General features: G+C 39.4%; 6 protein-coding genes across 15 annotated transcripts; 1 reads left to right on the top strand and 5 right to left on the bottom strand.

The window, feature by feature from the left end:
- Positions 1-8,867: 8,867 nt before the first annotated feature.
- On the top strand, positions 8,868-31,539 carry Icmt (isoprenylcysteine carboxylmethyltransferase ste14). Of its 2 annotated transcripts, none has more exons than XM_071664700.1 (2): positions 8,868-9,180; positions 29,078-31,539. In XM_071664700.1, the coding sequence occupies exons 1-2, from the start codon at positions 8,974-8,976 to the stop codon at positions 29,750-29,752; spliced, it is 882 nt and encodes a 293-aa protein (XP_071520801.1). In that variant the 5' UTR covers positions 8,868-8,973; the 3' UTR covers positions 29,753-31,539. The 2 variants fall into 2 exon arrangements, with proteins under 2 accessions (XP_071520801.1, XP_071520802.1); XM_071664701.1 differs by having other exon boundaries at positions 9,045-9,180; positions 29,082-31,539.
- Positions 29,699-152,544, bottom strand: LOC139750216 (probable cytochrome P450 CYP44). 4 transcript variants are annotated; one of them, XM_071664695.1, is made up of 12 exons: positions 152,435-152,544; positions 140,496-140,603; positions 134,189-134,327; positions 124,204-124,432; positions 118,952-119,142; positions 116,344-116,447; positions 114,850-114,944; positions 110,569-110,743; positions 106,640-106,806; positions 40,996-41,074; positions 34,032-34,194; positions 29,699-33,876 (listed from the first exon to the last, which is right to left on the bottom strand). In XM_071664695.1, the coding sequence occupies exons 2-12, from the start codon at positions 140,583-140,585 to the stop codon at positions 33,719-33,721; spliced, it is 1,590 nt and encodes a 529-aa protein (XP_071520796.1). In that variant the 5' UTR covers positions 140,586-140,603; positions 152,435-152,544; the 3' UTR covers positions 29,699-33,718. The 4 variants fall into 4 exon arrangements, with proteins under 4 accessions (XP_071520796.1, XP_071520795.1, XP_071520799.1 ...); XM_071664694.1 differs by lacking the exon at positions 152,435-152,544 and adding an exon at positions 147,996-148,112; XM_071664698.1 differs by lacking the exons at positions 134,189-134,327; positions 140,496-140,603; positions 152,435-152,544 and adding an exon at positions 128,089-128,251.
- LOC139750217 (uncharacterized) lies at positions 68,207-99,315 on the bottom strand. Its single transcript, XM_071664699.1, has 3 exons — positions 98,865-99,315; positions 87,304-87,912; positions 68,207-72,775 (listed from the first exon to the last, which is right to left on the bottom strand). Exons 1-3 carry the CDS (start codon positions 99,021-99,023, stop codon positions 72,314-72,316), a joined length of 1,230 nt encoding a protein of 409 aa, XP_071520800.1. The 5' UTR covers positions 99,024-99,315; the 3' UTR covers positions 68,207-72,313.
- Positions 152,545-158,292: 5,748 nt separating the features above from the next.
- LOC139750219 (dolichyl-diphosphooligosaccharide--protein glycosyltransferase subunit 1) lies at positions 158,293-187,432 on the bottom strand. 2 transcript variants are annotated; one of them, XM_071664703.1, is made up of 11 exons: positions 187,069-187,432; positions 184,793-184,903; positions 181,716-181,964; positions 179,270-179,466; positions 176,908-177,110; positions 174,159-174,273; positions 173,764-173,968; positions 166,778-166,960; positions 164,931-165,058; positions 158,680-158,880; positions 158,293-158,324 (listed from the first exon to the last, which is right to left on the bottom strand). In XM_071664703.1, exons 1-10 carry the CDS (start codon positions 187,309-187,311, stop codon positions 158,724-158,726), a joined length of 1,791 nt encoding a protein of 596 aa, XP_071520804.1. In that variant the 5' UTR covers positions 187,312-187,432; the 3' UTR covers positions 158,293-158,324; positions 158,680-158,723. The 2 variants fall into 2 exon arrangements, with proteins under 2 accessions (XP_071520804.1, XP_071520803.1); XM_071664702.1 differs by lacking the exon at positions 158,293-158,324 and having other exon boundaries at positions 158,499-158,880.
- Positions 187,433-191,237: 3,805 nt separating this feature from the next.
- Positions 191,238-217,832, bottom strand: LOC139750220 (uncharacterized). Of its 2 annotated transcripts, none has more exons than XM_071664704.1 (4): positions 217,743-217,832; positions 198,468-199,270; positions 197,240-197,405; positions 191,238-196,907 (listed from the first exon to the last, which is right to left on the bottom strand). In XM_071664704.1, the coding sequence occupies exons 2-4, from the start codon at positions 199,262-199,264 to the stop codon at positions 194,835-194,837; spliced, it is 3,036 nt and encodes a 1,011-aa protein (XP_071520805.1). In that variant the 5' UTR covers positions 199,265-199,270; positions 217,743-217,832; the 3' UTR covers positions 191,238-194,834. The 2 variants fall into 2 exon arrangements, with proteins under 2 accessions (XP_071520805.1, XP_071520806.1); XM_071664705.1 differs by lacking the exon at positions 217,743-217,832 and adding an exon at positions 212,311-213,132.
- Positions 217,833-230,973: 13,141 nt separating this feature from the next.
- Positions 230,974-264,567, bottom strand: PGAP5 (Per1-like protein PGAP5). 4 transcript variants are annotated; one of them, XM_071664708.1, is made up of 10 exons: positions 264,503-264,567; positions 260,468-260,617; positions 260,209-260,345; positions 259,045-259,115; positions 255,779-255,920; positions 254,020-254,186; positions 252,679-252,770; positions 246,775-246,897; positions 245,700-245,852; positions 230,974-242,774 (listed from the first exon to the last, which is right to left on the bottom strand). In XM_071664708.1, the coding sequence occupies exons 2-10, from the start codon at positions 260,579-260,581 to the stop codon at positions 242,604-242,606; spliced, it is 1,170 nt and encodes a 389-aa protein (XP_071520809.1). In that variant the 5' UTR covers positions 260,582-260,617; positions 264,503-264,567; the 3' UTR covers positions 230,974-242,603. The 4 variants fall into 4 exon arrangements, with proteins under 4 accessions (XP_071520809.1, XP_071520808.1, XP_071520807.1 ...); XM_071664707.1 differs by having other exon boundaries at positions 264,462-264,508; XM_071664706.1 differs by lacking the exon at positions 264,503-264,567 and adding an exon at positions 264,256-264,455.
- Positions 264,568-288,358: the final 23,791 nt, after the last annotated feature.

Here is a 288,358-nt window from a genome sequence, read left to right on the forward strand (position 1 = left end):
TCATGCAAATGCATTGTTTCTTTATGGTACACAAACCTAAGTTTATTAGACCAAAGCAGATATGAAAAGCCCTCAGTACTGTATGTGCTAAGAGATCTAGGAAACACCTCAGCTCTGGTAAAAAGCTGACTGATTGAACATCATGAGTGTGGGGAAAATAAATTGACCTCAAGCAAGCTCCATTTCTGACCAGGAGGTGATTCAGGTGACACTGGAGTTATTTCTTTCTGATTCAGAGGTCTTTGCTAGTCCCAGAGCACCTTCAGCCTTGAAGGAATAAGGTAAGTTTCCCTCACACTAGTTCATATTTCATTTATAGATCAGGTCGAAAAACCCCTGTGGAGCCCTAATAAATTTCAACTTTTTTCCCTTCCTTTACATCTTTCACCAAAGCTGGCATTTCACTGGAACACATATTACTCTCAAAAAGTAAAAAAAGATAAGGGGGAGGGTGGGTCGCATGCCAGATAGACTTCAAAAGCTTCTCCCCCACCATGAACAAGAGGTTTTCCTAAAAGGTGACAGTATAAATAGAAAACTCCTGTAGCAAATGGAAAAATGGTTGGACTTGTCAACGATTCCTTTTAATTACTAGCCTTTTAACTTGGATATGGAGTTTGATTTAGATGACTTCACCCCTAATAGTCCTCACCCCTAATAGACCCATACAATGCCTGTACATTTCATTATGAGTTGCCTTTCTCACTCACATTTCAACTTTATCAGTATGTAGGCTGTATATCATGGCACAAGTAACCATATTTTGCATGGGAAAAAATCCTAGTTTTATTTACCTTGTAGCAAAATGTCATACCCAGTGGGAACTCAAGCCGTACTTGCATCGGTTGCCTTTTCATGTCATTTATATTGAAAGGCATGTTTTATCAGTATTAAGTGATGCTTTATATTCAAAGCAACTGCAACCAGTACTGGAAAAGAATGCTAGTGTCTTAGTTACCTGTATAACAATATAGGGGAAACTATGATTCTGGTATGTGTCCCGTATTATTTACAGGCTAATTAGCAATAGTCTTTGGGGCACTAATTATGGTGGGAAAATTTCTTTTCATATCACTAATTCATTTATGATGACAGAAAAGATACAAAGTTTTATGAGTTAGAAAAAGACTTTAAATATATGATAAGATGAGCTTGAGTAAAGTAGTCTACTAAATAGTCCATATTAATTGAGACAAAGGTGGCAACACATAATGACTTGTATAATCTCCTGGAATCTCAAACTTGGAGAAAGGTTAGGGAAATGCAGGTAACACAGCAATGCTATAGGAATATGTACAAGGAAGTGCACTCTATGGGTGGGTTTCTGCAACTGGTGCTGGTGGAGTAAAAGAGGTGAGGCAAGAGTCCTGTGGTGCTTGTGTGAGAGCAAGAGGAAAGATGAGACATGAATCTTGGGTTACTGCTGCAGGAGGGAAGAGAAGTTGCCAAGGTCCTATTGCTGTGCTGCAGGAGGATGTTTCTAAGGTTTTGCTAAGTACTCATGGTCATTTGAGGTGGTAGATGAACAAATGAATCATTGTGAAGGTAGCAGTGCACTTATTACAAGGCTGCAGGAGCTTGCACCTTGGCCATTCCTACAAGTATTTGAATCATATCCTTGCAAGAAGGACTTTGTGGAGTAACTCGTCAAATATGCCATCTATGGTTTGAATTATGATAGTAACTGGAATAGATTAGCAGCAAATCTAAGGCTGTGTTAGGTATTGAAGTCATTCATGTATATGAAATGTGATTTATGCCAGATGGCTTCAAAGGGCACCCAAGTCCTCTCAGATTTTCTGTCATGGCAAGAGTGCCACATGGGTTGTGACTATAAAAAAGACTTGAGCAACGTTAGGAGGTGTCACTTCAAGTGAACTAATGGATAGTCCTTGATGTTTTTTCCTTTGATATGGGTGTAATCATGTGATTTTGTATGATGATAGTTTTATTCATATTAATAATAAACCCAATATATTAGTGATACAATATACATTGAAGAAAATGTATCTTAAGCTGAAGAAAAGCATTGGTAAAACTTACAAGGACTATTAAACACTTTTGATGCTTCTTGCCAAGATTATGGCAGTGCTTTCCACCACTGTACTAAGTCTCTGCAGGACAGTTGCTGCTTCTCATACTACTAGCCACTCCCTCACCCCACCCACACATGCAAATAATGGTGAAAGTACTGTACAACACAATAGAATACTTAAGAGCTGTACTACTCTGATTTTTCAGCAGCGTAATGTAAATATTAGTGATGGATAAAATCAATGAAAACAGGGCAGGAGTGCAAATGATTGAGGGATGTATAAGAGGAAGCAACAGGAGGTCAAGATTAAGGTGCAAGGGTTGAAAAAGAGGGCGAATGAGAGTTAAGATGAACAAGGATCGGTAAACTCTAGGGAGAATAAGATGTTTTGGAGGGAAAACAAAAGAACAGATGGGAACATCAGTAAAGGGGACAAAAGGGAAGTGGCAACAGGTAGTGATGAAGCGAGAATATGGAGTAAGTATTTTGAAAAATTGTTGAATATGTTTAATGACAAAGTGGTGTATGTAGGGCATGTGGGTTGGGTGATGTGCAAAGTGAGTCATTGAGAATGATTTTGTGAAGAGAGAAAATGACGTGTAACATAGTGGGTGGATTGGATGTATTGCAGTTGAATTTATTAAGAAGGGGTGACTGTGATATTGATTGGTTGGTTGGTAAGGAATTTCATCATATGTATGGATCACAATGAAGTGCCTGAGGACTGACAAAATGCATGTATAATGCCACTGTATAAAGGCAAGGGGGTCAAAGGTGAATGTTCATACTATACAGGCATAAGTTTCTTGAGTATACTTGGTAAGTTGTTTGAAAATGTACTGATTGAGATGGTGAAGGCATGTACAGAGCTTCAGACTGGGGAAGAGCAGTGTAGTTTTGCAAGCAATAAAGGATTGTGGATCAGATATTTGCTTTAAAGAATGTGTCTGAGAAATACTTAGAAAAACAGATGGATCTGGAGAAAGCATACGATAGGGCTAATGAAGATGCCTTGTGGAAGGTCTTAGAAATATAAAGTGTGGGAGGAAAGATGCATGAAGCAGTGAGGAGTCTTTATCAAGGGTGTAAGGTTTGTGTACAAGTAGGGAGAGAGGAGAGAGAATGGTTCCAAGTAAAGGTTGGTCTGGGGCAGGGGTGTGTGATGTCACCATGGTTATTCAGTTTGTTTTTGGATGGCATGATGAGGTAGGTGAATGTAAGAGTTCTAGAGAGAGGGGCGAGTATGCAGTCTGTGGAACATTAGAGGTCCTGGGAAGGAAGTCAATTGTTGTTTGCTGATGATTCAGCTGTGGTGACAGATCTGATTGACATACTGCAGAAGTTGATGACTGAGTTTGGAAGAGTGTGTGAAAAGACAAATTTGAGAGCAAAGGTTTTGCAGGGTTAAGAGGCAGGTTAATTGGAGTTTGAAGAGGAAAACTGAAGGGAATGAAGTGTTTTAGATGCCTAGGAGTGGACATGGCAGCAAATGGGAATGTGGAAGCATAAGTGAGGAACAGGATGGGTGAGGGGGTGAAGGTTCTGAGAGTGCTGAAAAATGTGTGGAGAGGTTATCTGGGAGGGGCTACATGGGTATGTTTGAAGGAATAGTAATCCCAACAATACTATATAGATACGAGGCATGGGCTATAGATAACACTGTACACAGGCGGGATGTGTTAGAAATGAAATGTTTGAGGACATGTGAGGTGGTTTGATCAAGTAAGTAATTAAAGTGAATGAGAGAGTTATGATAACAGAATGTGGTTAAGAGAGCTGAAGAGGGTGTCCTGAACTGATTTGGACATATGGAGAGAATGAGTGAGGAAAGGTTCACAAAGAGAGTGGAGGAAACAAAGAGAATAGGGATATCAAATTGGAGATGGAAGAATGGTGTGAAAAGTATTTTGTGTGACTGGAGTCTGAACATGCAGGAGGGTAAAAAGTTTGCATGGGATAGAGTGAATTGGAATGATGTGGTATAAGGGGTCATCATGCTGTCAATAGACTAAACCAGGGCATGTAAAGAGCCCAGGGTAAACCATGGAAAGGTCTTTGAGGCCTGGTTGTGAAGATGAAACAGTGACATAATGTGGGGCCTAAATGTGGAAAAGGAGCTGTGGTTTCGGTTCATTACACATGACAGCTGGAGACGGAGTGCGAACGAAAGTGGCCTTTGTTCTCTTTTCCTAGCGCTACCTCGCGGGCACGCTGGGGTGGGGGGGAACCATTTCATGTGCCGGGGTGGCGACGAGAATGGATGAAGGCAGCTAGTGTGGATATGTACATGTGTATGTATGTAGATGTCTGTTTATATACGTATACGCTGAAATGTATAGGTATGTATATGTGCGTGTGTGGGCGTTTATGTATATACATGTGTATGTGGGTGGGTTGTGCCATTCTTTCGTCTGTTTCCTTGCCCTACCTCGCTAACGCGGGAGACAGCGACTAAGTATAATATATATATATATATATATATATATATATATATATATATATATATATATATATATATATATATATATATATATCCCTGAGGATAGGGGAGAAAGAATGCTTCCCACGTTTTCCCTGCGTGTCATAGAAGGCTACTAAAAGGGGAGGGAGCCGGGGGCTGGAAATCCTTCCCTTTTTTTTTTTTTTCTCCAAAAGAGGAACAGAGAAGGGGTCCTAGTGAGGATATTCCCTCAAAGGTTCAGTCCTCTGTCCTTAACGCTACCTCGCTAACGCGGAAAATGGCAAATAGTATGAAAAAAAAAAGAAAAAAATATATATGGTGAGTGCACTGGGTAGGACTGGTACTCCTTTAAACAGAGTAATGTACTCGATCATACAAACTACAGTTCATTTTGCTGTTACTACCAGTTTGAGTATGGAATTGAGGCATAAGTAAAAATTGGTTTGTATTACTTTTTTTTCTTAATACATACAAGCACATCACTTTAAGTTACATTTACTTAAGGCCCACAATTATATAGAAATAATACCAAATACTCGTGGGCTGTGGATGTGGCTCACTGGCCATAGTTTGTTCATCCCTTTTCATACATTCTGCAATCACTGGCTATCACCCACCCAGCTCTGGTTCATGTATTGCTGGAGAATGTATCTTGGACGTTGCTCACCATCCGGCCTAACATGTACACACACACGGTGTTGTTTAGTTAGGATTTGTTCTCTGGTTTCTGTTGATGGTGATAGATTTTGTCTGTCTTATTATTATTATTATTATTATTATTATTATTATTAAGCGTGTAGATTGAGAAGAATTTTGGGTTGTATATCTTGGCATGCACTTATTATTATTATTATTATTATTATTATTATTATTATTATTATTATTATTAAGCGTGTAGATTGAGAAGAATTTTGGGTTGTATATCTTGGCATGCACTTGTGGTATGTACTTCTTGCTGGATTTGTTAAATTTGATAAAGTGTAAGATGGCATTTTAGTTATTAAATAGCGAATACAAAGCAGGTGATTTGCAGTCATCAACAATGGATGTGATGAACAGTGTTCAGGAGGGAATCAACAAGAAAGAAAAGAAGGCGAAGCAGAGTGAGGGAAGTAAAAGTCATGAGGCGAAGAATGATCAAAGTAAAGGAAAGCCTTTCGAGGGAGCTTGGGGGGAGGGGAGGGGACTAAACAGGACATGGCTGAACAATCTCTCGAGACGGTATCAAATAGACGAGAAACCCTGGTGATAAGAACAGCCCGGGTAATCTCGAGACGGTATCAAATAGACGAGAAACCCTGGTGATAAGAATAGTCCGGGTAATCTCGAGACGGTATCAAATAGACGAGAAACCCTGGTGATAAGAATAGTCCGGGTAATCTCGAGACGGTATCAAATAGACGAGAAACCCTGGTGATAAGAATAGTCCGGGTAATCTCGAGACGGTATCAAATAGACGAGAAACCCTGGTGATAAGAATAGTCCTGGTAGGACGAAGAGGCGGTTTTACTTCCCTAGTGGTGTTCGCACGTCAGTGCTCAGCCGTTGTGGGCTGCTACACTAGGAAGACAACATAAAGAGTTTGAGCCACTGCTTAAGGAGGAGGTTTGTATTAGGTCCTGTCTGACATGATGGGAGATGAAACAAAGTTTTTAACGACGAACGGGTTTAAGAATGTGATAATGACGATGCCTGAGGACAGAAAAACACGCTAATATGGTCGCATTCATCTATCAATTATGCTGGATCCTGATTTCCTTTTCGATGAACGATTTGTAAGGAATTGGTTACAGGAGAATTGCAAAGTTTACTGAACAACAAGTGTCGTGTTGTAAGTGCTGCAGGGGCGGGTCATATGGTCTAGAAATGGAGTGAATTTTGGCGCCGTTTCTGTAGAGAAAAAAAATAGCTGTTTTGTGGAAATCAAATGAAATCACAGATATAAAAGAACAAGTTTACTAGATGATCGATAATGACATGATTTATAATTGTTGCACGTCACACAAATTTTGCACCAAGGAGGGATGACCAAAATGAAGGTGATTGATATGCAGTATTTTATATTCAGACAATCCTTGTACTGTACATATCTTGCATCAATGTATGATATTCACATGATTTTTTTTTTCTAACCCCACAGAGCAGTGTTTTTCAATCAGGCTGCCGCGACACTTTTGAGAAGCCATTAGCATTGCCCGCGGGTGCCGACCTCAGAAGCCACTAGCATTGCCCAGGGGTGCCGCCCTGAGAAGCCACTAGCATTGCTCAGGGGTGCCGCCCTGAGAAGCCACTAGCATTGCTCAGGGGTGCCGCCCTGAGAAGCCACTAGCATTGCCCAGGGGTGCCGCCCTGAGAAGCCACTAGCATTGCTCAGGGGTGCTGCCCTGAGAAGCCACTAGCATTGCCCAGGGGTGCCGCCCTGAGAAGCCACTAGCATTGCCCAGGGGTGCCGCCCTGAGAAGCCACTAGCATTGCCCAGGGGTGCCGCAAAAGCGTCAGTTCTTTTGCCCCTCCCTGACTGTCACCGTCGTAATTAAGAGTCGTTGAGAAACATATCTCATATCTCAGCTTAGAATTACGATAAAAGTTGAAATAACGGACACGCAAAACAATTCTCAGCTTCGTATTACGGAAGAAGAGGAGGTACTGAACATACGCAAAGATTGCATTCTGAAATTAAAACATGAAAGTGGCCCTAGATGAATGTAGCCTCATTAGCGGAAGACTCTGGCAACCCTCATGCAGTTGTCAACACTTCACCTGCTTGAAGTGGGACATATTTTCATACACACAGACATAAAAAGGAGGGAAAAATCACAAACGGTTGAAGGAGAAATGAGATTATGTTTGAACAATTCACCTGCCTAATATTGAAAGGATCGTCAGTCTCATGAAATCCAAATACCTCGCTATAGAAGTTTTATGGATTCAGGTTGGTTTTCATCTGTTTTAGTTGTCTAAAAAATATTTATACATATAGTATATACAGATATTGCCATCGTGTGAAATGATTCAGAAATTTTTTAGATAGACTTTTTTGATGTTAACTGAGACGGCACAGGCAGCTGAGGCCCTAATCATGGCCACGTACTCTTTGCGTGTCGTAAAAGTTGACTAAAATGGGGGGCTGGAAATCCTCCCCTCGAGTGTTTATTTTTCCAAAAGAGAAGGGTGCCAAGTGGGGATATTCCCTCTAAGGCGCAGTCCTTTGTTCTTAACGCTACCTCGCTTGCGCGGGAAATGGCGATATATATATATATATATATATATATATATATATATATATATATATATATATATATATATATATGTGTGTGTGTGTATGCGGGTGGGTTGGGCCATTCTTTCGTCTGTTTCCTTGCGCTACCTCGCTAACGCGGGAGACATCGACAAAGTATTTTGTATATATATATATATATATATATATATATATATATATATATATATATATATATATATATATCTGAGCCATATACCTATTTTATCGACCAACCCCTAGGGATGGATGAACAGCTGGGTTGACTGTGTACCGACTGCCGTAACAAAGCTTCGAACCTGTATTTTCTTGATTAAAGATATAATTGCGCCGAAGAATCTTGTGAAAATATTCACACTACTCAGGCTTGCTGCTTACGTGTTAATTTTTTTACCCAATAATTCAACACTAGGAGCCTTCGGTAGGTATTTTAGGGGCAATTGTACAAATGAAAAATTGAATAGGATGCCACAAAATAAGATATATGACTTTAGAGTATCATCAAGGGTAAAAACCATCGTCGTAAAGTGTTTCAAAGATGTTGGCTGGGGGGTTGATACTTCCTTGGTGCCACTGATGTAAAAGATGTCTACAAGATGTTTCAATTTCAACTTCATTTTTTGTTCAACTTAGCGTCCACAACTTTTCACGAGGAAAAATTGTATGTGATGTTGTGTGTGTGACGAAATGATTGTTTGCTAGTTAGGTTGTAACGTAGAAATCCTGGCTCAGAATTTGACTTGAATTCTAACGATTCCTATTGATAAATCGTTCCATCTAAAGTGACATTTTTGCCTCTATTCATAACACTTTACATTATCATTTGTAATATCGAAAGAGAGTAATGTAAGAATCATCGAAAACCAGAAGTGTGTTCAGGTAATGATAAACACAAATGCGATCCAGCGATTAGCTCGTGTTCACTTTTTTTTTTAAATAGGCTTAAATTTTATTAACATCATCTTGTGGGTGCCAAAATTCACACAATCCTCTTTAATGTAGCTGGAAAGTAAATTAATTCGCTAAAAAATATTTTCGATCCATAGTTGCGTAAAGTATTTATCTCACGAACCCCAAAAGTTACTGATCGCAAATCCGGATTCGCCCATCGAATAAACCATAGAAAAACGTATATGATGTAAACACAAGGCAGTGCTTATAGAATTTGGCTGTTATACAGTGCATATCTTGGTTCACCTGGGAGCCACGTTTGGCTTCGGCATGATTCGCCAAGGTCAAATAAGTCTCCAAGCCTTCCTATTAGGCTTGGGTATCCTGAGTTACTTCATACTGGCGTGCGGGAGCTGGTCGCCCGGCGTGGGTGTTGCCGCCCAGTGGCTTCGGGAGAGGCCATGGGCATTCTGTGGAGGGTTCTTCTTCTCCGTCAATGTCATTTTAATTCTTGTCTTCCACGGCCCAGAATGGCAGGTAAAGTGATCTTTGATCACGTTTTTTTTGTTTGAATTTGTGATAGATATGTAGATTATGTCATGTAGATTGTCAGTAGATTACTAGTATTTTGAAGTTTCAGATTAATACATCGTAGGTAAATGTCCACTTTATCATTGACTTTTGGATATATTGTGGTTATCTTCATAATACTAGTTTAGCTATTGTAGAATGTAATAACAGGTATAGGGGTATTAATGAGTATTATATTTTACTAAGCGATATTAAGTAAGGCTATAATAGTGAGGAGTATATATGTCAGGGGAAAAATATCCTGTTTATTATGAAGGTAAAAGTAGATGAGATAATCATTAGAATATAAGCAGGACCTACAAGAACCTCACCTAATCTCATGTAGTAATCAGAATGATGTTAGGAGTAAAGTAACTTTGCACAGGTCTGCAACTGGGATTGCATGTTGAGTTGTTAGTTTATAATGTGGACCCTTTTGTAAGGTACTTAACCATGGATCTAATGAGCCTATTTCGATTAGAACATTTACCGTTTGATATAGATTTTTACTGCTAGGATGTTAGGTTTTCAGTGGTTATGTTGATTTTTTTTTTACTAGCCTAGTACATATTATTACCCTACATCATTTTAAATGTCCTTGATATTGTTCAAAAGTAAAGTAAATCCACCCTTTGCAGGTTTGTATGTAATCACAGTTAATCATATAAGGCACATAAAAACATAAGTTGCCGTTTCTCAAAGTTGTTCAATGCAGAGCCAAAATAGACTTTTACCACATTTTTCTTGCTGCACCTTGTATGTGGGTGAACCATCCTTTGAAAATAGATATTGATCATTCATCACTCTTGTGTGATTTTATCAGCTATATAATGGAAATTTTTTTTGATAAATTAGAAAAGATAAAATGGTGTTGTAGTAGTTATTTTACCTACAAGTCAGCACTAGTAGGGCAATCACAAACTTTTTAATTATTTTTTTGACTGTTTTTCATTGTGCCACTTTTGGATTACATTGAGACAGGTTAGGAATATGTTAAGGTAGGCTAGGGTTGGAGGTTAGGTACGGTTTTGAGGTTTGTGTTTAACCAGTGCTTTGCGTAGATTTCAAAATAGCACTGTGAATAAGAGCAAGGTTATTAGGTACAGTAGGGTTGAGGGTCAAGTCAATTGGGAGGTAAGTTTGAATGGAGAAAAACTGGAGGAAGTAAAGTGTTTTAGATATCTGGGAGTGGATCTGGCAGCGGATGGAACCATGGAAGCGGAAGTGAATCATAGGGTGGGGGAGGGGGCGAAAATTCTGGGAGCCTTGACGAATGTTTGGAAGTCGAGAACATTATCTCGGAAAGCAAAAATGGGTATGTTTGAAGGAATAGTGGTTCCAACAATGATGTATGGTTGCGAGATGTGGGCTATGGATAGAGTTGTGCGCAGGAGGGTGGATGTGCTGGAAATGAGATGTTTGAGGACAATATGTGGTGTGAGGTGGTTTGATCGAGTAAGTAATGTAAGGGTAAGAGAGATGTGTGGAAATAAAAATATTGTGGTTGAGAGAGCAGAAGAGGGTGTTTTGAAATGGTTTGGTCACATGGAGAGAATGAGTGAGGAAAGATTGACCAAGAGGATATATGTGTCAGAGGTGGAGGGAACGAGAAGTGGGAGACCAAATTGGAGGTGGATAGATGGAGTGAAAAAGATTTTGTGTGATCGGGGCCTGAACATATGCAGGAGGGTGAAAGGCTTGCAAGGTTTGGATGGTATTGCAGTGGAATTTATTAAAAAAGGGGGGTGACTGTATTGTTGACTGGTTGGTAAGGTTATTTAATGTATGTATGACTCATGGTGAGGTGCCTGAGGATTGGCGGAATGCGTGCATAGTGCCATTGTACAAAGGCAAAGGGGATAAGAGTGAGTGCTCAAATTACAGAGGTATAAGTTTGTTGAGTATTCCTGGTAAACTATATGGGAGGGTATTGATTGAGAGGGTGAAGGCATGTACAGAGCATCAGATTGGGGAAGAGCAGTGCGGTTTCAGAAGTGGTAGAGGATGTGTGGATCAGGTGTTTGCTTTGAAGAATGTATGTGAGAAATACTTAGAAAAGCAAATGGATTTGTATGTAGCATTTATGGATCTGGAGAAGGCATATGATAGAGTTGATAGAGATGCTCTGTGGAAGGTATTAAGAATATATGGTGTGGGAGGAAAGTTGTTAGAAGCAGTGAAAAGTTTTTATCGAGGATGTAAGGCATGTGTACGTGTAGGAAGAGAGGAAAGTGATTGGTTCTCAGTGAATGTAGGTTTGCGGCAGGGGTGTGTGATGTCTCCATGGTTGTTTAATTTGTTTATGGATGGGGTTGTTAGGGAGGTAAATGCAAGAGTCCTGGAAAGAGGGGCAAGTATGAAGTCTGTTGGGGATGAGAGAGCTTGGGAAGTGAGTCAGTTGTTGTTCGCTGATGATACAGCGCTGGTGGCTGATTCATGTGAGAAACTGCAGAAGCTGGTGACTGAGTTTGGTAAAGTGTGTGGAAGAAGAAAGTTAAGAGTAAATGTGAATAAGAGCAAGGTTATTAGGTACAGTAGGGTTGAGGGTCAAGTCAATTGGGAGGTGAGTTTGAATGGAGAAAAACTGGAGGAAGTGAAGTGTTTTAGATATCTGGGAGTGGATCTGTCAGCGGATGGAACCATGGAAGCGGAAGTGGATCATAGGGTGGGGGAGGGGGCGAAAATTTTGGGAGCCTTGAAAAATGTGTGGAAGTCGAGAACATTATCTCGGAAAGCAAAAATGGGTATGTTTGAAGGAATAGTGGTTCCAACAATGTTGTATGGTTGCGAGGCGTGGGCTATGGATAGAGTTGTGCGCAGGAGGATGGATGTGCTGGAAATGAGATGTTTGAGGACAATGTGTGGTGTGAGGTGGTTTGATCGAGTAAGTAACGTAAGGGTAAGAGAGATGTGTGGAAATAAAAAGAGCGTGGTTGAGAGAGCAGAAGAGGGTGTTTTGAAATGGTTTGGGCACATGGAGAGAATGAGTGAGGAAAGATTGACCAAGAGGATATATGTGTCGGAGGTGGAGGGAACGAGGAGAAGAGGGAGACCAAATTGGAGGTGGAAAGATGGAGTGAAAAAGATTTTGTGTGATCGGGGCCTGAACATGCAGGAGGGTGAAAGGAGGGCAAGGAATAGAGTGAATTGGAGCGATGTGGTATACAGGGGTTGACGTGCTGTCAGTGGATTGAATCAAGGCATGTGAAGCGTCTGGGGTAAACCATGGAAAGCTGTGTAGGTATGTATATTTGCGTGTGTGGACGTGTGTATGTACGTGTGTATGGGGGTTGGGCCATTTCTTTCGTCTGTTTCCTCGCGCTACCTCGCAAACGCGGGAGACAGCGACAAAGTATAAAAAAAAAAAAAAAAAAAAAATATATATACATACCAAATGAGAGCAAATGAGAGTTGGGGTGAGAGAGTATCATTAAATTTTAGGGAGAATAAAAAGATGTTCTGGAAGGAGGTAAATAAAGTGCGTAAGACAAGGGAGCAAATGGGAACTTCAGTGAAGGGCGCAAATGGGGAGGTGATAACAAGTAGTGGTGATGTGAGAAGGAGATGGAGTGAGTATTTTGAAGGTTTGTTGAGTGTGTTTGATGATAGAGTGGCAGATATAGGGTGTTTTGGTCGAGGTGGTGTGCAAAGTGAGAGGGTTAGGGAAAATGAAAGGGTAAACAGAGAAGAGGTAGTAAAAGCTTTGCAGAAGATGAAAGCCGGCAAGGCAGCAGGTTTGGATGGTATTGCAGTGGAATTTATTAAAAAAGGGGGTGACTGTATTGTTCACTGGTTGGTAAGGTTATTTAATGTATGTATGACTCACGGTGAGGTGCCTGAGGATTGGCGGAATGCGTGCATAGTGCCATTGTACAAAGGCAAAGGGGATAAGAGTGAGCGCTCAAATTACAGAGGTATAAGTTTGTTGAGTATTCCTGGTAAATTATATGGGAGGGTATTGATTGAGAGGGTGAAAGCATGTACAGAGCATCAGATTGGGAAGAGCAGTGTGGTTTCAGAAGTGGTAGAGGATGTGTGGATCAGGTGTTTGCTTTGAAGAATGTATGTGAGAAATACTTAGAAAAGCAAATGGATTTGTATGTAGCATTTATGGATCTGGAGAAGGCATATGATAGAGTTGATAGAGATGCTCTGTGGAAGGTATTAAGAATATATGGTGTGGGAGGAAAGTTGTTAGAAGCAGTGAAAAGTTTTTATCGAGGATGTAAGGCATGTGTACGTGTAGGAAGAGAGGAAAGTGATTGGTTCTCAGTGAATGCAGGTTTGCGGCAGGGGTGTGTGATGTCTCCATGGTTGTTTAATTTGTTTATGGATGGGGTTGTTAGGGAGGTGAATACAAGAGTTTTGGAAAGAGGGGCAAGTATGAAGTCTGTTGGGGATGAGAGAGCTTGGGAAGTGAGTCAGTTGTTGTTCGCTGATGATACAGCGCTGGTGGCTGATTCATGTGAGAAACTGCAGAAGCTGGTGACTGAGTTTGGTAAAGTGTGTGAAAGAAGAAAGTTGAGAGTAAATGTGAATAAGAGCAAGGTTATTAGGTACAGTAGGGTTGAGGGTCAAGTCAATTGGGAGGTAAGTTTGAATGGAGAAAAACTGGAGGAAGTAAAGTGTTTTAGATATCTAAGAGTGGATTTGGAAGCGGATGGAACCATGGAAGCGGAAGTGAATCATAGGGTGGGGGAGGGGGCGAAAATTCTGGGATCCTTGAAGAATGTTTGGAAGTAGAGAACATTATCTCAGAAAACAAAAATGGGTATGTTTGAAGGAATAGTGGTTCCAACAATGTTGTATGGTTGCGAGGCGTGGGCTATGGATAGAGTTGTGCGCAGGAGGGTGGATGTACTGGAAATGAGATGTTTGAGGACAATATGTGGTGTGAGGTGGTTTGATCAAGTAAGTAATGTAAGGGTAAGAGATTTGTGGAAACAAAAACAGTGTGGTTGAGAGAGCAGAAGAGGATGTTTCGAAATGGTTTAGTCACATGGAGAGAATGAGTGAGGAAAGATTGACCAAGAGGATATATGTGTCAGAGGTGGAGGGAGCAAGGAGAAGTGGGAGACCAAATTGGAGATGGAAAGATGGAGTGAAAAAGATTTTGAGTGATCTGGGCCTGAACATGCAGGATGGTTAAAGGCGGGCAAGGAATAGAGTGAATTGGATCGATGTGGTATACCGGGGTTGACGTGCTGTCAGTGGATTGAATCAGGGCATGTGAAGCGTCTGGGGTAAACCATGGAAAGTTGTGTGGGGCCCTGGATGTGGAAAGGGAGCTGTGGTTTTGGGCATTATTGTATGACAGCTAGAGACTGAGTGTGAACGAATGGGGCCTTTGTTGTCTTTTCCTAGTGCTAGCTCGCACACATGAGGGGGGAGGGGATGGTATTCCATGTGCGGCGAGGTGGTGATGGGAACAAATAAAGGCAGACAGTGTGAATTGTGTGCATGGGTATATATGTATGTGTCTGTGTGTATATATATATATGTTTACATTGAGATGTATAGGTATGTATATTTGCGTGTGTGGACGTGTATGTATATACATGTGTATGGGGGTGGATTGGGCCATTTCTTTTGTCTGTTTCCTTGCGCTGCCTTGCAAACGCGGGAGACAGCGACAAAGCAAAATAATAATAATAATAATAATATATATATATATATGGTTTGCGGCAGGGGTGTGTGATGTCTCCATGGTTGTTTAATTTGTTTATGGATGGGGTTGTTAGGGAGGTAAATGCAAGAGTCTTGGAAAGAGGGGCAAGTATGAAGTCTGTTGGGGATGAGAGAGCTTGGGAAGTGAGTCAGTTGTTGTTCGCTGATGATACAGCGCTGGTGGCGGATTCATGTGAGAAACTGCAGAAGCTGGTGACGGAGTTTGGTAAAGTGTGTGGAAGAAGAAAGTTAAGAGTAAATGTGAATAAGAGCAAGGTTATTAGGTACAGTAGGGCTGAGGGTCAAGTCAATTGGGAGGTGAGTTTGAATGGTGAAAAACTGGAGGAAGTGAAGTGTTTTAGATATCTGGGAGTGGATCTGTCAGCGGATGGAACCATGGAAGCGGAAGTGGATCATAGGGTGGGGGAGGGGGCGAAAATTTTGGGAGCCTTGAAAAATGTGTGGAAGTCGAGAACATTATCCCGGAAAGCAAAAATGGGTATGTTTGAAGGAATAGTAGTTCCAACAATGTTGTATGGTTGCGAGGCGTGGGCTATGGATAGAGTTGTGCGCAGGAGGATGGATGTGCTGGAAATGAGATGTTTGAGGACAATGTGTGGTGTGAGGTGGTTTGATCGAGTAAGTAACGTAAGGGTAAGAGAGAGGTGTGGAAATAAAAAGAGCGTGGTTGAGAGAGCAGAAGAGAGTGTTTTAAAATGGTTTGGGCACATGGAGAGAATGAGTGAGGAAAGATTGACCAAGAGGATATATGTGTCGGAGGTGGAGGGAACGAGGAGAAGAGGGAGACCAAATTGGAGGTGGAAAGATGGAGTGAAAAAGATTTTGTGTGATCGGGGCCTGAACATGCAGGAGGGTGAAAGGAGGGCAAGGAATAGAGTGAATTGGAGCGATGTGGTATACAGGGGTTGACGTGCTGTCAGTGGATTGAATCAAGGCATGTGAAGCGTCCGGGGTAAACCATGGAAAGCTGTGTAGGTATGTATATTTGTGTGTGTGGACGTGTGTATGTACATGTGTATGGGGGGGGTTGGGCCATTTCTTTCGTCTGTTTCCTTGCGCTACCTCGCAATACGCGGGAGACAGCGACAAAGTATAGAAAAAAAAAAAAAAAAAAAAAAATATATATATATATATATATATATATATATATATATATATATATATATATATATGGTCGAGGTGGTGTGCAAAGTGAGAGGGTTAGGGAAAATGATTTGGTAAACAGAGAAGAGGTAGTGAAAGCTTTGCGGAAGATGAAAGCCGGCAAGGCAGCAGGTTTGGATGGTATTGCAGTGGAATTTATTAAAAAAGGGGGTGACTGTATTGTTGACTGGTTGGTAAGGTTATTAAATATATGTATGACTCATGGTGAGGTGCCTGAGGATTGGCGGAATGCGTGCATAGTGCCATTGTACAAAGGCAAAGGGGATAAGAGTGAGTGCTCAAATTACAGAGGTATAAGTTTGTTGAGTATTCCTGGTAAATTATATGGGAGGGTATTGATTGAGAGGGTGAAGGCATGTACAGAGCATCAGATTGGGGAAGAGCAGTGTGGTTTCAGAAGTGGTAGAGGATGTGTGGATCAGGTGTTTGCTTTGAAGAATGTATGTGAGAAATACTTAGAAAAGCAAATGGATTTGTATGTAGCATTTATGGATCTGGAGAAGGCATATGATAGAGTTGATAGAGATGCTCTGTGGAAGGTATTAAGAATATATGGTGTGGGAGGAAAGTTGTTAGAAGCAGTGAAAAGTTTTTATCGAGGATGTAAGGCATGTGTACGTGTAGGAAGAGAGGAAAGTGATTGGTTCTCAGTGAATGTAGGTTTGCGGCAGGGGTGTGTGATGTCTCCATGGTTGTTTAATTTGTTTATGGATGGGGTTGTTAGGGAGGTAAATGCAAGAGTTTTGGAAAGAGGGGCAAGTATGAAGTCTGTTGGGGATGAGAGAGCTTGGAAAGTGAGTCAGTTGTTGTTCGCTGATGATACAGCGCTGGTGGCTGATTCATGTGAGAAACTGCAGAAGCTGGTGACTGAGTTTGGTAAAGTGTGTGGAAGAAGAAAGTTAAGAGTAAATGTGAATAAGAGCAAGGTTATTAGGTACAGTAGGGTTGAGGGTCAAGTCAATTGGGAGGTGAGTTTGAATGGAGAAAAACTGGAGGAAGTGAAGTGTTTTAGATATCTGGGAGTGGATCTGGCAGCGGATGGAACCATGGAAGCGGAAGTGGATCATAGGGTGGGGGAGGGGGCGAAAATTCTGGGAGCCTTGAAGAATGTGTGGAAGTCGAGAACATTATCTCGGAAAGCAAAAATGGGTATGTTTGAAGGAATAGTGGTTCCAACAATGTTGTATGGTTGCGAGGCGTGGGCTATGGATAGAGTTGTGCGCAGGAGGATGGATGTGCTGGAAATGAGATGTTTGAGGACAATGTGTGGTGTGAGGTGGTTTGATCGAGTGAGTAACGTAAGGGTAAGAGAGATGTGTGGAAATAAAAAGAGCGTGGTTGAGAGAGCAGAAGAGGGTGTTTTGAAGTGGTTTGGGCACATGGAGAGGATGAGTGAGGAAAGATTGACCAAGAGGATATATGTGTCGGAGGTGGAGGGAGCAAGGAGAAGAGGGAGACCAAATTGGAGGTGGAAAGATGGAGTGAAAAAGATTTTGTGTGATCGGGGCCTGAACATGCAGGAGGGTGAAAGGAGGGCAAGGAATAGAGTGAATTGGAGCGATGTGGTATACTGGGGTTAACGTGCTGTCAGTGGATTGAATCAAGGCATGTGAAGAGTCTGGGGTAAACCATGGAAAGCTGTGTAGGTATGTATATTTGCGTGTGTGGACGTATGTATATACATGTGTATGGGGGGGGTTTGGGCCATTTCTTTCGTCTGTTTCCTTGCGCTACCCCGCAGACGCGGGAGACAGCGACAAAGTATAAAAAAAAAAAAAAAATATATATATATATATATATATATATATATATATATATATTAAAAAAGGGGGTGACTGTATTGTTGACTGGTTTGTAAGGTTATTTAATGTATGTATGACCCACGGTGAGGTGCCTGAGGATTGGCGGAATGTGTGCATAGTGCCATCGTACAAAGGCAAAGGGGATAAGAGTGAGTGCTCAAATTACAGAGGTATAAGTTTGTTGAGTATTCCTGGTAAATTATATGGGAGGGTATTGATTGAGAGGGTGAAGGCATGTACAGAGCATCAGATTGGGGAAGAGCAGTGTGATTTCAGAAGTGGTAGAGGATGTGTGGATCAGGTGTTTGCTTTGAAGAATGTATGTGAGAAATACTTAGAAAAGCAAATGGATTTGTATGTAGCATTTATGGATCTGGAGAAGGCATATGATAGAGTTGATAGAGATGCTCTGTGGAAGGTATTAAGAATATATGGTGTGGGAGGCAAGTTGTTAGAAGCAGTGAAAAGTTTTTATCGAGGATGTAATTCATGTGTACGTGTAGGAGGAGAGGAAAGTGATTGCTTCTCAGTGAATGTAGGTTTGCGGCAGGGGTGTGTGATGTCTCCATGGTTGTTTAATTTGTTTATGGATGGGGTTGTTAGGGAGGTGAATGCAAGAGTTTTGGAAAGAGGGGCAAGTATGAAGTCTGTTGGGGATGAGAGAGCTTGGGAAGTGAGTCAGTTGTTGTTCGCTGATGATACAGCGCTGGTGGCTGATTCATGTGAGAAACTGCAGAAGCTGGTGACTGAGTTTGGTAAAGTGTGTGAAAGAAGAAAGTTAAGAGTAAATGTGAATAAGAGCAAGGTTATTAGGTACAGTAGGGTTGAGGGTCAAGTCAATTGGGAGGTGAGTTTGAATGGAGAAAAACTGGAGGAAGTGAAGTGTTTTAGATATCTGGGAGTGGATCTGGCAGCGGATGGAACCATGGAAGCGGAAGTGGATCATAGGGTGGGGGAGGGGGCGAAAATTCTGGGAGCCTTGAAGAATGTGTGGAAGTCGAGAACATTATCTCGGAAAGCAAAAATGGGTATGTTTGAAGGAATAGTGGTTCCAACACTGTTGTATGGTTGCAAGGCGTGGGCTATGGATAGAGTTGTGCGCAGGAGGATGGATGTGCTGGAAATGAGATGTTTGAGGACAATGTGTGGTGTGAGGTGGTTTGATCGAGTAAGTAACGTAAGGGTAAGAGAGATGTGTGGAAATAAAAAGAGTGTGGTTGAGAGAGCAGAAGAGGGTGTTTTGAAATGGTTTGGGCACATGGAGAGAATGAGTGAGGAAAGATTGACCAAGAGGATATATGTGTCGGAGGTGGAGGGAACGAGGAGAAGAGGGAGACCAAATTGGAGGTGGAAAGATGGAGTGAAAAAGATTTTGTGTGATCGGGGCCTGAACATGCAGGAGGGTGAAAGGAGGGCAAGGAATAGAGTGAATTGGAGCGATGTGGTATACCGGGGTTGACGTGCTGTCAGTGGATTGAATCAAGGCATGTGAAGCGTCTGGGGTAAACCATGGAAAGCTGTGTAGGTATGTATATTTGCGTGTGTGGACGTATGTATATACATGTGTATGGGGGGGGGTTGGGCCATTTCTTTCGTCTGTTTCCTTGCGCTACCTCGCAAACGCGGGAGACAGCGACAAAGTATAATAAATAAATATAAATAAATATATATATATATATATATATATATATATATATATATATATATATATATATATATATATATATATATATATGTGTGTACATATATATATATATATATATATATATATATATATATATATATATATATATATGTGTGTACATATATATATATATATATATATATATATATATATATATATATATATATATATATATATATATATATATATTTCTTTCTTTTCTTTCGTACTATTCGCCATTTCCCGCATTAGCGAGGTAGCGTTAAGAACAGAGGACTGGGCCTTTGAGGAAATGTCCTCACCTGGCCCCCTTCTCTGTTTCTTCTTTTGGAAAATTAAAAAAAAATGAGAGGGGAGGATTTCCAGCCCCCTCTCCCTTCCCTTTTAGTCGCCTTCTGCGACACGCAGGGAATACGTGGGAAGTATTCTTTCTCCCCTATCCCCAGGGAAATATATATATATATATATATATATATATATATATATATATATATATATATATATATATATATATATATATATTTTTTTTTTTTTTTTTTTTTTTTTTTTTTTTTTTAATTTGTCGCTGTCTCCCGCGTTTGCGAGGTAGCGCAAGGAAACAGACGAAAGAAATGGCCCAACCCCCCCCATACACATGTATATACATACGTCCACACACGCAAATATACATACCTACACAGCTTTCCATGGTTTACCCCAGACGCTTCACATGCCTTGATTCAATCCACTGACAGCACGTCAACCCCGGTATACCACATCGCTCCAATTCACTCTATTCCTTGCCCTCCTTTCACCCTCCTGCATGTTCAGGCCCCGATCACACAAAATCTTTTTCACTCTATCTTTCCACCTCCAATTTGGTCTCCCTCTTCTCCTCGTTCCCTCCACCTCCGACACATATATCCTCTTGGTCAATCTTTCCTCACTCATTCTCTCCATGTGCCCAAACCACTTCAAAACACCCTCTTCTGCTCTCTCAACCACGCTCTTTTTATTTCCACACATCTCTCTTACCCTTACGTTACTCACTCGATCAAACCACCTCACACCACACATTGTCCTCAAACATCTCATTTCCAGCACATCCATCCTCCTGCGCACAACTCTATCCATAGCCCACGCCTCGCAACCATACAACATTGTTGGAACCACTATTCCTTCAAACATACCCATTTTTGCTTTCCGAGATAATGTTCTCGACTTCCACACATTCTTCAGGGCCCCCAGAATTTTCGCCCCCTCCCCCACCCTATGATCCACTTCTGCTTCCATGGTTCCATCCGCTGCCAGATCCACTCCCAGATATCTAAAACACTTCACTTCCTCCAGTTTTTCTCCATTCAAACTCACCTCCCAATTGACTTGACCCTCAACCCTACTGTACCTAATAACCTTGCTCTTATTCACATTTACTCTTAACTTTCTTCTTCCACACACTTTACCAAACTCAGTCACCAGCTTCTGCAGTTTCTCACATGAATCAGCCACCAGCGCTGTATCATCAGCGAACAACAACTGACTCACTTCCCAAGCTCTCTCATCCCCAACAGACTTCATACTTGCCCCTCTTTCCAAAACTCTTGCATTTACCTCCCTAACAACCCCATCCATAAACAAATTAAACAACCATGGAGACATCACACACCCCTGCCGCAAACCTACATTCACTGAGAACCAATCACTTTCCTCTCTTCCTACACGTACACATGCCTTACATCCTCGATAAAAACTTTTCACTGCTTCTAACAACTTTCCTCCCACACCATATATTCTTAATACCTTCCACAGAGCATCTCTATCAACTCTATCATATGCCTTCTCCAGATCCATAAATGCTACATACAAATCCATTTGCTTTTCTAAGTATTTCTCACATACATTCTTCAAAGCAAACACCTGATCCACACATCCTCTACCACTTCTGAAACCACACTGCTCTTCCCCAATCTGATGCTCTGTACATGCCTTCAGCCCTCTCAATCAATACCCTTCCATATAATTTACCAGGAATACTCAACAAACTTATACCTCTGTAATTTGAGCACTCACTCTTATCCCCTTTGCCTTTGTACAATGGCACTATGCACGCATTCCGCCAATCCTCAGGCACCTCACCATGAGTCATACATACATTAAATAACCTTACCAACCAGTCAACAATACAGTCACCCCCTTTTTTAATAAATTCCACTGCAATACCATCCAAACCTGCTGCCTTGCCGGCTTTCATCTTCCGCAAAGCTTTCACTACCTCTTCTCTGTTTACCAAATCATTTTCCCTAACCCTCTCACTTTGCACACCACCTCGACCAAAACACCCTATATCTGCCACTCTATCATCAAACACATTCAACAAACCTTCAAAATACTCACTCCATCTCCTTCTCACATCACCACTACTTGTTATCACCTCCCCATTTGCGCCCTTCACTGAAGTTCCCATTTGCTCCCTTGTCTTACGCACTTTATTTACCTCCTTCCAGAACATCTTTTTATTCTCCCTAAAATTTAATGATACTCTCTCACCCCAACTCTCATTTGCCCTTTTTTTCACCTCTTGCACCTTTCTCTTGACCTCCTGTCTCTTTCTTTTATACATCTCCCACTCAATTGCATTTTTTCCCTGCAAAAATCGTCCAAATGCCTCTCTCTTCTCTTTCACTAATACTCTTACTTCTTCATCCCACCACTCACTACCCTTTCTAATCGACCCACCTCCCACTCTTCTCATGCCACAAGCATCTTTTGCGCAATCCATCACTGATTCCCTAAATACATCCCATTCCTCCCCACTCCCCTTGCTTCCATTGTTCTCACCTTTTTCCATTCTGTACTCAGTCTCTCCTGGTACTTCCTCACACAGGTCTCCTTCTCAAGCTCACTTACTCTCACCACCCTCTTCACCCCAACATTCACTCTTCTTTTCTGAAAACCCATACAGATCTTCACCTTAGCCTCCACAAGATAATGATCAGACATCCCTCCAGTTGCACCTCTCAGCACATTAACATCCAAAAGTCTCTCTTTCGCACGCCTGTCAATTAACACGTAATCCAATAACACTCTCTGGCCATCTCTCCTACTTACATAAGTATACTTATGTATATCTCGCTTTTTAAACCAGGTATTCCCAATCATCAGTCCTTTTTCAGCACATAAATCTACAAGCTCTTCACCATTTCCATTTACAACACTGAACACCCCATGTATACCAATTATTCCCTCAACTGCCACATTACTCACCTTTGCATTCAAATCACCCATCACTATAACCCGGTCTCGTGCATCAAAACCACTAACACACTCATTCAGCTGCTCCCAAAACACTTGCCTCTCTTGATCTTTCTTCTCATGCCCAGGTGCATATGCACCAATAATCACCCACCTCTCTCCATCAACTTTCAGTTTTACCCATATTAATTGAGAATTTACTTTCTTACACTCTATCACATACTCCCACAACTCCTGTTTCAGGAGTATTGCTACTCCTTCCCTTGCTCTTGTCCTCTCACTAACCCCTGACTTTACTCCCCAGACATTCCCAAACCACTCTTCCCCTTTACCCTTGAGCTTCGTTTCACTGCAGAGCCAAAACATCCAGGTTCCTTTCCTCAAACATACTACCTATCTCTCCTTTTTTCACATCTTGGTTACATCCACACACATTTAGGCACCCCACTCTGAGCCTTCGAGGAGGATGAGCAGCTCCCCGCGTGACTCCTTCTTCTGTTTCCCATTTTAGAAAGTTAATACAAGGAGGGGAGGATTTCTGGCCCCCCGCTCCCGTCCCCTCTAGTCGCTTTCTACGACACGCGAGGAATACGTGGGAAGTATTCTTTCACCCCTATCCCCAGGGATAATATACATACATATATACATATACACATACATACACATACATATATATATATATATATATATATATATATATATATATATATATATATATATATATATATATATATATATATATATTTTTTTTTGCTTTGTCGCTGTCTCCCGCGTCTGCGAGGTAGCGCAAGGAAACAGACGAAAGAAATGGCCCAACCCATCCCCATACACATGCCTTGAATCAATCCACTGACAGCACGTCAACCCCGGTATACCACATCGCTCCAATTCACTCTATTCTTTGCCCTCCTTTCACCCTCCTGCATGTTCAGGCCCCGATCACACAAAATCTTTTTCACTCCATCTTTCCACCTCCAATTTGGTCTCCCTCTTCTCCTCGTTCCCTCCACCTCCGACACATATATCCTCTTGGTCAATCTTTCCTCACTCATTCTCTCCATGTGACCAAACCATTTCAAAACACCCTCTTCTGCTCTCTCAACCACGCCCTTTTTATTTCCACACATCTCTCTTACCCTTACATTACTTACTCAATCAAACCACCTCACACCACACATTGTCCTCAAACATCTCAGTATTGATTGAGAGGGTGAAGGCATGTACAAAGCATCAGATTGGGGAAGAGCAGTGTGGTTTCAGAAGTGGTAGAGGATGTGTGGATCAGGTGTTTGCTTTGAAGAATGTATGTGAGAAATACTTAGAAAAGCAAATGGATTTGTATGTAGCATTTATGGATCTGGAGAAGGCATATGATAGAGTTGATAGAGATGCTCTGTGGAAGGTATTAAGAATATATGGTGTGGGAGGCAAGTTGTTAGAAGCAGTGAAAAGTTTTTATCGAGGATGTAAGGCATGTGTACGTGTAGGAAGAGAGGAAAGTGATTGGTTCTCAGTGAATGTAGGTTTGCGGCAGGGGTGTGTGATGTCTCCATGGTTGTTTAATTTGTTTATGGATGGGGTTGTTAGGGAGGTGAATGCAAGAGTTTTGGAAAGAGGGGCAAGTATGAAGTCTGTTGGGGATGAGAGAGCTTGGGAAGTGAGTCAGTTGTTGTTCGCTGATGATACAGCGCTGGTGGCTGATTCATGTGAGAAACTGCAGAAGCTGGTGACTGAGTTTGGTAAAGTGTGTGAAAGAAGAAAGTTAAGAGTAAATGTGAATAAGAGCAAGGTTATTAGGTACAGTAGGGTTGAGGGTCAAGTCAATTGGGAGGTGAGTTTGAATGGAGAAAAACTGGAGGAAGTGAAGTGTTTTAGATATCTGGGAGTGGATCTTGTCAGCGGATGGAACCATGGAAGCGGAAGTGGATCATAGGGTGGGGGAGGGGGCGAAAATTCTGGGAGCCTTGAAGAATGTGTGGAAGTCGAGAACATTATCTCGGAAAGCAAAAATGGGTATGTTTGAAGGAATAGTGGTTCCAACACTGTTGTATGGTTGCGAGGCGTGGACTATGGATAGGAGGAGGATGGATGTGCTGGAAATGAGATATATATATATATATATATATATATATATATATATATATATATATATATATATATATATATATATATATATATATATTTAACACCTACTGGATACATGGAATAGATTATAATAATTTACTTGCAAGTGCTGAGTATTTGAACCTCAGTCCTACCATGTGGCAGGCTAGTATGTCAACTACTGAACTACAAGGGAAATACTTGTGTATCATTTTCTGGATTGTTAGTTTATTATTTCATTGCTAGGATAACTTTAAATGTTATTTGTTACACTAGTTCCATCATATTCCTAAAATTTGGCGTATATTTTGTGATTTTTCGAGCCCATGGTCCTCAACACTTAGTGTACTTGGAAATGGATGTCATGATATATTGCAATTCACTGATGTGCAAACTTTTTTGGTACATTACTGATGCTATATCTTGACCTTACTGTAGTGCCAGTTGTGAGAGTTATAGTGCTGCTGATGACCTCCTTGTGAAATATTACTGTGACTGGTGTTCTTCATACTCTTTTATTTCCTGAAGGGTGCTTGTGTGGCAGAGGTGATTTTTGGCACTCAGACCTGATGGCATGCCTTTTCAAAATTGCCTACTCAGTTATCCAAACTAAGAAAGGACAAATCTTGTGAGAGTCCTTTGTCGAGCATGGGCAGTAAGGCATAGTTATCTTTTTTGGACTGGCAAACAATGGATGCAAGACTTCTGATTGAGATCATCTTATCCTGCTGCAATCTGGGTAGGGGCTTAACTTCTTCCTCCTAAAAGTTTAGGGGCATTCCTTCACAAAAAATTATTTCCTTTAGAGGATGAGTAAAGGATAAGAAAAGATGGAAGAGTAGGACAAAAGGGGTTCAATTGACTTTGTGGCATTGGATGAAAGGCTGAAAAAAGTTGTGCTGGGTTCTAGAGTTGGAAGAGGATTCTTTGGAGATTGTGATGATTTTGCAGTTCCAGTGGAGGTGAGGCTCAGGGAGAAGCATAAGGAAGAATGGAGATGTTAAAGTGTTGACAAGCAAGAAGATGAATCAGAAAGACTGCTAGGAGCATAAAGGAAGGATGACAGTTTAGATGAAAATGCAAAAAATGCAGTCGTGTGAAAGAGATGGTAAAAATTATTAAAGAAAGACTGTTAAAGGTTTTAGAATTATTAGGCGGATATATGGATGTGAGATATAAGAATAAAAGTTGAAGTGCATTATGACTGATGGTTGAGATTAGATATGCTGTGGAAGAGAAGAAAAAGGTATATGGTAGATTGCTTGAAAGGAGTGTACCAGTAGTTCAGCAAAGGAAGAGGGAAGAATATAAGATGTGTAAGCAAAATTGTAAGAAGCTGATTGAGGAAAGCAAAGAAAGAATTTGGAAAGAAAATTGAGTGAAAAACTAAAGGAAAAAAGAAATTGTACTGGAAGGAGTTGAAAAAGATAAGAGGTGGATATAAGAGTAGAAATGTAAATGTGAGAAGTAAGGAAGGGGAGTTACTGAATCAAGAGGAAGTGAAAGGAAGATGGAAAGAATATTTTGAAAAAGTGAGGAATGTGGGAAAAGGTGAGGCAGCAGTTGTTGCGTGCATGGGTATGGTTTGGAAGATGGAAGGAAAAGGATACAAGTGTATGGGCCTATAACAAGAAGGGAGCTATAAAGGGAGACAATGAGGTTAAAGATTGGGAAAGCACTTGGAGTGGTTGGGATATTACAGCTGAAATGAGGTATGGAGGAGAAAGTATGACAGAGTGGATGTATTTGATTTGTAATTTATCATGGAAGCAGAGGGTTGTGCTTGAGGATTAGGGGAAACTATTATTGCTCCCTTATTCAAAGAAAAAGTTGCTAGGGGAATAATTCTGTTAAATATACCAGGAAAAGTGTTTGCAAGGGTGTTGACTGATAGAGTGATGGAAGTGACTGAATGTAAAATAAGGTAGGAGCAGTTGGGGGGGGGGGGATGATTAGGAAAAGTAGGGTACGTGTGTATCAAATTTTTGCAGAGGGAATGATGGTGGAAAAGTATCTAGCAAAAGGTAAATGTTTGTATGCAGCCTATATGGATCTAGAGAAGGCATATCACTGAATTAAATGAAATGTTTTATATGATACATTAAAGATATGTGGGGTGTGGGGACAACTGTTGGATGTTGTGAAAGCCCTTTATAGAGAAGCAAATGCATGTGTAAGAGTGGATTGAGAGTTGAAAGTTTTGGTGTACATGTGGGTGTGAGGCAGGGCTGTGTGATGTTGCTGTGGCTTTTTTACACATATATATGGTTAGAGTGATAAGAGAGATGAAAGCAAAACTAGGGAAAGGGTGCAGAGATGGAGTGTAGTGGTGTGGTATGGTGGTTAGCGACAAGTCTGTTTGTAATGATACTGGATTGTTTGCTAAGAGTGAAGAGGAGTTGCAGAAGGTTGTGTGTATTATGATGTGTATAAGTGTAGGTGATTGAAAGTATATATATAGGAGTAAAAGTAAAGTAATGATGTTTGAAAAGAAATAGTGAAAGTATAGATTTTGCAAAGTTCTGTAAAGTGAGAGAAGAAAGTATACTAAACTGTGTTATAGATACGGGGGGAGAAAGTATTTAGGAGCAATCTTAGGTAAGTTTGGTGAAATGGGAGAGAGCAGTTCAGGTTAGAAGAATCATTGGTTTCTCAGTAGAATAATTAAGGATAGAGATGTAACTTTGAAAGTGAAGATAGGATCAAGGACAGCATAATTCTCCCAACCTTGACCTGTGGAGCCAATGCATGTACATGGGATGAGTCACAGAGGTCAAGAATCAAGGCTATGGAAATGAGGTATATTAGAGGCTCATGTAGTATGACTAGATGGAATGAAGAAAGAAATGATGGGGTGTATGAGCAATTTGGTATAGCAGGGAATGCAAAGGGAATGAATTGTGGAGGGATAGAGTGGGTGAAAGGTGATACTTTGAGGTGGTTTAGGCATGTGGAAAGAAGGAAAGATGGGGAGTTTACAAGGAGAGTGTGATGGTATGACTAAAGGGGTTGGTGTGGGAGGAAGATGACCTGTAACATGGGGATATAGAGTGGAAGAGTACCGGAGAGAGAGAATTGGTAGAAGAATACATGGAATGGTGTATGTGAGCAAGGCATGTAAGGACAGGGATAAGCAGAGTCCCTTTGCTGTGGCTACCCCTTGATGGGAGTTCCCGGAGAGAATGGGCATCAGAGATATAGATAGATAGGATGGTTGATGGTATTTGTTTACAGTGTAATTAAACTGAAGGAAGCTTCCATACATTCATTTAGAATTAGGTATTTAGGTATTTTGGCAATGTTTAGTGGTGATTATAAGGGGCCAAACCCTCTCCGTCCATGTGATTCTATCAGTACTGCTGATATGTTTTAGAGGCTTCATATCCTAAAATGGGTCAGTTTAATCCTTCATGGTTTAGTTCTTGGGGAAGATTGGTCATTTCTCAAAAAAACTGTGGTCACTCCTGGCACTCATTTTACTCATAGACCACTTGCTGTCTGAGAGTTCCATTCAAACACTATGTTGTGGTAATGAGTAGATTATGATTTTCCCAAAAATAAACCCCTTGATTTCAGTAGCAGTTTTTAGTGATTTGTGTTGAAACATCTACAAAACTTAAAGTTATAAATAATTTGAGGGTGATTGTACTGGGCAAAATATACTTGTGAAGTGATTAATGTCATTGCTGTATGAATATCTTTGATTTTTTTTCTCATGCAACTTGAAAAACAGATTCACAGCTTTGGAAAAGTAACCTATCTGAGGAGAGGAGCAGCATTGACATTTTCTTTTACCTTCTGGCTTAGTAAATATGTGCATGTTATCCATGACTATCTTTTGTAAGTGTGGGAATATTATTTTAATGCTAATTCAGTTCATGGAACTTTCACATATGTTTGTCCTTGTTATATTATTGCAGCAGTTTTAACTTGAGTAACAACAGATATCATGAAGTGTTTTACTCTTTTAGTATTGGGCTGGGTTTGAGAAATTTAATCTTGCATGTTGCAAGAGTTAAATCTCTCCATTATGGCAGTCATTGCAAAAACTTGTTCTCAAAAGTGAGATTATTTAATGTGTGCTTTCCTTTAAAAGGAATAGTAACAAAGCATCATTCTTTTAGGAAAACTGTCATTACTTCAAGCATGTTTATGAAAGTTCATTACAGGGCACTGTACAGTTTAACATTGACAGCTATATAATCTCTTTCAGATAGCAGTGCGAGGCTGTTTCTTGGGCTCAGTATGTGGCATCGGTGTTATGATCACCGTTCTGTGCTCTGCTTCATATCATGTCTTTGGGTGGTACCTTGTAGTTTTAACATTTTTCCACTACTCAGAGTACCTAACCACTGCCATAGGTAATCCCAGCACCCTGAGTCTAGATTCATATCTCTTGAACCACAGTTGGGCTTATGGTATTGCAGCAGCTTCCAGTTGGACAGAATTTTTTTTGGAGAGATGGTTACTTTCAGATTTGAAGCAAGTATGGTATGTTAGTATTATTGGAATTATCATCTGTCTTTGGGGTGAGATTATGAGGAAAGCAGCAATGCTTACCGCTAAAACAAATTTCAATCACATTGTTCAAACAAAAAGACAGGAAAATCATGAACTTGTAACATGGGGTGCTTACAAGTTTTTCCGCCATCCAAGTTATGTTGGATGGTTTTGGTGGAGCATTGGCACTCAATTCATTCTTGTCAACCCATTTTGTGCCATAGCTTATACATTGGCTTCTTGGAGTTTTTTTAATGAAAGAATCCATTTTGAAGAAATGACTCTTATAAGTTTCTTTGGTGAAAAGTACTTGGATTATCAAAAGAGAGTTGGAACTGGTTTACCATTTATTAAAGGTTATCATTATATCCATAATCCCCTACAATAAAAACATTGATATGTCATTTATGATTTTGCTTGCACAACTATTGAAGATTTTATAGATAACATATATATGCATCAGTACTTCAGTATGAAAAATTAGAATCTTTTAACTTGAATATGTCTATTTTTGCATTTTATATTCTTAAAAATAATTGTTCATTAGTTATCATGCAAACCATAATATCTATTAGTTTATATTTTCCCTTTAGGATATTTGTAGGATTCTTTGGAATATGTGTGAGTACAATTTTGTTAATGTTTGTAGAGAATATATGTATTGTTTGAGATTATGGTCTTTAGGGTAATTGATTGTTAATGAAATAGTCACCGATTGGGCTCATGCTGATCAAAGGAGCCATTTTTTATTCGTCGACTACTATTGATGAAAATTTGTGAATATGTGATCATGAATGTGTGTAATGTTTGATGTTGCAGTGGTTGTGAAGAAATTAGTATTCAGAATGGTATTCATTAGTCATATGACTTTTAATGTTTGTATGGTGTGAACTTAATTTTTGTATAATTTAAGCTTAAATTTATGAATGTAATATATTGAAAATTTATGAAAGAATTTTAGAGTTGTTGATGACTTGGCCTCTTGCCCTTGAAAATGCTATCAGTGGAGGATGTTGTACACTTAGTGATGGTTGCTTTCTTTTGTGCTTATTCATACTTGAGCTTTTTTTTTCACTTTTTTTTTTCCATACATACCAAGAGAAATTGCTGTAATTCGTTCAAAAAACTTAACCACATTCTCCTTCTTTTTGCACTTTATCTTTTGTATGTAAGTTGGGCTAGCTTTCTTCCAACACTCCTACCAGCTAGGGCTGTCTGGACCATTAAAAGACAGACAGGGATTACACTAACGACATTCAAGACAATTTTGCCTACTTCCCTTCTCATTACAGCACCTTAGATCCTCTTAGATGGCAAAGCGAGACCAAGTTTCTCTATCTTTTTACCACACCAATGGTCTTCAGGGAATCTTTACAATAGTTTACAGTAGCACATTTCATGACACTTATACTACTTACTTTAATTCTTTGGCCAAGTACTTAGCTTTCAAGGGGCACCTTGAAGTTATCAGTAAAAACTGTTACAATTTTTACTTTCTCAAACTGATACTTTATAAGGATTGCATATATGCTTGAGAACAATTTAAAACAATCTAGTAAAAATAAAGGAAGAATTTATCAAAACAGTCTTCAAAAATACAGTTTAGAAATAGAATAAAACGGAGTCTTGAAAGCTAATGTATGCCTAAAGCTTAAAATAATAAAAGGGAAAATCCTTTACTGGCCTTTTTCAGGTTTCTAATTGCTCTGCTGTTCAGAAGATTCACGTTATTTAGCACAATGCTCTTAATTAGGGTTTTGACTTATTTATGCTCTAAAAATGAATTACCTATTAGGAAAAATAACGATAAAGAGTGGTGTATTTGGCAAGAGGTGAGGTATTGATCATTCGGTTCAAAACTTTCACTTTTACGCAGTGAATAATAAGATTACATGTATTATTAACATAACTTTTGTAATGGTTGTCTTCAGTAGGCTCTTAATGCATGATCTAACAATTATGTACATAATTCATATACATACTGGGACCTCTTCATTTATGCCATTTTTAGAAAATGCGCAAGGTCTATATATGTTACCAGCAACGTGCTAGAAGTGTGCATATGCATGGCCTGGATACAATCTACAGCCATGGAGTGTTACATTACATTGTATGTTGCATGTGTTTTGCCCTTTGAATCATGCTACCAAAGCATCCTTTCAGTTATCCTGGTACCTGTGATGCTAAGAAGCATAAGGTTATCCAGTGAGTTAAGATGGATATACTCAAACATTATGAGTGAGGTAAACAAACAGCTGATGTTAAACATGCCCTTGGATTCAGTGAATCTGACTATTTGTGATAATTCATAGAAGATCAAGGAGAGTGACAAGAAATAACATTAAATAGTGCATCTAAGGCCTCATAATTTCAGAGTTTTGTTGTAGGGAGAATGGAATGAATATACGTACAGCACATTGATCTGTCTATTACCTCTCAGAATATCTTACTTCTGGCTGAGACACAGTTGTCTAATGATGTTCTCACTAGTCCCTTTTTCATATCTAACTGTATCTCCACTCATGATTCTGGTTCAAAGGTGGTGTTAGTACTTATTCCAACATCAACACACCTGTTGCATGTCTCAAGGACCTTGAGTCTCCGTACTTTGATGTTATTTGACTCAAGATCTGTCTCCCTAATACCACTTTTTCCCCTCTGTTTTGCCTATTGCTTTCCTAATTCTACAAATTTTATATCCTTTGACTATCTAAATTCCTGCCATGAGACTGACATCCTCTCTTCTGCAAGGCGAGATCCTCTACCTCAGGGATTTCAACTTTTACCACAGGGAATGGTTGAATTCCTCCCATGCAGATAATGGAGGGATTGAAGCTCTCACTTTCTCTGCTCTCATTGATTTTTTTTCAACAATTTCTTCTCCACAAATAATCAAATGCACTCATACACTAACGATTCAACACTGCATTCATCCACATTCTTACGATCTGATCTTTCCTTTCTCTCTCAAGCTGCCTCTCATCTTGACACAGCTTCCTCGATAAACTCGCTCTTAAACAGGATTTCTCAGTGGAGTACACAAAATCTAGTTAAGTTTGATGCCTCCAAGATCCAATTTCTACCCATCTCTAACGAAAACTCCTGACAACTCTCATCTCTTCTTTGACAGTTCTGTAATTCCACCTCTTGACTCAATGAAGGTACTTGGTTTTACTGCAACATCCACTCTTTCTTGGAAACCCCATGTTACTGGGTGTCTTGTTTAGATGTCAAAATTTCTTTTGTTTTAAAGAGTTACTGTTCTCACATCTGGGGTGGTTTTAACTCTGCATCCTTACTCGACAGAGTCGAGTCGAAAGCTGTCCAGCTTATAAACTGTCCCAGGCTAACTTCCAAACTTTACACTGTAGCTCTATGCCACAATCTTGGTTCATGTTCCCTCTTCTTTGGGTATTACTTTGGATTTTGCTCCAAGAGCTGGCTGCTTGTGTGCCACCACCACTAGGTAGACCACACAATACTCAGCTGCTGCATCCCATGGTTACTTTGTGGCTATAGGCAACTCAAGGGTAGGCTGTTTTGATAACTGCTTCTTTCCCAACATATCAGAGCTTTGGAACTCTACCTTTTCATGTCTTTCCCAATAACTATGAATTGGTACATCCTAAAAGACTTTCACTTCCTCCAAAATTTTCAAGTAATATACCTTGCCTTTCATTTCTTCCTTTCATTATTCTCTTTGTATTTCAATAAAGGCCTAGCCTTAATGTGGACTTTTGTCCGTGACAAGGCCCCCCCCCCCCCAATCTAACATATTCATCGGATTCCAGACTTTCTCAGCCAAAGCCAGACAACACCGCTGGGATTACTATACCTTGCAAAACATATTTTCATACCAGATTTATAGAATAAATAATCATTATTGAAAAAAGTTATTTTAAAGGAATGTCACCAGTGTTCTTGGAATAATATATGATTACTTTTTTCATATCATATACAGGTATCATAAATTTCTCAAAATTCAAATGAATGAGCTTACACATCTCTTTGACATTTATCATATCAGTTCCTGCACCATACTTTATAAATACTGTATGTGTTAATTCTAAGATTTCTAATTTTGGGTCTACTTAACATCATAAAAACAAATGACAGCGCTGTGTTCAAGAACAGTCCAACAAGTAAACCTTACTTACATTACTATATATTTACCAATCACCTTTAATTGTATTGTTGAAAACTTTTAAGAGAAACATTTTTGGGAGTAATAAATCTGTGAAGTAATCTATTATCTCATACACTTTTTTAAAAAGCTTTAAATACCATTGAATTAAAAACTTTTAACAACTCTCTGAATTTGAAAGGTGCACAGGAAAAAAATTCATTATTGCCTTTAATTCCTATGAATAAACTTAATAGGTAATGATGCCTTTGGTTTTAGCAAGATGCTCCATTCCTGTTGTGGTGGTGTGCTTTTTGTTGCTACTAGATGGAATTTCAGCAACAATCGACACAAACCAACATACAAATCCTGCTCAGCAAACCTTCGACCTATAAAGATGTAAAGAATGACATGAAGCTTTTCAAAAATACAAAACAAAAATACAAAATGTTAAAATACATTGTTTCTGTATCTAACAACAACAACAAAGTAATGATCTCAGTCATATACTTATGTAAAGTAGTGAAAAAAAGAAAAATCAAACCTGCACACATCCGAGTGCCAATGCTGAATGGGTTGAGGATATATCGGTAGGTGATGGTCCTTTTAGATGAATGTCGCAGCCAACGCTCAGGAAGGAATGAGTCTGGGTCTTTGAAGTAGGAGTCGCTGCGCAACCAGATATATGCATTTAAGTCAAGATAAGTCTGAAATGCAAATAGGTATGATACAGGCCAGTGCTTTTGTTTTTTATCCAAGATTACATTGTAAGTAAATCTTATAACCTTTTAGATGTTCATTATGATTTCATGGGTATACCCTATTAATTCTATTTTGCCACTAAAAATTAAAGTACTGTTATGAAAATTTTTATTACTTTTCTAAACACATAAAAAGAAAATGAGGTTTTTATATGTCACACTTAACTTTCCTCTTTAGAAAGCATGTTAGACAAAAAATATATACCTTTTTAATCATCAAATTCACATATTTTTTCTCTTATAGGTATGAATAAAACACCACAATTTTGTGAAAAACACTTCAATATAACAGGCTAGAGACTGAATGTGAACGAATGGGGCCTTTGTTGTCTTTTCCTAGTGCTACCTCGCACACTTGAGGGGGGAGGGGGATGTTATTCCATGTGTGGCGAGGTGGCAATGGGAATAAATAAAGGCAGACAGTATGAATTATGTACATGTGTATATATGTATATGTGTGTGTGTATAATATATGTGTACATTGAGATGGATAGGTATGTATATTTGCGTGTGTGGACGTGTATGTATATACATGTGTATGGGGGTGGGTTGGGCCATTTCTTTCGTCTGTTTCCTTGCGCTACCTCGCAAATGCGGGAGACAGCGACAAAGCAAAATAAATAAATACATAAATATATATATATATATATATATATATATATATATATATATATATATATATATCCCTAGGGATAGGGGAGAAAGAATACTTCCCACGTATTCCCTGCGTGTCGTAGAAGGCGACTAAAAGGGGAGGGAGCGGGGGGCTGGAAATCCTCCCCACTCGTTTTTTTTTTTTTTTAATTTTCCAAAAGAAGGAACAGAGAACGAGGCCAGGTGAGGATATTCCCTCAGAGGCCCAGTCCTCTGTTCTTAACGCTACCTTGCTAACGTGGGAAATGGTGAAGTTTGAAAACATATATATATATTTATTTATTTATTTTATTTTGCTTTGTCGCTGTCTCCCGCGTTTGCGAGGTAGCGTAGGGAAACAGACGAAAGAAATGGCCCAACCCACCCCCATACACATGTATATACATACATGTCCACACACACAAATATACATACCCATACATCTCAATGTACACATATATATACACACACAGACACATACATATATACACATGCACACCATTCACACTGTCTGCCTTTATTCATTCCCATCGCCACCTCGCCACACATTGAATAACATCCCCCTCCCCCCTCATGTGTGCGAGATAGTGCTAGGAAAAGACAACAAAGGCCACATTTGTTCACACTCAGTCTCTGGCTGTTATGCAATAATGCCCGAAACCACAGCTCCCTTTCCACATCCAGGCCCCACAGAACTTTCCATGGTTTACCCCAGACGCTTTACATGCCCTGATTCAATCCACTGACATCACGTCGACCCCGGTATACCACATCAATCCAATTCACTCTATTCCTTGTCCGCCTTTCACCCCCCTGAATGTTCAGGCCCCGATCACTCAAAATCTTTTTCATTCCTTCTTTCCACCTCCAATTTGGTCTCCCACTTCTCCTCATTCCCCCTACCTCCGACACATATATCCTCTTGGTCAATCTTTCCTCACTCATTCTCTCCATGTGCCCAAACCATTTCAAAACACCCTCTTCTGCTTTCTCAACCACGCTCTTTTTACTTCCACACATCTCTCTTACCCTGACATTAATTACTTGATCAAACCACTTCACACCACATACTGTCCTCAAACATCTCATTTCCAGCACATCCACCCTCCTGCGCACAACTCTATCCATAGCCCATGCCTTGCAACCATACAACATTGTTGGAACCACTATTCCTTCAAACATACCCATTTTTGCTTTCCGAGATAATGTTCTCGACTTCCACACATTCTTCAAGGCTCCCAGGATTTTCGCCCCCACCCTATGATTCACTTCCGCTTCCATGGTTCCATCCGCTGACAGACCCATTCCCAGATATCTAAAACACTTTACTTCCTCCAGTTTTTCTCCACTCAAACTTACCTCCCAATTGACTTGACCCTCAACCCTACTGTACCTAATAACCTTGCTCTTATTCACATTTGCTCTTAACTTTCTTCTTTCACACACTTTACCAAACTCAGTCACCAGCTTCTGCAGTTTCTCACATGAATCAGCCACCAGTGCTGTATCATCAGCGAACAACAACTGACTCACTTCCCAAGCTCTCTCATCCCCAACAGACTTCATACTTGCCCCTCTTTCCAAAACTCTTGCATTCACCTCCCTAACAACCCCATCCATAAACAAATTAAACAACCATGGAGACATCACACACCCCTGCCACAAACCTACATTCACTGAGAACCAATCACTTTCCTCTCTTCCTACACGTACACATGCCTTACATCCTCGATAAAAACTTTTCACTACTTCTAACAACTTGCCTCCCACACCATATATTCTTAGTACCTTCCACAGAGCATCTCTATCAACTCTATCTAAGTCTTCTCCAGATCCATAAATGCTACATACAAATCCATTTGCTTTTCTAAGTATTTCTCACATACATTCGTCAAAGCAAACACCTGATCCACACATCCTCTACCACTTCTGAAACCACACTGCTCTTCCCCAATCTGATGCTCTGTACATGCCTTCACCCTCTCAATCAATACCCTCCCATATAATTTACCAGGAATACTCAACAAACTTATACCTCTGTAATTTGAGCACTCACTGTTATCCCCTTTGCCTTTGTACAATGGCACTATGCACGCATTCCGCCAATCCTCAGGCACCTCACCATGAATCATACATACATTAAATAACCTTACCAACCAGTCAACAATACAGTCACCCCCCTTTTTTAATAAATTCCACTGCAATACCATCCAAACCTGCTGCCTTGCCGGCTTTCATCTTCCGCAAAGCTTTTACTACCTCTTCTCTGTTTACCAAATCATTTTCCCTAACCCTCTCACTTTGCACACCACCTCGACCAAAACACCCTATATCTGCCACTCTATCATCAAACACATTCAACAAACCTTCAAAATACTCACTCCATCTCCTTCTCACATCACCACTACTTGTTATCACCTCCCCATTAGCCCCTTTCACTGAAGTTCCCATTTCCTCCCTTGTCTTACGCACTTTATTTACCTCCTTCCAGAACATCTTTTTATTCTCCCTAAAATTTAATGATACTCTCACACCCCAACTCTCATTTGCCCTCTTTTTCACCTCTTGCACCTTTCTCTTGACCTCCTGCCTCTTTCTTTTATACATCTCCCACTCATTTGCATTTTTTCCCTGCAAAAATCGTCCAAATGCCTCTCTCTTCCCTTTCACTAATAGTCTCACTTCTTCATCCCACCACTCACTACCCTTTCTAATCAACCCATCTCCCACGCTTCTCATGCCACAAGCATCTTTTGCGCAAGCCATCACTGCTTCCCTAAATACATCCCATTCCTCCCCACTCCCCTTACCTCCTTTGTTCTCACCTTTTTCCATTCTGTACTCAGTCTCTCCTGGTACTTCCTCACACAAGTCTCCTTCCCAAGCTCACTTACTCTCACCACCCTCTTCACCCCAACATTCTCTCTTCTATTCTGAAAACCCATACAAAACTTCACCTTCGCCTCCACAAGATAATGATCAGACATCCTTCCAGTTGCACCTCTCAGCACATTAACATCCAAAAGTCTCTCTTTCGCGCGCCTGTCAATTAACACGTAATCCAATAACGCTCTCTAGCCATCTCTCCTACTTACATACGTATTCTTATGTATATCTCGCTTTTTAAACCAGGTATTCCCAATCACCAGTCCTTTTTCAGCACATAAATCTACAAGCTCTTCACCATTTCCATATATATATATATATATATATATATATATATATATATATATATATATATATATATATATATATATATATATATATATGTACCAGGAGAGACTGAGTGCAGAATGGAAAGAGGTGAGAACAATGGAAGTAAGGGGAGTGGGGGAGGAATGGGATGTATTTAGGGAATCAGTGATGGATTGCGCAAAAGATGCTTGTGGCATGAGAAGAGTGGGAGGTGGGTCGATTAGAAAGGGTAGTGAGTGGTGGGATGAAGAAGTAAGAGTATTAGTGAAAGAGAAGAGAGAGGCATTTGGACGATTTTTGCAGGGAAAAAATGCAATTGAGTGGGAGATGTATAAAAGAGAGACAGGAGGTCAAGAGAAAGGTGCAAGAGGTGAAAAAAAAGGGCAAATGAGAGTTGGGGTGAGAGAGTATCATTAAATTTTAGGGAGAATAAAAAGATGTTCTGGAAGGAGGTAAATAAAGTGCGTAAGACAAGGGAGCAAATGGGAACTTCAGTGAAGGGCGCAAATGGGGAGGTGATAACAAGTAGTGGTGATGTGAGAAGGAGGTGGAGTGAGTATTTTGAAGGTTTGTTGAATGTGTTTGATGATAGAGTGGCAGATATAGGGTGTTTTGGTCGAGGTGGTGTGCAAAGTGAGAGGGTTAGGGAAAATGATTTGGTAAACAGAGAAGAGGTAGTGAAAGCTTTGTGGAAGATGAAAGCCGGCAAGGCAGCAGGTTTGGATGGTATTGCAGTGGAATTTATTAAAAAAGGGGGGTGACTGTATTGTTGACTGGTTGGTAAGGTTATTTAATGTATGTATGATTCATGGTGAGGTGCCTGAGGATTGGCGGAATGCATGCATAGTGCCATTGTACAAAGGCAAAGGGGATAAGAGTGAGTGCTCAAATTACAGAGGTATAAGTTTGTTGAGTATTCCTGGTAAATTATATGGGAGGGTATTGATTGAGAGGGTGAAGGCATGTACAGAGCATCAGATTGGGGAAGAGCAGTGTGGTTTCAGAAGTGGTAGAGGATGTGTGGATCAGGTGTTTGCTTTGAAGAATGTATGTGAGAAATACTTAGAAAAGCAAATGGATTTGTATGTAGCATTTATGGATCTGGAGAAGGCTTATGATAGAGTTGATAGAGATGCTCTGTGGAAGGTATTAAGAATATATGGTGTGGGAGGAAAGTTGTTAGAAGCAGTGAAAAGTTTTTATCGAGGATGTAAGGCATGTGTACGTGTAGGAAGAGAGGAAAGTGATTGGTTCTCAGTGAATGTAGGTTTGCGGCAGGGGTGTGTGATGTCTCCATGGTTGTTTAATTTGTTTATGGATGGGGTTGTTAGGGAGGTAAATGCAAGAGTTTTGGAAAGAGGGGCACGTATGAAGTCTGTTGGGGATGAGAGAGCTTGGGAAGTGAGTCAGTTGTTGTTCGCTGATGATACAGCGCTGGTGGCTGATTCATGTGAGAAACTGCAGAAGCTGGTGACTGAGTTTGGTAAAGTGTGTGGAAGAAGAAAGTTAAGAGTAAATGTGAATAAGAGCAAGGTTATTAGGTATAGTAGGGTTGAGGGTCAAGTTAATTGGGAGGTGAGTTTGAATGGAGAAAAACTGGAGGAAGTGAAGTGTTTTAGATATCTGGGAGTGGATCTGGCAGCGGATGGAACCATGGAAGCGGAAGTGGATCATAGGGTGGGGGAGGGGGCGAAAATTCTTGGGGCCTTGAAGAATGTGTGGAGGTCGAGAACATTATCTCGGAAAGCAAAAATGGGTATGTTTGAAGGAATAGTGGTTCCAACAATGTTGTATGGTTGCGAGGCGTGGGCTATGGATAGAGTTGTGCGCAGGAGGATGGATGTGCTGGAAATGAGATGTTTGAGGACAATGTGTGGTGTGAGGTGGTTTGATCGAGTGAGTAACGTAAGGGTAAGAGAGATGTGTGGAAATAAAAAGAGTGTGGTTGAGAGAGCAGAAGAGGGTGTTTTGAAGTGGTTTGGGCACATGGAGAGGATGAGTGAGGAAAGATTGACCAAGAGGATATATGTGTCGGAGGTGGAGGGAGCAAGGAGAAGAGGGAGACCAAATTGGAGGTGGAAAGGAGTGAAAAAGATTTTGTGTGATCGGGGCCTGAACATGCAGGAGGGTGAAAGGAGGGCAAGGAATAGAGTGAATTGGAGCGATGTGGTATATTGGGGTTGACGTGCTGTCAGTGGATTGAATCAAGGCATGTGAAGCGTCTGGGGTAAACCATGGAAAGCTGTGTAGGTATGTATATTTGCGTGTGTGGACGTATGTATATACATGTGTATGGGGGGGGTTGGGCCATTTCTTTCGTCCACTCCCAGATATCTAAAACACTTCACTTCCTCCAGTTTTTCTCCATTCAAACTCACCTCCCAATATATATATATATATATATATATATGTTCAGTGCTTCACATTAGCCTCTTAATCATTCACATATGTTCTGTAAGGAAAAATGTTTTACTTTTTTTTCCACATAGGGGAGAGTCTACTAAAATCAACTGCATAGTTTTAAAGACTAACCACTATCTATCTATATTTCTGATGCCCATTCTCTCTGGGAACTTCCCTCAAGGGGGTGGCTTTGGCAAAAGAGTCTCCACTTAACCCTGTCCTTACATGCGTCCATTGCAAGATTAACCCCTTCACTTTGCATTAATTTTCAATGATACGTAAGGGGTCAAAAGCATCATATGATACATGGAGCACTTATGGCCTATCTCTGTAAGTGTCATACACAGCACGGAGCAAAATATAGAGATTAATATTCATAAATACTCACTATCTGCTATAATAAAGATCACTCACTCAGGGAAGAAGGAATTCAGTTTTGAGATTTTTTTTTTTTTATACTATCTTATAATACTAAATATTTCAATACAGCACTGATTTTAATTATTTTGTACTTACACCAGCAGGAACATGATAGCCACTAAGAACCATATCCTTCTGAGGGAGTCGTTGGACAGATTCACCAACAGGATAAAACCTGAAAATTTGATGAATGTGTTGATAAATAAAACTTTAAGCATTCCATATATATTTGGATCATGAAGTATAAAGGAGTAACATTTTTAGTTTGTGTTTCTAATAGATATTTTATCTGTTTCAATGTCACTTACTGGTATGAAATGTGGGATGCCTTAGTCAGGTTACATAACTAGAAACAGCTAATTATGAAAAATTACTGTATTACTGGTGCATACAGAGAAAGCTATATTCAACAAATCCTTCATCAGAAGCTGCTACAGTTTATCACAACATGAGTCAGCAAGCGAACAAGGAAAGTAAGAAAGCCCTATTTTCTGTAAACACAAACAAGCTTCTCTTAATAAGGTATTATTCTAATGTATTTATAACCAGGACGAATTTCTATAAACTTTGAAGGAATCCTGATGTCATCTAGGATTTCTTTCCAGAGGTTCCTACAGTTAAAGGCTGCAGGGAACTGTAAACTCCTTTGGAGATAATAGTTCAGTGTGTTTTCTGGCTGAAAATCTTTTTCTTTTAAAACTGAAGTATATTGAAATGCAGGTAATGGTGAAATTTTTTTTGCCAGAAACACATTTTTTTTTTTAAACTGAAATGGAACATTTTGAAAGGCTTCTATACATAAAATGATCATGAGAAATATCTCGCAATCCTGCCCCAGAACGACAGCTACCCAAGAAATACAATACTAGAAATCAAAGTCATCTTTCAAACTTGAAATAATATAAATTCTTAACTACAAGACTTAATGGCCATCAAATAACATTTTAACACAAGCTTCTATTTCAGTATTAAAGAGAGTTCTGATGCTGATGTTTTCAAGGAAAGCTATTAGCCTAAGAATATAAATGTAGGAAATAAATAGTCTAGTGTATTTTTTCAGCTGAAAACCATCTTTTTTAAAACAAATATAATATATTGAAAGGCTTCTATACTTGAAATAAAAATAGGAACTATCTCACAATGCTCTCTCACACCAACAGATATCATATAAATAGGATAATAGTAATGAAAAAAATCTCAAATGATTTAAATTCTTAGTTACAAGAATTAATGGCCCTCAAACAACATTTTTACCCCAAAATCTTACTGAGCATGAAAAATAATTCTTATACTGAGGTTTTCAAGAAAATCTATTTACCTAAGAAAAATATAAAAAATTGCAGGTAATGAATAATTCAGGGTATTTTTTGCCAGACAAAGTTTTTCTTTTAAAAATGAAATATAACAATCAAATGCTTCTTTACTTGAGTTGATCATAAGAAATATAATGTTTCCCCAGATGGAGAGAAATCCAAAGAATATGGTACTGGTTATTAAAAAATCTCAAACATTAATTTGAATGATTAATCATGAGACTTGATGGCCACGCAACATTTAAATCGAGATTCAAATAAGCATAAAAGATAGTTTTCTCAGGGGCTTCAAAAAAATTATTAACCCAGAAAAATACCATGAATTGCAGCACATTTTTTTGGCCAAAAATCCTTTTTAAACTGAAATATAACATATTGAAAACCTTCTACATATGAAATAATCATGGGAAATATCTCATAAAGCTTTGCCACACCAACAGATATCATGTAAATAGGACGCTAGTAATAAAAAAAAATTAATAACATGAAAGAATTGAAATTCTTACCTACGAGACTTAATGGCCCTCAAACATTACTTTTACTCAAGATTCTTACTGAGCATGAAAAATGATTCTTATACTGAGGTTTTCAAGGAAATCTACTAACCTAAGAAAAATACCAAAAAATTAGGTAATGATTATTCGGGAAAATTTTTTTGCCAGAAAAACCTTTTTCTTTTAAAATTGTAATATAAATTTTTTAAAAACTTTTTTTTTTTTTTCTTTAAAATATTAATGCCCCGTGAAGGGTCCAAAAAAGAAAAAGGGGTAAAAACCCAATATACTAATACATAAATCCCAACATGCAATATACATACCTATACATTTTAACATATACATACACAGACTATCATACATACACAGGTACAAATTTTTAAACTCACTGCCTTCATCAATTCCCATCGCCACCCTGCCACACATGAAATAGCATCCCCCTTCTATACTTGAATTAATCAAGGGGAAAAAATTCTAACAGGGGTTTTTTTCCAAACCCTTGATAATACATGGAAAACCGTAATAAAAAAAATTTTCTGCAATTTAAATTCTTAACAATGAAAATTAATGGTCCTCAAACATTCTTATTCCAGATTTTTATTTAGCTCAAAAAATAGTTCTTATACTGAGGTTTTCAAGGAAGTATATTTACTTGAGAAAAATACCAGAAAATTTTTTCTTTTAAAACCAAAATATAACAATGAAAGGCTTCTTTACTTCCAGTAATCATTAGAAATATCTCAAAAAATTTCCCGAGGGGGGAAAAATTTAGGTATTTAAATTTCTTTTAGTTTTTATTTAAAAATTTTTTATGGGGGGGTTATTTCTTTGTCCCTTTTTTCTTCGTACCCTGAAACCAGAACAAGATATAAAAAAAAAAAAAAAAAAAAAAAAAAAAAAAAAATAATCTAAATCCTTAATCAGAAGACTTAATGGACATCAAAGAAAATTTCAACACCACATTCCCCTAGCATGAAGTAATTTTTTATACTATGGCTTACAAGGAAAGCTATTAACCAAAGAAAAATACCAAAAATGCAGCATATTTTTTTGATCAAAAAATTTCTTTTAAAACTGATATATAACATACTGAAAGGCTTCTAAACTTGAAATGATTATGGGAAATATCTCATAATGCTTTCTTACACCAACACCAATAGGATGCTGCTAATAGAATATATCCTTCAAACTTGAAAGTAATCAAAAATCTTAATTACAAGACTCAGTGGCCATGAAACAACATCTTAGCACCAGATTCTTTGTGAGCATGAAGGATAGTTCTTATGCTGAGGTTTTCAAGATGTATATTATCCAAAGAAAATCTTTTTCTTTTAAAATTGCAATAAAATATACTGAAAGGCTTCTGTGCTTGAATTAATCATGAGAAATATCTAACAATGCTTTCTCAGACCAAAAGATATCATATACATAGGATAACACTAATACAAAATATCTTTCAAACATACAGTTTACATTCTTAATTATGAGAATTAATGGACCTCACACATTTTTACCTGATTCTTATTGCGCATAAAATAATGAAATAATCAAAATGATTATGAGATTCAATTGCCATCAAACAACACTTCAACATTGGATTCTTACTGAGCATAAAAGATAGTTCTTCTACTGTGGTTTACAAGGAAATCTATTAACCCAAGTAAAATACCAAACATTGCAAGTAATAGTTCAGCATATTTTTTTGACTGAAAATCTTCTTTTCCAAAACACACTGAAAGGCCTCTATATTTGAAATAATCACAGGAAATATCTCATAATGCTTTGGCAAACAGACAGATGTCAAATAAAAAACTTTCAAATATGAAATATTTAAAATTCTTCAATGAGGTTTTCAAGGAATCTCAACCAAGGAAAAATACCAAAAATTGCAGGTAATGATAGTTCAGGGTATTTTTTTGCTAGAAAAACGTTTTCTTTTAAAACTGAAATATAACAATGAAAGGCTACGATAAATATAATGATCATAATGCTTCCCCACAACGAGAGATACCCAATAAATACGATATTACTATCAAAAGACTTTCAAATATGAGGTAATATAAATTCTTAATTACGAGGCTTAATGACCCCAAACAATGGTTTTACCACAGATTCTTATTGAACATAAGAGACGATTTCAAGAAAATCTATTAACAGAAGAAAATGGGAAAAAATGTTTTTTCTTTTTCTTTTTTTCTCGCTGTCTCCCACGTTTGCAAGGTAGCGCAAGGAAACAGACGAAAGATATGGCCCAACCCACCCCCATACACATGTATATACATACACGTCCACAAATGCAAATATACATACCTACACAGCTTTCCATGGTTTACCCCAGACGCTTCACATGCCCTGATTCAATCCACTGACAGCACATCAACCCCAGTATACCACATCGATCCAATTCACTTTATTCCTTGCCCTCCTTTCATCCTCCTGCATGTTCAGGCCCCGATCACACAAAATCTTTTTCACTCCATCTTTCCACCTCCAATTTGGTCTCCCACTTCTCCTCGTTCCCTCCACCTCCGACACATATATCCTCTTGGTCAATCTTTCCTCACTCATTCTCTCCATGTGCGCGAACCATTTTAAAACACCCTCTTCTGCTCTCTCAACCACACTCTTTTTATTTCCACACATCTCTCTTACCCTTATGTTACTTACTCGATCAAACCACCTCACACCACACATTGTCCTCAAACATCTCATTTCCAGCACATCCACCCTCCTGCGCACAACTCTATCCATAGCCCACGCCTCGCAACCATACAACACTGTTGGAACCACTATTCCTTCAAACATACCCATTTTTGCTTTCCGAGATAATGTTCTCGACTTCCACACATTCTTCAAGGCTCCCAGGATTTTCGCCCCCTCCCCCACCCTATGATCCACTTCCGCTTCCATGGTTCCATCCGCTGCCAGATCCACTCCCAGATATCTAAAACACTTTACTTCCTCCAGTTTTTCTCCATTCAAACTTACCTCCCAGTTGACTTGACCCTCAACCCTACTGTACCTAATAACTTTGCTCTTATTCACATTTACTCTTAACTTTCTTCTTTCACACACTTTACCAAACTCAGTCACCAGCTTCTGCAGTTTCTCACATGAATCAGCCACCAGCGCTGTATCATCAGCAAACAACAACTGACTCACTTCCCAAGCTCTCTCATCCACAACAGACTTCATACTTGCCCCTCTTTCCAAAACTCTTGCATTCACCTCCCTAACAACCCCATCCATAAACAAATTAAACAACCATGGAGACATCACACACCCCTGCCGCAAACCTACATTCACTGAGAACCAATCACTTTCCTCTCTTCCTACACGTACACATGCCTTACATCCTCGATAAAAAAAAATGTACCTAATAGTTTAGTTTTTTTGGTCGAAAACCATTTTCATAAAACAGTAATGTAAAATACTGAAAGGCTTCTATACTTCAATCAATAATGGGAAATATCTAACAATGCTTTCTCAGACCAACAGTTATGATATGAATAGGATAATAGTAAAAAAAAATATTTCAAGCATATAATCTAAATTCTTGATTACAAGAATTAATGGCCCTCAAACAACATTTTACCCAAGATTCTTATTGAGAAAAAAGAAAACTTATATTGAGGATTTTAAGGAAATCTATTAACCATAGAAAACTACCAAAAATTGCAGGTCATTTTTTTTTTTTTTTTTAATACTTTGTCGCTGTCTCCCGCGTTTGCGAGGTAGCGCAAGGAAACAGACGAAAGAAATGGCCCAACCCCCCCCATACACATGTATATACATACGTCCACACACGCAAATATACATACCTACACAGCTTTCCATGGTTTACCCCAGACGCTTCACATGCCTTGATTCAATCCACTGACAGCACGTCAACCCCGGTTTACCACATCGCTCCAATTCACTCTATTCCTTGCCCTCCTTTCACCCTCCTGCATGTTCAGGCCCCGATCACACAAAATCTTTTTCACTCCATCTTTCCACCTCCAATTTGGTCTCCCTCTTCTCCTTGCTCCCTCCACCTCCGACACATATATCCTCTTGGTCAATCTTTCCTCACTCATCCTCTCCATGTGCCCAAACCACTTCAAAACACCCTCTTCTGCTCTCTCAACCACGCTCTTTTTATTTCCACACATCTCTCTTACCCTTATGTTACTCACTCAATCAAACCACCTCACACCACACATTGTCCTCAAACATCTCATTTCCAGCACATCCACCCTCCTGCGCACAACTCTATCCATAGCCCACGCCTCGCAACCATACAACATTGTTGGAACCACTATTTCTTCAAACATACCCATTTTTGCTTTCGGAGATAATGTTCTCGACTTCCACACATTCTTCAAGGCTCCCAGGATTTTTGCCCCCTCCCCCACCCTATGATTCACTTCCGCTTCCATGGTTCCATCCGCTGCCAGATCCACTCCCAGATATCTAAAACACTTTATTTCCTACAGTTTTTCTCCATTCAAACTTACCTCCCAATTGACTGGACCCTCAACCCTACTGTACCTAATAACCTTGCTCTTAATCACATTTACTCTTAACTTTCTTCTTTCACATACTTTACCAAACTCAGTCACCAGCTTCTGCAGTTTCTCACATGAATCAGCCACCAGCGCTGTATCATCAGCGAACAACAACTGACTCACTTCCCAAGCCCTCTCATCCACAACAGACTTCATACTTGCCCCTCTTTCCAAAACTCTTGCATTCAACTCCCTAACAACCCCATCCATAAACAAATTAAACAACCATGGAGACATCACACACCCCTGCCGCAAACCTTCATTCACTGAGAACCAATCACTTTCTTCCTACAGTTACCGATATATACCATGTAAACATGATGCAAATGATCAGATGATACCTAAAATTGTCTTCATTTATCAGTTTAATTAAAGGTCATAAAGATGACCAAATAATGTTTTAACTCCAGATTTGTATTGAGCATAAAAAATAGTACTTATCATAAGGTTTTTAAAGAAATCTATTTTTCTAAGAAAAATACCAAATAATTGCAGGTAATAATTCAGGGAATTTTCTGTTAAAAAAAAACTTTTTGATTAAAAAATGATACATACTCATACACTTCTGTACTTGAAACAATCACTGAAAATATATCATAGTACTCTAAGTTATTAATACGTACCTAGTAAATGTGACTTAAATGATTAGATAATGCTTTAAAACTGACTTCATTTAAAGGCTTAATTTAAGATCAAAAAGATTTTCAAACAACATTCTATCACCATGAAAAATATTCCTTATAATGAGGGTTGAGAAGAAATCTATTTTCTGAGAAAAATAACAAAAATTACAGGCAATAGTTCAGGCTATCTTTCAGCTCAAAAACCTTTGTTTCAAAATCTAAGCATAAAATACTCAAAGACTTGAAATAATCATGGAAAATATATCATAATGCTCTCAGTTACCAGACATATACAGGAAATACGATCAAAATTACTGATACATACCCAGTGAATACAATGAAATACGATTAGATACTACTTTAAAATTGATTTTATTCATTAGCTTAATTAAAGTTCATAAAGATGACCAAAAGATGTCTTAACCCCAGATTTGTGTTTGGCATGTGAGATATTCCGTATAATGAGCCTCTGAATTAAATATATTTTTCTGGCAAACATACCAAAATTGGAGGTTTTTCAGATCCAAAACCTTTTTGTTTCAAAATTGAAACAACATATTCAAACACTTCTAAACTTCAAATAATCATGGAGAATATATCATAATGTTCTCAGTTACCAATAAAGTAAATACAATCAAAATCATGTATTAAAATTGCCTGTATTTAATGGTTTCTCTAAAGGTCATAAAGATTACCAAACGATATTTCAACCCCGGATTGGTATTCAGCATGAAAAATATTCCTTATAATGAGGTTTAAATAGAAATCTATTTACTGAGAAAAATATCAAAAATTGCAGGTAGATTTCTGATTCTTCAGCGAGGAACTTTTTCTTTCAAAACTGAAACACAGTATATTCAAACACCTGTATACTTGAAATAATCATAGAATATATGTCATAATACTCTAAGTTACCGATATATAAACCGTGGAAAGTTTTGTTGGGGCCTGGATGTGGAAATGGAGCTGTGGTCTCGATGCACTACACATGACAGTTAAGAGACTGAATGTAAACGAATATGGCCTCTGTCGTGTTTTCCTAGTGCTACCCGCGCGCGCAGGTTGGGTGGGGTGGGGGGGTGAATGGATGAAGGCAGCAAGTATAAGTACATGTGTATATATGTATATGTGTGTGTGTGTGTGTACACTTCTATACTTGAAATGATCATGGAAAATATATCCTAATGCTCTCAGTCATAGATACATATGCAGTGAATACGATGAAAACGATCAGAAAATACTTCAAAATTGGTTAAATTAACAGCTTAATTAAAGGTCAAAAAGATGGAGAAACGATATTTTAATCAGAGATTTGTGTTCAGCATGAAAAATATTACGTAAAATGAGCTTTTGAAGGAAATCTATTTTTCTCAGAAAAATACCAAAAAATTGAAGGTAATAGTTCAGGCCATTATTCAGCTCAAAAAACTTTTTGTTTCAAAACTGAAACATAACATATTCAAACACTTCTATACTTGAAATGATCATGAAAAATATCTCCTATTGCTCCAAGTTATAAACATATGCAGTGAATACGATGAAAACGATTAGAAAGTACTTCAAAAATTGGTTAAATTAACAGCTTAATTAAAGGTCAAAAAGATGGAGAAACGATATTTTAACCAGAGATTTGTGTTCAGCATGATAAATATTACGTAAAATGAGATTTTGAAGGAAATCTATTTTTCTCAGAAAAATACCAAAAAATTGAAGGTAATAGTTCAGGCTATTTTTCAGCTCAAAAAACTTTTTGTTTCAAAATTGAAACATAACATATTGAAACACTTCTATACGTGAACTGATATTGGAAAACGTATCCTAATGCTCCAAGTTTTGAATACATATTGAGTGAATACGATGAAAACGATCAGAAAATACTTCAAAACTGGTTCAATTAATAGGTTAATTAAAGGTCAAAAAGATAGAGAAACGATATTTTAACCAGATATTTGTGTTCAGCATCAAAAATATTACGTAAAATGAGATTTTGAAGGAAATCTGTTTTTCTCAGAAAAATACCAAAAAATTGAAGGTAATAGTAGTACAGAGCATCAGATTGGGGAAGAGCAGTGTGGTTTCAGAAGTGGTAGAGGATGTGTGGATCAGGTGTTTGCTTTGAAGAATGCATGTGAGAAATACTTAGAAAAGCAAATGGATTTGTATGTAGCATTTATTGATCTGGAGAAGGCATATGATAGAGTTGATAGAGATGCTCTGTGGAAAGTATTAAGAATATATAGTGTGGGAGGCAAGTTGTTAGAAGCAGTGAAAAGTTTTTATCGAGGATGTAAGGCATGTATACGTGTAGGAAGAGAGGAAAGTGATTGGTTCTCAGTGAATGTAGGTTTGTGGCAGGGGTGTGTGATGTCTCCATGGTTGTTTAAATTGTTTATGGATGGGGTTGTTAGGGAGGTGAATGCAAGAGTTTTGGAAAGAGGGGCAAGTATGAAGTCTGTTGGGGATGAGAGAGCTTGGGAAGTGAGTTAGTTGTGGTTCGCTGATGATACAGCGCTGGTGGCTGATTCATGTGAGAAACTGCAGAAGCTGGTGACTGAGTTTGGTAAAGTGTGTGAAAGAAGAAAGTTAAGAGTAAATGTGAATAAGAGCAAGGTTATTAGGTACAGTAGGGTTGAGGGTCAAGTCAATTGGGAGGTGAGTTTGAATGGAGAAAAACTGGAGGAAGTGAAGTGTTTTAGATATCTGGGAGTGGATCTGGCAGCGGATGGAACCATGGAAGCGGAAGTGGATCATAGGGTGGGGGAGGGGGCGAAAATTCTGGGAGCCTTGAAGAATGTGTGGAAGTCGAGAACATTATCTTGGAAAGCAAAAATGGGTATGTTTGAAGGAACAGTGGTTCCAACAATGTTGTATGGTTGCGAGACGTGGGCTATGGATAGAGTTGTGCGCAGGAGGATGGATGTGCTGGAAATGAGATGTTTGAGGACAATATGTGGTGTGAGGTGGTTTGATCGAGTAAGTAACGTAAGGGTAAGAGAGATGTGTGGAAATAAAAAGAGCGTGGTTGAGAGAGCAGAAGAGGGTGTTTTGAAATGGTTCGCGCACATGGAGAGAATGAGTGAGGAAAGATTGACCAAGAGAATATATGTGTCGGAGGTGGAGGGAACGAGGAGAAGAGGGAGACCAAATTGGAGGTGGAAAGATGGAGTGAAAAAGATTTTGTGTGATCGGGGCCTGAACATGCAGGAGGGTGAAAGGAGGGCAAGGAATAGAGTGAATTGGAGCGATGTGGTATACCGGGGTTGACGTGCTGTCAGTGGATTGAATCAAGGCATGTGAAGCGTCTGGGGTAAACCAAGGAAAGCTGTGTAGGTATGTATATTTGCGTGTGTGGACGTATGTATATACATGTGTATAGGGGGGGGTTGGGCCATTTCTTTCGTCTGTTTCCTTGCGCTACCTCGCAAACGCGGGAGACAGCGACAAAGCAAAAAAAAAAAAAAAAAAAATAGTAGTTCAGGCTATTTTTCAGCTCAAAAAACTTTTTGTTTCAAAATTGAAACAACATATTCAAACACTTCTATACGTGAAATGATAATGGAAAACGTACCCTAATACTCCAAGTTATAAATACATATGCAGTGAATACGATGAAAACGATCAGAAAATAATTCAAAATTGGTTGAATTAACAGGTTATTTAAAGGTCAAAAAGATAGAAAAACGGTATTTTAACCAGAGATTTGTGTTCAGCATGAAAAATATTACGTAAAATGAGCTTTTGAGGAAATCTATTTTTCTCAGAAAAATACCAAAAAATAGAAGGTAATAGTTCATGCTATTTTTCAGCTCAAAAAACTTTTTGTTTCAAAATTGAAACATAACATATCAAAACACTTCTATACTTGAAATCATCATGAAAAATACCTCCTAACGCTCCAAGTTATAAATACATATGCAGGGAATACGACGAAAACGATTAGAAAAGACTTCAAAATTGGTTAAATTAACAGCTCAATTAAAGGTCAAAAAGAAGGAGAAACGATATTTCAAGCAGAGATTTGTGTTCAGCATGATAAATATTACGTAATATGAGCTTTTGAGGGAAATTTATTTTTCTCAGAAAAATACCATAAAATTCAGGCTTTTTTCAGCTCAAAAAAGTTTTTGTTTCAAAATTGAAACATAACATATTCAAACACTTCTATACTTGAAATGATCATGGAAAATATATCTTAATGCTCTCAGTCATAAATACATATGCAGTGAATACGATGAAAACGATCAAAAAATACTTCAAAATTGGTTAAATTAACAGCTTACTTACAGGTCAAAAAGATGGAGAAACGATATTTCAACCAGAGATTTGTGTTCAGCATGATAAATATTACGTAAAATGAGCTTTTGAAGGAAATCTATTTTTCTCAGAAAAATACCAAAAAATTCAAGGTAATAGTTCAGGCTATTTTTCAGCTCAAAAAACTTTTTGTTTCAAAATTGAAACATAATATATTCAAACACTTCTATACTTGAAATGATCATGGAAAATATATCTTAATGCTCCAGTCATAAATACATATGCAGTGAATACGATGAAAACGATCAGAAAAAACTTCAAAATTTGTTAAATTAACAGCTTAATTACAGGTTAGAAAATTGGAAAAACGATATTTCAACCAGAGATTTGTGTTCAGCATGAAAAATATTACGTAAAATGAGCTTTTGAAGGAAATCTATCTTTCTCAGAAAAATACCAAAAAATTGAAGGTAATAGTTCAGGCTATTTTTCAGCTCAAAAAACTTTTTGTTTGAAAATTGAAACATATTTAAACACTTCTATATGTGAAATGATCATGGAAAACTTATCCTAATGCTCCAAGTTATAAATGCATATGCAGTGAATTCCATGAAAACGATCAGAAAAAACTTCAAAATTGGTTGAATTAACAGGTTAATTAAAGGTCAAAAAGATAGAGAAACGATATTTTAACCAGAGATTTGTGTTCAGCATCAAAAATATTACGTAAAATAAGCTTTTGAAGGAAATTTATTTTTCTAAGAAAAATACCAAAAAATTGAAGGTAATAATAGTTCAGGCTATTTTTCAGCTCAAAAATCTTTTTGTTTCAAAATTGAAACATAACATATTCAAACATTTCTATACTTGAAATCATCATGAAAAATATCCCTAATGCTAAAAGTTATAAATACATATGCAGTGAACATGATGAAAACGATTAGAAAATACTTCAAAATTGGTTAAATTAACAGATTAATTAAAGGTCATAAAGATGGAGAAACGATATTTAAACCAGATATTTGTGTTCAGCATGAAAAATATTACGTAAAATGAGCTTTTGAGGGAAATCCATTTTTCTCAGAAAAATACCAAAAAATTGCAGGTTATAGTTCAGGCTATTTTTCAGCTCAAAAAACTTTTTGTTTCAAAATTGAAACATAACATATTCAAACACTTCTATACTTGAAATCATCATGAAAAATATCTCCTAATGCTCTAAGTTATAAATACATATGCAGTGAATACGACGAAAACGATTAGAAAATATTTCAAAATTCGTTAAATTAACAGCTTAATTAAAGGTCAAAAAGATGGAAAAACGATATTTCAACCAGAGATTTCTGTTCAGCATGATGAATATTAAGTAAAATGAGCTTTTCAGGGAAATCTATTTTTCCCAGAAAAATACCAAAAAATTGAAGGTAAAAGTTCTGGCTTTTTTTCAGCTCAAAAAACTTTCTGTTTCAAAATTGAAACATAATATATTCAAACACTTCTATACTTGAAATGATCATCGAAAATATATCCTAATGCGCTCAGTCATAAACACATATGCAGTGAATACGATGAAAACGATCAAAAAATACTTCAAAATTGGTTAAATTAACACCTTAATTAAAGGTCAGAAAGATGGAGAAACGATATTTTAACTAGAGAATTGTGTTCAGCATCAAAAAACTTTTTGTTTCAAAATTGAAACATAATATATTCATACACCTTTATACTTGAAATGATCATCGAAAATATATCCTAATGCTCTCAGTCATAAATACATTTGCAGTGAATACGATGAAAACGATTAGAAAATACTTCAAAAATTGGTTAAATTAACAGCTTAATTAAAAGTCAAAAAGATGGAGAAACGATATTTTAACCAGAAATTTGTGTTCAGCATGAAAAATATTACGTAAAATGAGCTTTTGAAGGAAATCTATTTTTCTCAGAAAAATACCAGAAAATTGAAGGTAATAGATCAGGCTATTTTTCAGCTCAAAAAACTTTTTGTTTCAAAATTGAAACATAACATATTGAAACACTTCTATACGTGAAATGATCATGGAAAACGTATCGTAATGCTCCAAGTTATGAATACATATTGAGTGAATACGATGAAAACGATCAGAAAATACTTCAAAATTGGTTGAATTAATAGGTTAATTAAAGGTCAAAAAGATAGAGAAACGATATTTTAGCCAGATATTTGTGTTCAGCATAAAAAATATTACGTAAAATGAGCTTTTGAATGAAATCTATTTTTCTAATAAAATACCAAAAAATTGAAGGTAATAGTTCAGGCTATTTTTCAGCTCAAAAAACTTTTTGTTTCAAAATTGAAACATAACATATTCAAACACTTCTATACTTGAAATGATAATGGAAAACGTATCCTAATGCTCCAAGTTATAAATACATATGCAGTGAATACGATGAAAACGATCAGAAAATACTTCAAAATTGGTTAAATTAACAGCTTAATTAAAGGTCAGAAAGATGGAGAAACGATATTTAACCAGAGATTTGTGTTCAGCATGAAAAATATTACGTAAAATGAGCTTTTGAAGGAAATCTATTTTTCTCAGAAAAATACCAAAAAATTGAAGGTAATAGTTCAGGCTATTTTTCAGCTCAAAAAACTTTTTGTTTCAAAATTGAAACATAACATATTCAAACACTTCTATACTTGAAATGATCATGGAAAAATATCCTAATGCTCCAAGTTATAAATACATATGCAGTGAATACGATGAAAACGATTAGAAAATACTTCAAAATTGGTTAAATCAACAGTTTAATTAAACGTCATAAAGATGGAGAAACGATATTTTAACCAGAGATTTGTGTTCAGCATGAAAAATATTACGTAAAATGAGCTTTTGAAGGAAATCTATTTTTCTCAGAAAAATACCAAAAAATTGAAGGTAATAGTTCAGGCTATTTTTCAGCTCAAAAACTTTTTGTTTCAAAATTGAAACATAACATATTCAAACACTTCTATACTTGAAATCATCATGAAAAATATCTCCTAATGCTCCAAGTTATAAATACATATGCAGTGAATACGACGAAAACGATTAGAAAATACTTCAAAATTGGTTAAATTAACAGCTTAATTAAAGGCCAAAAAGATAGAGAAACGATATTTCAACCAGAGATTCCTGTTCAGCATGATAAATATTACATAAAATGAGCTTTTGAGGGAAATCTATTTTTCTCAGAAAAATACCAAAAAATTGAAGGTAATAGTTCAGGCTTTTTTCAGCTCAAAAATGTTTTTGTTTCAAAATGGAAACATAATATATTCAAACACTTCTATACTTGAAATGATCATGGAAAATATATCCTAATGATCTCAGTCATAAATACATATGCAGTGAATACGATGAAAACGATTAGAAAATACTTCAAAATTGGTTAAATCAACAGCTTAATTAAAGGTCAGAAAGATGGAGAAACGATATTCTAACCAGAGATTTGTGTTCAGCATGAAAAGTATTACGTAAAATGAGCTTTTGAAGGAAATCTATTTTTCTCAGAAAAATACCAAAAAATTGAAGGTAATAGTTCAGGCTATTTTTCAGCTCAAAAAACTTTTTGTTTCAAAATTGAAACATAACATATTCAAACACTTCTATAATTGAAATGATCATGGAAAACGTATCCTAATGCTCCAAGTTAAAAATACATATGCAGTGAATACGATGAAAACGATCCGAAAATACTTCAAAATTGGTTGAATTAACAGGTTAATTAAAGGTCAAATAGACAGAGAAACGATATTTTAACACCTCTATACTTGAAATCATCATGCAAAATATCTCCTAATGCTCCAAGTTACAAATACATATGCAGTGAATACGATGAAAACGATTAGAAAATACTTCAAAATTGGTTAAATTAACAGCTTAATTAAAGGTCAGAAAGATGGAGAAACGATATTTTAACCAGATATTTGTGTTCAGCATGAAAAATATTACGTAAAATGAGCTTTTGAAGGAAATCTATTTTTCTCAGAAAAATACCAAAATATTGCAGGTAATAGTTCAGGCTATTTTCCAGCTCAAAAACTTTTTGTTTCAAAATTCAAACATAACATATTCAAACACTTCTATACTTGAAATGATCATGGAAAATATATCCTAATGCTCCAAGTTATAAATACATATGCAGTGAATACGATGAAAACGATTAGAAAATACTTCAAAATTGGTTAAATCAACAGCTTAATTAAAGGTCAGAAAGATGGAGAAACGATATTCTAACCAGAGATTTGTGTTCAGCATGAAAAGTATTACGTAAAATGAGCTTTTGAAGGAAATCTATTTTTCTCAGAAAAATACCAAAGAATTCAGGCTATTTTTCAGCTCAAAAAAATTTTGTTTCAAAATTGAAACATAACATATTCAAACACTTCTATACTTGAAATGATCATGGAAAATATATCCTTGTGCTCTCAGTCATATATACATATGCAGTGAATACGATGAAAACGATCAGGAAATACTTAAAAATTGGTTAAATCAACAGCTTAATTAAAGGTCAAAAGATGGAGAAACGATATTTCAACCAGAGATTTGTGTTCAGCATGATAAATATTACGTAAAATGAGCTTTTGAAGGAAATCTATTTTTCTCAGAAAAATACCAAAAAATTGAAGGTAATAGTTCAGGCTATTTTTCAGCTCAAAAAACTTTTTGTTTCAAAATTGAAACATAACATATTCAAACACTTCTATACTTGAAATGATCATGGAAAATATATCCTAATGCTCTCAGTCATAAATACATATGCAGTGAATACGATGAAAACGATTAGAAAATACTTCAAAATTGGTTAAATCAACAGCTTAATTAAAGGTCAGAAAGATGGAGAAACGATATTTTAACCAGAGATTTGTGTTCAGCATGAAAAATATTACGTAAAATGAGCTTTTGAAGGAAATCTATTTTTCTCAGAAAAATACCAAAAAATTGAAGGTAATAGTTCAGGCTATTTTTAACCTCAAAAAACTTTTTGTTTCAAAATTGAAACATAACACATTCAAACACCTCTATACTTGAAATCATAATGAAAAATATCTCCTAATGCTCCAAGTTATAAATACATATGCAGTGAATACGATGAAAATGATTAGAAAATACTTCAAAATTGGTTAAATTAACAGCTCAATTAAAGGTCATAAAGATGGAGAAATGATATTTTAACCAGAGATTTGTGTTCAGCCTCAAAAATATTACGTAAAATAAGCTTTTGAAGGAAATCTATTTTTCTACGGAAATACCAAAAAATTGCAGGTAATAGGTCAGGCTATTTTTCAGCTCAAAAAACTTTTTGTTTCAAAACTGAAACATAATATATTCAAACACTTTTATACTTGAAATGATCTTGGAAAATATATCCTAATGCTCTCAGTCATAAATACATATGTAGTAAATACGATGACGATAATTAGATAATACTTCACAATTGCTTAAATTAACAGCATAATTAAATGTCAGAAAGATGGAAAAACGACATTTTTACCTGAGGTTTGTGTTCAGCATGAAAAATATTACATAAAATGTGCTTTTGAGGGAAATCTATTTTTCTCAGAAAAATACCAAAAAATTGAAGGTAATAGTTCAGGCTATTTTTCAACTCAAAAAACTTTTTGTTTCAAAATTGAAACATAACATATTCAAACACCTCTATACTTGAAATGATCATGAAAAATATCTCCTAATGCTCCAAGTTATAAATACATATGCAGTGAATACGATGAAAACGATTAGGAAATACTTTAAAATTTGTTAAATTAAAAACTTAATCAAAGGTCATAAAGATGGAGAAACGATATTTCAACCAGAGATTTGTGTTCAGCATGATAAATATTAAGTAAAATGAAGCTTTGAAGGAAATCTATTATTCTCAGGAAAATACCAAAAAACTTTTTGTTTCAAAATTGAAACATAATATATTCAAACACTTCTATACTTTAAATGATCATCGAAAATATATACTAATGCTCTCAGTCATAAGTACATATGCAGTGAATACGATGAAAACGATCAAAAAATACTTCAAAATTGGTGAAATTAACGGCTTAATTAAAGGTCAGAAAGATGGAGAAACGATATTTTAGCCTGAGATTTGTGTTCAGCATGAAAAGTATTACGTAAAATGAGCTTTGGAAGGAAATCTATTTTTCTCAGAAAAATACCAAAAAATTGAAGGTAATAGTTCAGGCTATTTTTCAGCTCAAAAACCTTTTTGTTTCAAAATTGAAACATAATATATTCAGACACTTCTATACTTGAAATGATCATGGAAAATATATCCTAATGCTCTCTGTCATAAATACATATGCAGTGAATACGATGAAAACGATCTGAGAATACTTCAAAATTGGTTAAATTAACAGCTTAATTAAAGGTCAGAAAGATGGAGAAACGATATTTTGACAAGAGATTTGTGTTCAGCATGAAAAATATTACGTAAAAAGAGCTTTTGAAGGAAATCTATTTTTCTCAGAAAAATACCAAAAAATTGAAGGTAATAGTTCAGGCTATTTTTCAGCTCAAAAAATTTTTTGTTTCAAAATTGAAACATAACATATTGGAACACTTCTATACTTGAAATGATCATGGAAAACGTATCCTAATGCTCCAATTTATAAATACATATGCAGTGAATACGATGAAAACGATCAGAAAATACTTCAAAATTGGTTAAATTAACAACTTAATTAAATGTCAGAAAAATGGAAAAACTTCTATAATTGAAATGATCATGGAAAACGTATAGTAATGCTCCAAGTTAAAAATACATATGCAATGAATACGTTGAAAACGATCCGAAATTACTTCAAAATTGGTTGAATTAACAAGTTAATTAAAGATCAAAAAGATAGAGAAACGATATTTTAACACCTCTATACTTGAAATCATCATGAAAAATATCTCCTAATGCTCCAAGTTATAAATACATATGCAGTGAATACGATGAAAACGATTAGAAAATATTTCAAAATTGGTTAAATTAACAGCTTAATTAAAGGTCATAAAGATGGAGAAATGATATTTTAACCAGAGATTTGTGTTCAGCCTCAAAAATTTTACGTAAAATGAGCTTTTGAAGGAAATCTATTTTCTCAGAAAAATACCAAAAAATTGCAGGTAATAGTTCAGGCTATTTTTAGCTCAAAAAACTTTTTGTTTCAAAATTGAAACATAACATATTCAAACACTTCTATACTTGAAATCATCATGAAAAATATCTCCTAATGCTCAAAGTTATAAATACATATGCAGTGAATACGACGAAAATGATTAGAAAATACTTCAAAATTGGTTAAATTAACAGCTTAATTAAAGGTAAAAAAAGATAGAGAAACGATATTTCAACCAGAGATTTGTGTTCAGCATGATAAATATTACGTAAAATGAGCTTTTGAGGGAAATTCATTTTTCTCAGAAAAATACCAAAAAATTGAAGGTAATAGTTCAGGCTATTTTTCAGCTTAAAAAACTCTGTTTCAAAATTGAAACATAACATACACAAACACTTCTACACTTGAAATCATCAAGAAAAATATCTCCTAATGCTCCAAGTTATAAATACATATGCAGTGAATAAGATGAAACGATTAGAAAATACTTCAAAATTGGTTAAATTAACAGCTTAATCAAAGGTCAAAAAGATGGAGAAACAATATTTCAACCAGAGATTTGTGTTCAGCATGATAAATATTACGGAAAATGAGCTTTTGAGGGAAATTTCTTTTTCTCAGAAAAATACCAAAAAATTTGAAGTCAATAGTTCAGGCTTTTTTCAGCTCAAAAAACTTTTTGTTTCAAAATTGAAACATAATATATTCAGACACTTCTATACTTGAAATGATCATGGAAAATATATCCTAATGCTCTCAGTCATAAATACATATGCAGTGAAAACGATGAAAACGATATGAGAATACTTCAAAATTGGTTAAATTAACAGCTTAATTAAAGGTCAGAAAGATGGAGAAACGATATTTTAACTAGAGATTTGTGTTCAGCATGAAAATATTACATAAAATGAGCTTTTGAAGGAAATCTATTTTTCTCAGAAAAATACCAAAAAATTGAAGGTAATAGTTCAGCCTATTTTTCAGCTCAAAAAATTTTTTGTTTCATAATTGAAATATAATATACTGAAACACTTCTATACTTAAAATGATCATGGAAAACGTATCCTAATGATCCAATTTATAAATACATATGCAGTGAATACGATGAAAACGATCTGAAAATACTTCAAAATTGTTTAAATCAACAACTTAATTAAATGTCAGAAAAATGGAAAAACGAAATTTTAACCTGAGATTTGTGTTCAGCATGAAAAATATTACGTAAAATGAGCTTTTGAAGGAAATCTATTTTTCTCAGAAAAATACCAAAAAATTGAAGGTAATAGTTCAGGCTATTTTTCAGCTCAAAAAACTTTTTGTTTCAAAATTGAAACATAACATATTCAAACACTTCTATACTTGAAATCATCATGAAAAATATCTCCTAATGCTCCAAGTTATAAATACATATGCAGTGAATACGATGAAAACGATTAGAAAATACTTCAAAATTGGTTAAATTAACAGCTTAATTAAAGGTCAAAAGATGGAGAAACGATATTTCAACCAGAGATTTGTGTTCAGCATGAAAAATATTACGTAAAATGAGCTTTTGAGGGAAATTCTATTTTTCTCAGAAAAATACCAAAAAATTGAAGGTAACAGTTCAGGCTATTTTTCAGCTTAAAAAAATCTTTGTTTCAAAATTGAAACATAACATATTCAAACACTTCTATACTTGAAATCATCATGAAAAATATCTCCTAATGCTCCAAGTTATAAATACATATGCAGTGAATACGACGAAAACGATTAGAAAATACTTCAAAATTGGTTAAATTAACAGCTTAATTAAAGGTCAAAAAGATGGAGAAACGATATTTCAACCAGAGATTTGTGTTCAGCATGATAAATATTACGTAAAATGAGCTTTTGAGGGAAATTCATTTTTCTCAGAAAAATACCAAAAAATTGAAGGTAATAGTTCAGGCTTTTTTCAGCTCAAAAAACTTTTTGTTTCAAAATTGAAACATAATATATTCAAACACTTCTATACTTGAAATGATCATGGAAAATATATCCTAATGCTCTCAGTCATAAATACATATGCAGTGAATACGATGAAAACGATCAGAAAATACTTCAAAATTGGTTAAATTAACAGCTTAATTAAAGGTCAGAAAGATGGAGAAACGATATTTTAACCAGAGATTTGTGTTCAGCATGAAAAATATTACGTAAAATGAGCTTTTGAAGGAAATCTATTTTTCTCAGAAAAATACCAAAAAATTGAAGGTAATAGTTCAGGCTATTTTTCAGCTCAAAAAACTTTTTGTTTCAAAATTGAAACATAACATATTCAAACACTTCTATACTTGAAATCATCATGAAAAATATCTCTAATGCTCCAAGTTATAAATACATATGCAGTGAATACGATGAAAACGATTAGAAAATACTTCAAAATTGGTTAAATTAACATCTTAATTAAGGGTCAAAAAGATGGAAAAACGATATTTTAACTAGAGATTTCTGTTCAGCATGATAAATATTACGTAAAATGAGCTTTTGAGGGAAATCCATTTTTCTCAGAAAAATACCAAAAAATTGCAGGTAATAGTTCAGGCTATTTTTCAGCTCAAAAAACTTTTTGTTTCAAAATTGAAACATAATATATTCAAACACTTCTATACTTGAAATGATCATGGAAAATATATCCTAATGCTCTCAGTCATAAATACATATGCAGTGAATACGATGAAAACGATTAGAAAATACTTCAAAATTGGTTACATCAACAGCTTAATTAAAGGTCAGAAAGATGGAGAAACGATATTCTAACCAGAGATTTGTGTTCAGCATGAAAAGTATTACGTAAAATGAGCTTTTGAAGGAAATCTATTTTTCTCAGAAAATACCAAAAAATTGAAGGTAATAGTTCAGGCTATTTTTCAGCTCAAAAAACTTTTTGTTTCAAAATTGAAACCTAACATATTCAAACCCTTCTTTAATTGAAATGATTATGAAAACGTATCCTAATGCTCCAAGTTAAAAATACATATGCAGTGAATACGTTGAAAACGATCCGAAAATACTTCAAAATTGGTTGAATTAACAGGTTAATTAAAGGTCAAAAAGATAGAGAAACGATATTTTAACACCTCTATACTTGAAATTATCATGTAAAATATCTCCTATTGCTCCAAGTTACAAATACATATGCAGTGAATACGATGAAAACGATTATAAAATACTTCAAAATTGGTTAAATTAACAGGTTAATTAAAGGTCATAAAGATGGAGAAATGATATTTTAACCACAGATTTTCGTTCAGCCTCAGAAATATTGCGTAAAATGAGCTTTTGAAGGAAATCTATTTTTCTCAGAAATACGATGAAAACGATTAGAAAATACTTTAGAATTGGTTAAATGAACAGCTTAATTAAAGGTCAGAAAGATGGAGAAACGATATTTTAACCAGAGATTTGTGTTCAGCATCAAAAATATTAAGTAAAATGAGATTTTGAAGGAAATCTATTTTTCTGAGAAATATACCAAAAAACTATTTTTCAGCTCAAAAAACTTTTTGTTTCAAATTTGAAACATAACATATTCAAACACTTCTATACTTGAAATGATCATGGAAAATATATCCTAATGCTCTCAGTCATAAATACATATGCAGTGAATACGATGAAAACGATTGGATAATACTTCAAAATTGGTTAAATTAACAGCTTAATCAAAGGTCAGAAAGATGGAAAAACGATCTTTTAACCTGAGATTTATGTTCAGCATGAAAAATATTACGTAAAATGAGCTTTTGAAGGAAATCTTTTTTTCTCAGAAAAATACCATAAAATTCAAGGTAATAGTTCAGGCTATTTTTCAGCTCAAAAAATTTTTTGTTTTAAAATTGAAAATACCTTATTCATACACTTCTATACTTGAAATGATCATGGAAAGTATATCCTAATGCTCCAAGTTATAAATACATATGTAGTGAATATGATGAAAACGATTAGATAATACTTCAAAATTGGTTAAATTAACAGCTTAATTGAAGGTCAGAAAGATGGAGAAACGATATTTTAACCAGAGATTTGTGTTCAGCATCAAAAATATTACATAAAATGAGCTTTTGAAGGAAATCTATGTTTCTCAGAAAAATACCAAAAAATTCAAGGTAATAGTTCAGGCTATGTTTTTGTTTCAAAATTGAAACATAACATATTCAAACACTTACATACTTATAATGATCATGGAGAACATATCCTAATGCTCTCAGTTATAAATACATATGTAGTGAATACAATAAAAACGATTACATAATACTTCAAAATTGCTTGCATTTAACATCTTAATTATAGGTCATAAAGGTAACCAAACGATATGAGTTTCTGAAGGAAATCTATTTTTCTGAGAAAAATACCAAAAAATTGAAGATAATATATTTCATGCTATTTTTCAGCTGTCATGTGTAAGGCACTGAAACCACAGCTCCCTTTTCACATCCAGGCCCCAGAAAACCCTCCATGGTTTACCCTAGACGCTTTACATGCCCTGGTTCAATCCAATGACAGCACGTCGACCCCGGTATACCACATCATTCCAATTCACTATATTCCTTGTGCTCCTTTCACCCTCCTGTATGTTCAGGCCCCGATCACTCAAAACCTTTTTCTTCCATCCTTCCACCTCCAATTTGGTCTCCCACTTCTCCTCTACCTATAACACATATATCCTCTTTGTCAATCTTTCCTCAGTCATTCTCTCCATGTGACCAAACCATTTCAATACTCCCTATTCTGCTCTCCCAACCAGACTGTTTTTATCACCACCCATCTCTCTCACCCTTTCATTACTAACTCGATCAAACCACCTCACACCACATATTGTCCTTAAACATCTCATTTCCTACACATCCACCTTCCTCTACACAACCCCATCCATAGTCCATGCCTCACAATCATATAACATTGTTGGAACCACTATTCCTTCAAACATACCCATTTTTGCTCTCTGAGATAACATTCTCGCCTTCCACACACTCCCAGAACCTTCACCCCCTCCCCCACCCTGCGACTCACTTCCACTTCCATGCTTCCATTCCCTGCCAAATCCACTCCCAGATATCTAAAACACTTCACTTCCTCCAGTTTTTCTCCATTCAAACTTACCTTCCAATTGACTTTTCCCTCAACCCTACTGCATCTAATAACCTTGCTCTTATTCATATTTACTCTCAGCTTTCTTTTTTCACACACTTTACCAACTCAGTCACCAGCTTCTGCAGTTTCTCACCCGAATCAGCCACCAGCACTATCATCAGCGAACAGCAAATGACTCACTTCCCAAGCCCTCTCATCTACAACAGACTGCATACTTGCCCCTCTCTCCAAAACTCTTGCATTCACCTCAATAACAACCCCATCCATAAACAAATTAAACAACCATGGAGACATCATACACCCCTGCCGCAAACCAACACTCACTGAGAACCGATCACTTTCCTCTCTTCCTACTCGTACACATGCCTTACATCCTCGATAAAAACTTCTCACTGCTTCTAGCAACTTACCTCCCACACCATATTCTCTTAATGCTTTCCATAGAGCATCTCTATCAACTCTATCATATGCCTTCTCCAGATCCATAAATGCTACATATAAATCCATCTGTTTTTCTAAGTATTTCTCACATACATTCTTCAAAGCAAACACCTGATCCACACATCCTCTATCATTTCTGAAACCACACTGCTCTTCCCCAATCTGATGCTCTGTACATGCCCTCACCCTCTCAATCAATACTCTCCCATATAATTTCCCAGGAATGCTCAACAAACTCATACCTCTATAATTTGAACTCACCTGTTACTGATGTATACCCACTGAATGAGATGAAAATGATTAGCTAACACTTTAAAACTGACTTCATTTAATATTTTAACCCTAGATTTGTATTCATTGTGAAAAATATTACTTATAATGGAGTTTTAGAAGAAATCTATTTTCTAAGAAAAATACCATGAATTGCAGGCAATAGTTCTGGGTATTTTGCATCTCAAAAACTTTTTGTTTCAAAACTGAAACATAACATATTCAAGCAATTCTATACATAAAATAATCATGGAAAATATATCATAATGCTCTCAGTTTCCGATATATATCCAGTAAATATGATGCAAATGATCAGATGATATCAAAAAATTGTCTTCATTTAATAACTTAAAGGTTATAAAGATGACCAAACGATATTCTAACCCCAGATTTACATTCAGCATGAAAGATACATTTTTCTGAGAAAAATACCAAAAAGGGTATTTTTCATCTTCAAAAACTTATTGTTTCAAAATTGAAACATAACATATTCAAAAAACTTCTATACTTGACACAATGATGGAAAATATATCATAATGCTCTCAGTCACCGATAAGTGCCCAGTAAATGTGATCAAATTCAATAGATAATGCTTTGAAATTGACTTCATTTAATGGCATAATTAAAGGTCATAAAGATGACTAAATGATATTTTAACCCCACATTTGTATTCAGCATGAAAAATATTCCTTATAATGAAGTTTGAAAAGAAATCTGTTTTCTGAGAAAATTTTTTTTTTTTTTTATTATACTTTGTCGCTGTCTCCCGTGTTTGCGAGGTAGCGCAAGGAAACAGACGAAAGAAATGGCCCAATCCCCCCCATACACATGTATATACATACGTCCACACACGCAAATATACATACCTACACAGCTTTCCATGGTTTACCCCAGACGCTTCACATGCCTTGATTCAATCCACTGACAGCACGTTAACCCCGGTATACCACATCGCTCCAATTCACTCTATTCCTTGCCCTCCTTTCACCCTCCTGCATGTTCAGGCCCCGATCACACAAAATCTTTTTCACTCCATCTTTCCACCTCCAATTTGGTCTCCCTCTTCTCCTCGTTCCCTCCACCTCCGACACATATATCCTCTTGGTCAATCTTTCCTCACTCATTCTCTCCATGTGCCCAAACCACTTCAAAACACCCTCTTCCGCTCTCTCAACCACGCTCTTTTTATTTCCACACATCTCTCTTACCCTTACGTTACTCACTTGATCAAACCACCTCACACCACACACTGTCCTCAAACATCTCATTTCCAGCACATCCATCCTCCTGCGCACAACTCTATCCATAGCCCACGCCTCGCAACCATACAACATTGTTGGAACCACTATTCCTTCAAACATACCCATTTTTGCTTTCGGAGATAATGTTCTCGACTTCCACACATTCTTCAAAGCCCCCAGAATTTTCGCCCCCTCCCCCACCCTATGATCCACTTCCGCTTCCATGGTTCCATCCGCTGCCAGATCCACTCCCAGATATCTAAAACACTTCACTTCCTCCAGTTTTTCTCCATTCAAACTCACCTCCCAATTGACTTGACCCTCAACCTTACTGTACCTAATAACCTTGCTCTTATTCACATTTACTCTTAACTTTCTTCTTCCACACACTTTACCAAACTCAGTCACCAGCTTCTGCAGTTTCTCACATGAATCAGCCACCAGCGTTGTATCATCAGCGAACAACAACTGACTCACACTGAGAACCAATCACTTTCCTCTCTTCCTACACGTACACATGCCTTACATCCTCGATAAAAACTCTTCACTGCTTCTAACAACTTTCCTCCCACACCATATATTCTTAATACCTTCCACAGAGCATCTCTATCAACTCTATCATATGCCTTCTCCAGATCCATAAATGCTACATACAAATCCATTTGCTTTTCTAAGTATTTCTCACATACATTCTTCAAAGCAAACACCTGATCCACACATCCTCTACCACTTCTGAAACCACACTGCTCTTCCCCAATCTGATGCTCTGTACATGCCTTCACCCTCTCAATCAATACCCTCCCATATAATTTACCTGAGAAAAATATGATAAATTGCAAGTTCATGGTATTCATAAGCTCAAAAACTTTTTTGTGTCAAAACTGAAACATAACATATTCAAACTCTTCCATACTTGAAATAATCATGGCAAATATCATAATACTCAAAGTTACTGATATATACCCAGTAAATACGATTGAAATGATTAGTATATACTTTAAAATTGATTTCATTTAATATTTAATTAAAGGTCATAAAGATGACCAAACAATATTGTAACCCTAAATTTGCATTCACCATGAAAAAGATTCTTTATAAACAAGGTTTTGAAAGAAAATTATTTTTCTGAGAAAATACCAAAAATTGCAGGTAACAGTTCAGTGAAAAATAGTATTTACCATAAGGGTTTTTAAAGAAATCTACCTTTCTGAGAAAAATGCCAAAATTCGCAGGATGTTTTTCATCTCAAAAAACTTTTTGTTTCAAAATCAAACATAACACACTCAAGCAATTCTACACATGAAATAATTATGGAAAATATACCATAATGCTCTCATTACAGATATTTATAGCCACTAAACATGATGTAATTGATCAGAAGATATCTAAAAATTGTCTTCATCAAATAACTTATTTATGGGTCATGAAGATGACCAAACGATATTTCTACCCTAGATTTGCATTCAGCATGAAAAATATTCCTAATAATGAGGTTTTGAAAGATATCTATTTTTGAGAAACAACATATTCAATCACTTCTATACTTGAAATAATCTTGGAAAATATATCATAATGCTCTCAGTTACCTATAGGTACTCAATAAATATGATCAAAATATTAGATAATGCTTTAAAATTGACTTCATTTAATGGCTTAATAAAGGTCATAAAGATGACCAAACGATATCTTAACCCCACATTTGTATTCAACATGCAGGATAGTGAACTATCTTTCCATACATTCCTCAATGCCTCCAGAACCTTCAGCCTCTTACCAACAACTTTCTCTTATTCTCATCCAGTACAATTACTAGGCAACATAAACGAATGATAAAGACTGGTCGATAAATATTCAGCATTTTGTATTCTATGTTTATTACAAAAAATTTAAAAGAAACACGTTTATGCTTAAGACATCTCGATATCCACAATGTAACATTATCAAAAAGATAAAATCAATTCAGTTACACAATAACATCTGCCAATCATCTATATTGTAACAAAAGCTTTAAAAAAAAGGTGTAAAAGATGTTATTTTTTTTACATTGTCCAATTACGCAAAAAAAATAGTCCAGAAACTGTCATTTAGCTAAAAAAAAAAAAAATCAACAAAACATCAATAATGAAAGAATGAGCATAACAACCAATCCCATTGCTATAAAACCACTATGGTAAATTCTGAGTTGAAGGTGGAGTTCAGTCAAGGTTGTAGTACCTTCAGTTTAGTGTTCCATGTTTAACCTTTCTATTTCTTCAGTGTGTGTGTGTGTGTGTGTGTGTGTGTGTGTGTGTTCCTCTTGTTGTTGTTGTCTGATGAATTTAAACATACTTTTGCAATGACATCTTCTTGATTCACATGTGAATGTGTGTGTGTGTGTGTACTGTCACAGCTGACAACTGAACAGTAGTCAAGTGAACGAAAGTGAGTCAGTCACCACCAGTCATGTGATCAATTCTCATAACAAACAACAGTCAAACGATCAACTGTTGTGGTGACCAAGAGTCTCCACCTCCAATGATTCATCACTGTTCCTCATTTCAATCCTAAATATATGTTTTGTTAGCTGAAACACATGTTCATGTCCACTTATTATTTTCCATGTTATTCATTCACTTCAATAATTCACTAAGCATAATCAACTTTCTTTTTTTTATACATGATTACCATTTTCTGCAACAGACAGGTAGTGCCAGGAAGACACCAAAAAAAGGCCTCATTCATACACCTCTATTCTCTAGCAGTCACTATGATGCACCAAAATGACAGTCTCTATCCACAACCAGGCCCCACATGCCAGTCTGTGGTTTCCCCTGACTGCTTCATGTGCCCTGATACAGTCTCTGTATACAATACTGCTACAACTCAATCAATCCCATGTGTGCCTTACAACCTCCTGCACATTCAGACTTCAATGACTCAAAATCTTTTCCATTTCATCCTTACATCTCCATTTTGGTGTCCCCTTTCTCCTTGTCCCATCCACTTCTGACACATACATCCTCTTTGTCAACCTCTGCTCACTCATTCTCTCCAATGTCCAAAACATTTCTGTACACCCTCTTCTACTCTTTTAACTATACTCTTCTTATTGCCACATCTCTCCCTTACCCTATTGTTGTTTATTCAGTCAACACTCATCTCCACGTACTGTTCTCAATCATTTAATTTCTAACATCCTGACCCTCTTTCATACACTCTCATCTAGAGCCCATGATCAACATCCATACAACACCTTTGGGACTACTATACCTTCAAACATACGTAACAATTCCCTCCCAGACAGTGATCTCTCCTTCTACATATTACTCAATGGTCTTAGGACCTTTGCCCTCTCACCCACACTATGACTTGCTTAAGCTCTTTTGGTTCCATTCACTGTCATGTCCATTCCCATGTATCTAAACTCATAACTTCCTCCAAGTTTTCTCCATTCAAACTTACAACCCAATTCATCTGTCTCTCCCTAATGTTAACTCTAATAACCTTATCTTATTCACACTGACTTTCATACACTCCCCCAAACTTAGATATCATTTTCTGCTGTCCATATGTCATCAGCAAAAACTAACTGGCTCACCTCCTAAGCACTCCAATCCTTGCCAGATTACCAAAAACCCTTGCATTCACTTTCCTCACCACCCCATACCTAAATGGACTGAACATCACACACTCCTGTTACAGACCTACCTCCACCTGGAATCAATCATATTTTTCTCTACTTATACATACACCATATTTCACTGCTTCTATATCCTCCCAATCCATATATTTCTAACACCATTCACAAATTATCTCTGTCAACCCGATCATGTGCTTTCTCCAGATCCATTGATAAGGCATACAAATCCCTCTTTCTCCAAGTATAATTCCTCTTTCTCTAAGTATTATTCACACAAAGTCTCCAAAGCAAACACCTGATCCGTAATTCTTCTACCACTCCTGAAACCACATTGTTCTTCCCCATTCAGATGCTCAGTGCAAGCTACAACCCTCTCAATCAATCACCACTCTCCCATACAACTTACACTAACAAAAATTTCATACCTCTGTAATTTGAACATTCATCTATGGCCCCTTGCCTTTATATAATGGCACTATACATGCATTCTGCTAATCCTCAGGCAAATTGCCATGATCCATACATACACTGAAAATCAAAATTAACCAATGAACAGCACAGTCCCCTTCTTTTCATTAGAAATTTAACTGCAATACCATCCACTCCAGCCACCTTACCACATTTCATTATATGTAAAGTATTCACCATCTCTTCTGCTTTACCAAACCACATGCCATAACTCTTTCACTTCACATGACTTCCCAACCCAAACACCCCACATTTGCCTCCATTTTATCAAAGACAATCAACAATACTTCAAAATATTCACTCCAACTTCTCTCCACCTCTTCATTGCCTGTTAACACTTCCCTATCTGCTTCCTTCATTGATGCTCCCATTTGCAATCATGTTCTCCAACACTATACACAAACATTTTCTTATTCACTCTGGAGTTGGAAATACTCTCTCACCCCAACTCTCATTGCCCTTTTTTAAGCACTGCACCTTCCTCTTGACCACTTGCCACTTCCTCTTGTACATCTCCCAATTACTTACACACCTTTACAGGTAATACAGGTATTATTAAGGGCAGCATAGCAGACTGGTTTGCATACACTAGCTACTACACAAATGGTTCAAGATTTGAATCCTTGCTGTTCTAAGAAAGTGTACATTCATATGCACCATATTTTGTGTTCATGTCTCCATATTATGACAATAAAATCACTGAAATTACTGACTACTGTGTAATGTGAGCCTGATGGGATAAGAAGTGAGACAAAGGTATTCAATTACTAGCAATAAAATAGTCATTTCCCTATTATGGGCAGCACAGACAAGTGGTTAATTCAACCAACTACCACGCAACTTGTATAAGGTTCGAGTCCTTTATAATTCAACCAGCTACCACGCAACTTGTATAAGGTTCGAGTCCTTTACCTCTCCATAATTCTTTATACCATATCTCCATCATTTCTCCCTGATCCCACCTCCACAAGAACTGCAAAATGATCAGAACCTCCAAAAGAATTCTCCAACTCTAGCATCCAGCACAACCTTTCTCAACTTTTCATACACTGTCACAGAGTCAATCAAAACCTTTTGTTCCTCTCTTCCATCATTTCTCATCCATATATATCTGTGGATCATCTCATACTGAAAAAAGGTGCTGCAAGGAATAAACCACACTCACACTGACATCAAAGGAAAACTTCCATTCTCATTTACTCCAGGCATTTCCAATTTACCATCTCGCCAATTTCATCATATCCCACCTTCACATTTACATTATCCATAACAAACACCCTTCTCAAATCCCTTTATACAATCACTCAAGTTTCTCCAGGAAGAATTAATTTCATCCATACCTCGCACAGTTTTCATATTCACAGGTGCATATACACATACCTGTGCCTACTTCACGGTTACAATCCTCCCTTTCACCCACACCATTCTTGATCCATTCCATCCATGCTCTGTGACACCCTCCCATACTCTTGGTGATAGCACACTTTCATATTCTTCTTTCCCTCTTCCTGGATAATTTTCATCCCTTCCTGTCCATACCATTCCTCCTTCCACACACTCCCACAACTTGCTTTTGTCATTTCCATTTTCACTCCATACAAGCTTCCCAAGGATATGAGGTTTTCCAGTACATCCCCAGTACATCCAAACCATAACTTTTAATCTCACCAGTCATCCCACTGACATTCAAGAGCTATCACCCTCAATTGCTATTCTCTTTAATCTCCAGCATGTGGACAGCACTTTTTACCCTTTAGTGCCTCACCCATGACAGACCAATGGCAGAAGGCAACTCCAGTGCAGTGTTTCTATATGCAGAGGGGCTCTCAGATCATCCAAAAGACTATAATTTCAGTACACCTTAAGTGTTAGTGTTTCAAAACTATTGCCCAGATTTAGTCTGAACTGAAAAATAATGATGTAAAGCCTTCTCAGCTTCATATCCCGGAATCATGGGAAAATGTTCTCTGATGAAAAAGAGCATTTCTTTTTCATTTAACTTTATCTTGTTTCTCCTATGTTTTTTTTCTGAAGACTCATTACACAACTTCATTTCACTTTTCTTAGCTTTCCAATTCCTTGAAGTATTAATAATACTACCTTCAAGGAAGTTGCAATCTGGCTTTTTGTTTTTATGAAAATACAGAGATTCAATACACGTTTCATTTTTTAAAGCTATCATCTCATGAAAATTGAGGTATCGAACTAAATGTAATTCTGTGAAGTATGGAGACTGTTCAAGATTGACAAAGATGGATCTCATAGTCTGCTGGAAATATGACAGAGGTCGAGGGGTAAGGGTGAATGAGAAAACTGGTCTCCAACCATCCTTGTTCACACATTCCTGAGAAGGAGTGAAAATTATTATCATCATGCCATAAAAGAGCCATAATCATTCGAGAAATTAATGAAGTTACTATCATATTCCCTTTAACCTAAACATTATCTTATTAGAAAACACAAGCCACCACTTAAACAACATAAGTATGATTAATCTAGTTGTGTTAAATATGGTTATTAACTGCTATAAAGTTATCTTCTTGGAGAACACAAACACCACTTAAACAACATGTGTATGAGTAGTTTCGTTGTGTTAAATATGGTTGTTAATCACTATAACAACATTAGATAACCATCCAAATGGTTGAGGGTCAAGTCAATTGGGAGGTGAGTTTGAATGGAGAAAAACTGGAGGAAGTGAAGTGTTTTAGATATCTGGGAGTGGATCTGGCAGCGGATGGAACCATGGAAGCGGAAATGGATCATAGGGTGGGGGAGGGGGCGAAAATTCTGGGGGCCTTGAAGAATGTGTGGAAGTCGAGAACATTATCTCGGAAAGCAAAAATGGGTATGTTTGAAGGAATAGTGGTTCCAACAATGTTGTATGGTTGCGAGGCGTGGGCTATGGATAGAGTTGTGCGCAGGAGGATGGATGTGCTGGAAATGAGATGTTTGAGGACAATGTGTGGTGTGAGGTGGTTTGATCGAGTGAGTAACGTAAGGGTAAGAGAGATGTGTGGAAATAAAAAGAGCGTGGTTGAGAGAGCAGAAGAGGGTGTTTTGAAGTGGTTTGGGCACATGGAGAGGATGAGTGAGGAAAGATTGACCAAGAGGATATATGTGTCGGAGGTGGAGGGAGCAAGGAGAAGAGGGAGACCAAATTGGAGGTGGAAAGATGGAGTGAAAAAGATTTTGTGTGATCGGGGCCTGAACATGCAGGAGGGTGAAATGAGGGCAAGGAATAGAGTGAATTGGAACGATGTGGTATACCGGGGTTGACGTGCTGTCAGTGGATTGAATCAGGGCATGTGAAGCGTCTGGGGTAAACCATGGAAAGCTGTGTAGGTATGTATATTTGCGTGTGTGGACGTATGTATATACATGTGTATGGGGGTGGGTTGGGCCATTTCTTTCGTCTGTTTCCTTGCGCTACCTCGCAAACGCGGGAGACAGCGACAAAGTATAAAAAAAAAAAAAAAAAAAAAATTCATCTATATAAAACTTTTAGTGAAGATATAATTTTTTTGTGGCTGATTTGGGTGAGAAACTGCAGAAGTTGGTGACTCAGTTTGGTAAAGTGTGTGAAAGAAGAAAGCTGAGAGTAAATGTGAATAAGATCAAGGTTATTAGGTACAGTAGGGTTGAGGGACAAGTCAATTGGGAGGTACGTTTGAATGGAGAAAAACTGGAGGAAGTAAAGTGTTTTGGATATCTGGGAGTGGATTTAGCAGCAGATAGAACCAAGGAAGCGGAAGTGAGTCACGGTGGGGGAGGGGGCGAAGGTTGTGGGAGCGTTGAAGAATGTGTGGAGGGTGAGAACATTATCTAAGAGAGGAAAAATGGACATGTTTGAAGGAATAGTGGTTCCAACAATGTTATATGGTTGCGAGGCATGGGCTATAGGTAGGGTTGTGCGGAGGAGGGTGGATGTGTTGGAAATGAAACATTTGAGGACAATATGTGGTGTGAGGTGGTTTGATCGAGTAAGTAATGAAAGGGTAAGAGAGACGCATGGAAATAAAAGGAGTGTGGTTGAGAGAGCACAAGAGGGTGTTGAAATGGTTTGGTCACATGAAGAGAATGAGTGAGGAAAGATTGACAAGGAGGATATATGTGTCAGAGGTGGAGGGAACGGGGAGAAGTGGAAGACCAAACTGGAGGTGGAAAGATGGAGTGAAAAAGATTTTGAGTGATCGGGGCTTGAACATGCAGGAGGGTAAAAGGCGTGCAAGGAATAGAGTGAATTGGAACGATGTGGTATACCGGGGTCGACATGCTGTCAATGAATTGAACCAGGGAATGTGAAGTGTCTGGGGTAAACCATGGAAAGTTCTGTGGGGCTTGAATGTGGAAAGGAAGCTGTGGTTTTAGTGCGTTATACATGGCAGCTAGAGAATGAGTGTGAACGAATGTGGCCCTTGTTGTCTTTTCCTAGTGCTACCTCGCACACATGCGGGGGGAGGAGGTTGTCATTTCATGTGTGGTGGGGTGGCGAGGGGAATGAATAAGGGCAGACAGTATGAATTATGTACATGTGTATATATTTATATGTCTGTGTGTGTATATATATGTATACTTTGAGATGTATAGGTATGTATATGTGCATGTGTGGACATGTATGTATATACATGTGTATATGGGTGGGCTGGACCATTCTTTCGTCTGTTTCCTTGCGCTACCTCGCCAACGCAGGAGACAGCGACAAATATAATAAATAAATGTAAATATATAAATATATATATACATGCCTTCAACCACTCAATCAATACCCTCCCATATAATTTTCCTGGAATACTCTGTAATTTGAACACTCACCTTTATTCCCTATGCCTTTGTACAATGGCACAATGCATGCATTCTGCCAATCCTCAGGCACTTCACCATGAGCCATACATACATTGAATATCCTTACCAACCAGTCAACAACACAGTCACCCCCTTTTTTAATAAACTCCACTACAATACCATCAAAACCTACCGCCTTGCCGGCATTCATCTTCTGCAAAGCTTTCACTACCTCTTCTCTGTTTATCAAACCATTCTCCCTGACCCTCTCACTTCACACACCACCTCAACCAAAACACCCTATGTCTGCCACTCTATCATCAAACACATTCAACAAACCTTCAAAATACTCACTCCATCTCCTTCTCACATCACCACAACTTGTTATCACCTCCCCATTAGCCCTCTTCAATGATGTTCCCATTGGTTCCCTTGTCTTGTGCACTTTATTTACTTCCTTCCAAAACATCTTTTTATTCTCCCTGAAATTTAATGATACTCTCTCACCCCAACTCTCATTTGCCCTCTCTTTCATCTCTTGCACCTTTCTCTTGACCTCCTGCCTCTTTCTTTTATACATCTCCCAGTCATTCGCACTATTTCCCTGCAAAAATCTCCCAAATGCCTCTTCTCTTTCACTAAAAATCTTACTTCTTCATCCCATCACTCACTACCCTTTCTAATCAACCCACCTCCCACGCTTCTCATGCCACAAGCATCTTTTGCGCAATCCATCACTGATTCCCTAAATACATCCCATTCCTCCCACCACTCCCCTTATTTCCATTGTTCTCACCTTTTTCCATTCTGTAATCAGTCTCTCCTGGTACTTCCTCACACAAGTCTCCTTCCCAAGCTCACTTACTCTCACCACCCTCTTCACCCCAACATTCACTCTTCTTTTCTGAAAACCCATACAAATCTTCACCTTAGCCTCCACAAGATAATGATCAGACATCCCTCCAGTTGCACCTCTCAGCACATTTACATCCAAAAGTCTCTCTTTCGCGCGCCTGTCAATTAACACGTAATCCAATAACGCTCTCTGGCCATCTCTCCTACTTACATACGTATACTTATGTATATCTCGCTTTTTAAACCAGGTATTCCCAATCACCAGCCCTTTTTCAGCACATTAATCTACAAGCTCTTCACCATTTCCATTTACAACACTGAACACCCCATGTATACCAATTATTCCCTCAACTGCCACATTACTCACCTTTGCATTCAAATCACCCATCACTATAACCCGATCACATGCATCAAAACCACTAACACACTCATTCAGCTGCTCCCAAAACACTTGCCTCTCATGATCTTTCTTCACATGCCCAGGTGCATATGCACCAATAATCACCCATCTCTCTCCATCAACTTTCATTTTTACCCATATTAATCAAGAATTTACTTTCTTACATTTTATCACATACTCCCACAACTCCTGTTTCAGGAGTACTACTACTCCTTCCCTTGCTCTTGTCCTATCACTAACCCCTGACGTAAATTTACTCCCAAGACATATATATATATATATATATATATATATATATATATATATATATATATATATATATACAAAGCAAAAATAAAAAAAATATATATATATATATATATATTTATTTATCTATTTATTTTGCTATGTCGCTGTCTCCCGCGTTTGTGAGGTAGTGCAAGGAAACATACGAAAGAAATGGCCCAACCCACCCCAATACACATGTATATATATATATATATATATATATATATATATATATATATATATATATATATTTTTTTTTTTTGCCGCTGTCTCCCGCGTTTGCGAGGTAGCGCACGGAAACAGACGAAAGAAATGGCCCAACCCACCCCCATGCACATGTATATACATACACGTCCACACACGCAAATATACATACCTACACAGCTTTCCATGGTTTACCCCAGACGCTTCACATGCCCTGATTCAATCCACTGACAGCACGTCAACCCCGGTAGACCACATCCATCCAATTCACTCTATTCCTTGCCCTCCTTTCACCCTCCTGCATGTTCAGGCCCCGATCACACAAAATCTTTTTCACTTCATCTTTCCACCTCCAATTTGGTCTCCCACTTCTCCTTGTTCCCTCCACCTCCGACACATATATCCTCTTGGTCAATCTCTCCTCACTCATTCTCTCCATGTGCCCAAACCATTTCAAAACACCCTCTTCTGCTCTCTCAACCACGCTCTTTTTATTTCCACACATCTCTCTTACCCTTACGTTACTTACTCGATCAAACCACCTCACACCACACATTGTCCTCAAACATCTCATTTCCAGCACATCCACCCTCCTGCGCACAACTCTATCCATAGCCCACGCCTCACAACCATACAACACTGTTGGAACCACTATTCCTTCAAACATACTGATTTTTGCTTTTCGAGATAATGTTCTCGACTTCCACACATTCTTTAAGGCTCCCAGGATTTTCGCCCCCTCCCCCACCCTATGATCCACTTCCGCTTCCATGGTTCCATCCGCTGCCAGATCCACTCCCAGATATCTAAAACACTTTACTTCCTCCAGTTTTTCTCCATTCAAACTTACCTCCCAATTGACTTGACCCTCAACCCTACTGTACCTAATAACCTTGCTCTTATTCACATTTACTCTTAACTTTCTTCTTTCACACACTTTACCAAACTCTGTCACCAGCTTCTGCAGTTTCTCACATGAATCAGCCACCAGTGCTGTATCATCAGCGAACAACAACTGACTCACTTCCCAAGCTCTCTCATCCACAACATACTTCATACTTGCCCCTCTTTCCAAAACTCTTGCATTCACCTCCCTAACAACCCCATCCATAAACAAATTAAACAACCATGGAGACATCACACACCCCTGCTGCAAACCTACATTCACTGAGAACCAATCACTTTCCTCTATTCCTATACGTACACATGCCTTACATCCTTGATAAAAACTTTTCACTGCTTCTAACAACTTGCCTCCCACACCATATATTCTTAATACCTTCCATAGAGCATCTCTATCAACTCTATCATATGCCTTCTCCAGATCCATAGATGCTACATACAAATCCATTTGCTTTTCTAAGTATTTCTCACATACATTCTTCAAAGCAAACACCTGATCCACACATCCTCTACCACTTCTGAAACCACACTGCTCTTCCCCAATCTGATGCTCTGTACATGCCTTCACTCTCTCAATCAATACCCTCCCATATAATTTACCAGGAATACTCAACAAACTTATACCTCTGAAATTTGAGCACTCACTCTTATCCCCTTTGCCTTTGTACAATGGCACTATGCACACATTCCGCCAATCCTCAGGCACCTCACCATGAGTCATACATACATTAAATAACCTTACCAACCAGTCAATAATACAGTCACCCCCTTTTTTTTATAAATTCCACTGCAATACCATCCAAACCTGCTGCCTTGCCGGCTTTCATCTTCCGCAAAGCTTTTACTACCTCTTCTCTGTTTACCAAATCATTTTCCCTAACCCTCTCACTTTGCACACCACCTCGACCAAAACACCCTATATCTGCCACTCTATCATCAAACACATTCAACAAACCTTCAAAATACTCACTCCATCTCCTTCTCACATCACCACTACTTGTTATCACCTCCCCATTTGCGCCCTTCACTGAAGTTCCCATTTGCTCCCTTGTCTTACGCACTTTATTTACCTCCTTCCAGAACATCTTTTTATTCTCCCTAAAATCTAATGATACTCTCTCACCCCAACTCTCATTTGCCCTCTTTTTCACTTCTTGCACCTTTTTCTTGACCTCCTGTCTCTTTCTTTTATACATCTCCCACTCAATTGCATTTTTTCCCTGCAAAAATCGTCCAAATGCCTCTCTCTTCTCTTTCACTAATAATCTTACTTCTTCATCCCACCACTCACTACCCTTTCTAACCAACCCACCTCCCACTCTTCTCATGCCACAAGCATCTTTTGTGCAATCCATCACTGATTCCCTAAATACATCCCATTCCTCCCCCACTCCCCTTACTTCCATTGTTCTCACCTTTTTCCATATATATATATATATATATATATATATATATATATATATATATATATATATATATATTTTTTTTTTTTTTTGCTTTGTCGCTGTCTCCCGTGTTTGCGAGGTAGCGCAAGGAAACAGACGAAAGAAATCGCCCAACCCACCCCCATACACATGTATATACATACACATCCACACACGCAAATATACATACCTATAGATCTCAATGTACACATATATATACACACACAGACACATACATATATACCCATGCACACAATTCACACTGTCTGCCTTTATTCATTCCCATCGCCACCTCGCCACACATGGAATACCATCCCCCCCCCCCATGTGTGCGAAGTAGCGCTAGGAAAAGACAACAAAGGCCCCATATATATATATATATATATATATATATATATATATATATATATATATATATATATATATATATATATATCCCTGGGGTTAGGGGAGAAAGAATACTTCCCACGTATTCCCTGCGTGTCGTAGAAGGCGACTAAAAGGGGAGGGAGCAGGTGGCTGGAAATCCTCCCCTCTCTTTTTTTTTTTTTTTTTCCAAAAGAAGGAACAGAGAAGGGGGCCAGGTTAGGATGTTCCCTCAAAGGCCCAGTCCTCTGTTCTTAACGCTACCTCGCTAACACGGGAAACGGCGAATAGTTTAAAAAAGAAAAAAAAAATATATATATATATATATATATATATATATATATATATATATATATATATTTTTTTCTTTCATTCAAACTATTCGCCATTTCCCGCGTTAGCGAGGTAGCTTCAAGAACAGAGGACTGGGCCTCTGAGGGAATATCCTCACCTGGCCCCCTTCTCTGTTCCTTCTTTTGTAAAATCAAAAAAGAAGAAAAAAAAAAAATGATGAGAGGGGAGGATTTCCAACCCCCGCTCCCTCCCCTTTTAGTCGCCTTCTACGACACGCAGGGAACACGTGGGAAGCATTCTTTCTCCCCTATCCCCAGGGATAAAATTATATATATATATATATATATATATATATATATATATATATATATCCCTGGGGATAGGGGAGAAAGAATAATTACCACGTATTCCCTGTGTGTCGTAGAAGGCGACTAAAAGGGGAGGGAGCGGGTGGCTGGAAATCCTCCCCTCTCGTTTTTTTCAATTTTCCAAAAGAAGGAACAGAGAAGGGGGCCAGGTGAGGATATTCCCTCGAAGGCCCAGTCCTCTGTTCTTAACGCTACCTCGCTATCGCGGGAAATGGCGAATAGTACGAAAGAAAGAAAAGATATATATATATATATATATATATATATATATATATATATATATATATATATATATATATATATATATATTATATATTATATATGGAGTGAGTATTTTGAAGGTTTGTTGAATGTGTTTGATGATAGAGTGGCAGATATAGGGTGTTTTGGTCGAGGTGGTGTGCAAAGTGAGAGGGTTAGGGAAAATGATTTGGTAAACAGAGAAGAGGTAGTGAAAGCTTTGCGGAAGATGAAAGCCGGCAAGGCAGCAGGTTTGGATGGTATTGCAGTGGAATTTATTAAAAAAGGGGGTGACTGTATTGTTGACTGGTTGGTAAGGTTATTTAATGTATGTATGACTCATGGTGAGGTGCCTGAGGATTGGCGGAATGCGTGCATAGTGCCATTGTACAAAGGCAAAGGGGATAAGAGTGAGTGCTCAAATTACAGAGGTATAAGTTTGTTGAGTATTCCTGGTAAATTATATGGGAGGGTATTGATTGAGAGGGTGAAGGCATGTACAGAGCATCAGATTGGGGAAGAGCATTGTGGTTTCAGAAGTGGTAGAGGATGTGTGGATCAGGTGTTTGCTTTGAAGAATGTATGTGAGAAATACTTAGAAAAGCAAATGGATTTGTATGTAGCATTTATGGATCTGGAGAAGGCATATGATAGAGTTGATAGAGATGCTCTGTGGAAGGTATTAAGATATATATATATATATATATTTTTTTTTTTTTTTTTTTTTTCATACTATTCGCTATTTCCCGCGATAGCGAGGTAGCGTTAAGAACAGAGGACTGGGCCTTTGAGGGAATATCCTCACCTGGCCCTCTTCTCTGTTCCTTCTTTTGGAAAATTAAAAAAAAAAAAAAAAAACGAGAGGGGAGGATTTCCAGCCCCCCGCTCCCTTCCCTTTTAGTCGCCTTCTACGACACGCAGGGAATACGTGGGAAGTATTCTTTCTCCCCTATCCCCAGGGATAATATATATATATATATATATATATATATATATATATATATATATATATATATATATATATATATATATATATATATAATCATATTTTATTTATACTTTGTCACTGTCTCCCGCGTTAGTGAGGTAGCGCAAGGAAACAGACGAAAGAATGGCCTAACCCACCCACATACACATACACATGTATATACATGCACGTCCACACACACACATATACATACCTATACACCTCAAGTTACACATATATATACACACAGGCATATACATATATACACTTGTACATAATTCATACTGCCTGCCCTTATTCATTCCCTTCGCCATCCCGCAGCCCCCTTCCCCCGCATGTGCGCGAGGTAGCGCAGGGAAAAGACAACAAAGGCCACATTCGTTCACACTAAGTCTCTAGCTGTCATGTATAATGCACCAAAACCACAGCTCCCTTTCCACATCCAGGCCCCACAAAACTTTCCATGATATATATATATATATATATATATATATATATATATATATATATATATATATATATATATATATATATATCATATTTTATTTATACTTTGTCACTGTCTCCCGCGTTAGTGAGGTAGCGCAAGGAAACAGACGAAAGAATGGCCTAACCCACCCACATACACATACACATGTATATACATGCACGTCCACACACACACATATACATACCTATACACCTCAAGTTACACATATATATACACACAGGCATATACATATATACACTTGTACATAATTCATACTGCCTGCCCTTATTCATTCCCTTCGCCATCCCGCAGCCCCCTTCCCCCGCATGTGCGCGAGGTAGTGCAGGGAAAAGACAACAAAGGCCACATTCGTTCACACTAAGTCTCTAGCTGTCATGTATAATGCACCAAAACCACAGCTCCCTTTCCACATCCAGGCCCCACAAAACTTTCCATGATTTACCCCAGACGCTCCACATGCCCTGATTCAATCCATTGACAGCACGTCAACCCCAGTATACCACATTGTTCCAATTCACTCTATTCCTTGCATGCCTTTCATCCTCCTGCATGTTATGGCCCTGATCACTCAAAATCTTTTTCTCTCCATCTTTCCACCTCCAATTTGGTCTCCTACTTTTCCTCATGAATTGGAACGATGTGGTATACTGGGGTCGACTGGAGTGAACCAGGGCATGTGAAGATCTGGGGTAAACCATGGAAAGTTTGGGCCCTGGATGTGGTAAGGGAGCTGTGGTTTCGGTGCATTATTCATGACAGTTAGAGACTGAGTGTGAACGAATGTGGCTTTTGTTGTCTTTTCCTAGTGCTACCTTGCACGCATGCGGCGGGAGGGAGTTGTCATTTCATGCGTGGCGGGGCGGCGACGGGAATGAATGAAGGCAGCAAGTATGAATTATGTACATGTGTATATATGTATATGTCTGTGTATGTATATATATATATATAAGGTGAAATGTATAGGTATGTATATGGGCGTGTGTGGACATGTATGCATATGCATGTGTATGTGGGTGGGTTGGGCCATTCTTTCGTCTGTTTCCTTGCGCTACCTTGCTAATGCAGGAGAGCAGTGACAAAGTATATTAAATAAATATTTTATAACTCTGTTATACATCCACCTTCCTCCACACAACCCTATCTATATCCCATACCTCGCAACCATATAACATTGTTGGAGCCACTATTCCTTCAAACATACCCATTTTTGATCTCCGAGATAACATTCTTGCCTTCCACACATTCTTCAACGCTCCCACAACCTATGCCCCCTCCACCACCCTGTGACTAACTTCTGCTTCCATGGTTCCATCTCCTGCTGAGTCTACTCCCAGATATCTAAAACACTTCACTTCCTCCAGTTTTTCTACATTCAAACTTACCTCCCACTTCACTTGTCCCTCAACCCTACAGAAACTGATAACCTTGATCTTATTTACATTTACTCCCGGCTCTCTTCTTTCACACACTTTACCAAAATCAGTCACCAACTTCTGCAGTTTCTTATCCGGGATAGGGGAGAAAGAATACTTCCCATGTATTCCCTGCATGTCATAGAAGGCAACTAAAAGGGGAGGGAGTAGGAGGCTGGAAATCCTTCCCTCCCATTTCTAATTTTCCAAATGAAGGAACAGAGAAGGGGACCAAGTGAGGATATTCCCTGGAAGGCTGAGTCCTCTGTTCTTAACGCTACCCCGCCAATGCAGGAAAAGGCAAATATGTATGAAATATATCATTGGATTTTAGGGAGAATAGAAAGATGTTTTGGAAGGAGGTAAATTAAGTGCGTAAGACAAGAGAACAAATGGGAACATCGGTGAAGGGGGCAAGTGGGGAGGTGATAACAAGTAGTGGTGAAGTGAGAAGGAGGTGGAGTGAGTATTTTGAAGGTCTGTTGAATGCATTTAATGATAGAATGGCAGATATAGGGTGTTTTGGTCGAGGTGGTGTGCGAAGTGAGAGGCTCAGGGAGAATGATTTGGTAAACAGAGAAGAGGTAGTGAAAGCTTTGCGGATGATGAGAGCCGGCTAGACGGCGGGTTTGGATGGTATTGCAGTGGAATTTATTATAAAAGGGGGTGACTGTGTTGTTGACTGGTTGGTGAGGATATTCAATGTATGTATGGTTCATGGTGAGGTGCCTGAGGATTGGTGGAATGCATGCATAGTGCCATTGTTCAAAGGCAAAGGGGATAAAGGTGAGTGCTCAAATTACAGTTATAAGTTTCTTGAGTATTCCTGGGAAATTAAATGGGAGGGTATTGACTGAGAGGGTGAAGGCATGTACAGAGCATCAGATTGGGGAAGAGCAGTGTGGTTTCAAAAGTGGTAAAGGATGTGTGGATCAGGTGTTTGCTTTGAAGAATGTATGTGAGAAATACTTAGAAAAACAAATGGATTTGTATGTAGCATTTATGGATCTGGAGAAGGCATATGATAGAGTTGATAGAGCTGCTCTGGGGAAGGTATTAAGAGTATATGGTGTGGGAGGTAAGTTGCTAGAAGCAGTGAAAAGTTTTTGTCGAGGATGTAAGGCATGTGTACGAGTAGGAAGAGAGGAAAGTGACTGGTTTCTAGTGAATGTTGGTTTGCGGCAAGGATGCATGATGTCTCCATGGTTGTTTAATTTGTTTATGAGTGGGGTTGTTAAGGAGGTGAATGCAAGAGTTTTGTAGAGGGGCAAGTATGCAGTCTGTTGTAGATGAGGGGGCTTGGGAAGTGAGTCAGTTGCTGTTCACTAATGATACGGCGCTGGTGGCTGATTCGGGTGAGAAACTGAGAAGCTGGTGACTGAGTTTGGTAAAGTGTGAGAAAGAAGAAAGCTGAGAGTAATGTAAGTAAGAGCAAGGTTATTAGGTTCAGTAGGGTTGAGGGACATGTAAATTAGGACGTGAGTTTGAATGGAGAAAAACTGGAGGAAGTGAAGTGTTTTAGATATCTGGGAGTGGATTTGGCAGCGGATGGAACCATGGAAGTGAGAGTTAGTCACAGGGTGGGGGAGGAAGCGAAGGTTCTGGGAGCGTTGAAGAATGTGTGGAAGGTGGGAACATTATCTTAAGAGAGCAAAAATGGGTATGTTTGAAGGAATAGTGGTTCCAACAATGTTATATGGTTGTGAGGCATGGGCTATAGATAGTGTTGTGCGGAGGAGGATGGATGTGTTGGAAATGAGATGTTTGGACAAAATGTTGTGTGAGGTGGTTTGATCGAGTAAGTAATGAAAGGGTGAGAGAGATGTGTGGTAATAAAAAGAGTGTGGTCAAAAGAGCAGAAGAGGGTATATTGAAATGGTTTGGTCACATGGAGAGAATAAGTGAGGAAAGACTGACAAAGAGGATACATGTGTCAGAAGTAGAGGGAAGAAAGAGAAACGGGAGACCAAATTGGAGGTGGAAGGATGGAGTGAAAAAGATTTTAAGCGATCAGGGCCTGAACATACAGAATGTTAAAGGCATGCAAGGAATAGAGTGAATTGGAACAAGGTGGTATACCAGGGTCGATGTGCTGTCAATGGACTGAACCAGGGCATGTGAAGCACCTGGGGTAAAGCATGGAAAGGTCTGTGGGTCCTAGATGTGGAAAGGGAGCTGTGGTTTTGGTGCTACACATGACAGCTTGAGACTGAGTGTGAACAAATGTTTAAAGAAAAGAACCTGAATGTTCTCGCTATGAGTAACAAAGCTCAAGGGTAAAGGGGAAGAGTGGTTTGAAAATGTCTAAGGAGTAAAGTCAGGTGTTGGTGTAAGGGGCAAAAGCTAAGGAAGGGGTATCACTAGTGCTGGGGCAGGAGCAACAGTTTTGATGCAAGAGACTGAGTATTAGAGATGGGTGATTTAATTGCAAAGGTGAGTTATGTGGCAGCTGAGGGTATAATTGGGAGAATGAGGTACTCAGTAATATGAAGAGAAATGGTGAACACCTTGTGGAGTTGTGTCGAAAAAGGACTAATGACTGGGAATATCTGGTTTAAAAAGAGGAACAGAAAATCTGAAGAACTTGTTCTTTTGTTCAAATTGTAGCCAATGTTTCACAAATCACCTTTCATATCTCCAAGTGATGTACTAAAACGAACTTATGCATGAAATATTTTTGCAGCACTCCTGCCAAGCTGTACAATCAAGCAATCTTCAAGAGCTTTGAATCTTGGTGAAGTCTTTTCCTTTCTTGGAGTAAACATCTTTGGTGGTATTTTCTTCCAATACAGCTCTGTCTTCTCCACATTAAACATTTGCTCATGGGAGTAGCTACCTTCCTGTCTTATTTCCTGCAACTGTGCAGGGAATACTTGAAATGCTTAGTCATCTGCATTGGTTGCTTCACTTGTCATTCTAATATCATATGCATTAGAAGGCCTGTTCAACCATCTAAACCTCCAATGGCCAGTACAAAAAAATGTTCCTCTTCTCCATATTTGTTCTTTAAATCTTTGTAAAAATGTTCAGCCTCCTACTAAATCAACAGCATCTTATACACAGGTATGTCATGTTGTTTTTCATCTTCAATCCTTAAGTCATGAGTTTTTCCACCTAGTTCAAGAGGCTGCTTCTAGTAAGATTCAAGATTTGTTTTGGTTGCACTTAATGGTGCCATACACAGTGTAATTGTTCTAACCTAGTCTGCAATACCACATATTTTTCCTTCATTCATTATAAGCAAGTGAGGAACTCTCTCAATGACCAATGCTTATTCACCAGTATCTAATTAGTTCAATTCAAAGTGTCTAATTTCACTTTGAGAATAATTCTTTTTCTAGACTGTTTATTACAAGCCTCACCCTTTTCACTTATGATTGGGGCTTTACAGCAATAAATCATGATGTGTATGCAATTGAGAATATACTCCACACAGACATAATGGCAATGAAAGGGTCTTGAAAAGAAGGTGGCATGGTATGAAGCAAAAACAATGTTATATTCACACTATGGAGTAACGTGCTGTAGTTCACTTGGCACCTGATTCAAAGTCAGACACTGCAGCTTAATGACTTTAATGACTAAAAGTGGAACTTCACTGCTTATACTAAATGTATGATCCCTAATTGATAGGAGTGTAACAGCAAAATATTTTTAGTCGAGGTGATGTTAATTGGGGGCCTATCTGTGATGATAATAATTAACAGTCAAGTTGGCACACATACACATTCTCAAACATTCTCCACACACACACTTTAACATTCACCAACACTTTCACTGTTTTTTCCTCCACTCTGTGCTCCCACCTGTCTGTTCTTTTACTCACTCCCATTTATGTAACTTGAATATATTCTTTCAGACTTTCCACATTAAATGATTTCTGAAGATAATAAGTACCTTCTCTCCTTCTGGTATTTCATCACCTGCTCTATGCATTCTCAGGTAGCGATGAGCTTTCTTGATAATGCAGTATTCAAGACCACAGTCTACATATACTTTCTCAAGGTCATCTTTGAGGTTGATAGCCTGCAAAGTAGGGAAACCACAACCAACACCTGCAAGGTATACCATGTCTGTGTCAAAAGTCCATATTTTTCTACACTTTGATGTCTGACACACTTTAAGGGTTCTTGAGATATTTTTTTCCCTGTTTCCAAAATGTCTGTAAGAGTTTTTAATTCTAGGAAAATCTCTGCTCTTACGAACTTGGCACTCTGATGTACAACCTAGTCTTCCACTAGTTCCAGCGTATTCTAAACAATTGGGGCACATTCTGTGAGGCGTACAAAGATGAATAATGGTAACAGCATGAACAGCTCTTCCACATGATGCAACATAGTCTGCAGCAGCTGAGTAAGCACATACTCCAAGGGATCTTAACACAGCTGCAAAGGCAAAGTTGAGAGAGAGGCACAAGCCACCTTTACCCTCCTGAAGAATGTCTCTGTAGATGTCCTCCCAAGTTGGTACATGGCGAGTGGCATACTGACTCATCAATGTTATGTTCTGAAATAATTCAACATGATAATTAAATGTGTAAACTAACCTTGCATGATATGTATGGGGAAATTTCTTTTTCTGTCTATATCTGTAAACGTCAAAATCAATAAAAGCACCATTCATTTCAGCAGTTCAAACTCCACTCCATCAGACTAACACCAATCTGAAACCCCATTACCTTTATATGTATGAGTTACAATTTCTCATCTATGTTCTGGAAGCCACTTATCTCTCCAACATTACAAGCATCAGGACATCATACCGCACAACACCTTACATCCAAGATGCAGCTCCTAATCTAAAGACAATGAAAACCTACTTAATTGTCTTGCATTCATCACACACAGATCAAACATGTAACATCATGCTACTTGATCTGTGGTCTCATTTGAAGGAAGTCACCACTTTCTGGTTCTCACGAATCCTATTAAGAGGAAGTCCAAGGACTGGAAGGTAAGGTAGATTAGGGTATTATGTTATATATCATTCTATCCCTGGGGATAGGGGATAAAGAATACTTCCCAGGCATTCCTCACGTGTCATAGAAGGCGACTAAAGGGGAAGGGAGCGAGGGGCTAGAAACCCCCCTCCTTGTATTTCAACTTTCTAAAAGGGGAAACAGAAGGAGTCACATGGAGAGTGCTCATCCTCCTTGAAGGCTCAGATTGGGGTGTCTAAATGAGTGTGGATGTAACCAAGATGAGAAAAAAGGACAGATAGGTAGTATGTTTCAGGAAAGGAACCTGGATGTTTTGGCTCTGTGTGAAACGAAGCTCAAGGGTAAAGGGGAAGAGTGGTTTGGGAATGTCTTGGGAGTAAAGTCAGGAGTTAGGGAGAGGACAAGAGCAAGGGAAGGAGTAGCACTACTCCTGAAACAGGAGTGGTGGGAGTATGTGATAGAGTGTAAGAAAGTAAACTCTACATTGATATGGGTAAAACTGAAACTGGATGAAGAGAGAGATGGGTGATTATTGGTGCATGTGCACCTGGGCATGAGAAGAAAGATCATGAGAGGCAAGTATTTTGGGAGCAGCTGAGTGAGTGTGTTAGTAGTTTTGATGCATGAGACGGGGTTATAGTGAAGGGTGATTTGAATGAAAGGCGAGTAATGTGGCAGTTGAGGGAATAATTGGTGTACATGGGGGTGGGAGGTGTTGAGTGTTGTAAATGGAAATGGTGAAGAGTTTGTATATTTATGCGCTGAAAAAGGACTGGTGATTGGGAATACCTGGTTTAAAAAGAGAGATATACATAAGTATACATATGTTAGTAGGAGATGGCCAGAGAGTGTTACTGGATTAGGTGTTAATTGATAGGCATGCGAAAGAGAGACTTTTGGATGTTAATGTGCTGAGAGGTGCAACTGGAGGGATGTCTGATCATTATCTTGTGGAGGCAAAGGTGAAGATTTGTAGAGGATTTCAGAAAAGAAGAGAGAATGTTGGAGTGAAGAGAGTGGTGAGAGTAAGTGAGCTTGGGAAGGAGACTTGTGTGAGGAAGTGCCAGGAGAGACTGAGTAAAGAATGGAAAAAGGTGAGAACAAAGAATGTAAGGGGAGTGGGGGAGGAATGGGATGTATTTAGGGAAGCAGTGATGGCTTGCGCAAAAGATGCTTGTGGCATGAGAAGTGTGGGAGATGGGCAGATTAGAAAGGGTAGTGAGTGAAGGGATGAAGAAGTAAGATTATTAGAGAAAGAGAAGAGAGAGGCATTTGGATGACTTTTGCAGGGAAATAATGCAAATGACTGGGAGATGTATAAAAGAAAGAGGCAGGAGGTCAAGAGAAAGGTGCAAGAGGTGAAAAAGGGACAAATGAGAGTTGGGGTGAGAGAGTATCATTAAATTTTAGGAAGAATAAAAAGATGTTTTGGAAGGAGGTAAATAAAGTGCGTAAGACAAGGGAACAAATGGGAACTTCAGTGAAAAGGGCTAATGGGGAGGTGATAACAAGTAGTGGTGATGTGAGAAGGAGATGGAGTGAGTATTTTGAAGGTTTGTTGAAAGTGTTTGATGACAGAGTGGCAGATATAGGGTGTTTTGGATGAGGTGGTATGCAAAGTGAGAGGGTTAGGAAGAATGATTTGGTAAACAGAGAAGAGGTAGTGAAAGCTTTGCGGAAGACGAAAGCCAGCAAGGCAGCGGGTTTGGATGGTATTGCAGTGGAATTTATCAAAAAAGGGGGTGACTGTATTGTTGACTGGTTGGTTAGGTTATTTAATGTATGTAAGACTCATGGTGAGGAGCCTGAGGATTGGCGGAATGCCTGCATAGTGCAATTGTGCAAAGGCAAAGGGGATAAAAGTGAGTGCTCAAATTACAGAGGTATAAGTTTGTTGAGTATTCTTGGGAAATTATATGGGAGGGTATTGATTGAGAGGGTGAAGGCATGTACAGAGCATCAAATTGGGGAAAAGCAGTGTGGTTTCAGAAGTGGTAGAAGATGTGTGGATCAGGTGTTTGCTTTGAAGAATGCATGTGAGAAATACTTAGAAAAGCAAATGGATTTGTATGTAGCATTTATGGATCTGGAGAAGGCATATGATAGAGTTGACAGAGATGCTCAGTGGAAGGTATTAAGAATATATGGTGTGGGAGGAAAGTTGTTAGAAGCAAAGTTTTTATTGAGGATGTAAGGCATGTGCACGTGTAGGAAGTGAGGAAAGTGACTGGTTCTCAGTGAATGTTGGTTTGCAGCAGGGGTGCGTGATGTCTCCATGGTTGTTTAATTTGTTTATGGATGGGGTTGTTAGGGAGGTGAATGCAAGAGTTTTGGAAAGAGGGGCAAGTATGCAGTCTGTTATGGATGAGAGAGCTTGGGAAGTGAGTCAGTTGTTGTTCGCTGACGATACAGTGCTGGTGGCTGACTCAGGTGAGAAACTGAAGAAGCTGGTGACTGAGTTTGGTAAAGTGTGTGAAAGAAGAAAGCTGAAAGTAAATGTGAATAAGAGTGAGGTTATTAGGTACAGTAGGGTTGAGAGACAAGTCAATTGGGAGGTAAGTTTGAATAGAGAAAAACTGGAGGAAGTGAGGTGTTTTAGATGTCTGGGAGTGGATTTGGCAGCGGATGGAACCATGGAAGCAGAAGTGTGTCATATGGTGGAGGAGGGGGCGAAAGTTCTGAGGCGTTGAAAAAAGTTGAGAATGTTATCTTGGAAAGCAAAAATGGATATGTTTGAAGGAATAGTGGTTCCAACAATGTTATATGGTTGCGAGGCATGGGCTATAGAGTTGTGCGGAGGAGGGTGGATGTGCTGGATATGAGATGTTTGAGGACAGTATGTGGTGTGAGGTGGTTTGCTCGAGTAAGTAATGAAAGGGTAAGAGAGATGTGTGGTAATAAAAAGTGTGGTTGAGAGAGCAGAAGAGGGTGTTTTGAAATGGTTTGGTCACATGGAGAGAATGAGTGAGGAAAGACTGACAAAGAGGGTATATGTTTTTGAGGTGGAGGGAACGAGGAGAAGTGGGAGACCAAATTGGACGTGGAAATCGGAGCCTGAACATGCAGGAGGGTGAAAGGCTTGCAAGGAATAGAGTGAATTGGAACAATGTGGTATCCTGGGGTTGACTTGCTCTCAATGGATTGAGCCAGGGCATGTGAAGCGTCTGGGGTAAACCATGGAAAGTTTTGTGGGGCCTGGGCGTGGAAAGGGAGCTGTGGTTTCGGTGCATTATTCATGACAGCTAGAGACTTAGTGTGAACGAATGTTCCTCTGTTGTCTTTTCCTAGCACTACCTCATGCACATGCGGGGAGAGAAAGTTGTCATTTCCTGTGTGGCGGGGTGGCGACAGGAATGAATAAGGTGCAGACAGTATGAATTATGTACATATGTATATATGTATGTGTCTGTGTGTGTGTATATATATATGTATATGTTGAGATGTATAGGTATGTATATGTGTGTGTATGGACGTGTATGTGTATACATGTGTATGTGGGTGGGTTGGGCCATTCTTTCGTCTGTTTCCTTGCGCTACCTCACCAACACGGGAGACAGCGACAAAGTATAATATTTAATATATACCTAGTTATTGTCTATACTCCATTCCTATCCCATGCAACATCACTCACATACATATGCATCCCATGCTCAAAGTTTTACAGTAAAACATGGACTTCCTTACTTAACAAAGTGCATCTTGTTGCTTCAATTTAAACGGTAAGTAGATTGGTCAAGTGAGATTAAAGTGCCTATTCATACCAACTCTGCACAAAAATTGCTCCATTGCATCTAGTCCCAATCGATCCCTAAGCATTTCCATCTGATAAATCCCTCCCTATCCCTGACCATTTTTCTCACATCTATCCATCTCTTCTGTGGTCTTCCAGTGCCTTTCCTTTTTGTACCCCTCTGTTTACTGCTATACATCTCCCTAACCAACCTATTATCTGCCTTACACTCCACATAACCATACTTTTCAAAAGACTTTCATCCATGAGCCTTTCCAATCACTTTTTCACACCAATGTACTCATTTTTCATTCAATCTAATCTCTTACATCCAACTGTATCATGTATATCATCCATCTCTACTGCCCCTATCTCAGACCCACCTGACCTATATACACCCGAGTTTCAAAGCCACACATCAATGGGGGCATAAGTTCTCCTTCTCCAAAGCTTCTTGCACAAACCATGCTTAACTTCATCCCCTACTTTCCTCCCTTACATGACTTTACTTTCAATATCAACTCTCCAACTACTATCCACACTAAACTTAACTTTAAAATAAATTACTTATACTTATCTAAAAATTCTAGTTCTTCAACATGCAAGTTATTGAATTTGAGAGAGAGAGAGAGAGAGAGAGAGAGAGAGAGAGAGAGAGAGAGAGAGAGAGAGAGAGAGAGAGAGAGAGAGAGAGAGAGAGAGAGAGAGAGAGAGAGAGAGAGAGGGGGGGGGGGGGGGGGGGGGGGGATGTACCCCAACTTTTTCAGGATAAGAGTTCTTAAAACAAACACTTAAGGTGTACTGAAAATTTTGGTTTTTGGGCAATATGAGAGCCTCGCTGCCTCTGGGAACTAGCAAACTGAAGTTCCCCCCTGCCAATAGTCTGTCAGGGGTGAGATACTAAAGGCTAAGAAGTGGCACTGGAGTCCATCAGGAATGCCAGGAAGCAAAAGAACAAGCGATTGAGGGAGATGGCTCTGAGTGGTAACGGGATGACTAGTGAGAGTCAAAGGAGGGAGCTTGAGTAGAAATTTAAAAGTTATAGTTTGGATGTGCTGTGATTAGGAAAACTCATATCCCTGGGCAGTGTATGGAGTGAAAATGGAAATGATGAAACTAAGTTATGGGAGGGTGTGAAAGGAGTGGTATGGATGGGAATGAGAGACAGTAACCAGACAAGAGAAAAAGAAAGATGTGTAATTCTGTTATCACTAAGGTAATGGGAGGTTTTTACAAAGCAGGAATGGAATGGATCAGGAATAGTATGGGTGAAATGAAAGACTGGAATAGTGAAGTATGCATGTGTATGTGTGTATGCATCACAGCTATCACTGAGATTATGGTAGGGTTTTACAGAGCATAAATGGAATGGATCAGGAATAGTGTGGGTGAAGTGAAAGATTGGATTTATAAAGTATGTATGTGTATGTGTGTATGCATCTGTGTTTATGAAGACTGCACAAGGTAAGGATGAAATGAAGCATTTCTGGAGAAATTTGAATGACTTGCACACATGGGTTCAAGAAGGAGAGTAAAGTGGTTGTAATGTGTGATATGAATGCAAAGGAGGGATGTGATGAAATTGGCAGGATATTTGGTAATTGGGAAGTACCTAAAGTTGAATAGAAGCTATCTTGTGGATATCTGTGCCTTTTTCTTTTTCAACACCTTTTTTCAGTACAAGATGATCCATAGTTATATGTGGACGAGAAATAATTAAAGAGAACAAAAACATTTGATTAACTATGTGGTAGTGAATGAAAGGTCGAGAAAGGTTTTGCTGGATACAATGTTGTGACAGGATTCTTTACAGATTCTGACCATTTTGCAATTCTTGTGGAGGTAAGAATCAGAGAGAAGTGGAGGTATGGCATAAGGAAGAATGGAGAGGTAAAAGTGTTGATAAGCAAGAAGACAAGGGCATGGATGGAAGAGTGGTATGGATGGGAATGAATGAAAATCATCAGGAAAGAGGGACAAATGGATGTGTGACTGTGCTATCACCTTGAATATGGGAGGGTGTTCCAGAGCACAAATGGAACTGATCAAGAATAGTATGGGTGAAAGGAAAGACTGGAACTGTGAAGTATGCATGGGTAGGTGTAAATGTGCCTATGAATATGAAGAATGTGCGAGGATAGGATGAAAGTAAGAATTTCTGGAGAAAGATGATATGAATGCAAAGGTGGAATGTGATGAAACTGGTAAGATAGTTGGTAAATAGGGAGTGCCTAGAATAAATGAGAATGGAAGTTATCTTGTGTGTGTTTGTGCTGAGAGGGGTTTATTCCTTGCAAACACCTTTTTTCAGTAAAAGATGATCCATAGATATGCATGGATGAGAAACTATGGAAGAGAACAAAAGGAATTGTTCAACTATCTTCCAAAAGGATTTGTTCAAATATATGTCAGTAGATGAAAGGTTGAAAGATGTAGATGAAAGGTTGAGAAAGACTGTGCAGATGTTGGAACTGAGAGGATTCTTTAGAAATTCAGATCATTTTGCAATTCTTGAGGAGGTGAAGATCAGGGAGAAGTGGAGGTATGGTATAGGGAAGACTTGAATAGTAAAAGTGTTGGTGAACACAATGATGAATCAGAAAGAATGCAAGGAGGAGTATGAAAGAAGAATGGTAGAAAGTTCCGATGAAAGTGAAATAAATGTAAGGATGAGTCATATGGGAATGAGATGTTTAAAAATGCTCAGTGAAACACTGGTTGTAGAATTAGAAGCTGGATACAAGGTTGTGAAATATAAGAATAAAAGAGGAAAAGCATGGTAGAAGTATGAGATTAGAAATGCTGTGGAAGAAAAGAAAAAGGCATACGGTAGATTACTTGAAAGGAATGTACCAATAGAAGTTCAGCAAAGGAGAAGGGAAGAATATAAGATGTGTAAGAGAAATGTTCAGAGGCTGACAGGAGAAAGTGAAGAAAGAATAGATGAAGATTTTGGAAAAAAGCTAAGTGAAAAGTTTAGGGAAAATAATAAATTGTACTGGAAGGAGGTGAAAAAGGAAAGTGGTGGACGCAACTGGAAATGTAAATATGAAAAGTAAGGAATGGGAATTGCTGAATCAATTGGAAAAAGTGAAAGGAAGATGGAAAGAGCATTTTGAAGAATTGATGAATGTGGAAGGTGGTGAAGTAGCAGCTGTTACATGTATGGGTATTGAGGATGGAAGGAAAAGGATAAAATTGCAAGGGCTAGTAGCAAGAGGGAAAGTAAAAAGGGTGATAATGAGGTTGAGGGTAGGAAAGGCACCTGGAGTGGATGGACTATGGTTGAAATGTTGAAGTAGAAAGTGTGATAGAATGGATGCACTTGATATATAATTTAGTATGAAAGCAGAAGGTTGTGCCTGAAGATTGAGTGAAAGTTACTACAGTTCCTTCACTCAATGGAAAAGGTGCTATGGTTGTATGTAGTAATTATAAGGGCAGTGATCGGGTGTGGGGAGAAGAGACTGTTTATATTATCTTTTTTGTCTTTTCCTTCATGTGTTTGCACTGTGTCCTGTGGGGTGAGGTGGTGTTGCAAAAGGCAGAAGGCAAGCAAGTATGAATGTGTACAGGTGTAAAAATGCATATGTATGTATATAAGTGCATATGTACGTGCATCTGTGTATATGTTCATATATGTGTATGTGAGTGAATGCATTTTTCTTCTTGTTTCCTAACACTACCTTGCTAACATGGGAAAGAGAGATCGAGTATGAAGAAAAAATATCATGTTAAGTATACCAGAAAAAGTTTATACGAGAGCATTCATTGAAAGAGTGATGAAAGTGACTGAATGCAGAATAGGTGAGGAACAAGGGGGCTTAGGAAAGGTATGGGATGTGTCAATCAAATTTTGTGGTGAGAATGACTGAAAAAGTATCTAGTGAAAGGTATGATGATGTATGTAGCTTTTATGGATTTAGAGAAAGCGTATAACAGAGTCAAGTGAAATGCTTTATGGGATGTGTTAAGGATAAATATAATTAATGAGATGGCTTTGATTAGGGCCTCAATACCTGTACCAATTCAGCCAATATAAAAAGGTAATATGGTGAGAAGAAATATCAGGAGAAATTCAGTGAAGAGTGGCAAAGGATAAAAGTAAATGAAGCTATTGGAGTTGGTGAGGAATGGGAGGTATTTAGGGAAGTATTGCTGGCACATGCAACAGAAGTGTGTGGGATGCAGATGGGAGGCGGGCAGGTAGAATGACAAAGTAAAGTTACTAGGAAAGAAAAGAAAGGGGTATGGGCAGTAATTACAGAGAAATGCAAACAATCAGAAGATGCACAAGAGAAAGTGGCTATAGTTCAAAAGGAAGGTAAAAGAGCTGCAAAAATGAAACAAGGAGAGTGGGTGAGGAATGAGAGGTATTTAGGAAAGCATGTGCAACAGAGGTGTAAGGCATGAAGAAGGTGGGAAATAAGTAGGTGAGAAAAGGTAGTGAGTGGTTGATAGAATGATGAATCAAAGCTGCTAGTGACAGAAAAAAGAGGTGTATGGGAGGTAATTACTGAGGAATGCAAACTGAAAGATATACAAGAGAAAGTGGCAGGAGGTCAAAAAGGTACATGAACTGAAAAAAAGGGCAAATAAGAGCAGGGGATAGTATCAGCATATTTCATGGAGAAAAAGATGTCTTGAAGGAGGTTAATAAGTGAGAAAAACAAGAAAATGGGAACATCAGTGAAGGGAGCGTTTGGGGAAGCGGTGACAGGCAATGATGTGGTGAAGAGGATATGATGCGAGTATTTTGCAGGAGTGTTAAATGACTTTGATGATAGGGTGGCAGATGTAAGGTGTTTTGGATAGGTAAGATATGCAAAGTGAGTCATGACAAGTGGTTTGGTGATGAGTGAAGAGGTGGTGAATTCCTTGCAAAAGATAAAATGCGGCAAGGTAGCTGGAGTAGATGGTAATATTAGTAAGTGAATTCTTAAGAAAGAGGGTGACTGTGTTGTTAATTGGTTAATAGAATTTTCAGTGTATGTATGGATCAAGGTGAGGTGCCTGAGGACTGGCAGACAGCTTGCATAGTGCCACAGTGTAAAAGTAAGGGGGACAAAGGTGTGTGGTCGAACTTCAGATGTATAAGTTTGAGTGCAGCCAGTAAGTTGTATAGGAGAGTGGTAACTAAGAGGATAAAGGTGTGCACAAAGCATCAGACTGTGGAGGGACGAAGCAGTTTCAGGAATGGTACAGGGATCAGGTGCTTTCTTTGAAGAAACAAAGGGATCTGTACATGATAATTTCGGATCCGGAGAAAGTATATGATGGGGTTGATGAGATGTTTTGTGGAAGGTGTTACAAATATACAGTGAGGGGGTTGTTATCAGAAGCAGTAAGGAGTTTTTGAGAAGAGTGTAAAATATCTGTGATTAGAAGAAGAGAAGGGTGAGTGGTTTACAGTGAAGGTGGGTCTGCAACAGGAGTGTGTTATGTCACCATGGCTGTTCAATTCTTTATGGATGGGGTGGTCAGGGATGTAAATCCAAGAGTCCTGAGAGAGAGGTGGGCATGCAGTCTGCATGGAGTGAGGGGAGCCTGAAAAGGGAGTGAGTTGTTGTTTGCTGATGACACAGTACTGGTGGTAGATTTAAGTGAAGCCCTGCAAAAGATGGTGTCTGAGTCTGGGAGAATGTGTGAAAGAAGTTGAAATTAAACATGAAAAAAAGCATGTTTATTAGATTCAGTCATGCAGAAAGGACAGGAGAGCTGGGGGTGTGGGGTTTGAATAGAGAAAATCTTGAGTGATTGGAATGTTTCAGATAGCTGGGAGCAGACATGGCAGCTGACAGAACTATTGAAGTGAAAGTGAGTGTAGGATGGTTATGACGGTGAAAGTTTTGGGAAAATTGAGATAAGTGTGAAAACTATGGGGGGGGGGGGGTGAAAAATGTAAGTTTGAAGGTATCATACTCCATCAATGTTATATGGATGTGAGGCATAGGCTAAATGAGAATGAGCAGAGGGGGGGAAGATGTGCTGAAAATGCCTGAGGACAATATATGTTGAGAGAAGGATTGATTAAGTAATATAAAAGTATGACAGAAGACTGGGATTACGAAGAGCATGGCTGAGAGAGCTGAAGAGGGTGTGCTGAACACATTCATCTGATCGTGTGTTTATCTATGAAGTGGCTCCACAGATAAACATGATGTGGTTATATATTATTCAGATTGCCCTCACATCACAAAGTTTGGGATAATAAGTGGTATTATTCTGCAATGCAAGTGCAGATTTGGAAAATTGTATTCTCTTGAATGAAGTTAAATAAGGTGGCATAAATAAACATTATGGAAATCAGGGAAAATGTGGGATTAAGTAAAGCACAAAGCAAGTACTGTAATACACTGGTAAAGATATCTACAGAACCAATGAAAGCCTCACATTACATCCCACTAGTTAAGATTTATTCTAATTCTCAATATTCTAGTTACAATATACCAGTCATACCCAAAACTGAGCATTGCGCAATTGCAAATAAATGTCAACAAACAGCAACTTACTGCCTAACCGCCCTACAAGAGGCTTTTCCTACTTTTACATTACCTTGCTCCACATTCTTCCTGAAATACATAACCTTCACTACTCTCACCTTTATTTCATACTAATCGACAAAATACAAGGCTCCAATTCAAGTTCAGCAACTGTTAGCATATTCTCTTGAGTCTAGACACTCCACAGGTACTGAAGAACAAAATCAAGCAATATCCGAAGTTACTTTCAATGCAAGGGTAAAGTGAACTTTTTCCCAAGATACATGAAAAACATAACATATGATACCTGAAATGGCTGCTTCCTTTGAAAAGCCTGGATAAGACAATTAATCCATTCAATATTGGGAGGATATGTTTCAGGAAGACTTTCCTCCAGGATCCTTACTACAAACTCTTCAGCTTCTTGCTTGGGAAGCTCTAAAATATCATTTTGCTCTTCAGACATTGTGAAGATATTCCCTGTCGTGGATTTGGTACATATAATAGCACAGTGTTCAAGTAATGTGCAAATTGGATTCCCATTCAAGATCCTTTAATGTTTATAACATAAATGAGATTCTTAGCACAATTCATGATGTTACATAAATAAGGAATTTGCACAGTATGGGACCATCTATTTTCCTTTTTCATAAATACTTTAAGTTCTACTTAATACTTTTGTAGCTTAAATAAGATTTCAAATGATAACTTTATGTTAGCATTCTCTGGTCTGCTATACCTTGTTTTGATTCAACCCATTTTCTGTTTCCCTGAGGGACTGTGATAAACTGAGCAATGCCTTCACCCAAAAGATTAGGGAGACTTTAATAAACCGAACAATGTCTTCTTCTCACAGAAGGAAGTTAATCCTTTGGTAAATTTCACAGGTACATACAGTAACATATAGTACACAGAAAGGATTTTTATTCCAGTAAATCTCCCTCTCAAACAGTTGATGATGAGGATACATATCATGATAAAACAGGTTCTACAACAAAATAGTCAAGAAATATTTCCAGAGCAAGCAACAAAACCTTCATATGAAAACTGGATACCAGTCTGAATAAAAAGGCAGATCAACCTAAAACTGACAGATATGGGCAACAATTAGTAAAAGACAATAGCATTGCAACTCAAACAAAATATCATTGTAGGTGATAGTATTCTGAGATAAATATGTATGCTTCATGATTCTAATGATTTTCCCTCTAAAATGCTAAGTGAATAAATAAACATTTGTTTCACACTTTTTTTTGCATGTATACTTTCTCTAGTCAGCATTTTTAATCATCATACATTCTGTTCTTGATGGATAAGGAATCATCATCTCTTAAGTTTTCTTATATTTTCAGACAACTACTACTTTCTCTTTCAAATATCATGCTTTCTATTTTCTTCAAATTTTTCAGATAATAAGTTTTACCTTTGATCCCAGGTGCCCTATACATGCATGATGGTTAGTAATACTAAGAACTACACCATGCACGCATGCGTGTGTGTGTGTGTGTGTGTGTGTGTGTGTGTGCAATTACCTATCTGAAGTTACCTATTTGCACTGTACAGGGAGGGAGTTTTACACTCATGGGGCCCCATCTTTTGAACACTCTACTATCACACATCCTCTTGAATTTATGTATGCTGTCAGCATAAACCACATCCTAAGTCAATCTGTTCCAATAATACACTACTCTTATACTATAAAAGCATTTCTTTATATCCCTATTTTCAAGTTTCTTACTTAATTTCATGTTATGTCATCTGGTCCCTCTACCCCCACACCTCTCAAAATACTGTCCACTGTCCACTTTGTGTGCTTGCTTATTGTAATTGCTTATTTGTATTGCACAAAGAAAGAGTTTTACACTTGGGGGCCCCATCTCTTAAATGAAATTCACTAATATGCAACTTCTTAAACGTATATATGTGGTATGCATTAACCATGTCCTCAGTCATCTTATTCCATTCATCCACCACTATTAGACTATAAAAATATATCTTTACATCTTTTTTAACAAGTTTCTTGCTAAATTCAATTTCATGTCCTCTAGTTGCTCTAAACCTACAACTCTTGAAGAACTGTTCACAGTCCATATCACTGATTTATTCTATAAACTTAAACGTTATGATAAGATCAACCTAACTCTATTCTCCTCCAAGATGGGTAAATTCAAAGCCACTAGCCTTTCCATGTAGCTCATCTCTCTTAATTATAGTGCAACCTTTCTTGTCCTCTGGATCCTCTCTACTAGCTCTTTGTGTTTCTTATGGTGCAGTGACCAAATGTGAAAAGCATACTCTAATTTTGGCCTTATGCAGGATATGAACAGCTTGCTAAATATTTCCTTATACTTGTCAGAAGACAGTCTGTCACTTTATTTTTCCCAATGTGGGACTCCAATATGTACAGGTAAGCAAAGACATCATCTGCCAAGTCCTTCTCAAACAGAAACCTGAAGCTTATGTCCTATCACTCTCCCATCCTCATTACCATGCATCTGCATGGATTGAATCTCATCAGCCATGCACCAGACCATCTTTGGAGTCTATCTAGGTTCCTCTGTAAGTATATGCAATTCTATTCATTTTTCACCTCCACCAAGACCTTTCCATCATCTGCAAACATATTCAGGTTGGAGTCCATACCTTCAGACTTGTCATTCACAATAATCAAGTGTGTGTGTGTGTGTGTGTGTGTGTGTGTGTGTGTGTGTGTGTGTGTGTGTGTGTGTGTGTGTGTGTGATTTACAAAATGTAAGAATCTGCTTACTTCCTTCAACTCCCAGGTAGACCATTAGCTTGTCAGTGGAACAAGCATTTTTCTCCAATACATCCTATTGTCCAACTTTCTTATTCCTCTTTCTTAAAGGAAGCTGGGTAGATTGTTTCCTTAAATATTTCCTTAACTGTGCTCACTGAGTAAACATCTAGTCTGAAAATTCATTTTTTTCACTCTTTCAGCATCACTAATCAAACTTTAGACCAAAGATTCCCAAACCTGAGGCCACAATGCAGTGTAGGGTTACCAAGCATTTTTCTCACAGATGTAAAATTGTCAAAACATGTTTGTTCTAAAGCCTGTACATACACTGGAATAATCATGATGTACTGCATGCAATGTGTGTCCTGCGTCATGCTGTACATATTCACTTCCAGTGACTGCCAATAATGGCTAAATTGGCAACTGGCAAGTTGCTGAATTAGCATTAAAACAAGCATGTTTTAACAGTATACTTTTGAATACACAATATAAATCCATATATTGATAATACATACACATGTATGTATATACATGTGTATATGGGTGAGTTGGGCCACTCTTTCGTCTGTTTCCTTGTGCCACGTCACTAACGCGAGAGACAGTGATAAAGTAAATAAATAAAATTGATAATGGCATAAAAATCCCACTCTATGGGTGATTTGAAACAGTTATTGAATACTGGCAAAAAACTGGTGATTTTCACAAATACTCACCATACACAGCATTTAATTAAACTGGCAACCACAATATGAGCACATCTCAGATGGCCATCCATCCTGCTCTCTTCACTGCAGTATCAGTATTCTCATAAAATCAAAAGTATGAAGGAGATTCTACGGTGAAGTTGATCTCTATTGCACAGTATCCAAAACATTCTCACCTTATGAAGAGTTATCAGTGGAAAAACAGGTCCACCTATCTCCTTAAAAGTGACTATATAAAAAAAAATTCTTTTATACAGGCAGGGAATAGGTAAGTGTCTATTCCAATAATCACAAGTTGAATAGCTCTTACAAGTTACAAGAATCTGCTTTCTACATCCAGACACCCCATTTTCTTTTGTTACCCTAGCTTTTTTTTAAATGCTTTCTTGATTATGAAAATGGCCCCTTATTTTAGGGTGAGGTCACAATAATTAAAGAAAAAAGGAAATGGATCATTACATAAAAAAAAGGTTGGGAACCAATACTTTAGACATTCAGAGCCAAATCAACTTTGTATATCAAGGTTAAGTGAAATACAGGAGTAACCACCATATAACAATAAACATCACACCACCTCTGATAATGATGGAAAGAGGTAAATTTTCCTACAAGAAGTCATAAAAACGAATTCCTCTAGTATTCAGAAGGAAATGCAACATAAGTGGGTATGGTAATCCATGGGAAATGCAACATAAGTGGGTAGTCAGTTAATCATGTTTGTTTCATTATGTTTATTATCACAGAACACTCACAAAACTCAGACAACTGATCACAAGAGACACAGCACTGTCCAGATCCAACTCAATTCAAATTATTCCATTCAAATGGATGAGCAACCAGTGCAGACAATCTCATTCACAATAACACAAAAGTCTTAAAGGCAACTGCTGAACAAGATGAAATGCCCATATCACATAATACAGAAACTACCATAAAAAAAGTGGGGAGAGAGGTGCAGAGTCTGGGACTGATCAACATTCAGAGCATTTTGACTGATGCAGTGGGACAGGAACTTGTGGACACTGAAACTGAGGTACCAAAGCAATGAGTGAAGCTGCAAACTGAATAATAAGTACTTTTAGAGACAGAATAATGAGCAAAATTTAAGATCCAGATGATGGAAAGTTTAGAAATGAAGAGAATACAGGATCAGTGATTGTTAGCAAAAAGAGAGACTATACAGAAAGCCAGAGGCACAGAGACTGATGAATCAAAATGGATGAACTTAACAATATGGTGAGTGGCACCTAAATAAAAAACCTTAACTAATCAGGAGCTTCATTTGTACTGGATGAAGATCATGTGCCAAATAAAGAAGAAAGAGAATAGAAATAAGAATGCACACCAAACGGTTACTGGAGGCAACAGAAATACCAGATACAATTCCTATAATACAGGAAAAATATGGTTGTTATAATCAATACATTAAAGGAATGTCCAATTATGGTTATGTTTGATTTGGAGTCATCTAGCTGAGATACTTAAGCAAATAAGAAACTTAAAAACACTGCAATTCAGTGGAGTAATGAGCAAGGATGACAGACCATACAAAAAGAGAGAACAAAGAATACAAGAAGACAAAAAATGGAAACCATCAAGTGAGGCAAGAGGACAGACCATCCACACCATCAATACAAATAAGGAAAGTATAATGGGTGACGGTAATGTTAGACAGAAAGAATTATCCACAAATGCTGATAGTTTAGTAGTAAACAGTAAATAGGTAGAATATAAGGATTGTATATGGAAAAATTCCCCAGATATTGTTGGAGATATGAAAACAAAGTTTACTGAAAAAGTTTACAAAAGAGATCTTACTTTTTTGTCAAGTGGGGTAAAGGATAGTGAGGAGGGAAAGAGATAGCAAATGAGGAAGAGGAATGACTCTCCTAAGATGAGAAAACATTAAGTTTTAGGAAACAGTAGTCGACGGCCCATTCAGACGATACATAACAAGAAGGGTAACAGCAGTAAAGCACCTAGTGGTGTTTTTATCAAGTAATCCTCAAAAAAATTCTAACAATCCTGAACAAACATACAAAGACAACAAGGATGGAACAATAATACACTTCTCAGAGATTGTATAGTAATAATGACACTCTGTTGTCTGGCAACTCTCATGGTCTGACACATTTTGAATCTGCCGCCATTAGTTTGTAGATCAGCCACCAGGGCAGTGCTGTTAGTACTAGGGTGCCAAAATCTGTTTACACTGCAGCCAAGCTAAGTCCTGCTAATTTCTTATATTCAGTTCTTTGCTGAAAATGAAAGCCAGAAAAGTTTAAAATTTTGGAAAACTTTGAAAGGTACCAGGAGTACAGAAGTAGACAGCACATTTGTACAATGGTTTAAGCTCCAATGTAATGAACATGTAAGCATTTCTGGGAAGATGCTTACAGACCAGGCTATTACAGAATATTTGCATAGATGGTTACACAAGTTCAAGTGGAGACATGGAATTTCAGCACATAATAAGTACGGAGAAAAGCATTGTGCTGACAAGGAAGCTTGTAGTGTAAGGTCATATTAAAAGCATTGATAAAAACTTCAATTCTCTATCAAACAACCAACAGCAAAACATACAGGATGAGAGAGTGTACCAATTGGCTGCCTGACCAGGACTGACTCGGCAGGGGCTGACTGCCTTCACGATAACAGTAAAACAACAACAGTAACAAGAGTCAACCAAAGTCAACTACTAACCTATGGTCATTTGTTACATCAACTACTCGTCACAAAGCAGCAACAAAGTTTGTGGATGAATTTACACAGTTAATGGCAGCAGAAAACTTAGCTCCAGAACAAGTGTATAATGCTTACAAGTCTGCCTTGTATTGATGTCATATGCCATGAAAAACCCTTGCCCAAGATACTGAGGAGTATCCATCTGGGGATACTTCTCATGTAAACTGATGTAACAATAAAACCTTGTTTAAAAGACTTGATGATTGTATCATTTCCAAGTTTAAGCTTTGTTCTACATTTGATAACACAGCAATATGTATGTGGAATGGGTTGGCAAGATCAGGGGTTGGAAATATATTTACATAGGGGTCAATTTCTGTTTTCTGATAATAGCCAGGTCCCAAGATTGCCAAATGAAAGAGGTTTAACCTGTAATGTGTAACAAACATTTTAAATTTCTATGATAAAAGTGAGTTCTGTCTTAGAAAGAGTGGGAGGCCAGGCAGACTTCCTGTATCTGGACTGCCAAATACAGCATAAGAAGCTGATCAAGAAGCTCGATCACCAAACAAGTATAAGCGGAAACTCCTCTAATGGACATATCATCTCAGCAAATGGGAACAAAAGATGCATGTCTGAGTAGGCTTCTCAAAATAGCTGGTGGTTACCAGTGGAGTAGCACAGGGTTCTGTTCTGGAATCATTACTCTTCTTGATGTATGTGAATGACTTGCCTGAAGGTATGAATCCCACATGAATATGTTTGCAAGTATGGAAACATCACTAGGGAGGTGAAAAGCAAGCATGGTTGCATTAACTTTCAAGAAGAAAACCTAGACAGGCTCCAAAGTTGCTCTGATGTGGTTGATGAGATTCAACCCCAGCAAATCTTAAGTGATCAGGATGGTGCAGAGAAAGATGGCCTCAATGCAATTATCATCAAGCAGCAAATAAGCTTCAGGATTCTGCATGTGATAAGGACTTCTTAGGAGTTGACAGCATCCCCGTCACCAGAGTCCCACATTAGGAGAATTGAACAGGAGGAAAAGTGTCTGCTTGCAAACTAGAATAGCACTCAAGTATATGCATAAGGAAATATTTAGCAAATAGTTCATGTGCTATATGAAGCCCTAACTAAAATATGCTTCTCAAGTCTGGTCACCACACCTCAAGAAGCCTAAAGAGATAATACAAAAAGTCCAGCAAAGGCAACAAACTTGGTCCCATATATAAAAAGATTGAGCAACAGGGAAAGGCTAGAAGCCTTCATTTGCCCACCTTGGAAGAGAGAAGAATGAGCAGTGACCTGAACACAACCTAAAATTTTGGCTTAAACCAGTGATGAAGTAGACAAAGAACCATTCTTTGAATAGGAGAGCCAGAAATCAAAACATGAAACTGAGCTAGAAGCCTGTTATAAAGGATGTAAAGAAGTACTTTTATATCATAAGGGTAATGGATGAATGGAACAAACTGAAAGATGTGGCAAACATGGATGGCATACACAATTCCAAAAAGTTGTATGATAGAGAATATACAAGAGATGTGGGGCTCCATGAGTGTAAAACTCCCTTGCTGTACAGTACAAGTATATGATTACATCAAACCTTTAACCGAAGCATGAACGCAGTAATTACGAATAATTTGCCAACCCTACAAAATATCAGGAGCAGCCCAAAAACACAGAAGACTATTCTTGCATCTGCCACTCAGGTTAATCACCAAAAGCTGAGTATCTTCAATGCAGGACAGGTGACGAATGATCAGGGGAAGGGAAAGGCTTGTTTCCTAAGTACTAGATGAACAGAGTATGAAGATCTTTTTTAAGTTTGGTGGAAAGTGCAGTTTACATATATCCTAATTTATGACCACAAAAAAATCAATTTTGTGCATACTGAAGATGTCATGCTTAAGGAAACAATTATCATCAACTTACCTGAATACCTCCTTGACACATGCCTTGAGATAATGTAATTTGTCGATGATATGAACTGTGATTGGAGCATCTGGATCAACATGAGTTTTAATCTCTTGATAGAGTTGCTCTTGGATTCCTGGATTCAGTGCCAAACAATGGAGATTGCCTAAAAATGTTGGGGCAGTCTGAAATGGAGAAAAGATGGAGCATTAAGAATATCATAAAAATTCAGTGTATTGCATGATAACTTTAAAAAGAAAAACCCTTAACAAACCTTAATCAATTCAAAGGAATAGTAAATGACTTTGTATCATAACATTCATCTAATTATCCCACAAGTGCACATAATGGAAATAGCATAATAACAATCATTTCTATGGAAATTAAAGAAATTGAAAGAGTACATAAATAGAAGATAGGGGATAGGGGAAAAAGAATACTCCCCACATATTCCTTGCATGTCAAAGAAGGCAACTAAAGGGGGTAGGAGCAGGGGACTGGAACCCCCCTCCTTGTATCTAAATTCTAAAAAGGGAAACAGAAGGAGTCATGCAGGAGTGCTCATCCTCCTCGAAGGCTCAGACTGGGGTGTCTAAATGTGTGTGGATGTAACCAAGACGAGAATCTAAATGCTACCTCACTGATGCAGGAGACAGCAATTAAGTATAATAAATACTTGTTTGTGGATGGGGTTGTTGGGGAGGTGGATGCAAGAGTTTTGGAAAGAGGGGCAAGTATGAAGTCTGTTGGGGAGGGGAGAGCTTGGGAAGTGAGTCAGTTGTTGTTCGCTGATGATACAGCGCTGGTGGCTGATTCATGTGAGAAACTGCAGAAGCTGGTGACTGAGTTTGGTAAAGTGTGTGGAAGAGGAAAATTAAGAGTAAATGTGAATAAGAGCAAGGTTATTAGGTACAGTAGGGTTGAGGGTCAAGTCAATTGGGAGGTGAGTTTGAATGGAGTAAAACTGGAGGAAGTGAAGTGTTTTAGATATCTGGGAGTGGATCTGGCAGCGGATGGAACCATGGAAGCGGAAGTGGATCATAGGGTGGGGGAGGGGGCGAAAATTCTGGGGGCCTTGAAGAATGTGTGGAAGTCGAGAACATTATCTCGGAAAGCAAAAATGGGTATGTTTGAAGGAATAGTGGTTCCAACAATGTTGTATGGTTGCAAGGCATGGGCTATGGATAGAGTTGTGCGCAGGAGGATGGATGTGCTGGAAATGAGATGTTTGAGGACAATGTGTGGTGTGAGGTGGTCTGATCGAGTGAGTAACGTAAGGGTAAGAGAGATGTGTAGAAATAAAAAGAGCGTGGTTGAGAGAGCAGAAGAGGGTGTTTTGAAGTGGTTTGGGCACATGGAGAGAATGAGTGAGGAAAGATTGACCAAGAGGATATATGTGTCGGAGGTGGAGGGAACGAGGAGAAGAGGGAGACCAAATTGGAGGTGGAAAGATGGAGTGAAAAAGATTTTGTGTGATCGGGGCCTGAACATGCAGGAGGGTGAAAGGAGGGCAAGGAATAGAGTGAATTGGAGCGATGTGGTATACCGGGGTTGACGTGCTGTCAGTGGATTGAATCAAGGCATGTGAAGCGTCTGGGGTAAACCATGGAAAGCTGTGTAGGTATGTATATTTGCGTGTGTGGATGTATGTATATACATGTGTATGTGGGGGGGGTTGGGCCATTTCTTTCGTCTGTTTCCTTGCGTTACCTCGCAAACGCGGGAGACAGCGACAAAGTATAATAAAAAAAAAATAAATACAAAATAAATAAATAAATAAATAGAAGAATGCCATTACACTATTCCAGACTTTGCAAAGGCTGCGGAAGAATGTACAGTTTCAATCATGCTCCTTTTGTCTTTCTAAACCAGTTTAAGAAAACATGGGACAGACGTAATGAGTGGTGTGCCACGGGGTTGGTGCTAGGCCACATTCTTTTCATGATATACATTAATGACCTAGAACTCAGTCTCATATCTAAGATCTCCATATCTACTGACAATACTAAGCTAATAGGTAGCGCTGTAAACAAGCAGGACTGCAAAATGATTCAAAGAGATCTTAGCTTACCAGCAGTGGTCAGACAGATGGCAAATTTAATACTGACAAGTGTAAAGTTATCCACTTTGGAGACAAGAATATAAGTTACGACTACAAACTATTCGGAAACTCTCTAAGAAAAGTAAATGAAGAAAAGAACCTTGGAGTTGTCATTAGCAACAATCTGAAGAACACTAAACAGTGTCAAGCAATGAGTAAGAAAGGCAACCAAATGTTAGGTTTCATAGCCAGGAACATTGATTACAAGACATAAGAAACAATTCTCACACTTTTTAATTCTCTAGTATGACCACACCTTGAATATGCAGTCCAGTCTTAATACCTAAACTATAAAAAAGACAAGGAAAAATCAGATCAAGTACAAAGATGTGCGACAAAATTGATCCCACACCTTAGGAACCTGGCATATGAAGAGAGACAAAACTATTGCATCTCTTCTCCCTTCATGGCAACATAATCCAAGTGTTCAAAATTCTGAATAAGTTCAATAAAGTAAATCTTTTCAAATTACAAGAAAACACGGTTACCAGGACAAATGGAATAGAATTCAAAGCTAAAAGATGTAGTACAGACATGGGAAAAGCTTCTTTTCCTGTAGGTGTGTTGAGCACTGGAATAAGTTACCATCAGATGTAGTGAATGCTAAGAATATAAATACCTTCAAAAGCAGTTTAGACAAATATTTCATAAATTCAGGTATATTCTGAGAACAATGCCAAAAAAAAACTTCTAAATGACAGCAGTAACGGGGACACTAGAAGGATAATGTGCAACAGCAGGGAGTCTGTAATAGCTTAAAAACTGCTGAGCAGAGTTACATTTTCTTGTCAAGTTAAAATTTTTTTTTTTTTTACAGACACCCCAGTTGTGGGCTAATCAGGCCTCTAGTTGTCTGCCTTTCTCATTTAAACTCATGTAAATGCAACAAACAAATTCATCTGTATTTTTTCAGTAAATAGATGCTCTAACCTCTTCATAATTTTGTGCATTCCACTTCCATTTTACCTACATATCAATCATTTCCCATATCCATCTACTGAGAGCCATGTCACAATCTACAAGGATCTAATCAGTATTCTGTAGTGTTTGTAGGCACCAGTCTTGTCTGGTGTTTCCTGATTTCTCTAGAATTCTTTTATTCACAAACCTCTTTATGTTGCTTGTCCTTATCCACAAATAACTTTTCATTTAATTTTCTGAATATCTAGTTATTATTTCAAGAGTTGGCAGTGTCTTACAAAGTATATTCATCAATTCTCTCTCTGGATCAGAATATAACCTGCCCCCTACCTTTCCGATTAACCAGTGCGTGCATATACTGCTGGAGTGGCCAAATGCCACACAGAAAACTACTATATTAACAGAATATTTTACTATTCAGTTAGGCTCTCATGCTAAATAAGGTATGCTCCTCCCCAACATCCTACTAGGAGATGGGAGGAAGTCTGACATATTATGTTCCTCCCCAACATCCCATCTGGAGAAGAAAGGAGGTCTGGTGACTTCTGTGACAGATCACTGATTCATGGACTAGCCAACAAGGAGGGTACACAACATCGCAAAAAGTTTAGGATCATAAGCTTGTTACTATGCACTTTGTGATTTGTCTGGGCCGTTTTGTTTTGATCCTAGTATGGCAGACTGCTGCATAATGAAAGGAGTAAACAGTAACTCAAAAAAAGAAAAACATTCTCATCTACATTACGAATTTTTCACCTCACATCTTCTCCCTCTTCCCCTACACCTCTGTTGTCCCCCTGTATCTTCTCTCTCATTCCTACTCAATATTAAAACCTTGCCTCAACCATATTTCCTTTATTCTTACTCTTCCCCTATTTTCAATTTAATTTCTCTTGCTTTCTTTCATTCACCATGTTAAGCTTACCGTAGAGAGCCCATCAGTTAAAAGAGACAGGGTGATGGCCATAACATCTTCCTCAGAGAGCTCTTTGCGGGACATCAGGTAAGTCAGGAAATTGAAATGTCCATCCTCAAGTTTGTTTTCTGCCACAAGTGCCTTGATTTCATTCATGGTATCACTGATGAACTTCAGAGACACACTTAAATGCAGCAACATGAAACAGAAATAATAATACTGTATATACATGTATATGTGTACACATACAAATATTCATTCTTTCATACATGTTTGCCATTTCCCACATCAGTGAGGTAACACCAGTAAGCCAAAGAAATGGCTTCATTTGCTATAATCCACTTTCTAGCTATCATGTATGATACACCTAAACCAGAGCCCTATGGACCTTTCCATGGGTTCCCCCAGCTGCTTCACATCTGGTTCAGCCCACAGACAGCACATAATCCTCTTCATACAACATAGCTCTAATTTGCTCTGTCCCTTGCATCCCTCACACTCTATTGCATATTCAAGACTCAAACACTCACAGCATTTTTCACTACATTCTTCCATCTCCTTCTTTTCTCCCTTTTCCTTATCCCCACTACTTCTGACATGTATATCCTCTTTGCCAGCCTCTCCTCACTCATCCTATGCATAAATCCAAACCATTTCTGCACACCCTCTTCAGCTCTCTCATATATACTCTTCTTACTACCACAACTCTCTCTTACCCAGTGTTGGGCACCAATAACTATAAAGTTAATTTTGATAACGATAATCCGATAACTGCAATTATTAAGTCCAATATCAACAATCCGATAATTTCACTACCTAGTTATCAGAAATTAATGATATTCTAATGATAACTTTTTAATCAAAACAAAGAAACAAGGAACAAAACCTCAAAATCCATTCAAAATGCTTATTTCTGCTAAATCCAAGAATAAGTAAGCATTTTCTACAAGTTTTGCAGCTTCTTTGCTTAAATTTTTAAATTTTTATTAAAAAATGTAGTTTTGCAACCCTTGAAACCAAACCGATACCATGAACTTAATCTTAATTTACTAGATGATTCTCACAGTGGAAACTGAAAGGTAAGTCTGAAATTTAAGCACATTTATTAAACTATTAAGTACAATATTGTATACAAACTCAGAATTAGCAATTCATCAACTTAAAATGTAAAAAAAGAAATAATTATTAATTACTGACAACTCAAGATGATAAAATAATTACATTATGACAATGAGTCCTTTTAGAGTCTACGAGTCACACTCACACTATGTGCTGGTTGACCTTCAGGAAGACCAACTTCTCAAAGTTAGGCCCAGCTGACATTCTTGATCTCTTGGGCCTCAGGATGTCCTTGCCAAGAGAGAAAAGCTGTTGCACTGTGACAGAGGATGGAAGGGGTGTGTTGTACTTCAGGAAGATGTTGGTGAAGATCTCTTCCCCCATGATGTCAGAGTCGGCCATGCCCTCCTTCCCATCAGTGTCCAGCCAGATGTCAACAAGTTTCTTGGCCTTCTGCTTGACACTAGCACTTCAACCCGCAGCTATCCACTCAGCGAAATGGTTGTCAGGCATGCATGGCAGTGACCGCATGTTGCTGCTGCTGAAGCAGGTGGTCCTGTCACCATTCTGGTCCCTCAGTGCTCTACCGACCTCATCCTCCACAGCAGCCTTGACAGAATCATTGGGTTGCTGTTGAACCTGTGCAGCAAATAGAGCCGGAACTTTAGGTGGAAGGTAGCTGCCAGCTTGCAGTCTTGGTCATTCAGCAGCTGAAACCGGGTGGTGATGGATGCTAACAGGGCGTCAACCAGTGGCTTGCAGATGGCCAAGCTGTTCCTCATATTCCTGAGCTTCATTAGGGTGATGACCAACGTGGGAAGGAGAGTTCCAAGGTTGGCATTCCTCTTCCCCTAGATGTTGTCGAGGAAGATGACTTTGGCTCATTCCTTCAGGAAGGCTCTCTCCTGGTCACTGAAGGCAGTTAAGGAACCTGCTGAGCTCAGTCTTCTTGATGGCCAGGATGTTGTTGAGGATGATGATTGAGTCGTACAAGGCATTCCAACCTGTTTTGCCAGGAACCACCAGCCTCCTGCTCAGTACCTTCTCAATGGCACTGCTGATCTGAGGGCTCTTCCCCTGGGCACTGAAGAAAGCCTGAGCCTTGCCATGGTCCTTCTTGTAAAGGGTGGTGAAGGCAACCATGGCAGAGCCGTGTCATCCTCACTGGGCATATGAGACAAGTAAACAATATATCTGAGCTATGTATTTTATCTATACAACAGGTGGCATATTATCCTACATACATGTAACTGACAAGAAATAGAATGAACAACAAAGTAAATCAATTATATAACCAATTATAGTTTAAACTTTCCTATTACAAGTAATAGATTTAACAACAAAGAATAACAATTATACTGAAGAACCTAAAACGTAAACGTAAAGCAATAAAAATCTAATCGGACAAAATATCAATGGACACTAGTAGACTAAATAAATAAAATTATTGTCTGATAACAATTAAAGAAGTTACTCCTGATAACAGTCCAATAACAAAAATCAATTTTGATAATCATCTGTTATCGGATTATTGCTTTAGTGCTCAACTTTGCTCTTACCCTATCATTCCTTGTTCAATCCACCCTTCTCACACCACATATCTTCAAACATTTCATTTCTAATGTACCCATCCTCTATGTTTTTGTCAAAGGCCCACATTCTGCATCCATACAGCACAAACAGCACTACTATACCATCAAACAAACCCATCTTTGCTCAAAATGATTGTGACCTCTCCAAACATTCCTCAATGCACCCAAGACCTTTGCCCTCTCACCCATTCAATGGTGCACTTCAGCTTCCATTCACAACCAACATTTTTACCTCTTCTTTCTTCTCTCTATGAAACCTCCATTTCTTCCTGATCCTCATCTCCACAAAACCTGTAAAACAGTCAGAATCTCCTAAGAATCCTCTCACAACTCTAGCATCCAGCACAACCTTTTACAACCTTTCATCCATTGCTACACAGTCAATCAAGCCCTAATATTCTTCACTTCCATCATTTCTCATCCACATATATCTGTGGATTATCTTGTAATGAAAAAAAAGTGTTTGAAAGGTAAACCCCCTCAGCACATGATAACTTCCATTCTTATTTACTACAGGCACTCCCCATTTACCAACTATCTCGCCAATATCATCACATCCTATTTTCGCATTCATATCACCCAATACAACCATATATCTCTCCTTCTCAAACCCATTTATATGGTCATTCAAATTTCTCCAAAAGGCTTCATTTCATCCTTACCTTGCACAGGTATCATATTCACAGATGCATACAACCATGCCTACTTCACAAATCGAGTCTTGCATTTCACCCACACTATTTCTAATCCATCCCATCCATGCTCTTAAAACACCCTACCATACTCTTAGCGATAGCACAATTGCATATCCTTCTTCCTCTCTTCCCCAATCATTTTCATTCATTCCTGTCCATATCAATCCTCCTTCCATGTCCTCCCACAACTTGCATTCATCATTTCCATTTTCTCTCATATGCCCTGTCCAAACTCATGCACAAGTTCTAGTTCTTCAACACGCACACTTATCTTAATAAATGACCACTAGCATCATTCTTTAAATCACTTTCACTTTTGGCATCTTCTTCACACATACATCATCAAACCTGCCCAAGTTTCAATCCAACTTTTTCTCTGACTTAGGGAACAACACAGCATCCCCTACATATAACTATTGCAACAACTTCTACTCTGTTTCTCCTAGGATAACTATCACACCACAATCATCCCACCTCATACTTACCGTACACAATGCCACATCCACAAAAACATTAAACATCCACGGTGATATTGCAAAATCTTGACAAAGACCTATATTCATTTCATACCACTCACTCATACCAGCACTTACACTCACACATGCACTACTTCCATTATCTAAACTCCTAACAGCATTCAGATGTCTTGAATGCAAACCACAGAGTCTAAACTTTAAAAAACGATACCCTGTTCAATGTATACATCTTTTCCAAGTTCATAAATGCTGCAAACACCTTATTTTTCTTTAGAACTCTTTCTACTACTTGTATAAATGCTTTACAGAAATAACAGGAGAAACTTTATAATACAAAACTGACTCATACAAAAAGCTAGATTTCACCAAACTTTTTCATACCCGAAATCAAAGTCATGTAATTAAAACTGATTATACTAGAATTAATTATGCCAAATTACTTTAACAGTAAAGTTCTTATTACCTTACCCATAAAAATAATCTTCTAAGGCCTGAAGTTTCTTGTACTTGGGGGTCCTGAAGTAACAATACAACCGCAGTGAAAATTTAAGTTCAGCTGACAGCTGAAAGGAGGCGTCATTAGTAACTCATCGTACAATGAATTAAGAAGAAATGTTAATAATCTATATGCAAGTGTTTAAAAATGTAGTTTCTGAAATTTGCAAACCTTCTCCTCTCCAAGGTGGTGTCCCACAAGTAATGAAAATGTATCAGATATTCAACAAGTTATTAGTTTCTAGTTTCTAACAACTCGTCACCCCATGGGACAGTGCTAGTTTCTAACAACTTGTCACCCCATGGGACAATGCTAGTTTTTCCAACCCATTACCATCCATTCATATATGGCAGTAACAGCTTGCTTGTTTTGGGCCCATCTACAATCAATCATAACCACTGTAATGACAATGACATTATTGACACAATCATACCAAGGAAATAACTATCTAGGCATCTCAGAATTCAAAGATCATAAACATTAACCCAAAGGTAGTAACCATAGGTACAAAAAGGTTTTTCAAATGAGTGAAGTGAGGGAAAGGTAGGGTGAGAAAAGTGGAAATTACTTAGGGGGACACAGCTTAAAGAAAATCTTTCAGATAAAAAGACTCTTAAGAAAATCTTTAAGATAAAAAGACAACACTCAAATGGGAAAAAACTTCTAAAGGTGGGGAAAAAATAGATGAAAAAAAGGTAAAAGTAGAAGATTGTCACAAGATGTCCAGTCTATGCATGATTCAAGAAAATTCTAAGATGCCAAGCTGGTCACATCCCTAGAGCAAATGGGTCATTGAAATCATCACTACAACAGCATCTATTGGTTAAAGGTGGGTCCGATGTAAGTCAGCTATCACTTACAGGTGAGAGAGGAGCAATCGACAGGGAAAGCTATAACTATTGCACCAGTTTGTCAAGGTGTTAGAAGGTACTAACACCCTAATTATCCAAATGATAACTCATTGCTCATGGGAAAAACCAACAGAAGAATAAAAAAAAATTATCTACATGCATTACATGTTGACAAATAATGGACAGCTCCACTGAAAAAGAAAATTATGTAAATAAAGCAGGTATGACTTAATCATTCAGTATTCTAAAATATCCTTCGTGTGATGAGAAAGAAAATATAAAAGCTATTTGACCATGGCATTTTTCCTTTGATGAATTTTCTGTAAATTAAAAGATGTGAGCAAATAATGGGAATCATCTAAATATAAAGCACTGTAATGATAATCAATTAGAGGTGGCTAGAAGATGGGGAGAAAATATATACAAAAGAGGAATATGAATCTGAGAAGAGATACAAGCAGAGCAAAATTTCTCTTAAATAAATATCAAAGACCATCACATATGGGAATAGATCAAAGTGATCAAAGTAAGTCAACCAATTCAAAGATCTTGCAAAGATCATATCAATGTTAAACAGAAAGTTAAAGAGCCAAGAAAATGTTATGAAAAACATACCTTAAATATGTCAAAATTTGCTTCTATAATCTCCTGTGCCAGATCCTCCTCAGCACCTCCATTTAAGCAGCCAAGAGGTTTTTCAAAGCAGCACATTCCTCCAGCTGATTCATGAAAAAGATCAATACGCATTCATGTCAAGGAAAGCATATTCAAACTTTATATCATGTACAGGGCTGGAAATCCTCCCCTCTTGTCTCTCCTTTTCCAAAAGAAGGAAAAGAGATGGGGGCCTAGTCAGAATTTTCCCTCTAAGGCCCAGTCTTCCTCTCTTAATGCTACCTAGTTAACATGGGAAATGGCAAATAGGTATGAAAAGAAAAAATGAAGGACAGAAAGTCTAACGTAACACATTCAAACATTTCCCATATCAAGGGGTGGGGTGGGATATGGAGGACATGGGTAGACTCCTAAAAAAAAGCAGGAACCATATAAAAGGCTGCTGTTAGCATTTTCATTGTCTATAAACATAAAAAAATGTGTGGCACATCAAGCAATACAAGAAAACAATGGGGATGGGGATCTGGGTAGAACCCTTTAAAATAAGGTAGAAAACATACATGAAAGACTTTTGTTAGGATTTCTATCATTCACATGCTTGAAAGAATATATAAAACTTGAAGCAATAGAAGAGGTGAACTTTAACTGAACCTGAAAACATTAAAATAAGCATTATAATGGACAAATATATCAAAAAACACAAATTACACATACTGAAATGGATAAAACGATTTTGGAAGGCTTGATAGACCATTCACTCCAACCCTATCCAACTCTACCACCACCTACCTCAGTCCCTCATCACCAGCATTCTCAGTAAAAATCATTAAATATCTTCTAATTCTCCAGTGAAATGGCACCAGTTCTTGAATTCTAATTCTCCAGTGAAATGGCACCAGTTCTTGAATCAGAGGGGCTAATTCACATCATCACAGAGTGTAGGACATTGATGGTACGCTGTTTTAGGTATAGTCCATACATGAGAATTAGACTAAAGAAATCTTTGGTTAGAAGTGCAACCCTGTTTATAACACTTGTTTTAATTGTTCATACAAAAACATTCCATTAAAACAACAGATCACAAGGAATGTAACCCTATTGTTCTGTCTCACCACCCTCTTCTCTCAGACACTGTTCCCTCTTTTTTGAAATCCTCTACAAATCTTCACCCTCACCTCCACAAGATAGTGATCAGACATCCAACCAGTTGCCCTTCTTAGCACATTTACATTCAAGTCTCTCTTTTACTAACCTATAAATCAACAGGTAATCTAATAATGCCAACTGACCATTTCTCCTAGTCATATATGTATACTTGTGTATATTCCTCTTCTGGAACCAGGTATTCCCAATCACCAGTGTTTTTTCAGCATATGACCACAAGTTCATCATTTCCACTCATAACAATGAATACCCCATGCCCCCCAATTACACCCTTAACTGCCAAGTTACTTACCTTCACATTACTTTAAATTACTTACCTTCACATTTAAATTGTCCATCACTAATACCCGGTCTCTTACGTCAATCCAATAACGCTCTTTGGCCATCTCTCCTACTTACATATGTATACTTATGTATATCTCTCTTTTTAAACCAGGTATTCCCAATCACCAGTCCTTTTTCAGCACATAAATCTACAAGCTCTTCAACATTTCCATTTACAACACTGAACACCCCATGTACACCAATTATTCCCTCAACTGCCACATTACTCACCTTTGCATTCAAATCACCCATCACTATAACCTGGTCTTGTGCATCAAAACTGCTAACACACTCACTCAGCTGCTCCCAAAACACTTGCCTCTCATGATCTTTCTTCTCATGCCCAGGTGCATATGCACCAATAATCACCCATATCTCTCCATCCACTTTCAGTTTTACCCATATCAATCTAGAGTTTACTTTCTTACGCTCTATCACATGCTCCCACCACTCCTGTTTCAGGAGTAGTCCTACTCCTTCCCTTGCTCTTGTCCTCTCACTAACCCATGACTTTACTCCCAAGACATTCCCAAACCACTCTTCCCCTTTACCCTTGAGCTTCGTTTCACTCAGAGCCTAAACATCCAGGTTCCTTTCCTCAAACATACTACCTATCTCCTTTTTTCTCATCTTGGTTATGTTCACACACATTTAGACACCCCAGTCTGAGCCTTCGAGGAGGATGAGCACTCCCCATGTGACTCCTTCTGTTTCCCCTTTTAGAAAGTTAAAATACAAGAAGGGGAGGGTTTCCAGCCCCCCTGCTCCCATACCCTTTAGTTGCCTTCTATGACACATGAGGAATGTGTGGGAAGTATTCTTTCTCCCCTCATGCTTATAAGACAGACTGTAGAGGATATATACCTTATATTTTCTGTGCATTTTTTCATAGGTTGAAACCCCCTAAAAACATGCTGTTTTCTGTACACTAAGGAGGTAAAAACATCAAATGTACACTGAAATAGTTAACTGAGTATGCATTAAAATCATATTAAACTCTTCTGTGACTGAATCCTTACTTTTCATGTTGGAAAGGATTTATTGCAAAGGCATCTTTGACATTTGTTGCTGTGGGTAAATTTTTCAAGTATCAGTTATCTACTCATATCTAAGTACTTACATTCAAGGATCCACTTGCCAATGAGGAACTGCAAATGTGGAATGTACCCTTGATCATCTAATTCAAGTTCAAGTTTTTCTACAGTCTTCTTGGCTACACCATCCTGGAGAGGATAGTAATAGCTAACCTCTCGAGGACGAAGCATTATTTGTTGTGCAGCATGACGTAGTTTGTACCATTCTTCACCATTTCTAGAAGAAACAACTTGCCAGTTGTAATAATATACCACTGCTGTGATCAGGTATGAAATGACACAATGAGTGCTTTATAATGTATCAACATTCCTAAACGATCATATCCATGGCTGTCTTTTACCTACATCTCATAAACTGATTTTCATGAATAAAATACAGTGGATAATGTAACAAAGGTAGAATATCAAAAATTTATGTTTCTAAAATCCAAGGACTTCCTAATTCTGAGTGCATTATATATTATCAACACCAACTTGGAGCATGAGTTTCTAGTTTATAATTTCAGTAAATTCAGATTAAATGTTTCATATTCTTTGTTTTTCAGTGACCAACACAACATGGATAAAACATGCCCTAATCATGGCCATCTCAGGAGAGAGAAAAATGATATTAAAATTGATGTTAGAGAGATACTGAGGAAATTAATTAGAAGTCCTCAGGTGTTCACAAACCTGACTTACGTAAAGAAAGGTAACAAGAAGAAGGAAAGATTAAAGGAAGAAAATTCCACAGCTTTGCTGTGCAAAGGAAGGAGGAAGTATCATAACAGTTAATCCTCATGTGGCTAGTCTCTATGCAGACACTATGGGAAGCATCATCTTAAAAACATATTTTAGAACTTGCATTATGTATGCAAGTTCATATCAAAAACTGTGGCCCACATTTCTATAATACATAAAATCCAAAATTCACAAACTGGTTAGTCTTAAAATTAAAATTTTGATCTGCCTGTACTTTCTCCAAATGCAGGTGCTATCTATTTCATTTATCATAATTTCAGCACATTCATTCACCTATGAAATTTCTGAGCCACCATAAATATCTTATTCAGAGCCTCTATCTTACCTTGACTCTTTACTATACTCCCAATGTTGTATCTAAAATACATTTTATTCACTGTTTTAGTTAAGTTTAAGAATACGAGGTACACTTCAAAACAAAGATCCAACATATTTGTCTTTCCTACTTGTTTGCTGTTTCCTGTGTTTGTGAGGTAGCACTAGGAACAGATGAAGAAACGATGCATTTACCCACATCCACTCTCACCTTGCCAAGTCAAATGCAGCAGAACCACAGTTCCCTTTTCAAAACCACAGACCTTTCCAAGGCTTTTAACAGCTGCTTCACATGCTCCGATTTGGTCCTCTGACAGCACATTGCCCCCTTGTATACTGCATCGTTCTAATTCACCCTTTCCCATGCACACCTTTCACCCTCCTGCATATTCAGGCACCAACTACTCAAAATCACTTTCACTTTATTCTTCCATCTCCAATTTGGTCTACCCCTTCTCCTTGTCCCCTCCACTTCTGACACACGCATCCTCTCCTCACTCATTCTTTCCATATGTCCAAATCAATTAAGCACACCTTTAGCTCTATCAACCACACTTCTTATTATGCCACATCCTGTAATATGCTTTGGAGATGTTGAGGACTACAACAAACAATTCACCAAACTCCCCGAGAGAGGAGGACCAGAGGTGAGTCAGTCAAAGTGGAGAGAAAATCACCAGTAGACCTACCACAACAAAATCCATACCGGTGATCTGAAATACAGGAATGGGATACCAAGTGTTTGAGAAAGTGAGAGTTAGGAGAATTTCAAAGACTGTAGAGATGGTAGAAGTGAAAGCAATGGGACAGTAGTGGTCTCCTTTCTTAGGAATGGGCTGCACCAAGGCGTGCTTCCAATCAGAAGGGAAAGCGTGGGTCTTTTTAGACAGAGGCAAAACAAGCAAGCAAGGACCGGTGCTTGCTCAGAGGCACATTCCCTTTAAACATGAAGCAGTATGCCATACGAGCCATACGCCTTGTACAACTGGATCTGGAAGAGCATCTGGAAGACCTTACATAAGGAGAACATACGAGATGGCATGGTTTCAGAGGAATGAGATGGGAGGAAGAGGATCAGACTCGGAATCATCTAAAGCTGAGTTAAAGAACAGTACCAAACAGAGTGGCTTTTTCAGTTGAAGAGATAGCAACATATCAAACAGGTCGAAAAAATATAAGGTTGAATTAAAGAAGCTGCTAGAAATGCTTTTGGTTAAGGACTAAGAGAATTTATACTAGAAGAAGTCAGGTCAGCATAGTTTCTTTTTAAGAAAGTGCAATTGGGTCTTTGAAGAACAGCTTTGCAATGATTCTAAACAGAAACAAAACCAGAGTGGGTTTCTAAGTAAAGGAGTTTCATGGTATGTTAAACACCATCTCTGATGTGACAGACATCACAGCAGGAATATCAAACCACAATCAAGGAGAAACAAATTCAGAAGATAGGATGTAGGCCTCTATCCCAGCCAAGATAACATCTGCTATGTGTTCAGCGCAGTACAAGGCATTCCGACCAGAGAAGCAGTATCAATCCCTGGGAAAATCAAAATAAAAGCAACACAGAGAGAGCCAATGAGCTCTCCCGAAATGCCAAAATTGGCGTTTCAAAAGGAGATAGACAACGGGTCTGCCCAATTTGAATTAATGAAAATAACTGTGGTCACAGGAACCCTAAGGGAGCAGAAATGGTCTAAGTATAGTGGAAGAGTTGAGGTAAAAAATAGATCAAGTGTGTTAGAAGAGGGGTTGTGACAGCCAGGAACTCAAGTAGAGTGTTTAATTAATTATTCCAGATTGTTAAGGTGAGAAAAGGAAAAAGCCTCAACCCACAAGGATCATTCCTGTTAGAGCCTAACCAATCCTTATGGTGTATACTGAAATCCCCAGTCATACAGTTGCAGGTGTGCACATAGTTGGAGGAATTTTTTCTGGAGAGGGGGTAATGAATGAAATGCAAAAGCAAGGTAATATACGGCAGAAAGATTTTGAACCAGATAGCATCAACATTAGGAGGCTCAAGATCCACGAGGCAAACAAGAGGAATATTTGTATTTCAGCAGGCACAAGCTCCACCCTTGAAATGGAAATGATGATAAAGATCATAGGTGACTCCACCCTTGGAATGGAAATGATGATAAAGATTATAGTTGAAGATCTCTGAAGATCTCAATCTGATAGTACAGAAGAGAAGCAGCCTTGGACACTTGAATTTCTGAGAGAAGTAAAAGATCAGGGGAGGAAGCAATCTGATGGTGCTCAACATATTTAAAGTGAGATTTAAGACCATGAATGTTGCAGAAATAAAAAAGAGCCAGTTCTAGGAGATGGAGCTATGGAAGTAGGGTGGATTCCAGTCCCAAACTGATGGTCAAGTGGGCCCTGAGATCCATCCAACCTCTCTCAACTGTTGGTGGCACTCTGAATGAGCACTGGAGAGTTCTGTTTTAGTTGTACCATCATGAATTTCAAACTGGAAAGCAAAAAAAAACAGAAAAAGATATAAATATGCGTGAGTAATGTACTGTCAAGTACTGCGTTTAAGCAAAAGAGTAAGCAGGATTGGGGTTGGATGCCAGCAACCCACATATGACTGAGGCAAGGAAAAAAGAGACAGTGATCTGAACCAGAATGGGGTTACATAGCAAAAGCTGCAGTGCTGCCTTACTGCACTAGTGCCATTAAACCTTCTGAAACACTGGCAGTAGTATCTCTCTGTTCTCCCTGAAGTTTACTAATATTCACTTACCACAACTCTTATTTGTCCTCTTCTGAACCCTTGCACCTTCCTCTTGACCTCCTGCCACTTTCTCTTGTGCATCTCCCTGTCATTTGCACTCCGTTCCTGTAAATGCTACCCATATGCATTTCTTTCCTGTTTCACAAGCAACTTTTTTTTGTGATCTCACCACTCACTACCTTTTCTCATCTGCCCATGTCCCATCTTCCACATTCCATACACATCTCTCGCACACGCCAACACTGCTTCCCTAAATACCTCCCATTCCTCACTCAATCCCTAACTTCATTTACTCTCACCTTTTGCCATTCTACACTCAATCTCTCCAGGTATTTCTTCACACAAGTCACTTCTCCAAGCTCACTTACACCATCCTCTTCTTACGCATGTCATTTTTGCTTTTCGGAAAACCTCTACAAATCTTCAACCTCTCTCAGTACATGCACATCCAAGTGTTTCTCTTCTGCATGCCTATCAATTAGTATGTAATCCAATAATGCTCACTCACTATCTTTCTTGCTCACATATGGATATTTGTGCATGTCCCTCTTTATAAACCAGGTGTTCTCAATCACCATACCTTTATCAGCACATAACTCCACATATGTTCACCATTTCCATTCATCTTACAGAAGTGATATAACCTCAACTGCCAATACCTTTATATTTAATCAACCATCACTATCAACACTCTTGCTGATTCACTCACTCAGCTGCTCCCATAACACTTGCCTCTCATAATTTTTTTCAATGCCAGTTGTATAAGCGCTAATAGTCATCCATCTCTTTAAATCCATCTTTTACCCACATCAGTCCGGAATTCACTTCCTTACACTCTTTCACATATCATCAGGACTCCTGCCTAAGTAGTAGTACTGACTTTGTTCCTGTCTTCCTTTATTTTTCCCACTTATATCAACTCCTGACGTTACACCTAAGATATTACCAAACCATTTCAACCCCTTTATCTTAAGCTATATTTCACAAAGCCAGAACATCCAGGTTTCTTTTCTCAGACATATTCTAATCTCTTCTTTCTTCTCATTTTGGTTATACTTACAATCATTCATAAGCCCCAGCCTGAGCCTTCAAGGAGGATGAGTACTCTTTGCCTGGCTCCTTCTCTTCCATATTTCACAAACTGAAATACAAGAGGGGATTCAACACACACACACACACACACACACACACACACACACACACACACACACACACACACACACACCCTGTGCACATGCTCTGGCCCCTCTTGGTCACTTTCTACAACATACAGGGAATAACGTGGCTGCAATCCTTCTCCCCTCCCCTCCCCTCCCCTAAAATGTGAGTATGGCAAGGATTCAAAGCCAGGAAAGAGACCTCTTTTCACTAAAAATGAATGACCTGAGCCACCGAATATGCCACATGAGATTACATGATATACAAATCCCATCTCTAAGTATGAAAGAATAAGGTTTCAGATAAGAAGACATATTCCATACTTACAAGTTTCCTAATCCTAAAGAGATGTTCTTTTGCTGACGATATAACTTTGATGTTTCTTGCAGTGGTGGAACATGAGGCATTTTTCCATCACTCTCATACACAGTGCGAATATCAGCAGGATCAAACAAATGAATTACAGGTAGTGAGCCAAAATCTTCCCTCACAATTGGTCCATATTTGTGATAAAGGTTGCATACATCTTGATGGTAAGTTGGTAACTTCTTGAGTCCTATAAACAAAGACCAAAAGTTAAGGTCTGAAAAAATTAAAACCATCTCCCTAACCAAAGCAGAGCCCTATGAACATCTATGAGAAAATTTGCTCAGTGGGGGTTAAAACAATGTTTTATCCTGTAAAATGATATGTATATATACTGATACACCTCTGACTCTCATAATACATGAAGCAGCATACTCTCTTTCACAGGGCTCTATGACAAGCCACCCAGGCCTATAAAGTCAAAGCATGGCTGCAAGGTGAAGTAAAACTATAATCCATCCAAGTTCACTAACTGACTATCATGTGAACAGAGTTTGAAAAACCTTTCAGTGTCTTTGGAGGTCATGTTTTTCGGCCTCCTACCATTCCCTTCTCATGCAGACTTCTTATTTTGTTTGTTTTTCTCTTTCCTATGGAGGCTTTTAGAGTATGGACCCCTTATAAAGGGAATACACAGAGGTTGAGATTAGAACAGCATTATCTCTGAGTAACAAAACTGATTCCCTCCCTGGGATTGTGCTGCCTGGGATAGAATGTTGTCATTCAAGCCTTCACTATAATAGTTCCATCCCCAGGTGACCCTGACTGGTGTTTCAGGAGACAAGTGTAGTGTGTAAGGTTCTGGGAAAGAGTATTAGAAAGCATGTGGATGACTTTCTATAAAGAAGAAGGTACCTAAGAGAGAAACAGCATGGTGTTAGGGAAGCAAAGTAAAGTGTAGCAAACCTCATATAGTTATATGAGAAAGTGAACTCAGACTCAGAAAAAAGAGAAATCTTGGTGGACTCTTTGTATCTGGACTGCCAGAAAGCATATGACAAGAGTAGGAACATAGAGCACTGGTTAGAGGAGACTCTTCCTCATGGGTTAAGGTAACAAGCACAGTGCCACAGGGTTTGCCTCTAGGACCATTACTCTTCTTTGCTAATGTAAATGACTTGTCTCTGGGACCATTACTCTTCTTTGCTTACGTAAATGACTCGTGCATGTCAGTGTCTTGCTTAAAGGTATGTACTTGGTACGCAGCCACCAACCAGAGAGGTATCATCAGTACTATATGCCTGGGTATCAGGAAGGTTAGTGACAGTTGCATAGTGAACCACCACTTCAGTGGTTGTTAAGCTGCACTTCTCAGACCCATTTAGCTGTCTTTTCTTTCTGCCTCACCCACACATGGACAGCTATCATTCTGTCCACAAAAATACAGTCTTTCCTTGTAAAACATAACACCTGACAATATTTGACAACACTTAACTCAAGCAACTCATTCTTTATAACTAGATTTTTCTTGCAGTAATTGCTATGTGGTAGCCATGGCTTTTGGCAAAGTGGTAGGAGGGAAAGATAGAGGTAGTAGGTAGGAACATTAGACAGGAGCATTACGTAGAAGTAGTATATAGGAACATTAGGTGGGAGCATTAAGCAGACACATTTTGGATGGAGTCTATGAAAACACTGTGCTAGAGTTGCCCTCTGCCAGTGGCCTGCTAAGGGTGAGGCAATAAAAAGCAGCACTGAAATTCACCCTGCATCTGAGATATAGATAGACGGATAGATAGCAGAGGTCATGAGGAAAGTGAAAAAATAGGAGGATTGCAACAGCTTCTAAGGTGACTTAAACAGACTCTAAAGTTGGTCTAAAACATGGTTGATGAAATTCAACCTGAAATATAAAGTAATGAGGATGGGATAGAGCAAAAGAAGAGTGCAAAATAATTATCATAAAGCACAAAATAAGCTTTAGGAATCTGTGTGTGAGAAGGACTGGGAAGTTGACATCATCTGTCATCAAAGTCCCATACTGGGAGAATAGTTAAAGAGACAAAGGATCTGCTGACAAATATCAGAATAGCTTTCAAGTATATGGTTAAGGAAATGTTTAGCAAGCTATTCACATCCTACATAAGGCCAAAAGCAAAATATGCTTCTCAGGTATGGCTATCAAACCTAAAGAAGCACAGAGGGATAATAAAGAAGGTCCCAGAAGAGGCCAACAAAGATACCACAATTAAGGAAGCTAAGTTGCATGAAAAGGCTGGAGACTTTAAATTTGCCCCCTTTGTAAGAAAGAAGTGTGAGGGGTAACTTGATCACAACCTTTGAGTTTTTGAAACAGATTAACAAAATAGACAGAGAACAATTCTTCAAAAGCTGTAAGGATACAGCTGCTAAAGAACATGATATTATGTGAGAAACTTGTTAAAAAGAATGTAAAGAAATGCTTTTGTAGTATAAGAGTGGTGGATTAATAAAAAAAAAAAATGATTAAGGATATGGTCAATGCAGACAGTAAGCATAAATTTAGGAAGTTGTATCAAAGCACATACCTAAATTAAAAGTGCTACGTTAGAAGGAGATACAATTAAGGGGATTGTGAAAGAAGCAATTTGCCTGCTGGCAAATAAAAATATGGATAAAGACGTTTCATAAATCATTCACAACATATATCAGACCACAGCCGGATTCTGCCAAGCAAGTCTGGTCACTGCACCTATAGAAGCTCAAACATTTGACTGAAAAAGTACAAAGAAGAGCAACTAAGATAGCACCTATAGTAACATGACTTAGCTACAATAAGAGGCTGAGGGTTACTATACTGTTCACCTTGGAGGTAAGAGAAAGAGGGGGAATCTGATAACAGCACTACAGTAACCAGACACCATGACAAGATGCTAGACAAATTGTTAGTTAGAAAGTTTAGAAAGTATGTTAAGAAGCAGGTTTAGTATTACGGTGATGGATGGTTGGAATAAACAAACCTAAGAGTCATTGAATGCCAGCCCTTTATAGAAGTTTAAAAGGCTAATTGCTGGCACTGACATTTCATGAGATGGGGCCCCATGAGTAGAGAACTCTCTCTATGTACTGTAAAAAAGTAATTACAAACAATCTCACTCCTTCAATGGATAGATCATCTAAATGGAAGGAAACAAAGAACCCAAGTCATAGGAGCCTCCTTGAAATGAGTCAAAGTCACCAGAAGAATGCCACAGGTTTCTATTGTGGGATCATTGCTCCTCTTGATCTGTGCAAATGACTAGCATAAAAGTATGGACTCCTCCCTGAATGTGTTTGCAGATGATGTAAAGGTCATAAAGGAAGTGAAAAGTGTGGACGACTGCATCACCTTATGAGGAGACCTCAACAAAATCCAAACTGGATTTGATACATGGCTGATGAATTCAACATGAGTAAAGGAAAAGCAAATGGAACAAAGAATATTCAAGAGATGGAGCCACATTAGTGCAATACTCCCTCCCAATACAGTACAAACAGGTAATTACCAATGGATAACCACACGCACACACAAATTTTAAGTCTTTAAAACACAGCGCTGTATGAATAGTGAAACCAAAAGACATAACATGAAATTACAAGAGATACAGTAGACCCTTGATTAACAGACTATTAGGGGGAAAGGGGTGTCTTTTAATGCTGAAAGTCCAATAACTGAATGTAACCTATTTCTGTACCATATTTAAGTTTCTTTTAACTCCTTTATCACTGTTGGATTTTGTGTGTGGTATGATAAATGTGCAACAGGCACCTGGCAGTGTGGGAACATCCACCAGGCAATTGGAGGCAGGAGTCAGCCTGAGATAGAGGTGATGCCACCCCTCTCCAGTGAAAGGATACTTCTTTATAATAAAGTGAAGATGGATCTACCTGCTTTCATTGCACCTCTTACATGGCACAGTGAGTAGGATTTGAACCTATGCAGAAAAATCGCAAGTTATTGCAAGGCTGCTCTCCTTCTTCAGGAGATGGGGCACACATATGGAAATTGCCTCGGAAGGGGGAACCAATCTAGACAGTTGGCAGCAGGAAGACTGTTGCAAAATAGTGTCCTGGCACCCCAGCAACATTATCTGATAAGGTGGTGATAAAGAACAGCTCTGTGAAACAGGGAGCGGGCCATAGCAGAAAGCCAGGCTCCTGTGCAAGGCGGCTCAGCAGGGGACACTGCAACGCTGCCCCAGCTGTCCATGAAGCACCCCTATCTGGGTGCCGACGTCGCTTTGAGGTAGAGACAGTCAGGCGTGGTAGTGGAAGTGAATATTCAGTGAAGCTGGATGGCAGTGGCCGCCTGTCTTTGCGAAAGTGATGTCATCTATGCCCCTAGGTTTCACCGATCCCCATGACACCTATGGGTCAAGGGGAGTACCCACCAGTAGTGGCTTTGCCCCCAGTTGTGGCAACACCCAGCCTCAGGCAGAGGCACCCTCACGGTGTGAGACACCACCCCACACACTTGCAAGATTATGTTTACAATGGCTCCTGTGAAGAATGAACATACAAATTTGTGTTATTTTTGTTCTGCTCACATGAAAAGGAAGTGTATTGTTGCTGAACAGTTACTTGTGTATATATTTGCCTTATGCCTTGTCAAAGTTTAATTTCATTCTCATTTTCTGTTGTTTTCTTGTTTTTAGTTTTGTTTTTGTTTTCATTGTAACAAAATGTCACATTTACTTACCAAAATCTCATGAGGGGATGTAGGGTTAAGTGTGTGGTATGACAGTTGAGCGGCAGGCACCCAACAAAGAAGGAACGCTTACCGGACAGTTGGAGACAGGAGTCAGACTGAGATAGAGGTGATGACACCCCTCTCCGATGAAAGGATACTTCTTTATAATAAAGTGAAGACAAACTACCTGCTTTCACTGAACCTCTTACAATCACTTGATGCCATTTTGAAATGTAAGGAATGCAAAATCATTTAATAAATACAGTGACAATTCTAAAATAACAGAAACATTCTGTACACAACCTGACCACACGATAGCTTGAGGCAGACTCAAAGAGAAACAAAGTGAATCTACTCCATGCTACCAAAAACAAGTATGATATGAAACGTGCATGTTGCGGCATTTGAGATTTTTTATTTTTCTATTTTTCAAATTATCATTAATGAATGTACTACACTATTGTTTGTCCATTAAATATGAAATCTGTTGAATTGGGGTCTGTTAAATCAAGGGTTTACTGCACTTGTAATCCCAGGGGCTAGGGGAGAAAAAATACTTTACACGGATTCCCCACATGTCGTAAGAGGTGACTAAAGGGGGCAAGAGCAGGGGGCTGGAAACCCTCCCCTTCTTGTATTTCAATTTCTAAAACAGGAAACAGAAGAATGAGTCAGGTGGGGAGTGCTCATCCTCCTCGAAGCTCAGATTGGGGTGTCTAAATATGTATGGATTTAACCAAAATAAGAAGAGAAATAGGTAGAATGTTTGAAGAAAGAAACTTAAGTTCTGGCTTTGAGTGAAACGAAGCTCACAGATAAAGGGTGAAAATGGTTTGGAAATATCATGGGAGTAAAGTCGGGGGTTGGTGAAAGGACAAGAGCTAAGGAAGGAGTAGCACTACTCCTAAAGCAGGAGTTGTGAGAGTGTGTGATAGAGTGTAAGGAAGTAAATTCTAGATTGATGTGGGTAAAACTGAAAGTGGATGATGAGAGATGGGTGATTATTTGGTGTTTATGCACCTGGTCATGAGAAGAAAGATTATGAGGCAAGTGTTTTGGTAGCAGCTGAGAGAGTTTGTCAGCAGTTTCAGTGCACAAGAATGGGTATCAGTGATGGGTGATTTGAATGTAAAGGTGAGTAATGTGGCAGTTGAGGGCATAACTGGTATGCATGGGGTATTCAGTGTTGTGAATGGAAACGGTGAAGAGCTTGTGGATTTGTGTGCTGAAAAAAGACCAGTGATTGGGAATACCTGGTTTAAAAAGAGATATACACAACTATACGTATGTGAGTAGGAGAGATGGTCGAAGGTTATCATAAGCTTATGTATTAATTGATAGGCATGTAAAAGAGAAGCTTTTGGTTGTAAATGTGATGAGAGGGGCAGCTGGTGTGATGTCTGATCACTATCTTGTGGAGGGAAAGGTCAAGATTTATAGATTTTTAAAAAAGAAGAGAGAATGTCAGGGAGAAGAATGTGGTGAAAGTAAGTGAGCTTGGAAAGGAGACTTGTGTGAAGAAATACCAAGAGAGATTGAGTGTAGAATGGCTAAAGGTGAGAGCAAATGGAATGAGGGAAGTGGGTGATGAATAGGATGTATTTTACAGAAAGTGATGGCATGTGCAAGAGATGCATGTGGCATGAGAAAGGTGGGAGGTTGACAGATTACAAAGGGTAGTGAGCGGTGGGATGAATAAGTAAAGCTGTTAGTGAAAGAGAAAAGAAAGGTGTTTGGATGATACTTCCAAGTAAGGAGCAAAAATGACTGGGAGATGTATGAGAGAAAGCAGCAGGTCAAGAGGAAGATGCAAAGGTTGAAAAAGAGGGCAGATGAGTGTTGGGGTTAAAAAGTATCATTAAACTTTAGGGAGAATATAAAGGCATTTTGGAAGGAAGTAAATAATGTGTGAAAGACAAGAGAACAATTGGGACCATTGCTGAAGAGGACAAGGGGGAAAGTGACAACAAGTAATGATGGAAAGAGGAGATAGAGTGAGTATTTTGAAGGACCTTAATATTAAATGTGTTTGATGATAGAGTGTCAGATGCAGAGCATTTTGGTTGGGTTGACAAAGAGAATTAATGCATGAAAAGTAGAGGGAACAAGAAGTGGGAGACAAACTGGAAGTGGAAGGATGGAGTGAAAATAAATTTGAGCAATCAGGGCCTGAACACACAGGATGGTGAAAGGTGAGCAAGGAACAGAGTGAATTGGAAAAATGTAGTATCTTGGGGTTGATGTGTTGTCAATGGATTGATCCAGGGCATGTGAAATGTTTGGGGTAAACCATGGAAAAGTCTGTGGAGCCTGATGTGGATAGGGAGTTGTCGTTTTGGTGCTTTAAGCATGTTAGCATATGTGGCCTTTTTTCGTCTGTTTCCTGGCACTACCTTGCTGATGCAAGGAGTGGCAATGCTATTTCCTGTGGGGTGGGGTGGCTCCCAGAATGGATGAAGGCAAGTATGTATGAATATGTACATGTGTATATATGTTTATGGATGTGTTTATGTTTGTGTAAATATATATGTATATGTATGTACATTATTTATGTATATATGTGTGTACATGAGTGGATGGATCTTTCTTTGTCTGTTTCCTGGAGCTACCTCACTGACACAGGAAACGGTGATTAAGCATAATGAATGAAAAAATAAATAAATACTTGTTAAAAAAGTTGTTAAGAAGTAAATCAATGTTATAAGAACTGTGGATGAAGAGAATAAAATGACAGCACATGGTTAAAGTAGATATCACCCATAAAATTCAAAATGTCATTTGAGTGTAAAACTCCTTCCAAAAACAGTACAAAAAGACAATTATAAACACACACACACACACACACACACACACACAAACACCTCCATGTTGTAATGGTCAGTGATAATGATCATGAGTCGCTATGGGTACACCTGAGGTTGGGGGCGCAGCATTTGGCCTACTCTCAAACTAGGTGTTAATCCTCCCCTCATGGATATTCAGTAAATGGGTACCTGGACTCTCAAGCTAGGTGTTAATCCTCCCCTCAGGGTTACCCAGTCAGTAAATGGGTACATTGCATAATTACCTATTTGTACTGTACGGAGAGAAAGTATCACACTCATGGGGACTTATCTCTTTAACACTCTCTAGTGTCATACAACCTTTCGAATTTATGTATGCTGTCTGCATTAACCATGTCCTCAGTCAATCTGTTCCAATCATCCACAACTCTTATGCTACAGAAGCATTTCTTTGCATTCTCATTAAGATTCTTTTTTTACTCAATTTCATATTATGTTCTCGTGTTCCTCTACTCCTAAACCTCCTAATATACTGTTCACCGTTCACTTTGTCGATCCCTTTCAAAAACACACAAAGGTTGTGATCAGGTCACCCCTAGCTCTTCTGTCTTCCAAGGTGGGTAAATTTCAAACCTCCAGCCATTACCTATTCCTTAGCTCTCTTAATTCTGGTACCATCTTTGTTGCCCTCCTCTGGACCTTTTTCAGGAGTTCTTTGTGTTGTGTGTGCATGCATACGTACATAGGAGTAAAGACAATATACATAAATACAAGGTTAAGAGACAGGGAAGCACAAGTGTAAAACTCTCTCTCTCTATAACACACAAACAGCAATCACACTTGAATGATGATTTCATTCATAACCTGTCATCAGAGCTCCACATTATGAGAATAGTTAAGGAGACCAACTCTCTGCATGCAAATACTAAAATAACTTTCTATTATGTGAATAAGGAAATGTTTAGCAAGCTGTTCATATCATTCATAAAGCCAAAACTAGAATATGCTTATCAAGTTTGATCACTACACATAAAGAGACAAAAGACCTAATTTTGAAGATCCAGAGGAGGGCAACAAAGTTGGAAACAGAATCAAGAGAGCTGAGTTACAGGGAAAGGCTGGAGGCTTTTAAGTTTGCACACCTTTGAAGAGAAAAGAGCAACCTGATTACAATCTTTAAATTTGTAAATCAGTTTGATGATGTAGATAGTGAACACCTCCTCAAAAGATTTGGGGATATGGAAAACATGAAACACAGCATTAAATCAAGCAAGAAATATTCTACAAAAGTTGTAAATAAGTACTTCTATATCATAAAAAAGGAGACTGGAAGTGATGCAATGACTGAAGACAGGGCTAATGCTGACAAGCTAGATAGATTTAATATTGTGTGATTGCAGAAATGTTCAAGAGGTGGGAACCCTGAGTGTAAAACTCCCTTACAGTACTTTACAAGTAAATAATTACAAAGTTAAACACACACACTCACACACACAGCTAAGAAACTTTTGAGACATGAAGTGGCAAAGATATAAACTTTGTACATGATTCTAGTAGGCAAACCAAACGCACATACATCGTCAGTAGTGTTTATAAATGCCACTCAACTTTTGTAATTCAGTCATACAAAGATACATCCAAGTTACGATAATATAAGTCAGCCTGAAAGATGCCAGCAGCTATGGCCAATGTGGTATCCTACTAGTGTTCTAAGAAATCATGTGTTGCATTCTAACTGATGACTTGGGGATGATAACATCATTGCTGAGTAATTCAGTGGTCAGAGGGCAGACCTGGGATAAGCCACACTATTAACAACCTGACAGGTGATTAACGAAGGATTAAACTTGTATGTCTCACCAGTAAGATGCTAAGAGGTTTCTAACACCTGGAGGTTAGGTTGGTATTCAAAGCTCATAGAATAAACCAACATTGGGAAAAATCTTTCACTCATACCTTTTTCTTTACATACTCAAAATCTCTCTTCACTTACTCATTCTCTTGGTACTTGTCCCTCCCTCCAAGCTGTCCATCACATTAGATGGAAACACCTGACGACTAAGTCTCTTTCCAATTCAAATATATTTCTATTTGTCATGTTAAAACCTTTTTGTCTAACATGAAACAATTTGAAGACCTAAAGTTTGTCCTGTTCATATTGGTTCCAAAAACAGAACCTTAAAATAAACTGAGCAAGTTTCCATATTAGCAATATCCATAAAACCTTGCTATATAAATTATCATTAAAAGCTGAATTCAATATATTCTATATATTCAATATTTACTTATCTGGTATAGCTGCAATGTTCTCAACTACATAACATATGATATGCAAGGTTAAAGCTTTGACCAATTAGGCTTAGTGGTATATTACATATAATGGTGTACTCACAGGGCCGATCACTTTGTCATTCCATCATACTTTATGGTATGATGGTGATAAGAATATCACTTTTCAATACTGTATTTCAAAAAAGGTATCATATGCTAATGAGAAGCTAATGACAGGACTTACCAATCTTATATGGTAACAATGTACCAAAGACTGGTAAACTGACAGGCCCAGGAATTGATGAGAAAGGTTTGACAGATTGAGAGATCCCTGCAGACACATTGGAACTCACACTGCTCATTAGCCTCATATTCTGGTGTGGCTGAAATTTACAAAATACTGTCAGGTTATCTAAACTTCCTGAATGAATGTTGATCAGCAATCACACAATAATATACAGAGAGTCCCCAATCTACGAACATCCATACTTGTGAAAGAGCTCAGAAAAACAAAATTCACTTCCTAGTCCACCATACAAGAGATTACTCATACTTATGAATAGCATAAATACTTAAAAATGTGCACCTAGTTTCATTAGGTGTTGCTGGATATGAATTAATAACTACATTTAAAAAGAATACAATACTTAATACAATATCATAGACAAGCACAGAAATTTATCATAATTTCATGCAAATTATCATAAAACAAATCCAACAATGTAATCCATTTGTAGGCTGCAAATCCCATGTAATTACTTTAATACTACCTGTCTGTAAAATGCTGCATTTTACCGTAATACAGCACTACCTCACACACATTGGTGATATGAGGCAGATACAGGAATTCCTTTAACAAAATAGTTTTGAATACTAGTGTGTTGCAATTACAGCATTAAAATACTATACATAGTCCTTAATCCTTTTGATGCTTATTTCAATTTCAGGTTGGTTCCCCAAAGATGTTAATTATTCACAAAAAATGAAATTATTAATTTGACCTTTTCTATTACTTTCTCAATATCACAAGGACTAGGTCTGGCACTGACACTCCTTGGAATCCACACTGGAGAAACTGAGAAAATAGGAGAAAAATGGCACATAAGCTGACCCAGCTAAGTCAATGAACAGCTAAAATAATTGCTATGAAAAAAATAAATACCAAAATGCATTATTCAATATCACTATCTATCTAAGAAGTGATGGATGTTCTTAGAAAAATGACAAAATTACTGTTGAAAATATAACCTGTTATTTTCCCATGGTTTATATTCTGTAACTGCTAATGCAGCATGCCTAGGTGATGGAAATACAGTATTATGTACATTATGAGTCATTTACATCTATGTATAGTCTAATGAAAAATTTGGCTAATATCCAAAGTCTAAAATATGATACCTTTATCTATGCCTCATGTTTTCACATTAGTCAAATGCAGCCTAAATCTGGGAAATTTTGGCTTTGGACATTCTCACTCTTATGCCATTTGTGTAGAGAAAATGATGTAGCTGAGTTGGCTGACAGAATTGGGTCAGCTGTTTCCACCTCATCACCCATTTGCACTTTTGGAGCAACATAATCATTGATGTCCTCAAACTTACTTCCACTCTCATATGCTCCCACAATTGCCTCAATATCTGCATCAACTGCAGTTCTCTTCCTGTTGGTGCTCATGATGCCAGTGAGAAAAAGGAAACATTTTGAAAACTATAAACATGAACATAAAGACACTGTTTAGCTGCATATACTGTAAACTATGGTCTATATGCCTGGGATAAGGAAGACAGAATACTAACCACATATTCCCTGCATGTCAGAGAAGATAACTAAATGGGACAGTAGAGGGGAGCTGAAAATCCTTCCCTTCTTATACTTCAGTCTATAAGATGGAACAGAGGAAAGAGACAAGCATAGAGCGTGCTTCCTACTAGAAACCTCAGGTTCGAGCGTCTGAATGTGTGAGGATGTAACCAGGATGAGAGGAAAGGAAAGATAGGTTATATGCTTGAGGAAAGGAATCTAAATGTTCTACCTCTGAGTGAAAGAAATCTCAAGGGTAAGGGGATGAATGGTTTTGGAATGTCTAAGAGGGCGAGAGCTAGAGAAGGGATAGCACTACTGCAACAGCAGGAGTTGTGGAAATTTGTGAAAGAATGTAAAGACGTGAGATCCAAAATAATGTAGACAAAAGTGAGAATGGATTACAAGAGATGGGTGTTTATTAGTGCTTATACACTTGACCATAAGATAAAAAAGAATAAAAGGTGAATGCTTTGGGTGCACTGAGTGAGTGTGTCAGCAGTTTTGATACAAGAGACCAGGTAATAGTTATGGGTGATTTAAATGTAAAAGTGTAAGGAGTGGTAATTGGGGGTATAATCAGAGGCGGAGGGTCTTCAGTAAGTTGAATGGAAATGGTAAACAGCTTGTGGAACTTTGTGTTCAAAAAGGACAGGCGATTGGGAATACCTGGTTTGAAAAGAGGAACATATGCAAGTAAATGTATGTGAGTAGGAAAAATAGTAAGCAGGCATTAAGGGACTGCAGACCAATTGATAAGCATGCAAAAGAGAGACCCCTGGATGTGAATGTGCTGAGATGGCCAGCTGGTAGGACGTCTGATAATTACTTGGTGGAGGTGAGGGTGTATAATTTGTAAAAGCTTACTGAAAAGAGATAATTACATGGGTGAGAAGAGGGTGGTGAAAGTGAGAGAGACTGACCATACAACAACAAAAGGTGAGAGTAAATGAAACTAGGGGAGTGGATGATGAATGGGAGGTATTTAGTTAGGGAAGCATTGCTGGCACTTGCAAAAGAGGTGTGTGTGGCATGTGGTCAGTCAGCAGGTAAGAAAGAGTAGTAAGTGGTGGGATAACAGAACAAAATTGACAGTGAAAGAGAAAAGAGAGGTGTATGAGTGGTGCTTCTAAGGAAGTAGTGTAAGCGAATGGAAGTTAAAGAAGACAAAGTGGCAGAAGGTTAAAAGAAAAAAAAGGTGAAGGGTATGACAAAAGAGCAAATAAAGCTGGGGTGAGTGATTTTAAGTAAACTTCAGGGAGAATAATTTGATGTTTTGAAAGGCATTCAATATTGAGAAAAACAAAAAACAAATGGGAACATCAGTAAATGGGGCAAATGGGGAAGTGATAACAGGCAGTGATGAGGCAAAGAGGAGATGGAGTGACTACTGTAAAAGACTGTTGAATATGTTTGATATTAAGGTGGAAAATGGAGGATACTTGTGTCAAGGAAGTATGCAAAGCAAGAGAATCATGGCAAGTGGTTGGATGAAAAGAGATGAGGTGGTGAAAGCCTTACATAAGATGAAATGTGGCAAGGCAGCTGGAATGGATGGTACTGCAGTCGAATATCTTGAAAAAAGGGGGTGACTGTGTTGTTGATTGGTTAGTCTGGATTTTCAGTATTGACTGGCTAGTTTGGATTTTCAATGTCTCTATGGATAATGATGAAGTACCTGAAAATCAGTGGAACACATGTATAGTGCCAAAGTATAGAGGCAAGGTGAACAAAACTGAGAGTTTGAATTTGAGAGATGGTAGTTTGTTAATAGTACTGGGTATGCTATATGGAAAAGTGGTGATTGAAGGGGAGCTAAAAGCTCACAGTATCAGACTGAGTAGGAATAAAGTGTTTTCAGGAGTGGTAGAGTAGTGTGGATCATGTGCTTGCTTTGAAAAATGTGTGTGAGAAATACTTATGAGAAACAGAAGGATTTGTAAGTGACATTGATGGCTTTGGAGAAAACATATAAGGTTGATAGAGTTGCTTTGTGGGAGGTGCTACAAATATATGACGTAGGAGGAGAGCTATTAGAAGCAGTAATAAGTTTTCATAAAGAGAGTAATGTGTATGTGTGTGCATGAGCAGGCAGAGAGGAGGGTGAGTGGTTCCAGGTGAAGTTTGGTCTGAGGCAGGGGTGTGTGATATCACCTTTGCTGTTTAATCTGTTTATAGTTAAGGTAGTAAGGGAGGTAAATGCAAGGATCTTGGGGACAAGAGCAGGTATGGAGTCTGTTGGAGGGAAGGGGAAGGAGGGGGGGGGGGTCAGATGTTTGCTGATGATACCAGCACTAGTGGCAGATTCAAGTGAGAACCTGCAGAAGTTGGTGTCTGAGTTTGAGAGTCTGTGAAGAAGAAAACCGAGAGCAAAGTTATTACATTTAACAGGTCAGAGGGACATGTTAGAAGAGGTCTATGTTTTAATGGAGAAAATATAGAAGTGAAGTGTTTTAAATACCAGGATGTGGGCATAACAGCAAATGAAACCATTAAAGTAGAAGTGAGTCACAGTGGGTAAGGGACAAAGATTCTGGAAGCACTGAGCAAAGTGTGGATAGAAAGGTCATTGTCTTTAAGGGCTAATATGGTATGTTTGATAGACTAACAATCCCATTAGCGTATATGGCAGGAAGGAGTGGCCTTTGACAAAATGTAGAGGATAGGGTGAATGTGTCTGCAATCAAAAATATGTGGACAACATGTGTTGGTTGAATTAAATATGATAGGGTATGAGATTTGTGCTAATCAAAGGAGTAAAGATGAGAGCTGAGGAGAATGTGCTGATATGATTTGGACATATGGAAAATGAGAAAAGGATGACTCAGAGGGTATGCAGGTCAAAAGTGGAGGGAATAAGGAAAAGGAGGAAACCAAGGAGGAGGTGGAAGGATGGAGTGAAAGATGCTCTACAGCTCAGGACCTAAACATACAGAAAGGTGAGATACATGCAAGGGATAGAACAAATTGGAGCATTGTGGTTTACAGGGGGATGACATGTTGTCAATGGGCTGAATTAGGGCACTTGAAGTGGTGGGATGGAACCATGGATAGGTCTGTGGGGCCTGATTGTGGATAAAAGGTTTGGTTTTGGTGGTTTAAACATGAAAGCTAGAGAGTAGATGTGAAAGAATAAGGCCATTACTTATCAGTCCTGGTGCTAATCGCTGATGCAGGAAATGAAGAAATTATGAAAAAATTTAAGTTGTTAACAGAAAGATGACTAATAAAATCAATAACGTCACCCTAAAAATGAGTTAAAACACAAATTAAATGGCTACTCACTCACTACTGCACTGCTTGAATAAAGCAGCCCTCTAAAATATCCTGTTTATGTATACCTTTCAAAGGATATAAATCATGCCTATGAGTATCACAGGATACTACAGAATTTGTAAATATACCTAAAAAAATCAAGCTCACACATCACTCATATGAATGCTGGACAAAAATATTAGAGTGAAAAATGATGAACAATGAACTATCATTCATTTTACAATCTTAATACATCTGTCTTACATCAGTGTATCAGTTGATAGGTACTATAATACTGAATGCATAAGTAAGATATGACATATAAAAAATATAAGATATAAATAGAATTAACCTCAAAACACAGCTATCTATAATGTAAGCAGACAGCTGAGCATATGCAAACACATCTAACAGTTGTGGTGTTGCTCACAGATAGCAGAAAGCATGGAGATATAAAGAGGCTTTTAAGGATGTAAGGGTATCCCTGCTTATCTCAGTAAAAGAAAGGGTTTTGTGAAGCCATAGGGGTGAACCCACTTCTCACACTGAATGGCCATAAATGTCAAAGTGAATATATCTGCTTTTGGCACAGAAAGGATTAATAAATGTTGCTATCAATTTGAAGTTATGTGGTTTCCATCACAGACATGGTGACATTGCACTAGTTACTATGACTGAAACTCCTTAAGAAAACTATGAACAATAAATTTCAGAAATAATATAAAACATAAACATATACTCAGCAGATGGCAAACATGCAGCTGACATTACTAGGGTACAAATGCTTCCACCAATAACGGTAAGGACTAGTGCTAAAAATTTTCTAAATACTGTTGCAGTGGGTGCAACAAACATAGCAAGTCCCAAAAAAGGCCCACAACTGTTGTCATTAGCAGGTTATGGAGGCCTTCAAGCAAGTCCAGTGACTCATCCTTTGTTTGGGTTGCCATCTTTTGCCAACCAATAGAGCTCACAATGCACGCAGAATTGAACTTGTGGGAAATTAGCCATGCAGAATGATGCCAATAGCTTCCTGCTATGTAAACGAAAAGTAACCCCAACAGCAACAAAAGGGGTTAAATTTTCATTACTAAATACCATTATACAGAAATCTTGAAGGTCATCTAAAGCTGAAAATGCACGAAAAAATTTCAAATTCAGCCACTTTCTTTTTCATCAAAAAATTACACTTTTTGGAACGTCCATGCATTTAAATACAGCACAAATGGGTAAACAACTATTTTCATTATGCAGAGAAATCGTAGCCACCACCTATTTGATACGTAAACCAACTTCTGTACATCAGCAACTCCTTTGAGAGTTAACTTTAAGTATATGAAAGTAAAATGCAGAGATATAATAAGACAACTAAAGCCTCTGGATTTGGTCTACATAAGTAAGTGAAACTGCTTACTGGTTATAGATAGATGGTGGGATATAACTGTTAAAGTCATACTAAAAAATAAGTTACAGATAAACTGAAAATGCATACATACCATTCTGTGTTTCCTGGCTCTCTGCAGATTAGCTGCACTATGAGGTGTTCCCCATCTTTGGCCCAATACAAACTGTAGCATCTGTCTCATTGTTAATGGTATGTTATTCTGTAAGTTAAAAACATAGAAAAATGGTATGTTATTCTGTAAGTTAAAAACATAGAAAGAGAGGAGGGTTTACAAATACATAACCTTACATGGGGATATGAAATTATAACAATTAATCGCTGTTTCCCGCATCAGCGAGTCAGCACGAGGAAACAGCCAAAGAATGGCCCATCCACACATATATATATACACACACACACACACACACACACACACACACACATATATATATATATATATATATATATATATATATATATATATATATATATATATATATATTTATTTATTTTGCTTTGTCGCTGTCTCCCGCGTTTGCGAGGTAGCGCAAGGAAACAGACGAAAGAAATGGCCCAACCCACCCCCATACACATGTATATACATACACGTCCACACACGCAAATATACATACCTATACATCTCAATGTACACATATATATACACACACAGACACATACATATATACCCATGCACACAATTCACACTGTCTGCCTTTATTCATTCCCATCGCCACCTCGCCACACATGGAATACCATCCCCCTCCCCCCTCATGTGTGCGAGGTAGCGCTAGGAAAAGACAACAATTGCCCCATTCGTTCACACTCAGTCTCTAGCTGTCATGCAATAATGCCCGAAACCACAGCTCCCTTTCCACATCCAGGCCCCACACAACTTTCCAAGGTTTACCCCAGACGCTTCACATGCCCTGATTCAATCCACTGACAGCGCGTCAACCCCAGTATACCACATCGATCCAATTCACTCTATTCCTTGCCCGCCTTTCACCCTCCTGCATGTTCAGGCCCCGATCACTCAAATCTTTTTCACTCCATCTTTCCACCTCCAATTTGGTCTCCCACTTCTCGTTCCCTCCACCTCCGACACACATATATCCTCTTGGTCAATCTTTCCTCACTCATTCTCTCCATGTGCCCAAACCACTTCAAAACACCCTCTTCTGCTCTCTCAACCACGCTCTTTTTATTTCCACACATCTCTCTTACCCTTACATTACTTACTCGATCAAACCACCTCACACCACACATTGTCCTCAAACATCTCATTTCCAGCACATCCACCCTCCTGCGCACAACTCTATCCATAGCCCACGCCTCGCAACCATACAACATTGTTGGAACCACTATTCCTTCAAACATACCCATTTTTGCTTTCCGAGATAATGTTCTCGACTTCCACACATTCTTCAAGGCTCCCAGGATTTTCGCCCCCTCCCCCACCCTATGATTCACTTCCGCTTCCATGGTTCCATCCGCTGCCAGATCCACTCCCAGATATCTAAAACACTTTTGCTTTGTCGCTGTCTCTTGCGTTAGCGAGAGAGCGCAAGGAAACAGACGAAAGAATGGCCCAACCCACTCACATACACATGTATATACATACACGTCCACACACACAAATATACATACCTATACATCTCAACGTATACATATCTATACACAAACAGACATATATAAATATACACATGTAAATAATTCATACTGTCTGCCTTTATTCATTCCCAGCGCCACCTCGCCACACATGAAATAACAACCCCCTCCCCCCTCATGTGTGCGAGGTAGCGCTAGGAAGACAACAAAGGCCCCATTCGTTCACACTCAGTCTCTCGCTGTCATGTAATAATGCACCGAAACCACATCTCCCTTTCCACATCCAGGCCCCACACAACTTTCCATAGTTTACCCCAGACGCTTCACATGCCCTGCCCCAATCCAATGACAGCACGTCGACCCCGGTATACCACATCGTTCCAATTCACTCTATTCCTTGCACGCCTTTCACCCTCCAGCATGTTCAGACCACGATCACTCAAAATCTTTTTCACTCCATCTTTCCACCTCCAATTTGGTCTCCCACTTCTCCTCGTTCCCTCCACCTCTGACACACATATATCCTCTTGGTCAATCTTTCCTCACTCATTCTCTCCATGTGACCAAACCATTTCAAAACACCCTCTTCTGCTCTCTCAACCACACTCTCTTTATTACCACACATCTCTCTCACCCTATTGTTACTTACTCGATCAAACCACCTCACACCACATATTGTCCTCAAACATCTCATTTCCAGCACATCCACCCTCCTCCACACAACTCTATCCATAGCCCATGCCTCGCAACCATACAACATTGTTGGAACCACTATTCCTTCAAACATACCCATTTTTGCTTTCCGAGATAATGTTCTCGACTTCCACACATTCTTCATGGCTCCCAGAATTTTCGCCCCCTCCCCCACCCTATGATTCACTTCCGCTTCCATGGTTCCATCCACTGCCAAATCCACTCCCAGATATCTAAAACACTTCACTTCCTCCAGTTTTTCAGACTAGAGAGAAACTGACTCAAAGAGTGGACCTGGTGTATGCTTTGAGGAATTTGTGAGGGTTACACTTAGAGAAAGAGAGGTACTTGTATCTAATGGCATACCGAAGGAACCATGACAGTGGAGTGCTTTTTTTAGGGGCAGCATTCTGAAAGGCTAGGCTGAGGTTTGAGCCAATATGGGTGACACGTGAGAAAAGTTTTGAAACCTTCAAATATGCCACATAGTGCCTCATATGTCTTTTTTGGACAAAAAAATATCTCTGGAGCAGTGACCTTATTCCAAAATACTTCCTGTACTTGAAATGTACCAAGCTCTCCATCCCTGCTGGTTTCTGGTGGTGGCTATAAAAACCCAGGCAAGAGGCCTACATCTATCAGTTGGAAATTGCATGGGTGGTGTCTCTCTCATGTGGGTTCCTATGTCGTGTATATATATTTCTTCAAACCAGTTTGTCATTTCTCACATAGCAAGACATCACGAGGAACATGCAAAAAATGCCTCACTTGTTCCTATTCACTCTTTAGCTGTCATGAATTATAAACCAAAATCAAAGCCCCCTATCCAAAGCAAAGCCAAACAAACTTTCCTGTGGTTCTCCCTGAAAGTTTTATATGCCTTGGTTCAGCCCATTATAGCGTTTCGTCCTCTGTATATCACATCACTCTAATTTGCTGTTTCCAATGCATGCCTCCCACCCTCCTGCAAGTTCAAGATTTAATTTCTCAAAGCCTCTTTCAATCCATCCTTCATTATCCTTCTCGGCCCCTGCCCCTTGCTCCCTCCACTCGAGACACATATATTCTCTTCATTCGTCCTATCCATACATCAGATTTAGCACACCCTGTTCAACTCTCTCAATCATACTCAGCTTTCTATCGCACCTCTGTTTTACACTCATTTTTTTAATGATCATGCCCTATCCCAGGGGATAGGGAATAAAGAAAACTTCCCACGTATTCCCTAGAGAAGGCGACTAAAGGGGGCGGGAGTGGAGGGGCTGGAACCCCCCCTCCTTGTATTTAAATTTCTAAAAGGGGAAACAGAAGAAGGAATCATGCGGGGAGTGCTCACCCTCCTCGAGGCTCAGATTGGGGTGTCTAAACGTGTGAGGATGTAACCAAAATGAGAAAAAAGGGGAGATAGGTAGTATGTTTGAGGAAACGAACCTGGATGTTTTGGCTCTGAGTGAAACGAAGCTCAAGGGTAAAGGGGAAGAGTAGTTTGGGAATGTCTTGGGAGTAAAGTCATGGGTTAGTTAGAGGACAAGAGCAAAGGAAGGAGAAGCACTCCTCCCGAAGCAGGAGTTGTGGGAGTATGTGTTAAAGTGTAAGAAAGTAAACTCTAAATTGATATGGGCCAGAATGCAACAAAGGCCTTGAATTTGCCCAACTAAGTAGTCAAAGGTGAGGGGGTGACCTGATCACAGCCTTAAAGTTTTAAAACCTGGTAAAATGGGTGATAATGAGGTTGGAAGGTACGAGAGGCACCTGGAGTGGATAGGATATCTGCTGAAATGTTTAAGTATGGAGGAAGTGTGATAAAGTGGATGCATTTCATATGTAATTCAATACGGAAGAAGATGGTTGTGCCTGAGGATTGGGTGAAAGCTATTATTGCCCCTATTCAAAGAAAAAGGTGCTACGGATACTTGTGGCAATTATAAGGGGGAATAAGTATGTTATGAATATCAAGAAAAGTGTTGCTTACCAGCTGTTATCAAACTACTTCATTTGCTTTCAAGTGATTACGATCGGTACCGTAAACTACATAAGAACGGTCCTTACAGAATAGTTAAACCTTCCCATAGAGACAAGGCGCTCGGGAATTTCCTAGGATCGTATAAAATGCAGAAAATCAACAAAGCGCTCCATTCCACCTCTCTCTTATCTTTCATACCTTTTTTTGTCCTTACAGCTTAAGGCATAAAACCGTAGAGGATAAAGACGATGATTAATGGAGAAGGGAAGGGGACCCGAAAGAAACTTCGTATCCTTTGTTGAAATTCCCCTCATGGGCCCTGATCTACGGCTTCTCAAGCTTTAATGGAAAAAAGTTAAACAACGATCTACATGATAATATCAACTTCTAAGGCTATTACAAAGTGTCTTCTGAAATCAAGTTTGAGAAGGCCATGGTGGAAGCAGGTTCTCAACCCATAAATATTTTGGGGTTTTGTCTTACTGCCCAATGCGTGGAGAAATCTTATGTATATCAGATTATTGCAAATTATGCCTTAAAATTGCCTTAATTGAGCTCATATAAGCTCAAAGAACAATGTTTGACATGAAAGGGGAAGATTCGAGGCCAATTGAAGAAAAAATGTAGGCGCTCTCAGGATAGATCTGCCAGATATTGCCATATATCGTATTTATACTATGTACTATTTTTTTTATGAAATGAAATAGTATATAAGAATAATAAAATAACCAAGAAACTGGTGATATAGGTTTTGATTTAATTTAATTGATATAGGACTTATAGATAAGTGCTGATGATAATGTTTCCTAGGCGATGGTGCCAACTCGTCGTTTATATAATGCGTTTGTGTACTGGTGCAAAACCATATTAGCAAAAATGTACTTGAATAACATTATGTATGCCTTCCAAATATCCTCCTCGTTTATATGGTTGGCCGACAGTAAGGTTACGATTTCGGCCCATCTTTAATATCAATGATGAGCAGTAATTGATAACTTGTTCGTTGATGTATAACTTCAATACATACATACATACATACATACATACATACATACATGGGGAAAAATTCCTATCGATCAATGTCGATATCGGCCCACACGTACTAAAAATGTTACAGTGAATCGTGGCATGATGATTTCACAGCTGAAGATGGGCTGCCGTCGAGTTAACTTAGTAGTCAGCCACAGTAGTGTGTCAGGGAGTGAGCCACTTTGTAGTGTGTCAGGGAGTGAGACACTTTGTAGTGAGTCAGGGAGTAAGCCACAGTAGTTTGTTGGGTTCTACGGCCATCGACCTATGGGGAAGGTCATTAGGCCTGCCACAACTGTGTGTTGGGGAGTGAGCCATTGTAGTGTGTCATGGAGTGAGCCACTATAGTGTGTCAGGGAGAGCCGCTGCAGCATGTCAGGGAGAGAGCTACTGTAGTATTTCAGGGACTGAGCCATTGTAGTGTCAGGGGGTGAGCCATTGCAGTGTGTCAGGGAGTGAGCCATTGAAGTGTGTCAGGGAGCGAGCCCTTGCAGTATGTAAGGGAGCGAACCACTGTACTGTCAGGGAGTGTCACTGTAGTGTGTCTAGGAGTGAGCCAATATAGTGTGTTAGCGTCAGCCAGTGCAGTGTGTCAGAGTCAGCCACTGTAGTGTGTCACGAAGTGAGACACCCACTTTTACCAGAAAAAATCACAGGAGCCTCTGGAGAAATTTTGCCAACTTATTTGTTGAGTCAATAGGAAAACTACTGGTATCTCTGATTCTTAGGTGCCATACACCGAAAACTGATTTCATTGCAGAATACGGAACAATAAGGTAAATCTTGTTTAACAATGTATAAGTGGGCTGTCATATCGCTAAGGTTATGCTTAATCCATACTTGGAATGTAATAGAGTACACCAGCAGTCTTCTGAGAAATAAATCCCATGAACACGGGCAAGAAAACCTAGATGAAGCTTGAAAAGAAAAGGCTGATGTTAGCTTAACAAACTGTTGCAATGATCATACCACCAATCTTCGTCATAGCAAATACTTAGGGCTAGATCAAACAGCTTTTATTCTCATGAGCCTTAATAGGTTTTTCTCACTCAACAGGAATGTTAACTTGTCTTCGGAATTTAGATCAAACAGCTTTTATTTTCATGGGCCTTAATAGGTTTTTCTCACTCAACAGGAATGTTAACTTGTCTTCGGAATTGCTAGCAGTAACACATTTAAGACCGAACGATAAATACTTTGCCTCAAAGCCTCGACCGACATAATTTGCGGGTTTTGTAGGTGTAATTTTCACGATTCCTCTGCTTTTTCACTCCAAGACAAATCTTTAGCCTGGAAAGGACCCTGAGCCAGGACCTGCGGTCTGCTGATGTTTGCTTTTCTGTGTAACTCTGAGTAACTTAATAAAATTGATGGATTCCATCGACCTTGGCCCAGTGATCGTAATTTCATAAAGCAAGGGCCGAGATCGACATGGACGAAATTATTTTTTCTCTTAAGTGTATGTACTAGGACCTATAGATAACCGAACAAGTCATTGATTATTGTTTCATCTTCACCTCATGAGTTACAGTAATAATAACATTGGGCAGATATCGCTATTCACAGTTGTCAGCAGTTTGGACAGTGTCGGCCAATGATTTATATGAGAAGGCAATTTGGTAAGTATGCACTATTTCATATACACGAGGTGGCACTATGAAAGGTATACACTATATCATTCTAATATAAGCTACTTATTTCGGCATAAGGGCAAGTACACCAAAACTATTTAAACGACGAGTTGGCATCACTGCCCAGAGGACATGCCATCACCATGGTGCTTTTTGCACTTACCGTACCGTACGACTACACTCCCTCCAAACTTTTTTCAAAATAGAACCTATATCACCTGTTTCTTACTCGTTATACTATTCTTATATGCCCTTCTATTTCATAAGAAAGAAATAATAGTAAATAAGATGTATGTCGCTGTTTGGGAGATCTTGATGTGTTTGTAATTAACACATTCTTCCAAATTTAGTGCTAATAACCGCACTCAGCTCTTCGATGCTAGTTTTTAGTCTGAATATACTAATTTCACTTCGTGTTTTTGACACTAGTTTTAGACAATGAAATTATTCCACAGTGTTCAGTTTACTTATATTTTTCTTCAACACTAATAATAATAATCTCTGTGCTTCTATGAATCATTTCGAATGTATTAGTAGGACCACATACGACATAAGTATTAGTATATAATCTCTATGCTATGCTTGGTAAAATATGTCACTATGTTCAATGACAACATATTTTGCTAAAGTAAAATCACTAATCAACTTTTATGTTCGTTCATCGTAAATAAGGGAATGCTGTACTCACCATCACGACTAAGGTCTCTGGGTAACTATCTGTTCTGTCTATGCTTCGTATCATCACTCACACGAGGTACGTTGCCAGATACTCAGTTATAAACAACAGTTTACATAAGGAAGAAATTCCTACGAGTCCACGGGGAAAATGAAACACGAAAAGTTCCCAAGTGCACTTTCGTTTAATAATCACATCATCAGGGGAGACACAAGTGAGGAATATAACAGTCAGTTGATATACATCGAAGAGACGAAGCTAGGACGCCATTTGGTAAACATGTGACAATCAAATGTTTACCAAATGGCGTCCTAGCTTCGTCTCTTCGATGTATATCAACTGACTGTTATATTCCTCACTTGTGTCTCCCCTGATGATGTGATTATTACACGAAAGTGCACTTGGGAACTTTTCGTGTTTCATTTTCCCCGTGGACTCATAGGAATATCTTGATCACGCGCAAAATTGTGATCCTTTCCAATAAGGAAGAAAATGTTTTTCTGTCACGACTAACACGATGATAAGGAGCAATTACCCCGACAAAGATGTATATGTAATTTGACATCAATGTGCCTTGAAGCCAATAAAAATATATTCCTATCGTCATTACAACACACTTTCACAAAAATGGTTACATTGGGTCGCGCAAGGAAACAAAAAAAGAAAATGAAACTAAACTAGAATTTTACGTTAATCTGCATCAACTGTTATCGGTTTATTTTCTCAATGCGTTTTTACGCTGTGATATCAACTCAAAGTGTTACGCGATCTACTTATCGAGGTGATGAATCCTTAAGAAACGCAGCAGTGAGTTCCTCCTCATGGAGCCATAACTTGAACGTTGCGCCTTCAGGAAATATATAGACATTGCAGATGAAGGTCGTGGATCTGGCGAGGCCGGGCGTCACCTGGTTGATCAATTGTTAAGGTCATTAAGGAGGTCAAGTTATAACCAGAAATAGAAAAGTTTTCAGCAGTTTTTTTTTCAGGTGTTCAATGTAACTGTTACGACCTTCCATGGGTGTTCTTAGGGGGTTGAACTGTTATGATTCCTGGAACTAGAAGAGACGAATACGGAAACATTTAACAACGAGTGTTTTTAATATATTTATCATACGTGATGCCGTTTCCCGAGGTAGCGCTAGGACACAGACGAAGAAAGACGCATACACTTATATACAGACATACATACATACAAGCACAATAAATCCATATATATATATATATATATATATATATATATATATATATATATATATATAGATAGATAGATAGATAGATAGATAGATATATGGATAGATGGATAGATAAATAGATATACTCTCTTGCCTTCATCCTTTCGTCGCCACCTCGCCCCCCTCTGCGCCAGCGAGGTAGCGGTAGGAAAACAGACAAAAAAGGCCACTTTCGTTCACATCGTCTCTAGCTATTATGTGTTATGCACTGCAACCATAACTCCCTATCCACATTCAGGCCCCACAGACCTTTCCATGGTTTACCGCAGTCGTTTCCCATGCCCTGGTTCAGTCCAATGACAGAATGTCATCCCCGGGTGAACCACAGTTCCAACTCATTCTATTCCTTGCACGTCTGTCACCCTTCTACAGATTCAGGCCACGATCGCTCAAAATCTTTTTCACTCCATCCTTCCAATCCAATTTGGTCTCCCGCTTCTCTTTGTTCCCTCCACCCCTTACACATATATCCTCTTTGTCAACCTTTCCTAATTCTCTCCATATATCCAAACCATTTCAACACAACCTCTTCTGCTCTTTCAACCACATTCTTTTTATTACCATTGGATTTCTCCATATATCCAAACCATCTCAACACAACCTCTTCTGCTCTCTCAACCACATTCTTTTTATTACCATTGGAGATGCAGGATTATGGTGAGGAAGGAGAGAGGGCAAGTGAGGTAGGTTGAGATATAGGAGATAGTCATGACAGGAGTCAATTGATAAGGATGATGCATGTTATAGATGAAGCAGGAGGACATGAAGGAAGTGTGTGGCAGCAGATTCTACATGGAGCTCTAGTAAGTGTGTATAGAGCGTCCCTCTGTTCCTGGTTGAATGGAAGCTGCTCGTTTCTGCCTGGGTTGCAAGGGTGGCCGTGGCCGTTGGTTCCATTGTTACAGCTCCTCTTAACGGACGGAAACGATGTCCCACGCGAGTCATGCCTGAGGTGGAAATCTGCAACGTAGATGTCACGTCAGGAGGAACTTCTAATGCCGGAGCAGGAGCCCAATGGTTACGACCTCGCAGAAGGGTATGTTGAGTGGGAGCGGTTGTTATCTTGAAATGGATGCCTTTTCCTCGATTGCGTAATATACAGCCATTATTGCTTGTAGTGACATCCTACGTATTGTTTCCAGACACTACAGCCTAAACGTTTTCCATACTCTGGAAAGTATATTCAAAAAGGTCGAGGACGTCTGTACAAGACCTGGGCCCTTTGGTTACTTTTTTGTTGTCCTGTCAGTCTTACAGGATAATATATATATATATATATATATATATATATATATATATATATATATATATATATATATATATATATTTCTGAGGTAAAACCATCATTAATTATCCTAGTTTGTGACAATAACATTTCTAAACAAACCTCACAACTCACTTGGTATGCCTGAAAATAATCCTAGAGACCCTCGTAAGCAGTGAAGCATGGATTAAACAGTGAGCAGCACACTTAAGTAATGCACGAGTCACACGCACATTGATAATGTATGTGGTCTTAGAATTAACATCTAGAAAAGGTGTTAAAGATTTTTCAGTTGATGGATACATTTTGAAGTCGACGACCATAACGACCCTGGCAGCTAAAAGGTCCTAAATGCAATAGTAAGGAAAAGGCTTGGTGTTGGAAATGAAATGCATGAGAGTAAATAATGTATAGAGGGATAGAGTAAGGAATGGCCGTAATCAGTGGTAGTTAGCGGAATATGTCTGAGTTGAGTAAAGCGTGATGCAAAGTAGTCTTTGGTGTGATGATATGGTTTAGAATCATGGAAAAAAAAATGAGTGAGGAAGAAGTGACTAAAAGGATATATTTATGAAAAGTGGAAAGGATCGCAAACATTCACTTACTTCTTTACTACAGCAACAGACCGTTAATATTCACCGCTCCATAACTAACCACCAGCCCCTAAATAGAAATAGCTACTCCTACTTTACATTTCACCAACGTAAACACTCACGCATCTCCCAAAACCCAACAAGCACAACACTGAGATAACATGGACACAGTGATGTAACCCACCGAGCATTAAAAAACCGTCTTCCTAACTCTAGTCTTAAACGCCATCCTAGAAGAAAAACATCTGTCTGAAACCACACTTCCTAGTCACATACGAGTTAAATTTCGTCTGTGTTCTGAACACCAACTATCTCTACAATGTAACAAACACCAATTCAACATATTCCTAGACTCTTCATGCCCATGAATAATCTGCGAACTGTATTGGTGTACTCGGAACAATGGCTTGCCGTTACAACAGACCGGGACAGTGCACAATAAACAGATTCCTGCTTGATTTTTCTTTTTTTTTTTATCAGTGTTGTTACATAAACAATTTCTGCATACATTTGGGTAAAGGGTTACTTTACATTCAAAAGAAGCAGCTCTTAACCTGCGTAAGCCATCCATACTGATAATACAAAGCTTCCTATTTGTCTTCTCTCAGTGCTATTTGGGGCATGGAAAAAGCTATATTACAAGTTACACTGTCATCTGGGGTTTGTACTCGTTGTGCCCGATAGCCTTGGACTGGCACGTGGAAAAAGCTATATTACAAGTTACACTGTCATCTGGGGTTTGTACTCGTTGTGCCCGATGGCCTTGGACTGGCACGTACATATCCACGCCTGAACTGGGCCAAAGCTTGGCTCTAGGGAAGAGGGATCTTTTTCACAGTCTCGGTAAGTGTAGAGCTTACTGATCTGGTATGATTACAGATCTCAAATGAAGTTACTCAGATTCATGAAAACCACCACAGTCTCTATTATACACCAGCCAAGTATTCAACAAAAACTGATTAGTTACATGCCGAAATAGCCGCAGATTCCATTTCTTTTCCTTAGAGGGGAATTTTGTAAAAATGGGTTATAATGTTACTATTAGCAAGTCTACCCTTAAGGGATTGCGAATCAGTCCTTTCAGTATCCTAGAATTAAAGACAGTGGCTCTATGCCAGTGCCCGTGATTCTTCCATCCAGGAGCCATTACACCATCACCATGGTTCCCTTGAAATCCTGGCTTTCTTTTTCTGTGCATATCCATCGAATTTTGGTACTCATTTCTTTTCTTCTCTCTCTCTCTCTCTCTCTCTCTCTCTCTCTGGCAGTGTCTGTATACCTGCAACCATACTCTTACTTTTACTACCGTACCGAAAGAAAACTAGTGAAACAGTAGTCTGTACATGTTCCAAACTTAACTGTACATCTGGAAGTGTGGAGCACGTGAAAAGCGCCCTCATCGGTGACCGCTGACCGAAATCTAGGTGCATCTTAATCAGTCTCAGGCTCCACACTGTTATCACTATTTGCAGTCTCATCTTGGACGATAAAGCTGTAGCTGCTGAGCAGCCAGTCTACTGCCTCCTCTCGGTGAAACATCTTGCCTCTGAAAACGAATGAAATCACGCATAACCCTTAAACTCAAAAGATATGTCGTAATAGTGTAGTTGAACTATAGAGAAGTAAATGATACTACCTGATATTCCGAATATTTAATGCCTCTACATATATCGAATGATGAAATTGGGCTGAATTAACTACATCATCCTGGATGAATTAAGCAAAATGATCACAATTAGTCCCCTGTGAGTTGGGCAATATGCCAAATGTAGCATCTTAAGATTTCACTAACAGGTACTACAAGTAGCATAATTTTCATTCTCTACAATTATTCTACAAATAAAGACAAATTTCAGTAACTCCTTCATTCCGAAGGGGAATAGGGACCAGACTCAGAAGGACACTGGCAATAATAGCTCATCAATATGGCTTGGTAAAAGCTTGAAAGGTGAACGATATGTGGCTATTTGCCAAAGAAAAAAATGGCTGAGAGAGAGAGAGAGAGAGAGAGAGAGAGAGAGAGAGAGAGAGAGAGAGAGAGAGAGAGAGAGAGAGAGAGAGAGAGAGATTTATGATCTCCCCATTTTAGAAATTAAGGTAATTTTTTTTTTTTTTATATCTAAATGCATTTTGAAGGGACTGACCTTAGAATATTCGGCGGAAGGGGTTAAGGGTTAAATGTCACACACGCACATACACAAAAATATTTTGGTTATCACTTAGCAATATGTCAACCAGCGTTCATGAAATGTGGTACAACGAACCTTTGCACCTATTCCATGTAACGTCTAACAAACATTTCTAAACTTGTTTAAGGTCAAGGTTACCAAATACTCCTTCGCCTGACCTAATCTAACCTGACTTATCCTAGGTCGGTTGGGTTAATTTAGATTAAGCTAAGGTTAAATTTTGCAAAATTTGGTTAGGTTGTGATGTGTTAGGGAATCTTAATTTATCTCGAGCAGTCGTTACCTTGGCTACCCTGTGTTAGGTAATCTTAATTTATCCCAAGCAATCGTTACCCTAACATTTCCCAAGCTAGTAATTTGACGTAACTTAGATTGGTTTAGATAAAGTTAAGGAATGTTCGGGTGGTCAAGGTAACGATGTGTTGGGATAAGTAAAGATTATTCAAAACAACTGATCAAATTTACCATAACCTATTTTAACCTTACAATCCAATCAGATCTAGGTTTAGTTACGTTAAAGTTGGCTAAAGTAAAGATAGATTGGGATTGGACAGAATTACCTAAATTAACATAAGTGAACTCGTTTGGGTTAGTTTAAACTTATGCAAAATTGGGTTCACTTGTATAAGGTCAGGTAAACTTATCTCCATATATCTTTACATTAGTCAACATAGTATTCCCTAACCTTACCTAAGTATGTTTGGGTGAGGTTAGAATAGGTCAGATTACACCAAATTAGATTCTAACTTATTCCAACACATCATTAGGTCGGCCATCTTAACATTCCTTTACCTAACCTAACCTAGGTTGTGTTTGGTTCAGTTGGATTAAGCTTAGATATGTTGCTATGCAGAATCTGGTTTGGTTGTATAGGGTTAGATAAATCTACCTAACCCAACATTCCTGATTGGGTTAGGTTAGGTATGGTTAGAGTAAAATAAGTAAATTAAACCAAAATTGGATTGGTTGAGTTATGGATTGAGTCTTAACTAGCCCCAGTATTTTGTTATTTTGGCCACCCTTACATTCTCCAACGTCTTAACTAACCTAATCTAACATAAACCAACTTAAGCTTGGTAGAGTTAGGTTAGCTCAGGATTAAATAGGTTAAGATACACTAAGTTTGGTTGTATAGGAATAGTTTTCTCAACCTTTCTTTACCTAACTTTCTTTAGCTAACTTAACATTGGTATGATTTGGTTAGGTTGAGTTGAAATGGTTAACATCGGCAAATTTAGTTAAGGAAACCTAACTTATCCCAAATTTTCATTCCAAACTGACATTCCCTAACATAACATAACTTATCCTAAGTTGTGATCAGGTTAGGTTAAGTTAGTCAAAAGGTAAAATAGGTTAAGTTTTACCAAATTTGGTTCCATTGTGTTATGGTAGGTAATCGTAACATATCCTAGCTTAGTTTACCTTGACCACCCAAACATTCCTTAATCTAACCTAACATGAAATAAACTAAATTGGTTTGGATTTGGTTAGATTTAGCTTGAGTAGGTTAAATTATGCCAACTTTGGTTTAGGAGTGTAAGATTAGGTGAACGTACGCTGTTACTATCTTTCTTTACTTTAGTGAACCTAGAATTCCTCAACCTAAGAACATAAATAATTGGGTTTGGTAAAATAAGTTTAGGTTAAAATAAGTTAAGTTGTGCCAAATTTGGTTCAGGTGGGTCATGATAGGCAATCTACAACTGTCCTAACATTGCTACCTTGGCCACTCTAAAATTCTCTAACCTACTCTGACTTTATCTAGGTTGAGTTGGGTTATTGCACCAAATGTAGATAATCTTAACTTATCCCAATGAATTGTACCCTTGGCCAACAACATTTCCTAATAGGTGTTATGTCAAATTTAGATTGGTGTGTAAGGCGATGTAGACCTTACTTATCCGAACCTTTCTTTACATTATCTAACCAAATTTAACATTCTGTATTAAGGCTATGTAGGCCTTGCTTATCCAAACCTTCCTTTACATAATCCATCCCAACGTTCTGTTTTTTAATTAGACTATGATGATTTTGTTGTTAGATGAGGTTAAGTCAGGTAAAGTTTAGCCAAAATGACTCAATTGTGTTATTTTAATTAGTCCCACCTTATGTCAACCAAGGTACCAGAGAAACCTGTAGATGCATCACCTCCACTTACCATAATTTCCCTCAACACCACCACCATCATTGCCACCCTTGTCATTACCACTACCCTTGCTATCACCACTTACACAATTTCAGTGGTGCAGAGATGGATTAGCTTCAGCCACATGGTATCCACTACCTCCTACCTTATGACTCACTTCCACTTTCTCCTTTTGCAAACTCTTCCAGACTCATTTAACAACTTCAGTTTCTCCCACAAAACTGCCACCAGCAGACAACAGCTCTTTCACTTCCCAGCCCCTTTCTCATTCAACTCCCTTGCCACCCAATCCATAAACAAATAAAAGCTAGGAGGATTGCATCAATTTACAATGAGTCATACACAATAAAAGCTAGGAGGATTGCATCAATTTACAATGAGTCCTACACAGATCACAAAGTGGGTCTGATACCTTGGTTAATGGAATTGAAACTGAGCAAATGTAAAGTAATGAAGATGGGATAAAGCCTCAATATGATTATTATTTAGCAAGAATTGAGCTTCTGGAGGGAGAGAAATGGTGGAAGAATGCATGGTATGGTGTATGTGAGGGATACATGAAAGGATGGGAGTTTCCATAGGGAATGAATGAAAGCTATATAAATGATTAGTTAGAAATTTCACTGGTCATTTGTTTGATCACTGCAATATTATTCCTCATCTCTGGTTCACACTGTCAAGCATAACTCTGCACTTAATTCATAATTATGACATAGTCATTACATATGCACACTCTTCTGACCCAGGTAGCTGTCTTTCCTTTGCATTACCCACACATGGGCTGCTGGCATTCTGTCAACAAAAATACAGTCTTTCCTTGTCATACATAAGACTTGACAACACAACTCACACAGCTCATTCTTCGTAACTCTAGATTTTCATGTGGTGAATGATATGTGCTAGCCCTGCCTTTTGATGAAATGATAGGAGCAGTATATGAAAGTAATAGGTAGGAATATGCCCTGGTTCAGTCCATTGACAGCACATCAACCCCAGTATACCATATCGTTCCAATTCACTCTATTCCCTGTATGCCTCTCACCCTCCTGTATGTTCAGGCCCTGATCGTTCAAAATCATTTTCATTCCATTCTTCCACCTCCAGTTTGGTCTCCTGCTCCTCCTTGTTCCCGCCACCTCTAACACATATATCCTCTTTGTCAATACTTTCCACGTACTCCATGTGTGTTGTAGAAGGCAACTAAGGGGTTGGCCCTGGAGGGGTGGAAACCCCCCTCATATTTGAATTTCTAGAAAGGTGTAATTTTTTCTTTATACACAATTTATCAGGAGCACTAGTCTTTTTTCTATTCCCCCATCTTTTCATGTGTATGTGTGTTGGTAAAAGCTGTTGTGTTGATAGCGTACATTGGTGGAGGTAATGGAAAGTTCACTGCGAAAGTGTAGATGTTGAGGCATGAGTACTTTCCCAATTTTACGTCTATCTGCTCTGTCTTTTGACATTTTGCATTTTTACTAAATTTGTCTCATTACTAGTGCTAGCCAGTCATGACAGTAAGTTTCTATACTTTTCCTTACTCATCACATACAATTTACCATGCTCCAGTTTCTTTTTAAGACCTATGTGCACTTCTGCTAATGCAGTATCCAGAGACTTTTCCACCTTGATACAGTAACATCAAGAATTAAAAATGCCCTCATTTCACATGGGTCAAACCCTGTCATATGTAATATATAGAAACCAGAACCTACCATTTACAGCCAAGCCTCAGACTATTTCATGGTTTACCTTGACCTCTTCATATGCCTTGGTTTAGTAAACTTTTATCCAATATATACCTCTCATCCTCCTGAATGTTCAGGCCCCAACAATCTTTATTTTCAGTCTCCTCTCCACTTCTGACACATTGCTCCTGTTTTTTCACTTGTCATCTCCATGTTCCTGAAATATTTCACCATATCTGTAAAACTGCCGTTATCACCACACACTTTTGAGTCATGCTCTGCATGATCAAATCGCATCATACCACATACCACCTCCTCAGACATCCTGTTTCCAACATATCCACTTTTTTTTTTTTTTTTTGCTTTTAAAGCAGAAGGATTGTATCCAAACAATGCTCTTCATACTGCTTACTTTTAAACAAACCTGTCTTTTTCCTTTCAGGTAATAAACTCTATATGTTCTCATTTAAACACCATGAACTTCAGCCCCTCATTCATTCTAAAAAATCACTTCAGAGCCCCTCACTCTTCCTAAAAAATCACTTCAGCTCCCATGGTTTCATCCACTCCATATCAGAACTTAAAACGTTTCATCTCAGCAACTGCTGCAGTTCATTACCTTACTCCTTTTTATATCCGTTCTACACCCCTTTTCATACATCCCAAATTCTGTTACCAGCTTCTGGAGTTTCTCTATGGAGTCTACCACTACAACTGGATCAACTGCAAAGAGCAATTCATTCACCTCTTATGCCCCCCTACTCCAAGCATTCTGTAAAAACTCACGACAAGACTCACTTTTCCCACCCTCAACTCTTCATCCATGAACAGATTAAACATTTATGGCGATGCCACACATCCTTGACAATGACCCTCCTTTCTACTCAAATACATGCCTTACTCTTCAGATAAAAAAAATCCTCACTGCCTTCATAACTTTCCCAAACTAACAATACTGACCATATCTGCACAACAAGGTGAGTGTATTGGAAAGTAAACATGCACATGCTGACTGGATATAGCCATGATATTTTGTCAATTTTACTTTGAATGTTGCAGTAAACTTTTAAGGCTATCTTTTTGCCAGTATTCATACACGTGATCTACATCTCTGGAATACTGCCATTAAGCTTTGAATGAACTTCATATAAGAAATGTGAGTAAGGCTAAAGGATAACACATATAACAGATAAATACTAAAACTTTATCTTCTTTATTAGCAGCACATCCTGTCAAAAAAAAAAATATATATAATGAGCTTATATACCATCAGAATGTACAATAGTTAAAAAATAAAACAAGCAAATTTCTTTCAGGAATGTTACTAATACAACATCCACATAAATATGGATAAAGCATTATGATGCAATAAAGACAATTCTGTTTATGCAGAGCCAACAGAATTCTTTCTTATCTGAGCTCATGAACACCTCTAATGTATATTACATTGTATAACAACAGGAAAAGAAATACAAAAATGAATCCCTAAACTGTTATCTATCACCCTTATGGAACATAAACCAGTACAAAATGTAAATCCAACTCTTTTAAGTAACAAGGCTTTGCTTTGATGATACTTCATACTTTGTAATACTTGTCACTGGGAAGCTAACAGCAGAATGCCTCAATCATATATTTGCCAGAACTGATTTTATTTTCTCCAAAGCTTCCTCTTTCTTCTTGTGTAAAGGTGCATCAGCATCCATGTACTGCTGCTTGCTCATCTTGCCTGCAACTAGCTTTTCTACATTGGTCAACTGCTGCAACACACTCTCACGAAGAACCCTAGAAAAAGAAAGTTTTATCCTCAAATATGCCACTTCTATTTTCTATGAGAGATTTGGAACACATCTGGAAAACTTGCTAGTTTATAATACCAGCTGCCTGCTGGAGCGCACTGTTCTCCACATAATGCAATCACAATGCTCTATTAGCCTTGTTTGCATGAGGGATACACGAGCAATTCTAGGTACACCTGCTAACATTTGACATGTCATAGCTAGCTCAACAAGCTAGAGGTGTATGCAAATCATCTCTCTTTTTCTAGTCTATATTAGGCGAGTGACTTAGCACAATTACTCCAACTCTATGACCTCTCATGGAATTTTCTATTATATACTAGAAATTGGTTAGGTGCCATTAATGCTATGTTGATTTCAGCTTATGCTATGAAAGACTTTGGGAGAAATCTTTTTGACTGCCCATAAATAATGTATTTATTCAAATGAATCAACTTCAGTAAAACGTGCCTTTTCCCACTTATGAATGAATTTCTTGGTTATAAATTTCATTATATCACCAGAGCTAAGATATGCACTCATTTTTTCATAAGAATTTATCTTATGGCTGATATTTAAATCTGTTTAAATATGATTGTCAGAGGTAAAATAATATTCTCTCCATAGGAGGGAAACATATATATATATATATATATATATATATATATATATATATATATATATATATATATATATATATACGTTGAGATGTATAGGTATGTATATTTGCGTGTGTAGACGTGTATGTATATACATGTGTATGTGGGTGGTCTGTTTCCTTGCGCTACCTCGCTAACGTGGGAGACAGCGACAAAGCAAAATAAATATATAAATAGGAGGGAAACAAATCTTTTGCTATTTTCTTTCACACAAACAGCATTCAAATCCTGGATTAGTGAAGATGTATTTGGCCTCATCGATAAGAGTCATGTCAATGCCAGTTGTGGTAAGGGTGTGGAGATGATGATGTACAATGAGACAACTTTTAACCCTGTCGCTGCATCAACAGAAAATTCTGAGATAGCAACTTGCACAGCCTATATAATTACAGGGCCTTCCTAAATCTAACCCTGGTTTAATAAAGATGTGTTTGACCTGACTCAATGGGTCATGTCAAAGGTCAGTTGTGCTGTGGATGTAGTGAAGATGAGGAACAATGGAAACAGCCTTCAGCCTCTTTTTGGGGGAAAAAAAGGGGAGAGAGAAAAAAAAGAGCACTTCCTCAACCCTACTCCAACAAGTGTCCTGGATGGTGTTGCCCCTATGCAGACACTTCATACATAAAAAAAGACTGTCAGCTGATGGCCAACAACTACTTACTGATCTAGTCATCTCTCTCTCTTCACTTTGTTTTAACTAATATCTTGGTGCTTTAAAGTCATGATGTCAAAATGAGGTTGTTTATTATTAAGCATAAATAAATATATAGTGTAATGTTTTTATGTACTGGCAACATTAGGCTGCTCAGCATCCCTAAATTCAGTGCCTTAATTTTTTTTGCTCCATTTACAGTCCATGTTCATCATTATGAGTATGAGTTATATATGCCTACATAAATACTGCTTATCAAATGACATTGGTCCTGATGTGTAGAAAAGATTACCTATGACCTAACCTTTATGGTTAAGGTCAAAAGGATGTGGTGTTAATAACATAGTGAGGATAAAGGTGTAGAAGATGAATATGTTCACGGCATTTGACTAGACTTGCATGGGGCAGGTTAAATGTCACCCCTATCCCTGGGGATAGGGGTGAAAGAATACTTCCCACGTATTCCTCGCGTGTCGTAGAAAGCGACTAGAGGGGACGGGAGCGGGGGGCCGGAAATCCTTCCCCTCCTTGTATTAACTTTCTAAAATGGGAAACAGAAGAAGGAGTCACGCGGGGAGTGCTCATCCTCCTCGAAGGCTCAGAGTGGGGTGCCTAAATGTGTGTGGATGTAACCAAGATGTGAAAAAAGGAGAGATAGGTAGTATGTTTGAGGAAAGGAACCTGGATGTTTTGGCTCTGAGTGAAACGAAGCTCAAGGGTAAAGGGGAAGAGTGGTTTGGAAATGTCTGGGGAGTGAAGTCAGGGGTTAGTGAGAGGACAAGAGCAAGGGAAGGAGTAGCAATACTCCTGAAACAGGAGTTGTGGGAGTATGTGATAGAATGTAAGAAAGTAAATTCTCGATTAATATGGGTAAAATTGAAAGTTGATGGAGAGAGGTGGGTGATTATTGGTGCATATGCACCTGGGCATGAGAAGAAAGATCATGAGAGGCAAGTGTTTTGGGAGCAGCTAAATGAGTGTGTTAGCGGTTTTGATGCACGAGACCGGGTTATAGTGATGGGTGATTTGAATGCAAAGGTGAGTAATGTGGCAGTTGAGGGAATAATTGGTATGCATGGGGTGTTCAGTGTTGTAAATGGAAATGGTGAAGAGCTTGTAGATTTATGTGCTGAAAAAGGACTGATGATTGGGAATACCTGGTTTAAAAAGCGAGATATACATAAGTATACTTATGTAAGTAGGAGAGATGGCCAGAGAGCGTTATTGGATTACGTGTTAATTGACAGGCGTGCGAAAGAGAGACTTTTGGATGTCAATGTGCTGAGAGGTGCAACTGGAGGGATGTCTGATCATTATCTTGTGGAGGCTAAGGTGAAGATTAGTATGGGTTTTCAGAAAAGAAGAGTGAATGTTGGGGTGAAGAAGGTGGTGAGAGTAAGTGAGCTTGGAAAGGAGACCTGTGTGAAGAAGTATCAGGAGAGACTGTACAGAATGGAAAAAGGTGAGAACAATGGAAGTAAGGGGAGTGGGGGAGGAATGGGATGTATTTAGGGAATCAGTGATGGATTGCGCAAAAGATGCTTGTGGCATGAGAAGAGTGGGAGGTGGGCTGTTTAGAAAGGGTAGTGAGTGGTGGGATGAAGAAGTAAGAGTATTAGTGAAAGAGAAGAGAGAGGCATTTGGACGATTTTTGCAGGGAAAAAATGCAACTGAGTGGGAGAAGTATAAAAGAAAGAGACAGGAGGTCAAGAGAAAGGTGCAAGAGGTGAAAAAAAGGGCAAATGAGAGTTGGGGTGAGAGACTATCAGTAAATTTTAGGGAGAATAAAAAGATGTTCTGGAAGGAGGTAAATAGGGTGCGTAAGACAAGGGAGCAAATGGGAACTTCAGTGAAGGGCGCAAATGGGGAGGTGATAACAAGTAGTGGTGATGTGAGAAGGAGATGGAATGAGTATTTTGAAGGTTTGTTGAATGTGTCTGATGACAGAGTGGCAGATATAGGGTGTTTGGGTCAAGGTGGTGTGCAAAGTGAGAGGGTTAGGGAAAATGATTTGGTAAACAGAGAAGAGGTAGTAAAAGCTTTGCGGAAGATGAAAGCCGGCAAGGCAGCAGGTTTGGATGGTATTGCAGTGGAATTTATTAAAAAAGGGGGTGACTGTATTGTTGACTGGTTGGTAAGGTTATTTAATGTATGTATGACTCATGGTGAGGTGCCTGAGGATTGGCGGAATGCGTGCATAGTGCCATTGTACAAAGGAAAAGGGGATAAGAGTGAGTGCTCAAATTACAGAGGTATAAGTTTGTTGAGTATTCCTGGTAAATTATATGGGAGAGTATTGATTGAGAGGGTGAAGGCATGTACAGAGCATCAGATTGGGGAAGAGCAGTGTGGTTTCAGAAGTGGTAGAGGATGTGTGGATCAGGTGTTTGCTTTGAAGAATGTATGTGAGAAATACTTAGAAAAGCAAATGGATTTGTATGTAGCATTTATGGATCTGGAGAAGGTATATGATAGAGTTGATAGAGATGCTCTGTGGAAGGTATTAAGAATATATGGTGTGGGAGGCAAGTTGTTAGAAGCAGTGAAAAGTTTTTATCGAGGATGCAAGGCATGTGTACGTGTAGGAAGAGAGGAAAGTGATTGGTTCTCAGTGAATGTAGGTTTGCGGCAGGGGTGTGTGATGTCTCCATGGTTGTTTAATTTGTTTATGGATGGGGTTGTTAGGGAGGTAAATGCAAGAGTCTTGGAAAGAGGGGCAAGTATGAAGTCTGTTGGGGATGAGAGAGCTTGGGAAGTGAGTCAGTTGTTGTTTGCTGATGATACAGCGCTGGTGGCGGATTCATGTGAGAAACTGCAGAAGCTGGTGACGGAGTTTGGTAAAGTGTGTGGAAGAAGAAAGTTAAGAGTAAATGTGAATAAGAGCAAGGTTATTAGGTACAGTAGGGTTGAGGGTCAAGTCAATTGGGAGGTGAGTTTGAATGGAGAAAAACTGGAGGAAGTGAAGTGTTTTAGATATCTGGGAGTGGATCTGTCAGCGGATGGAACCATGGAAGCGGAAGTGGATCATAGGGTGGGGGAGGGGGCGAAAATTTTGGGAGCCTTGAAAAATGTGTGGAAGTCGAGAACATTATCCCGGAAAGCAAAAATGTGTATGTTTGAAGGAATAGTAGTTCCAACAATGTTGTATGGTTGCGAGGCGTGGGATATGGATAGAGTTGTGCGCAGGAGGATGGATGTGCTGGAAATGAGATGTTTGAGGACAATGTGTGGTGTGAGGTGGTTTGATCGAGTAAGTAACGTAAGGGTAAGAGAGATGTGTGGAAATAAAAAGAGCGTGGTTGAGAGAGCAGAAGAGGGTGTTTTGAAATGGTTTGGGCACATGGAGAGAATGAGTGAGGAAAGATTGACCAAGAGGATATATGTGTCGGAGGTGGAGGGAACGAGGAGAAGAGGGAGACCAAATTGGAGGTGGAAAGATGGAGTGAAAAGGATTTTGTGTGATCGGGGCCTGAACATGCAGGAGGGTGAAAGGAGGGCAAGGAATAGAGTGAATTGGAGCGATGTGGTATACAGGGGTTGACGTGCTGTCAGTGGATTGAATCAAGGCATGTGAAGCGTCCGGGGTAAACCATGGAAAGCTGTGTAGGTATGTATATTGCGTGTGTGGACGTGTGTATGTACATGTGTATGGGGGGGTTGGGCCATTTCTTTCGTATGTTTCCTTGCGCTACCTCGCAAACGCGGGAGACAGCGACAAAGTATTAAAAAAAAAAAAAAAAAAAATATTAAAAGTCAGTAAAGATGAGGGTGTAGTGAAATGACTTTTGACATCCTTATGGGTTAAGTCAAAGGCCAGTGGTGATAAAAGAAGACTGAGTTAGGTCAATGGTGTAGTGAAGATTAGTCAAGTTCAAGTCAAAGGGTTGTGGTGCTGATGGTGTAATGAAGCAGCTGTAGATACCTGTAAGGTTCAGGCCAGTGGTGTACGACTGTGGTGAATATTTAAGTGCAATATAGATGACCTCTGACCAGACCTAAAAGCTAAAGTCAATGGCCATTGGTGTTGGGAGCATTGTGAAAATGAGGGTGTGGTGAAGAAGTAGCATAATGAAAATGAAATACAGTGCAGAAGGTGCTGTGGTGAAGAGATAGGGTCTAAAGGATATTGGTGTTAGGGGTGTAATGAAAACAAAATCCTAGTGTATATGTAAACATCCTTTGACTTGAAGTCATAAGATTCAGATAAGATTCAGAACAGATGTCACTGGTGTCAAGGCAGTAGTGGGGTTGTACTTGCTGAGAATGAAGTAAAAATGTGTTTCTCAAATATGAAGGTATGCTCGTGGGTGAAGTAAATTTAGGTTTATGAAGGGTTTAGTGATAAACTATTTTGACTATGAGGAAGTGAAGATGCATTTTGTTGAATTGCGATGTCTTTTAGTGGTGGGTGGTAAAGAAGGTGTATTTGCACAGGACTAAGTAAATCTAAATTTGTTGAGGGTGTTAAAATGATTTTCAATGTATTCCCCTCTGCAGTGAACATTACTATCAAAGACAGTGCACATGAAGACACTTACTTCACTCAAAATGCTGGCATTTAATTCTTATCTAGGTTTTGTTGAGCGATCTTCAATTACTGCATTTCAAACCAATTTTCTTTTGACTAATATTTGGGAGAAATTTGGAGATTATTTCATTAGGATCAGGATTGAGGCTCTATGTAATAAATAATACCATCTGTGGGTAACCTCACAGCCTACAAGCTAAATTCCATGACATACTCACCTATCCAATTTCTGCAGCTCTGAAACCTTCTCAGAATACTCTGCATTATCTAAGCGTATCTTAGCAGCAAGATCTGTGATGGCTTGAGTCTCATCACGGATGCTGGCCTGAATCTTCTTCGTTGCAGTCTGAGGTAAAAAAAGCAATAAAATTAGACATGAATTTATTACAATGGTTCATCAGAGAAATTATAGATGATATGGCTGCTGGCAATGTATGGACTGCTGTCTGAAGAAGAGGTGTTGTCTAAAAATTATACTGTACCCTAACCTACCCATTATAAAAATATTTGTGGCCTTTGTCTTTCAAAAGTCCTTTTCCTTACCTTTCCATTTTTTTGAATAAATATGTAATCTAAGTTATTTATTCAAAAAATATAACATACAAAATACTTTCAAATGATAGAGTGAATAAATTAAGGATACTCATGGCATCACAAAGGCCACAGAAAATATAACTGATGCTCAAAAATACAAACATTTAACCTTTCTTTTTTCCTGCCATACAACCTAGTATCATATTTCTTTCTATCTTTACTGTATGTTGGAAGTTCCAGTCATGGATAAAAGTCCACACTGAGGCCTGGCCTTGCCTGATATGTGAAGAAGGGAACAACAATTTAAAAATTTCAAATGAAATGGAAAAACTGTATTAAAGGAGTCAGGTCATAATTGATAAGAAATACATAAGGGATAGTCAGGTGCAGAGCTTCAAGGTGTATGTGAAGGAAGATATCAATGATAATTACCCATCCCGAGTTGTCAATGGAAGCTGGCTGAGTATATCAAGGTTCTAGCTAATGGCAAGGGAACAGAAACAGCCAGCTTTCAGGAGCAAAAACCAAAAGTAATACCTATGAAATGGAAAAATGAATCAACATTTTGGTATAGGGTAATTGTGTTAAGTTATAAGTTTAGACTGGGAGAGTTTATAAGTGGATCTACCTTTCTATATTTCTGATGCTTCTCCCCTCCGGGAACTCCCTCAAAAGTCTCCATTACTGGTGAACTCCAGTGAATGCTTGTTCCCCTTTAGTGCTTCACTCTTCACAAGCCACTGGCAAAGGGCAACGCTGGTGCACTGTTTTTAGACGCTCCTAAAGCATTTCTTCAAATTACTTTCTTTTCATTCCTTTCACTTTTTCCTTGCGATTCAGTAACTCCCCTTCCTTACTTCTCACATTTACATCTCCACCTCTTCTTTTTCACCTTTCTTTCCAGTACAATTTCATATTTTCCTTCAACTTTCCACAACTTTCTTACAAAATCTTCATCTACTCTCTCTTTGCTTTCCTCCATTAGCATCTTATCATTCTGTTTACACATCTTGTATTCTTCCCTGCTCCTCTGCTGAACTTCTACTGATACATTCTTTTTTAGCAATCACCATATACTTTTTCCCCTCTTCCACAGCATTTCTAATCTCACACAACCACCATGCATTTCCACTTTTATTCTTATATCTCACAACCTCGTATCCAACTATTAACACTAAAAGCTTTAACAGTCTTTCTCTAAACATTCTGAACACCTCATTCAAACATGAATGCATCTCTACATTTGCTGCACCTTCATCCAAACTTTCTGTCACCCTTCTGTCATATTCCTCCTTGCATTCTTTCAGGTTCATCTCCTTTGCTGACACTTTTACCTTTCCATTCTTCTTTATGCCACACCTCCACAATCCTCACTTCCACAAAAACTGCAAAATTATCAGAATCTCCAAAGAATCCTCTCACAACCTTTCATATGAGTAATAATGCAATTTAGAATGTATCAACAGTTTCATTGAATAAGCAAATGATCAAAACATTCTTCCAAAGATCATAATACTCCACTAAAGTCTACCTGAGACTGAGTGACATCCTTAGAGCTCTTAAGTTTTTGTAGTTCTTCTTCTAGCTTTTCATACAGTCGTGCTCGCTTGTCATGATGAGAGTGGACTCTCTCACAGTATGATGACACACGCATTTTGGCTTCTGTTGCATCATCTTTACTTAGAGTCAGATCTAGCCGGACATAAAGAATAACCTGAAAGAAAACAGGAAATTACAGGATCCAACTACTACAAAATCTAAAAGCACCATAACAACTGCAAATCTTGGATCAATCATCATATGGTGCCAATATGTCAAAATTAATTAACCTGAATCACTGCACATCTTTGCACAATACCATTCTGTATTACAAATCAAAATTTAGAATACTTTGAAGAGTGATTAATGAAGAATTCCTTAACTGGTATCACACTTTTTTCCATGTCCTAAGAAAGGAGTTATGCAACTCACTACTGTCTTTTTCACTAAATACCTTTATTTCATCCCATAAGGTGATGGTAGCACATGTTTCACCACTGCTATTAATCAGCTCGGCCCATACTGTACATATAAACAATATCTCCTCTACAATATACATCAAACCAAGTGGGTACTGAGCTGTATGCAACATCCTGAACATCTGACTGGTTTCAGGTACTTTATTAAAGGATACATGCTTGCTTTGTGCATTTACAATGATATGGTTATTTCACTTGCATTGTGTTCTAAAAATACCCTACAATGAAAACAACCCACTTTGTCTATAATTCTGAAACCAATAAATTTATGATAAACATTCCATTTCCCTTATTTCCAAGAGACTAACATAAATTATGTCCTAAATATGAGCTTCCAAAATTAGCTGGTACTTGCTTCAACTTGTCACTGGTAACCACTGATATACAATATCTTTTTTTTTTTTTTTTTTTTTTTTTTTATACTTTGTCGCTGTCTCCCGCGTTTGCGAGGTAGCGCAAGGAAACAGACGAAAGAAATGGCCCAACCCCCCCCATACACATGTACATACACACGTCCACACACACAAATATACATACCTACACAGCTTTCCATGGTTTACCCCGGACGCTTCACATGCCTTGATTCAATCCACTGACAGCACGTCAACCCCTGTATACCACATCGCTCCAATTCACTCTATTCCTTGCCCTCCTTTCACCCTCCTGCATGTTCAGGCCCCGATCACACAAAATCTTTTTCACTCCATCTTTCCACCTCCAATTTGGTCTCCCTCTTCTCCTCGTTCCCTCCACCTCCGACACATATATCCTCTTGGTCAATCTTTCCTCACTCATTCTCTCCATGTGCCCAAACCATTTTAAAACACCCTCTTCTGCTCTCTCAACCACGCTCTTTTTATTTCCACACATCTCTCTTACCCTTACGTTACTTACTCGATCAAACCACCTCACACCACACATTGTCCTCAAACATCTCATTTCCAGCACATCTATCCTCCTGCGCACAACTCTATCCATAGCCCACGCCTCGCAACCATACAACATTGTTGGAACTACTATTCCTTCAAACATACCCATTTTTGCTTTCCGGGATAATGTTCTCGACTTCCACACATTTTTCAAGGCTCCCAAAATTTTCGCGCCCTCCCCCACCCTATGATCCACTTCCGCTTCCATGGTTCCATCCGCTGACAGATCCACTCCCAGATATCTAAAACACTTCACTTCCTCCAGTTTTTCACCATTCAAACTCACCTCCCAATTGACTTGACCCTCAACCCTACTGTACCTAATAACCTTGCTCTTATTCACATTTACTCTTAACTTTCTTCTTCCACACACTTTACCAAACTCCGTCACCAGCTTCTGCAGTTTCTCACATGAATCCGCCACCAGCGCTGTATCATCAGCGAACAACAACTGACTCACTTCCCAAGCTCTCTCATCCCCAACAGACTTCATACTTGCCCCTCTTTCCAAGACTCTTGCATTTACCTCCCTAACAACCCCATCCATAAACAAATTAAACAACCATGGAGACATCACACACCCCTGCCGCAAACCTACATTCACTGAGAACCAGGCGTGCGAAAGAGAGACTTTTGGATGTCAATGTGCTGAGAGGTGCAACTGGAGGGATGTCTGATCATTATCTTGTGGAGGCTAAGGTGAAGATTAGTATGGGTTTTCAGAAAAGAAGAGTGAATGTTGGGGTGAAGAAGGTGGTGAGAGTAAGTGAGCTTGGGAAGGAGACCTGTGTGAAGAAGTATCAGGAGAGACTGTGTACAGAATGGAAAAAGGTGAGAACAATGGAAGTAAGGGGAGTGGGGGAGGAATGGGATGTATTTAGGGAATCAGTGATGGATTGCGCAAAAGATGCTTGTGGCATGAGAAGAGTGGGAGGTGGGCTGTTTAGAAAGGGTAGTGAGTGGTGGGATGAAGAAGTAAGAGTATTAGTGAAAGAGAAGAGAGAGGCATTTGGACGATTTTTGCAGGGAAAAAATGCAATTGAGTGGGAGAAGTATAAAAGAAAGAGACAGGAGGTCAAGAGAAAGGTGCAAGAGGTGAAAAAAAGGGCAAATGAGAGTTGGGGTGAGAGACTATCAGTAAATTTTAGGGAGAATAAAAAGATGTTCTGGAAGGAGGTAAATAGGGTGCGTAAGACAAGGGAGCAAATGGGAACTTCAGTGAAGGGCGTAAATGGGGAGGTGATAACAAGTAGTGGTGATGTGAGAAGGAGATGGAATGAGTATTTTGAAGGTTTGTTGAATGTGTCTGATGACAGAGTAGCAGATATAGGGTGTTTGGGTCGAGGTGGTGTGCAAAGTGAGAGGGTTAGGGAAAATGATTTGGTAAACAGAGAAGAGGTAGTAAAAGCTTTGCGGAAGATGAAAGCCGGCAAGGCAGCAGGTTTGGATGGTATTGCAGTGGAGGTTATTAAAAAAGGGGGTGACTGTATTGTTGACTGGTTGGTAAGGTTATTTAATGTATGTATGACTCATGGTGAGGTGCCTGAGGATTGGCGGAATGCGTGCATAGTGCCATTGTACAAAGGCAAAGGGGATAAGAGTGAGTGCTCAAATTACAGAGGTATAAGTTTGTTGAGTATTCCTGGTAAATTATATGGGAGGGTATTGATTGAAAGGGTGAAGGCATGTACAGAGCATCAGATTGGGGAAGAGCAGTGTGGTTTCAGAAGTGGTAGAGGATGTGTGGATCAGGTGTTTGCTTTGAAGAATGTATGTGAGAAATACTTAGAAAAGCAAATGGATTTGTATGTAGCATTTATGGATCTGGAGAAGGCATATGATAGAGTTGATAGAGATGCTCTGTGGAAGGTATTAAGAATATATGGTGTGGGAGGCAAGTTGTTAGAAGCAGTGAAAAGTTTTTATCGAGGATGTAAGGCATGTGTACGTGTAGGAAGAGAGGAAAGTGATTGGTTCTCAGTGATACAATATCTAGGTGGTAAAAATGTATAAAATACTCTTTATGAAACAATGTCCACTGAAACTTTTCCATGTCACAGTCTACTGCAGCAAAAGTGTGCTGTACAATCTCCCATGCTTACCAATCAGGAATGGGTGGCCTCTGACCCCAAGCCATTCTTGAAAAGCATCTCAAAAAATATTTTGAAAGCTCTGTATATACTGCATTTAGAGACAATGAACAGAAAAAAAAGAAAATTTCCAAAATAAAAGGGTACCATAAGGTAGCAATATTAGAAAAATGGTATGCAAAGACATCTCACATTATATGTTGTTAATTTTAGAGGTTCTAATCATAAGTAAAAGGGATTTTGAATGCTGATTTTTTGTCAAGGAATGTTGGACAAGCACAATTTCATAAAAAAGAAAGTGCAGACTCGACTTCTATTGACAAATATTTTTGGTCTTTAATTAACAGAACCTCCATCAATTCAACCTTTTCTCCTCTTCTTTGACCTGATCAATCAACTGTTTGCTCTCCAACTGACAGAGCAACTCTTTTTGGCATCTTGTTTTTCCTCTAACTCAACTTTAGATGATTTAGATTCTAATCCCTCACCCTCACCTCCTACCTCTGGCATCTATATCCTCCTTGTGCAAGGTAATATCCCAGATTCAAGGGAACAAGGCAATGGTTCAGATGGCATACTCCCTCATGTTCTAAAGGAGTGTCCCCATGAGCTAGCACAAATCCTTCCTCACCTATTTTGTCTCCATCTAAAAACCAAGACTTTCCCTTCTGCTTAGAAGCATGTCTTGTAGCAGCCCATCCCTAAGAAAGGCGGCCACTCTTACCCCTCAAACTATTGGACCACTGCTCTCACTTCTGCTAACTCCAAAGTCTTTCACTTATTCAAACACTCAGAATCCCATGACATTCTTTTAGATCACCATTAAAGATTTTGCAGTACTATGTCTACTGGTGATCTCTCCTGTGGGATTCTGTAGAAAACTTTGTTGCAGTCCTCAACTTCCCCAATGCATTTGACTGGATGAGGCACAAGACTTTGCTTTCCAGACTACCTTCCTTTGGTTTCATTGTTTCCTCACAGGACATTTCAACATGGAAGTTGTCAAAGAAGCAACTTTCCCCTCCCATCAGTAGTGGTGTTCATCAGGATCATATCCTATCACCTACTCCTCTCAATACATGATCTCTTCTTCTAAACCTATGCATTCATATGTTGATGATTAGATTCCACTTTACATAGCTCATCATAGTGTGCTTGCGTGGTGTATTGAAACTGGTGTAGTGGTACAAGAAGCTTGGGTAGGTCATGTTACCACATCCTCTCCCAAAGTCTGGCAAGCCAAAATTGATGCTTCCTTATAAACTTAAAGTGGTCTCTCACCAGGTTAAGGCCAGCACTGCACTTACAGTGAGAAAGTGAAGGAAAAAACCTGTGTCTCACTGGCCATGCCTCACTGAGGTGTGTGCAACAGGCCCTCCATGACAACCTGGGATTCAAAAGCTACTGTGAAGTGGTACAAGGGACCTGGGTAAGACATGTTACCAGTTCCTCTCCCTATGTCTGGCAGGCCAAAATTACTTTAAGGGTCTATACAAAGACCCTTAAAGTGATTTCTTACCAGATGAAGGCCAGCCCTGCACTCATAGTGAGAGAAGCAAGGGAAAAAACTTTTGTCTCCATGGCCATGTCTCACTGAGGTGTGTGCATCAGGCCCTCCATGACAACCTGGGATTCAAAAGCTACTGTGCCCTCAAGAAGCCACCTCTGACCACTGCACTGCAAAGGGTGAACAGAGTGAAGTTTTGTAAAAAGTACAGTTTGGGATTTTGAAACATGATGGAGTGTTTACTGGATGGATGCAACTACTTTTACCATGAATGGTAGCAGTAAAGGGAGTGTGTACTGGCCACTGCACTTAGACCCACATCTCCCTCAGTAAACAGATAAGACTGTAAAGCACTCTGCATTAATCATGATGCTAGGATGCTTCAGTTATTATGGTGTTGGGGAGCTAGCAATTTTTTGTAAAAATATTATGATGAATCAGTTCAATTATTTGGAAATAATGAGTGATTTTTTACCCGATTCATTTGGTAAAGCTCAGGCTAAGATTTTTATGCAGGATGATGCCTCTATTCTCACCCCCTTGTGTGTTTCAGGGGTTAAAAGACTGTGAAGTGCCCTGCTTTAGTGACTGGTTAGGTAGTAGTCCAGATCTCAGTCCTATCAACAACCTCTAGTCTATAATCAAGACCTGTTTAAGTGACTGATACATCTGTCCCTAAGTCAAAAGCAGCCATTAGAGGTCTGGACTTCTTTATCACTACAACCTAGCTAAAAGCATACCATGAAGGCTTAAGGGTGACCTGAAGCACAAGAGGAATGCAACAAGATACTAACAGAAGGGGAAAGTGTTATTTTTGTTCATTATGTAACAACCATTAAAAATGATTTTTTTTCAGCTTATGTAACTACTTTCGTCAACAACAAAACTCAAGATTCTGCTAGCAAGTCCAGTTTGTCTCTCTGTCACTGATAAAGATAAAATATGGGTCCTTGGACCAAGCCGTGTGGAACTCGACTAGATACATGAAGCCACTCAGATACTTCCCCATTTAGTAATACTGTTTCCTTTCTTACAGCACATCCATTAATCACGCATACAAATTCAGTTTCCTTTACTGTGAGCTCTAACTCTATTTTGCAATCTTTTATTGAAAGTCTGACTAAAGTCCAAGTATTTAGCATAAGAAGGTACGTTGGAGTCCCAGTTATCAGATATATCACAAAACAACTAACCAGATTCATTAAGTAACTGTGTAGATGATCAAATATTAATCTATTTTCTTCAAAGAATTTAACAACTTTCTGTAATAATTGTCTAACTAGAACTGAAATGAGGCTAATGGGGTAAGAGTTTAAAGCATATCTTCTATTTCCTTTTTTCAAAATTGGTGTTTAAATGGTTAGCTTCCAGTCATTAGGCACTTTCCATTCCTGCAATGATCAGAAAAGTCATTTGCTGGCTAGCTTCCACAAATATTCTGGTCTGAATTACCTGACTTGTTTGGATTTAGTCCTCACAACATTCAAGTACCTTGAGGCATTCAGTATCTTAAATGTTGAACATTCCATTTTTGGTGCCCAGAAATAACTCAGAGCCTGAGGTGTATTGGGTAAATTTTCAAAGGTATGCTGGGTAAATTTTCAAAGGTAAACGCTAAATGGATAACCAGCCCTGGGTCATAAGTTCAGATCCTGGGATTGGGTTGAGGTGGGGGATAATAATTGGGTTACTGTATTAATTTCCAGGGATGTGACTGGCTGGCACATATATAAAAGTGTTTGTTGGAGCAGCAGATACTGTGTTGGATGGGCCAGGGCTTCCTGTTTTGAGTCTGTCAACTCTAACAAACAATTATGACAAAAGCAATCATCCTTTGTACACTATACTGTGCAACAGAAGGATTCTATTTTAGCTTAACACAATATTACAAATATCAAGATAATTTATCATACACATTCTGTGAATATTATAATAGAGCTAATTTTTCACAATGAAAAATATTAGGACCTTACCGTGATAAACAAGATGAAGAAAGCAACAACAACAAGCAAAGGTTCCTGTAACATAAGTATGGAGGGAAACCGGTAGTGCAGTGTGAAATCCTGGATGTGACTTTCTACTAAGTTCTTTTTCATCACTGAAACAACTGGCCGACCCACTGTGTCAAGGTAAGTGAAGTGCAGAGAATCAGGCAGTCGCTCTACTGGATATGGTGTTCTGCAGGAAAGATGATGTACATAGTAATTACTGTCAGAATCAAAGTGTCACGGCTAGTCTCATCAATATACCCAAGAATTACATATTTTGAATACATACATTTAACACTGAAAAATGAAAGTGTTTGAAATCAAAATAGAATTAAACAGGTACAAAGGACTATCAAAGAATAATATTATTACAAACTTACTCAAACACAATACCACGTACACCTTCTGGTAGAATTATTTTCAGCACTAATTCATCAATGGAAACATCATCAAACACATGATCAAGAATGCGCATTTTCAAGATGTATTCATCACCTTAAAAAGAAAAGTATTTACATTAGATATAATGCACTTCTTTTTATAACAAAAAGGTTATCATGTACACAGCACTACAATAACTTTAATGAAACGGTGACTTTGAATAAGGCTGCAATATCATTTTTCATTTATAACTAAGCACCTATTTCTGATCTGCCAATAAATTCTGGAAAAAAAAAAACGAAGTCTACGGCTTCATCATATTTGTGGCAAGTGGTTTGGGTGTAATTAATATGATGCACTAAAAGCACTTTATTCATCTTTCCTTGAAAATCCACAGCATCCATACATTTGCATGACCTGGAAAAGTAGATATTGTGTTACTGGACTCTGCCTGCACATGGCGAGGCTGTATCAATGTACAAAAAGGAGTACAGTCTTGTTTAAGGCCATTTTCACCCTAAAGTAGTTAATCATTTATCTTTTCCTGCTTGGAATGCAAACATGATGTTACAGGAGCCCTATAAATGAGGTCCGGATGTTCTATCCATCTACATCTCTTGTGCCGTTTCTACTGGGAACTCCCTCACAAGTCTCCATAGCTGGTGAAACTCAGGTGTCGATACTTAGCCTTTAATGACTCTCCTTAAACAGGTCACTAGTAGAGGGCAACTCCAGCACAGTTTCCAGTGGCTCCTACCTGATATTCCTACCTACTATGTCTACCTAATATGTTCACCAAATATTCCAACCCATTATTTCTACCTAATGCTCCTAACTAATATTCCTATCCACTACTTATACCTAATGCTCCTACCTGCTACTTCTATCGTTCCTTCAGTTCCTTCCATTTTTCTAAAAGGCAGAGCTCACCACAGGAAAATCTAGAGCTACAAAGAATGATTTGTACAAGTCAAGTGTTATGTGTGACAGGAGGAGATACTTTGTTTGCCCAAATAAAGTGATGTGACGTAACTTATGTGCTGAGGATTAGATTTTTCTAGTAAAATTTTCATTGTTACTCTTCATGTCATTGCTAGAAAATCTTAGGAAATCAAATTTTGCAACTTTGAAGAAGAATAGCAATAGATGTAAGGGAACTAGTAATTTCTTATCCTAGGAGTAAGACTAGCCTGGTTACACAACTTAAAGATATGATTGGACAGTAAGACTGACTGTACAACAATTTGTATGGTAATTTCCGAGAAATTGTCGGAAAATGACCAATGTCCGACTTATTTTGTACACTGCATTAATAATTGTGTGTGCGATGAGAACATACACTATATACTGAACAGTGCACCCCTGTGAACTTCCCATACATTACATACACAAACATATGACCAGAATTAGTGAGAAGGGTTAGTGATGATTGCATAGTGAGCTAGCACTTATGCAGTTGTCAAGATGCACTCCTCTGACCCAGGTAGATGTCTTTCCTTTCTGCATCACCCACACGTGGACTACTGGCATTCTGTCCACAAATATACAATCTCTCCTTGTTACACATAATACTTAACAACACTTAACTCACACATCTCATTCATATTAACTCCAAATTTTACTGCGGTGAGCACTATGCACTAGCCCTGCTGGAGTAGCAGCAGTAGTAGGTAGGAACATTAGGTAGTAGTAGAAGTCAGCAAGAACATTAGGTAGGAGCCTCTGCAAACACAGCACAAGAGTTCCCCTCTGTCAGTGGCCTGTTAAGGGTGAGTCACCAAAGAATGCGAAGCGGCACTGGAGTCTACTAGTTACGGAGATTCCATTCCCTTGAGGGAATTCCAGTTGGAACAGGCATCAGAGGTATAGACAGATAGATGGATAAGGAGTTAAGGAAGCACAGCAAATCAAAAGTGCTTACATTTCACCATGAGGGTACTTTGTAACTTCCTTGAACAAAACTGGTCCAGTCCATTACCCAAATGAATGGGTAATGACTCAAGTTCCCTTCTGATAGAAGACAATACTGTTGGAATTAGACAAACTGGTTGGTGATGTCATCCCTTTAAAATGCCTAGCTTACTGCTTGATTTCAGTGCCTCCATAACTATGAATCAAACAGAAAATCAGTTATGCTGCATCAGCCTTTCTACCAAATTAAAACTAATTACTGGACACTCCCCACAGCTCTTGATCTTCAGAAGAGTCTCAACAGTTTTAGATCTTCAGAAGAGTCTCAACAGTTAATTTTCAAAAGGAAAAAGTAATTTTACTTGAGACATTCCAGCCATCTGAATATGAGAAACAAAACAAGGCCACTATCACCACCAGATGTAGATGATACATTGGTTGAATCTGGGAGTACAGCCTATAAGAAGAGGTAGGGTGACAACTAGAATGCACCGATATTCTAAATCTTGACTCAATAACAATTCTTACAGAAATGTAATTAGTTAAGGTTAGGAATTCGTATTACCTACAAATCACCATATCCAGCTGAATTTGACAGGTAATCAGGCAATCTTGTTTCCATGTGATGTTGGTTTGAACTTAAACTGGACAAGTCAACCATGGATGCATATCTACAGCAATGACATGCACAAAGAGAGCATTCCCTGGATATATCTGCTGCAAACAAACATGAAAGGCTTATGAATAAAAATTTCCCATACCTGAGCTATAGAGGTACTCACATGAAGGAACATTGTAAACGAACATGAAATGCTTATGAATAAAAATTTCCCATACCTGAGCTATAGAGGTACTCATATGAAGGAACATTGTAGCCTATCTTGTAATGTGTCTTCCAGCCCCCAAACAATGGGAACCTTGGCCTTAAATCCAACTCCACAGCATCATCCTGCACACGCATGTGAGATGTAGAGATGTTGCCAATTTCATCTCGATAATACACATCCTTTGCAGAAGCTGGCATTATAGTCTTGAATGACCTGCAAACAATTATTAATGTTACTTAATGGTCTATGTACAATTATCAGTGTACTTATGGAAAATACAACAGATCAGTGCAGGATCTCCTGATCAGGGTTGGAACAATTATGCTTTAAAAATCAAATTACAGCTATTTTCCATATAATTACAATTACATTTCAGAACAAATTACGACACAATATCAATTATAATCACAATACCCCAAATCTGGAAAAAAAGAATAATTTTGGTTAAGAACCAATTTTTCAAGTGTCATGAACTATTTTGAAAAAAAAATCATTTTAGTAAAAGTTGCAGATGGTAATAAAAAAGCTGGTAGTCATTCATACAATTCCCTACTGCACTTTATCAATAACACTGATCAGAAAGAAGGGACAAAAAGTTGAGCTTTGTTAGCAGTGAAAAATTTCTGGCAATGCTGAATACCTCTCTTACAAGGTTCTTCAGTGGATGCAAAGTTTGAGACACCTCTTTCCAGTATAGCATTGGAGCACTTAAAATGACAGTATTCCTTTATCTTCATATTGCTTCAACAAAAGACTTACTGACACTGCCTCCCTGTGATCCCTGTTGATTTTGGAATTTCAGGGAACATTTTGGTATGAAGTAGTAGTCTCGGTCTTTTTGATTCAGGTAATCCTTCTGCTAGATTCCTAAAAAACACCTTGCTAATGCGGGAGACAACGACAAAGCAAAATATAAATAAATAAATGTTTCTAGAGGCTGTATGGACATTCTTTTACTACAAACCAAACTATTATACCAAATTAGCTAACATGACCCAGTTTCAAATACAATACGCTGGTTCACTACTACAATATTGCAATTGCCTAACCACACAACCACCTAATTATGCTTCCCAGAGAAAACAGTTCAATTATACCACTTATCTCTCAGCTAACTGACTAAATCGGTAGAAAGTGTACTGGATCAGCCAGGCTGTGGAAGCCAAGAGAGCCTGTGGCTTCCAACACCTAGGTAAACCAATGACCCAGCCTAACGGTCAGAGCCCAGCCTGGGCTATGGAAGTTAATATCCCCTGAAGACTTTAGGTGTTCACCCACATCTTGTAATTTACTTTTTTTCCCCTCTCCCACATCAGTCAGGACCTTACACTCTATAACACATTCCAATAACTTTATAAGTGACCTTATATTGATTCCTGACTTTACCCCTTCATCATTCCCAACTTATATTGATTCCTGACTTTACCCCTTCACCATTCCCAAACAATTCTTCCCCTTAAGCTTAATATCACACAGAGCCAGAACACCAAGGTTCCCCTCCCCAAACTTGTTACCTGTCTCTCCCTTTTCCTCATCCTAAGTTATATCCATGCACATTCAGACACTCCTGCCAGAGCTTTCTAGGAGAGCACTTTTCAGTTGGCTCCTTATGTTCCCAGTTTTAGAAATCAAGATATTAGAAGGGTAGGGTCTCCAGCTCTGACTTTCCCCTTCTAGTCATCTTCTACAACATGCTGGAGATACGGGGAAGTATTCTTTTTCTACTATCCCTGCATATTCATATATATTTGCTTCCTAGGAGTGAAGAAAGTACCTATAGTTACCATGAAAGATTTTGCAGCCACACAAATAAAATAAGGCTGGGAAAATTGAAGTCAGCAAAACTTAGTACTCATATGATGATTTCCACCACCTGCTATGCAAGACATCATATGACTACTCCCACCACTTAAGGGTTAAAAATTGCTTCTGGGTTTTTCACACCTGAGAATGTGAAGCTCACCAACAGATATATCATGGAAGACTTTGCATGTGCAATGCAACTCTATATACAGTCAGACATGAAAGATAATGAAAAAGTAGGTAAAAAAAAAGTTAGTACACAAAGTATATGAAAATGAATTTTGGTCATTTCTTTTTCTTCCATACTTGTTCACCATTTGCTGCATTAACAAGGTAGCACTAGGATCAAACAAAAGCCTCATTCACTCATACATTCTCTATCATGTGTAATGCACAAAAACCACAGCCCCCATGCACACCCAGGCCCCACAAACCTTTCTGTGGTTTCCCATGGCTGCTTCATGTGCTCCCAGTACACCACATCACTCAAAATAAATATAAAACATACTCTTAAATCAAACAATTATAAAGATTATCTAAATAATGACTCAAAAACCACAGAAACTTACTTAATGCTAGAATAGCTGTTGTGTTCACGCTGGTAATCATAACGTGAAAAAGGTCCTTTCAGCTTGGCACCAGTGTGCAAAACATCAATCGTTTCCTCTACTGCAATGTTACCCCAATGAGATACTTCAATTACACGTTCAAGCTTAGTTACAGTCACAAATGGAGAGTTGTTTTCATAATGAACATTCATAGGATCCTGCAAATATCAAATGGGAGAAATACACTTTAAAGTCCTGCTGTACAAAATATTGTCTTCATTCAATATAAAGATTATCTCTATCTTGCATTTTCCTCCTGCATTTCTATCCTAGCCCAGTTCCAAATATATCTTCAACCACACTTTCTGAACTATATATGGTTCTGCCTAATTCCATTTTACAACTGTTTTCCATTCCCCCTCGCTCAAACACACTTTCTTAGTTAACCTTCCTCAATCAATTCTTTCTGAATATCCATGTAATCAATCCATGCTTCTCTATCTCATACTTCATTCTGGCTTCTTTACTTCTCATACTATTTACTTTTTTTCCCATGCCTTGGTCAAGGGAAATCCATCACTATTTGTGCTCATATTCTGATAACTGTGCCTTAAATCACATTGAACTCTAAAGAGTCAGGCTGAACTATACCTTTAATTAGCTCTGCCATACCAAAACAAATACATTTCATGTGCTAATCAACTGGCAAAAGCTGATTTTTGACAGACAAAGCAATGCATTCTTTACTTGCAAATCCTTTTTTATCTCATTTTCACTCAGACATCCTTATTTCTCATGCTGTTTGTTCCCATTCCATAGCAAAGTCTAATGAAATCTATTTCACCTGTTTCTTGTAATTCTGATATCTCAAATACAAGTTCCACTCCCAAATATGGTGAACATTACCTCTGAATAAGTTCCTGCGCACACAATAATTTCATATCTACAGGCATAAGATAAGTTCAGAAATAATATCCCACAGGATGTAAAAGTCTTAAAAGGCTTCTGGCAACTTTCTCATGATAATTCAATTTCTGACAGCCAAAGCACCTGTGGCGTACCAATCAAATGGCTGTCATACACACACCAGCAGAAAATATGCTTCAAAATTCTATGCGAGGGACTTGGCTTGGGAGCAGGCATTGCCCCTGACCAGATTCCCACATTCGGAAAATAGCTAAGACAAACTGGCTAAAGGCAAACATTACTATAGTTTTCAAGTATACAGGTAAGGAAATATTTAGCAAGCTGTTCACATAGCCTACATAAGGCTAAAACTAGAATACACTTCTCAAGTTTAGTCACTGTGCCTAAAGAAGCACAAGAAACCAACAGACAAGATCCAGAGGAGGGCAACAAAGGCATTACCAGAATTAAAAACCCTGCATTACAGACTCAAGAATTAGGGGTGGTCTCATCAGGACTTCTAAATTCTTAGAACAGCCCGATGATAAGGACAGTGGACAGTTCTTTACAAGATGTAGGGAATGAGCAATCAAAGAACATAGCAAGAAAATTGATAAAAAGATGTAAATAAAATGACTAAGGTCACGGTAGATACAGACAGCATACAAAAACTTCAGAAGCTATATGATAATAAAGAATATTTAAGAGAAGGACATTAAAAGATTAGAAGTGGGGCAAGACACAAATAAGAGATGTGACTGTGGAAACTACACAAACCTTAACAATTTCTATGTTGATATGCAACACAGATGAGGAAATGGAGTTCAGTAGCTAGGAACCAGGGCTTTGTGGTAAGAGTTTCTGTGATATTCATGAGGGTGCAGGAACATGGGTACCCTTACATTAAATATAGAGGGAATGGTAAGATGACAAAATTTATACATATATCAATGTTTTTTATATATATATTTATCTATTTATATTTCTTAAACAATCACTGTTAAAGGGGTTGGTGTGAGAGGAAGAGTAACTGACATTGGCAAATAGGGTGGAGGAATACTGGAGGGAGAGAAATGGAATGGGGGAATGAAAGTATGGACTTGTCATAAATATTGCCCATGATGGTTGGAGTTTTATAATTCTGAACATTCAAAATTATAGGAAGATGCAAGTTGGATTATGTCTGTCAGGGGTTAAGAGGAAGACAGTATATATCTGTGGAGACACATTCTATTTCAAGTGAGCCAGAGTTATACATGTAAGATGAAGTGTTGCATGTTTGTAATCTGGGTAGCATCCTGGTGCTGTGATATGATTGTAAAGCCATCTGCATATGACAGGAGTTTCAAACTAGTCCGCAGCACTGATGGGAGGTAATGCAGGAAGAGACTGAAAAGCGTTAGAAATTAGAGAAAGAAATGTTCCTTGGGAACTTCAAATACAAAGACACTGGATTTACAAGCTTATAACACCTGATGATACAAATCTCACAATCTACCTCCACAGTAACATCTGAAAAAGTACTCTAATAAATAAATGCATGTAAAACATCAAATCTTACCTCTGAAAACCCAGTAACTCCATCATATGGACCATATGTTATAGAGGTGTCTGTATGGGTAGTGGGCTTGAGACGAGAATAAGACTCAATGTTAGGAGATGGTAGTGTAACAGTAGTAGTTTGGGTGGTTGTGGTGTAAGGAGTTAAGACATAATGGTTGCCAGAATAACGCACAAGCTGCTTCTCTCCCTGCTGGATGTACGCAGGGTATGGATCTAACATTTGGGTAATTACAACCTCCACCTCAACCTGTAATAAATGGACAAAAATATTAAACATTTTGGTTATCAATGCATTATTCTATAACATATGTACAAAAACAAAACATTCAATTCCACTATGAAAATCTTCTTGCCTTCATTTCACAAATGTATAATGTTGCTGTATCCTTATGTCCAAATATAATCATTGATCCTATAACCAATCAATCCATCCCCTCCTCTGGAGGATAAAAAAGGCTTCCATCTCTATCTTTTATACAATTCCATTCATCCTATACTCTTCCAATACAAACTACTCCATCAAATAAAAGAGATATAGGTCTTAAAGAATGAAAAACTTTCTAGCACATTGTCCCACATGTGGAAGATTCACCAAAAGTTTGAAGAATAAGGACCCCTAAACCTTGCTTTGGTTACCATTAGGTAAAAGAAACCTTTTTCAAATGAGAGGGAAAGGTGAAGAAGGGAAACACCTTCTCTGAAAATTGCTCATGGGACACAGCCACAGAGAAAAGAACTCCTTTATTCTTCAGAAACTCCCCTCTCCAGGATCAGCCTGTCCCAAGCTGTAAATGCATATCAACATAGAGGAGGGTTAAAGAAACTCTTTTTTCATACTTGTGAGCTGCCTCCTGTGCCCGAGGTAATGCCAGGAAAAGACATGGAAAGAAAAGCCTCATTCATTCATATCCATTCTCTCGCTGTCTTATGTAATGCACCAAAACCACAGCCCATTATCCATAACCAGGTTCATAGACCTTCCTCTGGTATACCCCAGCTGCTTCATATGCCAGCACACAGCCTCTTGTATACTACATTCTTCCAATTCACTTTATCTCACGAATGTCTTTCACCCTCCACGTCCACGCACTGAGCACTCGAAATACTCTTTCAACTTATCCTTCCATCTCCAATATGCTCTTCCCCTTCTTCTCCACTCCACTTATGACATATCCTCTTGTCAACCTTTCCATACTCATTCCACGTCCACAACATTTCAGCAAACCCTATTCAGCGCTCAACCACTCTCTCATCCTTTTATTACTTACTCAAAGAACCACCTCACATGACATATTGTCCTCAAACATTTCATTTCCACCAAATCCTTCCTATTCTGCACATTCTCATCTATAGCCCAAGTTTCAAATCTATACATCATCACTGGAACTATCATACCTTCAAAACTATCCATTTTTGCCCTCCAAGATAATAGTCTCTTTCCACAGATTTCACAAATGTTCCAAGAATCTTTGCCCTTCACCCACCACATGATTCACTTCCACAGTTCCCTTTGCTACTATGTCCACTCCCAGGTACCTAAAACTTTCCTCTATTCCTACTCGTACACATGCCTTATATCCTTGATAAAAACTTTTCACTGTTTCTAGCAACTTACCTCCCACACCATATACTCTAAATACATTCCACAAAGCATCCCCATCAACTCTATCATATGCCTCCTCCAGATCCATAAATGCTACATACAAATCCATCTGTTTTTTTTAAGTATTTCTCATATACATTCTTCAAAGCAAACACCTGACCCACACATCCTCTAACACTTCTGAAACCACACTGCTCTTCCCCAATCTGATGCTCTGTACATGCCTTTACCCTCTCAATCAATACCCTCCCATATAATTTCTCAAGAATACTCAACAAACTTACACCTCTGTAATTTAAACACTCACTTTGTCCCCTTTGCCTTTATACAACAGCACTATGCATGCATTCAGCCAATCCCCAAGCACTTCACCATGAACCACACATACACTGAATATCCTTAACAACCAGTCAACAACACAGTCACATCCCTTTTTAAAAGATTCCACTGCAATACCATCCAAACCTGCTGCTTTGCCGGCTTTCACCTTCCGCAAAGCTTTCACTACCACTTCTATGTTTACCAAACCATTCTTCCTGACACTCTCACTTCGCACACCACCTTGACCAAAACACCATATATCTGGTGTCTAGCAAACACATTCAACAAATCTTCAAAATACTCACTCCATCTCCTCACTTCACCACTACTTGCTCTCACCTCCCCATTAGCCCCCTTCACTGATGTTCCCATTTGTACATATATACACATATACATGCACATAATCAACTGCCAATAGTATTTTGGAATTAAATACCGGATGCCACTGTGGAGGAAGCTTTATGAAAAAAAAAGGGGTAATGTCTGAAACATTTTGGAACCACTGCTTTAAAGCCAATAACAAACCTTCACACTCACCTCCACCCAGATGTGATCAGACATCACACTAGCTGCTGCTTTCAGCACATTCACATCTAACAATCTCTCCTTTGCATGCATATCAATTAGTCCATAGTCTAATGATGCCTGCTCCCCAGATATCCATGAATAATTGTGTATGCACTTTTTTTTCTTCAACCAAGTATTACTAGTCAACAATCTTTATTCAGCAGTCAACTGCACAAACTGTTCATCATTTTCATTTACACTGGGTACCCCAGACCCCCCCCATTACTTTCTCATAATTCACTCTTATTCTCACCCACATCAGTCTTGGAACTTCCAGTGCTCTTTCACACATTCCCACAAAATATTCTATAGAAGACTGAGCCCTCCTTTGAACTCATCCTCACACTAACTCAAACTTTACCCCTCAAGCATTCCTAAACCCTTGTCGCCTCTTCCCCTTCAGCTTATTTCCACTCATAACCAGATCATCCAGAGTCCTCTTCTCAAACTTATTACCTCCTTCTCATCCTGGTTACATCAATACATTCAAACACCCCAGCATAAGCCTTCAGGGAGGATGAAAATCCCTTGCTTGGCTTCCTCTTTTCCCCACTTCAAGAAAATGAAATACAGGAAATACTTACATTGACAGTTTTGCCTGGCTGTAGTGCATCCTTCAATTCCACCTTAAAGAAGGCCATGTCACGATGCTCTTGAACCCTTGTCTCCACCAACTTAAGGACACTGCCACCAGACTGGATTAGAAAATATAATGTGTATTAGAAATTATCATGATACACTTGAGGGCACTAAATGAATCTGAAATATTTCAAAAATAATTGAGTGGGCTGAATGTATTCTAGTTAACATTATCATGAGGGACAGCAACTCTGACCACCCATTTTCGATATCACTGAGTAAAAGATGGCTTAGGAATTTGGACAATATTACAGGTAATGCCTTCTTTACCAACCTTTACCTTTTTCTTAGAAAAACACAGTAACTTGAAATATCTCCTAATCTTAGTTACATCATCTTTTTCTCCTTCTAAAACCTTTTCATGCATTAACCGTGACAAGTTTTGTTTATGAACCCTTATAAAGTTTAATCTTTGTGTCACTTAACAGTGTTACAGATACTGTAACTCAGTTTCTCATTCAACTTCTGTTGAAATCAAAGTTTTACACTTACATTTTTGTAATTAACTGATCTTTTAGTCCCTCATCATCTAAAATAAAAGACTACCATACATACTGTCCTATAATCCGATGATTCCCAACTTATCCTTTAACAGACCTCATAGCATGCACACTAATCATATTCTTTTTTCACTTTACTCCTAACCCTTAAACAACAGCCAGGATCAAATGTTCTCATAGGTAACTAAAGCCAACATCAATTGATATTCTAGCTTTACCTGCACATTTTTTAATATTCAGCAACCATCATACAATTAATAGCCTATTCAGGCCTCTTCCATTGTTAGGTAAAACAGTTACTATTCTCAGTACCGCTCACCCATCAATATGAATGGATAGTCATCCATCTAAAGGTCATGCATACTCAGCTAAAGCAAACAATGAGCTCAGTGGAAATATCTGTAAGGAAATAAACCAGGATTCTGTGTGAGAAGGACATGGGAGTCAACAGCATCCCTAACCTGCTGGCATAGTCCTCATCAGGAGAATAGTTGTGACAAAATGTCTGCCGGCAAATATCAACATAGCCTTTGAGTATATGCTTAAGGAAATACTTAGCATGCTATTCATATCCTTTAAACAGCCAAAACAAGCATATGGTTCTTAAGTTTGGTCATTGCACCAAAAAAACACAAAGGTCAACAATAATGGTACTGGAATTAAAATAAGTTACAGGGAATGGTTGGAGGCTTTAACTTTACTCACTGTGAAGGAAAGAAAGGGTGACCTGATCACAACTTTTAAATTTCTAAAACATTAATGATGTGGACAGTAAACAGTTCTTAGAGATATGTAGGGATAGAGCAACCAGAGGACATAAAATGAAGAGTAAGAAACCTTACAAATGAACAGAAATACTTTTAAAGTATTTGAGTGGTGGATGAACGGACCAAAATGAATGAGGCCATGGTTAATGCTGATGGCATACATAAATCTATGATACTGTATGACTGTATATGTATTTTATCTTCCTTCTCATTCCAAATTAATATTAATCTTGCACTGTCAAAAGCAACCTTGTTATGACCCAATGGTTAATTGCCCTTTGAATTTAGTAGAATTATATATTTGTACTGCATAGAATGCTCTATAGATGTAGTCCCAAGAGTATAAAAATTCCTCCCCGTTCAATACAAATAGTTAATGACAAGCATTACCCCCACAAAAAATCTGTAAACAAGATGTCAACCTAGTTAACTCAGTGAAGCTGTATCATCCACATGAATGTCATTTAGTGATATGAATCACAACACAACGATAACTATAGTAATAACAATGATGCGCCAGGACCAGGAATTCAACTAAGAAATACATACAGTACTGCAAATTTCAGTTAAACTATAAACACATCTTCAGAATCAATGGAGACCTGTGGAACAGGGTGAACTTTATCTTGACATAAAAAAGTGCACCAGAACACTACGTGAACACAGGGATATACTACAGCCTGGGGAGACATGTAAACACCAGGCTGTCTATAGGGATGACCAGTCACACCAACATGTTCTCACCACACTTTTCACTTCCCTACTAGTTAAGACCTATAGATCCTTTTTCTTGGCTGCTAAATTCAAGAAATCTGGCTTGCATAAATTGCATTATCACTGTAGATTTCAATACATTTCGGGGTTTCGTCAAAACTCACATGGAACCTACCGGATGCAATGAGCTTTCGACCAAAGAGCACATATCTACTAAATCCATCACTCCACAACTCTAACCTGGGCACTGATATACGAAAGATTATCCTTCTCTGCTCTGGTGAGGGTCAGCAAAAAGGATTTGACAGCTCCCGATCCACCATTTTCCAGCGTAATCTTGTTGGTAATTTTGACTAACTGCGAGGCGATGTCCACCTTCCTCTCTATCTTCTTGTTGATCAAGTCCTTGTTAATGCTGTCGTAGGTGGCGCTGGAGGCCGCAAGCAGCATCCCCAGCACCAACAGCTTCATGGGGATGTTCATGTTAGGAATGGCTGGACGGATAACACACTGTACACCGGTCAGCTCCACCTACCGGTCGAACAACCGGCCAAGACGCTCAGCCAACCACCAACTGACAACATTGACGCCATCACAGCTGATACAATCAAAACGGCAGCAGGATGCGCACACCATCCCCACGTTTCCAAGGCGCAATAATCTTAGAAAAAAGATGTTAGAAAACTAGACAACAAGAGCTGAATATGGTGATGCACACATCAGATGCAATGAACAATAAAAATGATTTAGATTTATCCATTTAATTCCACATTGTACTATTATTTTTTTTTTTTATATATGTTCATCATTCCTTCATCATCGAGGTAACGCCAAGAACAGACAAAGAAATGGTCTCATTTCTTCATATTCATACTATATCTGTCATGCATAATGCACTGAAATCCGATGAGAAGAAGAAATATTTCCTACGTATTCCCCGCGTGTCGTAGAAGGCGATTGTACGGGGCAGAAGCATTGCGCTGGAACCCTCACCACTTTTTATTATTGATTTCTAAAAGTTGAACTGATGAGTGTATTTTAGAGTATATTTTTGGAAGACCTTTCGCTCCAGGCTCATATTTGTAAAGATTACACTGTGTGGGCACTATGTTAGAGGGCCACCTGGCAGTATGAAGTATCTGGTAATGCGAACTAAAAGTTATTTGGTGTCACATGCCATAGTAAATTGATTAGATATAATATCAAGACGTACTAAATCATTTTGGAATTCAGAATTCAAAAGTTTATTCTTAAGAGAAAAGGGACCCCACCCACAACACGGGGAGGTGCCCACTTCACAACATTACCAGTTGTCACCGTGTTGCCCCGTCTAAACTTTTTGCGTTATCATAACCTATTACGTCTTTGCACTGTACGGGAAACGAGTTCTGCACTCTTAGCTTCATCTTTTGAACATTTTATACCATCATGCAACCTCTTGTATTCACATATAATGTGTGCATTATCCACGTCCTTAGTCATTGTCACAATAATACAATGTATTTCTTGACATCCTATTGAACGTTTCTTACCTAATTTCATGTTATGTTCTCTGGTTGCCTCATTCCTAAACTTCTCGTAAAACTATTCACTGTCCACGTCACAGATCTGTTTTGAAACTTAAGGTCGTGATAAAGTCACCATTCACTCTTCCCCCGCAAGTTGGGCAAATTCAAAGCCTCCAACCTTTCCCTTTCACTCACCTTTCTTAACTGTGGTACCATTTTTGTCTCCCTACCCTGGACCTTCTCAATTCTTTGTGCTTATTTAGGTGAGGTGATGAAACTCTGAGAAGCATATTCTAATTTGTCATTGTGTGTGTGTGTGTGTGCAAAGGGGCCCTAGTACAGTGAAACCCCATTACCTAAGGGGGAGGGACAGGCTGTCTATCCCCATCCTTAAAATGTGGCACAACCCCAATAAGTCTGGTATGATTTCTTACAGCGCGGCTTTCATAGCTAAACAAGAAAATTCGGCCCCTTTCTTCTAAGATAATTCTTAGCATTAAAACCCACCTGGTTGATGATATCTTTGATGTATAGGATGTGGAGCAGAGCTTCTTCCAAAGGTTTACATGGGATCAGGGAAATCACTGGTGGACTGTTACATCTAAAATAACTCTCCATATATTAACACCTGGATCTATTTCCTTGTGAGGCCTGTTTTTATACCAACTATTGTGAATTACATATAAAAAAAATTGATATGACAGTGGTGATAATATAGCAAACAAGCACAATTATCTTCAGCTTGATTAAAGTGTTTCATATGGAATTCAATTTCAAATTCAAAATGTTTATTGAAATAGAAATGATATATCAAAGAGGACACGCAAGCACATCTACCCAATGATGCATGTAAAAGAAGTTTTCAGATACAATTACAAAATCCTTTTCCCTAAATCCAAACAAATAGACATTTTGTCATACAAATTATCACAGACTAAGCAAATTTTCTTAATAATACTACATATACTAATTACCAGATATACTAACATCTAATATCAAAATTTTGAATATCTTCAAAATTCGTTTAACAAAATCCCGTATCTTTATTATCAAACTCTAGTTTCATAAATTCCATAATACAAGGTAAAAGTGTATGAGACAACTTTGTTGCACAATTTGCTCGGAATTCCATTATGGCCTTTAGAATTCTAGATTCACAATAGTACCTACACCACGATGTCACACACATAAACGAATCAATTCTAAACTTCCATATGTTGTATGAGTATTATCCGTTAGCTGAATGAAAAGGGACTGATAAAGGATTCTATAGCAGTAGATGGGTAGTCTGTGTAAGAGATAGATGGACATCGCAAATCTTAATACACATGACGAGAAACATCTTGATGAAGAGGAAAAAAAAAATGCCAAAAAAGTCTGAGACTATGAGAAAAGTTCTGCAAGCGCTCAAGACCAAGAGGTTCTCCAGCAAAAGTTTTGCACAGGCCATCCTACAAAGGCAAGTAGTGACGAAATAAGGTTTTTTTTTTTTTAAACATTATGTTTTACCAGTTTCTTATTAAGAACGTCATATCAATTAACTAAAAGCTTTTAAGATCTTAAGATAGAGACTAGATAATAACTCGTATGAAGTAGTTTTTCATCTGCTGGTTGAAAATTATCATTCCTCTTACTTTTCAACTTCTGCTCCTTGCCATATATCTAAAGTTTTATCTACTTCATCACCTTTCCTCTTCAGACACATACAAAAACTTCCAACTCCTCTTTTTTCTCCCCTCGTAGGTGCTACTCGTTAGTCCACTCTCAGGTAAAACATCAACGTGCAACTATACTCCAACTGTCTAAGTGTATCGAGAAGGAAACAACAGACTGCAGGTTAACTCAAACGATAATCAGATTATAAAGTTTATTTCTGGTTGTGGTCTTATAGTGATAAAGAATTAATTACATTCTACATATTCAGGCTGGCTGGAATAGTGATACGTGAACACATCTACTACAATATTTTGTATGGAAAATTATCAACTTAAACATTTGGTTCTAAGAACAGTGATGTAAAGGATAAGGAAGGGACTCATACGTCGGAGAAAGGGACTTTGTTCGTAGCTAGTACTACAAGTTCTTATCATAAGATTTTTGATATGATTGAGAAAATACACTCACGGCCAGATACCCTAACATAGCTAAAACATAAGTAGATTTTATTTTGTTAATGATTATAGAAGGGAGATTTTTGTCTGTAATCACGTGGGAATTATTATAAAAAGGTGCACTAAAATACTACTTTTATATATATATATATATATATATATATATATATATATATATATATATATATATATATATATATATATATATATATATATATATATATGGAGAACAAATGGGAGCATAAGTGAACGGAGCGGATGATGGACAAGAGATAACAGGCAAAGAAAAGGTGAAGAGGAGATGGGGCAAGTATTTTGAGTGACTACTGAATGTGTTAGATGATATACTATCGGTTGTGGGATGTCGTGGTTGTGGAGGTATGCCAAATGAGAGTTATGAAAAGCTATTTGGTGAAAATAGAAGTGGTGAAAGCCTTGCGTGAGATGAAGTGCGGCAAACCGGCTGAAGTGCATGGAAATGCAGTCGAATTTCTCAGTAAAGGACGTTACTGCTGTTGATTGGTTAGTTAGGATGTTTAATGTGTGCATGGCTAAAGGTGACGTGCCTGTGCATTGATGGAATGGCTGTATAGCTTCTCTGTGTAAAAGCAATGGGGACAACACTGAATATTCGAATTAAAAAAATTATTGATTTATTGAGTGTAATTCGTATGGAAGAGTGGCGATTGCGAGGTGTTGTGATATGCATGGAGAATCAGACTTAGGAGGAAGAGTGTAGATTTATGATTGGTAGAGAATGTGCATGAGGTGTTTGCTTTGAAAATGTGAGAAATAGAAAAACGGATTCTCGGTATGTGGCATATGGGAAAGCGTATGATAGGGTTCATAGCGATGCTTTGTGGAATGTGTTGCGAACATACAGCGTAGCAGGAAAGTTACATGAAGCAGTAAGGAGTTTTATGGAGAAAGTAAAGTATGTGAGCGAGTGAGAAGAGAGGAAGGTGAGTGGTTTCAAATGACGGTAGGTTTGTGGTAGGAGTGTGTAGTGTCACCATGGCCGTTTAACCTGTTTGTGGAAGGATGGTTGGATGGGTGAATGAGGGCGACGGACACACGTACAATCTATTAAGGGGAGAGGGTGGAAGGCGAATTAGTTGTTGTTTGCTGATGACACGATATCTGTGGAATATTTTAGTGAGAAACTGCAGAAGCGGGTGTCTGAATTTGGGAGAGTGTGTGAAATGTGAAAGCTGTGAAGTTTAGAAAAGGAAAGAGACAGGTTGGTTGGAGTGAGAGTTTGAATGGAGAAATCCTGAAGACAGTAAAGTTATGTGAATTCCTGGGAGTGCACATAGAAACAGATGGAACTATGGGAGATGAAATGAGTCATAGGGTGGGTAAGGGAGTTAAGGTCTTGGGCGCGTTTAGGAAAGAGAGGTCATTGTCTGTAAGGGCAAAGATGAATATGTTTAAACAATTGATGGTGCTGTACATCTGACGGTGTTGTATGATTGTGAGGCGTGGTTCCCAGATGAAAGTGTGCGCTAGAGACTGGATGTGTAGAAATGAAATGTCTGAGAACAATATGTGGTGCTATGATGGATGATGAAATAAGAAATGACAGAGTAGAACTGAGGTGTGGAAGTAAGAAGAATGTGTATGACAGAGAGAATAAGTGAGGAGAGTCTGACTGTTAGTATATACATGTAGGAAGTGGAGGGAACAAGGAGAAGAGGGAACCGATGAGGAGGTGGAGGGATGGAGTGAAAGATTCTCTGAGTCCTCAGGGCTGAACACGAAGGAGGGTGTGAAGCAGGAATGGGATAGAGCGAACTGGAGTTATATGATACACAGGGAGCGATGTGCTATTGATGGGATGAATTAGGGAATATGAAGCAGTCAGAGGAAACCACAGAAAGGTCTGTGGGGCATGACTGTGGGTGGAGAGGGGTGGCTCCAGTTTTAGCGCACAATACACAGCAGCTGGGAAGCGACTGTGAGCGAATGAAGTCGCTCTTCGTTTGTTTCCTAACGCTACCTTGCAAAGCAGGAAACGACGAACAGGTATACAACACACACACACACACACACACACACACACACATATATATATATATATATATATATATATATATATATATATATATATATATATATATATATAAAGTTAGTCATAAAGCTATACATAAATATAGATATTGAGATATACTGACGTAGACTAAGCGGTAGGTATATAGCGGAAAATCCGAGTTACGTCGGTAACTGGACACAGAGGAGGATGATATGTAGGATCACTTAGCGAATACTGCTAGATACGTCTCCATCACGAGGTAAGATACTGGTGTCTAGAATGAGTGGGTGTAGGGCAGGAGTCTTACATACATGAATACTCTGTAGTGGCTGTGGGAAACATATGAAGGTTCGGTTGTTGACATGACCCCTCACGGGAGAAATGCACGACGCACAAAGTAATTCAATAAATACTCTAATGACAAGACATCAAGAAACTTTATGATACGTAGTTATAAACTGATGTAACGACACGATTTTTGACAGCAACACACACAACTGCATGAACCATGACATGAAATATCGGGGATGTTGATATATAAAGCAACTCAAAGAACGATGTTGTGAAAAATGAATTATGAACAACGAAATTCTTGATTTCACATTTAAGCAATAAAGGCGATGGTATGAACGGACAGTGCTGCTACATGCACGATATGATACATGTTAAATAATCATACATCATGATTATGTAATAATATTATGTAATAATAAACACACGTGTATTTGGGTAAAAATACAGTGTAGCATTGACTCACAGTATTATCGTATCAAATGAAAGAAAAGATGTTGCTGATAAGCATATTTGTAAGTCAAGGAAAAGTGCGATGTAGTATACAGAAAAATATAAGGCTGGGAAGTGTAATACTTAGATAAATAATCAGGTATTGATCTTAACTCTGGTCTCTCTAGGTGATGGTGGCTGATGTCGGTGTTTCCTATACAAGCAAGCAACTCAGTCACGTTGACCATTATATGGACTTCATCTTTCACAAAAATATTGATATTCATTTTCTTTGATGCTCTATGTACACAGTACCCACGAAATGAGTTTTGCAAGTACAGTAGTAAGCGTTAGGTTCAGTATCCAACACTTTATATTGCAGAGTAGCCTCAGAGGCACTTATCTGATTTCGATTATTTGTGGTTTCGTTTCAGTTTCATGATAAGGCAAGGGACAGTACAGCCCGTAAACTGATTTTCATTCATTCAAGGCTTGCTGCTGGAGACTATTTCATGTTCGCGTCTGAGGAGTTTCTTCATTCATATGAAGACGGATAATCCTATGGCTGACTTTTCAGGCCGATGCTAAACATGGTAACAATGGCACTTGAACATTTTCACAATGTCTGGTTTTCTTCTTTTCGTGTCTGAATATTTTCCAGTGGAAGCAGAACCTTTATTTGCATCTGAATTGTAAGCGTCATCATCTGAGCATTTTACCAACTGTTGACAAATTATTTGTAACTATGAACAGTTCATATATACAGCCAAACATCTAAATGATTCTGATCGCTTCATATTTGCCTCCTTGTACGGGAACACTGGCGATGTGCATCTAAACGTCTAGGGTTTTCTCTATAATTCGAGGCTGCCCGACGAGCCTGTCTTACATGTGGTAGGGTCACCACTATTAGTTTCTGATTGATAAGTTCTTGTTAGTTAGTCAACTTAAACTGACTGATAAGTTTGTCCGTCAAATGGAAAGCTTTGACTGGCTGGTTAACAAGACTGTCTCGTCATTGGTTAGCTCCTATTGTCTACCAAATTTATCTCCATCTATGTGAGTTTCAAATGGGTAGTTCCTCGCAGTTATTACTTGTAAATGGCTAAGTATCTAATTTGTCTCACAAGTGGTGGACTCAGCATAGTGGATTGACATCTCTTCTTATCTGTAGTTAGCACCGAGTGTCCGGATAACAAAGCTCGTCTCATAAGCAGTTGCTCTGGGAGGCTGGTTGCAAATTTGGTGACCACCATTTAGTCGTAACTGGCTTACTGAATGTGTGCTCCACCAGAATATGGTTCACTAGCTGCTGAACAAGCTCGTTTCACGAGTAAGTGGCTATTACTGGCCGATGTCAGAATAAAATAAACAGTGAATGAAGCTTGCCTCAGCGTTCCTGAACCAGACTTATTTTAAGAAAGCTTATGGGATGGACGTTTACAGTTACACACAACACAGACGCAGTCAAACTTCAGTTGTTATTGATCAAGGAATTCATGAGCTTATTAGCACTCATCGTCTGGCAACAGATAGTGCGTTTCAGTCATCGGCTGTGTGGCTGCTTCTCGATTCGCATGACAATCGTTGGTTTACTCGGATACAAACCCAATCGGTGTTGGTGGCAAAGCCTCACACCCCACTCTCGTCCCTCTCCTGTGGTGACTGAATCTCAGCCAAGCCTTGAGATACAGCAGAGTACTTAGGACTTCTATCCTGCCGCATTTTAGAGGACCAACGATATCTGTAGCTGCCCTCTGATGTGATTTCCCAGGATTTGGTTTTGGCCGAGCTGCGGGAACTAACATTCCGGAAAATCGTCCTACCAGCTATCTTCTGGCTTAGTTCATTCCACACTTTCCGTTTGCAGTCAAAGGCGATGAGGATGAAGACACCTTGCAGTCCATTGAAGAAAATGAAGAGATACTCAAATATGAGGCTGCTTGTGTGAATGGATATAAAGGCAAACACCCAAGTCATACCCATCATCAAAGCCAGCTTGCAGTACAGCACCAGTCGTACTCGTTGCTTCTTGCGGGCGTCGATTCCCCTTTGAATTCTGTCTCGTAAACGTTCTGTGCATTTCGGAGATTCGGACTTGTCACTGATCTTGCCACTTGATAAGTTTTCTTGTCCTAAGATATATGCAGACTTCTTTTTTCCATCTTTATCCCCAATTTTCTGCTTGTCCTTTGTGGAGCTGTGTTTCCTTTGTACAGTCGATGAGGCAAACTCTCCCGACTTCAGCTGTCTGTAAATGTTCAACACTGAGACACCGTACAGCATCATGTTGACCATGATCACAAGTCCTGACGGGAAAGTAAAGAACGCTACGAGTCCCCACTTGCTGTTGAACCAGCAGAAGTCCATTCCAAATCGAGGCGCCAGAGTTGCTTCGGATGAGGACACCTGGTCCACGATGACTGCCACCAGAGAGCCAGCCGTCGGGATAGACCAGGCGTAGATGGAGTACTGTATGAATATCGTCCGTGACTTCATCATGTATGTGCTGGAAAGAAAAGTTCTGCAGATGTCAATGCTCATAACGTTCATCCACATGAAAGAAGCGCTCAGGAAGTAATACATGGTGACGGCAATAGCCACACAGACAGTATAGTTTTGATTCATACGAAAGAAGGCCATGTACATCAACTCTGCGATGAAGAGAGAACATGTCATGGAGAAGAGGTTCATGCTGGGGATATTACGTCTCTTGGGCAGTGCCAGAAAGATGGCTATGTGAAGGAGCATACATAGGAGTGAAATGGAGATCAGAACAGCTGAAAGGATGCTCATGACAGGAGTCCAGCTATCTTCTGAACGACACACTCTGACCCACACATCATGAAACTCATATTCACCAAAGTTGTAGATCTGTTCCGTGTAGTTGAGGTAGATGCTCTGGTTTGGGAACAGGACGCTGTAGTTTCGGATGAAATCTCTAGTGTAGCAAGATATGTTCAGATGCGAACGGCCGTCTGGTGTTGTGGTCTCGTTGATCCTTACACACTCGCCATCCTGCAGTGAGAAGAGGGAACCGCAGGTCACGTTTTCACACCTGCGTCTCAGGGCATCCCACACTTGGTACTCCTTGCAGTCGCCGTCCACGATGAACAGGTTCATCAGAGATGGAGGCGTGAAAGTGCGAAGTACAGCTTTGAAACCTGAGAGACACTTGATCTCTCCCTCGGGGACATCGTTACACACGGCACAATCCCAGTTCTTGTACACAGTGCTACCGACTTCAACGTAGTAGGTGTAGGAGGAACATCGGCGCAGGTCTTCCCTCGCCGACCAGTTTGCGCTGCAGGTGTCGACCACCTCATCTTCACACGAGCGACCCACAGTGTCGGGGTAATACACGTTGAGCAGGCACGACTCAGCTACCTCCCTGGGTGCCGTCCCTGCCACACTTCCTTTCGACCACCTGAGCTCCCCGGGGTGGTAGGTCATGCCTGATAACTGAGAGGGTGAAGACAGACGACTCTCAGGGCAGGTGATGCTGACGTTGAGTTCGTGGACGGGTGCGTCGTTGTGGCACCTCGCGCAGAAGATGTTGCGGTACACGACGCCCGACCTGTCTGAGAAGACGGGTATGTCTATCATGTAGAGGATCTCCCGCTTGCTGAGAGGGACAGAGCCGCCACACAAGGCTGCCAGCTGGCTGCTCGTCCCCAAAGGGCACCCGTCCACCATGTACACCATCTGTCGAGAAGACAACAGCTCAATATACCGAAGTTACTTTTGACGCTGCAAAGGTTTGGGAAATATTGCCCAAGTGTAGGACAGGGAAGAGGGGTGTATATCAATATGTCGAATGTATAACGTTATCAAAAATATAGTTTCCATACTCACATTATTCCTCCACACACACACACACACACACACACACACACACACACACACTAACAGAACATCTGGACATCTATAGCCTATGGGATCCAATATAGAAGAGAAATCATAGCTTTGTTTTACACTGATTTTAAAGCAGCCACTGGATTAGGGTTAGAACATTGGCTGGTTCCCTGGTAACCTACCCTGTGAAGGGCGGGGTCATGTCGATGAGCGAGAGGCATGAGGCTCCTGCAGGAGATGAGGGCAGGAGTGAGGCTGGTGGGTTGCCATGGTGTAGGTGCCTGGCGGGCACTCTCCTGGCAACAGTCGCCGAACAGGTGGCACTGGTCGTCGCAAGAACACGGATACCTGGCGAGGGTGACGTGCACACAGTGAATTCCAGTTATACAAGTTTTTAAAAGACTCGCTACGTGCCACACTAGCGAGCCAGATACTGCAGCACATCTCGCACGACATGTCTGTACGGGGGAGCACGTCAGGTCTGTCCCCAGCCAGACTATGTCTGTACGGGGGAGCACGTCAGGTCTGTCCCCAGCCAGACTATGTCTGTACGGGGGAGCACGTCAGCTCTGTCCCCCAGCCAGACTGTGTCTGTACGGGGGAGCACGTCAGGTCTGTCCCCAGCCAGACTGTGTCTGTACGGGGGGAGCACGTCAGGTCTGTCCCCAGCCAGACTGTGTCTGTACGGGGGAGCACGTCAGGTCTGTCCCCAGCCAGACTATGTCTGTACGGTTCCGAAGATAGCCAAATGGTTTTCACATTTTTTTGTATCTTAAAACTTGTATAAAACAATTACTTTGACCTGTCACACTCTCCCACACCCGTCCGTCTGGTGTTGTCACACTCTCCCACACCCGTCCATCAGGTGTTGTCACACTCTCCTACACCCGTCCGTCTGGTGTTGTCACACTCTCCCACACCCGTCCGTCTGGTGTTGTCACACTCTCCCACACCCGTCCATCAGGTGTTGTCACACTCTCCCACACCCGTCCGTCTGGTGTTGTCACACACACTCCACACCCGTCCATCAGGTGTTGTCACACTCTCCCACACCCGTCCGTCTGGTGTTGTCACACAAACTCCACACCCGTCCGTCTGGTGTTGTCACACTCTCCCACACCCGTCCGTCTGGTGTTGTCACACACACTCCACACCCGTCCGTCTGGTGTTGCCACACTCTCCCACACCCGTCCATCTGGTATCTAACAGTTAGGAACCATTGTTTTGTGTCTCCAATAATGATCTACACCACACCAATATGTATCAATTTTATCTTATGACCAGCTCAGTGTCCGAGTGTGGCGTATTCTGTCATTGTGTTGCAGTTCTCTTACTCCCTTCTCTCTACTTGCCCCGGCCCTCTGGCACCTCACCCCCAAAAGCCGTTACAGTAGAAGTGATCAAACTCACCTGTGTCCTCCCTCTTGTGATGGTGGGCTGTCCTGGTGGGTACAACTGGGGCTCACGCTACAGTTCGCTGGTCGGACCGAAGTAGTGTGGTACTTCGCTGGTGACCTCGGCAGCCGTGCATGATCCCCCCGGTGCGACACCTTCACCTGACTTCTCAGCTGGTCTCGGCGGCTGACTCTGGTTTGTATAAAATCGCTCCGTTTATCGGCTCCATCTTGTTTACCCTGGTGGACGCCAGGTGGCTGCGCGGCCTGCTGGTGGGCGTCTGGGGCTTGGGAAGCAGCGATCGCCTTCGGCGCCTGATCGGGCGAGGCCACAGTCTGTGGCTGGTGGCCGGGGCGGGAGGCCCTGCCGCTGTCAACAAAGTCATTTCTGTCTCCAAGACCACTGGAGACTCGCACCACTGTGGACGATGGGTCCACAGTGGTGCTCAGGCTCTCTGTCTCTCTGTGCGAGGCTGAATCTCCTGCTTGCTTTACTTTCCGAAGAGATACACCTTCTGGCAGGAGGGGATAAAAGTTAATATTACCTCCTCCTCCTCCACCATCATACCCTTTATCACAATCACTTCTAACATGACGAGTAGTGGACGAGGCCTCGGCAACCGTAATGACACCATCACCGCCCCGGAAGAGTGTGTTATCTCTGCTATCATCTACGTTATCAGGGCGTCCATCACGGGGGAGCGGCGTGGCAGATGTTCCAGGAGTGAGGAGGGCGAGCAGGAAGGCGGCGCAGCCCAGGGAGTAGAGCGAGAGGAGCCATCTTCTCTCGCTGTGGTTCCAGGCGTCGCTCATCTTGTCCTGGAACAGACACGTAGCGTTCTATAGTCAAGCCTGGCGAAGCCTTCATCACACCACTGCTCAACAGAGTGACAATGGCACCTGAATTTTTCCCCTCCCCCTCTGACCTACAGTCATCCCCTCGAGCTTGATGGTACCGATCCTTGGGTACAGCAGTACGACCCTTGGGTATGACGGCATGACTAATGATGTGACCAGTATGGGTCGTGACTAAGGATTGTGCCATCGAGCTCATGGGTCGTATCGTTGTGCTCAAGACCCTGAACTTTATATTAAACGAAGAGGGTGTTTTTTTTTTTATACTCTTTAAAGTTGGAGGCTCTCGTCACGGACAAAAATCCACATTAAGACCGGGCCTTAATTGAAATATAGAAAGGTTAATGGATGGGAAAAAGAAGAGACAAGGAAAAGCATGAAGGGATTTTAGAGGAAGTGAAAAAAATCGTCGTTTACAATGTGCCAGGTCACAGTTATTGGAAAGACATTAGAAGTTAGAGCCTTCTAAAGCTATGAGATGTAGGGAAAGATACAGTTATCAAAATGGCCCACTATTGAGTTGCCGATGGCCACACAGTAATCATGTGTGGGGGCACACACGCAACCAGCTTTCTGGAGCGAAAACCAAAGTATTACCTATAGAATACGGAAAGTGAATCAACATTGCAGCGTAGGGCAAGCAGGTCAAGTTTTTAAAGTTAACCTTGGAGAGCTTGTAAGTCGGATCCCTTTCGACTCCACTTTGTCAAGACTCGATGCAGATTCAGAACCACCTCAGATGTGAGAGCTGAGCACTCCATCCAAGGATGAATCAGTCCTTTGCATAAATGGAGCAACAGCTCGGAAGAAAAGGAATTTCTACTTCTAAACAGAACTCTCGGTTTCTTAAGTGGCAGACTTAGCTATCATCGTAATTTAGGGTGTCCAAGATGGAGTGGATGTTACAGTGACACCGAGTATGTTCAGGAATTCAAGAGGTGGAATTACAGAACGGTCATAGGAGATAGGATAGTTGTAAGGAATTTCTGTTAGAGAGATGGGTTGAAACTGGGTCTTGAAGGTATTCAATTAAACCGGATTTCCTCAACCCCATTGAGATATCATGTCCAAATTTGGGTTTATTGTGGCAAGACAAGAGGCAGATCGAGTGAGAGTAGAAGAATTTGTGAGAGTGTGATCAGATGACCCACTGGAGGCGAGATTGTGTACTAACAGCGGGTTGGACTAGAGGTGAAAAACAAATCCAGAATAACAAGTGTGTGGTCACAGCGGTCAGGAATGCGGGTAGGATGGGAGATAATTTGCTCTAAATCTTTGAGAAAGGAGAACGCGAGGGCCTCATTCTCCCCCACCACCACGACCACACGTACGGGGGGTAACTAAATTCACTCATACCCTGACGACTCACCACTTATTTCTCCACATCCTTCAGTTCTTCTCCTTCTTCTCTCACTCGATCTGCATCTCGTCTCAACACAGCTCCCTCAATAAGCTCAAGCTGGGACAGAAGTTGTCAGTGGGGAAGACGAAATCTGGTTAAGTTTAATGCCTCCAAGACCCAGTTTCTGCCCACCTTTCGACCAGGACTTCCTCACAACTTTCCTCTCTCCTTCGAAGGTTCTGTAATTCCACCTCCACCCGTCTCAGATTGTCCCTCAGGTGTACACGCTACAGGAGGTGGAGGAAGATGACGATACTGACCTTATGGTATTTTCTGTTTACAGCCTGTGTGGCGGCGGGCTCGCCAGGTAGCATATGTTGAAACATTTCCACTTGAACCACAAAGTTTTCCAGTACATATCGCTCAGCCTTCTGTCCCGTATTGGTGACACAAGAGTGAAAGATAACCTGCATTCATCATGTCTTTTCATGATATCTTTCTTCCCTGTGTCTTGCGGAGCCACGTATGTAGTTCGGCTGCATATTCTCCTGCTGTCAACACTGCTGTTTTACAGGCGAGTTACGAGAGGAAAAACTCAATTAGTGATAATAAACAGAGGACGGCAGTCCGTCCCTTCACGTGAGCCAACACGACGGCCCCGTCAGATGGTCGGGCAAAAAAGGTGGGAGGAAAAATAAACCTGCCACGTTCACCCCGACGGTCGGGAGTCACATGAGAATAGTACATCCATTTCAATGGTGCAATTCACGCTCATCGACTCGTGCGAGTGGGACGATGTCTATAACAACACCGCAGGCCCGACCGACCGAGCAGGACTGGAGATAGCTCAGGCTTTCGACAGAGACCGAGACGAAGGAGAGTGGACACGTCTGACCATAATGATCTACCCAAAGATATCGGGTCTGTATGACGGGCGGTGCAGCGGCAGAGACTTAGTGACTCCCGAGCTTCATACACGCCGCTTGAGGAGGCGGGAGACAAAGGCTTGGTGCAGGTATATATATAATCACCTGTTCGTACTGTGAGGAAGAAGGGTCTACACACTTGTTGGCCTCCACCTCCCGAACCCTCTCTATCATCGCACGACGCTGTGAAGGTTTTCATGCTGATATAGTCGACATTTTTATCGTTGAGTTCATTCCAATCGTCCACTATTGTGGTAGTATGCAGGTACCTCTTACATCTTTGTTACGTTTCTTGATTCATTTCATGTTATGACCTTTGCTCTACTTTTGCACCTTCGAAGAAATGTTCATCGTCGAAATCGCCAAACTGGTTTAAGAACTTAAAGGTTATGATCAAGTCACATCTCACTCTTCTCTCTTCCATAGCCCTTAACGATAGTCTCAGCCTTCTTCAATGTGGTTCCATCTTTGTTACCATCCTCTGGATCTTCTCTATCAATTCTTTGTGCTTTAATAATTAAGCTATTTACCGCCTTATGTTATCTACATCGAGGGTTTTCTTTCATTGCGTTCGATCCTCATTACTCAGTCATGTACCGTATCAGATCAACTTAGAAATCTGTCTCAACCCCCTTGTGAGCCGATACAGTCTTAACATTCTTTACTTCACTGAAGACCTTAGCATCCTTAAACATGATCAGATACGAGTCCAGTCGTTCTGGGCAGTACTTTGCATAGATCAAGGAGAGCAAAGGTCCCAGGACAGCCTTATGGCACACCAATGGTGACCCTAATCCATTTTAATGTCTCACCAGACATGCGTTTAGTGTTACCTTCTGCTAAGGTAATAATCTATCTGTCCAGCGTCAAATGCTTTCTAGCAGTCAAGATATACAAACAGTCTCTCCTTCCCTACCCTATCATCGTGCGAGGAGTTCACACTCTCCTGAGAGGTTTGTAATGCATGACCTGTCCCTGAATTGGTGTTGTCTTCTGTGGATGTAATCATACTCTTCCTCTCTCATTATGGTGTCCTGTATCAGACAGACTATACTCGTCAGAGACCTGTCTTCAGTACAGTACAACTTCCCAGTCTTGCTTCTTAAAAACAGGTATCGACACTTGCCCTCTTCTATTCCAGTGTCTCTTTACCCTCACTCACCGACATACTGAACAGCAGTTGAAGCTGCCTGTTTAGCGTACCTGCCCAAGTCTTCAGTAGACATGGAGAAACTCCATTAGGATCTGGGTCGAGGCCCTTTGGTTCTCTGTTCTTGGCTTCTCTATAAATACCAGTATTTTCCAAGGGCTTCTCGCCACTCCCTCTCACTGGTGTTGGTATATAGCGGTGTGTGAATACTTATTTGTTCAGTATGGGGAGAAGGGGTTGTATACCGTGAGGCCTCCATCTCTTCAAGTTTGCTCATGGCGAGATTCTTCCCTCACATAAGGCTCACATCGGGAAAATATTGAGTTAAGAATGAGGAGTCGTGAGAGTTACGTGTCGTCAAGTTATGGGCAGGGAGGAGGGAGCGTGTGTATGTGGGCCGCTGTCAGCAACCCACGTGTATGGGAGGCAGAAGGAGGAGAGTGCGACCTGGGCCAGGGAGGGGAACTGTGGTGCTGGCTTACAGCGCCTCCCGCTAATGTCTCGACATTCAGTTTATTCCACTCATCGACCATTCTTAGACTGTAGAAATACTTCCTTACATCCTCTCTAACAAGTTCTTTAATTTCATGTTATGGCCTTTGGTTCCTCTGTTCTTGTATATTGCGAGGGACTGTTCACTGTTGCATCCTTCAGTCTAGTTTGCGTGTGATTACCATATGTGGATAATATTTTTGTGCTAACAGGGAGAGAGTTTTACACGCTCGCATCGCCCCGTACATCTACCACAAATGTATCAACCATGTTATTACTTTTATGTGTATAAACACACACACACACACGCACACGATCGTAAAACACCCTCCCCGTACAGTACAAAGAGATAATTGCACACGCACATCACACACACACACCGTAGTTTAAGCCAGACACTCATTCATCGACCACCTCTGAGGGAAGGATGAATAACTGGGTTGACTGCTGCGCCCAGACTTCGAACTTAGGCGGGCCCGTGCATGAGCCATGGTCAACGACGCTAACCACTACAACGTGTGTGTGTGTGTGTGTGTGGTTATAGGGAGAATGATGTATGAATGGTACTGAGAGAGAGAGAGAGAGAGAGAGAGAGAGAGAGAGAGAGAGAGAGAGAGAGAGAGAGAGAGAGAGAGAGAGAGAGAGAGAGAGAGAGAGAGAGAGAGAGAGAGAGAGAGAGGCCGTATGGGAGAGGTATTCAAGAAATCTTATATCTAAGACAAAATGAATCTATTAAGGTGATGGGTTAAGGGTTCATGGAGGCAGATGTCACATGAATCCCTCAGTCATCATGCCAGGCATGACCTCCCAGAACTTTGTTCATGAACTTGTTGACGAAGACGACAGCTCCTGAACACCATGGGAGACAACAGAGACTTCGATCATCACGCGGGTACGCCAAACAAAGCGACACCCAAACTGCTCACAAATAAAGAATCAATAGTAATAAATGGTACAGTCAATGATGCCACAAAAGATATTAGACATATCCCCTCTCTCCTCCCCCCCCAGAAATAGTCTCCCCTCCCCCCAAAAAAAGACAAACTAGTCGGCCATTGAATCTAGACAATAACTATACAGTCCACATCCTCTCCATCAACCAATGACAGTTCAGGTATTCAGCGAACTACAAGTGATGCCCTCTAAGCTGCCAGTACGACCACATCTCGAGGAAAATTTTCCCCTCAAAACTCAGCCAGACTACCAAGTCGCCTTTACAATTCCTCCTTCGCTGATCACCTCACTCTGGTGGCTACAAAAGTCTGTTCCCATACATGAACAACACCAACCCATGCATCTTCCTGATGATGTACTCATGACTCCTCCAGCGACCTTACCAAGACCCACGGCTCCACCTCCCTCAACACAACCCAAACAAGATCAAAAAGGTTTTTGGAAGAATAACTCACGAACTGTTGATAAAGAGATGACCCATCAATAATGACCTGCGATACGAAGCTGAAGAAGGCTATTGTTCGTCCATGATAAATTTTTTTTCTTTTTTTCCAAAGGAAGGAACAGAGAAGGGGGCCAGGTGAGGATGTTTCCTCAGAGGCCCAGTCCTCTGTTCTTAACGCTACCTCGCTGAGGCGGGAAATGGCGAATAATATGAAAAAAAAAGATCAGTAGATGAAAAATATATGCACATCATTTTTTTTTTTTTCATGCATGATTATATTCAGTGGTTTGTGGTGACGGTGTAGGGAACATGTAGAGCCAGACACACACCCCAGTGTAATGAGAGGTAACTCCTTTTCAAACAGCTGGTGAGCCAGTACTCGCTGCAGGACTGTTTGATTATAATTCTTGAGGATAAACGGACTCATCAACCATTCTCCCACGGGGACATAACTGTCCTCCACAGGGAGATCTCTGACAGTCATAATAAACTGTTTACAGAGCAACGTCTGATGTCTACCAGACCCACGGGGCCGATCACAACAGTTTACTGTACCTAGCACACCTTAACTTTATGTACTGCACCATTACACAACCAACCCTTCTCTCTACGTAACCAACCCTTCCTTCTACGTAACCAACCCTTCTCTCTACGTAACCAACCCTTCCCTCTACGTAACCAACCCTTCTCTCTACGTAAGCAACCCTTCCCTCTACGTAACCAACCCTTCCCTCTACGTAACCAACCCTTCCCACTACGTAACCAACCCTTCCCTCTACGTAACCAACCCTTCCCTCTACGTAACCAGCCCTTCTCTCTACGTAACCAACCCTTCTCACTACGTAACCAACCCTTCCCTCTTCGCTACACAACCCTTCCCACTACACAACCTAGCCTTCTCCCTCTTCGTAACCAACCCTTCCCTCTTCGCTACACAACCCTTCCCACTACATAACCTAGCCTTCTCCCTCTTCGTAACCAACCCTTCCCACTACACAACCTAGCCTTCTCCCTCTTCGTAACCAACCCTTAACTGTACACTACCTCTCCTATTGACGTAAGAAATACCGGCAGCAGGAAACACATTACAGGCTTTAGGTCTGCTCTTGATGAGGAGGGACGGGGTGGGGGTGGGGGGATCCTTTGCCATACCTGACCCCCACCTGTAGTGTACCCACCCGAGGACGTGGCCTCCCAACGCGTGCCTTACATCATAAGCAGAATGTTCCCAAGTGTGAAGCAAATTGTGAACACTGGTGTTTTACATAATTTATTAATATATATATATATATATATATATATATATATATATATATATATATATATATATATATATATATATATTCTTTTCTTTTTCTTTCATACTATTCGCCATTTCCCGCGTTAGCGAGGTAGCGTTAAGAACAGAGGACTGGGCCTTTGAGGGAATATCCTAACCTGGCCCCCTTCTCTGTTCCTTCTTTTGGAAAATTAAAAAAAAAAAGAAGAAAGGGGAGGATTTCCAGCCACCCGCTCCCTCCCCTTTTAGTCGCCTTCTACGACACGCACTTTCGTGTAATGATCGCATCGCCAGGGGGAGATACAAGAATGAGATAGTAGACGTAGAACAGTCTGTTGATATACAAAGAATAGAAGTAATCAAAACGTCGTAGATAAACAAGTGTTTCCACAGCGGCGTTAAATAAAATTATATGAATTACTGAAGTGCGATTTCACCTTCATAACTTTCATCTCAGACTTGTGTGATCATATATATATATATATATATATATATATATATATATATATATATATATATATATATATATATATATATATATATAACAACCTCACACCACAGTGAAGCAATTCCAAACATACAGCAATACACTTCACAATTGGAACAATGACACGCAGAATACAATGTCTGTATCTCACCAAAATTCTTCCATTACTTTTAAACCCAAGCAGTCACAAATCTAATCTATACCCTGCAGTCACCTTGCATGAACACTCCCACTGAACACGAAAACGACTTTAGGCATCACATACGATACAGACCTGACATTCTACACCTAAGTCATCAACACAGAAGCAACACGAAAGCTAAATGCCCTCACAACGTTAACTCGAACCAGGCTTGGACAAAAATAAGAATCCCTTACCATCCTATCTACGTATAATTTTACTTCCACTCTAACCTAAACTACGCCTCATCTATCTGGTCGTCTACCCTCTCAAAAGAAAATATAGGGAAAGATGCATACACCAAATGGAACATTCAAAACAATCGCTAGCTGCCAAGCAACCACAATTAATCAGCACATAGAGACAAAAATCCTCCCAATACGATCCCACCTCACATGCTTGGCATTGTTCTCTGCAACAGCACCAGACCCCTCCCGGGAATCCAAAACCCCTCCATAATTTAACACCAGCCCCCAAGTACAAATAAGAAGCTTATATGTGCGTACAATTGCCGTAGGATCCTTTTTACAGGAGCTCCTGCAGCTCCAAGGATGCTCTACTTCCACTAACAGGAAGAACTTTGGAGGGAGAAACTCTTCGACGAGATTGTCCTCCCTTACGCCAACTGACAACAGTACAGCCTAGCCTAAGAAGCACACGCGGGATGTGTCCTGTAAAACCGGTATATATATATATATATATATATATATATATATATATATATATATATATATATATATATATATATATATATATATATATATATGATGCTTACAGCACGATGCATTACTCACCAGCCCTGAGCCTAGCTGGAGCCGTTGTGTCATAAAGTTCCGGTCTCTGGTACAAATAAGTTGACGAATTCGGCACATTATAAAGGAATGAGACTTGGAACTAATTCCTGAAGCCTATAAAGTTAAGAAGAGAAAGTATCATACCTTAAAAAAAAGTCTGACAACTAAACTGAAAGAAGAAAAAGAAGCAAATATTGATATGGGAAATGTGGATATCATGAATTCCTGTGGTGAGGAGCAAGCGCGATTCAAACCAGCAATTGGAGTCGTCACGGGCTGACGGGTGTTTATACACGTAGGAAAATTAGAATGATTCTTAACCATCAGTTAACGACTCGAGTGACAGCGTTGTCTGGTAAACCGATGAGTCAAGTACTAAAACAAATTCTAAATTTTCCCCCACAGTCGTCATGACGTACTATAACCTGAGGAACTATTTACCTCATGCTATGGAAAACAATATCCTGACGTATTCATAGTTGTAGTACTCTACTCTCCCCGCCCGGCACTGTATCTATCTCCCAGCCAAAGCTAACGTGTATTGGGTGATAACAAGGAGCGGAGGAGGGTCGATGCTAGCAGGACTTACGCCAAGCTCCACCACACAGGTAGACACACACAATCATCAACGGCTACGGGCTGTCTCGTCGTATGGTCCCCTGTGCCAGGATACTCCTTCCACGACCTGTCTCGTTAAATGGTCTTCGCACGACACTCGGGCCTTGGAAAGGCTGAGCGGGGTGGTCCTCTTGCCAGGCATCGAACGGTTAATGGGTGTCGTAACTGATACTGTGTGGCAGTGACCTTCTCGTTATATGGCCCTCGGACAACAAGGTCCCGTTATATGGCCCTGCCACCTGGCCTTGTATTAAAGATAATGGATATTGTCCTGGTCCTGCGTCACTACATAGACACCACACTTGTGATCCCACAGGAGACAGGGACGCTTGGGCTAGAATTCAGCCACAATGTTTTGTTACGTAACCAAGTTAGGTTAGTGTAGCTTCCAAAGACAACGGCCTTTCGTGCTAGCTTGTGAGCGATTCCACAGATGGGCTAAGAAAGAACTGGGCCATTGGTTCTCATGTGGTCTTTGTCTGACTTACGTATGTCTGGTCACTGGGTCCTATGTGGTCATTACATCACAAGGAAAATCAACGATTCGTTCTCTTGTTACCTACACCGTAATACTGATCAGCTAACGAACATTTTACTCTATATTTCATTTTATCGATCATGCATTCCGTATGGAATATTGTCATCATGGGATTTCTAAGACCCGACAGTACAGTGAGAGGGGCATGGGTGTGATATGAACGGGTCATTATCCTCTTGTACCGTCCTGCTTGTTGAGGTGTGGTCACCTGTGGAGGCTAAAGTGTGGCTATCTGTGGAGGCCAAAGTGTGGCCACCTGTGATGAGGCCAAGGTGTGGCCACCTGTGATGAGGCCAAGGTGTGGCTACCTATGGTGAAGGTCAGGTGTGGCCACCTGCGGTGAAGCATGGGTGTGGCCGCTGGTGCAGAGCTGAGTGAGGCGTGCCAGAGGCAGAGATAACCGGTCAATAGATGACTGGAAGGATGGATAACTGGGTTGAAGTATGACTGAATGAAGGGCAATGGTTACAGCTGAGGCCAGGTGGACGGGGATTCACGCGTGAGCCGTTGGTATGGGAGCGGCAAACAAGATAGGTGATGGAAGATCCGGTCGCTAGCTAGGAGGATCTGTACACAACGAGGAGGATCGAGACTACCAGGAGCTAAGTCAGAGGTGAGCATCACTAGTGTATATTATTCCTGCAATACTCAGGACGATGACGTGATATTCATTTCCTACGCACTGATCAGAAAATGAGTATGTCAGTGGCATTACATAAGATACATAATGATAATGTAAGGAATACGCTAATATACTCGCATATTTTTGTATATAAAGAAATACTTTAATTTCTCGTTATAGAATCACTTTTAAAAGATTTTGCTGAAAAAAAAAATTGTTAGATAAATCGTATGAAATAACCAATGGATCATATTTTCAGACAGAATAATGATGATCCGGTAATAGTATGGCTCCCCAAATCTGAAATTGTGAAAACATGAGTATCACACACACACACACACACACACACACACACACACATATACACACATATATATATATATATATATATATATATATATATATATATATATATATATATATATATATATATATATAATATTCCCTCAATCATATTTGATCGCGGTTTCCGGCTTTAGCAACTTAGCGCCAGGAACAGACGAAGAAAGGTCACATCCATTTTCTGTCATGTGTAATGCACCGAAACCACAGCTCCCTATCTGCAACCAAGCTCCACAGACCTCTCCAATGTTTACCTTCAAACATACCTATCTTTGTCCTCTCCCTTTCCACACATTCTTCAGCACTTCCATAATCTTCATCCCCTCACCCACCCTATGGCTCGCTCCCGCTTCCATGGTTTCAAGCGCTCCCATGTCCACTCTCAGGTGTCTAAAACACTTCACCAACAAGTTTTCTCCATTCAGACCCACACCCCAACTTACCTGTCGCTCAACCTTGCTAACCTTATAACCTTGCTCTTATCCACATTTACTCTTAACTTTCTCCTTTCACACACTTTTCCAAACTCAGTCACCAACTTCTGCAGTTTCTCACTCGAATTAGCCATCAGTGCTGTATCATCGGAAAACAAGCGATCCACTTTCCAGGCCCTCTCATTCCTCACAGGCAACAAATTCATACCCCTCTCCAACAAACTCGCATTTATTGATTCACCACCCCATCCATGAACAAACTGAACAACCATGGTGACATCACACACCCCAGCCGCAGACCAACCTTCACTTCGAACCATTCACTCCCCTCTCTTCCTACTCGCACATATACCTTACAACCCTTTCATATGCTTTCTCCAGATCCAAGAATGTTACATAAAAATCCACCTTTTTCTCTAAGTATTTATCATTCAAATTCTTTGAAGCAAACACTTCATCCATACATCCTTTGCCACTTCTGAAACTACACAGTTTCTCTCCAGTCTCATGCTCTGTACATACCTTCACCCTCTCAATCCACCTTCCCGTGCAATTTACCAGGTACACTCAAGAAACAATACCTATGTAGATTGAACACTCACCTCTATACCCCTTGACTTAATACAGTGGCATTATACATGCATTCCGCTAATCCTCAGGCACCTTACTATGATACATACATGTAATGAAAATCCTTACAAAACAATCAACAACACAGTCATCCCATACCTTAGAAGATTCAACTGCAGTATCATTTACTCCAGCCGCCTTGCCGCATTTCATCTTACGTCAGGCTTTCACCCCATCTTTTCTCTTCACCAAACGACTCTCCATGACTCTCACTTTGCATACCTCCCCTCTCGTTTTCATTTTTCCAAAAGAGAGAACAGAGGAGGGGCTATGTGAGTATTTACCCTCTAAGGCCCAGTCCTCTGTTCTTAGCGCTACCTCGCTAACGCGGGAAATGGCGAATATGTATGAATGTATACATATATATATATATATATATATATATATATATATATATATATATATATATATATATATATATACATATATATATAAACTTTATTCATGAGAATACTAAGACTATGTATGTAGTATCAATGTCTGGCGGAGTTTGCTGTGTGGAACGTCTCTGCCTAGTGGTCCAGTTAAGACGCAACACCACACACTTCAAGATACAACAGGAAATCCTGGAAGCATCTAACCTGTAGAGTTAGCTGCAGAGTGAAGTCTAGAGGGGTTAGCCCTTGGCTTAGGGACAATTTCTTCCGTGCTACACAACATTTGAACATCTAACCATGAAATAGTAGGAAAAAAAACTAAAAACATGTGAAATTTTAGTTTCATGTGAAAATATGAGAATGAGAATTAGGATATCGCAACTTATAAACTGTACCCAAGGCACTCGTACCCTCCCAGGAGTAAAAAAATTCCCAGATGTCACTCTCTAGGAGGTGGACTCTTCCCAGCCACGAGAGGGACGCTTCAGGCGGCTGAGAATAGACGTGGAGGTATCAACAAAGCCACAATTACATGCCAGAGACGACACCATCACAAGGGCTGATGCTTCCAACCAGCGAGCTTCCTTGGTCCACGTAAGCCCACAGAGAGAATGTGCTAAAACACAAACACCTGAACAAACTTAGATTGGCACGATTCATATATATATATATATATATATATATATATATATATATTATCCCTGGGGATAGGGGATTAAGAATACTTCCCACGTATTCCCTGCGTGTCGTAGAGGGCGACTAAAAGGGGAGGGAGCGGGGGGCTGGAAATCCTCCCCTCTCGTTTTTTTTTTTTTATTTTCCAAAAGAAGGAACAGAGGGGGCCAGGTGAGGATATTCCAAAAAAGGCCCAGTCCTCTGTTCTTAACGCTACCTCGCTAACGCGGGAAATGGCGAATAGTTTAAAAGAAAGAAAAAGAATATATATATATATATATATATATATATATATATATATATATATATATATATATATATATATATATATATATATATATTATCCCTGGGGATAGGGGAGAAAGAATACTTCCCACGTATTCCCTGCGTGTCGTAGAAGGCGACTAAAAGGGAAGGGAGCGGGGGGCTGGAAATCTTCCCCTCTCATATTTTTTTTTTTTTTTCCAAAGGAAGGAACAGAGAAGGGGGCCGGGTGAGGATATTCCCTCAGAGGCCCAGTCCTCTGTTCTTAACGCTACCTCGCTGAGGCGGGAAATGGCGAATAGTATGAAAGAAGATATATATATATATATATATATATATATATATATATATATATATATATATATATATATATATATATATATATATATATACTAATTCATTTCAGGCAAGACACGACTTTCCCTGCGTTGTTCCCAGCGGCCTAGATACATACCAGACACAGCAGCAGGAGGAGGATGTAGTCCACCTCTAAACCAGTTTCTTTCTTGCCAAGAAGATCCCAGGATGACCATGTTCCGCTGGATGGAGTCCACCGTAGCTTCTTGTGACCACCAGGTGAAATATTTCCTTACGTTGTGTCATGTCCTCCTCACTCACGCCACCACGTTACCTTTCGGTGTAGCTGCTGGGACGGTGGTAGCTGTGCTTCCTTTCCGGAAAAAATCTTGAGGACGGTGGTGTGGTATGACGCTTCTTGTGGGCTGGAAGAGCAGGGTCGTGACACGCTTCTGGCAGGGTAAGGGATGACCGTTCTCTACTGTGAGTTCTTGCTTGACCTCTTGATGTCTCTTAGGTTCAGTCTAACTTTATTTCGCCAGACTCACTAGACCATCTTATCAAAGTCAGCACATTCAGTGTCTTTTGTATATTCGGGGCAAAATAAGACTGGTGTCTTCCCAACGCAGATAAAAAAAAAAATGTTCGACGAGAGTTTCGGAACTATTTGCCTCGATGGTGATAACGGAGGACGCGTAAGGTTTCTGAGATCAGGAGTTCAAGTTGGAGGTGCACGTACGTGATGCAGCTGCTGGGGTGAGGGGTAGCACGTCCTCACGTGAGGCAGTCGTTGGGGTCGGCTGCTGGGATGGGAGTGCACGTCTGTGAATCAGGGGCCAGGGTGGGAGGCTTGTGGCAGGAGCGGCGGCCGGGGTGTGGACTGCTTGCCTCCTGTCTGCCCACTGACTCCCCTCGGTCCACCACCTCTCTCCCTCAGCCGCCCAAATCTAACCTACCTCTACGCCCGCCCCGCCTCACCGCCCGCCTTCACCTTCATGGCCTCTCCACCTCACTATCCCAGCCCCCAACTCCTCTCCGGACTAGCTTAGTAAAGTCAGGACAAGGGTTTCCGGGTCACATTTAAATTAGGATCATGTGGAAGCTGGCAAAAAAAAAAAAAAAAAAAAAAATACTCATGGCTCCTCGACTGAGCCTGGGGCCTGGTGCAGTGAGCCCCTCTGTCACCCCCATTTCATCGGGCCTGTGTTCCCCATTCAGCATACTGCAGACCTGCGCTCTGTCCCACGACTCTGCCATTTGCTTCACTCACCATCCCGTTCGTACACAGATTAAAACAGCCATAGTCACTTTATCTTTGATGTAGGTCTAACCTTCACTGGTAACACTTCACCCTCCGCTCTTAGTCACACACATGCTTTCTTTGTAAAAAGTTTTCGATGCATCCATTATCTTTCCAGTCCTCCAATTACTTTATAACCCCGTAGCATCTTCCACACGCTTCTATTAACCCAAACATACATTTTCTTAGATGCATGTACTGCATGTACTCCCTCTAGAAGTCACAGTTCTTTTTGTTAAACTAGTTCTTGAAACGAAATAGTTGTTCCACACACCTCACATATCTTTCCAAACCGCGTTATCTAAATTATTCTGCGAACTACACCAACCTTTCAGTTATTACTCTTCCATAATAATGATGATAATGAAGATATAAGTTCTCAGAAGCCAGAGGGGTGGCCATGAGAATATTTCTTAAGCTTTATCAAATGATTCCTCAGTACTACGCTTCCACTACATGTTGCACCATTATCATCTTATCAACCGACGGTACTATCAAACTTTTACATACTAGGAACCGTGACGCCAGTGAACTGCACCAGTTCGTGCTACGCTGCGACCATGACTCAGATGATAAACACATGCTTACAGATAGTTCAGTCCTGATATACACACCAGTTCGGGCTACGCTATAACCATGACTCGGATGATTAATACATGCTTACATATAGTTCAACGTCTTGATCATGCTTACAGATAGTTCAGTCATGATATACACACGGCCTAAATTCGGTACATCATTCAACCCTTCGCATTGATAAACTACCATTAACGTTTGGTAAATTTGGATAGATTTATTTGTGGTTTGAAAACATACACACAGGCATTTTACAATTTTGCTGGATGCTTCGCTTGTTTCTCTGACTCTATTGGCACAGTGACATGAAAACAAGTTTGCTGATCTGACTCAGGATTTTCAGCAACCCAAGATATAGTTACTAGTTCAAGGTCCTAATGTTTGGCTTCACAAACTTTTACTTTTTTTTCTTAGGAAGATCAGGCGTGTATATTATGGCAACTTCAATGCATAACACACATACACACACATACACACACACACACACACACACCCTGCAGGTAAACACATTAATACATATGTGTAACACTCAAATACAAATACACACAAGCACGTTACGCACTCATTTAGTGCCTCCTGAATCTTCAAGACTGCCTTCCGTAGAAGAGTAGGGCAATGAATAGGACTCCTTTAAGGAGTGAGAAAGCCTTCGACAAGACTGATACAGCCTTGACAGAGGTGATCTCTCGGTCGTGGTGTAACCACATACAGGTGGATCTCAGGAACACACGGACACACAAACACATATATACAAGCTCACCTACGCCTCCCCAGCCTGGTAACTAACAGTTACACAGAGGCACCTGCTTGAGATAGTGCAGAGAAACTCAAGCAGAATCATTCCGGGCCCTTCTTACACCACCTGAACCTGTCCATCATATCCGACCAACACAAGCAGCTCATACGGCAGTCTGGCAATAATAAACTGACGATATATCCCCGTCACAGAGACCTCCTTCCCAACGCCCCTCCACCAAGGACCGCCGTGGATGGGATTACGGCTGAAATGCTGAAGCATGGAGGAGGAACGTAAGAGAGTGGTGAAAGCTACTATTGTTCCTTTATTCAAACGAAAAGGTGCTAAGAATGTCTGTAGCAATTATAGGGAATAATGGAGGGTAGAAGTGTAAGTATGGAAGTGAAGAGAGGGTTGAGGGACAACATAGTCCTCCCAACACGGACAAAGAATTAGTCACAAAGGTCAAGATTCCAAGCAATGAAAATGAGCTATTTGAGAGGAGCATGTGGTGTGACCAGATGGAATGAGAAAAGAAATGAAGGGGCGTATAAGAGATGTGGTATGGCAGGGAATGCAACGGAAATGAATTGTAGAGTGGTTGAGTGGGTGAAAGGTAATACTTTGAGGTGGTTTGGGCATGTGGAAGGAATGCTAGACTGGGAGTTTACAAGGACATTGCATGACAGTTTAATCAAAGGGGTTGGTTTACGTAAGAGGAAGAGCATCTGCGACATGAGTAGAGTGGAAGAGTGCTGGAGGGAGAGAAGCGGTGGAAGAATGAGGCATGTAAGGACAAGGATAAGTGGAGAGTCTTTTCCCGTGGCCACCCCTTTAATAGAAGCTCCCGGGGGGAACGGGCGTCTAAATATATCAATGGATAGCTAAACAGATCAACGCTTGTGACTGTATTTTCATGGAAAACGGCATGAAATGCAATCGAAAGCATGAAGCTTCTGTGTTCATTTTTCCATCGAGTTTACTCATATATATATATATATATATATATATATATATATACATATATATATATATATATATATATATATATATATATATATATATATATATATATATATATATATATATCGAGAAAAATCCTTTCATGGCTCCTGTTCCTACTCATGCAAAATAATACAGGTGGGGAGGATCTTCAGCCTCCTCTTCCCATCCCTATAAATCACCTTTTACGACACTAAGGTGGTACGTGAATTGTATTTTTTTTTCTGAACACAATATTCCCCGTGAAACTGCACTACACAGTCTTTGTTACACAATTCTATCTGTTCAAGAAACACAGAATTCAAAACAGATACATCAAAATTATCCGAAGCATCCACTAGACGTTGTAATAGGTCATCAACTGGACCTAGTGTTAATCTCGTAGTTATCATCAGGCTGGGGAAAGGGAAGAAAGAACACTGGCCACTTATTCCCTACGTGTCGTAGAAGGCGTCTAATAGTGGTGGGAGCAGGGGGCTGAAAATCCTCCCTTCCTGTTTTTATTTTCCAAAAGAAGGAACACCGAAGGGGTCCAAGTGAGGATTTACTCTGTTCTCTACGCTACCTCGCTAACGCAGTAAACAGAAAATATGTATGAATATATATATATATATATATATATATATATATATATATATATATATATATGTATGTATGTATGTATATATATATATATAGTTTCCTAAACATCGTTGTCGTTTCTCGCGTTGGCGGGGTAGCGCCAGGAACAAAAGCAGAAAGACGAAATCCTCCCACACTCATTCTCTAGCTGTCATGTGTAATGCATTGAAACCACAGCTCTCTATCCACAACCAGACCCCACACCTATCCGTGGATTACCTTGGACGCTTCACATAACCTAGTTCAGTCCACTGACAGCCCGTCGACCCCAGTATATCAGTTTACTCTGTTCAGTGCACGCCTTGCACCCTCCTGCATGTTCAGGCCCCAATCACTCAATATCATTTCACACCATCCTTCCACCTCCAGTTTGGTCTCCCGCTTCTTGTTCCCTCCACCCCTGACACATATATATCCTCTTTGTCAGTCTTTCCTCACTCATTCTCTCCTTATGTCCAAACCATTTCAGCACAACCTCTCCAGCTCTCTCAACTACAATAATTCATTGCCACATATCTCTAACTTTTCCATTACTTTCTCGATCAAACCACTACACACCACATGATGTCCTTAAACATTTCACTTCCAACACATCCACCCGCCTCCGTACAACCCTATCTATAGCCCATGCCTCGCATCAATATGATATCGTTGGAACTATTATTCTTTCAAACATACCCATTTTTGTCCTCTTAGATAACGTTGTTTCTTCCCACACATTTTTCAACGCCCCTAAAACCTTTGCCACCCCTCTCACCGCTTCCATGGTTCCACTCACTCCCGAATCCACTCCCAGGTACTTTAAAGCACTTCCCTTCCTCCACTCTTTCTCCATTCAGACTTACATCCCAATCAACGTGTCCCTCAACCCTGCTGAGCCTAATAACCTTGCTCTTCTTCACATTTACTCTAAACTTCCTCCTTTCACACACTCTTCCAAACTCAGTCCGCAGTTTCTCACCCGAATCAGCCATCAGTGCTGTACCACCGGCAAACAAGAAGTGACTCACTTTACCACGCCATTTCACCCCCAACAGACTGCTTGCTCGCCCTCTCTCTCCATGACCTTATATATATATATATATATATATATATATATATATATATATATATATATATATGTGTGTGTGTGTGTGTGTGTGTGTGTGTGTGTGTGTGTGGAGAGAGAGAGAGAGAGAGAGAGAGAGAGAGAGAGAGAGAGAGAGAGAGAGAGAGAGAGAGAGAGAGAGAGAGAGAAATTAGATCATTGAAGATGATAAGTCAATAGCATAGAATAATACTCAAGAATATTACAAATGGCTAAAGTGCTGTGGTGACCAAACCTCTCAGAACATCGAACAAATATTAAGTTAACCTTAATCCGCCACAGTATATGGGGGAGACTTCACCGTAGGCTGGTAGTAGAGAGAGCTCCGTCCTGCTCAGCAACCCAACACCAACTACCTCCTCTTATCAACAGCACTGAATTCCTATCTTCGTTATCACTCGTTTTGTGAATCATACTGAAAAACGGATGTCCAGCGGCGGCGTATCCCGGCTAGTGAGTCAGGAACACAACCTGTCCACTCCGTCGACGTCAACAAGTGATGTCCAGTCCTTTTTTTTACGGGTCATTTATGACAGTCTTTAGAAAATCATCCATTTGAATTCCTTACCGTTTTTACGTTTCGGATTATATATATATATATATATATATATATATATATATATATATATATATATATATATATATATATATATATATATATATATATATATTGCCCTACGCCGCAATGTTGGTTCACTTTCCCTCTTTTATAGGTATTACTTTAGTTTCTGCTCCCGAGAGCTGGCTGCTTGTGTGCCCCCACCACTAGCTAGGCCAATCAATGCTCGGCAAGCATTACTGTGTGGCTTACTGTGTGGCTATCGGCAATTTAAGGGTGGGCCGTTTTACTACCTGTTTCTTTCCCTACACGTTGAATCTGTGGAACTCTCGACCTTCTTATGTCTTTCCCAATAACTATGACCTTGCACATTTCAAAAGAAAGGTTTTTCACTTCCTCCAAAATTCGCACATTCCCTCGTCTTTTCTTTTTCCGTTTCATGTTTCTTTCTATATTTTAATTAAGGCCCGACCTTGAGGTGGACTTGAGTCCGTGACTGGAGCCTTCAACATGAAAAAAACTACCAACATACGATACTGCCTCACCACACTGCGATCACCTAACCTTACTAACACATCACAATACCGCCACATCATCCCACTATTATACCACACTACTATCAAACTTCACTACTCACACCTTATAACCACACCTCACCACATTACTACCGCACCATACTACCATCACACCATACTAGCTGCACACCACACCTCACTACCGCTATACCACAGTACTACCACACCACAGTACCACCACATCACACTATCACCACACCTTATCACAACCCCACCACATTACCACTACAACATCACCATAGTACCACCACACCACAGTACCACCACATCACACTATCACCACACCTTATCACAACCCCACCACATTACCACTACAACATCACCGCACCACACTAACACCACAGCTCACCACCGCTACCCAACGCTACCACCACACACCACACCTCACTTCCACCGCGTCGCGCTATCTCCACACCTCACTTAACACCACACCACACCACAATTACCTTCACATCACGTTACCACCAAACCACACTACCACCACATTACCACAACACCACACACTACCGCCGCACCACCCCACCACCGCATCAGCTCACCACCAGAACACATACCCTCACCCTCCACCTCAGAGTCCACCACCATAACCCACATTGTCCACCGTAACCTGAGACGTCATGAGAAAACAGATCTTTTGCTCGACACTCAGTAGGGACGCTGGGGCCTCCTGATGGGCTCCCACAGGTGCGCAGGACAAAGGTAGAGAGAGAGAGAGAGAGAGAGAGAGAGAGAGAGAGAGAGAGAGAGAGAGAGAGAGAGAGAGAGAGAGAGAGAGAGAGAGAATCACAACGACAGCGGGTCAGAGTTGCTTCCTACCATCGCACTAGTGAAGCCTCCAGCCCGGAGCAAAGAGGGTGGTGCTTGCTGTACACCGACTCCTGATCTACGCTATCATCAACACTCGTCAGCAGCGAGGTGACGAAGACACTGGTAGGGAGACCACACCACTGGGAACATTATTACTCCAGCCGCCACCACCACCGCCCAGCACAACAAACGTCGTAATTAACGATGAATTTACCAAGTCAACCTAACGTTGATGACGACCACTTCACAACCATAACCAGACGATGACACACACACACACACCCGCTCCACTCACCTGCCCATAATTGGTTTGCATTGTCCCTAGTGTGTACCTGTCGGCTGTACCGTCCCACGGGTGTACCTGTCGGCTGTACCGTCCCTATGGTGTACCGTCAGCTATACAGTCACTCGTAGGTACCGCCAATGGTACAGTGATCGAGAGGAATGGTCGTCAGGCGCCGTACACACTCCGGACTTCTGAAAAAGGGTGAAAATTGTGAGATTATAATGTTGGCAACTCTATGACAGGTATCGCAGGGCCTCTTCCGCCGTGGCTTTTGTCGTCTGTGTGAGTGTGTGTGTGTGTGTGTGTCTGTGTGTGTGTGTGTGTGTGTGTGTGTGTGTGTGTGTGTGTGTGTGTGTGTGTGTGAGGGGAGGGGCTGGTCAGGTGTAGTGGTGTTTATTAGCGGGAGGACAACTTAGACTAGGGCCAGGTGTAGTGAGGCCAGGTGTTGTGGGGCAAAGTGTTGGATGGGATCAACCTGAACCCTTGTGTGTCAACAGTAGGCTGTACCTAAACCCTTGTGTGTCAGCAGTAAGCTGTACCTGAACCCTTGTGTGTCAGCAGTAGGCTGTACCTAAACCCTTGTGTCAGCAGTAGGCTGTACCTGAACCCTTGTGTGTCAGCAGTAGGCTGTACCTGAACCCTTGTGTCAGCAGTATGCTGTACCTGAACCCTTGTGTGTCAGCAGTAAGCTGTACCTGAACCCTTGTGTGTCAGCAGTAGGCTGTACCTAAACCCTTGTGTCAGCAGTAGGCTATACCTGAACCCTTGTGTGTCAGCAGTAGGCTGTACCTGAACCCTTGTGTGTCAGCAGTAGGCTGTACCTGAACCCTTGTGTCAGCAGTAGGCTGTACCTGAACCCTTGTGTCAGCAGTAGGCTGTACCTGAACCCTTGTGTGTCAGCAGTAGGCTGTACCTGAACCCTTGTGTGTCAGCAGTAAGCTGTACGTGAACCCTTGTGTGTCAGCAGTAGGCTGTACCTGAACCCTTGTGTGTCAGCAGTAAGCTGTACCTGAACCCTTGTGTGTCAGCAGTTAGCTGTACGTGAACCCTTGTGTGTCAGCAGTAGGCTGTACCTGAACCCTTGTGCGTCAGCAGTAGGCTGTACCTGAACCCTTGTGTGTCAGCAGTTAGCTGTACGTGAACCCTTGTGTCAGCAGTAGGCTGTACCTGAACCCTTGTGTGTCAGCAGTAGGCTGTACCTGAACCCTTGTGTGTCAGCAGTAGGCTGTACCTGAACCCTTGTGTCAGCAGTAGGCTGTACCTGAACCCTTGTGTGTCAGCAGTAGGCTGCACCTGAACCCTTGTGTCAGCAGCAGGCTGTACCTGAACCCTTGTGTGTCAGCAGTAGGCTGTACCTGAACCCTTGTGTCAGCAGCAGGCTGTACCTGAACCCTTGTGTGTCAGCAGTAGGCTGTACCTGAACCCTTGTGTGTCAGCAGTAGGCTGTACCTGAACCCTTGTGTCAGCAGTAGGCTCTACCTCAACCTTTGCCTCGACAGGAGATACCACCTTACGTTATCAAATTTCCTATTTGCTGAGCTGAAATACAGGGAAGGATATCACACTCGTGGGACCCCATCTAGAACATTTTCCTAAGTGATACTTCTTGGATTTATATGTGGTGTCTGCATTAACCATGTCCTCAGTCATTCTATTCCATTCATCCACCACTCTAATACTATGCATCTTATAAATCATTTTGAAAAGTTTCTCGCTTGATTTCATGTTATGTCCTCCCTACATTTCTCGAAGAATTGTTCATATCATCGCTCAGTTTTCAAGAACTTAAAGAATGTGATCAGGTCCATTTCAGCCGTTGTGCGCGTCTTCATCTCTTGGTTGTTTATGGTTTCAGAAATCTTTATTTATCTTGTTATACATCAACAAATAGTTTCACTGATAACAAGGGTCAAGGGTACATGTCCTAAGGGTAGGCGAAGGCAAGTCTAGAGTGTCTAGTGAATACGATACATCGACCTAGGGTGAGAGGCGTGCCCTAGTGGGCCCAGGGACCCATTTCCATGACGTGTTGTCTGTACTACTGTATGTAGCGACTCGTGTTGACTTTGTGTAGTGTGTGTGTGTGTGTGTGTGTGTGTGTGGGTCATTCTAACGAGCAATGTGTATAGCTGCGATGGCCACGAGTGTGTGCTTAGTGCTAATGAGCAGGTGAGATGTGGTGGGGGAGGGTGTCCATCGACCAGGTAGTCCAGTAGTGGTGGGTATCATGGCTCCAGCCAGGGGCGTGACCAGACGTGGCAGTATAGGTGATGTTGGGGGCTTGAGTGTATTGGGTGGTGTCCCTTGGGTGGGGGTAGTCTGTGTAATACGATAAGAGTTGGGGACGCTGTGTGTGTGTGCGTGTGTGTGCTTTGGCTTCCTGGCAACCTTCATCATGTTTTCTTCCTTACTTTTCTCATGTTAATAAGTCTTTCTTACTCTATTTTTTCCTCCAACATCTAAACATTCTCCTACTGTCTCATTTATTCGTCCCATACATTTTTCATGTTGGTCTCTCAACTTCATCACATTTAGATTTTACGAAACCCTTCAATGTCTCAACTCTGTCTTCTCTCGCTCCCCTTTCTTCTTCATCCCGTATTTTCACTTGTTTTTCCTTCCTGTTTCTTGTCATCCCTGTTTCTTATACTTATTTCCATTCATTTCCTCTGGCGGTCACATCATTCGCTGTTCCATGTTATCCTCCCTGCCTGATTCCCTTTCTTCCTTCCTTCATTTCAGACCAGATATTGCCCAAGAGTCAGGTTCACGACCGAAGGGAGCATTTTCTTCGATTTTTGGCGCCTTCACTGAACCCCCATTTTTTTTTTCTTTTTCTTTTAACAAACCAGAACATTCACTTCAGTCATGCACAGAACCATGCAGTACATCATAAACAGACAAATTCCTCAATATCTTGAAAAAGTTTCATCTCAGGCACGTTCTATGGGTTATGTCTTAGCTGTGCTCCTTTCAGTATCATTTCTTCATACAATCAATAATTGTTGCTTTAGATGCATGGAGAATAGGCACATGGAAGGTAGCTGCATGGAGGGTAGATATATAAAGAGAAGGTACATGGAGGGTAGATATATAGAGAGTAGGTACATGGAGGGTAGATGTATGGAGGGTAGGTATATGGAGAGAAGGTACATACCTACATTCCTTCTCTTATGAAGATCAGCAATTCTATCTTCTATCACGCTGAGGGGAAGCTTACGACACCAAGAGTCAGGTGTGCACGTGTGTGTGGCTCCTTTCTTGAAACATATACCTACATGTCTTAGGAAAACATATAGCCAGACCATTAACGAAAACATATGCCGAGACATCTTAAGGAAAGATACTCCAGACTTCTTAAGAAAATCTCTGCCCAAACATGAATAAAATGGACATCTTATACCCCTACTACAGTGATGATTGCATGTCACACCGAAAGAAAACAGACGAGAGGACAAATCACATTTAACAGGAAACCTCTTGTGGTGAACCAACCTTACCCTCCCTTCCAGTAGAGTACCATAATGTCTGCTACAGTCACCAACACAACACCAGCACAAGCTCACCAGTAGAGGTCAAGCCACTGGTCCCCGGAGCACCACTCCTGCTGCTCCAGGTCATCAGGTGTGTAATGAAAGAAGAAAGTTGAGAGTAAATGCGAATAAGAGCAAGGTTGTTAGTTTCAGTAGGGTTGAGGGACTAGTTAATTGGGAGGTAAATTTGAATGGAGGAAAAACTGGAGGTGCTGAAGGAGGGCCAACAACCCTAACTATGTCCGTAACATTTTTTTGATAGTGAGAAGGAAGAAGAGATAGGATAGAGGAAGAGATGGTGTGAAATGGAAAAGGAGACTGAAGTGTGCACAGGCTTATGGTACAAATGTTTTGATGTATAAGGGGATTTTGTAGATGCATATTTCTGATGCATTCTTCATATAACCCCGACAGACTAGGGGGTGAGTATGTGTTTATGTTGCATCTGTTCGTTTTTCACAGGAGAATCACTAAGCTAAGCTTAAGCACACGTGTGGATGACAGAGAGCCTTCACAACAGGACAAACGAGCAGTCACTTCACTAACCATCATTGATGTTCTGGAAAGCTGGTATGATGGTAGGCTAAACTTCTAGTTGTTTTGTATGTTTGTATAGATTTCGAGGTTTCTGATTTGTCTATAGTCTGTGTCAATGTTGTCTCCTCATATTACTTCTACTACCCCCAACCCTAAAAAGAAAAAAAAAAGCATTTCCTATGATTCAGATTTCTTAAAATTCACTCCATCATCACACAGGGAAAACATGACGTTTGCTAACATTACAGACTAACACAAAAATGTCTCATTGATAAATTTAATTACTCTTTTGCTACTACTATTGCGACTTCTACTACTACTATTACTACTACTATAACAATTACTGTTACTATTACTGCTGCTACTATTACGATTACTACTACCACTACTCCTATTACTACTACTATAACAATTACTATTACTACTGCTGCTGCTACTATCACGATTACTACTACCACTACTACTATTACGATCACTCCGGCTATTACTACTACTACTGCTGCTACTATTACGATTACTACTACTACTGCTGTTGCTATTACGATTATTACTACCTACTACTGCTATTATCACTACTGATGATGATAATGATTGTGATGTTGTCTGTCTGTATTTTTGTCACTTTCTTGAAAATAAAATTACATGCCGGTTTCTACCCAGAGCAACCAGCACCGTACTTATCCCTGATATCATGTCTAGAAGAACTAGCACCGTATCTAGAACAATTTACATCATAATTAGAACAGCTGTCACCATACCTAAAACAGTTGGCAACATATCCAGAACAGTCGGCAACATATTTAGAGCAGCCGTCATCGTACCTAGGAATTAGCACAGTACCTAAAGTAATTCGCATATCACCTAGAGTAACCGTCACCATACCCTAAGCAACCGTCAACATACATTACACAACCGTCATCATACATTATACAAACGTCACCATACACTATACAACCATCACCACACACTACACAACCGTCACCACACACTATACAACCATCACCACACACTATACAACCATCACCACACACTACACAACCATCGCCATTCATTACACAACCATCACAATATACTACACAAGCATCACCATACACTACACAACCATCGCCATACACTACACAACCATCACCACACACTACACAAGCATCACCACACACTACCCAACCATCGCCATACACTACACAACCATCACCACACACTACACAAGCATCACCACACACTACACAACCATCGCCGTACACTACACAAGCATCACCACACACTACACAAGCATCACCATACACTACACTACCATCGCCATACACTACACAACCATCGCCATACACTACACAACCATCACCACACACTACACAAGCATCACCATACACTACACTACCATCGCCATACACTACACAACCATCACCACACACTACACAGGCATCACCATACACTACACAACCGTCACTATACACCACACAACCATCACCACACCTAAAACAGCAGACAACGTCCTCAGAACAGCCATTAACGTGTCCAGGGTAACCGGCTCCAACCACATCCTACACTGTTCACGTAATAACCCGAGAGCAGAGCAGCAGCAGCCTGAGCCCTGCATGAACCAAGCTCAGGTCAAGGCTGCGGCCCCGTGAGTCTTGCCTGGCCCTGGTGTATGTGTGTGTGTGGTGGGGGGGTTCAGAGGGTGGAGCTATTGGACGTGGACTATGCTAGACTAGACTACTCACTCTGCTGGTGTGTTCGAAGCCATGTCTCCAAGAGTAATTCTTGGCAGCGTCTCCAGGGTAATACTCATAGCAGTGCCTCCAGGGTAACTCTTAGCAGTGTTCTGCAGGGTGACTCATGGCAGTAAGTTGAGGATAACTCTTGGTAGTGTCGCCAGGGTGTTTATCTTAGTGGTGCCTTTGGTGTAATTTTCTTAGCAGTGCCCCAGAACTCTGTCTATGCCAACATCACTGCGTCCGACATCAGTTTTCCCCACACAGGCTTAATGCCACGTTGCTGAACATTTCACGAATATATTTATTAGTATCTATATCTTATTTAACTAGCAAAATAAAAAACAATGTAGATTAGATTGTTTTAAGACCACTGTAATATACACGCAACAACACACGAAGTTTTAATTGAAGTTTCTTAATGTTGCAGGTGATGATTCGAGACGCCTCGAACGAATGCGTTGTGACAGTAATATACGAATCTGTCACTTGACTGTTATGACTTGGTTTGTCTGTAAAATCGTTAGAATTCTCTCTCTACCTCTGATCAACTCTAGAGCGTAAAATCCCTGCTCTGACAGGTCGATACAACAACTCCATAAGGCTGTGTAATGTAATATATGGACAACTTGATAGTAAAGAGCACCGCGAAACGATTAGTTTTTCATAAAGAACTTCGTTGACAACATTCAACAGAGGGACAGGCAAACAGTAAAGAGACAACTCCATAACCACAACTCCAGATCACCATCCTATAGGGAAAGGAAACTTTCGGATCCTTCGTTTCTATGAGAGAGATTTGAAAGCTGCATACTGGGAAAACACAACAAACACATGAGAGCACCGTCCTGGAAGAAAGCGAAGCTGTTTCGGGTCCCCTGGTTCAACCAGAGATCCTGGTATATTATGAGCATCACGCCAGGACACTACCTTTTTGAGGAATACACACCTGTTTAAGATCCAGTGGAACAACTTACTATACTACAAATAAAGAGGACAGCTATTCATGACAGAAAAATATTTATTTTAAAGAATCTAAGAAGTGATCCGACAGAATAAAGCAGGAGCCTATGAATGATATAGTAGAATATTCCAAACAGAGTCCAACACAGCACACAACTTACAACAGCTCAGACTTACGTAAGCTTAGGTACATCCTAGCAAATCCTAGCACGCACATCCATGAGCCTCTTCGTCTGGTCGCACGCAATACATTAGTGAACAATAAACATTCCCCATCAGATGGTACGGATGATTCAGAGTCACCTGTTCCAAGTTCGGACTTTGGATGAGTCGAAACAAGCAACATGTGACACAGTGAGTGACAAAGGAAAGAGAAATAGAATGTTCAAAGCGAAGGCAGTTACAGGAACACAAACATTACTACCTGAGCTACGGTCAGTCTTATTCACGTTAAATTGTTTTGATCGTATTTTTATGATCTGCTGACATTTTCTTGTGATTTCACATACAATCTTGTTACAGAAAGTTTCTTAAGTAATTAGTTGATGGTTGGTTGGTTGTTAGGCTTCAAGCTAATCAACTGACAGGATAATTAAGGCCGTCATTGTTAAGTGGCATCCTCTCACGTCAACTGGGATGTTGGAATACTCTTCCGAATCGCCCGTGAAGGTGATTCGTCCAGTGGTCCACTGACCCGATTCCCCAGCGTAGCTACTCTAGCTTCAAGTCGGGATGGGAGAAGGTTGACACACATTAAGAATTACAACACCTCGCAGGAGAATGACAAGTTGCCTTAGGATACCTAAACCAGGTCTGACGCCAAACTCTCTACACCGTGGACGTCTTGGCGAATTTCATTGCCCTTGGCTGCACGTATTTAGTAATAAAACCAGGTTTCACCCACCAGTCAAACAATCCAACAACCACGAGACTATGAACGCGCCACCCGCCTCCACACCAGCCGTTACTCAGCACCATAACCCGCCCAAGATTCCTGCAATTTTTGAGATAGTCCAGTTACTATTACGGCACACACATTTTCCAAACTATCTTCAGAGTTTCACTTACATACACGCCATATTCCCATCCCCTATCACGATCACATACATACTTGTTGATTTTTCTCTCGCCCTTGCTGAACAACCCACCTGTTCAAAAATGGCCGGCCTCCCTGTCCCTCCATCAGCGCCACCTACACCAACGCGCGCCTACTTGAATCACACACACGCTCATTACACACACACACACACACACACACACACATATATATTATTATATTATATTATTATACTTTGTCGCTGTCTCCCGCGTTTGCGAGGTAGCGCAAGGAAACAGACGAAAGAAATGGCCCCCCCCCCCCCATACGCATGTATATACATACGTCCACACACGCAAATATACATACCTACACAGCTTTCCATGGTTTACCCCAGACGCTTCACATGCCTTGATTCAACCCACTGACAGCACGTCAACCCCGGTATACCACATCGCTCCAATTCACTCTATTCCTTGCCCTCCTTTCACCCTCCTGCATGTTCAGGCCCCGATCACACAAAATCTTTTTCACTCCATCTTTCCACCTCCAATTTGGTCTCCCTCTTCTCCTTGTTCCCTCCACCTCCGACACATATATCCTCTTGGTCAATCTTTCCTCACTCATCCTCTCCATGTGCCCAAACCACTTCAAAACACCCTCTTCTGCTCTCTCAACCACGCTCTTTTTATTTCCACACATCTATCTTACCCTTACGTTACTCACTCGATCAAACCACCTCACACCACACATTGTCCTCAAACATCTCATTTCCAGCACATCCATCCTCCTGCGCACAACTCTATCCATAGCCCACGCCTCGCAACCATACAACATTGTTGGAACCACTATTCCTTCAAACATACCCATTTTTGCTTTCCGAGATAATGTTCTCGACTTCCACACATTCTTCAAGGCCCCCAGGATTTTCGCCCCCTCCCCCACCCTATGATCCACTTCCGCTTCCATGGTTCCATCCGCTGCCAGATCCACTCCCAGATATCTAAAACACTTCACTTCCTCCAGTTTTTCTCCATTCAAACTCACCTCCCAATTGACTTGACCCTCAACCCTACTGTACCTAATAACCTTGCTCTTATTCACATTTACTCTTAACTTTCTTCTTCCACACACTTTTCCAAACACACACACACACACACACACACACACACACACACACACACACATATATATATATATATATATATATATATATATATATATATATATATATATATATATATATATATATATATATATATTATCCCTGGGGATAGGGGAGAAAGAATACTTCCCACGTATTCCCTGCGTGTCGTAGAAGGCGACTAAAAGGGGAGGGAGCGGGGGGCTGGAAATCCTCCCCTCTTGTTTTTTTTTTTTTTGTTTGTTTGTTTTCCAAAAGAAGGAACAGAGAAGGGGGCCAGGTGAGGATATTCCCTCAAAGGCCCAGTCCTCTGTTCTTAACGCTACCTCGCTGACGCGGGAAATGGCGAATAGTATGAAAGAAAGAAAGATATATATATATATATATATATATATATATATATATATATATATATATATATATATATATATACACACACACACACACACACACACACGATCTGTATATGCTGATAACCACGAGGAAAATGGAAACACTAACGTCCCAAAAGGTTTCATGTATCCACATCTTAAGGCGATAACAATGAGCACATAATTCTCAAATATACCTCAACCGACACGAGACATGCATTACTAAGATTACGAGTGAGGAAAAATGAGGGACAAACTAAAAAGGAAGCTGTGTTTACATTTTGTACATGTTAAGTGAAAGAAAGGAATTAGTTGGGGGAACCCCGTTTGACGATTGTGAATTACCTAAATTTGACTCAGCATATCAACTTCAGGCACATAAGAATCAAGCACAAAAAGCGTCAAGAAGCCAGAATAACCAAAGGTTCCTGAACTAAAAAAAGAAAAATTAGTCTCAAATCTAAAACCCAGTTTTAGTCCAATCAAAATTCGAAACGAAGTGAAAGCTAGAAGTTTGGAGACGAGCTCGTGTCACATGGAGACCTGGCGGATCTAACAACTCCAAACCTATGAATATATTTGGTTGCCACAAAACCAGCATTTTTTTCTTTGCTCCTATAACAGCCTCATTGTATTAAGTGTATGATTATTCTTGTATTTCTGTATCCTGAACCCCGAGGGTCAACATGATGCTCAAACACTTGGCCCATTACTCTGCAATGTTTGCCTCTGGTCAGGGGGTCGGCTGGTTCCCTGACTTGCAGGCGATCAATCAGCTGTGTTTATACTAGCTGTTGCCAACTGCCGTCTCAAACTCGCAAATATCTAGTGTAACTTGTGACCAACACAGGTGAACATGTACACTAATGAACATTACGATTATCAGATCATAATAACTCTTCCTCAGCGAGGAACAGACTACGACAAAGGAATGAATTGAAATAGTTCTACTGTCAATTTTTCGTGGCTAGCTTACAGAAGAGTTAGATTCTTGCCCGGGACTCGGGCATTGGGAAGCCCGGGATAAGGAAAATGAAACTTTAAGGAGAACATTAATAGAGCAGCTGATCAAATAACAGAAAATATAGGTATTTCTTTTTTAACATTATGGCACTCCCCATTCTCTTTTCCTCCCCAGTATTATCACTTTCTAAAAGCATGAAGAGAAAAAGGACCAAGTGGGAAATTTTCCCTGATGCTACTTCTATAAGTCAGGAAAGCCTATCAAAAATAAAAATGCTTTAGTGTCATAGTGGGTTAGCATTTTTCTTCTGATAGCCTACAATACTTGCATTGGTAGATGACATCAGCTTGCCCAGGTGTTCATTCTTCCTTTCCTTGAAACATAAATGAGAACTATGGGTTAAAACATCACAGCTATGACCAAGTTCTGCCAGCTAACAGCTTGTAACTCAGCTGGAGTTTCATGAGGACTGTCCATGTTCTAAGATAAGCCTCAGTTTACTGAGGGTTGTCAACAATTAAATAACACTTCTTGATAAACCTGACCCTACAGGTCAGTTTAAAGACTAGTGATGATGAGAGTGTTGTTAGGATGGGGGTGTAATGAATGTAAGGATGTAAAGAAGATAAGGGTGTAGTGAAGATGGCCTCTGACTTGGAGGTATGAGCATGAAGATGGCTTTTGACGTAACCTGTAATTGCCAAGTCAAAGGCCATTGAAATTAATTTTGGGTTATTAAGGGTGTTAAAAGAGGGTATGGTGAAGATGAGGCTGTTGTAGATGAGACTAGTGACAATGAGTTTGGTGATGTCTCCCTCAGTTAAGAACATGACAGCAGGTGATAGTATGGAAGGAGACACATTGAATCACTCATGAATGTTGCTGCTTCTAGTCTGGAATGTATTCAAAGGCATGACACTCATGTCATGTTAAAGAACCTGGACTAAATTACTCATTTTCACTTGGGTGGTTGCAATTTCATTAAAATTTGGAAAAGGGTTGAAGGAAAGATTATTTTTCATATTCATTTATTTCTGACAGTTAATTACAAAGGTATCATCATACATTTGGATGTAAATAATCTAGTGTTCCATTAACAAGAAAGTCTGGCTGGCCACATAGCTCTTCTCGTAAACAATGTCAGCTAAAAAAAATTACTATAAAAATTTTACAATAGCACTTCATGAGGTGATGAAAACATAGTTATTTTTCGTTGAAATCTATATAGTTGTAGAATCCAGGGGATTCAAAACAAAATACAAAATGTTTCTAAAATGAAATAAAAAAATTCAAGTGAAACAAATATTTTCAAATGAAACCCACAACAGTTATGAAAAGGTATAAAAATCTTCTAGTAGTTATCTTATATATAAAAACACAATAATACATACTACATTCAGAGGTTTGAAAGTTAAGTGAACACTATCATCCCTGGAGATAGGGAGAGAGAATACTTCCCACATATTCCCAATTTGTTGTAGAAGGCGATTAAAGGGGTGGGAGTTGGAAATCCTCCCCTCCTGTTTTACTTTTCCAAAAGAAAGACCATATAAGGTAGCCAAGTGAGGATTTTTTTTATCTAAGGCTTAGTTATCTGCTTTTGATGTTAACACAGGAAATGACTAATATGTATGAAGAAGAAGTTGGTGACTGAGTTTGGAAGTGTGTGAAAGGAGAAAGTTGACTTTAAATGTGAATAAGAGCAAGGTTATTAGGTTCAGTAGGGTGGAGGGACCAAGTTAATTGAGATGTAAGTTTGAATGGAGAAAAATTGGAGGAAGTGAAGTGTTTTAGATATCTGGGTGTGGACTTAGCAGTGAATGGAACCATGGAAGTGGAAATGAGTCACAGGGTGGGGGAGGGGGCGAAGGGTCTGGGAGTGATGAAGAATGTGTGGAAGGAGAGAATGTTATCTCGGAGAGCAAAAATGGGATGTCTGAAGGAATAGTAGTTCCAACAATGTTATACGGCTGCGAGGCATGGGTTGTATGGAGGAGGGTGGATGTGTTGGAAATGAAATGTTTGAGGACAATATGTGGTGTGAGGTGGTTTTATCAACTACGTAATGAAAGGATAAGAGAGGTGTGTGGAAATAAAAAAGAGTATGGTTGAAAGAGCAGAAGAGGATATGTTGAAGTGGTTTGGACATATGGAGAGAATGAGTGAGGAAAGATTGACAAAGAGGATATACGTGTCAGAAGTGAATGGAACAAGTAGAAGCAGGAGACCAAATTGGAGGTAGAAGAATGGAGTGAAAAAGATTTTGAATGATCGGAGCCTGAACATACAGGAGGGTGAGAGGCATGCAAGGAATAGAGTGGAACGATGTGGTATACTGGGGTCGATGTGCTGTCAATGGACAGAACCAGGGCATGTGAAGTGTTCGGGGTAAACCATGGAAAGGTCTGTGGGGCCTGAATGTGGATAGGGAGCTGTGGTCTCGTTGCATTACACATGACAGCTAGAGATTGAGTGTGAATGAATGTGGCTTTTGTTGTCTGTTTTCCCGGCGCTACCTCACTGAAGTTGGGGTAACGATGCTGCTTCCTGTGAGGTGGGGTAGTGACAGGAATGGATGAGGGCAAGCAAGGATGAATATGTACATGTGTATATATGTATATGTCTGTATATGTTGATATGTATGTATATGTGCATGTATGGGCATTTATGTATATATATGTGTATATGAGTGGATCGGCCATTCTTTGTTTGTTTTCTGGTGCTACCTCGCTGATGTGGGAAACAATGATTAAGTATAATAATAATAATAATAATAATAATAATAATAATATATATACATACATAAACTGTCTACCATGCAAGGGTTTTTATTTTGTGACCAATATTCACATAATTACATTAAAATATGCATACTACAGATATCTAAAAGGATGTTACAATTATCAAAATATGACTAGGATATATAATACACATGAGTAAACTAACTGCTTCACAATACTTGAAAAATCATGTTAGTGTATATTCAGATGCATGCATTTACAAAAATAAAGTATCATCATAAATCTTCTAGCTGTAAAGGCACATTCAGTTGAAACTATATTACCAAATATAGGTACTAGTGCATTACTTGTTAATGAAACTCCTAAAATAAAGGACAAACTTTATATAATCTTATGAATTTTGGTATGTAACAACTCTACTTTTCATGCTCCCATGCTTCTCCTCACTCAAACATGCCTGCAACCAGAGTACTTCTGAACATAAACATCCCTGTTCCTATTATACTAACAGCTTCTCTAAACTGGCTCTTTGAGAAACATAAAGTTCCTTAGCCCCTGAATGGCAGTCTTTGACATGATTCACATACTCCTTGTACATAAATCTAAAAAAATTGTCTTTGAAAATAACAGAAAACCAGCAATGTATAAGATTTTTTTTTTTTTCAATTGCTTACCTGTTCATGTTGGGTGCCAGAATATGGTAATCAATGAGTGTCAAATGCAGAAGAATGTGTGAAATATGTGTGTGGTGATTGGGTGCACAACAATGAACAACTGTATTTCAACCTCTAATGGGAAACTGAGTGCTCCAGGGTGAAGCATGTTTTTCCTAGCACTGTGATCTAAATTTTTAGTAGGCATCAATTAATGAAGACTGCAGTCCCCTAGGTTATGTGTCAATTATGTGTCAATTAAGAGAGACTGCAGTTTATGAATTAACATGCATGACACTGAATATCTTCTTGCCTTCATCATTTTTATTCCTGCCATAATACATAAGGTTAATTTCTGTGTTGACTTAGAGGACAGGTGTTTACATTATTTGGCCATAACAACCACAACATGGAAAGCTCTTTAAAGACATCTGTCTCAGACTATGAAGAGATGTACAGTTCAATATAGCAGTGCTTCTCAGCCTTTATTACATTGTGGCACATTTCTGAGTTCGCTTGATCCTTGCAGCACATCAAACCAAATTTTAACAGCATTCTACAGTTATTACCCATTATCCAATGAAAGGAAGGAAAATGAAAATCCTTCTACAGACAACAATACAGACATATTTTCAAGTGATAAATGAAATACATTTTCATGAAATAAATATTTCAGTTGTTTGTTGAGACAGTGTGATAACAGTTTTATTCCCTTATGTACTATGTCAAACTAGGGAAACTATCACAGTAAACCAGTTGTAAAGCTATGCGATACTGGAAAGGCCTTATTAATCAACAACTGCAAGACCTGAGCAGTGGTGAGTGTGACAATCAAGGGCATTTTCCCCAAGACACACACACACGCACCCATATATATATATATATATATATATATATCCCTGGGGATAGGGGAGAAAGAATACTTCCCACGTATTCCCTGCATGTCGTAGAAGGCAACTAAAAGGGGAGGGAACAGGGGGGCTGGAAATCCTCCCCTCTCGTTTTTAATTTTCCAAAAGATGGAATAGAGAAGGGGGCCAGGAGAGGATATTCCCTCAAAGGCTCAGTCCTTTGTTCTTGGTGCTACCTTGCTGATGCAGGAAATGGCGAATAGTATGAAAAAAAATCTTGCTAGACATTTTTTTTGACATATCAGTGTTTAAAAAGTTCTGTATTTATGTAATTGCTTATAATCAAAACAGATCTATAGAACAGTTCATCTAAAAAATACTTAAAAATCAGTGAGCATCAGACCTGAGGCTAATGTACATTCAGGTCATTTCACTCTGAAGCATTCATACAGTGAGGTGTCAGCTGCCTTATCTTATGTTTGAAGGAGTCTCACTCAGCAACAACTTTTTCCGATTTTGATTCTGCAAAGTGTATAAATAGCTATTCTAATCTAATATTCTACCAATGTATCGATATTTCTGAGTTCTGTTCCCCTCAGAAACTCCCATCAGGGGGTGACTGTGGCAAAAGTCTCCATTTCACCCTATCCTGATATGCCTATCTCGCATGCACCATTCCATGCATTCTTCCCATATTTCTCTACCTCCAGTACTCTTTCCTTCTATTTCCATCACGGGTGGTCTTTCTCTCACATCAACCTCTTTAATCGTACTCTCATACACTCTCCTTATAAGCTTCTGTCTTGCAATCTTTCCACATGATAGGAGCATGTGGTATGACTAGATGGAATGAAGAAAGTAATAAGGGAGTGCATGAGAGATTTGTTAAGGCAGGGAATGAATTGTGAGGTGGCACAGTGGTTGAAACATAATATTTGGATGATTATGTTTCAACCACTGTACCACTCCACAAATCATTCCCTACCACATGAAATCTCTTATGCACCCCATTATTTCTTTCTTCATTCCATCTTTCATACCACATGCTCCTCTCAAACTCATTTCCACAGCCTGGATTCTTGATCTCTGTGACTCATCCCATGTTCATGTTTTGCCAGGGTCAGGAGGAATTTACGTCCCTTAATACTGTCTTCCCTTCTACACTTACACTTCTACCCTTCATTGTTCTATTAAGGGACCCAGTGATTCTTTTCCTTTGTCCTGCTCTCTCTCTTATCTCTCCTTCTCAACAAACTTCCCAAAGATAGCTTCCAAAAACTTAAATTCTTTCACCTTTTCCAGTCTTTCTTCCCCCATATCTATAACACAGTTCAGTACATTTTCTCTCACTCTAGAGGGCATTGCCAAAACTACACTTTCACTCTGTTTCCTCTTTAACACCATTAATTTACTTTTACTCACATTCTCCATCAATCATCTATGCTTACACACATCATGAACTACACTTGCAACCCTCTGCAACTCCTCTTCACTCTCAGCAAACACCACAGTATCATCTGCAAACAGGCTTGTCACAAGCCACCACAATCTCACCACCACACTCCATCTCTGCACCCCTTTTCCCTAGTTTTGTTTAGTTGTTTAGTATAGCCTTAACATATCCATAAACCATTCCATTTGACTCATGTCATATGCTTTTTCCAGATCTACAAAAGTTGCATGCACCTTCGTACCTTTCACTAAATACTTTTCCACAGTCATTCTCATCACAAAATCTGATCCATATATCCCCTGCCTTACCTGAAACCCTCTTGCTCCTCACTTATTCTGTATTTAGTCACTTCCATCACTCTTCAATCAACACTATTGCAAACACTTCTGGTATACTTAACAGACTTATTCCCCTCTAATTGCTACATACATCCTTGGAATCTTTTCCTTTGAATACAGGAACAATGACAGCATTTCACCCAATCCTCAGGCACAACCCTCTGCTTCTATGCTGTATTACATAACAAATATATCCACTCTATCATACTTTCTCTTCCATATTTCAACATTTCAGCTGTAATCCCATCCACTCTAGGTGCCTTTCCTAAATTCAAACCCCCCAAAAATTTTTACCTTCCTTCTTACTGTAGGCCCCTGCACTTGTATTCTTTTCCTTCCATTCTTCATATCCGTGCATGTAACAATTGCTGCCTCATCCCTCCTATATTCCTCAGTTCTTCAAAATACTATTTCCATCTTCCTTTAACCTCCTCCTTTTGATTCAGCAACTCCTCTTCCTTACTTTTCACATTTACATTTCCAGTTCTTCCCTCTTTCACCTTCCAGTACAATTTCTTATTTTCCTTAAACTTTTCACTCAACTTTCTTTCAAAATCTGCATCAACTCTTTCTTTGCTTTCTCTAACAAACTATTAACATCCCTCTTACGCATCATATATTCTTCCCTCTTCCTTTACTGAACTTCCACTGGTACATTCCTTTTGAGAAATCTTCAGTAAGCTTTTTTCTTTTCTTCCACAGCATTTCTAATCTCATCTGTCCACCATGCATTTCCATCTTCACTTCTATACCTCAACCATGCATCCACCTACCAATTCCACAACTTTACATTCAGCACTCTTTCTCTAAATATTTTAAACACCTTTACTTACTGCACTTTCATCTAAGCTTTCTGTCATCCTTCTTTCAAACTCCTCCTTGCATTCTTTCTGATTCATCTTCTCCCTTCTCAACCCTTTTACATAATATTACATACAAAAAATGACTCAACATTACATTCTCTCAACAAATCAGGATGTCTCTCACCATTCCTCTCGTCTACAAATGTCTATTACCTGATGCAGTGTTACTGTAACTCATGTTTCACTCCTTTCTTTGAAGGTCTGTCCTTTAATGTCCTCTTGGATTTGGATATATTAACTGAGCTTAGAGAAAAAATCTAAAGTTTGTTCATATGATGAATATGAATCACAGCAGCAAATGATAGCAACTGAAGTTAGGTGGAGAAGTCTAAATAACGCCACTAAGCAATGACAATGAGAACCACCGAACAGGCAAGAAATTTCAACAGGTATCAACAGCAGGCTGAAAAATGCTAGATATAAATGTATTAATACCAGTTACAATAATATGCATTTGTAATGGAGGATATTGGGAACTCTAGATGCAAGAGCTTTTTGATTAACTGAAAACTAGAGAATAAAGATTATCCTGCATTTGAGGAAGGTTCAGAAGAGTGCTACCAAAGTTTAAGGCATGAGATAGAACATTGGATATGGACTGATAGAGAGAATATCCTTTAAGTTAACACTTTTGGAAATGTTGAAATGTCATGACTTTAACACTTTCATCTTCCAATTCTTCATATGGGACAGTATACAAGCTTAGACATACACATCAGTCATTCTGCTTAAATGAGCATTCATTACACAGTTTCCTAACAAAAAGTACTAATATGCTCATAAACAATAATCACTAAAGTGATGGCAAAAACTGAAACTTCTGTAACCCTGTAAATGTTGGTATAAACATCTCCTTTCTTACTGAAAAATCTGGAAGAATGTGAAATCATAACATGATAAAAATCAGGTACAATATTCATGAGAAGAGTAAAGAACAAGAAATTGTATGAGAAAGAGTGATGGACTAATCAGGGCTAGAATGTGAATAAAGCTCAACAACAGAACTAACATGATATGAGAATAATCCAAAATATTACCTTTAGTGAAACCCCATTCTAACAAACTAATTGAAGAGAAATGTGGATTAAAAGAAGCCAGATTCTGTCAAATTTTGAATTTTTCTCAAGGGCTATAAGAAATTCACAAATTAACCATAGACTGAGGCTACTCTAGACATTTAGTGTTTAACCAGTGAAACACATTCCAATTGATCTTTAAAAGGTTCTATGATTCTCTTTGTTTTATCATTTGAAAGACCTTTTTTTCTGAAAACAATTATACATTAAAACAGTACAAATCAAAATAATAAAACATTACTTACAAGTGTGGTGAAGTTATCAAATAAATATATGACCTGGCTGCAAAATTGCCAGATATATTATGTTTCCTCCCACACGGCATATTATACATACAAATCTCACCAAGCATACATATTAAAATTTCCAATAATATATCTTCCATTATTCATATAAATTTAAAAACATTAATTACATGAAGTTCTATACACTGTATAAATAGATTTTCTTTGCTGCCTGGCCAGCACAAATATAATGTACAATCCCTCATGGCATTTTGAAGGATACTCAAAAGATACATTGAAAATACATGTGCTTTATGTGGATAAATTGTCTGAGTAGCTAGTGACTGTTTCTTGACTCACTGATCACTACTTATCATATTCGAGATTTCTGATGACTTAAGACCATACATATAACATTCCAGAGGTGTTCTGTGCTGTATACAGCAAATCGGCAGTTAGTGGGTTAATGTGAACTGTAAACTTACCTCAGTGCAGCAATAATGATGTGGTCTACAGGTTATCCTCACCTATGATGGGGATGTTCAGGGAGTAGTACAGAAAGATGTACTCTGAACTAAGAGGACATAGCTCTAGGGGTATTTCTGATGCCATCCAAATCACCCCCTGGTCAACAATAGAGCATGCATGAGGAGCATGCTACTCTCCCCAGGACCTCTTAGCACGTGCAACATCTGCCATGATGTTATACACAAAAAGAGGCCTTTTCATTACAAAAAAAGTAAAAAGCTAAAACTGCATAGAATACAGGCAGTGATTTTGTTTATTTGCTGACTAAGCACACTTATATCTTTGACTAGTGGCCAGAGACTTGCTTTAATCTTGAACTTTCAACTCAAATCGTCTTTGTAGGTGTAAAATAAAAAGTAATGCACCATTAAACTACCGTAAATCAATATAAAACTAAGTGTTTGTGTGCATAAAGAACATTGTATGTTAATGAAATAAAGTGCATTGTGATGATGTGCAATAAGCTGTCACATGTTCTCTAGATGCCCAACATACTGGGGCTAGGGTCAGATACTAATGCATTGTTCTACTACATCCTAGACTCAGTCCTATGGGTTCTTCCTTACCTTAGTGGAATAAATTTGTGATGTAATAGACTTTCAGAGAATTTTCTATTAGATACTAAACTTAGTCCAGTGGCATCCAAAGGTCCATCAGAAGCTGAATTCTGATTCACTGAAATCTATTTACAATGGCATTTCACTGCACTAACAAGGCTCAATTTCTCTCATGCTAGAGCTTCAACAGCTAATTTGGGCCAAGAACAGAATGAACAAAGTGATAACTCACAAAAAACTACCTACTGACTGTACTAAATTCTTATGTACTAAATTCTAGCACTTCAAAACCAATGAGTGCCAATGAACCATAAAAATGCCAACAATGTAATTATGATAATGATACATTGTTGGCATTTTTATGGTTTGTTGGCACTAATTGGCTTTTGGAAAGCTAACATAAGAGTTCAGTACAGTCAGTAGGTGGTTTAAGAACATGTAAGTGGCAGGAGGTCAAGCAAAATGTGCAAAGGTTGAAAAAGAGGGCAAATGAGAGTTGGGGTGAGAGAGTATCATTAAATTTTAGGGAGAATGAAAAGATGTTTTGGAAGGAGGTAAATAATCTAAGATGAGAGAACAAATGGGAACATTGGTGAAAGGGGTAAGTAGGGAGGTAATAACAGGTAGTGAAGAAGTGAGAAGATGAAGTGAGTATTTTGAAGGTTTGTTGAATGTGTTTCATGAGAGAGTGGCAGATATAGGATGTTATGGTCGGGGTGGTGCGCGAAGTGATAGGGTCAAGGAGAATGGTTTGGTAAAGAGAGAAGAGGTAATGAAAGTTTTGTGGATGAGGAAATCTGGCAAGGCAGCAGGTTTGGATGATACTGCAATTCATTTATTAAAAAAGATTGTGACTGTGTTGTTGATTAGTTGGTAAGGATATTCAATGTATGGACCATGGTGAAGTGCGTGAGGATTGACAGAATGCATGCATAGTGCCATAGAAGAAAGGCAAAGGGGATAAAGGTGAGTGTTCAACCTACAGAAGCATAATTTTGTTGAGTATAGTCCTGGAAAATTACATGTAATCGTATTGATTGAGAGGGTGAAGGCATGTAAAGACCATCAGATTGGGAAAGAGCAGTGTGGTTTTAGAAGCGAAGAGGATGTGTCGATCAGATGTTTGCTTTGAAAAATGTATGAGAGAAATACTTAGAAGAAAAACAGATGGATTTAGATGTAGCATTTATGGATCTGGAGAAAGCATATGATGGGGTTGATAGAGATGCTTTGTGGAAGTTTTAAGAGTATATGGTGTGGGAGGTAAGTTGCCAGAAGCAGTGAAAAGTTCTTACCAAGGATGTAAGGCATGTGTACGAGTAGGAAGAGAAGAGAGTGATCGGTTCTCAGTGAATGTTGGTTTGCAGCAGAAGTGTGTGATGTCCCCATGGTTGTTTGATTTGTTTATGGATGGGTGGTTAGGGAGGTAAATGCAAGAGTTTTGGAGAGAGGGGTGAGTATGCAGTCTGTTGGAGATGAGAGGGACTGGGAAGTGAGTCCATTGTTGTTCGCCTGATGATACATCTCTAGTGGCTGATTCACGTGAAAAACTGCAGAAGTAGGTGACTGAGCTTGGAAAACTGTGTGAAAGGAGAAAGTTGAGACTAAATGTGAATAAGAGCAAGGTTATTATGTTCAGTAGGGTTAAGGGACAAGTTAATTGGGATGTAAGTTTGAAGAGAGAAAAATTGGAAGAAGTGAAGTGTTTTAGATATAAGTGAGTGGACTTAGCAGCAGATGGAACCATGGAAGCGGAAATGAGTCACAGGGTGGGAGAGAAGGCAAAGGTTCTGGGAGCAATGAAAAATGTGTGGAGGAGAGAAAGTTGTCTCAGAGATCAAAAATAGGTATGTTTGAAGGAATAGTAGTTCTAACAATGTTATACAGTTGTGAGGCATGGGCTATAACTAGGGTTATATGAAGGAGGGTAGATGTGTTGAAAATGAAATGTTTGAGGACAATATGTGGTGTGAGGTGGTTTGATCGAGTAAGTAATAAAAGGGTAAGAGAGATGTGTGGAAATAAAGAGTGGTTGAGAGAGCAGAAGAGGATGAGTTGAAATGGTTTGGACATATGATGAGAATGAGTGAGGAAAGATTGACAAAAAGGATATATGTGTCAGAGGTGGAGGGAACACGTTGAAGAGGGAGACCAAACTGGAGTTGGAAGGTTGGAGTGAAAAAGATTTTGAGCGATTGGGAGCCTCAATATACACGAGAGTGAGAGGCATGCAAGGAACAGAGTGAATTGAAACGATGTGGTATACTGGGGTCAATGTGCTGTCAATGGACTGAACCAGGGCATATGAAGTATCTGGGGTAAACTATGGAAAGGTCTGTGGGGCCTGGATGTGGAAAGGGAGCTGTGCTTTCGGTGCATTACACATGACAGCTAGAGACTGAGTGTGAACGAATGTGGCCTTTGTTGTCTTTTCCTAGCGCTACCTCACGCACATGTGCTTGGGGGTAGGGAGGGGGGGAGCCATTTCATGTTTGGCAGGGTGGCAACAGGGATGGATGGCACCAACCCATCCCAAAGGAAACAGCATTCTTATGATAAAAATGCTTGGATAAATTTCAGTATTTCATTCATTTTAATCTCTATGATTTACATAATTTCAGTAAAATAAAAAGTACAGCTGCAATCATGAGGGTTACAGAGCATCCAGAGGAATTATTTTGTTTATAGCAGACAATGGGTCCCTGTCCTGGATGCCATCTTTTTTCTCCAACATCCTTAAACAGTCCACTACATTTTTCACAATATTCTAAAGAAAAAACATACTGCAATACCACCACTTGTACAGTGTACACTCGGAAACTAGATTTCTTTCAACTATCTAAATTGCTTATCATGATGGCACTTTACAAAGTGGCTGGAAAAGGATATGCATCATGGTACAATTGTAACAGGGTTGCTTTGCATCTTGAGAGCAGCTTAAAAAATTATAAAAACGACCTCTCATTCATTTCTGCTCAGTAATGTATTTAAGTAATATTCTATGGATTTAAAGGAAGGTGATACAGTTATGATATATTCCAATGTCTGTATACTGCGAATGGGAAGTTATAATTTTCGAGCCACTCTTATCACAGCCTCTTTCCAGGTCCATGTATGTTACATGTATTGTAACCGCCTTTTCTTACATACAACCTTGACCACACCTTTTTATATAAGCAGCATAATTCTGCTGAAAATACCAGGAGTTAAAAATACAAACTGCTTGCATATTTGATTAAATTACAATTCATATTTACTTATGCACTCAAAAACACATATACTTATTCTACCAACAACATAATCTGAGATCCTGTACTTACTAATATTAAAAAGGTATAAAAATAACTTTGTATTTTTTCAGTCTATATGTTTAGACACTTTTGTATAAATAATACCCTGTGATCGAAGCTTTTTCTTCACCAGCCAAGCCAACAGAAGAATTGCAGCAATTACATAAATCATGACCACTGTCACCTCATGAGGCATGTGACACTTGTAGATGGAGTAGTTGTTGGAGCTCACAGTCAGCTACCAGATATAATTAAGTAATAATATGTTTTGTACTGCTAACATGAAATGCATTTCTTCAATAATTATTAAATAATGAATTTTCCCAAAATATGCAAAAAAATTCTTTTGAAATTGGAAAAAGAATATTTAATTGTAATTAAGTGCATACAATGAAATCCTGGTTATCAGGATCCAATTTGTCTGAATCCAAGGATGGAAAGGAAATTCTTTTAAATGTACGCATAAGTTGACTGAGGTGCACCTGGCTGTATTTCAAAATGATCAAATTAAAACACTTTACTACATACAGTGGTACAAATTCAAGACAGATATGATCTTAACTTTAGTTAGAATGCTCTAGAAGTAAAAGAACACAGTACAGTACAACAGTAATGAAACCTTCATAAGAAAACTGGACAGATGACTGAAGATAATCCTGGGTCAACATAAAAGATACGATTATGGCTAAAGTACAGCCACAGAAGACAATAGCACAGCCTCACACCAAGTTTCATTCTAGGTGCTTGTGAGAAAGGGTATGCAAGGTTAATTGCTTTCTAGTAAGTATGTTAGCTACATATCTGCTTAAAAGCTTGTAATCAGAGAACAAAACACAAGGAAATAAAGTCTGTACAAAGAAATACAAAAGAATTCTATCAGCAATAGACCATTGGGTTCTAGCAAGGCTATTTATGATAACAGAAGAGACCAGATAGTCATGGAATAGTGTGGTAAGAGTAGAAAGACATAGATATTTCAAAGAGAAAAAACTTGTAAACTTTTCATGTAACAAGGAAGGCACATATAATGTCAGGTGTGGATTTGAAATTAATTATCTATCAATCTATTCTTAAACATATCTATAGAGTGAAAAAGATTTCGAGTGACTGGGTCCTAAACATGCAGGAGGGTGAAAGGTATGCATGGGACACAGTGAACTAGAACGGTCATGTACAATGGTTGACATGCTATCAACGGACTGAACCATGGTATGTGAAGGGTCTGGGGTAAACCATGGAAAAGTCTGTGGGGCCTGGTTGTGGACAAGGAGCTGTTGTTTTGATACATTATATGACAGCTATAGAATGGATGTGAGTGGTTGTGGCCTCTCTTCATCTATTCCTGGTACTACCTCATGAATGTGGGAAACAGCAATCAAGAATGAAAAGAATAAACGAAGAAAACCTATTGTGCTGCTTTCAACCACTGTAACTAATAAATCATTTCATTATTCAACAATGCTGTTGAAGAAAAAGCATCTTGCCTCACTCAAAGTAAAATGCTTGCCCATGAATCTGTATCCATTACAGTGAATGAAATTAGATAAATGAATCTTTAAGTAGCTTCTTAGATCAAGATAATCAGTCTTCAACAATTCTGAATTCTGTTTTAGATTACTTCTTAACCTTCACTTTTCTACAATAAACATTTCTTAAGTCATTTAGTTGGCTCTCATTGGTTTTGTTTGTCAGTCTAAGAATCATCTTGGTAGCATGGCTATGTACTCTTTCCATTCTAAGTATTTTTTTGTTAAAGAAGGATGACTTAAACTGAGCATAATATCCCAGCTGGAGATGCAACCGTGACTTGCATAGAAAGAAGATAATTTCCCTGGACTTAAATTTTATAGCCCCAAGAACTTTTGTTGCCCTTGATATCTCCAAAGCTTTTGAAAAGGTGTAGCATTAGGGTCTCCTCTCTAGCTCCCCTCATTCAGCTTCTGTCCCTCACTTTGCTTCCTCATATCTAGCTTCCTCTTTGGCTGATCTATCTGATGGATCAGCCTTTCCACCTTTCTCCATCAACTGTGGTGCCCCTCAAGGTTCTGTCCTATCTCCTACACTTCTTTTTATCAATAATTTCGTTTCTTCCACTAACAATCAAATACACTCATATGCTTACAACTCAACACTACATTCCTCTACATTATTCAAATCTGCTCCTGTCTTTCACTCAATCTGCATCTTCTAGCAACACATACCAACATACCAACAGTGGCTGGTACATTGTTCCTGAAAGAATTTGTTTCAATATGACAGGTGCCATGGAACAAAGACTTGGACAGGATATCTCAGTGGAGTAGATGAAATCTGGTTAAGTCTAATGCCTCTAAAACCCAGTTTTTCTCATCTATCAAAAATTCCTCGCAACTTTCCCCTCTCCTTTGACAGATTTGTAATTCCACCTCTTGACTCATCATATTTACTTGGTATTACTGTAAAATCCATACTATCTTGGAAACCCCACATTATGGAAATAGCTAAGCATGCCTCTAAGAAACAAGAAGTCCTGTTTAGGTGCTGAAATCTCTTTTCTTTTGAACAGTTGCTCTGTTTATACAAAGGGTTCATTCATCCTTGTACTGGGTTCTGCTCTCACATTTTGGGAGGCTCTAGCTCTGCATCTTTATTTTACAGAGTCAAAAACAGTCCAACTTATCAACTCTTCCGGCCAGGCTAACTTCAGAACTTGACCAACTTGCCCTAAGCCACAATGTTGGTTCACTTTCCCTCTTCTATTGGTATTGCTCTTGTTTTTGTTCCCCAGAGCATGTTGTTCTGTGTAATTTTAATGTTTGCCTGTGTGTGCATGCACACATGTCTGTCTAATTCTGATTTTTGTGTCTGTTTGCTTGCAGAGGGCAAATCTAGTGCAGTGTTTGCAGAGCCTCCAACCTAATGTTCCTACTGACTAATTCTACCTAATGCTCCTACCTAATGTTTCAACTAACAACTTCTACTTAATGCTCCTGCATATGTTCCTACCTACAAGTTTTATCTATTGAGCTCAAGCAGAAAAATGTTAAATATATTTTGAAATCAATTGTATCATAAAGCTAAAGCAGTCTAAGGTGAACAGGATACAGCAAAAAAAGAAGAAGAGAAGGTAATATGAAAATCACTCTAATGAAGAAAAGAATATCAGATTAACCATCCTACTTACCATAGTGAATGTTGGATTTCTTTTGTTTCGCCATGAGAATGATGGAACAGTATATTCGTGAACTGTTGATCCCTGACTAGAAGTATGCTCCACATGGCAGCCATGGTGGGTGTGACCACTGAAAACCAACCGAGGTGACAGGGCTTCCAGCAACTGCAGTTGGCGATGTAAGAAAATAACTCAAGTGAATGACTACATAAATTTTATTAATTAATTTACACCACCTTCTAAACAAGCAAGTTACCCCTGACACTAACTTTCCCTCAAATGCCTACAGTGACAATACAACTCTGCACTACTTAATGTCTTAGACCTGATAGTAATGTTCAGAGTTTACGCCTAAGACTTTTGCACGTATAGCCTGCTGAAATTACAAGTGAATTAGCTACATTCTCTTTACCCTAAAAACACACAAGTAATCTTCTATTACAAAGCTTGCTTTTATGGTGCGTACCTGTGAGTATACAAAGATTCACCAAGATTAAGCTTGGCATGGGCTCTTGTCAATGACAGCTCATTCCAAAAACACAAAATTCTTAAATTCAGAAAACAATTTATGGAAAAACGGTTACAATCATTCATACACATTTTGAACATTTAAACTGATGCAACTGTTCTGTTTTAAATATATTTCTTTATTTTTTTCTCATTGGCTCAAAGGGTCAGGTCATTGTACTGCTATATGTCCATATCCCTACTCTTTGTGCATGCTGTCCTGATAACCAGAAGAGCACAATTATAATCATTAGCATGGAGAGGTATGAATGAAGTTACTATTTTGGAGTATACATCAAGAGCAGAGACAACATGAATAGCTACACAAAAAATTATGTATGCTAACATTTGCAGTTTTAACTCTTTTTTTTCAGAGATAAGGTCCACTGCTCTCCCAAAATCATCCCTTTTATTATCTTCTAAGCTGCAAGGATATGGAAGACAAAAAAATTTAAAAACTAATGACCAATAAAACATAAAATGGCATACATATATTGTATGTATATGACTGCAGAAAGAATGTGTGCACTGCAGTGTCATTTTTATCAGATAAACAGGTAAATGTACCACCATAACCTACCATTTCTGTTGAGTCTTTTGAGATACATTCCCATCTTTCTCTAAACCTCATGTATTTCACGTCCTCTGGGGCTTCATCTGGTTCACTGCAGACTGCATCAGAATCACGAAAAAGTGGGTAATGCTGTAAAGTCACATGGGAATAAAATAAAAAAGTTTAACATCATTATGCAGTACACTTCATGCAAATATCAAGATAACTATTTAGTGAACTCTTGGTGAAAAGCATGGTCAGTTCATGAAAAAAAAAAGCACATTTTTCCACTTAAACAGTAATGAAAGCTTAATGAAATGAAATGTAATGTAAAAAGAACTCTCTGGAAGACTTCTGAATACTATTAAGAGCATTTACAATGGAAACAAAACATGCATGAGAGAAAGTGGAGGTATTTTTGAATGGTTCAATATAAATGTTATAGTGAGATGCCAGCAAGGTAGGGAGACAACTTTGTGCAAGTGAATCACAGAGTAACAGAATGGAAGTTACTGCAGCTGCTGCAAGCAAATAAATCTATGTTGTTAACTATATCAGAGGAAGGGCCAGACAGAATGGTGGGACATTTCAATCAATGTGTATGTAGGAAGAGGATGCTGGAGGTGTATGCAAATAAATGAAAGACTTTAGCTTTTAAAAGGGATGGGAGATCAGAATATGATATCAGTCCGCAGGGCAAAGAACAGAAAGCTAAAGGACCCCAGGCATACTTGTACACTTTATTGCATGGAAGTTCTAGCTGTACTTGTATGGGTTGCCTTTCCCTGCCCCCATTTAAATTCAAAGGTATGTTTTATCAATATGAAGAGATGCTTTATGTCACAAGCAACTGTAATTAGCACAGGGAAAAAATCCCAAAAATATAGTCATCCATATGGAACAGCTTCTTATGCAGTGGAGACCCTAGCCATACTTGTATGGGTTGCTTTTCCTATCATTATTTAAACTGAAAGGTGTCCTTTATTGGTGTGCTGAGAGGCCTTATGTTACATGCAACTACAATTTGCACCATAAAAGAATCCAACCACTCAGTTACTCACATAACAAAACAGGAGAAAGTATGGCCCAAGTGTACAACCCACATTAATTAGTGGCTAATTAGTCTGAGGAGCACTAATTATAGAGATAATGATTTGGTGGATGCTGAATTTTTAATAATGAAAAGATATTTGTGTATAAGTAATCCACTGGTGGTGACAGAGAAGCCATGCCAAGCTCAAGTAGTGTGCCAAATATAAATATCTATATAGCAACAAATATAGATAATTTACCAGATTTTTCCTCTTTATCTAACCTTCTTGGTATTTTCTGTTCACTTATAATACTAAAGTATTTCTTTAAATTTTTCATAAACCCCTGTCTTGGGGACCCCTTATATTTCCAAGTCTGGGTCCTTAGAGTTAATAAGAACAGCAGCACTAAAGATAAGTTGAGAAGGGAGAGAACCTTGAGCGGTGCACTGAAGCTCTAATGAATGGAAAAGAATTTAGGCACAGTGTGCAAGAAGATTGCACGAAGGTGTTTATCCTAACTCTGATGCATTGATGCGAAACCCAAATTCAGAGTTCAGAACTGGTAATAAAATGGAATAAATTGATAATTTACAAAGTATAGTTGGAATTAAGATGTTGTGAAGACATGCGGTGAGAAGGAGTCTTAAGAAAAGCTTGTGAATGACAGTGTTTTAAGATGATATGGCAATGTACAATGCACAGTTGATGGTATTTTGGTCTTTCTTCACCTGTTTCCTGGCACTGCTTCGCTAACATGGGATATGGTGATCAAGCATAATGAATAATATATATTATCATCATCATTATTATCATTATTATTATTATTATTCTTAATCGTTGTTTCCTGCATCAGTGAGGTAGCATCAGGAAACAGATGAAGAATGGCTCATCCACTCATATACATAAACGCCCATACATGCACATATACATACATATACATAAACACACACACACACACACACACATATACATATATACACATGTACATATTCATACTCGCCTTCATCCATTCCTGATGCTACCATGACCTGCAGGAAAAACAGCATCACTACCCCCTGCTTCAGCAAGGTAGCACCAGGAAAACAGACAAAAAAATAAGGCCAGAGAGAGAGAGAGAGAGAGAGAGAGAGAGAGAGAGAGAGAGAGAGAGAGAGAGAGAGAGCACAATAAATCAATCAGGGCATAAGTAAGCACAATGAACATTAGCCATGATATAAACTTGGTGCTTTGTATGTGAAAAAAAGGTAAACTCTATTTTGATATATCTCTTCAATGTACCGTTAAACCTCTCTTATCTGAAATGCTTGGAGACTCAGCTGTTTCAGATATCAAAAATTTCCAGTTCGTCAATTTTAAAATTTTTGTTTTCAATACATATTCACCATTTCCCGCAATAGTGAGGTAGCGTTAAAAACAGAGGATTGAGCCTTAGAGGAAATATCCTCACTTGGCCCCCTTCTCTGTTCCTTCTTTTGGAAAAAGTAAACCTAGAGGGCCAGCTCCCACTCCCTGCCCTTTTAGTTGCCTTCTACGACACACAGGGAATACATGGAAAGTATTCTTTCTCCCATATCCTCAGGGATAAATTTTTTAACATATCAAATAATTCAGGGACTGTAATACACCCATCTTTTGCATATAGTGAACCAATAAATATACAGTGAAAAATAGGATGTGTGTAATCCATAAGTGGATTTCTAATCTTTGTGATTACCTTGGCAGTCAGTGGAGTAGAATGGACCACAGCATTCTGAATTTTCTTTGCATTCTTCTTTATGTTGCAGACTGCAGATTCACCCTGGTTGTAAGCACACCCAAGTGCTGATGCTCCCTCACCCAGTATCAGTGTGTCATAATATTTCTAGCTTCATTTCTATGGTCAAAGAGGTTCTCTTCTATTTAACTTTTAGTACTGAGGTAGAAGATGTTGTTGGGCATTTGGATGCCATATAAACAAGCACGAACACAGGGAGTTGCAAGAAATTCACACTATCAGGTACGGTATGACCAAGTCACACAAGTAACACAGATCTGCACTCAATGGTGGTAAATGAGAGATTGACCTGCTGATGAGCTCCACCCTCAACCCATGCTTACTCTACCAGCCAACCCTGACTGAAGTGTGGCTCACTTGCTAACACAATGACTCTTCCTCACCAGCATCACAGCATCATAAAATTTCTAGCTTCGTTTCTAAGGTTAGAGAGGTTCTCTTCCATTTAACTGCTGATTCTGGGGTATATAAAGATGTTGCTAGATGTTTAGATCAATAAACACAAGTACAGTGAGCTGCAGGAAAATCACATTAGCAGGTCTACTCAAACTGTACAAGTAGCACAGATCCACACACAATGGTGGTAACTGTGAAACTGACCTGGTGGCGTTAATGTGGCGCACTCCTCCTAGGACCCAAGCTTACTCCACCTGCCAAACTTCAACAAAATTTGTGCAATTTCTACTGTACACACGTGCATAGCAGCAAATTCTGACTGCATAAGAAGATGGATTGGTAGAAAAAAGTTCCTAGCGTAATAGTGAAATTGCATATGGTGATCCCAGTTAAAGTGAGGAGTGAGTACTTCAAAATATTTTAGCTATTTGTAAATACTCTGCATATAGGAAATATCAATATATGTAAGCAAATAGGCACTATCAATATTATTTTTTTTATTATACTTTGTCGCTGTCTCCCGCGTTTGCGAGGTAGCGCAAGGAAACAGATGAAAGAAATGGCCCAACCCCCCCCATACACATGTATATACATACGTCCACACACGCAAATATACATACCTACACAGCTTTCCATGGTTTACCCCAGACGCTTCACATGCCTTGATTCAATCCACTGACAGCACGTCAACCCCGGTATACCACATCGCTCCAATTCACTCTATTCCTTGCCCTCCTTTCACCCTCCTGCATGTTCAGGCCCCGATCACACAAAATCTTTTTCACTCCATCTTTCCACCTCCAATTTGGTCTCCCTCTTCTCCTCGTTCCCTCCACCTCCGACACATATATCCTCTTGGTCAATCTTTCCTCACTCATTCTCTCCATGTGCCCAAACCACCTCAAAACACCCTCTTCTGCTCTCTCAACCACGCTCTTTTTATTTCCACACATCTCTCTTACCCTTACGTTACTCACTCGATCAAACCACCTCACACCACACATTGTCCTCAAACATCTCATTTCCAGCACATCCATCCTCCTGCGCACAACTCTATCAATAGCCCACGCCTCGCAACCATACAACATTGTTGGAACCACCATTCCTTCAAACATACCCATTTTTGCTTTCCGAGATAATGTTCTCGACTTCCACACATTCTTCAAGGCCCCCAGAATTTTCGCCCCCTCCCCCACCCTATGATCCACTTCCACTTCCATGGTTCCATCCGCTGCCAGATCCACTCCCAGATATCTAAAACACTTCACTTCCTCCTGTTTTTCTCCATTCAAACTCACCTCCCAATTGACTTGACCCTCAACCCTACTGTACCTAATAACCTTGCTCTTATTCACATTTACTCTTAACTTTCTCCTTCCACACACTTCACCAAACTCAGTCACCAGCTTCTGCAGTTTCTCACATGAATCAGCCACCAGCGCTGTATCATCAGCAAACAACAACTGACTCACTTCCCAAGCTCTCTCATCCCCAACAGACTTCATACTTGCCCCTCTTTCCAAAACTCTTGCATTTACCTCCCTAACAACCCCATGCATAAACAAATTAAACAACCATGGAGACATCACACACCCCTGCCGCAAACCTACATTCACTGAGAACCAATCACTTTCCTCTCTTCCTACACATACACATGCCTTACATCCTCGATAAAAATCAAATGCCTCGATTTTCATCTGCTGCTTGGTGATGTCTTAAACAGTTGCCATGCCAATGGTAAAGTCCTTCTTAAGTACCATGGAATTGCCCTTAGGCAGCCCCTTGCACAACTCCACCTTCTTTTCAAAGTTTAAAACGTTCCTCTTGTGCTTCATGTGAGACGTAAACAGCTTCAATGAGCCGTCACACAATTGATGATGATGCTTAAAAGGTGCCACTGTCCACAGTAATAATCCAAGGGGGACAAGATACACAAATGGGCAAGACCAACACATAATGCAATGCTAAAAAGCACAAGGGAGATAGTAAACAATCACCAGTGCCACAAAACACTAGGTTGCGAGTACACTAATTGCTGTGATGTGGGGTGCATATGATTTGAAAAATTGTTGCACATCTTTCCTAATTTTCATTTTTTTTTTGATAATCATGGGTAGCCAACCAATGTAGAAATTCATACATGGTTCTGACCATTTTGTTGTCTCAAATCACATATAAAAGAGGTTTTACTATACTGTTGGATTTTCCTTCCAAATTTTCTTAATGACAGTGTTTAAAGGATGTACATTACAATGAAACAACCAGAGGCTACAACACTGAATATGAAAGGCCCTTGTTACAACTGATGTATATAAGTAATCTTACAATATCAGAATAGCAAATGAACAAAATAAACTAAGTTATGAGACTGTGTATGTGGACAATATACATGAGTTTTATAAGTTCTATGACAGAGAATGTTCAAGGGGTGGGCCCTACAAGTGTAGAACTCCCTCCAAACACAGTACAAATAGGTAATCACAATACATACCATAAATTGACAAAAAAATAGTTCATCATAATCAAAGTAATCAGTCTTAAGATATAAGACTATTATATATTATGTGTAAAACTGTTAACACTATTTGCAAAAGGGTAAACAGTTTGAGAAGCAAAACAGGGATTTTTGGTAGAAGTGAAACACTCTACTGACACCAGTATTTCAACTATGAAATGCCCTACAGTCTTTTCTCAAATTACAGTCTGCTAACCTTAATGAAGAATTACCTGTAAGATTACTGGCTGACTGTACTGCTTAAGTGCATGACTCTGCCAGTGTTTACAAGCTTCTCTGTCACCTGCAGCACAACTTAGCTGTTCTGTGAAATAAGAACAATGTTTAAGCACATATGAGATCTAATTCTCATTATAATAATTATATAAATAACAGCATGTTTTTCTGTTGACAAAATTTTGCAGAAAAATGCAATGACCTATTTTAACAAAGCTTATCATAAATCTAAGGCTGAGAAGTAATATTAAAGATTAAAATCTGAATAATAAAATACATTATCTGCTAGAAATATCAGATTCAGCCTTTTCTCAAAAATACAATATTCTTGAGCCTATGGCTCACTCATTCTCTCCATATATGTCCAAACCATTTCAACACACCCTCTTCTGCTCTCTCCATCCTCTTTTTATGATCACACATTTCTCTTACCCCTGATCAAACCATCTCACACCACATATAGTCCTCAAACATTTTATTTCCAACACATCTACCCTCCTCCCCACAACCCTATCTATAGCCCTGGTCTTGCAACCATATAATATTGTTGGAACTACTATTCCTTCAGCTCCTCCCCACAACCCTATCTATAGCCCATGTCTTGCAACCATAAAATATTGATGGAACTACTATTCCTTCAAACACCCATTTTTGCTCTCCAATTTAACTTTCTCTCTTTCCACACATTCTTCATTGCTCCCAGAATCTTTACTCCCTTCCCCACCCTATGTAGGTATGGAAGTTCAAAAAAAGGAGTATGGGACAGTATAGTCCTCCCAACCCTGACCTATATAGTCAATATATGGACAAGGAATGAGTTACAGAGGTCAAAAAACCCAGGCTAGGAAATGAGCTATTTGAGAAGAGCATGTGATGTGACTTGATGGAATGTAGAAAAAAAAAGGGGTGTATGAGGGATGTGGTATGGCAAGTAATGAAAGGGTCATGAACTGTGGAGTGGTCAAGTGGGTGAAAAGTAATACCTTAAGGTGGTTTGGGTACCTAGAAAAAATGCAAGATGGGGAGTTTACAAGATGAGTATATGATAGTAGGATTAAAGGCATTGGTGTGAGGAAGGCCATCTGTAACATGGGGAAACAGAGTTGAAGAGTACTGGAGGGAAAGAAATGAAAGAGAGTGTGGAATGGTGTGTGTGAGGGAGGCATGTAAAGACAGGGATAAGTGGAGACCCTTTTGCTGTTGCCACCCACTTGCTGGGAGTTCCCAGAAGGAATAGGCATCAGAGACATAGATAGATGGAATGAAGTTGCATCTTTAGTCTATATCAAATCTGTACTTCAGGAAATTATCCAAAATAATCAAATTACCCTACTTACTTGATATAATCTTTATTTTGTTCAATGCTGGCTGACAGAGGAAACAGTTATCTCCTTCTAGAGCCATACTGTTTATGATGATAAAGGTGACCCCCTCTATCTGCATTAGATCCACAGGACCAACATCAAAAGCCCGTTGAAAGCGATTCACAAGGTAGGGACTTATGCTGCAAAAAACATACACTGTATATCAAAAATATTAATGATGACATACGTCAAAAATATTACTGATAACATAAGCATGATTGGAAAACTGATCAGCGAAGGCAAGTAGAAAAAATTTCACAAATAGAATGATGAACAGCACATTACAAAATTGTTGTACCCATTCCCAAAGGATTATCTACAGTTATGATACTTGCTTGATCAAAACACTAGCTTCATAATAAGATCTTCAGTTCAACATCTGTGAGTTTTATCACATAAATAACTGTATTTCACTCTACAACATTTTCTTTTTATACTTGCTCACTGTTACCTACATTAGTGAGGTAGTGCCATGAACAGATAAGGAAATGGCCTTATTTGCTTCCACTTACTCTCTAGCTGGCATGTATAATGCAATGAAACTACAGCCTCCAATCCACAATCACACCTCACAAATCTTTCTGTGATTTCTCCAATTCACCCAATTTTGTGCATGCCTTACTCTCCTGCATGTTCAGACCCAGATCACTCGAAACCTTTTTCACTCCATCCTTCCATCTCTAATTCAGTTTCCCTTCACCTCTTACACATGTATTCTCTTTGTCATCCTCTCCTCTCTTATTCTCTCCATATGTTCAAACCATTTCAGCACACTCTCTTCAGCTTTCTCAACCATACTCTTCTTATTGCCATATCTCTCTCTTACCGTATCATTTCTTACTCAATCTAACCTACTCACACCACATATTGTAATTAAATATTTCATTTCTAACAAATTCACTCTCTTCCATAGCTTCTCATTTAGGTTCAATGTCTCACATCTATACAACACTGATGAGACAACTATACCATTAAACATGCCTAGCTTTACCCTCTCTTTTTATGCATTTCTCAATGCTCCCAGGATCATTGCCCCCTTACCCACCTTAAAGCTCACTTCAGCTGCTTTGGTTCCACTTGATGCCATCCATGTCCACTCCTAAGTATCTAAAACACTTCATTTCCTCTAAATTCTCTCCAAACTCATACTTCAAATAACCTGCCTCTCTTTACTGATAAATCTAACAACTACCTTTAAGGATCCAAATCACTGCACAATGCATGAAGTGCAGGCAAGCAGCAGGCAAATTATGCAGTAGAGCTATCTAAAATCCTTGTGTATTTGTAAGAATAAGGCAATACAGTAATATATGAGACATCTGGAGTGCATGGCATTGTCATCACTACTTGTAAACTGTTTACCAACTACTAACATTACAAGGAAAAAATATAAGAATATAGAAAAACTGCGTTGTCTTAGCAAACATTAATATGGGAAATGGGAAGAGTATAGAAGCAATGAAAGATGCAGCATAACTAATGTGTACATACAAAATTGGAGAAGGAGAAAAAGAGAAACTTCACAATCTTTGAAAAACAGTACAAGGATTTGTGAATTTTTTTGGCAAATCACTAAGTGATGCTGTAGTTTGAATGTTACCACAGAAAAAAATCACCAATGAACAAAGAATACTCTCTCTCTTGGTAGCACCTATATGGATAAGAGAGATCAACCATTCTAATGCCTTGTAGAAAACTCTTACTTCAATAGGAATCAGTCAAAAAGTGTCACCTGTAATGAAAACCAACATCATGGTTTCCAACGGCTACAAGAACATGGGAGTCTTCAGGAACATAAAACAAATCATGAAATCTTGCCATGTACTCCACAAACTCTTCTGGTCTGCACCATTTACCCTCATCAAAAATATCACCTGCAATATAAGAATACATTTAAAAAACACATGGTTATAATAACCAGATAAAAATGTAATACTGACAAAACAGCTTCAGTGATAATCTTGAATCAATTATGGTAAAGCATGACTAACACTACTATATCATTACCAGAAACCTCAACTGTTTGTCTCAGTAAATAATCAGCTTAATTTGTTTTATCGTAACCTGAAATCAGCAGCAATCAATAGCACCAAGAAAAGTATATTTTGAAAACTGAAAAACCTTTAGTCCTAAGGTAGTTTCCTATTAGCATAAAAGATTCTATAGGATATTCTCCAAGACAAACAGGATTAGGACCTTTCAACCCTGAGCATTTCTGGTGAGGAAGCACTGGCCTTCCCCATCCTTCATTATCCACTCAACCACAGAAGAGGCAGCTCGCTTATTTCCGACCAGCTTTCAGCCAATGAGAGACTATGGAAAACATGATGAATCAAACTTTTAGCATCCTAACCTATTAGAATTTGCAAATCATGAATGTCAACCCAAAAGTTGTTGCACTTGGTACAGAAAAGTTTTAGAAAAAGAGAAAAGGCAGGGCAGGATAAAAAAAAATCATGAAAAAATGCTCAGAGAGAAAGGCTTTTCAACCTTCAAACTGCACATTTCTCTCCTCTTCATTCTGTTCTATGAGCAACAGAACATGCCCACAAGAGGGAAGAGGGTTTAAAGAGAAACTCCCAGAGCCAAATAGGATGGATTCAGTCAAAACTACGGTTATGTCTGACGATGGTTGTAAACGAGTGCCAAAGACCCCTTATCTTACATTACTTCAACAAGAGGTTCCTAAGAATGGCTTAGGTATAAATCGCTTTCTCAATTCATGTGCTCTGGCCAAAAGCCCAGGATGAGTAATAAAATAAATTTCCTAATCCATGTAGACGTTCCTTGCCAAAATGTTCCAAGGTTCCAGGGTGCATAAATAAATGGTCTCCTTGACAATCTCTGGTGAAGTTCAGAGGGTCTCTAAGAGATTTAACTGGACATAGGGCATGATACTCTCATGACGAAGTCTTCCAAGAGGTGTTAACAGGATGGCTACTTCTGAATTAATAGTTTCATTTCTGCTTAATAATCTTGGGTTTAAGTTTAAATTATCTTAACACATAAGAGATTGTCATCAGATAGAAGAAAATTCTTGTGTCTGGACAAAGAATGTAAGTCACTAACTTTCTTCCTTGAGCCAATGTCTATAAGGATAAACATTTTATGAAAAGACAATGTGGAGCTAAACTGCTAGAAAAACTATTGGTCTGCAGGTGAAAGACTTTGGAGGCTCCCACATACACTGTAGTGAAGCATCCAGTCTCTGGAAATATGGGAAAAGTTTATCCCAAACAGGACCTGTCAGATCAATACCAAATCCAGAGAGAAGTATTTGTGATGGGACGTAAATAAGACGATAATGTTATTAGCCTTATTTTGTCATAAAAATAGGCTAAAACAGAATTCTGAACATATGTAAGGCTTCAATCAGGTCCAAAACATTAGATTCTTCAAGGAAGGATGAGTATCATACAATAGGTCTGTTAGGTGTTCTCTAAAATCAGTGCCTATAGAAGTGCTGGAGAGTATTCATAAATATGTATTCTCGAATAAAGAACTTTGAAGTTGGGATCCAACAAAAATTCAGATGTGGTCCAGAAATACCTGAGATATTAACAGAGGAGTATGGCAAAGCTGGAGTCTCTTGACACTAAGGTTGTTTGCCCTACTTTGGGGCTAACAGAATTACCAAACCCTGAAAACCAGCTACACTGATGTTGCAGTTTCACATATTCTTAATTATACTTTACTGTTTTGCAATTACATAAATTACCCCATCATCTTAAGAAAATGTGCAAAACTCTCAAATCTGCAAGGCCAGCTGGACAGGCACACTAAATGATCAGAAATGCCAGGTATGACTTAGATTTATCTCACTTATTTTCTTCCTTTTTTTTTTTGAAGATGTGGATGATTATTAATTCATGCATTATGTAAGGACCAATTGAAGAGAACTGTATTGAAGAATATAAAAAAAATACAATTTACTGCACCATTTCATCAACAGTATGTTGAATGTTTAGAACCAAAGATGATTGTTATAGCTCTGTAAGACTTGCTTATTTTACCTATTTTGCATTTTTTGAATAGTGAATGATTATCAGTTAATGCATTCATTAGGAACCAACTGAAGAGAACTGAGCAGAAAAAATGTAATCATCATCACAGTGCAGAGGAGAGTTATTGTGGTAAGCTGAGCAGTACTGAAGGAGCTGAGCAGCGTGGACTGAAATGGTTGAAACATAAGGAGAGGACTATGAGGATGTGTCAAAAGTGCTAGTGATGGGTTAGAACAAAAAGATGGAAGAATGGAGTAAAAGAGCTTTGAGTTATTGAAGCCTGAGGGCAACATGCTGTCAATGGGGTGAACCACGGCATATGAAATGCTCTAGGGAAGGCATAGAAAGGTCTGCATAGTTTAGCCATGGAGAGGACACTCTTGTTTTGGTGCATTATACATAAAAGCTAGAGAGCAGATGTAACCAATGAGGTTGTTCTTTAACTGATCCTGGCATTACCTTACAACATGAGATATGGCAAACAATTAAAAAATCTATTAGTAAAAGGAAAGATTTTCTCAGATATCAAAGACAGAAAGGTAAATCTTTCTCTTTTTCAAATCTGTTGCAAGTCAAAGCATACATGTCACAAATTGATACAATGTACATGTTTCATAGCATGTAACAAGTTCGAAATGATACAAGTTGAAATATCACAAGTCGAAACACTGGTGTTATTATATCATCAGCATACCAAATGGGGCAAAGGGCTTTTAGGTTACATGTATGGTTTATCAATATTTTTCTTCTAGAGTTCCCCAGTGATGACTCAGGAATTGAGATGTTTTGAATTAACAATACCTTATTAGAATTACTGAGGGCTGTAAGGTCCTACTCCTGTTCTTCCTACAACCTCTAGTGCTCATTGGATAGATCACAAAAGAAAAGAAACTTTAATTTACGGAAAGACTAAAAATTTTAAAAACATTATTCCATCATTTTCCCTACACATATTTTCTGACCTGTAGATAAAGATAAAACTTTGAAAGCTCACCCAAGAATATAAAAACTGAAGGTTTATGTAGAGTGACTGTTGTCTGGAAGGCACGGTGCATCTGCCATTCTCTGAAAATATAGTAATACTTTAACAAACCAATGATGATTATCTTATACACGAAAAAAAAATGAAGAACTGAGCAAAGACATATAAACAATATCGAAAATTCACAAAAATTCTATTTATTCGTCAACTGATTTTTATGATGGTTGAAATGACTTACAAAATAATTCCAAATTTCTTTGTGGGTGCTGTATGCATATATGTGTGTGGTAGCTTGAAGGGTGGCCAAGACTTAACATGCTGTCTCCATAGTCCTCTGCTATGGTGAATATATACCACTTGCACTGTCATCTGAGAAGTGACCTTGTAATGCTTTACTGGTATTTCTCAACACTTTTTGCATTTCTACATCTAACGTTATCATTCTCAATACACTTAAGATGATAAAGAGTACAAAGAGCACACATATAAACGAAATAGTGAAAGAAACACTTATACACGAGTGTCTTGTCAGTGAAAAATATCTACATGCTGGAGTAAAGCTTACACCATATAAAATCAGGGTTTATTGTGTATAATATTCAAAAGCAATCATTTACCAATAAATGTAGGTTAAAATACACAATTCATGACTGATTATTATAAATTATGTCAGTGTCTGTAAACATTTATGCACAAATAACCAACAGCAGGAGCTCCTAGGTTTATCTTGGGTGTGGTTTGTTAAAGTGTTAATGTGGAATGAAATAGTGAACACATGTTCATTCTTCTAATAGCTCCAGAAATGTTTTAAAGAATTAACAGCCATATTTTGAGTCTCTGATGTCAAAAAGGTTGTACATTTTAATGTAACTGTATATATTAATGTAACTGATCTTCCTTAAGAATTTGGTAGGATAAATTTGCCATTCTTCATTTCTTTTACTGCATATTTCAAATAAGCAAGCTACACTTCCACTTTCCTACCAATAGGTTCTTAATGGGTCATCCTGCTACCTTTCTATTTACTATGTGAGTGTACTTGCCATCCCATTTAAACTGCTGGAAACAGTACATCAAGACATAAACCGAAACAAGATGGGAGCACTAAAATCATAGTCTTTCATCTAAGTTGAATGGGAGTGTAACAATCAATGACAAACCTCAATGCTCCCTTACCTTCGTAGTTTATCAAACCAATGCCCATTTCTACGTCCTAATAAGTGGGTGTCAGCTATAAGCATTGCATGAAGGTGAGTTCCTTTATCTGTCACATTCTGATTTGCAGTTCTTGGGTCCAGTGCTGGCCACTGGCACTGTGGAGAATTTTACAAACTATTAAGGCAATTGTAAATATATATATTTTCATATCTACAATGGCAGATTAAGTATACTTGAGATTAATGGGCAACCTTACTCATTGAAACATAAAACTCACCCTAGATATAATGACATAGTAGTGCAAGAATTCACAATAAAAAATCACGCTCGCAATAGCAGCAGTTATTTTTCCTAGGAAACGCACATTTAGTCTGCTTCTTGCCACCATCATCCATTAACCTACTCAAGATGTACATGGAACCACCAGCTGAAATGAAAACAAAAATATCAGATGTCCTGAATTGTGGAGAATACATATCTTAATCTTATGGTGTTTGTCAGTGCCAAACTAATCATAATACCCAATTTTCCACTTGTCCTCCAACACCTTATTATGCACAGCAATTAAGTATTTTCAATAAAACTGAACAAGAATAATCCTTTTATACTGAGTAAATATATGTCCAGTTGTCATGAAATACAAACATGTCATTTCATACCTGTAGCACATCTGAATGACTTTTTCATACATCTTAATTGTTCTCTCTTAAGCGTAAATAAGAACTTACAGAAAATGTCATAATGATGAAAAAAGTACAAAACAGTCAATAAAGTCAAAATTATTTCCAACTGCATGTATACAATTCCTTGTAACTAGATTTGTAAAAATTCAAAAGTAAAAAAAGAAAAATTATACATGAAATATCATCCTTCTGCTGTCATAATTTGCTTCAAGCCATGCTCCACAAGCAGACCCAAATACCGAGAGTTCATCATTTCACTGATTGTTTTACAGCAGATCATAAGTACCACAGCAGGAAACTACTCATCAAGCATAACCTTCTCTATACAGTTATGATGTTCAGCTACTTTTTCAATTTGCATAGTGTCCCTGCATGAAGGTCCATTGTTTCTCCATGAGATATGATTTGTCCAGAGGTAAAAACCTCCGTCAAGGGAGTTGCCATGGCAAAAAGTATCCACTTATCTCTGTCCTTACATGCCTCCCTCACATACACTACTCCACACATTCTTCCACCATTTCTCTCCCTCCAGCATTCTTCCGTTCTATTCCCCCATGTCACAGGTGGTTTTCCTCTCACACCAACCCCTTCAACCAAACTACTGTACACTCCCAGACATGCCCAAGCCACCTTACATTATTACATTTCACCCACTCTACCACTCCACAATTCATTCCCTTTGCATTCCCTGCTATACTACAACTCTTATACACCCTTTCATTTCTTTCTACACTCCATCTAGTCATACCACATGCTCTTCTCAAGCAGCTCATTTCCACAACATGGACTCTTGATCTCTGTGACTCATTCCATGCACATGTTTTAGCTCCACAGGACAGGTTTAGGAGGACTATGGTGTCCCTTAATCCTATCTTCCCTTCCCACACTTAAATCTCTAACCTTCATTATTCTACTAAGGGGCCCAGTGATTCTTCAACCCTGTACTGCTCTCTCTCTTATCTCTCCTTCCATATCATCCAACTTAACCAAGACTGCTCATAAATACTCAATTTCTTTCACCTCTTCCAGTCTTTCTTTCTCCATATCCAAAACACAGTGTACTACACTTTCTTCTTTCACTTATATGATTTGCACAATCCATACTTTCGCTCTGTTACCTTTCAAACACCATTACTTTACTTTTACTACATTTCCTTTGACTCACCTATGCTTAAACACATCATAAAACTCACAACTTTGACAACTCCTCTTTATTCCCTGAAAACAAAGCAATATCATCTGCAAACAGGATTGCCACTAGCCACTATACCTCACTACTACACTCCATTTTCGCATCCACTTTCTCTAGATTTGCTTACATCTATTGTGTTGGAAATGAAATGTTTGAGGACAATATGTAGTGTGAGGTGGTTTGATCAAGTAAGTAATGTAAGGGTAAGAGAGATGTGTGGAAATAAAAAGAGCGTGGTTGAGAGAGCAGAAGAGGGTGTTTTGAAATGGTTTGGGCACATGGAGAGAATGAGTGAGGAAAGATTGACCAAGAGGATATATGTGTCGGAGGTGGAGGGAACAAGAAGTGGGAGACCAAATTGGAGGTGGAAAGATGGAGTGAAAAAGATTCTGAGTGATAGGGGCCTGAACATGCAGAAGGGTGAAAGGCGGGCAAGGAATAGAGTGAATTGGATCGATGTGGTATACCGGGGCCGACGTGCTGTCAATGGATTGAATCAGGGCATGTGAAGCGTCTGGGGTAAACCATGGAAAGTTCTGTGGGGCCTGGATGTGGAAAAGGAGCTGTGGTTTCGGGCATTATTGCATGACAGCTAGAGAATGAGTGTGAATGAATGGGGCCTTTGTTGTCTTTTCCTAGCGCTACCTCACACACATGAGGGGGGAGGGGGATGTTATTCCATGTGTGGCAAGGTGGCAATGGGAATAAATAAAGGCAAACAGTATGAACTATGTACATTTGTATATATGTATATGTCTGTGTGTGTATATATATGCGTACATTGAGATGTATAGGTATGTATATTTGCGTGTGTGGACGTGTATGTATATACATGTGTATGGGGGTGGGTTAGGCCATTTCTTTCGTCTGTTTCCCTGCGCTACCTCGCAAACGCGGGAGACAGCGACAAAGCAAAATAAAAAAAATAATAAAATATATATATATATATATATATATATATATATATATATATATATATATATATATATATATATATATATAATTTTGACATCTAAACATGACTACCAATTTCTTCAACGAAGACTTGGCTATTTCCATAACATGGGGTTTCCAAGATAAAATGGAAGTTACAGAAATGCCAAGTATCACTTGTTTATTGCTTAACTTTCTTATATGATATTCTTTCATTTCAAGACTACCAACTTTCACTTTACTAGAAAAATGCTCTAATCTTTCAGAGACTAGGAAGTATGGGCATCAAAATATTTAACCCCAAAGTCTCCCACCTCCTTCAAAGCCTTCCACTGTCATCATGCGATAAACAAATGTACAAAAAGCAACACTAGTCTAAATCATTTTCACCAGATGTAAGTATTATTCTGTTACCCGTTTGGTCTAATTCCATTGAGAGATAAAGTGGAGTGGTTAGAGTGATACTTATAAAACCAAAATGAAAAAACAGCAATAACAATACAGTACACTCTCCCTCCTCAAGAGGAAGAGATTTACACCTACAGCTCTTATTCTAACCTCAAGATAGTAAACTAATACTGCACAATATCATATTTGTTCAGTGGTAGAAAAAAAAGGAAAGAAAATTTAGTAATATATCTATTCCTTTAGATGAATAGGAATGTGCTTTAGGGGCACGGCGATTCTAACACTAATATCAATGAAAATCACATCAATGGATTCATTAGTTGGTAAAACTTTCTTCTATTGTTAGCATTCACTTATTCACTTACAAGGAGGATAGGTTATTCTTTTTTCAGTTGAAAGCACAATTTTTTTCATATCTCTCCACCATTCAACTAAGGACATATCACCCACCTGATAAACCTTACCTTCAATAGAGTTGTAAATGAATGAATGAGTTTATATTGTTAAAATATATGGATAGTAAAGATATTTTCATATCTCACCAAGGGTAGCGAATAGAAAACATACAAATACATATTTCCACTGTGGTCCTCGTTCATCGATGTAGGTGGAACAGTGTTCTAGTAACTGTTGACAATGTCACTAACATGATTTCCGTCAATAATTTATAGCTTAAATTGTTGCAGCCTTGAATTTCACATTTATCGACGGTCGAGTGACGACCTTCCCATCGCTTCGAAATGTTTAAGTGGGAAAAGATTAAGCTGCTTCACTTATTAAAATATCTATGTTGAATTCTGAGTATACAATACCGTAAAGTACATAATACCGTAGTAAAGAAAAACTTACATGTAACTCACAGGACTTGTAAGTCATAAGACTTCCTCAATCTCTTAATTCAATTTAGTCAATTCTTGCACAAGGATGTCTACCCGTAAAATTTAGGCCCTGTCAGAAGTATCATCTAGTGAGTGCCCTGGCCTTTTAAAATATACCAGGTCTCATCACAGGAGAATGAAAGTGTTTATAACTTGTTTATAACTTTGTAAACTCACTAGTAAATAAGACGATCCATCCATCAGGTTATCGAACTTACCGGGACTATGGCGACTCACTCTGACAGCGAACTTAATACAATACTGCTATTGACTCGAAGCGAAAGAGTAAAACCTCAACAAGGAAATGTAGATTATAGATAAGCATATACCTTTAGATTCTTATAATTTAATCAAAATACTGAATGCATATTGAATAACATCCCAAAAGACATCTGTCTCTGTTCAAGCTGCTGAAACGTCTCGAGCATTCATCTTTAGTAGCGAACTGTCGCTCAGTTTCAACTCATAAAAAGGTATCTTTATTCTTAAATCACTGTGCTTAAATTCAATGATAGTTGGTAGCAACATCATAATTAGAATTAAGAGTTTTATTATTGGAGTTTAAGAATGGCTACTCATCATTTTTTAATGAAAGCAATTCATCAATGTTATTGTTTGGAAAAAGACTACCTGCTTATTTGTATTTTTCCTGTCACTTGATAATATTTACTTTCGGAATTACATTAGCAATACGAGCAAACTTCATTACCGCTGAAAAAAGAAATTGATTTCGAGATGTGATACCAGAATATCTATCTTCAGTTTCTAAAGTTTTGTAGTACATCAGAGGATTAATGATAATGATAGTTATAATGATAATGATAATAATAAAAATAACTATTCATAATATCAATGATAATAATAATAATAATAATAATAATAATAATAATAATAATAATAATAATAATAATAATGATAATAGTAATAATAATAATAATAATAATAATAATAATAATAATAATAATAATAATAATGATAATAGTAATAATAATAATAATAATAATAATAATAATAATAATAATAATAATAATAATAATATGATGATGATGATGATGATGATGATGATGATAATAATAATAATGATAATAATGATAATAATAATAATAATAATAATAATGATAATAATAATAATAATGATAATAATAATAATAATAATAATAATATCATTATTGTTTTTATCATTATTATTATTATCATTATCATTATTATTATTATCATTATTATTATTATTATTATTATTATTATTATTATTATTATTATTGTTGTTGTTATTATTATTATCATCATTATCATTATTATTATCATTATTATTATTATTATTATTATCATTATTATTATTATTATTATTATTATTATTATTATTATTATTATTATTATCATTATTATTATTATTATGATTATCATTATTATTATTATTATTTTTTTTTTTTCTTTTTTTTTTTTGGCTTTGTCGCTGTCTCCCGCGTTTGCGAGGTAGCGCAAGGAAACAGACGAAAGAAATGGCCCAACCCACCCCCATACACATGTATATACATACGTCCACACACGCAAATATACATACCTACACAGCTTTCCATGGTTTACCCCAGACGCTTCACATGCCTTGATTCAATCCAATGACAGCACGTCAACCCCGGTATACCACATCGCTCCAATTCACTCTATTCCTTGCCCTCCTTTCACCTCCTTTCAGGCCCCGATCACACAAAATCTTTTTCACTCCATCTTTCCACCTCCAATTTGGTCTCCCTCTTCTCCTCGTTCCCTCCACCTCCGACACATATATCCTCTTGGTCAATCTTTCCTCACTCATTCTCTCCATGTGCCCAAACCATTTCAAAACACCCTCTTCTGCTCTCTCAACCACGCTCTTTTTATTTCCACACATCTCTCTTACCCTTACGTTACTTACTCGATCAAACCACCTCACACCACACATTGTCCTCAAACATCTCATTTCCAGCACATCCATCCTCCTGCGCACAACTCTATCCATAGCCCACGCCTCGCAACCATACAACATTGTTGGAACCACTATTCCTTCAAACATACCCATTTTTGCTTTCCGGGATAATGTTCTCGACTTCCACACATTCTTCAAGGCCCCCAGAATTTTCGCCCCCTCCCCCACCCTATGATCCACTTCCGCTTCCATGGTTCCTTCCGCTGCCAGATCCACTCCCAGATATCTAAAACACTTCACTTCCTCCAGTTTTTCTCCATTCAAACTCACCTCCCAATTGACTTGACCCTCAACCCTACTGTACCTAATAACCTTGCTCTTATTCACATTTACTCTTAACTTTCTTCTTTCACACACTTTACCAAACTCAGTCACCAGCTTCTGCAGTTTCTCACATGAATCAGCCACCAGCGCTGTATCATCAGCGAACAACAACTGACTCACTTATTATTATTATTATCATTATTATTCTACCATTATTGTTGTTGTTGATGATCTTTTTCGAGATACACTGCAGACCACATCATTCCAGTTCACTATCCCTTGTGCGACGTACACTTTTCTGCATGTTCAGGCTCCAGTCACTCAAAATCTTTTTCATTCCATCCCTCTATCTCCAATTTGGTCTACCCGTTTTCCTTGTTCCCCCTCCACCCCCACTTGCTGACACGTATATCCTCTTTGTTAACTCTCCTCACTTATTCCTTCCATGTGTCCAAACTATTTCAACACACCCCCGTCTGCTCTCTCAACCACACCCTTTTTATTACCAAGCATCTCTCTTACCCTTTTTATTACTCGATCAAAACACCTCACACCGAATATTGCCCTCAAACATATCATTTCCAACACTTCCATCCCCATCTGCACGTCTTCTATAGCCCATGCCTGGCACCCATTTAACATTGCTAGAACTACTATACCTTCAAAAGCACCCACTTTTTGCCCTCACAGACAACAACCTCTTTCCACACATTCCTCAGTGCCGCCAGAACCTTTGCCCCCTCACTCACCCTATGACTCACTTTCCCTGCCATGTCCACTCGCAGGCATTTGAAATCACTTCCTCTAATTTTTCTCCATTCAAACTCAAACCCCAAATAACCTGTTCCTCAACCCCGCTGAACCTAAAGACCTAGGTTTTAATCACATTTACACTCAACTTCCTTTCACACACTGTTCTACACTCAGTCACTAACTAAAAAAAACAGGATCTATCTTATATATATATATATATATATATATATATATATATATATATATATATATATATATATATATATATATATATATATATATATATTTTGTGCTTTGTCGCTGTCTCCCGCGTTTGCGAGGTAGCGCAAGGAAACAGACGAAAGAAATGGCCCAACCCACCCCCACACACATGTATATACACACGTCCACACACGCAAACATACCCACCTACACAGCTTTCCATGGTTTACCCCAGACGCTTCACATGCCTTGATTCAATCCACCGACAGCACGTCAACCCCGGTATACCACATCGCTCCAATTCACTCTATTCCTTGCCCTCCCCTCACCCTCCTGCATGTTCAGGCCCCGATCACACAAAATCTATTTCACTCCATCTTTCCACCTCCAATTTGGTCTCCCTCCTCTCCTCGTTCCCTCCACCTCCGACACATATATCCCCTTGGTCAATCTTTCCTCACTCATTCTCTCCATGTGCCCAAACCACTTCAAAATACCCTCTTCTGCTCCCCCAACCACGCTCTCCCTATTTCCACACATCTCTCTCACCCCCACGTCACTTACTCGATCAAACCACCCCACACCACACATTGTCCCCCCAAAAAAGCCAAAGTGATGGAACGGTGATATGAAAAAAAAAAATGTCTGTTGTCAAAGAAAAGAGCTCAAATGAAAATGAGAGAGGCCAATAGCCAACATGGAAGAATAAGTTATATAAATTTGAGTAGAGAAAGTAAGAAAGTTTAAGCGATAAAGTAATCGTCAGTATGAAGCGTATCTTGTAAATAGCGAACGAAATCCTAAGAAGTATTACAGTTGCGTCAGAAGCAAGCGAGTCATTCATTATCCAGTCATTTGGTCCATTGATTACAGAAAACGGTGACTAGGTTCCAGACAACGAATTAATGACAATAATATTCACTGACTTTCTTGCATCTGTATTTACGATCGAAGACAAATCATGTCTCGAATCCAGTTTCATTGTAAGACATAAAACTGACATAAAAGCTGAAGACATGCTATTAGCAAATAAAAGAATGAAAATTACTAAATTGGCAGGTCCTGATAAGTTTCATCCGAAGACAGTGACAGAGACGAAATATGAGATAGTTAAGTCTTTGATTGCGCTTTTCAATACGTCACTTGCTACGGAAAAAAAGTTCCAGATGAATGGATATGTTTGCCAATGTAACACCGATATTCAGAAAGAGGTGACCGGAAACCATTATCCTATTAGATGAATGTTTGTTGTTGGAAAACTTATGGAAACCATCATTCGAGATAGAACTGTAAACCATTTAGAGGATCACCACTTCATGAATTGTTGTCAGCATGGATTACCACCAAATCACTCATGGCTGACAAATCTTCCTGATTTTATTTCATGATATAACGAATGTAAAGCAGTCGATATCGCCTTCTCAAGACTTTTAGAAGCATTCGATAAGGTTCCACATCAAAAGTTACCAGCAAAAATTAAGACATATGAGACTGATGGGGATGTTCTCAGGTGGATAGGAAAATAGTTGATTGGCTGTAGTAAAAGAATTGTGGTTAATGATCCAGCCTCAGACAAAATTCTTGGATTTTCAGGGAAATCATCTTTACTAGTTATAGTCCATTGATTCGTCCCAACTTGAATATTGTGTTCAGTTTCGGTCACTCTGACTTAGAAAAGACATTAACAATAGAGAAAGTGAAGCTTCGCGCTAACAAGATGATCCCGGAATGAGAAACAAATCCTACTAGAGCAGATTAAACGACTTGAATCTACTTGGCTTAGAAAAGAGAATGTTAGGAGGAGATCTAATACAAGTACTGAAAATGATCAAAGGCTTGGATGAGCTTGATCTACCAAGTTACTTAAGACTTGAATCGTCTGATTATACTCATAGTAATGAATACAAACTCGAGGGCAAAGGATTTACCTTGAATGAGGCGAAGTACTTTTCGACAGAATTGTTTACTTATGGTTGCCAATCAGCGTGGTTGATAGTGCTAAAGACACGTTAAAGAATAAACTTGGGTAAATATTTCGCTTCAAATTCACGACTTACATTATTTGCGCCCCATTATTCATATTGACAATTTGCATATCATTCTCGGTGACGTGTCTGTATGTCTTCTACCTTCTAACACACTAATCTGGAAGTTTGTGATATCTTCCACTGTTACAAACAGTCTTGAAACGACCCAGTGGGTTTGCTACTGTTTGAATTCCTCTGTATTCCTTTACATATGACTAGAAATAGTAGCAGACTACACAATTACAGTCAAAACAATTAGATATGATCAAGACTGTGATCTGGGAACTCTGTTACCTCTTTTGACTTCTTCATTCTTATGTTATGCACTTTGTCACTGTAAGATGGTGGGAATTGGTTTAGTTCTGCGTCGAATCCTGCATCTGTGTCACCTCAGAAATATTCACACTAGATCGTCATTTTGACAGTTCCTCTGTTGCCAGTGCAGCTGATGTCGAGCCTGACGTAGGTGAATCATTTGATTCGTTTCATGAGGAATGTTTTGCTGTTTACGTCTGCATTGTCTGTGTGTGACCCGACGACCAGAATGCTGGATGATATGCGCCAGGAGTTGTTTGTGTCTGAGTTTCCATCTGGGTACAACTGTTGTAACCAGTGCACTGTGTTTGTCTAGCATTTTCTGCCATGTTATTCAAATACTTCTACTTTTTTACGTGTTCGAGATCAGTCTTCACATCCTTTAAAACCGACGTCTGTCCCTCTTGGATGACTGCCAATATATACTGTGGTTCCAAAGGATTCAAATCAGTTACGCTTTCCTCAATGATGGTGATCTCCTGGTGTAATGGCTGTGTGTTATTCAGTATAATGTATGCCAATTACTTTCGTCTTTCAAAGGGATTCGAAACAATTGCACTTTCCTCAAGGACTATTTTTTTTTTCTCTCCTGACGTGTTGGTTGTAGTGTCATCTCTTCACCGTTAATCTTTATGTTGAATGCATTTGATGAAGTTCTCTTATCAAGAAGTGTGTTGATGTGTCGATACACATCAACACACACATCCCGTATATGTTTCGTCGGGCAGCATACTTGAGTTGAGATATCGAGTTGTGGAGTCTCATTCCTCTCAGTGGAACATTCATTTCTTGGAAGAGGTGGGAAGTCCTATGTACTTGGTCAGTTCACACGGAGGCTGCTGGCACGGCCGGATCCAGGCCAAGGTTCGAGGCTGTGAAGCAAGGATGAAACATCCGCTTTTTGGTCTTGCTCGCTCTGGAGCTTCTTTCCTCACGGCCTACGTGCACTGCTCTGATTCCAGGCATCATGATCACCTCAGCAGTTAGAACCTTCATCTTCACTGCCTCTCCATTGGACGCCTTTACCATACAATATCCCCTTATGTGATGCTTCCAGAAAACCCGCGTTCTTCCTGTATGTGCCCATGGCTCTCACCTGCCCGAACCTCTGCCGCCTGTATCACCTTCTTGGTTCTGAGACGTAGACTCGGGGGTTGAAAACCCGTGTCGTTAGTCCACTCTCTCTGGACCCCTCTCGTACCCAGTGTTAGGATCGCTTCTTCGCAAGGGATGTACGTCCTTGGCCACACTCCTCGTTCCTGCTTGCAGCACCTGAGTTTCTCGAACACTATAATGGGATGATCCACAGTCACCCTGGTAATATCGTCTAAATCACCTCATCGTCGCTGGTCTAGTTTTCACTAAATAGCCACTTTTGAAAACCCAGAAGATTCATCAGTATCTTCAGTTCGTATACAGTGGGATAACCGTCAGGAGAGAAGTGCCTTATCCAGAACAGAGTGTTTGGAAGGCTGCGATTTTTTTTTTTCCAAAACAAGGAACAGAGAAGGGGGCCAGGTGAGGATATTCCCTCTAAGGCCCAGACCTCTGTTATTAACGCTACCTCGCTAACGCGGGAGGTGGCGAATAGTTTGAAAGAAAAGAAAAAAGATATATATATATATATATATATATATATATATATATATATATATATATATATATATATATATATATATATATATATATATTCCTGAGTCCACGGGAAAATGAAACACGAGAAGTTCCCAAGTGCACTTTCGTGTAATGATCTTAGGCTGAGCCATGTACCCATTTCATCGTTCAACCTCTACAGGTTAATGAACTGTTGAGTTAACTGTGGACTCACGAAATTAATCCATTATGATCAGATCTTACGTTTATTACACAGCAAAAGTATACAACGATACACCTCTGTGTAGCCAGACACTGCAACACAACAGTCCAGAGTTCTCTCGAACGTTTTTAGGGAAGACTTGTTTATCTTGGTTTCCTGCTAAATTGGGAAGATTTGTTGAACGTGTGTTTGAAAGTTATTATAATGACCACAGTATGACCGAGGCACAACATATGACCTAAACACAACTGGTGTTGACCGATGTATGAATGACCAGTGATGGTGTGTCTGGTTCGACGGTGTGTTAACATTAGTAAGCCAGAAAATACGATTTTGATTTTCTTTTCCCTAAAGTAGCTAAATGTTTTATGATCTGCTGTCATTTATTCCCACTATTTTGAAACAAAGAGAATACACACACACACACATACACACACACACACACACACACACACACACACACACACAAATATATGTGTGTGTGTATGTGTGTTTAATTTGTTGAAGATGTAGTTGTTACTTAAAAGAAATTAGCTTCGAAATCCGGTTACTTTTTAACCCATACCAGAAGGATTATTTTCTCCTGTCAGTCAACTTTGCAGTCTAGTGGCGTGCCTGCACGTCACAGTAGAGATCCTGCCGTCATACAAGACCTACCCCGTGCCAGGCACATACATCCATCTGGCGAGTCTAACACCAACTCGCCTCCGGTCACAGAATTACAGCATTTCACCTGAGTCCCGTGATCCGGTGGGCTTGCTCGACCACGTCCCACCCTCCTCCGCCTCGGTTTTCTCATAACAGAAGGAAGGGTCGATTTTGCAGCGGATGTCTTCGGGGGGGATAGTGAGGCCACGTATCACCCAAGAGATACATCAAAGTCAGCCTTGTGTGAGGTTACCGGAATTGCGGTAGTTTGGACCGATGAGAAATAAACAACTTTTGTGATGAGGAGAGTTCTGCATCAGCAGACCACCAAGGTGAACGTGTTCTGAGGGAGGGCTTCTCTCGTCTTGTTCACATGTTTACACGACTTGCTAACTAATCCTACATGTAGCGATTGATTTCTTATGATGATTGGATGTAGCGATCCATGTGTGATGATGATTGGATGTAGCGATCAATGTGTGATGATGATTGGATGTAGCGATCCATGTGTGATGATGATTGGATGTAGCGATCAATGTGTGATGATAATTGGATGTAGCGATCCATGTGTGATGATGATTGGATGTAGCGATCAAGGTGTGATGATGATTGGATGTAGCGATTAATTTCTTATGATGATTGGATGCAACGATCAATGTGTGATGATGATTGGATGTAGCGATCAATGTGTGATGATGATTGGATGTACCGATCAATGTGTGATGATGATTGGATGTATCGATCAATGTGTGATGATGACTGGATGTAGCGATCCATGTGTGATGATTGGATGAAGACCTTACGTATTAAGTGTTTTTAACTAGGTATGAAATTTGCAATACCTAACGCTACATAACTTTTTGGCAATGGTACACGTCATATTGTACTTAAATCATAAGAACAAGTTTGAGAGCAATAAAGAAACCCGTCTGGGATCATCTGGCATTTCCAGCTTACAACAGGTAGTGTTGGACCCCACCACTAAGAGGCTTTTGTATGTAATCAATTGGCTAAGACGGGAAAAAGGAGAGGTTGGGCGGAGAAAATGAAGTTGAAAAAAAAAAAACTACCACATTCATTGAGTTTGCTGATATATGGTGTTGGCTTACTGAAGTGTGTGGTGGGGTTTGCTAGACAGGTTTTCTTTCTGTGTCTCATTCATATTCATATCGTAAATCTTCCATGGCAGGAATACTGGTTTTCGGGCTAGTCCTGCCAACTTCTTCTTACAAGCACTATACACCTGCTCAAACCTCACTTATTTTCTTCACGTAAGTGCTCTTGCCATGACCTGTCTGCACAATCATTTTTGAATGTAATCATGGCAGAATCCAGCAAACCTATGGTCCCCAGTCCCTGGCATCATGGGCTACTAAGAATGTCCGGGTGTCCGCCTGACTCTACTGCCAATGAGAGGAAGGCTTCAGACAGTAGTAGCACTGACCCCTCCCACGACTTTCTCCGACAGACCTGTCTCTTTTTCGATTCACTGTACCCACATTCGTGGTCTCTTTCGTAACCTCTCTTCTGTTGAACGCCATCCATCTGTCTAGTATCTCTTCCAATGGCGTACTTCTAGCTCAAACCCAATTGTCTAATGAAGTTCTCACTAGCCCCCTTTTCATATCCAACTATAACCTCCACTCACGATTCCGGTTCGAAGGTGGTGTTTCTGCCTATTCCAACACACCTGTTGCACACCTCAAAGACCTTGAGTCCCCAAACCTTGATGTTTTGTGGCTCAAGGTCTGTCTCACAACTACCACACTTTTCACCTGCTGCTCTCATGATTCTACGAATTATATATCTTTCTCAGGCTGTCTAAACTCCTGCCGTGTGACTAACATCCTCTCACCTGTAAGCCGAGATCCTCTCCTTCGGGGATTTCAACGTTCACCATAGGGAATGGTTGAATTCCTCCCATGCGGGTGGTAGGGGGATTGAATCCCTCACTTTCTCCATCAAGAGCAAATTATCTCCCACATTAACCATATTCCTGACCACTGTAACCACTCTCCGAATAGTTTGGATCTGCTTATCACCTCTGATCCATCCCGCTGTAATTACACAATATCGCCTGCAATTGGTCCATCTGATCCCACTCTCATAAATGTATCTATTCTAACAGCACCTTCCCATCAAGCAGCCCTTCCAAACGTAAACATTGGCACTTCAACAAAGCTGACTGGAATGGCTTACAAAATTTTTTCTGACTCCCCTCGGGTTTATTACTGTCTTTTATGTGGTGATGCTTTTGTCTCCTCCAAACGCATTGCAGAGGTTATTCATGCGGGAATGGAAGCATCTATCCTCTCCTCCTCCAAGACGATCTCTTCATCCAATCCATGGTTCAACCGTTCTGTTATGAGGCCATTCAGGCAAGGGATCAGGCATATCGGGCTTGGAAAACTCTTCTTCCTCTGGCTCCCATTCAGCTTTTATCACTGCCCGTCGTCATTGTAAGCACGTTATCCGTGAGGCGATGCGTTCCTTTATTCAAAGGAAGTGCGAAAACCTCTCCTCGTCCTCCACTTATAGGTCTTTGTGTTCTGAGGTAAGGGCATCTCTGACAAATTCTGTCGCTCTACCTTCCCTTCATTTTTCCCTTCTGACGGTACCATAGCTCTACTTTGGATGACTCTAACATTCCTTCAACCCCTTATGCTCTTCTCATTAATCCTGTGCCTCTCCCCATGATCTCTTTTCGAACAGTCCGAAAAGCACTTCTCTCCTTGGACACAGGCAAGGCTTATGATCCTGATGGCATCCATTACCCGTGTACTGAAAGAGTGTGCCTCTGAACTTGCACCTGTGTTTGCTCGTCTGTTCCATTTCTGTTTAAAAACCAGAACTTTTCCTTCTCCTTGGAAGCATGCGTTGGTACATCCCATCCTTAAGAGCAGTGACCTTTATAACCTTTCGACCTATCGTCCTGTTGCCTTGACATCTACCGTTTCTAAAGTGTTTGAATCCCTACTCATCTGCCATATCCTCAGACATCTTGAATCTGTTTTGTCTCTGATCATCAGTATTGCTTCCGTGTGGAGAGACCCACTGGTAATAATCCTTTCTCACCTTACTAATGTCTGGTCATCATCGCTGAAAGGTTTTGGATAATCCTACGTAGTTGTTCTTCACATGTTCAAAGATTTGACAGGGTGTGACATCAGGGTCTTATCTCTTTGCTGCCTCTTTTGGCTTCCCTCCCTCGCTTTGCTCCCTCGTATCTAGTATCCTATCTGGCCGTTCTAACTCCCTGGTTCAAGATGAATCACCCTACCCCTCCCTGCTCCAACGACAGCGGTGTCCTTCAAGGCTCTGTCCTGTCTCCTACACTTTTTCTCCTTTTTGTCGATGATTTCCTTTCTTCCACAAATAATCAAATGCACTCATACGCTAAAGACTCAACACTGCATTCCTCAAAATACTTCAATTCTGTTTCTTCTCTCACTCGATCTACATCTCCTCTTGACAAAACGTCCTCAGTGAGCTCATACTTGGATGACGGAATCTGGTTGTTTACTGCCTCTCTATCGAAAATGTTCACAACTCTCGTCTCTCCTTTGGCAGTTCTCGAATTCCACCTTTTGACTCAATGAACATACTTGGTATTACTGTAATATCCACTCTTCATTGGAAACCCCCACATTACGGAAAAAGCTATGTCTGCCTCAAAGAAACTGGGAGTTCTATTTAGATGTCGAGATTTCTTTTCTTCGTAACAGTTGCTCCGTTTATACAAAGGATTGATTCGTCCTTGTATGGAGTACTGCTCTCACATCTGGGTTGGCTCTAGCTTTGCATCCTTGCTTGACAGAGTTGAGTCGAAAGCGGTCCGCCTGACAAACTCTCCCAGGCTAACTTCCAAACTTGACCCCCTTGTCATACGCCGCAATGTTGGCTCACCTTTCCTCTTCTATAGTTATTACTTCGGTTGTTGTTTCCGAGATCTAGCTGCTTGTGTGCCCCCGCCACTAGCTAGGTTATGCTATACTCGGCAAGCTACTGCGTCACATCTCTGCCTCTAGATCTGGCTGCACAAGTTCGTTGAATGCAGACACTACCTGTTTGCTTCCTCACCTGATCTTTAGCGCTCTGAAGATTGCCTCTCATCTTCACTATCTAACGTCTTCATTATCGAACATCTTCCCCATCGAACGTCTTCACCATCGAACATCTTCACCAACGAACATCTTCACTATCGAACATCTTCATCAACTAACACTTTCACCATCGAACATCTTCACCATCGAACATCTGAATATAATTCACACCATCGTGTCCGCTCTAAGGATGGTGCTTGCTCTCACTGTAGCACTAAAGCATTAATTGCTTGTCTTCGGGATCTTAAGTCTCCAAGCACGGAAACCATCTAGTTCAGAATTTCTTTACCCCTACAGCTTTGTTTTTATGCTTTTACGCTTCTAATATTTTCCCTCCATTTCCTCAAACTATGCACAGCTCTTCGACAATTCTATCACTTGCCACGGAACGTTGCTATCCTCACATGCTCGTGCTGAAATTTTCTCCGCAGGAGGTTTTCAGCGAACACCAACAAGACTGGCTTGTCTCCACTTGGGGTGATGATATCAGCCAAGTCGAAGACTTTTATCTTTACGTCTTGTTGATCTTGCACGAACGACAAAACATCCAGAAAGACTTCCTGGGATGTACCACGGAGATAAAGATACGAAGCTTGACAATAAAGTGCTGAGAAATCTGCTGTCTGCAGGAAAAGGAATAGAACAAAGCAAGTGTTAGGTTTTATTGCTGGGATCATCAACTACAAAACGCCAGAAACTGTCCTGACTGTTTTCATGCCGTTCACAGCTTGAATATGCAGTCCAGTTCTGGTCCTCACACACACACACACACACACACACACACACACACACACACACACAAAAGACGAAGAAGAAAAACTTGCTAGTATGAAATTAATTGTAGCTCAAAGAATCTTACCTCAAAGAATTAAAAGATTAAATATTCTCTCTCTCTCTCTCTCTCTCTCTCTCTCTCTCTCTCTCTCTCTCTCTCTCTCTCTCTCTCTCTCTCTCTCTCTCTCTCTCTCAGTTACTGGAACAAATGGAATAAATCTTAAAGTTAATAGATACAACGAGAACTTGGGAAAAAGTTTCTTTGCAAATAAAACCACTGAATACGAATAGATTACCGTCAAACGTTGTTAATGAAAAAAGATAGTTTTTTGCATATCTAAAAACTGAAAAGAATGAAAGAAATATATAAATAGAGATTGTAATCACCTTCATACATTCTGCCTTTAAATAAAGATGCCTGAGTGCAGTTTATCATAGCATAATATAGTAAGATGACATAGTTAAGTATTCATTTTTCATTCTCTTCTGTAAATCTCTATACTTGCTTAGCCCCAGCAATGCATGGATGCTATATCTTTGTTTTGTTTCCGTTGGCCGCTGTTGACGGCGAATGGAGGCCGAGGCAATAGTCATCTTGCTCCTACTTCAACTTCACATTTCAGTGTATTCCCTTCGACAAAGGTGGACATATGGGTGTAGCTGTGTGATGAACAGATCTTAGATTGACTAAGCCTCTCGCTTAGTACAAGCACTGTTGACCTTAACTTGTGGGATTGGATTCTTTTGGAATTAATTTAATTACAATTGCATGAATGTCGGCATCTCTAGATATGAGATTACTTACTAGTTCTGTAAACATTTATGAACATAAAAGTTGTCATGGTAAACTGTACAAGTGTAATGATCAATATTTGTGTTGATCTACGTAGAGCTAGGATGACGACGTGTTCGTCTGTGGTGACGCCTGTCGTCAGGTCTGCGTCAGGAGCATTAAGCGTCAGCTGTCGTCAGGTCTGCGTCGAGAGCATTAACCAGATACCGTGAAATTGTGTCGGGAAATTTATCCTATCATATTCGGTAGTGTCTGGAAGCCTAGCTTACCGTGTGACCCTAAGAGTGTGAACCACACAGACTCCTCTCCTGGTGTTGGAGACAGTTCTGATATCCCGTTTAAATTCTCTTCTTTGTTTGATGACAGTTTTTTGGAAGCGCGAGGTGTTGGTGATTTCTTCAAGGTCTTGTTGGGCTGCAGGTGTTCCATCAGCACGTTCTTCGACGTCAGTCAAGAACTTGTAAATTACGATATTTTTCATAGATCATAAAATCCTTGGATGCGGCGGCAGCCGTGTTCTGTCTGTATTCGATCTACCCCTGGCTTATGTTTATGATGGCTAACAAATATGTCAGCGCACGAGAAATGTTCCATTCGGATTCAGCTTGAGAGACCTCACGATTTTCTGTGTACGGCTCACTTAATCTTACGGAAAAAACAGAATTTGGATGAGATTTTGCTTGGATGGTTCCACAAGGACTAGTTCCACTAGGTTTTGCGTGGGGAAGCCAGCCTTGAGGAGCCTCATGACTGTAACATTCAGTTCCTCGCTCCACACACACACACACACACACACACACACACACACTTGGCATGAGTTGGTGTGTGTGTGTGTGTGTGTGTGTGTGTGTGTGTGTGTGCATACATAGGAGTAAAGACATGGTACATATACACAAGGTTAATCGACAGGGCAACACGGGTGTGAAACTCTCTCTTCCGTGCAACACAAATAGTATCACACACACACACACACACACACACACACACAGGTTGTAAGTATCGTGGACATCAGATATTGTTGTAAAGGAAAACTCATCGTAAGTGTGTAGTCTGTGCTATTGCCACAAGACACAGTTGTAGGAACACCTTTGTTGGCTACAAAGGCGTTCCTACAACTGTGTCTGGTGGTGGTGAGCAATATGGCAAGAAACAGATGGTGCACAGAAAACCACTGTGACCACGTCTCATGCGCTACGGACGGATATTATTTCTAACCCTCATCCTCTGTGTCACGATGATCCAACACTGTCTTTCCTAAACAGGATTTCAGCCACTACCCAGACCTTATGGGATTCTTATATGGGATCTTTAGTTTCATATTTTTTGGGAGGGATATACTGTAGTTTACCCGTGGATGTAGCGTTCAACGTTTTCTTCTGTTTTGCTGTTATATCTTGTATGATTCTCTTTACACCTTGCTATACTTAGTGATAGTGTCTCACTAGCGAAATTGTTTCACTTTGTATGATTAATTGTCATCAGACCCTGCCATGAGATAAATCATGCATGATTTTTATATATATTGTATTTCACTTGCCAAGATTTTGTTTCTATCGTGTTTCCGATCGTGGTATATAATTTTCTTCTTGTAATAACCTACTTGTTCTGTACGAGATTTGGGGATGGTGGTTAGGGGGTTTGGGGGTGGGTTGGGGTGTTACACTCGTGGGGCCTCATCTCTTGAACATTTTCTACCATCATACAAATCCTTGAATTTGTGTGTATGCTATCTGCATTAACCATGTCTTTATTGATTTCATTCTATTCATCCACCACTCTCATACTATGAAAGGTCTTCTTCATATCTGTGTGTGTGTGTGTGTGTGTGTAGTGTGAGAGAGAGAGAGAGAGAGAGAGAGAGAGAGAGAGAGAGAGAGAGAGAGAGAGAGAGAGAGAGAGAGAGAGAGAGAGAGAGAGAGAGGCCACGTCTCCAGAAATTTCTCTGTCATAAGACTCAGTTTATTCCATTCATCCAACACTTTTGTACTTCATAAAGTTACTTCCTGGCTTCTTGTGTAACAAGTTCCTCGCTTAATTTCATGTTATGGCCTCAGTTCTTTCCCTGCGTCCTTCGAGAAACTGTTCACCGTCTAAGTCACCCAAATACTGTACAAACTCTCCTCTCTTCCATGGTGGATAAATCTAAAGCCTCTCGCCATTTTCTGTAACTCTGCTTTCGTAATTCTGGTACTATCGTTGTTGCTCTCCTCTTGACCTTTTCTAGCAGTTCTTTGTTCTACTTTAAAGTGTAGTGACCATATTTGTGAAGCATATTGTAGTTCTAGCCGAGTGTAGGATGTGAGCAGCTTGCTGAGTATTTCCTTATATTTGGATACTGTTCTAATATTTGCTATCAGACATTTTGGCTGATTCAATTCTCTCTGGCGAAAGGTTAGGGACGATGTCAGCTCCTAAGTCCCTCTATATTTTCGACTTGATAACATTCATTTTGAGGCTTTCTTTCACTGTGTTTCTTCCCAGTTACTTTACATTTACTCGGGTTGAATTTCATCAGCCATACATCATACGAACTTTGGAATTTGTTTAGGTTCTCTGGTAAGACGATGCAATCCTCTCCGCTATCACTTCCCTCATGACTTCGCCATCATCACAAACATGTTCGGGTAGGACAGGAGTCCAGTGCTCTGGTAAGTCACTCACATAAGAAGAGCGATGGTCCCAGGACAGAACCCTGCGGCACACCACTTGAGACCTCAACCCAATTCGAGATGGCTCCCTCGACATGCGTTCTTCTACTAAAATAATTTTCGGACCATTAAAGGAACCTTCCCCTTATTCCTGCCAGGATATCCAACTTCGTGCCCATCCTTGGTATATTGTCAGTACTTCCTGACAGTCTAGATGCAGACAATACTTCGAACCTCTTTTTTTTGGGTCTGGATAGAAGCTCAGTCTGTTATAGAAACCTGAGGAGTTCCTTCCTCTAAAATCATGCTGTCTCATTTAAGTAGTTTCTCCTCTTAAAGAAGTCATCCACTTACTTCCTGATTATCTTTTCCAGCATTTTACAGACTACACTCACTCGTCAGGGTCTCCCAAAGCTTAATACTCCCTGGGAATCTAAATTTCTCCAGTCATTTACTCGACGACTGAAATCTTCTTACATTAACATTTTACTGTCTCTGAAAAGCGTGTGTTCAGCTGCTTCAAGTACCATTTAGATCATTCCTTTATAACTTTCAGTGCATATTTGATCCCGCTCACCAAAATTCCTTGGGAGATTAACACCACAAAATGCTTCTTACCTAAAGTCACTTTTCCCATTATGTCTTGTTTGAACGAGCCATCATCTACGGCGTTTCCTTAAACTTACTAGGTGGGTCGATCCTCCTCCTTCTCCTCCTCCGCCTCTTTTGCCTTCTCTTTCCCTCATTGTGATGGTGTAACCCTCTGCTCAGAATAGATCAGGTGACAACTTATCCTTCAGTAAACTTTCCCTCCACACTTCCCATAATGTTGGGTGAAATTTCCTTCATTAGATCCTTGAATTCCATCCCTTGGCCATAAATTGTATTTGTATACATTACTTTCAGTCCAGTGTTTCTTCGCTCAGTATTCTTGTGTGTGTGTTGTGTGTGTGTGTGTGTGTGTGTGTGTGTGTGTGTGTGTGTGTGTGTGTGTGTGTTGGCCAGTGACTGAGAGGGAAAAGACATAAGTGATGCCGCCCTTAGACCGTATAATAGAACATCATCTACCATTTTCCATCGCGTATCCACAGCGTCACTGAGGTTACTGTAAGGCTGCCTCTTATCACGTACTAGCTAGCAAGGAAGGAGAGAAAACCTCCCCACTGGCCGAAGAAAGACCAGAAACAGCGCCCAACCATTGTAGTATTTAGTGATCTTCATCTTACGTTAAGAAGAACAGGAAGTTGCTGTCTGGTTGTTATTGTCATCATGTGTGGTGTATGTACGAGCCAGGAAGGTGACTCGGAGTGCTGTGGCGCAGCTGAGGCTTCCGTGTTCCTCCTGACATGGATTTCCTCACGGGACGTGACTTGAGTCCTCCGCCAGATAATGGAAGGTTTGTTTTTCTTTTAGCTTTAGATTCGCGTCCACGGTTACTGTGAAAAAGGATCTTACATGTCTCAAGTTGTACGATCAAGTATCTGTCTACAGCCTGTGGCGTTTTCTTTTAAGTTTTCACATGAAAATTGGCTTGGGGTGGAGGGGTGGTGGGCGTCTTCTGTAAAAGCAACTTGATAAAGAACTGTGAATACGTTCATCTTCCTTCTCACAATACCTGCAATAAGTCTTTCGTTGTGGCCCTGTTCCGTCCCCATCTACCAACCATGGGATACAGGCATGGGGATAGGGGAGAAAGAATACTTCCCACGTATTCCCTGTGTGTCGTAGAAGGCGACTAAAAGGGAAGGGAGCGGGGGGCTGGAAATCCTCCCCCCTCTTTTTTTAATTTTCCAAAAGAAGGAACAGAGAAGGGGGCCAGGCTTAGTCCTCTGTTCTTAATGCTACCTCGCTAACGCTGGAAACGGCGAATATGTATGAAAAAAAAGAAAGGGAGGGAGGGGGGTGCCATTTCATGTGTGGCGGGGTGGCGACGAAAATGGCTGAGGGCAGCAAGTATGAATATGTACAGGTGTATATATATATTGTATATATATATATATATATATATATATATATATATATATATATATATATATATATATATATTTTTTTTTTTTTATACTAATCGCCATTTCCCGCATTAGCGAGGTAGCGTTAAGAACAGAGGATGAGGACTGGGCCTTTGAGGGAATATCCTCACCTGGCCCCTTTCTCTGTTTCTTCTTTTGGAAAAAAAAAAAATGAAGGGAGGATTTCCAGCCTCCCGCTCCCTTCCCTTTTAGTCGCCTTCTACGACACGCAGGGAATACGTGGGAAGTATTCTTTCTCCCCTATCCCCAGGGATATATATATATATATATATATATATATATATATATATATATATATATATATATATATATATATATATATATATATATTTTTTGTATACATATATATACGTTGAAATGTACAGGTACGTATATGTGCGTGTGTAGGCGTGTATGTATATACATGTGTATGTGGGTGGGTTGGGCCATTCTTTCGTCTGTTTCGTTGCGCTACCTCGCTAACGCGGGAGACAGCGACAAAGTATACTATATATATATATATATTCCTGGTTCTTTCCCAAAAGCATCAACGAGTGTAATTCATCCTCTCCACTACTTTCCAGACCTGATCAGTTTATAGCTGGCTCTCTCTCCGATAAAACGGTTTTTTATTACATTTATTCTTTCTCATCTCCCCTCGAACTCCGCCTCACTCTCTCCCAGTTCTCCCCCGGTAGTAAATGAGCAAGGCATATGGACCAGATGACATATCATTTCTTTTCGCAATGGAGTGTGCCTCTGAGGCAACACTGATCCTTGCTTGACTATTTCGTCTTTGTGTAAATATCTCATTCTTTTCCTTCTTGGAAGTATAACTTCTATCAGCCTATCTCTACGAAAGAACAATGTCCCAATCCTTTAGATATTGCTCCATTGCTCTTAACTCAAGCATTCCCAGAACCTTCTAGAAAGTCTCCTTAACTCCAACTTCTGAAACATTTATAATCTCATCATCCTCTTTTTCATGTTATTATTATGGCTTCACCATTGGGTCCGCCTGTCTTAGGAATTTTTGATTATTCTTTTGTTATGACCCTCGACATATCTAAAGCATCTGACAGGGGGTGGGGCTCAAGTCTTTCCTTGTTAAGCTTTCTTACCTTGGCTTCCCTGCTTCTCTTTGTTCTCCAAAACGTCAGTTTCTCTCTCGTCATCGCATCACTCACACCTTATAACAACAGTGGTGTCCCTCAGGGTTCTTGCTCGATCACATGTCCTCTTCGTTCTGTCCACCCGTGATCGCTCTTCAGCTTCTGTCCCTTATTCACTCTCACACCTATTATTCAACCCTACATACTTCACTCTCACACCCATGATTCAACCCTACATACTTCACTCTCACACCTATGATTCAAGCCTACATACTTCAGATCACTCACTCTCCCATCCTCACACCGATACTTGTTCTTTACCTTGTACTGAAAATATTTTTCTTCTCTTAATTCAAAGGTCTGCTGCATCACAAAATGGGGAATCCGTACCCAGGTTAAACTGAACAGGACAAAAAACGCAACTATTCCGATATTTTTTTTTTTCTCTCAATCGCATTTGGTTCTCGTCATCAAATTTTTAAACACTGCAATTCAGCCTGGCCATAACATAAAGATTTTGACTGTAATCTCCAAGCTGGACACCCCACACGATGTGCATCACAGACCCTGCTTCCTAAATGCTCGAGGTGTTGTGCAGGTGACACAGTGGCTATTCTTGTGAGCTGCTGCTCCATATTCATGGGATCTTATCTACCCAAGTGTGGAGTATTGTTTGCGACTCTGGGGCGGCTCTTCCTCCACCTCTCTCCTTGCTACAGTGGAAGTAAAATCCTTCCGTCTTATTCGCTCTCTTGCCAGCACCTTCTCTTGAACTGTTCTCTTCCACCCATGACGAGGTTTCTTCTCCCTCTCTCTCTCTCTCTCTCTCTCTCTCTCTCTCTCTCTCTCTCTCTCTCTCTCTCTCTCTCTCTCTCTCTGTTGTAAAGCCATTGATTCTCGGCCATTGGTCTCAGCCCTTGTTGCCTGGACCCCGCGGCAATGTGTTTGGCTGTTGCTTCCCATAGTTTTTGTATAGAGTCCCACCACATGAGGCTTGTCCGTTATAATACCATCTTTCCTCGCACAGCCAAGGTGTGGAATTCTCTTACCATCTCTTATCTCTTCCCATAACCTTTTCTGTCCTTAGAATTCAGATCTGCATACACTGGAGGAACTCCCATCACCCCTGCTGCAGTCTTTGTCTTCCATGATCACTTGTGTTACCTGTCATCCGAGGTTGGCATGACTAATGCATGTTATTACCGTGTCATGTCCGACACTTAGATATAAATCGTATGTAGATTATCTTTTTTTCTTTCTTTTTTTGATGACCGGTTTATAACGGGGGGAGAGTTTTGTTCGCTCACATGATCCTTTGCTAGCGGATGGTTACTTCTTGTCTTGCCAGATGTAACAGCGGTTTCTTCGTACATCAAACATGGCCTGACTTTAATTACCCCTGATGGGGTATTTCGGGTCCCCCATTGACAGGGGTCACATCAGCTCCTGCGTAGAACACCAGATGGTATTTGACGCGGTGCAGCCATGCCTTGAGAACGCCTCTGGCCATCAACTCTTTTATCCTTATTTCTGATCAACTGCTTGTGGGTGTGGACGTCTCCTTGAACACCTGCAGCGCAAACCAGAACCTGAGGAAGCATGCAGAGGTGGTGGAGGAGAACAAGAGGTTCGGTCCTTGATTTCGAGCCACAACAGAGACAAGGAATTTTTTTTTTCTTTTTTTAACCCCTGTGTCCTCAGTCTCCCCAGACCTTGGAGTACACATCAGTCCCGGGAGACCAGAGGGGTCGGTCATCATACTTTGTCTGGCATGACGACACAAGGTTGAGTACCGGGACAACACAGGGTACGAGAAGACAAAGGAGGTGATGTGGGACACAAGACAGTGAGGGATGCAACACAGTGTGAGATGCAACACAGTGTAGGATACAACACAGTGTGGGATACAACACAGTGTAGGATACAACACAGTGTGGGATGCAACACAGTGTGAGATGCAACACAGTGTAGGATACAACACAGTGAGGGATGCAACACAGTGTAGGATACAACACAGTGAGGGATGCAATACAGTCACAGTGTGGGATACAATACAGTGTAGGATACAACACAGTGTGGGATGCAATACAGAATGGGATATAACACAGTTTGGGATGCGATACAATGTGGGATATAACACAGTGAGGGATACAATACAGTATGGGATACAACACAGTGTAAGACACAACACAGTGTGGGATACAACACAGTGTGGGATGCAATACAGTATGGGATACAACACAGTGTAAGACACAACACAGTGTGGGATACAACACAGTGTGGGATGCAATACAGTGTGGGATATAACACAGTGTGGGACACAACTCAGTGTGGGATACAACACAGTGTGGGATGCAATACAGTGTAGGATACAGCACAGTGTGGGACACAACACAGTGTGGGATGCAACACAGTGTGAGATACAACACAGTGAGGGATGCATAACAGTGTGAGATACAACACAGTGAGGGATGCAATACAGTGTGGGATATAACACAGGATACGAGTGTTGCCTTCCCTGTGCTGGGGGTGTCATGCCTGCAACACTGCAGGTGGTCAGGAAACATTGATCACCACCAACTGGTAACTTTCCTCTTCCAAACAGATCAACGTGTGATGCCCTCTGGTGCACGTGTGTGTGTGTGTGTGTGTGTGTGTGTGTGTGTGTGTGTGTGTGTGTGTGTGTGTTCTCTCTCGACAGAAGATTGTGTAGTAGAGTCATCAGATGTCCAGACATATTTCCTGACATCATTTCATGCTGATTTTGGAATCATGCAGAAAATGGAAATCATCAACTGTACCTCAGTATTACAAGTGGGTGGGAGGTGGAGCAGTGTCTTGGGCAGGGCATGGTACCATACCTCACGTGCCCCAGGTCGTCTGGGGCTTCATAATTGTCGTGATTTTCGAGTTGTTTCGTTTTCTTTGCTTTACCGATCTGCTTCAGGAACGCGGGAGCGTGTGACACTGACTTTCGATTTCCAGTGAATGAAAAGCTGGAAAGTGTTCATGAGTCGAGGCCAGACAGCTGTCTTGCAGTCTGCAGCTGTTGGTGAGTCGAGGCCAGACAGTTGTCTTGCAGTCTGTAGCTGTTGGTGAGTCGAGGCCAGACAGTTGTCTTGCAGTCTGCAGCTGTTGGTGAGTCGAGGCCAGACAGTTGTCTTGCAGTCTGCAGCTGTTGGTGAGTCGAGGCCAGACAGCTGTCTTGCAGTCTGCAGCTGTTGGTGAGTCGAGGCCAGACAGTTGTCTTGCAGTCTGCAGCTGTTGGTGAGTCGAGGCCAGACAGCTGTCATGCAGTCTGTGACTTCGTTGTCCCTCCGGTTCAGCTTCACTTTTCGTACAGAGCTTTCAACTCGTCCCTCTCTACAGGGGTGTCAGGCTAGCAGGGAGCTAACTGTAAAGCAGCTATCCTTGAAGTTCTTCGCTCCTCTATCCTTCCACCCAGTCCTGTCTTGTCCTGCGTATGACAAGAGCATCTCCCTGACCCGGTGTGGCCCGGCTCCTCTGATGGAGAGGTGGTGAAGGACATCATCAGTGCCAGCTCCATCATGTGCCTCCAGAGTCGCACCAAAGCATGTCCTGGTGATCTAGTACGACTCTCTCTCTCTCTCTCTCTCTCTCTCTCTCTCTCTCTCTCTCTCTCTCTCTCTCTCTCTCTCTCGGTTTGACCAGCCAACTGACATGTTTCTTCCGTTCCTGCGTGGGTCATGATGTCATCAGCAGCGGCACTTTATCACATTATGATAATCCTGTTACTGTTCCTTTTCCCTCCTCAACTAACCAAAGGCATCGCTTCTTCTCACACGTTCCCGTGTGGCTCCTACCACAACAGGTCTCCTTTCCCTAATGTCTGGGAAATGGCGGGATATCTGTCGTCAGCGTTCAATTAAAGTCAGTTCGTGTCTCATCATCCATATGCTTTAAGAAATTGTCTTGAGGTGCATGTTGATGCCTAATACCTAGAGCTGTGTCCCTCGCTTTAAGAAAATGTCTTGAGGAACAAGTTGATTCCAAATACCTCCTTCTATGTTGCTTGCTTTTAAGAAAACGTCTTAGCATGACCAGGCAGCATGACCAGCTGTAAAGGTGTGAAGCCAACGGAGCCAAGTCGCCGGGAAGTGACGTTCATCCGAGCAGGAAGGACAGATCGACGAAGTCATTATAGCAAAGCAAGGACGGTGGCCCTGTGGTACGCTCTCCAGGCCTTAGGTCCCCTCGAACTTCCCCCTTCCTCCTCCCCGCTCTTCCCTCCCCCCTAGTGATGCACTTTGGCAACAGTTCCAGGATGTCAACCAACAGCACCCACACACGAGTTATCTGTTATCTCCTGAAGACCATCAGAAAACACCAGATACTGGCCCGAGTGGGCAAACTTGTGCTCCTCCCTCAACCATAACGATCTTAAAATACATAAAAAAAAAGTATATTTTACTGTGTAAGTAATGGTCTGGTAGCTTTAGGTATCAGTATGATGAAAAAAAAGAGAGAAACTAGACTCTACATGCACAGGAGGGGTATTTGCAACGTGACCAAATCAAGTTTTTGATGAAGATAAAAAAAAATGAGAATTTTCCACTTACTCGTCTTGTGAAGAACTGGCTAGATAAGTGCGTGGAGACAAGGAAAAAAAAAAACCACTTTTTTTTCT

Source organism: Panulirus ornatus, chromosome 9, assembly GCF_036320965.1.
Source record: "Panulirus ornatus isolate Po-2019 chromosome 9, ASM3632096v1, whole genome shotgun sequence".
NCBI lineage: Eukaryota > Metazoa > Arthropoda > Malacostraca > Decapoda > Palinuridae > Panulirus > Panulirus ornatus.

What these genes read in the sequence shown, in the direction of transcription:
- Icmt (XM_071664700.1), top strand. Translation starts at nt 8,974, where the DNA reads ATGATTCGCCAAGGTCAAATAAGTCTCCAAGCCTTCCTATTAGGCTTG. An exon ending in TCCACGGCCCAGAATGGCAG is followed by an intron (nt 9,181 to 29,077) that starts GTAAAGTGATCT and finishes AATCTCTTTCAG; the next exon opens with ATAGCAGTGCGAGGCTGTTT.
- LOC139750217 (XM_071664699.1), bottom strand. Translation starts at nt 99,023, where the DNA reads ATGTCTGAAGAGCAAAATGATATTTTAGAGCTTCCCAAGCAAGAAGCT. An exon ending in AAAGGAAGCAGCCATTTCAG is followed by an intron (nt 87,913 to 98,864) that starts GTATCATATGTT and finishes GAATTATTTCAG; the next exon opens with AACATAACATTGATGAGTCA. An exon ending in AAATACCAGAAGGAGAGAAG is followed by an intron (nt 72,776 to 87,303) that starts GTACTTATTATC and finishes ACTCCTTCTCAG; the next exon opens with GAATGTGTGAACAAGGATGG.
- LOC139750216 (XM_071664694.1), bottom strand. Translation starts at nt 148,049, where the DNA reads ATGATACGAAGCATAGACAGAACAGATAGTTACCCAGAGACCTTAGTC. An exon ending in ATTGTTACCATATAAGATTG is followed by an intron (nt 124,433 to 134,188) that starts GTAAGTCCTGTC and finishes CTTTGTTTATAG; the next exon opens with GACTCAAGAAGTTACCAACT. An exon ending in TAACTGATGGGCTCTCTACG is followed by an intron (nt 106,807 to 110,568) that starts GTAAGCTTAACA and finishes TCTCCATTTCAG; the next exon opens with ACTGCCCCAACATTTTTAGG.
- LOC139750219 (XM_071664703.1), bottom strand. Translation starts at nt 187,311, where the DNA reads ATGAACATCCCCATGAAGCTGTTGGTGCTGGGGATGCTGCTTGCGGCC. An exon ending in TTTCGTATATCAGTGCCCAG is followed by an intron (nt 184,904 to 187,068) that starts GTTAGAGTTGTG and finishes TTTCTAATCCAG; the next exon opens with TCTGGTGGCAGTGTCCTTAA. An exon ending in GAGTTACTGGGTTTTCAGAG is followed by an intron (nt 179,467 to 181,715) that starts GTAAGATTTGAT and finishes TGATATTTGCAG; the next exon opens with GATCCTATGAATGTTCATTA.
- LOC139750220 (XM_071664704.1), bottom strand. Translation starts at nt 199,264, where the DNA reads ATGAGCGACGCCTGGAACCACAGCGAGAGAAGATGGCTCCTCTCGCTC. An exon ending in TCACAAGAGGGAGGACACAG is followed by an intron (nt 197,406 to 198,467) that starts GTGAGTTTGATC and finishes CACCCTCGCCAG; the next exon opens with GTATCCGTGTTCTTGCGACG. An exon ending in ATGACCCCGCCCTTCACAGG is followed by an intron (nt 196,908 to 197,239) that starts GTAGGTTACCAG and finishes TCTTCTCGACAG; the next exon opens with ATGGTGTACATGGTGGACGG.
- PGAP5 (XM_071664708.1), bottom strand. Translation starts at nt 260,581, where the DNA reads ATGATGGTGGCAAGAAGCAGACTAAATGTGCGTTTCCTAGGAAAAATA. An exon ending in TTCAGTTTTTATATTCTTGG is followed by an intron (nt 255,921 to 259,044) that starts GTGAGCTTTCAA and finishes CTTATATTGCAG; the next exon opens with GTGATATTTTTGATGAGGGT. An exon ending in GTCAGCCAGTAATCTTACAG is followed by an intron (nt 246,898 to 252,678) that starts GTAATTCTTCAT and finishes GTGACTTTACAG; the next exon opens with CATTACCCACTTTTTCGTGA.